General features: G+C 40.6%; 4 protein-coding genes across 6 annotated transcripts; 1 reads left to right on the forward strand and 3 right to left on the reverse strand.

Annotated features, from left to right (window-relative positions):
* The first annotated feature begins 8,426 nt into the window (after positions 1–8,426).
* Positions 8,427–12,068, forward strand: TMEM252 (transmembrane protein 252). The gene is made up of 2 exons (XM_004440673.3): positions 8,427–8,698; positions 11,831–12,068. The coding sequence occupies exons 1-2, from the start codon at positions 8,436–8,438 to the stop codon at positions 12,066–12,068; spliced, it is 501 nt and encodes a 166-aa protein (XP_004440730.1). The 5' UTR covers positions 8,427–8,435.
* Positions 12,069–17,921: 5,853 nt separating this feature from the next.
* On the reverse strand, positions 17,922–194,859 carry PGM5 (phosphoglucomutase 5). 2 transcript variants are annotated; one of them, XM_004440642.3, is made up of 11 exons: positions 194,550–194,858; positions 175,055–175,217; positions 169,027–169,173; positions 164,823–164,948; positions 161,032–161,222; positions 160,270–160,424; positions 87,466–87,581; positions 70,509–70,644; positions 66,661–66,844; positions 52,349–52,483; positions 17,922–19,442 (listed from the first exon to the last, which is right to left on the reverse strand). In XM_004440642.3, the coding sequence occupies exons 1-11, from the start codon at positions 194,808–194,810 to the stop codon at positions 19,353–19,355; spliced, it is 1,704 nt and encodes a 567-aa protein (XP_004440699.1). In that variant the 5' UTR covers positions 194,811–194,858; the 3' UTR covers positions 17,922–19,352. The 2 variants fall into 2 exon arrangements, with proteins under 2 accessions (XP_004440699.1, XP_087300643.1); XM_087444517.1 differs by lacking the exon at positions 17,922–19,442 and having other exon boundaries at positions 52,196–52,483; positions 194,550–194,859.
* A 37,864-nt stretch (positions 194,860–232,723) lies between these two features.
* LOC101392318 (forkhead box protein D4-like 1) lies at positions 232,724–234,898 on the reverse strand. The gene is given in 2 exon segments (XM_087444518.1): positions 232,724–233,354; positions 233,357–234,898. Coding segments are annotated over 2 exon segments (1,326 nt in total). The 5' UTR covers positions 234,662–234,898; the 3' UTR covers positions 232,724–233,333.
* Positions 234,899–242,621: 7,723 nt separating this feature from the next.
* ZNG1A (Zn regulated GTPase metalloprotein activator 1A) lies at positions 242,622–285,956 on the reverse strand. Of its 2 annotated transcripts, XM_004440643.3 has the most exons (15): positions 285,724–285,954; positions 282,115–282,201; positions 279,770–279,866; positions 278,302–278,393; positions 271,342–271,401; positions 269,537–269,574; positions 263,812–263,858; positions 261,938–262,024; positions 259,314–259,358; positions 254,146–254,202; positions 251,159–251,210; positions 245,806–245,874; positions 245,637–245,702; positions 243,325–243,454; positions 242,622–242,935 (listed from the first exon to the last, which is right to left on the reverse strand). In XM_004440643.3, exons 1-15 carry the CDS (start codon positions 285,875–285,877, stop codon positions 242,829–242,831), a joined length of 1,188 nt encoding a protein of 395 aa, XP_004440700.1. In that variant the 5' UTR covers positions 285,878–285,954; the 3' UTR covers positions 242,622–242,828. The 2 variants fall into 2 exon arrangements, with proteins under 2 accessions (XP_004440700.1, XP_087300645.1); XM_087444519.1 differs by lacking the exon at positions 245,637–245,702 and having other exon boundaries at positions 285,724–285,956.
* Positions 285,957–288,358: the final 2,402 nt, after the last annotated feature.

A 288,358-nucleotide genomic window follows, 5' to 3' on the forward strand; every position in this document is an offset into this window, starting at 1 on the left:
AATAAGCCATCAAAGGCATTCTTCATTTCTTTTACAGTGTTTTTTATCTCTAGTATTTCTTTTTAGTTCTTTCTCAGGATTTCTGTTTCTCTGCTTATATTGCCCACTGTTCTTGCACGCTGTCTACTGTATCCATTAGAGTCCTTAGCATATTACTCATAGTTGTGTCAAATTCCAGTCTGATAATTCCAACATCCTACCATGTCTGGTTCTGATGTTTCAAACGGTGGGGTTTTTTTGCTTTTTAGTATGCCTTGTAATTTTTTCTTCATAACTGGACGTGACGTACCAGGTAAAAGCAACTGTGGTAAATTGGCCTTTGGTAACGTGGTGGTGAGGTAGGGGAAGGGGAAGTGTTCTGTAGTCCTATAGGATGAGGGTGATTAGGCTTCAGGCTTTTAGTGACCCTGTGCCTCTGGACTGTGAGCTTCACAAATGTTTCTCAGTTTTCTTTTCTCCCCCCACCTTAGGTGGGAGAGGATGGCTAGAGGGGCTGGATTTGGGTATTTCCCTTTCCCCATATCGAAGGCTCGAGTCAGTTAAAGTTGGGTATTTCCATTTTCCCACATTGGTTAGGCTCTCATAAAACCCCAGCAGATTAGGCTCCTGTTGACTAGTTTCTCCTGAGGGTAGACCTTGAGTGCTCTGGCATATTTCAAAATGGTTCTTTTCCCCCTCTCCCTGCCAGAAGCACAAGGGGATTTTCCCCCAGTATTCACTTTGGAAACTTGGTTGAGCTCCTGGAGGTAAATCTCACAATGCTGCAGGGGCCCACCTTTTCCCTACAGCCTTGCCAACACAGTGCACTGTCAATTTTGATATTTTTACCAATCTGATAGGTGAGAAATGGTATTTCAGTGTTTCTTTTATTATAAGTAAGGTTGAACATCTTTTCATTATTTAAGGGCTATTTTCATTTCTTCTTCTATCACTTATATGTTTATATATTTTGCTCATTTTTATATTAGATGAAATTACTTATTATTTGGAAATGAATGACAATAAAAGCATAGAATTTAAAAACTTGTGTGATTTAGGCCAAAGTGACACACAGGAGAAAATGTATAGTCCTAATTATATTTATTAGAAAACAATTAAGATTGCCAATAAATTAAATTAGCATTCTATGGAAGATACTACAAAAGAATGACAAAACCATCATTAAAAGTAGACTAAAGAACTTATTAAAGATAAAAAGCAGGAACTGATGAAATATAAAACTAATAAAACAAACCATAAAAAAGTAAAGGCCTGATTTACTGAAGATACTACCAAAAGAATGACAAAGAGAACTTTAAAAGTAAACTAAAGGTCTTATTAATGATGAAAGCAGAAAACTATGAAATATAAAACTTATAAAGCAAAACAAAGTCCTTTCAAAAAAGCCCTGAATAGGGCCGGCCCTGTGGCTTAGCGGTTAAGTGCATGCGCTCGGCTGCTGGCGGCCCGGGTTCGGATCCCGGGCGCGCACCGACGCACCGCTTCTCCGGCCATGCTGGGGTCGCATCCCACATACAGCAACTAGAAGGATGTGCAACTATGGCATACAACTATCTACTGGGGCTTTGGGGGGAAAAATAAATAAAATTATTAAAAAAAAAAAAGGCCTGAATAATAAAACCAAATGTGCTGACTTTTGGAAAAGATTAATACATGAATAAGTAGCTTTGAAAAAACTAGTAAAATAGCTTTAACTAGTCTCATCAAGGAAGAAGAGTAAAGACACAAATAACAATGTTAAGAACTGGAAAGGTGACATACCTATAGAATCAGAGGAGATTTTAAAATTATGTTTTTTATATATATATAGATAATTGGCAAGTAAATAAATGGGAAGTTTTCTAGGAAAGTGTAAATTATAAAAATTGATTTAAGAAAAAGAGATAACCTTAAATTAATCCCTAGAAAATTTTGAAAAAGTAATCAAAATTTACCCATTTAAAAAAAAATGGTGCCAAGGATGATGTTCTTCTGCCCAGGATATAGAAAGCTAGAAAGAGCTTTGGTCTCACTCTAATAACAAGAAAACATCTGATAATCTACAAAATCATAATTTTTCTTGAATTCATCAGAGAACAGAGGTTACAGGGAAAACAAATTGCCTGAAATCTAAGGAAAGACATGAGCCACCAAGGAAAGCTGGGACATAAGCCCTGGCTCACCTGTGGTCAGGCACAGAGAGAAGAGACAGGAAGAAGAGACACAGAGTGTCATACAAGCTGGTAGGAAGAATTCAGCTAAATTTTTTAGTGAATTGTTAAATGCCAAATGTGGGCTAACTTGAGAGTGCAGACACAAGGGGAGTTTGCACTCTCTTCTAGGCTCTTCCTCATGGACCTTCACCAAGCTGCTGCATGAAAGTCAAAACCCCATTAGAACTCTGGTAAGCTGCAGGATGGGGAGAGAAGGGCAGCAAACCCCCTTTCCTCCAGGGCAGAGGTGAAAACACATGAGGCTGGGGTAAGTGAAAAGAAAAAAACTTCTACCTCTGGGGGAGGGTCAGGAAACCATCCTGAGGCCAGGTCATTAGAGGAGACTAGTGCTGGAGAAAGGGTAGGACCACCAAGAAATCCCCCACCCCAAAGACCCAGGACCACAGGGCCTGCCTAAGACTGAGGCGGACCAGGACAACAGAGAAACCTCATGACCCCACCACCCAGCTAACGAGCACCAATAACAAGCAGCAGCAGTCTACTGCTGAGGGAGTGGGTGAACGTGAAGACCGCTTGCAGGCACACAGTGAAGGTCTAAAGCTGAGAGTGGAGGAGGGACATTGAGGAGAAACTCTCCAGCAACCCAGCCCTCACCCCAAGCACCAGTTAACGCAAGAGGAATTTGAAACCAGTAGTGCACTGACAGTAACCATAGTGACAACTAAACCCAAACTCAGCTCAAATCTTGGCTAGATTCACTCAACCTCCTACACTGAGAGGTGACTATAGGAGGAGGTGTGCCAGTTTCCAGACATGGCCTAAATACTCCTTATCTTAGTCTCTACTGTCCTATATCCAGTATCTGGTAGTCAATAAAAAATTACAAGATACAAAGAAGTGAGGGGAAAAAAGGTCCTGGACCCAGTGGTTTTATGAGTGAGTTCTACTAAATCTTTGAGGAACACAAAATTTTGCTGTCATTTAAGCTATTCAAGAGAATTAAAAACTAGGGAGGTGGGAAATAGAAGATCAACAGTAAAGAGAATTTCATGAGGTGGGACCCAGAACCCATGTCATATACACGAGTCGTTGACCATCATGCCCATTGGTGCAAACTCAGGCAGTCAAATTCTGCCCTGTCTTCATGCTTCTGCTCTGATTCAAAGTGGCCATAGAAGTATGGTCTCCTTTCAGTTTTCCAAGGGTCCATAAAGAAATTAAATCTCTTCTGGCTTATTTGTGGGTTAAGTTGGAAGCTGAGCTCTCTCTAGAACAGAATTTGTCTTCTTGTTTGGTCCACAGACATGACCCAATTTCCCCACCAAAATTTTATTTACAGAAACAGGCAGCCAGCCCACAAGCCAATTTTATTTTTTAAAACCTTGTTCAAAAACATGATTTATCTTGATTACTAAGTTTTTTGGCGCCCCCATAAGTTTTGCACTCTAGGCAAGTGCCTCACGGGCCTCACCCAGTTCTGGCCTTGCTCCGAGTCCTCTGTCCTAGAGGCTCACTAGGTTCATTCACTAGGCTAGTGTGAGTCTTGTGTGCCGGTCTAATATCACCTTACCTCACAATGCCACCCATTTTCTGAGAAGCTATTTGTCCTCTGCCAACCTAAGAATGCCTTCATCTAAATCTCCCTGAGTGAGTGAGGGGAAAAAGAGAAGTGGGGGGAAAGGTTCAAAAGCAAAGAAAACAAGAAAGAGAGGAGGAGGAAGTGGCCAGTGCTCAGTGAACCCGTATGTGTGAAAGGCTAATCCAAAATCGCTCACTAATCACCACCATGAAATCAGCCCCGGTGACATGGCTCGTTACGCATATGCTCACCTTCCTCACCTCCCACAGTGTCTCACTTCCTAAACCAAAGTGACCTTCTGAAATCCAGCCACTTTGCCTCAGTTCCTGGCCCCGTGCCCCTCCCATGCAACAGTGTCTACACACCATTAGCTTCCTTCCAAAGTCCCCATCTACTGCTCATCCTGAGCAACATGCTTTTCCTGTTTTCAAGAGAAGGGGATTGGCCCCTGTGCCTGGTAAAAAAACACTGGAGTGCCGAGGGCTGTTAGAAGTTCCAAGGCATTTATGCATTACACAGGCGAGTTTGAAAGAAGGGTGAGTTTCAGGGGCCTTTGACGTAGCAGGCAGAACAGTGCTTGGAACTCGGCTGCACTCAATGTTTAGAACAGCGCTCTTGGGTGGGTCGTGCTCAAAGGAACAGAGTGTTGAAAGAGTGATTATGTTTTAAGATAGTTTGGCTGCCAACCAAATAACATGTTACTACCTACTGCCAAGTCAGGCACTTTTGCTGAATGGTGAATTTTTAAGAATGATAATAATAAATAAATAAACTGGTTTAAAAGCAAGACCTCATTTCCTAGGTGGATCTCTTGTGGAGGGCATGGGAATCAGGGTAGAGGACTTTGGCTTGGCTTCCACTGGTCCCAGAATGTTTCTTTATAGAAGATGGGACCCTGCCCGGACTCATCCTGGAGTATCCATTTTCCCATCAGCCCCATGCTGTCTACGTGAACTTAGATGAATCATCTCTCTCTTGTAGTTTCTCTACCTTTAAATGGAGTCAATATTATTGGCTCTAACTCTCAGACTCACTGCTGGGTAAGGGATGGGCAAGGTGAATGAACAGGAAAGTTGGCCTGCATGCGAAGGCAGACCCAGAAGACAGAGCAGAGCCTAAGAAAGCCCAGCCAAAGGCCCAAAGGTCTCCTGAAGCTGACTCTTTAAGGTCGTTTTTTGGTGTTTGATTGGCTGTTTATTGGATTCTTTTGATTTTTCTCCAGCCCTGAAGATTTGGCCTGCTTTTCATTCTGTCATTACAACTGCTCTTCTGCTTGGGTCTCTGCCCCTTTGGGACTGATGAAGACCAGGGTGCCCTCTCTCAATGTTTGTGCTATCTCACCATCACTGAAGCAAGCACACATCTACTTTCATTTTCGCTATTCAAAAATGTTTCATGCTAGTGATTGTGGGAAGAGGGCACACCACAACACAATAACAGGGAAACCACAGTAATAAGAAATTCGTACAGCTACATGTGGCTGGTTTTAGTAATGCTTGGTAATTTTTGAGGCATCAAAGAGGAATAATGCTCACAGAGCAGTGATGCATGTGGTTCAGAACTGAAGCAGAGTCACAGAAAAAAAATTATAATTATTTAATAATAATAATAAACTCAAACATGCAAAAAAAACTTCTACATAAATCCTTCTCTAGTGTGTCTCAACTATCATGAAGAAGATACATGGTCCCCAGCAAAACCTCATCTTTCCTTATTGTTTTAGTCCTTTTCCCATCTACTCCCTTCATATATGCAGATTCTTCTATGCTTTCTCCTGGATGCCCCACATCACCCCAGATAAACTCCTCAAATTCTCTGAGGCCAGGAACTTGCTCTTTATTTTATATAAGTTTTAGGTAAAGTAACTAAGTCCTTTCATCTCCCTGTCACCTCTTGGATCTTTCCTATGCAATTTCGTAGCAAAACAAATAAACAAAAAACCACTACCAACAGCAAAAGACACTGCTCTGAATGAGAGGAGTCTCCTTAAACGGTATTGGAGGGGAAGAACCTGTCTGACAAACTATAAGACACTGGTTATCCTTTCTTGGAACTGGAGGAGGGGAAGTCTAGAGACACTTATTTGCTCATATAAATTCACGCAATCACAGGAAATAGGCCTAATCTGTCATAATGCCCAGTCAGATTCATTTTCCAGTTTTGGTTTAAAACAAAAAAGCCCAACCTTATGGGTGGGCAGTTCTCATCGAGAGTGCTCCCCTTCCTTACTCTAATACTTAATAGTAGCTCTGGGCTCTACCATTTACTTGTTCTTGGGACCAACTCCTGGTGCAGACCTTTCAGTTGGGAATTCTGGGTCTTTCCCAGCAGTAATGACAATAACAATAATGGTGAAGATGATTATAGTTAATTTTGATAGTGCACTTTCTATGCACCAAGTAAAGTGTAAACACTTAACACCGATTGTCTCCCCTGGTTTCTAAGTCCTAAAGGACTGTTTTAGTTATCTACTGCTTCCTAACAAATTGCCACAAAACTTTTCATCTCACAGTTTCTGTAGGTCAGGAATCTGGGCATGACATTGTTGGGTCCTTGGCTTTAAGGTCTCTCAATCAAGGTCTTCCTTGAGGTATAGTCATCTCGAGGTTCAACTGGGCAAGGATTCGATTCCAAGTTCACATGATCATTGGCAGGGTGCAGTTCCTCCCTGGCTGATGGACTAAGGGCCTCAGTTCTTCACTGAACATTGGCCAGAAGCTGCCCTCGGTAGCTTATCATGTGGGCCTCTCCAATATGGCAGCTTCCTTCTTTAACGGGTGTAAGCCATGAGGCCAATAGAGAGAGGCTGCTAGCAAGATAGAAGGCACAATCTTTTGTAACCTAATCATGGAAGTGATATCCCGGTACCTTTTCCATTGGTTAGAATCAAGTCACTATGTCCAGCCCACATTGATTACGTCCAGCCCACACTCAAGAGGACATGCATAGCAGGAGGCAAGGATCATCAGTGGTTGTCTTAGAAATCTGCTAACTTGAAGACCAACTGGGGAAGGAGGGAGAAAGGGTTGTTTTAAGATTGTAATGATAATATCAAGACTAGACGATGAAAGTAGTTCAGGGGAAGGATTGAAGTTAACAAAGGTAGAGGTTAGGAGGTGGAATAGGGAAGTGCCTTATATCATTTTTGATCCAGTGTCTCTCTCTCCCCTAGCCCATAACACGAAGGTAGAGCTGACTAGATGGTGGGTTTGAGGCTAAAAAGTGTACATGGAATTGCTAGGGCACTGCACAAAGAACTGCTTTTCCCACTGGGAAAAGGAAATGGAAATAATGGTAAAGGAGAGTAGGGTAGAGGAGTAGCGAAGAGGATCAAAGATAGTCTCTCTGGACAAAAGTGACCCAGAGTCCCTTGGGGCAGCAGACTTTTGCCAAAGCATCAAATAAAAAAGGAAAGAATCAGAACATGAACGAGATCTGGAACAGGATATCTGCAACTAAAGACAGTCGAGATGGAAGAAATAAATTCCAGACAGATAACAGAAGGCTGCTTCTGGAAAGAGTCTTTGAGGCAACACGACACAGAGCAATGGTGTCGGGGAGAGGACAGAGAGCATTTTTTTTAGCAGCATCTCCAAAACAAATTTCGTTTAATGTGTACTTTATGAGAGGAAAAAGATTGCAGGACTTCTCAGAGCCTTAGTATGTTAGTGCGATCATATAAGGTGCGTGTGAGGGAGAATGGGGATTGAATAGGCAGCGCTTCTCACAAGTGTTTATTTGTTTTGCATGGATATGGTAACATGGTACACTGTAGGGCATGCTCTTTTATCAAATGCCTGTGGCCTTTTCTGAGAGCAGAAAGGGTGGAATCTAGTTCAAATATTTCTAGTGAGCCAAGAATGGTGGCCAGTGGTTGAGCAATATGTAAAAAATGTTTATCAAATAACTATGTGTTAACCAGAAGTGACCCTAGGATCTCAACATTTGGGCCCCAACAATGGGAAAGATAAAAACCAGAATCAGACAGAAGTCACCACGTCATGACCTTATAGAACCGTCCCCAGGATTCCCCCCAAATTCCCCAAGCTCTGTCTCTTACGATCCTCCTCTCCAGCACTCTCCTCCCCCCTCTGCTGATGCTCATCTTCTTGTCAACAGAGAAGGATTCAGGGAGTTCACCCCATGGGCTTTGCTCTCGGAATTTTTCCAATTTCATAGTGTGAGGGCAATAAAGAGAGATTCACGAGAGAGACAAGACAAACATGTCAAGAGCCTTAAAAAACATCTTTTTAGTATGGAGAAAGAAGAAATCAGGAAGGGACTCCCTGCCAAACCACAAAGAAGATAGTTCATCAAGAAATCCTAATTTCTCTAGCATTCGTGGGGAATTACCCACTGTGGGCATTAAGAGACCAGTGCCCTTTTAATCAAAGGATGAGAGCTTTCCTCAAGTAACTGGGGTCAGCTGAGCATCCTATCCAGCTCAGAAGAGCAAGACAGCCATGGGAAGCCACCCTTCCTGCAGAACACATTGCTGTGTTTTTAGGTTAATCCTCCAAGGATATTACAGTTACTTTCAATGGTTAATGAATAGCTTCTAAGTGCCTGCTTCATTTAATTGTCCAAAGGCCAGTTGGTCCCAGAGTGTATAAAGCTGTGAGCGGGCTAATGAGAGCATTCTCTCCCAGCAAGGGAAGGAGAGGAGTGGCAGGGTCAGGGAACTGGGTACCAAAGGAGCAGGGATGCAGAACAGAAACAGTCTGGTTCTCTGTGCCCTTGCCCTCCTGATGGGCTTCCTGATGATCTGCCTGGGGGCCTTCTTCATTTCCTCAGGCTCAATATTCGACTGTCCTGGGAACCTGATCCTGCCTCTGGGGTTTGTGATCCTTCTGAGTGGAATTTTCTGGAGCACCTACCGCCAGGCGAGTGAAAGCAATAGGGTGTTCGGCCATGTGCTCAGACAACACCTTGCTCAGGGGGCCCTGCCCCTGGCCACAGTGGACAGGTATGTGCCGAGAAGCCAGAGCACTGAGGAGGGCTGAGATGGGGGCTGATCTCTGGAAAAGCTGAATGACTTCTAATTCCACTGTGGAGCGACTTACATGTCCCATGGGGCTGTATGTCTAGAACTGAAGCTTTACTGTTGGGGAATTACCCTGGGCTTAGTCATTAGGAAGAATGGTGTCACCTTTGGGGAAAACCATGAAGTAAGGGGAATTCATCTCAGAGAAGCACCCTCCCCACAACCTACCTAGTGAAAACACATCTAAGCCAACTTAAGAGGCCCAACTCTTAGGTTCTTTTGTTGTATCAGGGGAGCTGTCCTTAGAGGCAGGTGGCGGTGAGTTAGTCCCCATAACCTGGCTACCAGGTTATAAGGAAAGTAAGGCTCAGACCAAATTTTGCCATACAACAAATGAGCAAGCCAGCATAAAATCAGTCCTGCAACCTCTTCATGAGCTCAGGGAAGTCCCAGCTTACCATTCTGTCAGGTGTTCTGATTACACCTTGCATGAAAGGTTCATTTGAGGCAATAATATTCCAGTTAACCTTACCATCTCACACCCATTAGGAAGGCTATTATCAAAAAAAACAAAACAAGTGTTGGCATGGATGTGGAGAAATTGGAAACCTTTTTCATTGTTGGTGGAAATGTAAAATGGTGCAGCCATTGTGCAAAATGGTATGGAGATTCCCCAAAAAATTAAATATAGAATTAGTATTTGATCCAGCAATTCCATTTCAGGGTATATAGACAAAAGAATTGAATGCATGGTCTTTTGAACAAATATTGGTCTTGAATAAATATGAACACCAATGTTCATAGCAGCATTCTTCACAATAATCAAAAAGTGGAAACAAACCATATGTCTATCAGTGGATGAATGGATAAACAAAATGTGGTATATACAAACAATGGAATATTATTCAGCCTTAAAGAGGAAGGAAATTCTGTGCATGCCACAACATGAGTGAACCTTGAAGACATTATACTGAGTGAAATAAGCCAGACACAAAAACACAAATACTATATGATTACACTTATATGAGGTACCTAGAGCAGTCAAAATCATAGACAGAAAGTAGAACTGGTTACCAGGGGCTGGGAGGAGGGGAGAATGGGGAGTTATTGTTTAAAGACTTTCAATTTGGGAAGATGGAAAAGTTCTAGAGATGGATAATGGTGATGGTTGCACAACAATGTGAGTGTACTTAATGTCATTGAAGTGCACACTTAAAATGGCTAAAGTGGTAAATTTTATATTGTATATATTTTACCAAAGTAAAAAAATTTCAGTTAACCTTATAGTCAGTATTGGACAACCAGAAACCTCCTAATTCTTACCTGAACACAGGACCATTTAGGGATAAAACCTCAGGCATCATCCTTAAAGTGCAGGCTGCAAGACTCCATAAATTTTTGCCCTCTTCATCTATCTAAAATATAGAATTAGTATTTGATTCTCCAATACTCCATGTATCTTGGCTACTCCATGTATCTTGAATATAAGTAATTATACCCATAGTGGTTGATTTTTGATATTATTATGCTAATTAATAAGATACTAATTACAATAACCAAACCCATTTCCAATGTTTATTATACTAACTAGCAAGGTTTCTTGGTTTGATAAAAAATTAAGACAACAGATGTGATTGTAGAAGATGCTTCTAGAGTGGTGATTTTTTTTTTTTTTTTGGTATAAATGTTAGATGATTGCCTCTGGAGTGTGAATTTCTGGTAAGAGTAACTGATTACCTTTAGGATGTACCTTAAATTTACTTACACATGCACAACATTACACTGTCTGCTCTGAAATATTTTAAAGTAAATTATGGACATCACAACACCCCCATTTTACAGTTTCTTCCTGCTGCAGCTAATTAGACGCCCACGCCACTCAAAATGGCTAGTAAGTCAGTCAATAGAAAGTTATATTTCTCAGAAGCATTTGCATTCAAAATGGGTACCCAGGTTGAGGTATCAAAGCAAATCGTTCTGCAATGGGGGAATTCAGGGCACTGGGAATGTGAGTTGGCATGGGGAGGTAGGGATTGGGAGAGGTGGGAGAGGTATTTTGGGCAGATAGCAGTCATCCTGGAGCCTCTCAAATCAGTCCAGGGAACAGCTTACCTTTCTGTCTTCATATCTTTACACGTGTGCCCTGTAACACAGCCTTGGCTATTCTGAGTGAAGGCTGAGATTTATGCCATACAGTAGACAGCTCCTTCAGCTATTTGGCGTTGCGCCTGGTAACATTTGGAATGGATCTATGGCTGCAAATGACACTCCCTGTTCTGTTGTGGTTACACACCATAAACACTCCCTGTAGGCACTGGAAGGATTCGCTCTATAAATACACAGCTCAACTAAGCTCACCCTCTCTCTTCCTCACCTCCACCCACCCCCAATCCCATTCATGATGGAGAAGCCAGAAGGATTTAGCAATTAGCAACACTGGGCAAGATTACCATTGAGTACATCAGCTCTGGCGTGAATGGCTCCTTTAGCCATTGGCCTATTGGCGTGGAAAAGGCTGCACGTGAAATCTACATAAAGTCGTCAGTTGAAATAGTTTGAGAAACGAGTATGTTTTTTTGGAAACTAGCCGCTGAGACTTGAAAGAGTGATACGAAAGAGAGGAGCATCTGATACAGTTCAGGAATCTGCACGCAGCTGGTTTTCATTCATTATTTTGTTGGCTGTGAAGATCCCAGACAGTGCAAACGAGGAGAAGATGATGGGTGTGAATGGGGATAAGGATGTGAATGGACTAAATAACTGGGTAGAGAGACATTGCCCAGTTAAGACCCCCAAGACCCCTACCCCTGATAAGGATCTCACACTGAAAGTCCCTGGCTCCAATGAGTAAGAGACAGGCAATAGCTTGAACTAACCCACTGGGAAAAATATGACTATAGAGGCACACATCCCATGGTTGATCAAGAGGGTGTTGCTGGAAGAGTAGCACATTTTTAAAAAACTGGTGATGCCAGGGAAGAAGTACATCTGTTTCAAAATCAGTGTTTCTTAACAGTTTAACTTTGCACATTGTGATTTGAGAGAGGCAGACATATGCCTCTTTGGCATTAACCACTCAAATAACACATGTGTTGGCGGCATTTTGTCCCCTAGGCCAGATTTTTACCCTCCTGCTTATGAAGAGAGTCTTCATGCTGAAAAGCAAACCTGTCCTGCAGAGGGAGAGGCCTCGGACGTTCCTCCACCTCTGTACACAGAGATGGGCCTTGAATTTGAGGATGAAAATGATGCCCACCCAGAGGCTCCACCAGCCTACGAAAGGTCCGTGACAGACGGGGCGGCGGCAGCAACGCCATCGCAGGGTGCTGAGAGGCAAAGCCCGGAGTGCTAAAGCAGGGGAAGCTCTCCAGCACTCATGACACACCCTCATGGGATACAGCTGCTAATAATAAACACAGGCAAGGGACTGTGGGAGGAAAAGCCATATCAGTGACCCCGCATGAGAGAACGCTCGCTGAGGGGATGCTGTGTGTGACAGCAATGCAAGCCCACAGATGTGCTTGGCCTGCAAGTGCAGGGTGGGGGCCCTGGAAGGCTACAGTCAGCACCAAGCAAACGTTTCAAAGGATTCGCACTAATCCCAACCCAGGTGAGCCTTTGGACCACAGAAGTGTTGTCATGAGAGCTCTGCTCCAAAGAGGGGCTCTCTGTTCTCACTCAACTCCCCTCCCATCACCTCTGCCCCCAACAGGGAGGAATAGATGCTGCTCTATTCATGTGCCTTCAGGTCTATGTTACCTAATAATCACAAAGGGAAAGTACGCTGGAAATGAAGGGTCACTGTCATTTAATTTGAGGGTTGCTTAGTGTGTTGTTGGCTGGTTTCATAGTTATCTCCGATTACTGTACAACCAGAGTGACACAGTAATTTACATTGTGGGAGATTGGCCCTTGGAACCCCTACATATTAGTTTGTATTATCTTATTTTAATTATACGTATTTTATTTCTGTATGAAAGAGAAGTGACTGTAATATTTGCTTTCAAAATGGTTCAAACACAAAATTTTAAATAAGTACTTTTGTAACAGGATCATTGTACAAGCAGACATGACAAGATTTTTTAGAGACTCAAGCTAAATAGACAGAATACTTAAAAATTCATGATACACTGCATTCAGGAAAGAAAGAATTTGTCCTAGCCGTAGGTTGTATTAATATAGAATTTGACATAAATCTTGAAAAGTTTTAAAATATACATATATAGTACAATGAATCTCCCTATAAATCTGTAGAATTTGAAAGAAAGGAGACTATAATGTAGTACTTTGATCACTAACAGGAAATTCTTTGTGTTTCAAGATACAGATCCATGTATTTTTAGACTTGGGACATTTATTTTAAAACCCAGTGATTCCTCTTCAGCGTTACTATATTTTATCATATGTTTTAATACAGAGGACAAGTCAGGCGGCAGGGCGGTGGAAAGAGACGCAGCCTGATGCTTTTCAGCTTGGAAAACAACCTGCATCTCTCTGGCCTCAGTTTCATCCTCTATCAGTGAGGAATTTATGCTTCGATTAATACCTAACAGTTAAGAAGTGACTTTTATATGGAAAGCTCTGTGCTACAAACTTTTTGTACATTTTATTTAGCTCTCATTATATCCTTCAGAGATAGGTGCTATTGTTATTCCCATTTTACAGATGCATAAACTGAGACTTTGAGAAGTTAAGAAACTTTTCCAATAAAACACAGCTGTTTCCAGGAGGTGAAGAAGGGTCCATAGAGGGACGTGGGAGGATGTATTTACTTCAAACTTTTGTGCTAGGTTAACCTTGTCTTATTTCCCTCCACCCAGGGGGCAGTTTGGACTTCTCTCCCCCTTCAGAAAGTGGGCCTTAACAGGAGGTAGAGCCCCAGGGTGGCTGCAGTACCTTAAAGCCCTTGGAGAGGCAGCAGAGGCTGCTTTAGGGTTAACCAGCTGGCTTCCCTTTTAAAATATAAATAAGCCCCCCACATTTTCTGCCTAGGAGCGTGGCCCTCCTGTCATGGAATAGTTTCCTTTTTTCTGATCATTATACTGATGAGGAAAGATGGTTCCTAATGGTAAGCAGACAGCACCTGGTGAATGGGCACAGGCAGGGCTTTGGATAGTTGGAGGGAAGGATGAAGATCTTTCAAGGAGGAGAGGGCTGTCGAGATGGGATGGGGCCTCTGTGGCCTCCTCGTCCCCATTATTGCTGAGTGCACTAATGAAGCATGTCCTGACAAGTGCGCAGGAAGCCACATAAAGGGAAATCCTGGTCCCTTTCCATGAAGCTTGAATCTGGGCATCTGTGATTTGAATCCTTGACATCGAGGGCATAATGGCTATGAAGGTCACTCATAGTTGTTCAACAGGAAGCAATCATTTATTAGCAATGCAATTTATTATTCCTCTCATCATCCCTTTCTACCCCTCCACTGAGACGGTTATCCTGAAATTTCCCCTGGGGTCTGAGCACATTCACTGACCTGAACTGCTGTATCATTGGGCTTTCATCCAGTTTGCATTTGAAATAGATGGTTTTTCCAACTACTGGTAGTCATGTGAAACAAACGTTAATTTTGGTTTACATATGAACATTGTTTTAATCTCTCTACCACAATAAATTTTTTTTTTTTTAAAGATTTTATTTATTCACTTTTTTCCCCCCAAAGCCCCAGCAGATAGTTGTATGTCATAGGTTCACATCCTTCTAGTTGCTGTACGTGGGACTCAGCCTCGCGCTGGACGGAGAAGCGGTGCCTTGGGGCGCGCCCGGGATCCGAACCCGGGCCGCCAGCATCAGAGCGCGCGCACTTAACCGCTAAGCCACGGAGCTGGCCCTCTACCACAATAAATTTTGTACTTAAACATTCCATTTTTGTCACTGTGTTGTATCAGAAAAAGAATCAATAGGGGAACACAAGTCAAAGTTTTACCCTCCACAAAAAACTAACACAGCATCCAGATGAGCTAATCTTTTTACAAACCCAAACATTATTGAACACCAACTATTGATTCAGAACATAAGCCAGGTGCTTTTTGAAAAGAAGTGCTACTAGGAGGCACTTATTGCTTTTTTTTTTAACATATGTACTCTGAAGCAAGCATCAAGAACATGGGTATTACCCAAAATCTAAATTTGAGAGGCCCAGCAATTAAAACCCACTGGGCAAGTGAGACGAAAGTGTTCTGTTGTGGTTAATAGAGTTCCTTGGCCACACCTAGAGGATTCACTCAGGGGAAGTAGACATTGTATCCCTTCTTCCTCAAGTTTATGATAAAATTAATGGTGATGGATTGAGAACCATGATTCCGTAAATGGCAGGGAGGGAACTTAAACTACAAGAAAATGGAAAACAGGCAAACCTCCACTGCAGAGTCTTTGCTCATTCCCTCCTCTCCAATGTCACTGGTAGGCTCACATGTCGATAGGGAAGGGAAGTTCTCAGAGGTGATGGCTCTGCAGTATTTTAATCTTATGACATCCCTCTGAGTAGCCAGTTTAAGTACCCACCCTCAGCCCCAGAAGATGAGCATGACAAGGTCAGTTATAGAGTATATTATGCTGCATCTCTTGCATATCTAAGAGGTAGTGTGTATGTTTTTGACCCCTCCACTCAAAAATGCACAAGTGCTTTTACTGACAATCTTATTTATTCCTCAAGATTCTACTTAAACACATAGTCTATGGTGAGGTATCCCTCCAGGTCACCTATATTGCAGGGTACGTACTAGGTGCTAAAAGACATGGAAAGATGATAAAGATATGGGTTTATAAGGCATATCTTCACCATATTCTATAACATTTCATGACAACTTGGGCTGATTCACATACCAAGTGGGCTGTCAACTGCATGAGCCATTTGCACTGATAAGGACTCCAGCTGGTTGGAGTGGAGCAGGCATTCTGCCAAGCTCTCACGTCTTGGATAATCTCTTGGTGTTTGTAACTGTTGAAGGGCCAAAGACTTACCGGCAGTTACATCATTTCCAAAGATGTACGATTTCTCAGACCTTTCTCCACTCAAGAACGGAAATCTCCTCAAGGCAGGTGTCTGGGATTTCAGGGTCCACGCGTTTTGAGAGTACCCAGTAGATGATCGTGCAATAAAATGGAGTCATCTCTTACATCACTACCAGATCCTGCAGGTGCTTTTCAAATTCCCCACACCTGCCATGGCTGAGGGATATTACCACCAAAGTAAATCCTATGCCTTATGCTGACCCACTGGCCAATCAGAAGTCACCGCACCATTATCCCTGTCATTGCCTGAATTATCTGCAGAGAACACTGGCTCAGTGCAGCCAACTGCCAGACCAGTGTGCCGCCATGGGCCTGGTCATCAGTCTGAGGCTTCCCGGGCAGAAAGCCTTCATGTCATGTCCAACCCCGTCAGCCTGCAAGGTCATGCAACACTATTTGTCCTATGAACACTGTGGATGTATGCTACATCTTGGATCAGTAAGACTTGATAAATGATCTCATTTTAATAATGGCTGCCTACCCATTTTCAAGGTCAGCTAATAAACTCAAGAATCACAGATGAGGCAAAATAACTTTTTGTTCTAGGGGACTGGCTGACATCTGGCAGGATATTCAGCATCCTTGGTCCCCTCCCACTAAATGCCTCTCCGGCACATGTAGACACACGTTTCCAAAGACCCCCTGGGTGGGCCGTGATACCGCCCTGGTTGGGAACCGTTGCATTATATACACCGTTGCTTGCCACTGTTCTGGAGGTACATAGTGTAGTGAATGAACCCCTCAATATTAGCTCTCAAAAAAGAGTGTCCCTGACAGTGGCTATGTTCCATCCATAGTTTCTTCTATGATGGTCTCCGTAAAATTCTTGGACCTCTCCAGTCATTTACTCTTAAGCAAGACTGGTGGCTGAAGTTTCATCTTTAAGAACATAAATAACATTATGTGCAGAAGAGCGACTTCCTGTCTTGCACCTCTCCTAAGAATAAGGCAAGAGGACACGCACATACAGCTCAGCAAGAGAAGTTTGGATTTTATGAAAAGCAGAAGTAACACCTTGGCAACGTGAATTTGAGCAGGTTCCAGAGAGAGAGGCTGTGTCTTAGAGCTACTCCAGGACCTTCCCTTTGGCAACCTAGCTGAGAAAAACCTCTGTAAAAATAGGTGGCCGTGCAGCTGCTTCTTTCCGTATTAGACCCAAGTGTTTGCTCTGCCTGATATTTACAACCTGTGTCTGCTTCAACCCCACTCAACCAAGCCAACCTCCCACTAGAGCAAAGGAAGCCTCCTCTCCAGCCATCCAGGCATCCTACCTCTCAACTCCTAGTCTTTGTTCTTGCTACATTCACCCCTGGTGAGATTGTATCAATGGTTACAAGCCCCAAGAAACTCCACTCTTTGGGAAACCCCTCTAGTGCCTAGTGTCCTGCCATCTCTGAGTCAATCTCTCCGTGTATTCCCACAGCACATGTCTCTACTGTAACATTCATGCCTACATGATTCTTTGTGTATATTTGTCAGAGCCTCCTGTTCCCAAATTACAAACTTATAAGAGCAGGAATAATGTTTTATGCATCTTTTTGCTGCACTAAGAACAGGACCTTGCATAGAGTAGTTGTTCAACCAGTGTTTGCTGAATGAATGAACAAATGGATGGATGGATGAATATATTTTCAGGCTGCTGGACACACATGACTCCATACTGAAAAAAACAGGATTTTTAAATGAGAATGACTTTGCATTTGAACTTCAAAGTTAAAGATCATTAATAGTTCAGCAACTTAAGAAAAAATATTTTCTTACCTAGAGCTGACTAAGCCCAAGAGTGCATCTCATTGTGTGGACCAGCACAGAGTGGAGTAGTGAATGGATGGCCGTCATGGACTCACTTTAAAGATGATGACAACCAAAGATATAAGGCAAATCGTATTCCAGGGCTGACGAATTTCATAACTAGTTCTTTAGAATCTCAGCTCAAAGCCACCTTCCTATTATTTTGAAATGAAGGTACTTACAATGAAAGACTAGACACCATTTTAGTTTCTGCAGGCTTCCAAACGCAGTTTTGAGCAACTCACCTTTTGTGTTCTATTTATTTAATAAATTTCCAAGGTCACAATAATGAAAACCAGCCCTTGCAAGTGTTCTGAAAGGCAGAGTTATCAGAACGGGGGACCACTGCTGGAGTTTCTCAAACGGCGAAACAAACGAGCAAAAATTCACAACCCTTGCATAAGGTTGAAATAAGGAATTTCTTTTTTATTGGGTACTAAATGTCCTAGCAAGTTTCTGACAGAAGCATAGATAGAAAATGGAAACAAATACCTTACTGGGAATGTTTCCCTGCTTGCACTAATCGTGACTACAGCAATAACGCATTGCTTAACAGTCAAAGTGCATCACATCATCTGTGCAAATGACACGAGAAGTGAGAGTGCCATTCCCAAGGAAGCAAAACGTATGCAAAGAGGTCCCATGCACCGAGTGCCTGGCTGAGCACAGACGGAGGCTGCTAGAGCTGCAACATCCTTTTCCTGGGCAAAGAAAACTGGTTGTGACCCTCTGCTTTCCAGCAGGGTGTCCTCCTCCCCTCCATCTCATCAGGCACATAACTGTACCACCAGTAAGGTTTTCTTCCAGCATCCACTTCATTTCCTACTTTTACAGCATTTCATTCTCTCCTTTTATAGCCATTATAAGCAAGATCTGCACTGTGTCCAAACAAGTGCATTAAAATAGGTCCTTATTGGGAGATAAGACAGCAGACAGAGCTAAAGTCAGAGAGATAGCAGACATGGTGGGATTTTGTCTTTCTAGGAGGAATTAGTGTCAACCCGTGCATCAACCTATGTGATATAATCAAAGAAGGGCCCCAAAACTGTGAAGCATTTATTTGCAGAGTTCTGCCAAGAAACTGCTTTCCATTTGCATAATGAATGGCTGAATTTGAAGGAATGCAGCCAGCTTAATAGCTAAAATAATATTATTTACAAAATAAGAGAGAAAAACACCCTTTGATATGTTTTGTTGAAAGTGTGCCATCGTGATTTGTAGAAAGCTTCAGAAGAGGTGAGAGAAGGTGGTACAGGGACTGTGGGGACAGGAGGGTGGGAGAGTGGGGCATCAGGTGGTTGGTGGGCATAAGGTGGGCTATTAGGAGTTCTACAGCTTTCCTCCATGGGAGACTTGACCTACGAGGAAAAGCTAAATCCTCTTCAATGCTGAGGAGGGTCTTCTCAGGTCTGCCCAGGGGAACCTCTGGCTTAGGGTCAGCTTAATCCTGGCAATGTGCTCTCCTCCATGATTTCAGAACCTTTCCTCACCTGGCACCAATGATGCACAGACGCCATGATTAACAGATTCCTAGGCCACTTATTCTTTCCCAAAAGGGGAGGCTCCTTTGTGTGATAACATATAGATGTCAAATGACAGTGAGGCTTTAACAGACAACTGGAGACCCTGGTGCATTTGGAAGAACTGACCAAAACTCAAACAAAACAGATTTTTTTTTCTCTTTTCCCACCTACCGCCCACCCCCCACCAGCAAACTATCTTTTGTTTTTTCCGAAGTCAGAAGAGGCTCAAACAGGTAGCAAGAAGGTAGGGGTGCCGTGTCTCCCGCCGAGCGCTCTCCTTTGGCCCCGGTGGGCGAGCCTTCCTCCACTCAGGTGATGACGGTGGGGCCCCTCCGGCCGGTTCTCTCATGGATCTGGGAGATTTTCAGCGCGATGGCTATGAGAGGGCTCAGCACGGCCTGGAAGAGGAAGAGGAAGAGGAAAGTCTGTGAACTCAAGTCCGTCACTGGAGAGCCACTGTCATGGATTTCTATTGCAAACATGTGGATTCAATTCCAACTTGTGGCTTACAGGCAGAGTCATCGTGGGCAGGACACCAGTTCTCCGGACCTTGGTTTCCTTCTCCATAAAAGGAACTTGGAGTGGGCAGGGTGGAGGAGCAAGGGGAGAAGATGATCTCCAAAGTCTTATCCAGCTCCCCAAAACATTGGTCTGAGATAGGAAACTGCACAACCCAAATACGGAAGCAGTGGAGCATTTCATGAACAGAGCTTCGTGAATTAAAGAAGTTCAGAACACCCCCCAGTCTTCCTCTGCTACACTCCCTCCCCGCCATGTACACCCCCCCGCCACATGCAGACACACGAACTTGAGGAAAAACACTCATTCTCCATCCTAAGACCATGGGCCTGAAGAATCTACAATCTAGATGTTTCAGAGAAGACAGACCCATCCACTGGCTAGTGTCGCAGAAATAACTGCTCATTTCTTCCCACCAAATAATGTGGTGGCTCATGAGGCACCTCAGTGTCCCCTAGAAGGAGGTGGGGTGGTTTCGAGGCCTAAGGAATAGGTTCTTGGAAAGGCAGAAGACATGAAGAAGAGTAAGAATCATTTCTTGCCCTTTAGCTGCTTGTCATTTCATAGAAGCGAGGCATTGTTTTCCCAAGTGTGGAGCACATACTACTCAAGATGGTTTTAGATGGTTCAGGAGATTGTTTTAGATGGGGCATGGACATGGTGTTACTTACAATACATGAAAAAGTCACTCGATTTTGGTGTGTCCTGAGTGGAGGCAGACACAGGGCAGTCCTGAGCCATAAGTGAGCAAGCCTTGTTTGGAGGGACCTAAATGCCAGGGTGGAGTGTAAGGATTTAATTCATTAGGCAAGGGGACATGCTGGGGTTTTTTGAGCTAAAAAGTGACGCTGTCAGGGCTGTGCTTTGGAAAGATTGCTCCAGCAGCCAGTCCAGTAGTTAAATACACTTATGGTTAAGTGTACTGAATCATCTTCTCTATAGAGATGACTAGATGGAGAAGCTCAGATATAATCTTGGAAGCCAGAAGGAAGACGAAAATCTAGAGCTATTTCACAACTGCAGAAGCAAGTGGTGCCTCCCTCTGGTTCCACATCCATCAACTCGAAATAAAGAAACAGAAGGGCTTCTTTTCCTTTTAAAACCCAACTGGTGCCCAGAAAAATTTCCTACTGGCACATTTTGCCAGGCCATGTTCCACGTGATGCCCATATAGGGGCATCAGTCTCTTTAAGAGCCAAGCACCCATTTTGTATAGAAGTTAGATTATTAGCTTTCGTGCCTCTTTCTCTCTTTCCCCTTCCCCTTTTTTTCACTATGTAACTCTTCATTAACACCTATAAAAGAAGTTAAAGGAGCACAAAGAAAGAGAGTGAAGTTAAAATCAATCACTCTAATGAGGTCCTGGAGGAGGAATAAAGATAAACTTAAAATAACCTATCAATTTAAGAAAATGCAGAGAAATTGAATTTGAAACTTCAAGAACTGAAAAATTAAAACATATTTTGTTTTACATCATTGTGATTTTCAACATGAAGGATTTTCTATTCCATATCTTTAAGTGGTGATACCTATTGGCAAGAGGATGGGGAAGCAGAGTTGTAACCGATACCGCAAATATTGCAGTTCTCCTGACGGATCTCCGCTTAACTCTACAGATGGACTTGTGCGCCCCGTTTCTGCTGTAAAACATCCTGATTGACGTCCACAGCACAGTGGATGCCTGTGACCAACAGATCACTCTAATACGCTCATCTACTTCTGCCTCCGGCAGTTGAGTTATACGCTTATCAGGAGTCAGTTAAGTTCGTTCCTAAATATGTTAATGCCCGTTGTACCTGTTATTGAGACTAGCCAATTATTAAATAATATGGAAACCACTGACATGTGAGTATTAACAGGAAGAGTTCTCTCTGTGAAAATGAGGTTGAATGTTTCGGAAAGAATTAGGTAATGGCGATGAGCTAATCCTGTCAAATTACTTGTGAGTGGGATACTGTAAAATATTGGGGATTGTAAAATATTCTTTCTTCAGATGGTTTCACGAGTGTCTTTAAGTTCCCACTGTACTATAAAGACATTAAAGGTGAACATTACAGAGGATGAATTATGAGTGGGAATCTTTTAAAGAAAGTTAATGACAATGCCAAACAGTTTGCTCATATTCAAAGAAAAAATCTTGGACCAACATTAAAAGATTGGCAAATGAACATAAATTTATATGTTTTGTGCTAAAAATACAATGGTCAAGATATGTATGCATTTAATTACGTCTTTTAACTCTCTTTCTAGATTAATGAAGCAAGCACTTGTCCCTTGTCCTGATCATGTCAAAGAAGAAGGCTTCAATGATAACTATGCAAACTGAAGGGAAGGAAACACATTTTTGGAAACTCCCTGTGAGGAAGACCTTGAGCACGGGGACTCCGACCTTGAGCACGGGGACTCCGACCTTGAGCACGGGGACTCCGACCTTGAGCAAAGAGCCCCAGGCCAACTTGGCACAGAAGCTGTGGAGCCACCTGCCCTCAAAGGACCGCGAGGGTTTGGGAAGAAGGACATCAGTGACGATCACCACGGACTGAACACTAGTGAGGTCCTTTCACCCATTTTCCAGGAACCCAGAAAGTCTTCGGATGTTTGTATGACCCTAGGGAGTTCTGAGGAGAGGTCTCTAAAAATGCCCAAGACAGAATTTTCTGCCAGCCTTGTGGAATGGGAGCTTCATGTCATAATTAATTTAAGGATCATAAAGTAATGTATTTTTCTTGCCTGAGTGTGTAAAGTAAATATATATGCGTTATACAGTTACACCATGAGGGCAGGAACTTTGTCTATTAGGACTTAGAAAAGTGCCTGCTACTTAAGAGGTATTTAATAAATACTGGTGGAGTAATTGAATGTTATATCAGTTTGATGAAAAGAAGATGTTGAGGCAGATAGAGATTTCTGTGGCCACTCACGAAGGGCACTCCAGGCGAGTGGAAGGGTCAACAGTACCGGATTTTTACTGTCATGTTTTCTTTAGAAACCACAGCTTTCATACATGTGAATCTCGGACATTTCTCTCATACCATCAACCACGCATCATGAAAAAGAAAAGGAGAAACTTTTTCCTAAAGCAATTGGAAAGGCCCTCGGCATGGGGAGTGAGAAGAGGAATTAAAAATTAGAAGCCTGCAGATGTGAGATTTCTGAGGTAGAACTGGAAACACAGAGGCTGAGAAGCAGAGAGGAACATGGAATGATCTAGTTGGATTCCTTCACATCACAAATGAGGAAAGTAAAGCCCAGAGAGGAGACGTGACTGGCCCAGGATCACATGTCTGTCTGGTGGCTGAGCTGGATAAGAATATACTGATGCCTCCTCTACGGCTCTTTCCATCATACAGTTCTGAGCATGAGACCTCTGAGTGACAAGGGAAAACCAAGCAGACAAAATGAGCTTAAGGGGGATGAGTGAGAGAAACAGTGGAATCATCATCACACTGTACCAGACAAGTCCCACATCAGATGAGGGGTCCAGTAGGACTGACCAGCCATCCCCACGGAGCAAGAACAGGTAGATAATAGAGAGAAGAACACTCACAGTTATGTGAGCACAAGATGACACCTTGTGAATAAGAAATAAACTAATAGAGACTTTAATCAACTAGGAATATAGCATCTTTTTTCTAATTCCAGTGTTCCTTAGAGTGCTTGATATAGCTTTTCTACACTCGAAAAGTAGAAAACAATGAATGCTCATCTTGCTGAAAACCAAGTCAGCAATGTTTCCATGCAACAGTACTCACAATATGGCTCCAGTGTCTTTCCTCCATCTTGGAGGGTCGGGTGGATTGTGCTGTCATCTGGAGTTAATAAGACTACCAGGTTAAAGAGGGAATTTAAGTCTATCTCTATTTAAAATGTTGATATTTTGTTTATCATGGATTTTTTTTTTGCGTTGATTTTGATTTTTTAAAATATTGCATTACAATATTTATCTTGATTACTGAGCTTTTTGGTGTCCCTGCCTTAAATTTTGTACCTGGCTAACCTCACCCTAATCCCTGCCCTGCACTGTTCATATCCCCTGAAAGGACAGAGAAGGTTTCTCCTTTCACTTTCTTTCCTGTCTTCTCTCTTGCTTCATGTTGTTGTTTTGATCCATATTCATGTAAATTAGAGCCATAAAAACAAACCCTTACAAACTGGACTTCTTACCCTGACAGGGGTAGATAGGAGAGGTGTAAATGTTTTCAATGTTGCAAGACTCAAAGTAAATAGTTAACTGATTTTCAGAAAAAAACAAAACCCTAACCAGAAACACAATCACTTATGAAGCAAGATTTGTCAGAATTTGTGGAGGGAACCCACCGCTGGGCTGGTTTTGGTGAGGAGTGTGCATTAGGAGAGTCAGGGAAATATCGGTGTAGGGAGGAGGGTGTGGGGATGACAGTATTTATCCTAGTTCATGGTTTGGGGCAGGTAATACAACCCAGAAAATGCAGATCACTCAACAACAGAAAACACTGACATTCTGATGTCAATAGAATAGGGATTTACAACAAATGACACTTTCTCCTAATTCTTAGGGGCAACTTGCATCAACACTCCCACTTTGGTTAAATCTGAATTACCTGACTTTCTCTCATGATTTCATTCAAACATTTGTTTTTAGTCCATGTGATGTTTGCTTAGTCTAAGATAGTGGTTCTCAAACTTGAGTGTGCATCAGAATCACCTGGAGGGTCTGGTTAAATGCAGGTTGCTGTCCCCTCCCCGGGAGTTCCTGATTCAGTAGGTCTGAGGTGGGGCCCAAGAATTTGCATTTCTAACAAGTTCTAGGTGATTCTGACGTTGCTGGTCCAGGCACCACACTTTGCGAACTACTGCTCTAAGGCATGCTGATTACTGGGCCTGTCAAATGCTTTGCTCCAGCTAAAGGCTAGTGTGCCTTGTTCGTATCACATGATTCCACTCCCTGCCCATAGCTGATTGGACCAGAACTGGGTCCCTGACCTATAGGCAGCCAAACCATAGGTTGGCCAGTGACCTGCCACATAGCCTGTGTCAAAACTTGAACCAGCTGATCAGATTGCTTCCCACAGGGATTCAAACTGGTAAGTAATGAAGGAAGGAGGCAGGCAGCTAGCAGTGGTAACTAAATTAACCAGGAAGTTATAATTAACCAGGAGGGCATGGGCACCACGGTAATCCAGGGTTATGAGAAAGCAGAGATTCTGAGAAAGATGATGAAAAATTATAAGAAAAGAGAAAGAAAAATTAAACAGAGCAGAAGGAAATCACAAAGAGTTGGTAGAGAGAAGAGTGGCATGAATCCCAATAATTTCTAAAGTAAAGATCTGTTAACGCCTGCTAGGAGGCCCTGAATCAACAATTTTGCTAGAGGTCTCATCTCTGAGACCTGGCCCTACAACAGGACCCACTTGGATTTCTTCAGCTAACTTTGGTCTCTTTGTGCTCTAAAATAAATCAAATTTTTAAAGCAAATTAAAACAAAATCACATTAATAAAATTAACTCGTCTAAAGTATGTTTTTCTTGGATCATTTGAGGGACTGTCATTGTCCAGCTTTCTCCCACCAGTGAGAAAAAGCTTCCTTTCTTATAAAACCTCTTGCACACTGTGGGAGATCAAGATTTGGCCACCCTGAAATATATCTCTTTACCTTGATTGTTTTCTCTGATGGACATTTGACCTCCCCCACTAACTGCCAAAAGAATTTGACATAGTAACTCCTTCCTGGAACAGATCTTCTATCTGATCGCTGTAATATATAATGTAAAATAGATGTTACAATAGGAAAGGCACCAACAAGCACATCTTATCAGAAGTTCTGTCTCTCTGGCCACATTCTCTGGATGGCCCTGCGAGGAGTTGCCAGACAAACATTTACATTTATAAGGGAAATCTCCATGTGTAAAGGTATCTCCCTCTCTGTTTTGGGAAGAGGGGGGATGACCTCATTTCTAGAAACTTATCAATGTGGAAAGTGAGGCCTTAAATCTGCATAATAACCTTACTCTTGTTTACAGTGCTTTAGTGGCAATCTCCTGTAACTGACTCCCCCCACCCCCAACATCCTCTGTTGTTGGCTGAACATGGTATTTAAGACGAGAATTTCTGCTATTGTGTTGAGAAACGCAGTGTCCCTGGTTTCTCCCATGTATACATGTTATTAAACTTGGTATTATTTTCTCCTGCTAACCTGTCTTGTTAATTATTTGGCCAGCCATAAGAACCTTAAGGGAAAGGGCAGAGGGGGCTTCTCCTTCTTCCCCTACAACACCAAAATGAATTTTCTCACCAAATCAGCTCATAGCCCCACCTTCCCCTCTCTGCTGCTAGCAGATCCCACTAATTTCTTCATCAGCTGGGTTGGAAGTGCTCTTTGGTGAGTCTTTCCCTCTGTTTCCCACATCCAAGCAGTTGCCAAACTCACTGATCATGTTTCCACAATGGCTCCCATCCACTCACTCCTTCTCAGCCCATTGCTCCTTCTTTAACACAGTCCCCTACCACCCTTGGCTTGCAGGAGTCGGCTAACTGTTCTCAGCCTCACCAGAGGGAGCTTTTAGGAACCCAGACGTAAAAGTCTTGGATGATTTCCCAAGGGTATGGTCAGCCACTTTCAGCATGGCTGTCGGATTCTGGACGATTGGGTCTCACCCTCTCTGGTAGGCAGAATAACAACCCCCCGCCGCCCCCCCGCAAGCTATCATGTCCTAATCTCTGTAATCTGTAAACATGACCTTATTCGGAAGACAGGGTTTTTGCAGACATGATTAAGTTAAAGATTTTGAGATGAGGAGAGTCTCCTGGATTTTTCAGCTAGACTCTAAATGCAATCATAAGTGTCCCTAGAGGAGAGAGTCAGAGGGAGATCATGTACCACACACACACAGAGGAGAAAGTGATGTGAAGACAGAGGCAGAGATGGGAGTGATGTGGCCACCAGAAGATGGAAGAGGCAAGGAAAGGATTCTCTCTTAGAGCCTCCAAAGGGAATGTGGACCTGCTTACACCGTGATTTCAGAATTCCAGCCCCGCGAACTCTGAGAGAATAAATTTCTGTTGTTTTAAGCCACTCAGTGTGTGGTATTTTGTTACAGCAGCCAAAGGAATGACTATACTCTTCTTTACCTCAATTCCTCCTCAGTCTGCTGCCTCCTCCTTGGCTTACCCCCTGCACCCCTTGAACAGTGATCTCTCAGCCTGAGGAGCCCACGCTCTCTCTTCCACTTTTACAAGTTTATTCTTTCTGTTTAGAACAGTGTTGCAATCTCACCCATCCCTCAAGGCCTCCTTCACGAAATCTCTCTGACACCCTCACTCCACCCTGGTGGGATCTCTCCATTCTCCGAACTCCTCACTTGCTTCTCTGTTGATTCCTTTTTATCTTGATTTACAGGCATTTGTAGGATTTTTTTTTCTCTTCCTTTATCACACTTCAACTAAACTCTAAGCTACTAAAAGGCAAAATTTTTCTTAAATGTGTCTGTTTGCCTCACAATGTATGTCTTGCCCATAAGAGTTGCTGAAAAAAGAAAAAGTCTTGGGTTTGGCAATTATGTTCTCGAGTGTTTAATGCAGTGGGTGATCTACTGAGAAACGACCTTATGCTTTGCACCCCTTCATCAGGAAGATTCACCAGGAAGAGAGGAAACTACCCATCCATTCCCCTACCTGCCTGCTCCTTAACCCACGTGAGAGTCCAGGCTTTTGTGTTTTTTAGGCCAGGATCTCTCTCTGCCTGCGAAGGGTCAGGGTGCTTCGGTGGTTCTAAGGAACACTCCACGCTAATGTGGACAAGGGGTTCAGGCTTCATAACCCAGCTGAAAGAAAAGGAAAGCTCGCCAATCAAGAATGCAGTAAAGGGAAAAGGACTCTGAGTTCTGGAAATGGTGGGAACGCCCTGGGTGCAGCGCCGTTGAGGAGGGAGGGAAGCACTGGGAGAAGGATGGCCTGTGGGCAGTGGCAAGGCCTCTGCTTAGAGCAGTGCCCCAGACAGATGGCAGGGACAACACGCAGAGGTACAGCAACCACAGAGACCTACACTCTTCCCCAGGACAGCATGCGCCCTCGCCCTGCCTGCATCCCAGCTGGGCTGTCTTAGATAATCTGGAAAAGGGAGGGAGCCCCAAATGGCCACTACTGAGCTTCTTGCCAATTCAGACAGGGGTCACTGAGCTAGAGATAGTTTGATCCATATAATACAGAAATGCGACATTTCTTGCATCCCAGGAGTCGTGGAGCAATCCATACCTGATAATGATTATAAACTTGGAGTCATCCTCTGGCTTTGTTTCCAATACATCTCAGGGTTGGAGAAAGTTTCTGATTACACTGCCCTTCAAATCTGGAGACTCACACAATGTAACAGAGAGCCAAGCACAGGGATCTGTGACCATCCGGGCCACTTTATACGGGCCCTGCCAAGGGGGTTCGTAGGGGTGGAAATCTATCCCAAGCACATCTCAGAAGATGACAAGGGGCTACATCTTCCCAGAGGATGGGGTGCCTTTGTCTTCTCATAAAGACGCCGTCCACCAGCCTCATTGTCCTGTGCATTCCCGTGGAGGGTGTCTTTTTCTAATATGCACAAAGGTGCCCTATATGCTAGATACCACTTTGTTTAAAGTAGCCCAGATTTTAGGTAACAAAAATGACTAGCTATTTTAAATCCATTTGGGAAGCATCTAGAAGAGAAATTATTGCTGAAAACAAAATCAAATACATTTTTGCTAACAGCAATTAAGTGAAAATGCTAAACACTGCAAACATTTTGCTCTTTATTATAATACACACAACCAGGGTCTTAAGTTTAACCCCCTTTCGTGTAATAAATCTATCTATCTTGATCCAAAATGGACCTAAAATTAACCAAACTATAGAATATGAAAAATGACTATAGATAAATCGGAATTCTGAGCCCAACACTGAGGGAACCCATCAATCTTGTCAATATCAGCACACAGGCCTCCAGAAAAGCTCTCTTCTGAGGGGGAGAAGCCATTCCAAGATATAAGCGGATGAAAGACTCCCAAAAAAGTTCAATCAAAGCAAAAACTAAACTAGCATTTTGGGGACACCAAGACAAGCTTAACAGAAACCACATTGCCCGGGCAGGCTTGGCCTCCCTCTCCACCACCCTCCCCATTTTTGCAATTGAGTTGGGACTTTAGGAGGTGAAAGGCAGCACTTAGGTTGCAAATCCAAAATCAAATAGAAGAGTCATGAAGCCAATTTTCCCATTTATTCAAACGTGAGCTCTATTTGGCTCCACATTCAGAAGTATTGTGTAGGGATGGAGAAGGGGAGAAAGCAAAGGTGCCTGCCAGCATCTGTGGGCACACCTGAAAGGCATTAGGCAGGATCTCAGTGCCCTTGTCCTGTAGTGCAAACACAAACCAACCCGCAAGAGTTTATCTCTTTTTTACCCACTCATCCATTGGTGGACACTTAGGTCACTTCAGTATCTTGGCTATTGTAAATAACATTGCAGTGAACATAGGAGTGCATATATCTTTTCAAATCAGTGTTTTTATACAATGAAATATTACTCAGCCATAAAAAAGAATGAAATCTTACCATTTGGGGCAACCTGGATGGACCTAGAGAGTATTATGCTAAGTGAAATAAGTCAGACAGAGAAAGACAAATACTGTATGATCTCACTTATACATGGAATCTAAAAAACAAAACAAAACAGAAATAGACTCATAGATACAGAGAACAACCTGGTGGTCACCAGAGAGGAGGTGGGTGGGGACTTGGGTAAAATAGGTGAAGAGGACTAAGACATACAAACTTACAATTATAAAATAGATAATTCATGAGGATGTAATGTACAGCATGGGGAATATAGTCAATAATATTGTAATAACTTTGTATGGTGACAGACGGTTACTAGACTTACCATGGTGATCTTTTCCCCTTTCCTCTCTTCTCTCCTTCTATCCTCTCATTTGCAACCAAAAACATTCAAAAGAGAGGGAAATGACTAATTGGTTCAGATCACCACAATTTCCGTGTACCCTCCTCTGCTGTCTCTATCATGTCTTCATGTTTCTCTTCACAGGCTTCAAAGGTTTCCTTCATGTGGAATACACTTGCCAGTTTAGAAGGAAACTAGAGTTGCCCACCCCCCTCCCACCACTTACAAAATTGTTAGAAATATAACTCCAAGGTTGAAAGCAGAGGTTAATAAAAGGACAAGTGTCTCTCTCGTTCATGTTACTCAAAGGACTCTCCTTGTAACCATTTGCCCCTCTTTTTCCCTCTGGTCCCTAGCTACTTCTGAAGCCAACATCTAGGTTATCAGTGCTCAATGTCATTTTCTAAAAACTGGATTCTCATGGTTGGAACAATAATATGATTCATCTTGGCTTTCTGCATATGGATCCCAGAAGCCTTGTTCTTAGAGATGAATGAAAAGCATCAACAGAAGTCTCCCAATGATTGGTCAGCAGACTGATACCTGAGGACGAGGTAAGAATCACCTGTGTTGTGGGCTGCCATCATGGAGACGCTATTTCACTGAATCTAGGGACCAGGCAGGGAATGTGTAGCCCTGACAAGCTCCCGCAGTGATTCTGAGGCACACCCAAGTCTGGAACTACTCTTATAAGGTGTCATGCTACTCATTCTGGAAGGGGCAGTGCAGAATAGTGGTTACAAGCATGGACTCTAAAGCCAAACTGCCTGAGGTCAAAGCCTAGCTCTACCCTTTATGAGCTGTGCAAGCTTGGGTAAGCTACTCAACCTCCCTGAGCCTTCATTCTCCTTACATGACATAGGGAACACTTACCTTCTACAGCAGTGCCTGGTGCACAGGGAGGGTGTATAAGCATTGCTGTCATCATACAAACCAGGGGTTGAATTGGACTAACATTGGAGCACCTTCAGTGCAACCCACAAGGCTAGATTGGGGCATGCAAACTGGAGATCCAGTGGCCACTGGATCCACTCTACGATCTCTTATTTTTGCTGGCATAAAATTAGTATATGTACTTTTAAATATGAATTGAATGCCTTTAGATGGCATGCCAGTTTTAATCAACAACCTCCTATTGGTTTAGGCCCTGCTGCCCTAGTCACATTGTTGAGTTATCTGCCTGTCATTTAAATTTCTGACCCCAGGGTTTGCCATGGGGTGCATACCCAGCAGTGACCGTGCCATGTCACAGGAAGCTGGCAGTTGTAAGTGATGTGGCGGGTGGGGGTGTGTTGGTGTGAGGGTGGTGCATACCCACAGGGTTGCTCCTGAGTGTGGCTTCATGTAGGGAAAAGACCTATGGATATAGTACCAGAAAGCTCCTGACAGAGCTTCAAGGCGTCCTCAAGCCAGATCTTACATGCCCCCCACCCTGCAAGGGCACCTGGGTTTTATGGCTACACAACCCAGGGCCCAAGATGGAACATACGCCAGGACTATGGGGTATCCCCGAGGACCGGTGATTCTAAGCATAGGTGGTCATGGATTTTTCCTCAAGGCGCACTTCAGGATCATGAAAACAAGCCTGGAACCCCAGCCAGCCTCTCCATACCTCCTCCAATGTGTGGTCTCCGCTGGACTTTTCAATTTGGTTTCTGTAACAGAATCTGAACACAGTCATACACTGGTTCACATCCATCCAAACTAGCTCACCTTTATACCCTTCCAAAAGGTTAGTTACAAATATTCGGTTTCAAAGCCCTCAGAGGTCTAGGCTCAGAAAGACTATCCAAAATAATAAATTTAAGCTCCGCTTCTTTCAAGGAATTATTTGATCACTGTGGTAGTCCTTAGTGCCACACACCAATAACTAGTCTTCCTCTCCTCCCTGCCAGGGAAAGCTGAGCCTCCAGGCCCTCTTACGGTCAGGCAGGGCCCTTTGACTATTTCCACCCAATGGGTTAAGAGTGGAGGAGATGTGGTCACTTTCAGCCAAAGCTCTTCTTCTCTTTCACAGTAACCAGCAATGTTCCAGATGCCTGTTCCATACACCTGGACCCTGGAGGATGAACAACACAGAGAAGAGCACCCGCCAAGGTAAGGTGAATATATAATGTGAATAAGCCACTCAGATTTTGGGGTTGTTGGTTACCATGGCATTATCTAGCCCATCCTGACTGATGAAAACACTACTCACTAACATGAAGTGGGAAATGCCATTTCAAAAACACTTTCCAGGGGCCGGCCTGGTGGCACAGCAGTTAAGTGCGCACGCTCCACTGCAGCGGCCTGGGGTTCGTGGGTTCCGATCCCAGGTGCGCACCGACGCACTGCTTGTAAAGCCATGCTGTGGCAGCGTCCCATATAAAGTAGAGGAAGACAGGCACGGATGTTAGCCCAGGGCCAGTCTTCCTCAAGCAAAAAGGGGAGGATTGGCATTGGATGTTAGCTCAGGGCTAGTCCTCCTCGCCAAAAAAAAAAAAAAAAAAAAAAAACACTTTCCAAATCAGGAGGTACTTGGAAACTCCATGTTGCTGAAGCATCTTTTGCTTTTAGACATGGGGGCCATCTTTATTATATTGGATATTCTGAAGCCAATTTAAAGGATAAGGATGGTGTAGCTGTTTTAAAGCACGGCTGCAAATTCTTTGGAATTCCTCCCATTAAGAGCTGGGGTCTATTCCCCGCTTCCCTTGAAACTTGGCAGGCTTGTTCAACCAACAGAGTTCAGCAGAAGTGCTGTCATGGAACTTCTGAGCCTGGGTCACAGAAGGCCCTGAGGGTTCCCCATACTGCCCTGAGCAACCCTATGCGTAAGAAGTCCAACTATCCTGAAGCCAAAAGGCACTAGGCATGCATGTGAAGGGGCCTCCAGAAGATTCCAGCCCCCAGCAATTTGAGTTACTCCCAGTCCTTCCAGTTTTCTCATCTGAGACTCTAGACAGCATGGAGCATCAGGGACAAGCCATCCCACTGTGCCATGTCCAAACTCCTGACCCACAAGGTCCACGTGCACCCTGAAATCATTGTTGTGGTGCCACTAAGTCTTGAGGTGGTCTGTTAAGCAACAATAGCTGACCAGAGCAAAAGATAAGCGGTATAAACAGGGTTTTAGGCTGACTCATTCCTTGACCATTCATTAGGTTGGGAAAGAAGATAAAGCCTAAGTGAAATGGGTGACAATATGGTATGTTGGTTGAACGCATGAATCAGTTGGATTTAGGATTAAATTCCACCTTCAGCACTTACTAGACAAGATTCTTAATCTCTCTATGTCTCATTTTTGAAATTGGAATGCTAATAACAGTTTCTGCGTCACAGGGTTGTGTTAAACATGAAATGAAAGAACACATATAAAGCACTTAGCAAAGTGCCTGTCACAGAGTAAACACTCAATCAATGGTAGGTATTAACAGTATTATTATTAAATGTCCCCAGTCAGTTTTAAATCATGATGTTTTCATTGCCTAATTATTTACAGGCATCACAAAGCAACTCTCAGACATAGACTCTGTTTGGCTGGCTCTTTTCCCTGTGGACCAACAATTAGAATCCAGATCTGAAGGCCGTACCCTGTCTGCCCTTAAATTGCCACTAAGCCACATTTCAGAGCTATTCTTGCAAATTAGTGTTAATGAGCATAGGGGAAGGGATCTTTTTCATATCATCACGTGGCAGGGGGTCCTCCTTCTCGATGCATTCCACAGCTGACAACAGCATTCAGAAACAGGCTCACACAGTTGTTACCAGGCAGGTAGATGTATAAACAGCATGGCCCTCAGCAGCATCACCAGCCCTGCCTTCGTGGCTCTGTCACTGAAGGCTGCCAGGAGGCCTCAGCCTGTTAAATATGCACCTGGCACGTATGAACATCACATACATTCCTGCTCTTGCCTGAGCAGTCTTGGAAGCTAGAAAATGTTATGTTTCCTGGCTGACTTTAGGTCACAGGCAACAGAATTGGCTCCACAGCAAATTGATTTACCAGCTTGCAAAAGTCAAAAGGGAAAAGGAAATGCTTCCTCTTGCCTCATCTATAGTTTGAGCCTTGGGTTCTGAAGTTTTGATTCTTCTGTAGCAATTTTTAATAGCTGATACTGAGTACTCACTATGTGCCAAGCACTACTCCAAATTCATGTATTGAGTTAATCTTCATAATAGTCTATGAGGTAGGTGGTATTACCCCATTTTACAGATGAGGAAACTGAGGCTCAGAGGCATTACATTACTTGCTCAAAGTCACACAGCTAGCACATGGCAGAACTGGCTCTGGTCTCAGTCAGTGCTTCGATTTGAACCACAAAGCTGTGCTGGTTTCACTACCCTAGACTGCCCTTCTACTGAGGGAAAAGTTTTCATTTTCTGAAAGTTTAAAAAATATTTGTCTTTATGTCTTTACTATAAGAGGTTTCCATGTGCCAGGGACACTATTTGAAGACTCCCTTTTTAAGAATTGTGAAATATAGCAACCACAGAGAAGTGGATAAAAGTTACACACTCGAATTATATGTAAAGTTGATGATTTGCTTCTGGAGCCCCAGCCTATCTGAGTTCCAAATGAGCTCATCACATTGTTCTCCCTAGTTAGCAAGAAACACAGTAAGCAGACGCAGCCTTTATTCAAGATTTTTCTTTAGCTATGTTGTTTATGAGATTAAACAATTTCCTTTCAATTCCTATTTGCAGAATTTTTATGATGAATAGATGTTGCATTTTATCAAATGCTTTTCTGTATCTACTTTGTTATTACTTTCTAACTTGATTGCCCTTGTGAAAATACTCTGTATTGTCCATTCCTCAGTACATAGTTAAGTTTTATACATGTTCCCTGTGGCATGAAAAGAATTTATATGTTGATGTTGTTTGTTGTAGTGTCTATGCATGTCCATTAAATCAGGTATGTTAATTATGTTGTTCAAATATTCTATATTGTTACTAATTTTTGTGTCTACTTGTTCTAATAATTACTGAGAGGGGTGTTAAAATATTCCAGGACAATTGTGGATTTCTCTATTTCTTCTTAAAGTTCTGTCAACGTTTTGCTTTATAAATGTAAAATTGCTGGGTTTTCCTGGGGGAATTAAACCTTTGATCATTTTGAAGAGTCCCTCTTTATCTTTAGCAATACTTTTGACCTTTATCTGAAACAGATAGAGCCAAATTTTTGGTTATTATTTGTAAACACAAATATTTTTGTATATAAAAATAATATTTGGTTATTATTTTTCCATTTTTTGAACTTTCAAATTTTCTGTATTTTTGTTTATGTGTCTCTTATAACACACCTATATTTATCTTTTTTAAAACTCCAGACTTCGTCTTTTCCCTAGAGCATTTAGTTCATCTATATTTAAAGTAATAATGAATATATTTGTGTTTAAACCTACCATCTTATATGCTTTTTATTTGACCCAACTGTTTTTCTTTCTTCTCTTGGATTGATTTTTTTAAGTTATTCCATGTTTTTCTCTCTTTGTTTGGAAGTTATATCCTTTTCTACTGTTTTTTTGTGATGGTTACCTATCCCTTATGACATAAATCCTTAATCTATTAAAGTCTAACAAAAATCTATACCTTTACTTTCCTCCAAGATATGCAAAGATCTAAGCATACCTTAACTACAGTTACTCTCATGGTCCTTATTACTATTGTGGTTGTATATTTTGATTCACTATAATATTAATATGATAAATATTTTTGACACCAGGAGACATTACTATTAATGTTTTATATAGCCAGTGTTCATATAAACTAACCCCTATTTCCAGATTTTATTTGCTTTTTATTCCTTGCTGCTTCTCTGAGGTTCCATGTGGGACAATTTTCTTCCTAACTAAAGAATATCCTTGAGAATTTCTTTTTGTGTGGGTCTGCTGGTAGCCCAATCTCTCAATTTTTTTTGGTCTAAAAATGTCTTTATTTTGCTTTCATTTTAGAAAGATAGTTTCTAGGCTGTCAGTTATTTTATTTCAATCTTCTGATTTTCAATGTTGCTGTTGGAAAATTCGTTGTCAATCAAACAACTTTGTCTTTGGTTTTGTTTTTTTTTGGTGTTTGTCTGATTTTCTTCAGTTTTAGTCTGATGTGTCTAGATGGGAATTTATTTTTATTTATCCTGCTTGGGCTTCTAGAACCAGTGGATTGATTTCCTTAATTAGTTCTGGGAAATCCTCAGCTATTATCTTTTCAAGTTTTACCTATACACTCATCACTCTCTCCTCTCGAGATTCCAATTAAATTATGTTAGACTTCACTGTATCCTTCATGTCTCTTCCCCTCTGTTCTATATTTTTTATTGATTCTGGTGCCTGTTGCTTTGTCTCTTCAAGTGCCTTCTAATCTTTTACTGTTTGCTGGCCATTTTGCTTGAAAAATTACTTATATAAATAACTTGAGACGTGGGATATTGTTAGCTTCCTTCGTCTCCTTTTATGAGACTCATGAGGGAGCTAGTAGTTCAGAGCCATGCAAACATAAACCTCGGGATTACAGTCTGTACTCTACCTTTGGAATGGTTCTCTTCAAGTTTACAATCTAGAACAGGGCTTGTTATGCCAGTATTTCTGCCTTTGGTGAGGTCTTAACTCTAACCAATTTTCCTTCAGCCACATGAGCCTGCCACACAGGTCTGTCTTAGCTGCCTCCTTTGGTTATTCCTTTGGGTAGCAGAGGAAGGTGGTAATAGACCAGGTTCTCCACCCGGACCTGACAGCTGTCACCTACACCCTGTGTAGTTCACCAAAAGCATCTGTTCTTGGCATCTCTCCTGGACAAGCAAATGCGCCAAGATGGAAAGAGCCCTGGCTCATCTCCCTGAGCTCCAACCTCTTTCCTATTTGTGTTACTATCTTATAAGATCATTGGTCATTGACGCTTTTCAAAAGATGCTTTCGTATATTTCTTTCAGCTTTTTTCTTTCCAGACGGAGGGTTAGTTTGAATCACCTAGTCCACCATTACTAGAAGCTAGAAGTCCTTCACACAGGCTTGGGTTTCTTTTGGTCATCATTTTCCTGCCAATACTTAAAAATCAAATTTCATATGAAAATCCAGACAATCTGGCACCCTGGGCTCACATATTAAAAAGGCAGTAATTGGAGAGAGTGAATGTCACCAAAGTTCCCACCATGCCCTGCTATCTAAACTAGCCCAGTCGAGGACTTGTTGCCTGTCTTGGTGGCGTCTGAATTTGCCACCACTGTACAAGCAATAATGTAGTGGAAGCAGCAAAATGATGTCAATATTGATGAGTACACATACATTTTACCTGGATAGTTACATATCCAGGGACCTGGACATTCTACTTTAAATTTTCTCTTTTTTTTTGAAATAGATTCTCACTACAAGGAGCTTGAAGACTGTGATGAAGGGCTGGCAGATTTGCAAGAGGAGCCCAGAACACTTTGGGAGTGAAGGGACTGAGAGCCTTCCTAACTTCTATTCCCTGAGACTCAAATTCTCAGCATGGACTGAGCTGGCTGCGACTAAGGCACAAACTATGATCCAGGAACTATCTCTTCTCAACCCAGCCCTCCCGGGGGTCCTCTGGAGCCTGGCAAAGCAGCTGTGCAAAGGAAGCCACAGAGCAGAGATGCTGAGACCCCAGCCCATCCTGGCTGAGAGGAGCCCTGAGAGAATGGGTTCTTTTCCTCTCCCACCTTGAGGAACTGCCAAGGCCCAGGCAAGGATCTTCAGTGGTCAGACGGTGGACGCCCAGCCCCACCGTCTCCTTTCAGGCCCACCCACGGAGATGCCCATGCTGGGGTGGTGATACCGCTTCTCCAGGGGAAATGTTAATAGTCTCTCTGCACTTCCCACAACTGTCACCCCACAACCCCACTTGATACAACCCATTACAGGTAGCATTGTGGATTCTCCAGCTTCTAGAGGGTACAGCCTTCTAAGGGGCGACTTTTGAGGACACAAATGGAGGTAGAAAGCCTGAAAGAGTGAATAGACTTCCCCCTACTCTGCAATTGTGGGGCTCAGGGGTTGCATCTGAGAACACTCTCAGAGGATGGGTTGGGTGCATTAGTGGTACGCCAGACTGAAGATGGGCACCCTGATTGCTATAATTTATTTTTCATAGGTGGGTGCACATCCCCATTTTTTTTAGTAGCACATAGTATAGCACCCTAGTTAAGACCATGGGCTCTGGGACTAGAGTCTAGATTCAAACACCAGCTATACTACTTACAAATAGTAGGTCATTCAAATTCTCGGGGCCAAAGTTTTCTCATTTGTAAAACATGGATGGATGAGGACCTACCATATTGGATTGTGGCGAGAATTAGATATAACACACATAAAACACATAGCATTCTACCTAGCCAAATATAGGCAGGCACATGATACATGCTAATGAACACTATTATTATTACTCGTGGAAGCCTGGCGTGCTAGAACAGTGGGGTGGATGTGAGAGAACCAGCACTCTAGCCTCTACAGGCTGATCTTTGGTAGACAGTCAACAACCTCTCTGGCTTCTGCTTCCTTGCCCATAAAACGAAGTTCCTATTATCTTTTCTGATGGAAGGCCAGATAAAAAAAGATTAAGGATATCAGCAGTGTTCTCAGCTCTTTGAGTGAAAGATACCCAAAGGCTCCAATCAGAAGGAAGATCACTCTGAGTCAGTGGGACGCCCTCAGCCCCGGGAAAGCCGGCCTGCCTTTGCCTGCCTTTCTGTTTGTGTGCACCGGGGCCCCATGTCTCCAGCAAGAGGGAATGCAATCAGCTTGCAGTTGGACAAGACAATGCTGAAAACAGAAGGAACAGTTGTCACTACCCTTGGAACACATTCCTGAAGGGTGTATCAGTTTCTAAAGAAATTAGTTAGCAAGGATGGCTACATGGAGCGCGAGTAGCAGGAGCAAACTGGAAAGAAAGACAACTTCTGCTGGGAGGCCGCCTCAGGCAGATGGCGGGGGCAGTACAACAGGAGAGTCATTAACTCCAGGCCCTAAAACAATAGAAATGAGCCCTCTACTCAAAGAAAGATTCTTCCCCATGATATAAAGACCATTAGTGGAATTTATGGATGGTTAATACACATTTTATGCAGTGAGGGAGAGTTGCGTACACTTTGACAAAAGATCATGTTCTTTCATGGACTTTGCCTTTAAGACGCAGCTGCCAGATAAACCTTAAGTATTTTAAGTATATTATTGACCTTTACCTTGTAATTGAAGTCGTGCTAGACTGTCTACCCACAATTTTAGCAAGCCTTCCTATGTTGGTAAAATCAAATTAAAACTTGCTTTACTTCATCCCCAGGTTATTTGGAATCTCTCAGTTTGACCAGTATAATTATGCGAAGAAAACACAGCCCCAACACTGCGGAGTTGATACTGAGGTATGGTTTCTATGGAGATGCAAAATGAAACTGATTATCTTGTTTCTCTTTCTGTTAATTTTTCTGAGAAGCAGAAACAGGTCTTCAAAGGTCTTGGGACATTTGTCTGGGCTATCTTCTGCACTTTTTGTAATTTTCCAGAAGTAGGAGGGAATAGCAGAGGCCAGTCACCCCTATAAATCCTTCCTCAAGGGTCAGCATTACAGGGATTTATCTGGTCTGGAGGGAAAGTCAATCTTGCTCAGCAGATGTGGAAATAAGGATCGTGAGGGTTGTCAGCACAGGAATTCTCAAACTTGAATGTGCACACAGATCACCTGGGAAGCTTGTCAAAATGCAGAATCTGATTCAGCAGGTCTGGAATGGGGCCTGAGACTCTGCATTTCTAAGAAGGAACCAGGTGATGCTGATGCTGCTGGTCCAAGGATGACCCTTTGGGTAGCAAGAATTTAAAGTGCTGACAAAAACAGTATAAATTATATCTGCTTTTAAACTTTTTATTGAACCTTGCCCATTACAAGAACGATGAGTTCAATAATGACTGCAAATGCCGTACAATATTAGTATGAAAAATATGCTAATACAAGTCGAGGTCAGTGGCTTGATTCACCGATATAGAAATGCTCATGTGGTCAAAGACAGTCTAGAATGTACAGCTGGAAAATCTTAGTAAATAATCAAAGTATCTTAGCTTTTGTTGAACACCACACTGACCATCCTAACTGTAATTCCTGAGGATGTTACTAAAAACAAAGAACGAAAAGCAACAGCAGACTTGTTGCTTCCAAGGGATGTGGGGCTCCCTGGGGAGTGGGTTTGAGGGTCACTGATAAAGCAGCTGAAATGCAACAGTGCCTTGTTACCAGCTCCTGGAAGCCCATTCATCGTATTCACCAGAATACGATGCCCAGGTGCTCCCTGGCTTTGTGCAACTGCATTCCAATACGCATACATTCCAAGTATTCACCAGGCTCTCTCACATTTTCCTTTTTCCATCCCATTTCTCCACGAGTTCTTGCTTAATCTTTCTCCTTTCTCTTCCAACACAGTTATAGTGCTACTCATTTGCCAATCATTTGTATGCAATTGTTTTAAACAGCAAAAAGAAGGAAACTTCCTATAAGAAACCAAAAAGCTTTGGGGCCGGCCCGTGGCTTAGCGGTTAAGTGCGCACACTCCACTACTGGCGGCCCTGGTTCGGATCCCGGGTGCGCACCGACGCACCGCTTCTCCGGGCATGCTGAGGCCGCGTCCCACATACAGCAACTAGAAGGATGTGCAACTATGACATACAACTATCTACTGGGGCTTTGGGGGAAAAAAAAACAAGGAGGAGGATTGGCGATAGATGTTAGTTCAGATCCGGTCTTCCAACAAAAAGAGGAGGATTAGCATGGATGTTAGCTCAGGGCTGATCTTCCTCACAAAAAAAAAAAAAAAAAAAAAGAAACCAAAAAGCTGAAACAAGAATTTAATTTCATGAATGCAAACACGCTCTAAGACATTTTCCTTTCATGTGTCGTTGCAAACAAAAGCCAGGGAGTTCAATCTCAGAAGGCCAATTTTGGAGGTTTCCAGAGATATTTGACACTTTTTTCTAATACTTTAAAATTCATCTATATACACAAACACAAACATGAATACAAGTGTAATTTTACATTTTACAAAATGTATTGTTTAGCCGAACTCATTTGGACGTATGCTTCATGAATGTGATCAGAAATTGTGCATAATGCTCAAAACCTATAAGGCAAGGGTCAGCAGATCACAGTCCTCGAGCCAAATCTGGCCTACTGCCTGGATGCTGTAGAGCCTGTGAAGTAAGAATGGGTTTTACATTTTTAAATGGTTAGGGGAAAAAAAAAACAGAAGGAGAATATTTTGTGACATGTGAAAGTTATACAAAATTCATATTTCAGTGCCCATAAATAAATTCACTAATTCATTTATGTGTTATCTGTGGCTGCTTTTGTGCTACAATGGCAGTTGAGAAGTTGCAATACAGATCATATGACTAGTGTTATATGTTGAATTGTGTCCCCCCCAAATTCATATGTTGGAGTCCTAACCCCCAGTACCTCAGAATGTGACCTTCTTTGGAGATATAGTCTTTACAGAGGAAATCAAGTTACAATGAGGTCATCAGGGTGGGCTCTAATCCAATATGACTGTTGTCTTTATAAGAAGGGGAAATTTGGACACAGGCACGCATAGAGGGAAGATGATGTAAAGAGTTACAGAGAGAAGACAGCCATCTACAAACCAAGGAGAGAGGCCTGGAACAGATCCTTCCCTCACAGCCCTTAGAAGGAGCCAACACTGCCAATGCCTTGATCTTGGACCTGTAGCCTCCAGAACTGTGAGACAATAAAGTTCTGTTGTTTAAGCCACTCAGTCTGTGGTACTTTGTTACATCAGCCCTAGCAAACTAATATAGCAAGCAAAGCCTAAAGTATTTACTATCTAGTGCTTTACCAAAAAAGTTTGCTAATGCCTACTCCATTGGACTAATTTTTTGCATTTAATACTTTGAAATCAGCAAGCACATGCCTCATAACCAGCAACAGAACTCCACAAATCCCCTCTTCAATGAGCCTACCCCTGGTCTCACACCCACTCTAGGCTTTAAATCCTTTCTCTCTGGCAAATGAGCTGGGAACAATCAACCAATTGCACATTATCTTGGATAAAATAGGATTATTTAACAACCCCAACTCAGTACCTCTTGCTTCAAGCCAGGAGGGCAGCAAATTTGTTCCACAAGCTCCAAAGATTCTAAAGGATGGGAGGAATCAGAGAAGGAGAGGAGAATGGAGAGACAGGTAGAGAATCTCAACTTCATTTCTGAACCTTTCAGTACAGTACGGTATATCTAGAACACCATGTCACCCTGGCATCCTCTTATAAGACCAAGATCTATAGAAGCTGCCAGTTCTCTTGGGACATCTCCCATAGATCTAGTTGGCCCTCTGAGAATTTAAGGGAAGAAGATAAGACAGGTTAATTCCATTATAAAACAAATTGCTAATTAATCTGAAACTCTTTGATCCCTATTTGATCAGAAAACTGGTCTACATTACTATTAATAAAAATAATGGCAAGAACAATAATATTAATGACAACTAACATTTATTGAGCACTTTTTATGTGCTAGGCATTGTTCAAAACACTTTATATGAATTATCTCATTTAATCATCACAACAATCTTATGAAATAAAAGTATTTTTATCCCCATTTGACTGATAAGTAATTCAAGCTTAGAGAAATTAAGTTACCCAAGATTACAGAACTGGAGAATGGCAGAACTGGGCTAAAGACCAAGGATGTATGATTCCAAAGCCCAGCCTTTGAACAGTGGGCCATTTGGTCTCAATGGTTTGTGGAAAAACAAAACCTTGGTGCCCCCAAATAATTTTATCCTTCTGAAAAACTGACAGTGGTTTTGTCTTTTCCTGTCTGTATTAAGCATGTCTTTTATTTTGATGCTTTGACATCTTGGGTCCTTGCTGACACCGGAAGGGACTGCCACTCCCAGGATTAGCTAATTCCTAGAGATAGCAAACAGTTCCCCTGGGAGCACACCTTTCATATGCAGACCAACCAACCAAAGCCCAAACCCAGCCACCTCCTTTATGGGGCTCTCAAAGGGCTCTCACACTCAGGGCACTATTTCCTTGCCCTGATCACCTCATGGCCAGGTACCAGGCAACCAGGGACAGTCCCTATGCCCCCGAGCCTGCTGAAATTCTTCCAACTAGCTAATCCTAAAGCTTCTTACCCTGCCTCACCAGTTGCTTCCCATGGAAACCACAATAAAAGCTCTTTGCCACATTTCCCCCACTCCTTCTGCCTCGTAACTGACCCCGGTGCTTCCCTGTATGGGTGCCCACTCCTCTTGGGAACTGTGAGTGACAAGCTATCTTTTCAATGGCCATCATCTCCCAATCTGTTGGTCTCAGTATACCTGAATAATAATAAAATCTACATTTTAAAACACTCTCCTAGCCTCATCTACCTCCCATCCCCATATCATTAAGTTTGGAGTACACAGGCCTCAACCTACCAAACATGATGATTTCTACCAAGAAAAATGCTTAGAAATGAAACCAAAAAAAGAAACATAAGAATTTCATAAACTTTTCATTGCTTTCTCTCCTGCCCAAGGTCTAAGCATTCCGGTACTGAAATGTTGACCTCCTGGAGTTTGTCACACCTCCCAGCATTCCTGGGAGGCAAAAACAAAGGATGGGGAATTCCTTCACCTACATCTTGAACAGGGTTTGTCATTCTGGAATTAGGGCAGTGTCAAACTTAAAATCGGCCAAGAGCAAACAAGGGAGCTAACTCAGCCACATTCTTCCCCAACAGCCCGTGCTCCCCACGGAAAAAAGGCACGACCATGGTGGGGAGCCCAGGCAGTGCTGCCTCCTCCTGATGCTGCTCGGGTGCATGGTCTAGTCCAGAGTCTTCTTCTGAAGGTCACAGCCAATGTCCAGGTTCACCATCAGTATTCACTTGCCAAGATATGCTTTTATTTAGAGCAAAGCAAATGATTTACTATCCACCAAGAAAGGCACTGCTTCAGAGAAAGCCTGAATCGCTGCATTGGGTAGCTTTCTGCTGAAAGGCATGGAAACTTGATTGTCCTGTGCATCTGGGCTGGAACAAAGAGGATACTGGGAAAGCCAGGTCGTGCTGGCCACAGCTTGTCAAACCCATTCATATGGGGAGAGGAATTATGACCAGTGACCCTCTGTACTTGTGTGACCAATACAAATTCATTCATGCTCCCTTTTCAGGCTGAGTAAACAAGACCCAGCAAGACTCTGATTTGTGGACGTAAATAGTGCCAGGTTAACCAATAGCTAGTTAAGCATGTGCTTCGGGCTCAGCAAAGTAGAGACACCAAAATAAATAGCATCATGAGGAAAAAAAAGTCAAAATTTTGTTAGATTTCCTCACATTTATATTTAAAGCTAATTTTGTTTTTATTTTGAATTACATACGGGTAAGTGGGGAGGGGAAATACAATTGTTTCAGGGCTTCGGGTCTGTAAGCCTTAATCCAAAATTGACCCAAAGCCAACATCAAAGCATGACTCTTAGCTCTTCTGCTGCTTAAGGTCACTAGGTTCTTGGGATAAATTGGTAATGACAAGAAAGTCTTACAAGATTTGGTATAAAGGTCTCTTTTGTATATACTGCTGGAAACGGGGATTTGTCGGTGGGATTGATGAGTGGTGTACAGTGGCAGTCAGTGTCATCAAGGCACACACTTTCTCACAAGGCCCAGGGCATCCACAGCGTGAGTGGACAGGGTGAATCCCTGACCTGAGCCAGCACACACAGTACCTTGAAGGCAGTTCTGATCCCAACAGAGGCCAAGGGAAAGGCCCATTGTCATCAAAACTCTAAACAGCCCTGGCCTGTGACAGTCACAGCCCCTGGGAAGCATCTGCCAAATTCCCAGCCCAAGGGAGTTTTCCACAGACTATCAGATGACCGGCCCACGAGGCATTCTCAGTTCCAGGGAAAACAATCCATAGGAACAGCAGAGCTTGCGTCCAGATTTCAATATCTAAGTGAGAAAAAGAAGGACTGTTTGCCCTGTGTTCTTTTTCCCCAGGAGGTAATTCACCTAAATGAGTAGAAATTTAGAAAACCTGTGCATCGTTGCTTCTTTCTCAACTTTAATTCAGCTCCAAGTGACTCTGATTTGTGAAAACACAGCTGTACTAAATTCCTTTCTCCGCCACTAGAGGGAACTCTAACCCACCTGACCAGAACTTGTTTTATTCCCTTTCTTTCTTTTTTAAAAACTAATAGTCATAGAACCAAAATTTTAAGGCTGAGGAATACATTGAGACATTATCTTGCTTCATCCTTTCCACTCTTTTCCACATTTAAAAATTATTTGAGTCTATGTGGTCATAGAGACTTCTAGAAAAGCACAAACCTGCCATCTTAATTGGGTAGAAGCACTCCCAGTTGAGAAATTGTCTTAAGAGTCAGTCTGAATCCCCTCCAGTTCAGCTTGAGTTTATTTCCTCAAATTACATAACAGCTGGTCATCTTTCTCTGCCTCGTATTATTCTTTAAATTCCTGCAGACCTCCAGGTCACGCCTCTCTTACAGGCAGAAGGAGCCAGCTCTTTAACTTGGCCATAGAGTTTACAGCCCAACACTTTAACCACGTGTTTCTTTTCTAAATTCTCTCTACATCACTCCACCCTTGCCCATATTTTCAAATTGCAGCAACACAGACTAAACTCTGAGGAGAAAAATAAAATGAAGTGTTTCCTTATGTTTTTCCTTACATATATGGCTATTAGTATATCCCTGTGCAGATGTTTTTAAATAGCAACATGTTTTTGGTATATGTTTATCTAGTATGATTCCAAAACCACGTATACATATATATGTATGTATTTACATATATACACATCTATATACACACATATGCATACATACATATACCACACATATATACATACAAATACATACATAAATTTTCATCTTGTCATGCAAATTGAATGCCTAAGTGGATGTCCATTTAGATGTCACTTCTGAATTCCATTCTGTTTCCAACTTGTCCACATCACATATATTTCAATTTCTAATTTTATTCTCCAAGTTTTTAACCACTCACTTCAGATCCTGTATTAAATATAAAACATAACCAGTATGGGGGCCGGCCCCGTGGCACAAGCGGTTCAGTGCACGCACTCCGCCGCGGCAGCCCGAGGTTCACCGGTTTGGATTCGGGGCACGCACTGACACACTGCTTGGCAAGCCATGCTGTGGTGGCGTCCCATATAAAGTGGAGGAAGATGGGCACGGATGTTAGCCCAGGGCCAGTCTTCCACAGCAAAAAAAGAGAAGGACTGGCAGATGTTAGCACAGGGCACATCTCCTCACAAAAAAAACAAACATAACCACCATGTATTTAGAACATCATTCTTTTAATAATGTTTAAAAACCTATTCATTGCTAATCAAATTAAGGTGAAGAAAACTGGTTGTTTTCAAAGCACTCACATTAATCCACATTTATGAGAGTGGTATAATAAAAAATATCTTTGGTCTTTGTCCCTGGTTCCCAGCACAGAGCTCCCAAAATCCTTTGAATTTCCAGAGTGACAGGAGTGTCTTTGTTAATCATAAGCCCCTTTCAAGCATACCTCAGTTTATGCTAATGAGGTGACTCTTGGGGGGACCCTAGATAGCTTCAGGATGAGGGCTGTCGCTGAGGAACCAACTAGGTGATTAAAGGGTCGGAACTTTCAGCCCACCCCTCAGCCCCTAATCTCCCCAAAAGGGAGAGGGGCTGGAGGTTGAATTCAATCACCAATACCCAATGATTTAATCAATCATGCCCTTGTAATGAAAGCTCCACAGAAACTCCTAAACAACAGTGTTCAGAGAGCTTCTGAGTTGGTGAAGACCTCAAGGGAGTGCGAGAGTGGCACACCTGGTGAGGGCATGGAAGCTCTGAACACTCTTCCCCCCATATCTTGCCCCACGCGTCTCTTCCGTTTGGCTGTTCTTAAGTTGTATCCTTTATAATAAACCACTAACAGTACATTAAGTGCTTTCCTGGGTTCTGTGAGTCATTCTAGCAAATGATCAAGCCTGAGAGAGGGATCATGCAACCCCTGAACTTGCAGTCAAATGGGCAGACACGTGGGTAGCCTGGGCTCCCCATTTGCAGCTGTTGTCTGAAGTGAGGACAGTCTTGCAGGACTGTGTGTGTGCCAACTCAAGGTAGTTAGTAACAGAATTGAATTGAACTATTGGGCAACCAATTGGTATCCAGGAATCAGAGAACTGGTTGGTGTGAGAAAAAACCTCTCAATAAGTAACACAAACAGAGGCTCCAGGTACAGCCTTGCATTCAAGCACAAGTAAGAAGAAATTCTCTCTCCTCTAGACTTCAAGTGCTAGTATGGACAACATGAGTTTTGTTATAAGAGCTAGGTTGAATCTCCAATCCAGAAATTACTGGCTCCCTGGGTCTCAATGGTTCCCTGACTCAGTTTCCTCACCTGAAAAAACACCGTGATAATTCTACTCTGGGGCCATTGGACCAATTAATAAGACAATGGACATATCTAAAGTAGCTAGAATGGTGCCTGGCACATTGTAGGGACCTTAAAAATGGCAACTGATTTCATTCAAACCCTCAATCATGGGGAAAACCTTATGGTAGCTCCAAGGTTCATAGTGAGTACAGAATATTTTAGTTTCCTGTGTGATGCAATCAGTCTGAGATATTCCAAAGTCACACTGAATATTTCATTCATTTGGCAAAATTGTACTGGGCATTTACCATATGCCAGGTGGTATTCTGTGCACTGGAGATACATGAAAAGAACTAATTCCTAGTCTCCTGGTGCTTTCATTCTACTGGGTGGAGACAGACAATAAAACATACAAGTGAATAAATATGTGAGATGGGGATATGTTATGGAGAAAAGTAAAGCAGGGCAATGGAGATAAGCTATAAGGGCTATTTTGTATACGGTGGCCAGGGGAGCCCTCACTGAGAAATGACAGGGCAAGCTATCAGAGGGAAAAGCATTCCAGGCAGAGGGAACAGCCATTGTAAATGTCATGAGGCAGAGTGTTCTTGGCATGTTCATGGAACTACGGCTGGAGTGGAGAGAGAAATAGGATGAGAAGTAGGAGATGAAGTCAAAGGGAGAAGGGGGCCATTTCCAGTAGGGCATTTGAGACCACAGTAAGAGCTTTAACTCTGCTCCGAGTGAGATGGGGGAGCTCCTGGAGGATTTTAGCAGAGCAATAGGTGATCTAACATTTTTTTTTTTTTTAATCCTTCTGGTTGCTGTGCTGAGACTAGGGTGCGGGTGGGGAGTGGGCAATAGGAAAAGGAAGGAAACCAGTTAGGAGACTACCTAATAATCTAGAGGAGGGAACAGTAGCTTGGCCCGGGTGGAAATGGTGGAGGTGGTGAGATGAGGCCAGACTCTGGTTGCATTTTGAAGGTCACGTTGATAGGATTTGCTGTTGGGTGTGGGATATCAGAGAAAGAAAAATGGAGTCAAGGATCAATCCTAGGATTTTGGCCAAACCCACTGGAAGGCTGGAACTGCTGTTTACTGAGATGAAGAAGACACTGAAAGAAGCAGATTTGGCGTGGAATAGAGGAAGGCTGGCAGGAGTTCAATTTTGCATATGTCAAGTTGGAGATGCCTAGAAGACATTCAGGTGGAGTTCAGCGGAAAACTGGAGAGACGAGTCTAGAGGTCAGCGGCCCATGCTTGCAAGAACACTGAAAACAGATGTTGCCCTTTCTACAATTTTGAAGAATTCAAGGTCCTGCTTGCTAGGGCTTCACAATTCATCTAACTCTTTGCAATTCAACGTGTGGCTCCTGGACCAGCAGCACAATATCACCTGGGAGCTTGTTAGAAATGCAGACTCTCTGGCCTTCCTCAGACCTAGTCAGCATTTTCAGTTTAACAAGATCCCCAGGTGATTAAACATTAAAGTTTCAGAGGTACTCGTCTAATTAGAACCATCTGGGAAGTTGTTTAAAACTATAGGGCGCCCCCCCCCCACCCGGAACAATAAAGTACATTGTCTGGGAGTGGGTCCCGGGCATGAATATTTTTCCCAAGCCCCCAGTGGTTCTGATGTGCAGTCTGGGTTGGAACCACTGATCTAACTCTTCACTCCCGGCATGTTCCTTCTGTACTAGGTTTATATTGCTGGTGCTCTTGGAAACCCATCTCTGAAGAGATGTGCAGATCTAAGATAGCATGAAGGTGTGCAACTAGAGTGACCAAATGTCCTGGATTATTGGGAACAGTCTCACTCACATAATTATTATTAGTGCCCCCTTCACACTCAAAAGTATCCTGGTTTAGATGATAAATTATATGCTCTCCCTATATAAACAAAATGTCACTGTGCTTTATATTTCTGGACTATAAAGTCGTACTAAGAGCAGGTAGAGCAAAATGACAGATGGCCTTTGGTTTGACAGAGGAATCAAATATAGAGGGACTCCTGGTGCTTAGATGTTAGTCCTGAGAGTCTTCTGGGCACAGCTTATCAGAAATACACCCATCAATTCCCTCGATTGTAAGGATCAGGGAGAATGGGTCTCCTTCCAGGGTTGGGATGGGATGGGGTACAAGCATATCTTGCAGTTAAAGTACCAGGGCCAGCTGTTCGTTAGCCAGAAGCTGATTATCAGTCTGTGATTATCCCAGCCCTTAGCAAAACTTCTCCTTTCTTTTCCTTCTGGATCAGTTATTGTTCATCATCACCCTCAGGCTCAAAGGGACAAGGAAAGAAGGTGAATAAAACATTAATTCAGCAGCCCTGCTAATAAACTTGGTGGGAAAGAAGATGCAAACAATTGAACTGTTTCTGGTTACCTGTGAATTTAAATCCTGTTGGCTCTTCCCTTTCTGCAAATTACTACCAGCTGGTTTGAGGGCTTGTTGAAGGCCTACTGATTGCCAGTAAAATTAAAGTAACCTTGTATTTTTAAAACTATGTAATCTTCCAGAAATAGGCCTTGGAAGCTTTCCCTCCTGATTTACCAAGAACACAGAGTGAGGGCAAGGCAAGCACCTTCTCATCTTATCTGAGCCTTCTTCACCTTCTTCTTCCCCTCACCACCAATCCCTAGGTGCATACAGATAGTATTTTCCCAAAAATATTTTTGGATGTCAGAAGAAATTATTTTACGTCAACTTAAAACAAATAGTATAATCACTGTTATACAAACAGACCTAAATGGAAAAATCTATAAGCGGAGTAGAGACTTGTGTGCATATAGTTTGTATCACAAGTTTTCCTAATTGCATCACTGGGACAGTTATGAATGCTTCCACGAGGCAACCACAGCATAAATGTTTAAAACATGTTCTGTTCACATGTGTTTAAAGTGTCTGAAAAAGAAACTATCCATGTGTAAAGGCCAACAGCCAGATGCTGATAAGCTAGTTGAAGGGAACGCTCTAGTTCTCTGGTTAAGTAACTCGAACGTAGATGGGTATTGAGTTAGGGTGGGTAAAACATTAAAAAATACCTGTTGAATTGGCATAAGATTATCAGCGGGATCTCTGCAGATTAGAGAGGTACTTTAATGGGTGTCTGCGTGTGTGGGGGGTCGGGGGTGGGTTAGTATTTGTTCTCTGCTTTCGGGCTGCAAATCACAAGAAGCTAAAAAGGCAGAAGCATTCTCCCTGCTGCTGAGAAAGCAGCAACACAAGCTGATGTGTCCCTGCCAGGCCCTGGATCAGTACGAACACTAGCAGCTCGAGGGGAATGCCTTATCTTTGATCTCTGTTAACAGTTAACCAAAGGTTTTTCCTTCCAGAGCTCTTTGAAGGCAGAAGCAGGTGGCCCTGGATAGCAATGCTGTAAGGAGGCCCCAAACGGTCAAACGTAAGGGCCTAGGTATAGTTCAGGTAGGCCTACTGGGAGAATCTTCTTCCCTTTCCTTAGGGGTTTAGATGTCTTAAAATCTTACTCTGTATCTTGACTTAAATATCTTATGCAATATAGCTTAAGTTGGTGAGGCAATGACATATGGTATTATAATAAGGAGTTCTATTTTAATATAAAATGTTTAGCTAGAGCATGTGCTAAATACTCTGAGGGCTCCCTAGCCAGGTCTGGGAAAACCGTCACTTACTGTTAGAAAGGGAGGGAATTGTAATCAGAAGAGCCCTATCAATGAAGGCATTCCCCAACCATTCAAAATGGCCAACTCTTTAAACCAACAGGATGGAAAATACACAGTAATGGCGACTAAAACAAGCGTTATTTACGTTTCCTTTACCCACGGATTAAAGTATATACTGACCACACAACCCTCAAGTAGCAGGCCTGGGGAGGATTTCAGCTTCAAAGGAAGCCTTAACAAAAAAGTGGCCCCACTTGGCTTTTGGAGACCACCTCAGAGATAGACTCATATGAGCACAGGCTTGTTTTCACACACGTCTAATGGCCCAGATGTCATACTTCGACAGTCAGTGTGGAAGGTAAATAAAAATAAGCAAATATCATAACCACTTACCCCGTGCAAATAGGGAAAAAAATGTTGAGAAAAAATAGCCTCGAGTCAGAGTGAGTCAGAGCTGGTGAGGCCAGGAATATCATTCCTCACCCCGTGCGTAGCTCTGGATTTGCAGGCCCTTGCTTTAGTCTCGATTCCCAGCATGAGATGTAGGAGAGTTTTATATGGAAAGAGACGGCTAGCCTCCAATTCTTGCATGATTTGGTACTATCTTGGGTGAAATGTACTCACTAAAGAATTATGTTGGCTGAGCGTGGCCCATCCCTGCATGGAAAGCCTGTGATCTTGAGGAGGAAGGGCCAAGGACTTGATGGTGGCCTCGTGCTCTGCTCCTTCATGCTCTTGGTGACCCTGACGGCAGCTCTCGGCCTCCCAGGCCTCTAGTTTCCCATCTGGGATGATTTTAATCCAGACAGATCTTCTGGTGAAGGGTCAGGTGTAAGGATCTATGGCACCATTTTTATCAAGTTCTTTGAGACTCTCCAAAGAAAAATACTATGAAAAAAAAATCAAAACACTAAACTACTGACAAAGTAAACCCTCTCTGATATCTTATTCTATCCAGGGCACAGCTATGGCAAATTATAACAGAAATTCTGAGTAACTCTAAAATGAGAAGCAGTGAGTGTTTCTTTTGAAGTGAAGCACTGCAGACAGAACCAGTGCTTTCATCTCAAGGAATCATCTCATCAAAGACCCTGCTTCAAAACCCAGGTTGAAGGAAAGACCAAGGGGGCAGGGGCAGCCAGCACTGTAGCTGGAAGTACCCAACTTGCATTGGGTCCTTTCTGGTATTAATTAATATTGCCTGGAGCTTTAATGAATATGGGAGTGGGGAGGCTTATGCTTGTGCTAGTTATTATTTTTCTAAGTGACTTCTTAATTAGCTCTATTGTTGACAACAAGAGGGGGCTTTGCCAAACACAGGCTAGCCTAGCCTTGTCGGTGGCCTCCCTTAATTTAAAATTAGGGCCTCTCCTCTCACAGTGGGCGCTACGGCAATCCCAGAGAGGAAGCCCAGAGTAGCATCTATTTGGCACTTCAAGGTCATGGTCTGACCCAGTTTTCCAAACACCTGGGGATTCACCAATTACATGAGCATAGTCAAGGCTCTGAGAATTTTGACCAGTTTGACTTGAACTCAAAATTACCTTAACTTATCTATATAAGGTGTCCTTTCTTGATGTCACCACAATTAAGAAACTGTAGAACAGTCAAGAGAGGCAAGTCCTTCAGAAAATGCTGGTCTAAACTCATCATAGATGCTAGAGAGCAATTTTCCTGTTTCAAACACTGCAAAGAATGAATTCAATTTGCCTGGAGTCACTCCAAACTTATCCTTCAGCTGGAGCTATCAATATGGAATTTATTTTCCAGAAAGTAAAATCACCCCCACTAAAAGCCCAGAGGGGCTCCCTGTATTTGCCAGGAGCAATGAGACACACAGTGCTGGGAGCACAGCTCTGCTTTGGTACCTGGGGCTCCTGGTCATGACCGCTGGGATCCCTCTCGTAGCTCTCTGCATACAGTCTGATGGTGGCCCGCACACCACTGGAGGAACTGAGCCGGAAGATGAGCCGTGACGCATCTGAGAAAATGATCCTCAGGCCCTGAGACCAAGAACATCCAGAATGGATCAGTGAAAAAATGAATACACAGGTAAAAACAATTAATAGCTACTTTGGAGATCAGCATATTTCTATGATCTAAAGACACTTGGGGTCATGACAACTTGTAATTGGCTCTTGACACTCACCGAAGCACAACAGTGAGGTGAACCCAGAAGCTACTTAAAGTTATCCATTTGTCTCTTTATTCTATTTCTGTTGCCTTGTGGTTAATGCTGGGATGGGGTGAGGAGCAAAACTATGAACAGATGCTCAAGTTCCCTTGGTCTGGTGATGCGGAAACGAGAAAGAGGCAGAATAACAAGGATAAGATGACATTTAATAAATGTCCCTGGGATAAAATTATTCCCTTATAAACCTGCTGGATGCAACGGGGGTAGGGAATTTATTACAGCAAGACAAATTACCCGTATTAAGGTTATCCCCATGTGATGTTAAGCTTTGCTTTAAGTTCATCTTCTCTTTGTTTCTTTCCTCGTTCCCACATTCCTCTGGTAGCAACTGAACCCTACAATGAAATGCTCAGGGCTGGATCCTCAGCTGGGTTCTGAGGGTTCCTGTGTACATCCTCACCCTCTTGGCTCTCTCCTTCCTTCTTACTCGTAAGACCTGGCCACCAGGGCGGGGTGGGGGCAGAGCTGTGGCAGCATCTCAGTGCTGCCCAGTATTAATTTGTCTTTTAGCTCAGAACATCTCCATTCTCTATGCATCTCTTCTCATTAGTGGCAGGGATATTTGAAAAATATGACCATAAGACTATATTGTAACTTTTGTTGAAGAAAATTTGTTTTCTTAAGACAACTGATAAAGTCATTGTGATAAATAAGAATATTGGCAGGGGCCAGAGGAAAGAAAGGAGGGAACAAAATAATATATCTGGTCATTCATTATTTCTGAAAGAGCCAAAGTCTCAGGCAACTTTGATATCAGACATTCTCCCTAAGAAATTTACCCTTGAAACTTTTCTGGCCTTAAATCTTGGTTGTTAAGAATAAGCCGTTATTAAAATATCATACCTGTCTTATAAATCTGACTGCCAATCCCTTATCCCACCCTGATCTGCTGGGGGGCACTATGATTCCATCTGAATGGTTTTTTGCTTTTTAAGTTTTGTAGAAGTATTTTGTTCCAATCCCAAAACAAAAACTCTTAGTCTCTTTTGTAGGGTCAATGTCTGCCACAATTTGCGTAACAAAAAAAGAGCCATCTCCCTTCCTGGCAACCCATCACTCTATGATACTAGCTTTGCAAACAGGATGATGTGATCCAGGATTCATTCACTGGGCAAACATTTTAGAATAGCCCTTATGGATCAGGCACTGGGCTGAGCCCTGGGTATATGAAGATCAAGACACAGGACTTGCTCTCCATAAGCCCAGAGCAGTCATTGTAATTGCATTACAATGAACAGAAACCATTTTCTTAACCACCTTATGCTACTAGAGAAGTGCGCAGTTATAAAACTCCAAATGGAGTAAACGAAGCAATTCTCTACTATCCGAAAAGTATGGTATACCAAATTATGTTCAAACTGACAATGAGGCCCCAAAGTTTCCACAACTGCATTCACAGTCATGGTTTACAAACCCTTTTGAAGCTGTCATTTCTGTTTAAGCCTACCTGTACATTGTCACTATATGTGGAACACAGGAATATGTAATTCATTGCTCAGGACTATGGGTTATCCATAAATTGGTGAAAGCAATAGCTAGGGCTGAAACCCTCAACCATCTATTATTGCAGATTCCAAAGTACTTGAGGCCACCTCTTCTGATGACCTCCCAGAGTCAACCCTTTAAGGTAGCTCCCATTACACAATTAATGTAATTAATTAATTAATAATCCCAGATTAATTTCTGGCCAGTGGGAGGTATTTAAGAATTCAGGCCATAACAAACCATCAACACGTATTATCAGCTCATAATTAAGCTGTTTGCAGTGAAATTATGGTATTTATTTTCCCGAGGGCAGCCATATCTTTGTACTCATAGAAGATTGGTTAGAATGTACATCTGGTAGCCTGGAACAGATTTTGTACTTGAAAGGATGATAAAGGAGTACATAGCACACACCAGGCTGTTGGAAATAGTCCAACTTCTCTCTTTCCTAAGGAACCAACCATGAGATCTTAATAGAGAATCCGTGTTACTTTGTGAGACCTCCAGGTGGGAACACAATTCTCCTTCTCCACATGGAACAAAAATTTTTAGACCCAGCCTCGTTCTGTGCTGCAACAACCCTAGTGCCATGTCTGTTGAATGTCACTTTCATGTGTGAATAGTTGTAGTGGATTGCTTTGGAGTCTGAATGTTCCTCCAATGAACTTAATGAATTTTCAACCTGAACATGAGCCATGTTCTCTCCAGCATGTATCATCACCTACTATCAATTAAATTATGAGGTCAAAGTTACCACTGACCAAGGTTTGCCAAGTTTCTAAATGTTCTGTAATTCCAATAAAAGAATACCAATAATATACTTTGCTTTTCTTATTTTTTAGGTTAAATCAGGGGTTGGCAATACAGTTTGTCCACCAAATTTGACCTGCCACCTGTTTTTATAAATCAGGTTTTATTGAAACGTAGCCATGCCCGTTCACTTACGTATCGTCTATGGCTGCTTTTGTGCTACAGTTGCAGAGCTGAATAGTTATGGCAGAGACCGTCTGGCCCACAAGGGCTAAAATATTTACTATCTGGCCCTTGACAGAAAATGTTTGCTGACCCCTGGTATAAACCATTACATTATCTACAACATGGAATACTTACCCTTCAACTCTACCCCAGAAAATAGAAAATATAATCATCTGCCTTATCAAAATTCCAGTAGAGAGAAATTATGAAGACTGGTACAAGGGTGTCCAATCCATCCATTCCCCAGGTATTCCAGCATCTAGCCATAGATTCATCGGGACATATATTTGGCCCAAATCAACTTACTTCTGACCACCTACTCATGACAGAAATGGATTTATTAAATTACATTTTAGTTTTATATCCTCACTTTTATTGCAGGGTCTACAAGGCATTATCTTATAAAATCCATTTTTGCAGTCAATATAGGAATATTGTTGGAGAGTGTATGAAGCTCCACATGAGATATTTCCTCAAAAGCCAAGTGTTAGGAAAGCCCTTCCTTCCCTGAGGACCTGGTATTGTTTTGTCTTTCTGACAATTAGAACTTTCTAACTAACCATAGTTCTCTTTTCAATATGGCTGCCAGGACACTTAATGCCAGATTTGAGGTTCAGCCCAAGTGGATCTTTACACAATGCATAACAATGAGTTTTCTTCTTCTGTTCTTGACTTTCTACTCTTATTTATATTTTCCCTACTCTTGATTTCTGTTTCTTATTTACATTCTAACAATTTCATTATGTGTGTCTTTGCTGCCACAAATCCTCTTGAAGAAACAAGGCCCAGTGTAAATGAATAAAATAAGTTTTCCAATAAAAGAGGCATCTTTTATTTTTTTTATTTTTTTATTTTTTATTTATTGTTAAGGCATCACAGCCTTAACCCTGAAGTATTGGAATTGCTGAATTATGCCTTTGGGTCCTTCATTAGCTGATAAGCTCTGGGAGGGCAAAGCCTTATGTTCCCTATTCACCATTTATCCACATAGCCCAGGACAACACTAGGTAGGCCCTCTGTAATGTTGAATGAATGTCACCATGTGATCAAAAACTGGAGTGAGCGCCACTGGAAAGCCTCCCTCCACATTTAAGGAGGACTCACAGGGCAAATGAAAACATACTCATATTCTCCATTGGTGAATTGGGGCTAATGATTTACCTTGAAGGGTAGTTGTGAAAGATACTATATCTACTCATCCTTCATTGTTAGGGCAACGGTCAGTTTTGGCTAAAAACAATAGAGTTGAACCATGATAAGTCCCCAGTTGTGTCATCTTAGACAAATCATAAGCCCATTAATTGCAAACTTTGCCACATATTGGAATCAGCTGGGAGATCTTTAAAAAATATTGATACCTAGCCCTTACCCCAGACATTGTGATGTAATTTATATGGGGTGTGACCTGGGCTTCGAGATTCTAAAAACTCTCCAGGTGATTCTAATGTGTAGCCAAGTGTGGACACCACTGTAGCAGCCTCTTTTCTCTGGGTCACCTGCCTTGTGTATCAAGTGACTGACTATACTACACGTCAGTCTCAAGAAAGATCCCTTTAAGATCTAAGGTTTCATGCATACACTACCATCGGACTGGGATCTTAGGAGGGCCATAACACAGGTGGGCTAATTCAACAGCATCTTGCTGCTGAGTCCTGAGAGCCTCCTCCTCGTGCCTTGTCAACAGCAGAACCATTAGAAGTACGTCCTTTTGAACCATCTGACACTAACTGTTTTTAGCACAATCTCCTAAGGAATTCCTGAAGCAACAGTGAAGGACTCCACGATATGTCCATAGCCACAGCAGTGACAGTAGCCAGTATGTCTAGGACGACACAACAGACACAAGCTCAAAGAAGGAAGAAGACGCCCTCTTCCATTAGAAGGTAGTTATTAATTACGGGGTGGGGATATCGAAAGGGCACTTCAGTTCCAGCCTAGCATTTTTCTTCCCTTTGAGAGCCTGTAGTTACATGCATCGGTGACACGGCTAGGGTTTTGCCCTCGTTTGCTTTGTCCCAGTGAAGGATTGTTAAAGGTATCTCCACTGCAGGTATCTCCACACTAAAATCCCCAATCTGTTTCCAGTTCTCACGTAGCATTTCTCTTTCTCCCCAGATTTGCCCCTTCTTTGGTTTGCTGTCCATGGAGAGTCCTTTTGGAAATGATACAGGAACAACAACTGGAGAACGCAGGCTAGAATTCTGGCTTGGCCGCTTACGAGCTGGTGGTCTTGAGTAAGTCACTTAAGCTCTCTAAGCTTTAGTTTCCTAAGAAGTGGATGAAAAATGATACAGCCTGGCTTACTGGGTTTTTGTGAGCATCAGATCAGAGAATATATGTGCAAAGTGCTTTGAAAATTATAAATCACTATCTAAATATTATTATTATTATGTTATGCTTTTCATGAAAATGGTGCTATGCTCTAAGCTGTCCAACCTTCCAGATTTTGCAAAAGATAGCCAAATAAAGCCTAAATGGTGATGGTTTGTGGTGCAATGATACATACTTTAGTTTTAAATTAGGCAAAATTAAGATTTATTTTATTTTAAGGACTTTGCCATGACCTCTGAAATCACTGCTAAACTCATGGATCTGTTACCATTTATCTTCTCTGAACCTCCCACTGAACCGGCTTCTTTGACGATAAAATACGCCTTCCAAATTGGTCAGTTTAGACATTAGGGTACTGAAGGAAGGACCTCAGAGTCATCCAGGCCACTTCCTCCCTTTACTGAAAAGAAAGGAGAAGTTAACAAAAAGTGCTTGAGGTCACATCTAGTAAATGGAGGAGCCAGGACTTCAGTCTAGGTCTTCTGACTCCAGGCTTATGATGTGAGGTTGAACCGTGTGAAACTGCTGATAGTCATACATTGCTTCTCGTGTGAAATATATGGACAATATCTCATATGTTTTGTATGGTCCCTCAAACTGGCACAGAGCCTCATGTAAAGTAGGTACCTGATAAATGTTTCATAAATGAATGTTGGTTTATTTGTTTGTTTTTTAAGCCGTGTGTAAATCAATGCAGGGAAATCTGCAAGTTGCTAAATACACACAGAGCTGCCAGATGTTAGTCTGGAGACTACAGGACACGTTGCAGCCAGGCAGGGAAGGAGGAACTGTACATTACCAACAGTTATTTGGCAGCATCTGACCTCGTCAAATACCGACACGGGATGAATTCCAGAGGAAAACAACATCTGGCCCTGAAATCTAGTACAATGTCGCATCTCCAGTCAGTTGACCACACCAGGCATGTGAACCTGGAGACAGGACAGGCTTGGAAGAGACTCTGCAAGCCTAACTCAGATGTTATCTCCCACAGGAAATCCCAACGATTTATCTGGAAGGCTTCAAGGTAAAAATATTGCTGTGTAACATCTGAACCATATTTTGTAGAAGAAAGCATGTAGCTTATAAAGCAGAAAATTTGGATTGGACAGACATATCTATCCATGAAAAAAAATTACCTAGAATTACCCATTTTTCTTCGTTTAAGTCATAGAATTAGCTGCGAGCATGAGTTCAAAAGTAGTTGAGCAGGGGAGCAGCTTGTCCATACCATGCCCTTATATAAATTACAAACAGGTGGACAAATTACAGAAAAGCATCCTTCCTCTGAGATGGCCTGGACTTTAGCTTCTCCTCCTCCATTAAGCAGGAGGTGCCTTTGTGCACTGCACTGACCGCACAACCATACCTAGCTGCCCTTCTCTTGGGAGCAATTCTCATCTACTCTTTTTTACAGCCAACCAGCACTCTTGGGGGCCAACAATTGCAAATAATTATCTGGGGGGAAATCAAGGTCAAATGACTTCTTAGTGCTCTTAAAACACACACGCAGCAAAAACCACATCAGGTGATGGGAGGGCTGCTTGGAGAGTGAAGACTTAAAAGCTATCCAGATTCCAACTAGCAAATTTGGAACAATGGAACTAGGTCACACATATTCCATTTCCCCGTGTCTTTGGCCAAAATGGCAGGTGATCCCTGTTCAATCCACACCAGCTCCAGTTCTGGGATATTTTGGATTCAGACACACTTTACCCAGACAACAGAGGTAGCTTCCTCCCTCAGTTCCTGTGATAGTTTGCAGCTTTTTCCTTTAATATGCATGTTTCCTGGTGACGGTCACCCTCCAGACTACACACAGACATTAGTATCTCAGTAGGAGGTAACGGTGATGCCATCCTGGAATGCTTAGATTCTTATCACACACCTTAGCAGAATTCTACTACCAACATTTTAGAAAACAGTCCTAAAGAAATCAACTTATGTTAGGAGAAGGTAAGTCATTGTAACACAACTCCAATGACTCAGAAGCAGAGGAGTAAGAACTTCCTCACTAGCCAGAAACAGGGTCTCTTTCAACTCAGCCAACAAGTCATTACAAAGCACTGAATATGTGTCTGGTTCTTAGAAGACAAATAGGAAAAATCACAGAAAAGTGACTGTTAGAAAAAAATTGTTTAATCCATGGTTTTCAAGGTATCCTATCAAGAGGCTCAATTGTCTTTATTTACTACAACTACAGTGTTGTAGAATGAATACTGAAGTTGAGAATCATAATTACAGGTATTGTAACATCCCATTGAGAATGCTGTTGCCTGCAGGAAATCCCAGCTCTTTATCTGGAAAGCTAAATAACGGTACAACTATATTTGACTGAAGAAAAAGCATGTAGTCTGAGAAGATGGTTCCCCATGCCAGCTCCCACTCATTCTTCAGGACACAGCTTAAATATCACCTCCTCATGGAGAGCTTTCCAGAGCCCTAGACTAGGTTAGTTCCCCCTGCTATGCCTTCCCAAACAAGTTCTTTCTCTGTAATACCGTTCAATAAGATCTATAGTAATTATAAGTCTAATGTCAGTTTGTCTCCCCTGCTAGACTGTCTTGTACCCTATTGTATCTCAATGCCCAGAACGCTGACTGGTATACAGTAGGTGTTGGTAAACATTCACTGAATGGATGAAGACATGAATGAATCATATTTTGACTACTTTCCCCATATCTTACTAAAATAGGAAATGAATGTACATTTATAATGGGGATTTTTTTTTCAACATCACAATTTGCAACAGAAAAAGGATTTTTTCAACCCAGATTTAATCACAATATACATGTAATGATAACACCTCACTCCCTAAACATTTCTGTTACTCAACATAGGAGGACTATTTGTAGGTACTAACTTTCAGATTTAACTGAATTCTATTGGTGGGATCATCAGTATGATTGAGAAGATTTCTTAAATTCTACTTCTAGACACGTAAACCACACTCCAGCAAGTGGTATATTATAGAGACAATGATAAATTGTTAATGACAGTCTCTCAGTTGGTTCATTGATTAGAATGTGATAAAAGTTGAAGGCTGAAATTGAAGGTTGACCAGTTAACTCTGAATAGAGAACTCAGACCTGGGCCCGATTCCCTGGCTGACACCATTCAGTTGCCTTCATATGATGCCTCCAGAAACAAGGGCACGGTAAACTTCTCTACATCTGTGGACAAGGGGTTAGGAGCACCACGGTATATATTAAAGCACCACGTGCCAGACTAAAATGTGATTTTAAGATTGCCGATTCACTTTCTTCATTATTTCTAAATACTGAAAGTAAAAAGTGCACACATCTTCCTGCATGTTTAAATAACTCTAAAAGCAAATTGACTTCACAATCAATCTTCAAAGTGTGCTTTTTCTCTGAACTAATTTCAAATAGTTCTTTTTTCCAGGTTGAGGACAACATCACAATGTTTCCACAGCCTGCATAACTTGAAGAGGTATTAGTAAGCTCAGAGTTAGCCTGACATAATCGAATTTGATTTGGATTTCCACATCAGCTAACTGGTATGCATTTATTTACACCAGGTTTTTAAATATCAGCTGAACTGTTAATTGCAAATGACTTCAGCACTGGTCGAAAATTTCATTACTTTTGATCTTGTTAAACAGAAATACAAGAGTTGGACAAGCCATAAAGAGAGTCAGTTGCTTAAATTTTGCTCCTGAAGTGTCAAGCTTTCTCATTTCAAAGCTAGTTTTCAAAACATAGGTCATACTTCTGGATCAATGCCCACCCTAGTGGCAATACACCGTCACTCAGTGCTGGTACCATTTGTCATATTGTCCTTCTTTCATACCACCAGGATTGGAGTATTCCTTCTATCAGAGCTGGGAGAGTCTCATAATCATGGAGCACTGAGTGGTGATTCCAGGAGATTTAGGCTACACAGGGGGAGATGGAGAGGATAATGGTAAGAGATAATCTGGGTATTGATAATGTTCCTTGGGATATTGATGGTGGGGGGAAGAGAGAGAGAGCCTAGCACTGTGGAAAATCTTGATATTTGTGCAATGAATTCATCCTTGAGGAGAGAGTGGGCCACCCTTCAGGCCTTAGCGAGTTGCCTGACCTTCTCTCATCTTTCCCATCTCTTTACAAGGCATAAATTGGGAGCCTCTTAAATTAGTCAGCAATTTGATCAAACTTCTCCCCTTCTCTTGTAGTAGCTATTGGCTTATTTTTCCCACTCACATTTGAAGAAACCATCATCATTCATTTATGCGACTAGGTTTTACCTTAAAATAAACAGTGACATATCCTCATGGGATAATAGAAGGACGAATTGCAATTGTCAAACTATGCCTTATTAAATTGTTATTTCTAAATGAGAGTCTCTCTTGGGTCTTGTTTAATGGAAGGCACACATCAACTTTTCTGTTGACGCCCAAAGTCACAAAAATATCCGACCCTTGGAGGCAGCCACAGAAAATTCAGTGAGACCCGACAGGCCACAGCGAGGCCAGTGAGGTCCCTGGGAATTCACATCAGGGATTGAATACCTCAGAGGTTTCCTTCTTGTTCCTTGAATGACCCCACAGGGTCTAACAGGCAGGATAGACTTTGCTGAACATTTCCATAGCAGTGGATGGGGGGTGGGGGGCGGCTTATCACCAGAACAGGATTGTAATTTCATTTTAGCTGGAGAAGCATTTCTTCTTTATCTCTAGAGATATATGTGAAACAGGTTTTCTTCCACGGTCTGTTTCCTAACTCCGACCTCGAATCAAGGACAAAAAGGAGACAGAGCTGCCTTAAAAAAACTTTTTCCTTTCTGAAGCAAAGGGGTGGGGAGGAGGGGGACTTAGGGAAGGCAGAGAAATGTGACTTTGCATGAATTCACAGATAACTCAGAAACTGAAGAGGCCTTCCTGTATCTTTACATGACATCCTGCAAAGTTGTATATTGTTGTATTTTTTTTCTTTGCTTTTCTTATCATCTATGGCTTATTAAATGCCAAAATCTTTCTTTCCCAAGGATGCTCTTTTAACATAACTTATTTTAGTTAACCATTTATTAGTGTTCATTATGAGCTAGGACTTTACATGTATTATTTAATTCTCCCAATGGCTGTATGAGGTAGCCACAATTACTATTCCTATTTTCACAGATAAAGAGAGAAAGGCACAGGGAGGCTGAGTAACTTCCTAAGATCACCCAGCAAGGAGGTGGCAGAGCTGAGATTAAAAGCCAAGACTTTCTGACTTCAAGCCTGTGTACTTGAACGCCACTCACATCCTTTCTTAAAACTGATAGTCAGTCAAGTTGAGGATTCTGGTAAGCCGGGAGGAACTGATATTTCTTGAGAATCGAATGGGTACCAGCCACTGTGCCTGGGGCTTTATAGGACTTTGTCCTCAAACCTTCCCCATAACCCTATATGGTAATCATTACCAGCATCCCCTCACGCCTGCTGAGTTGAGGTTCAGAGACGTTAAGTAACATGCCCAAAGTCACAAATCTAGCAGTGTCAAAGCCAGCCTTCAAATCTATGTCTGTCTGCCTCCAACGTGATAGAACCCTGGAGAGATCATAGCAATCTCTCCCAGAGCAAACAGAGAGAGCATTATTACGTTTCCTTTGGGTTTTGCTAGGCAAGGCATACTTCTGTCTGCCCTTATGGAGATTAACTCTCCTTCTGTCTTAATCTTAATATAGTACATAACATAGTAGGTTATTTAAAACTTATGTATTCTATAATCAAAAAGACAGATAATAGGGCTCGGCTGCATGGCCAAGTGGTTCAAGTTCCACATGCTCCACTTTGGTGGTCCGGATTGGGATCCAGGTTGCAGGTTGGGATCCAGGGCATGGACCTACTCCACTCACCAGCTATGCTGTGGCCATGTCCCACGTACAAAATAGAGGAAGACTGGCACAGATGTTAGCTCAGGGCTAATCTTCCTCAAGCAAAAAAAAAAAGGGGGAGATTGGCAACGGATGTTAGCTCAGGGCTAATCTTCCTTAACAAAAAATTAAAAAAGACAGATAATAACAAGGGTTAGCAAAAGTGTGCAGAAATTGGAACCCTCGTACACTGCTGGTAGAAATGTAGAATGGTGCAATTTCTTTTAAGGACTGTATGGTAGTTTCTTTAAAGGTTAAACATAGAGTTACCATTTGACCCAGCAATTCCACTTCAAGGTATATATCCAAGAGAATTGAAAACCTATGTCTGGACAAAAACTTTACATGAATATTCACAGCAACATTATTCATAATGGTCAAAAAATGAAAATAATCCAAATGTCCATCAATTGATGAATGGATAAACAAAATGTGGTATATCCACACAACAGAATTTATTTGGCAATAGAAAGACATGAAGTACTGATATATGGTACAACATGGATGTTCCCTGAAAACATTATGCTTAGTGAAAGAAGCCAGTCACAAGGGACCACATAGTATATGATTCTGTTTATGTGAAGTGTCCAGAATAGGAAAATCCATAGAGACAGAAAGTGGATCAGGAGTTAACCAGGGGTTGAAAGGGAGACAACAGTTCAAGAGTACGAGGTTTCTTTTTGGAGTGATAAAAATGTTCTAAAACTAATTGTGATAATGACTTTACAACTCTATAAATACACTACAAACCATTGATTTATACACTTTAAATTGATGAATTGTATGGTATATGAGTTATTCTCTGTTATAAAGCTGTTATACGTTTATGTTAAAAAATTACACCATGAAAGAAACCAATATTATGCATTTGGTAGGTTCTTAAGAAGTGTCTATTGAATGAACACACCAAAGTACTTTATGACTATTGAAAAATAATACTAGTTCATTTAAATTCAAACATGTCTTTTAGGAGTGGCTAGTGCTTATTTTGCAACAATGTCACAGGAAGTGTGCTCCAGACTCAACTTTCCCTGGAATTGAATGCTCATAACTACTGACCTCCCAGGAGTGCCGAGATGTGGGCCTCGGTGGGGAAAGTTTAGCAACAGCCCCACTATACAGGAACTCCCTCTCTGTACCAACAGGACTAACTGTGGTGAAAGAGCCATCTGTGACTTGCAGACAATGGGGATGTCCTGAGTGTTAACTGTTCTCACAAAACCCTCACTGAGCCAAACCCAGACCTGCAGAGAAGCTCCAGTGTGACTCAGGGCCACCAGCTATTGAAGATGTCACTTGGGTCCTGGAATCTGGGAAGATGAACAACCTCACTTTGTTACTAGAGAAACCCCCAAGAGCAGGTGCTGGTAGCCCTTATCTATTTATGGCCACATTTGAGCTCAAATGAAAGAGTGTGGAAGGAAAAAAAAAATCAATAAATTCCAGAGTGAAACTAGAAACCAATATTCAGGGTTGGAGGGAACCTGGAATAAATAGATGTCCAAACTTGAGATCTAGCTGAGGAATTAGCCTGATGTGAAGTTAAAGAAAAGCCACGAAAAAAGAAACAAGGTAGAGTATTAGCGGATTTAACTGCAAAACAAATTAGCTCAACAGACAAGCTTCTCGTGAGTAGATAAAATCCAGAACCTAGCATTGACTACGTAACCTCTTCAAGGAATGGTTTTCAAGCCTTCCTCATCAGGGAACAAAAACCTCCCAAGGATACTTCAGAAAGCATATTTTTTATGACTCTTGAATTCTACATGAGTCTCGAATTTGGGAAAAGTTTGTTCTGAGGTCCCCGTGTAAAATGGAAGTGGGGCTATGGTACAAAACCAGAAAAGACTTAGGCATAGAGGCTCAAAGATGCCGTGCACTGAGCTCCTGACTTCACATCTCCAGGGATTCACTGGTGTTATTTTGGAGAGAATTCAATCCACTCCGCATGAAATCTTCCTTGCGTGAAACAAAACACAGCTACAAAAAATGTAGTGTGCACTCCCTGTGTAAAGGAGAGCTGGGAGTTTTTGTGTATTTTATTTCATTCCATTTCTAAAACAACTCTTTGAGACAGATATTTTACAGATGAGGAAGAAATCATGGCTCAAAGAAATCAAGCAACTTTCCCAAAGTCATACAACTGGTAAGTGGCAGGGATAGGATTTGATTCTGGGTCTTCAAACTTCTGAACCACAATTTTCTCCACTACCCTACACCTTTCCAAAGTAAGACTGTAATCAATTTGTCCAGCCATCGAAGGGCTTCTAGAATGAAAGACTGACATTTTGATAGAGATGAAAGATCACCCTAAAACTAAGCAGAGCAGAGGGAGAATACCAAGAGAGTAACAAGAGGGCATCGGGCTTTGGAACATCTGCACGGCAGGGGACTCTAGGACAGGGAGTATGTATGATATACTAGTCAAAATAAAAATAGCAGTATCCACCATTATATCTATTCCCCAGAAACATGCAGCTTCTGATTTATTTTGTTGTACTTGGTGAAGTACCTGATGTACTTAACTGTACTTGGTGAAGTATGTATAAGAAGACAAGAATTTGGGGATTTTAGAATGGAGCTTCTCTTAACATTACTCAGAGCGTCTTATTTAGACTCTAAATGTTAAAATGTGCTCCCAGAGTGGTCCACATTTGCCATAGCCAATAAATAAACAAAATAGAGAAAAAAAACGTTGTAATAGCTTTCAAATTCTCTTACACAATTCACAAAGATGAGACCATAACAGAAGTTGTGGTTGATTTTGCCACTTATCTATGGTAATAATAATTCTCAACCATAAATAATTCTCAACTATAAATCTTCCTTTGCGGTGTTTTGGGGGCAAATTTTCCAACTGCTTCTTCCTCTACCAGGAATAACAAACCTATCTGGCTAAGCTCCTGTCATTCCTCCAGGACATAAGGTAATAGCAGGTGAAACATCCCTTCACCTGGGGGTCCCAAGGAAAGGGATCTTTTGCTCTTGGAAACTTTTCTGAATCTGTCACCAGTAATGGCCACCACATAGAGAGCCTGCAGGCTGCAAACATTTCAGAAGGAAATGTTGGGTCTATATCTATTTACAGTATTGGCGCATCAGTTACCAGGTGGAAAGGAGACTAGACAGAGTCAGGGCTGTGTTCTAATCCACCCTCTGTCACTAACTAGGTAGGCAAGCTTCACCAGGGGCTTCCCTCTCTCCTGGCTGCAGGGCTCTCATCTGTAAAATGAAGGGCTCAGAGTAGATCACTCCTACGACCTCTCCAGCTCTAGGACACTATGGCCCCCAGCTCTGCCTGATAACCTGTTTTGCTGATTTCTTGGCAAGTACCTGTTTCTTGGTCACGGTGCCGTCCACGGGGTCCACGTATTCAAAGCTGTCTGTCTTCGCCACACTGTAGACATGGCTCCCCACAGCAAACTGCTGGCCGATGAAAGACTTGTCTGCGACCAGGGCCTCCAGGTCCCTCATGATGTAATATGTCGTCTTGGGCTCCAGCCCCTCATAGTCAAACCTGGTGAGGGAGGGAAGGACACAGGGTGAACACAAACCAAATCAGAGGATCAGCAACTGAGTGGCCCTCTTGAGGTCACTGAAATGGTTTTGTTTCCACAGGAGAACTGCACAGAAAAGCACCCCCATCTGGTCTCCCCTCTTCCACCTGGCCCTTACAATCCGTTCCTCACACGCCAGCCAGAGGGATCTTGTGAAAACCAAATCATGTCAGCCCTTTCCCTTAAATCCCTCCAAAAATGCCCGTCTTGCTGAGAACAATACTCAAAACCCTAACCAGAGCCTATAAGGCACTGTGGCATCTGACCCTGCCCCCTCCTTCACTGCACTTGGTCCGCTTTCGCCTTGCTCACTATGTTCCAGCCACAGGCCTCCTCTCCAGTCCTCAGATTCTCAGAGACACTTTGCCCTTTCCTGCCTCTGGGCCTTTGCTCTTGCTGTCTTTTCCCTATAACTGGTATATTCTTTCCCTGGCTACTCAAATAGCCCACACATTCTCTTCCTTCAGTTTTCAAACTTAGTGTCACCTCCAGAAAGTGACCTTCTCTGACCATCCATCTAAGATAGTTTCCTTCTATCTCTCCCCCTCTCTCATCACCCTGTATATTTTCTTTTGGTAGTTATCCCAATCTGTATTGACCTGGTTTGTATATTTGTCTACTTATTTCTTGTCTGTCTTTGCCCACGAGATCCGTAAGCTCCAGGAGGACAGAGATCTTACCTGTTTTGTTCTCTGCTGCTTCTGGTACGTAGTGTTTTGTAAGCAGTGGAATGAGAGATGGGAGGAAGGAAGGAGAGAGAGGAATCAAGAGAGGCGAAGAGAGAAGAAGGAAGGGAGCTCAGTGTACCATAACACTCTCTTGGAAACTTGGAAGAAATATCACAACTCTTCCATTAAAAGAAGGCCTCCTAGCCAAGAACATCAAATGTAACAATGGGGCTGGGAGGTGATTAGAAAAAAAAAAGACTAAAAATAACACCTATCTCATTTGTTGTCATGGGGTTTACATATGATAATACACACCAAGTAGTTGGCACAGTGCCAGATACCAGTGCTTAAAACTATTAGTTACTTTTATTCTCAGTCACTACCATAAAGAAACTGTAGAGTCTTTCCCGATATCAGATAGTCTTGACCAAGACCTAATGGCACACCCAGGGGGGTCTGTTGAAGAAGGAAGCCCAAAGAGGGGCCGCTGTGCTCAAGGGGCTGTGGTGAGATCTCACATTGGGGCTCTCTGTAACACAGGGAAAGGATGGGAGTTCTCAGAGTGAACTGAAACAACAAAGGTCTGAATAGTCGTTACTACTTTTTTCCACTCAAGATCTTTTAAGACTTCCAGCAAACATCAGTAGCCAAAATGGAGGACATGGAAAGTTACCATGTCTAGTAACGGGTCCTTGCACCTATATCCCTTTCTTTTATTCTCTCCCTCCTATGCAAGGTATGTCCTCCCCACCTCAGAAACAAAACAACAGGGAACTCTCTCAGAACATTCTTTCTCAGCAGTGTATGTGTTCTGAGCCTAGATTCTCTTTCAAGATAGTCTTTTGTGGAAGGTAAAGACCCAACCAAGCAGAAAGGGGCAGGAGGATGGAAGAAGAGGGTCTAGTAACAGATAGAGAGGCTTTGAAAGAGATTCGGAAGTTGAGAAAATCTTCTGATGTGACAAATCACGTTCAGTCTATGGCTGAGGTCATCAGACCAGCCTGCCCAAATGCCCATCTTCATACACCAGCAGGTCCTAACACTACCTCCCCCTCACTACCACAAACAAACCCCTCTGACCACCACCACCACCAACACACTTTCAAGGGAAGAAAACTTGAAATGGAGAATTCCTTCTGGGGTCCACTTATACAAGGAAAATCATCTGCACTCTCAGATACAACTTCAGGCTCAGTATTAGTTAAACCAAAATTGTTTTATTATCTCCTCTCCACCAATAAAACAGTCAGGCTAGAAATCATTTTATTTCACAAGCATCTTTCAACCTGCATTTGCGGGAGGCTGGAGGAAATGTTTACCTTTCATTCTACCTATTCCCTCTTCCCTTTTTCTTTATCTCTGTGATCTTTTTGGACAGAAATCTGAAACATAATTCAGTGTCCTACAAGAATTTAAATCTTATTGCATTATATTTTCTAATATGGTATTTGTTATGAAAAAAGTAATTATCATGTAAGCTCTTGGCCACAAAAAATGAACTATATTATAAATACACTTATCATAACACCACATCTTCAAAACATTGGCAGAAAGCTAGATAATCATCCCACAAATTATGAGGAACACATCCCTGACTCAAAAGCGCACTCACTAAGTGAGAGAGGTTGGCAATCATAATATATTTTCTCAGGTTGGACTTTTTGGAACAGCTTCATGCAACAGAAGGATTTGCTGTGCCAATTAGCCCTTTGGTATGCCAAAGAAGCCCACAAGAATCAGGATTTTTTGGCACTTGTTAGAAACACTAGCAAGTAAAACAAGTTCCCACCTGCCTTGAGAGTCCTTATTTTACAACACAGTGAATAATTTGAGGGGGTTTGCAGGCTATCACATCCTCAGCCTTTTCCACTAAACAGGAACCAAGAATATTATGGCATTGTCTACATTTCCCAGAGCATTGCAACCTCTTTGATTTTACCAAGTACAATCACAGGCTTCCTTATTCTCTGATATTTATCTAAGTAAATGACCTCTTAGGAGAAGAAACAATCACCTTATAAGGGAAGTCTAAAGCTTTCTTTCTGTCCCCAAGCTCTTGAAACACAACCAAACATCCAAAGTAGTTAACTATTCATAAGCAAAGCAAATGAGCCACAAGCTCTGTTTTTAACACACAGAGAGCATCTGACACTACCCAAGAATTCCCTTGCCCGCTCCCCACGTACTCCACAGTTAACCTCCTTTCCCACCACTGCTCCCCCTAAACCATGGTTTGGTACCAGGTACACATACCTAACACTTCTGGGTACACAGATCTAGCAGGCAACCACGCGGCCAGAAGACTCTGCCCTCTCACTTCAATAAGAGGAAAGTGATAGAGACCCCAGACCCTAAGCTCTTGGCCACTGATCTTTCTCCTTCATCCTCCCCAGGGTAATATTTCCCTTTTGTGTATCTCCTTTCATGGGGACAAAACTTTAGTAAAATCCCAGGCTCCTGAACCATGTGGCTCCTTCAGAGGGCGCCAGCTCAGGCATCTTGGACATTGTTTGGGCCATTAAGTGGGGAAGTAAGGCAAAGGTAGGAAAAGGATTACAAAAGTACCCCGACCTGTTGCAGCTTCTGTCTCTGCCCCCCTTCCTTGATTATTATAGGTGGAGAACCAACGAGGAAAGCCCCTGGTTTGACCACATAACTCTCATGGGCACCAAAGGACCTTTCAGGGCTCTGCAGTTCAGACCCCCTCTTGGGACGGCTGCCTACCTTATAGGCACTGATGAAAGGATTACAGAGGGATGTCACCAGAGAAGAGGAAATTTGTGCCCTCCAGTTTAGTAGTCCTTGACACCACCCCTAACCATCTATCAGTGGTTATTTGGCTCCAGCCCTGTGTTCCTCAGATCCTCCTGAAAGATGCCTCCTTCCTAAGGTTCTAGCCCACCAGTTTAGAAACCTTCTCCAAGAGTAGTTCCCCAGCGACCTTTACCCTTCTCACCTGCAATAGTAGTGGCGGCCAAATTTGGCCCAGTGATCTCGGACAATTTCCTCCACACTCTGCTTCCGGGCAGCAATAATGGAGAGCCAGACCAAGACAGCCCAGAGGCCATCTTTCTCCCGGAGGTGATCAGAGCCTAAGGGAGAAAGAAATATTCTGCTGAGGATTTGTTCCTGGGGGAAAAGTAAAAGCTAAATAAACTATGAAGACTAGTTAGTAATTGAGTGTTATATTGAAATGATTGGATGTATTTATCCGTTGTATTAAATATGTGTCCCATAATATACTTGCATTTCCAAAAATACAGAACTGAAATTCAAATAACATAAAATAATATCAAAAAATAAAATAAAATCCTGGGAATTGTTGAAAGGATCAAAGAGCCAAGTTGACATGACATTTGCTCATTGGTATCATTCATTCAGTAAATATTTGCTGATCCTTATAATATACCAATCATTGGTCTAGGTACTAGGAATACAGCAATGAAGGAGAGAGCTCTTTACTCATAAAGCTTGAATTCAAGTAGGTGAGACAGGCAACAGAAAAGTAGACAAATGAAAAGGCAAGATGCATCAAATAACGACAAGGGCTATGAAAAACATTAACTGGGTGATAAGGTCATAGGGCACAACAGCAGCAAAGACTGCATTACCTAGAGTAGTGTAGTTTACCTAGAGTAGGGTTGAATGGTGCCCCCTCAGAGATATGTCCACTTTGTGGATGTGACTTTATTTGAAGAAACAGTCTTGCAGATACAATTAGGTTAAGGATCTTGAGATGATATCATCCTGGATTATCCAGGTGGGCCCTAAATCCAATGACAAATGTTCTTAGAAGAAGAGGAGACACAGAGAGGAGAGATACAAAGGAGCAGGCTATGTGAAGACGAGGCAGAGACTGGAGTTATGCTGCCGCAAACCAAGGAATGCATGGAGCCACCAGAAATTGAAAGAGGCAAGGAAGGATTCTCCCCTAGAGCCTTCAGAGGAAGCATGGCCCTGCCAACACCTTGATTTTGAACTTCTGGCCTCCAGAATTCTGAGAGAATACATTTCTGTGGTTTTAAGCCACTCAGTTTGTGGTAATTTGTTATGCAACCTTAGGACTACTACTCAGTTGTAGTGTAGGAAGCATGGTATAAGGGGGAAAGCACGAGGAATGCTTTGGAATTAGAGTTTAAAATCAAACTCTACCACTTCCCAGGTGTGTCAGAAGTTATTGCAAAGGTGTTAACCTTTCTGAGCCTCAACTTCTTATCTGTAAAATGGGGACATCATCACCAATTTTGCAGGGTTGTATCAATTTAATCAAGTTCAGAGGGCAGGCTCTTGAGTCCGATTGTTCATGTTCAAATTCTGGCTCAGCCACCTACCTCTGTGTGACTTGCTATCTTCATTTGCAGCATAGGGACAATAATGTCCTCTACTCCACGGGTTTACTGTCAGGATGAAGTGACTAAATATGCCCAGGTATTTAGAACAGTGGCTGGGATGACACAAGTGGTTATTTTTGCTGTTGATCTTACTGTTGGTAATTCATATAAAGTATCAACGTGGTACTGATTCCTCTATACATACTTTGAGGCAAATTGTTCTATGTTATTCCTATAATTTTATCCTCTGACTCTAGCAATAGCAGTGTCTTCAGAATGGGGACTGGGACCAGGGGGTGAACCATTTCTTCTTATAATAGAGCAATGAGAATGAACAACAGTACTCTTGGTTTCAAGGCTTAAAACATACACAGAAAATCAAAAAGGGAGCCCTGATATCACAGAGCTGTTTAAACGTTGAAAATGGACTGAAACAATAGCTTAGTCAACTTACACATCTTTGACAACCTCTCGACGAAGCTATGGACCACTTATCCTTCTTGTTACATTTACAGTGTTAAATGTTTTTCCTCTAAAAGGAAAACATACAACCCTGAGAGGGCAGTGAAGATATTTAAAAGGAAAAAGCATCAGTCTTTAGCTCTTCCTACACGCTGATCAACAGTCTGCTGACGACACTTTTAGATGTCTGATCGCGGCTACCTCTAGGTAAAGAGGACCTGGGCATTAATCATCACAGCACGGAGGGACTCTAGTCTCATCCAGCAAACTCTTCACACTGCTACAAAAATGGAAGAAGTTTGGAAGATGCTGGGTTAGCTCTATGGGCAAGTGCCAAAAAAACTAGGAAACCGTGCCCAGTGGGATAATTTCAAAATCTTTTGTCCTTTTATAGCTGAAAAAATCACTTTTATTTACTGGCTAGAGAAAAATACACTTTTGTTCTAAAATATGGGCTTTGCATACCTTGGATCTCCATCTGGATTACATTACCTGGAGATAGAACCACTAGATGCTGTTAAGTCTGTGAGATAAGATGTCATAATTTAGTGGTAGAGAGACAAAGTTTTTTCAGCAGGATTAAAAAAAAAACCCCACAGCAGCCCACTGCAACCATTTGTAGCCAATAGCATAGTAAATTTTTGAGTTGGCTTGGATATCCTCACCTACAAGTTAAACATTTGCCAAGATTCCTAAGGGGCCGATGATCAAGTAAAATTAACTGTGCCCTTTACAGCTCTCTGAGGTGGGGATAGAGACGTTGATAATGCAATTACATAGATGTTTCCACTGGATGCTCATAGTGTGCTTTGGAGGGGGTTTTGGGAATACAATTCTCCTTTTAATAACTCTTTAAAGCAAGTGAGCTATAATGCCATTTCAGTAACAGGTAAGTTAAACAAGAAATGTAGGAAACCCAAAGGTATCAAATAGTTTTCTAAAACCCCACTATAAACAGGGTAAAAATGGAGGGGAGAAATGCTGACACCATATATGACAGGGCTAATAGACTTTATGTTTAAAAATGTTTCTATAGGGCCGGCCCTGTGGCCTAGCGGTTAAGTTCGGTGTGCTTTGCTTCAGTAGCCCAGGTTCACAGGTTCAGCTCCCGGGTACGGACATACAGCACTCATTAGCCATGCTGTGGCGGCAACCCACATACAAAAAAGAGAAAGATTGGCACAGATGTTAGCTCAGGGTGAATCTTCCTCACCAAAAAAAACCCAACAACACATGTTTTTATAAGTCAATAAGAAAAAAAACAATAGAAAACTGTGGAAGGACATGAATGAGCAACTTCCAAGAGAAAAATATTAATAGCCAAAAACATTTGAACAAATGTTCAATCTCACTGTGGTCAAAGTCCATAAAATGGGATTCTACTTGGGGACTGTCAAATTAGCAAACGTTGGTTGGGGGAAGGGGAATACGCAGTACCAGCAAAGTACCAGTGTAAATGTGTACAGTTTGATAGAATAATTTGGCAAGCATGATCAATAGTCTTAAAATATCACTCAGCTTTGGACCCAGTTATTCTATTTCTTAGCCTTTGGTCATAGGACATTCACTGAAGTAGCTAAGAGAAGAGGAAAAAACTGGAAAAATAAATACTAATTGTTAAACAATAAGATAATTAGGAAAATCCACACAAAAGCTTATTGTCTAGACTAGTATTGAATATAAATCTTTAGTAACATGTCCATCCAATTTTAATAAATGGAAAAAATAAACTTACCAGAAAAGAATATTCAGTATATTTTTGTAGGAAAGTATATGTAGATATGTATATATGTGTGTGCACAGGTAAACAAGAGGACATACATCAAACCATTAACGATGGTTATCTCTGAAGGTGTTTTTCTCTTCTCCTTCTTTTGCCACAATAAATGTGTATTATTCAAAATAAAAAAAAAATTTTTTTTAAGTTGTCAGTGGTGTGTAGGAATTAACATTTGAAAACATTCAATTCCATTTACCAAGAGCTAGTTGGGATATTAAAGGGATCGATACCACTTATGAGTAGGTGACGAACTTAAACCTATTGATCATCCATTTCTTAGATTGAGTAACAGCTTGTTAGAGCATAGAGACTGAATATGACCCACACTTGTGCGGCTCACAGGTCTTGGGATGAGGATTAAGGATGTCCCGTAAGGCTTCAGCACCAACAGAAAGTGAGGATGGGGAAGGAGTGCGCTGTTGAGCTGTCAACATTGGTCTTAGCGGAAGCTGGGCTGGGGCACAGGGTCTGCTCACCTCACAGGGAAAACCCACTAGCAAAGGCAAAACGTCAGATTCATGCCAACAGCCCCTGTGGCCATCTACTGTTGCTGACCGGGCGTGGAGAAGGGCTCACCCAGCCTGCATTTCACCCCCTTTCTTTCCAGGCAAAATCCCAATACTCTGTGGACAGTTAAACTGTTGTTTGGGGAGGGGGAAAGCAAATAAGATATTTCTTTTACTTCCTCACTTCACATGTTCACATCTGCTCTGTCTTTAAAACATGAGATCCCAGACAAAAAAATTCTTCTACTGTAACATTTACACATATTATTGTCAGTACAATTTTTTTAATAGACTTTATTTTTTAGAGCAGTTTTAGCTTCACAGCAAAATTGAACTAAAAGTACAGGGAGTTCCCATATACTCCCTGTCCCCAGACAAGTACAACCTCCCTCACTATCAACATCCCCTACCAGAGTGGGACGTTTGTTACAACTGATGAACCTACATTGACACATCATTATCACCCAAAGTCCATAGTTTATGTGAGGGTTCACTCTTGGTGTTGTATATCCTACAGGTTTTGACAAACACATATCCAACATTATAGTATTATACAGAATAGTTTTATTTCCCTAAAAATCCTCTGTGTTTGGCTTATTCATCTTTCCCTCTCTCCTAGCCCCTGGCAACCACTAATCTTTTTACCATCTTCATAGTTTTGTCTTTTCCAGATTACCATATAGTTTGACCTCGTGTAGTATGGAGCCTTTTCAGACTGGCTTCTTTCACTTAGTAATATGCATTTAAGTTTCCTCCATGCATTTTCACGGCTCGATAGTTCATTTCTTTTCAGCACCGAATAATACCAGTAGAATTTTTGAAGCTTGCTTCCTCTGGATTCCTGGTTGGTGGTGCAGCCAGAGCTTGCTACCTGGTTGAGGACATTGCAAGGAGCTTTTACCCATATTCCCAAAGCCTGTTAGTACCACTCCATCCAGCGCAGCCCAGCCTGAAGCCTGCTCAGACTCACTCTGAGCAACCTAGAGAAACAGCCATCCACACCAGATACCAGAAAGAGGGCGCTTGGCTCTTCCTCACCATAACTCCAGCAAAAATCAGTACAAAAATGAGGGTCTATTTTTTCTCATCAGAAACATCTGTATTCCGTCTCCCCTCAAATTAGACTTTGAAATTTCTCAAGCTTTAAAACCATATTCCTTTGAGCTAGGCAGGACACCAGTAAGTACAGTGACCTCACAAAAGAAAAGGGGAGAAAAGAGAGGACTCAACCATCTCAAAGGAATTTCCTTCAAATGGAAACCCCAGCACGGGCAAAGGAACTCAATAAAACATCACACGTTACTAATGGATCAAGTCATCTCAGCTCAAACTCATATCAGGAAGGTCTGAATTTGTCAATTAGGAAAATATAAGTCATTTTGCACCTGTTGCTGACTCCATGCTGGAAAATAGATTAGTGATTCTCAACCCAGGTTGCACATTAGGTTTACCTAAAGAACTCATAAAAAACACCAATGCTCCCGCCCCACCCTGCACCAATAAAATCAGAATTTTTGGCAATGAGACACAGGCATCAGTCATTTTCTTTTCTTTTTTTTTTTTTTTTTAAGTTCCTTGGGTGATTCTCACAGACAGCCAGGGTTGAGAGCCACTGCTCTAGGAGAAGGGTACTCACAATAGTCCCATATTAGGGGCAGATTGCTTAGGGATAGTGAATTAGACCTCTTCCTCTTTTTGTTTGAATTTGGCACTAAAGGAAAGTGGCCACTGGTCTTGCTCAGGCGGGTGTCTCTTACTGGAGTCAGCTTCGGTATCATGGTTTCTCCCTGCACTTCTGGTCTGCAAAACCTATAAGGGTTTTGCCAACTTTGGGGTAACCAACTCTCCCAGTTTGGCCGGGTCTTTCCCAGTTTTAGCACTAAATGTCCCACATCCCAGGAAACTTCTCAGTCCCAGGCACACCAGGATGGCTGGTCACCTGATAAGAAAGGCCACTCAAAGAGGTTCCTGATGGTTTTTAGGATATGTGCACATCCAGCACAGACCTTAGCACACACATTTCCTTGAGCCAGAAATGACAGGAAGGGTGTGTATGCGTATAGACATACATACTTGCTCTTGAAGCAGAATTAAAAAGTAAAATAAAGTCCATTCTTGGAAGATTAAGAGCAAGGCAACAGCCACTCTACTCAGTATTTTATACATCTCTTATCTAATTTTCACAATTTGATAGCTCCTTTTTACAGATAGGAGATTGAGGTTAGGTCATTTGTATGAGGTCACACGGTGACTTGAAAAGAATACTCAAACCTAGGCAATTGGCTCCAACTCCTATGGACTTAACTAGAATAGCCCTGCAGTGACTGCAGGCCCCAGGAGTTGCAATAAAGCAGATAAAATGCCCCACGTGGTTAGAGCTGAGGCAGCCCTTCTGAAGATTTGAGTAATGAATTTGCACTGCTTCCTTCTCACACTCGACATTTGAGAAAAGTTGCTAAATTTCCTCTTACTTCTCCTCTCATATCAATGTACCCTTTTCACTTACAAGTGAAGTTTTCATTAATGTGCAGTGAAATTCTTCCCATCCTCTTTTTGTCCACTCAAGACAAGGATTTGTCTTTTAAAAATCTTGGAGTTAGGAGGGAAAGTTGGGAGACATCCCTTGCAGGTGAATCTGAGATTTGAGAACATGCTACAGAATTGTGAGAGGGCTTTTTTTTTTTTTCATGTCTCAGACCACTTATGTTCAGTTCTTTAAATCTGGCCAAAAAACAAGGCTCATGGAAAAATTGGCACTTTTCCATGCCTAAAAATAAATGGTTTTAAAAAAATAAATGCTCTAAAATTTTCACTAATTAGAGAACAAAGCTATCCTGCACATAAGCAGGTCAGAGCCAGCTGTCAGCTCAGAGAGTTAAGATGGCAGTAACTGACACATGTAGCTCATCCTGTGCTGTGGGCAACATGGCTCCCAATGAATAACACTATGTAACAATAAATCTGATGATGATGATAATAATAATAATAGTGTTTGACGCAAATAATGCTGCAGGGCTTTTGGTTAATATCCTGACCATAGCAACACCCTGTAAGCTCCATGAGGGAAGGGCCTATGTCTGAAATTACTCATCACTCTACCCTGGCCCTGGCTCATAGAAGGTGCATGGTAAATACTCATTGAATGAATAAATGAATGACTGTGAAACTTTAGTACGTAGTTTGATATAATTCATCAGATTCACTCCTAACTAAAAGTAGCTAGCTAGCTAGAAGCAACTTGGAATGTTACATTGGAAAAAACTTTACAGATCGTCGCTTTCATGAACAGATTCATCATATAAATGAGGAAATTGGGGGCCAGAGAAGTTAAGGGATCTGTGTAAGGTAGTTCCGCCACATGGAGGGGGAGTCAGGATTGGAGCCAGGTCTGTCAACTCCTGATGCTACATTGTTTACATGACACCATTCTCCCAAGTCCCCTGGTACTCATTCAATCCTCATCTAAAAGAATAACCAGATGGGAGAAAATGACCCATCGGCATCTCCTTAAACAGGGGTAGCAGGGTACTGTGGAGCCACTGACACTGGGTTTGAATCCTGGCTCTGCCCATGTGACCTTGGCCAGTGGCTTGACCATCCTCTCCAAGCCTCAATTTCCTCATCTGTAAAATGGGAGTCATTATGGTCCCTACTTCATTTCATTTTTGAGAAATCTCAGTGAAATAATATATAGGAGGCCCTAAGCATTATAGGTATCACTTAGGAGGTGCTCAATGAATAGTACGTAGTAGCACTATTTCATTAACTCACACTCCAAAGCAGCCAAGCCATCCACCTCAGAGGAGGGGAAAGCATTAACAATATCATGGCCGGCCAACCGATGCACTTCCCTCACACAAGTGCACCAGCACAGGAAGGTAAGGGACACTGGGGCCTCCTAACTCACACATCCCATCCTGTTTCTTGTCATACAACTCTCTAAGAATTGTTCCTTGACAGGTCATAAGCTGAACCAGAAGTCTCTCCAGTGGGTTTAAGGCCTGTACCACAGGACTGAGGGCCTGTCACTCTACAGTCATCATACTTTGTTCTCAGTGGGGCCCCCTAGCAACTAGTAGAGAGCCGGTGGGACAGCCTCAAAGCACAATTTTAGGGAATGCATCTTAAATACAAGGGATGGGCCCCCTTGTTAAATGCCCCTCCATAGACATTGTGAAAAGAAACCCTTAATGTGGTTGGAATTCTTCAATCTGTGGCTAAGGGCCATGATTTCCCAGGATTCCTGGTCCCAGAATGCACTGGTAAGTGTGCACAGGCTCAGAGGCCCCGTCCTTTTGTTTCCACTCCACACTTAGCTGTCACACAACACCTCCTCTTGCCACTTTTCATAATCTTGGAGGATGAATTGAAGGGTCAGTGGAACTGGAACCGTGGAAACCCAAGAAAAGGATTTTATGTGATGGAGATATTCTTCCCCCTCCCGGCGGGAGCTCTGTTTCCCAGCACAGGGGTTGATAGTTTGTAGAGAGTCCAGAAGGGAGTTTCGGTTTCCGGACTTTACAAGGAGGCTCTTGGGGATGTCAGTCAGAGCCCCTCTGCGCTCTGGCCCCGCCCAGATTGAATCGCACGTGTGCACACGGCCTGCTTCAACTAGCCCAGCAGAGAAACTGCTCTCCTAGCGCTGATAATACTGTCATCATAGCCTCCTGACCTCACATCTGCTACCCAGCCAAATTTATACAAACTGGCCACAAATAAGAGAAAGAAATGTGGTAGAACCTCAATAATCTGAAATTCACAGATACGTGGGCCTCTCCCTCTGTCCTAGAGAGAGTGAAAACATCCAAATGTAGAGTTAATGATCACCTAGACAGGAAATGGAGTAAAGTTTCCCTTTATTAAAAAATATACAATATTAAATAAAATAATTGTATAAATAAGAGACAGTTAAACCTACTCAATATTTGTTCAACAGCACTATTGTGAACCCAGCCTTGAGTTAGGATATACATAGTTCATGTGTGAAATATAAATGAAAGAAGTGGCATGGTCCTGAAGGTGTTATAAACTGTATAACTATTAGGGGAAAGAAAATGTCCATTCACAGAGCAACTGGAGAATGTCAATAATATAAACCATAAGACAATAGAGCAGAGAATGTCTGTGCCTAAAGGCCATAAGAATTTAGTATATACAAAGATCACTAAAGCTGGAACCTAGCCCACTGTTGAACATGGCTATTTACAGGTAATTGTCAACAACCCCACAAACAGGAAATAAATAAGTTAATAAAACAAATTACAAATACTTAACAGTATTTAAAATTTAAAATCTGTTCATTAACACAGATTTTGGGAAGGAATCTTCTGAAAAGCACTTTGTTAGCTATTAATTTGTGCTGAAAATTATATGATGATTGAAAATATCAAAACTTTATTTTTAAATTTTATATAATTCTGACTGTAATTCATAATATCACTCCTCATCTCCTTCCAACTGGTCTATATTTATGTGGTTTTGTTTTTATGAATCCTCCCAAATCTTGGGATACTCAAATTCCCAGATCTCAGAACTACATCCACTCAAGAGTGATAAAAATACAATTACTAATCATGCAAAGAAGAAATACCAAAATGGAAATTCTATGTTTTTCTTTCCTTCTCTCCTTCCATCCATATTTTCAACCTTCCATCTATTCTTCCCTCTTTCCTTCCTTTCATCCTTCCATCCTTCCATCCATCCTTCTATACTTCCATCCATCCTACAAACGCTTACTCCAGGCCTGTCATATATCAAAGAAATAGAGCTGAACAAGATAGACACGGCCCCTGTCCTCAGGGCATTTACAATTTCTGCATGGCAGGCAGAGGGATCCAGCAAATCTCAAAAGACTAGACAGATACTTGAGATTTCCTGTATCATGGAATGCACATATACTATATACTATGGGGCTCTTCCTTTTGTGCTCGAGACTGAGGAGATGTAAAAATAGCCAACTTCAACAGCACCAGGCTGTACTGCAGAGTGCACAGTGGAAAAAGTCAGCGTGACAATGATGGACAAGTCATGTTGGTGTCTGAGAACCTGGATTCAATTCTAAATTCCCAGAAAGAGATGGATGCATATACAAAAGGCTTAGCAATGCCCTGGCACATCCTAAGTGCTCATTTGAAAAAATAACTATTATTATTGTGAAGAACTCAACAGAGAGTGCTTTCTTGGAAACACTAAACATTAATGAATTGCCTGATTTTATTTGGCAAATTTGTATGGCTACTGACATTAGCTTTTAAAAAATACATAATAAAAGTAATAGTAATATTGAAGATGGTGATCAAGCTTGGAGCTCTTCCAGGCGTTCACAAATGGAGCAATTCTTCAGTGTCGCCTGTAAAGGGACAAGCTCTGGGCTATGATAATTCATATACTCCCCAAGTGGTACGATTTCTTAGAAAACTGATAACAATGATGGAAACCAGTAGAACATCAACAAATGCCAAAAATCTTCACAGTTTTTGGTTTCTTAGATCTTAGTTTTAGTATTTTAGTACATCCCCTTTTGTATATGGAAACAAGTCCAGAGTCTTTCAAATTCGGAACTTCAGAAAAATAGCCAGAATGCCATTTAGACGAACAGTTTTCTTCTATTTAAATCTGAGGATTTAGAAAACATTCTCCTTTCTCTCTGTAAAGCAGTTTTTCCAAGGCCCTTCCCAGGAAGTGGGTGAATACCTGGTCCTGGCACAAAAGGATTTGGCTTCTTAAATGACCTTGGTTCTTTGACAGAGCCATAAATACAGGTTTCCTATGGTCCAGGACCTAGACCTTTCCCTAGGAAAGAAGCCTAAACTCTAATCCTATCACCAGCTTGTTATCTTGGAATGTTCTGGGAGCTCAAGAAGACGGCAAGGGAAATTGCCACTCAGGATATATCCTGCTCGTATTGGACAAAAAGCTTGGCATTCTTGAGACTGAGGCAGATCCATATTTTCAAGCTTCTTGGCACTAAACTATGTATTCGTAGTTGGTACATGCCCCAGGGACTCTGAAAAAGGCCTCCACTTGAGAAAGCTTGGATAAATTTTACAAGTGTCTCCCCAGTCTCAGGCCTAAAACCTTTCCATCTCTCTACTTTGTCCTCCCTTAATTAGCTCACATAATTCTGAAAACCATATCCCAAGGTAGACAGGGAGCTCCTGTGATCAGCTGACTGTTACAGGTTAGAACTGAGGGTCAGAAAAGCCATGTGGCTTGTCCATAAGTGGCAGGTAAGGGTCTTGAACATGATCATCAGCCTCACACTCCTGGGCCTCTAGACTCCCTGGACCAAACCTGGCGTGGCATTTCAGGCACACTCTTTCTACCATTCCTGATGAAAAACAAAAATACTGGTTTCCACTAGAACAATGTCTCCTACTCCTGACTATACATCAGAATCATATGAGGATACTTATTTAAAATTCAGATTCTCAGGCTCCATCCTTCCACAGATTCCAAGGACGGGTAGGACAGAAAATCTGTATTTTTAGCAAGCTTTCCGAGTGATTCTGACACAAACAACTCAGCGCCTCTCCAAGAACTGGCATTAACAAAGCCCACTACAAGAGCAGAATGAAACCACTTTCTCCTTCCAAGACTGAGTGGTCCAGTTCCTCACGCCTTCTAACAGTTATTTACTGTTGAGTGCTTGAGAAATGGAATTAGTCATCGCTTTCATCGGAAAGGCTCATTAGCACGGAGCAATGCGGCATACACCGTAGGGCAGGAGACTTGTCTTTTAGTTCAACTGTAATTTAATTCAAGTGGAGACCTTTTCCAGGCTCTGGGGCCCTGGGCGAGTTACTTAACTACTTCTTGGACTCAGGAGCTTCATCTGTCAAATCAGGCTAGTGTCACCGGAACCTGAAGAATGGTGGAGAAGGCAATACCTTTGGGGCTCTATACATTGAAAAATCTCTTGTGCTTCTTGAAAGGAAAGTGAGAAACAAATATAACAGTGAGAGACTTTTAAAATTCCCTTCTAGTCCAGGCTACATGTTGCAATCAGCATAAACTGTCTACAAGCAAAGCCTGCTGAAAAGCATCTGCACGCAAACATCCCTCCTGTGCAAATCATGGTTTCCTATTTCCAGTTGAGTCAAGTCCCAACGTCTAAGTGAGGCAGGCAAAGGGCTTCAAAAATTGGCCCCTCGTCACTCGTATTTCATCGCTGTTTCTTGATACTCTCTCCTCCACCCTACCCTACATGTCAGAGGTTAGCGAACTTCAGCCCATGGGCCAAATTTGGACTCAGGCCTATTTTTGTAAGTAAATTTTTATTGGAATATAGCCATACTCATTTGTTTATGTATTGTCTATGGCTGCTTTTATGCTACAAGGGCAGAGTTGAGTAATTGTGAAAGAGACCGTATGTAGCCTCTTAGTCTGCAAAGCCTAAAATATGTATCATCTGGCTGGCCCTTTACAGAAAAAGTTTGCTGACTCCTGCTATAGACCAGGCTTTTTCAGACATTTTGGCCATGACTCACAATAAACACATTTTACAATGAGACCTAGTATACACACAGATACCTGTGTGCATATTTATAAATACATATTTCTCAAAATAACATTTACCTTTACTACACACAGTGCATTCTGATAGTTTCCAGTCTACTAAATTTTTTAAAAAGCTGTTCATGACATTATACTAATCTCATGACCCCAAATGAGTCTTGATTCATTTTTGAAAACACTGCTCTAGACAAACTGAATGACTGGCTACTTACAACACATGTCCCCTGCTCTCCCACCTCTATTCCTTTCTTGACATTGCTCCCTCCATTTGATAAGGCCCTGTCCTTTCATCTCTATGTGTACAAATCCTTCCCATTCTTTAAAAACTGGCACAACTTCTATCTCTTTCATGAAGTCTGCTTTGAACGTCCAGTCCCAAAGCATTTACCGCTTTTCTCATCTCCTATACCAATTTTTCTACTTCTCTATATGGAACTCTAAAGTTTCTGCTTTGTAGAATAGTCATCTGTGCATCTTTCTAATTATGTACCCTAAAGATCTTGAGTTTCGTAAAGGTATCGTCTGAAGCGTTTTGTATTCTACAAACCATCCAATACAGTGCAGTGTACTCTGTAAGTACTGAATAAATGTTTACTAAATTGAAGTAAGCAAATATCTATTACTAAGGGCATAATATGGTTTATACATGTAATATTTTATCCTTTATTTTTAAATACTTAAATATATGGTATATCGTAAGCACTCAATGAATGCTTATAATGACAAAGAGAGAGGGAAGGATAACCTGGAATTACCAGTTCCCATTCCAGTTGTTACATTTGTGTTATTATAATAACCAGCAGGCAGAATTATTATAAACAATATATAATCTCTGATTTTTTGGGTCACAGTTACTGGTTTAGACACACAGAACACCAAAGAGGAAGGGAACTGTTCTATCTGTTAGGGCTTCAGCTGAGAAAATGTATGTTTCGGCTGTCCTAAGCAGAGCTGCCATCCATACATTCTGAGTTCAAACAGTAGTACTTGAGAGAGCTTGATACGGTCTCTCTTTTTCCAAGGAAACAAAGATGCATGCCATCCCTCCTGGACCATTAATGGTAATGCTACTAGGATCTAACAGATTTCAGTAAGAGGAGAAAATTCCTCAGGAGGAAATTCCTTTAGGAACCCCAATATAGCCCGAAATGCTGTCATTATGACCAGTTAGAGTGGTTTTACTGCAATCTGTTTAAGCAGGACAAAATAGGACTAATTCTTAGGAATTCAAGTATGGTATGATATCAGCAAATCAATCATGATATTTTATTACACTCACATAATAAAGGGAAAAAACATATTAATATATCACTAGGTTCTAAAAGGGCACCTGATAAATCCAGCAACCATTTCTAATAAGATTCTAAGTAAAATGAGAATAGGAACAAAATCTACCTAAACATGATAAAGATTTTACCATATTAAAAAGTAATCATAAAATAGATGGTAAAACATTGAATTCTTTTCCATTAAAATCATGAACTATCACAATTATTATTTAATATTATTTTGAAGATTGTGGCTAATGCAATAAGATAAGAATATGAAATAAAGGGTATAAATATTAGAAAAGAAAACACAAAAAATCTTTTAGTCATAGATTATATGACTGTATACCTTAAAAAAATCCCAAGAGAGGATGTAGAGTTTCTAAAAAAGAAAATGCTATAATTAATAATAGAATGTGCTAAGGTGGTTGCAAACCAGAGAAGAGGCTTATTAATCAATAGCTTTGCTTTATATAAGCACTAAACAAGTTATAAAGAAAAATGAGGACTTCAACATTAAAATGAAAGTTGTTAAAACTCTATAAGACAAATGACCCAGTTTTTTCAATGAATAAATTAGAAAGAGAAAATGTGGAGGGAAGAAATGCAGATTAAAAGAGACTTAAGAGATATCAACCAGTTATAATGTAAGATCTTTTGGATCCTACTTGGAAAAAACTATTGAGGGGGGATGAGAATAGGAGAAATTAGTTTTGGAGTTCCACTTCTGCACTTCTGTTTAGGATGTGAAAATCTGCAAGAGAACGTCACTCCCCTCCCAGTAATAAAAGAAGGCCAAGACATCTACAAAATCATAATTATTCTTGAACTCATTAAAGATCTGAGGTCACAAGGCAATCAAGTAAAGTGAATTCCAAAGAGTGACAAGCCCCTCCAAGGAGAGACAGAACACAAAACCATCTTGCCTTTGGCAGCGCACAGGAGAAAGAGGATGATTCCATACAAATGAATAATAAGAAGTCACATAAGAGTTTAAAAAGTTCTTAAAGGCCAAGTATAGCCTATTACGTTAGTTTAAAATTGCCTGGAGTCCCAGATACAAGAGACATACTTCCAAGTTCTTTCCCATGAGTTCTTTTTCCACTGGGTGCTCTAAAGAAAGATTGGAAACACAGAGGGAGACTTGACGGTGCTTGCGTGCAGGAGATGATCAGTTGCTGAGAGACAAGCATGAAACCCAGCCAGTTCCTCAAACCTTCTCCAAACCTCAGGAGACAAAAGCCTTAAGCTCTTGGATGTATGAGCTGCAAACCTTCTCATCCCAAGGGCCCAGGCAAAGATCCATTGCTACTGGAATAGGTGTTGAACTAAAAACCCTCTGTCCCTGGAGAAAGGGTAGGAAACCTGCCTGGGCCCAGAGTATACCAATACTAAGCAGAGGTCTCTGACATTGGAGAAGGGTCAAGCACCTGGTGATAGAGGTCTATTTCATATCACAGACCTGCAGTAACTACTGAAAGCTGCGAATGAAACAGAAACACTGAAAAATCTCCTTCAGCACCCCATCCTTGCTTTCAGCACATAGTAAAAACATCCCACTTCTAGAAGAATTTAAAGTCTGCGCTACACTAAAGATTATAACAGAAACAATAAAATCCAAACCCAGCTCAACTCCTGACTAGATTAACTTAACCTTGCACATTAAGGCCCAATAGAAAAAGAGGTGTTCCCATTTCTGCATATAAATATTATTTTCCCTAGTCTCTACTGTTTTTATATACATCATGTCCAGCATTCAACGAAAAATTATGATATACAAAAAGTAAGAAAGAATAAACCATTGCTTTATCAAGAAATAAAGCAGTCAAGAAAATCAGAGTCAGAGATGTACCAGATATTGGAACTATCAGACAGGGAGTTTAAAATAACTATGTTTAATATGTTAAATGATCTAATGGAAAATATAAACAACATACAACATACAGAAACAGATGTAGAATTTTATCAGAGAGATGAAAATTATAAAAAAGAGTCAAATAAAAATGCTAGAAATAAAAAAACACAATATCAGAGATGAAGAAAATTTCTTTTCTGGCTCATCAGCAGATGGGACAAAGCTAAGGAAAGAATCAATTAAAGATATGCCAATAGAGATGAAAGATACGCCAATAGAGATTATCTAAACTGAAACAAAAAGAAAAAAGAGTAAACAAAACCAAACAGTGCATATAAGAGCTCTGAGACAACATATGGTCACAAATCGTCTAACATATGTGTAATTGGAGTCCCAGAAGGAGAAGAGAGAGAGAATGTGGAAGGAGAAAAATTTGAAAAGATAACGGCTGAGGATTTTCTAAAATTAATGAAAGACAACAAACAGATCCAAGAATCCCGGAGAACCCCAAGAAGGATTAAAAATAAATATACATACCCAGACAAATTATAATTAAACTGTTGAAAACAAAAGACAGAAAGAAAATATTGAAGGTAGCCAGAGATGAGGTTGAAGGAAATTTAAATACAGACAAACAGAATTAAGAATTAGAGCCCACTTCTTGGAAACTATGCAAGCCAAAAGACAACAGAGTGACATCTTTAAAATACTGAAAGAAGAAATTATTTTTTTAACATTTTAAGTGTGATAACGGTACTGTGGTCAAAATTTTTTTTCTCAATAGCCCTTATACTTAAAGATTCACACTGGGGATTGCTTTACAAGAATCAAGGAAGAGGGCTCCCCTAGAGAAGAAGGGTAGAGAAAAAGCAATATTGACCATGAGTTGATGATGGTTGAAACTAGGTGATGAACACATGGGAATTCAATATGATATTCTCTCTACTCTTATAAATTTTTTTAAAATTTCCAAAATATTTTTTAAAGGAATAGAAATTTTTAAAAATAAGAAGAAATAGGCAGAAGATGTGAGTGTATCACAGCACATATCCCACTAGGTCTCTCGGATTTTTTTTTGCTTCTAATTAACTCTTCCTCCAACCTTTGATTCACAGTGGGCTCGCAAGTCTCCAAACTGGAGTCACTGAGGGCTGTAGCCACCCTCTTTAGTAACATCAACCCAACAAAGCCTACCAGTGCCGAAGCTCTCTTCTCCACATAGAGAACACCGTCCCGAGTCCATCAGATTTGAGAAGAATCTCCATCCAGCTGGGGTCTCATATACAGGGACCTTCATTGATTTGGCCACTCTGAAAAATGAAATTTGAGGCAACAGTCAATTCATATATCTCCTTTCCTTTCTTTTCTCAGCACAGGAGGAAGTCTTTAGGATCTATTAATTCTATAACCAGAGTTCAGAACATCCTGAACAATGTTGACGGTTTTCAGGATGTCAAGTCATAAGATAGAGAATGATAAATAGCATATGCCAATGGTCCTTAATATTGCTTTCCCCATAATATAGAAAATATTAACTTAATGTATAGAATATTCTCATATTTATGTTTCCCTTCTATAAATGTTCCTTTATCTTTGTGGTAAGATCCCACTTGGGGAATCTCAGAATCTAAATTAAGATGGTATTTGGTACAACACTTTGAAGTATTGTTTGACAGTATATACTAAAGATGAATATATACATATCCTATGAACCAGCAACTCAACTTCTAGAAATTACTGATGACATGCAGTGGATACCATGGTGCACTGCTCAGTTTCACACACATACGTGCATACATACATACACACACACTTACATATTTGAGGACTTTTAGGACTGGAACACTCATTCTATCAGCTGCTAGAAATGTTGATGGCTGACAGCTCACAGATATGACCCCCACTCTCTGCCAAAGAGATATGTCTCACTCAAAATCATGTTCCCTTCCCTGTGTCAAGCCACAATGCAATGACTGGTGAATGAAGGATGTATAAAGGTCTAGCTTCCTTGCCCCCATTTGGCACAACTCTGTCAGGCCATTTCAGCTCCAGAGCTCCCCATAGGTTGGCTAAGCCTTTGTTGTGACTACATCACAGTCCAGCTTCTCTCTTTCTGTCTTATCCTCCTTCCTCACTTCCCCATAGGTGTTGATCTTGAAGGCAACCTTGATCTTGGTAGCAGAAAGGAATAAACTTTCCACAAGCAAATCTCTCTCAGAGCTGGTTCTCTGAGAGCCCAGTGTGTGACATTACTCCAAAGAGTATGTACACAAGATTTTACAAAAATGATCATAGAATAATTCATAAAAACTGAAACAACCCAAATATCCATCAAAGTAAAATGGACAAATGATTTGCAATATATAATGCCATATCACAAATTCCATTGATCAAACTATTGCTACATGCAACAACTTGAATGAACCTCACAAACATAATATTGAGCAAAAGAGACCAATAATAAAGAAACATATACTGTATTGTTTCATTTAGATAAAATTCAAAAACAGCTAAAACTCATCAATGCTGTCAAAATTCAGGCTCAGAAGATCAAAGGGGTCAAGTGTTTTGCTCAAAGTTTCACTGAGGTAAGAGGCAAAACTAGAATTTGGACCCAAGTCTGTTTGATTGCTGCTCATGTTCTATCCCTCTATACCACGCTGTCTCCCTAAATGTTTCAGTGTTTCAAAGGTGTACAGGATGCTAGGGAATGAGCTGGTACCACAAACACTGGCCTGAAGAGTTTCATCTTCTCCACATGCAAGCAACCAACAGAGAAAAATAGCAAATGCCCGCCACCAGCAAGGTTTCATTCTTTGGAGGCTGTAAGAGCAGGTGGCCACAGAGAGGAACCAGTGTCTTGGTGAAGAAGAGGAAGAAAGATGCACATAGGACAAAGGACACAACATAATAATGATTTCTTCAGGTTCATTTTGTTGCCGGCTAGAGGAAAACATATCTAGAAACTCCTGCCGCAGGAAAGGGAACACCTCCCTTTCCGTAAAACCCAAATATAGTCCATGTGCTCAGGATCTTGAAAAATTGTGTTCTAAGTCTCTTTCAAGTTTGCTTTGAAAAGAAGCACTTTTTAGATGTTCGGGTGTTACTTCAAAGGTTCTGTTTTCTCTTTTTTTCAATGGTCTAAAAGACATACACAATCATGCCTACATCCTGGTAGTAACAATGAAGCAAGTCCTCTCCAAATGGTAGAGCAAATGTAAATTTTCAGAGCCATTACTTTCATGGTCAGGAGCTCAAGTAAGGAGGAATAATTCACACAGAAGCTTTCCAGGGGCACCCCACAGAAAAGCTCAAAATTAATTTAGCAAATATGAATGCATATGATTACCAAAGAGAATGTGCAACATGGGGCAGAGGTGAAGGTAAGAGAGAGGGTAGAGGGTGTGGCTGTATATTTTCTGGCCAAAACATTCTTGTAGGTGCAAAGCCAAGTTGGCAGATCTGAAGGGAGGGGAAAGGATTTCCCCAGCTCCCACCCTTTCCAATTAATCACTGTCAGGAGGTCATCAGGCTGAAGGCTGAGGCAGAATTTTAAAGGACCGGATACTTTTATGACTATGAGCCACAGTTGCAGCTATGTAAGCTAAGATAACAATATGGGTAATTAAATTCCAGGATTCTGAGCACGAGTTGATTGTGTCCAAGAGTCAGAAAGGAATTCCCCTTCCTCCCCCCTCTACTGAACTTGGGATCCATCCCAAACACAGCACTCAGCAGAAACCATGCTCTAGACTGGGTTTTGGCAGGAGGCCCCCGGGGAGTCTCTGAAACCCTCTGGGACAAAAGTTCAAAATGAAGCTGCTCACGGTGAGGGTCTGCACCCGTCTTCTTGACTGCTGCCACCATGTGTTGGAGACAAACATGAGAACTCACTTTCTAGGAAAGACCAGAGCATGAATGAAAAGAAAGAGAAACAAATCTGGACCACAATTTTCCTGTAAGTGGCTGTGAGCCCTGGTAGCCAAAAACACATGGTGGATATAAGCTCCTTAGTGTGGATTTTAAAACCTCTAAAATATGGCTTCAGGTTAGAAGCAGCCTCAACCTATCTCTCCAACAGTTTCTCTCATGATACTCCCTGCATGCACCTAAAGGACTAGACCATCTCTAATTTTCCACATATACTCTTGCATTTTTGCTGTTGTTGACTTCTGAGTCCTTCTTCATGCTTTTCATTTACTGGATTAATCCTCCTTTCCAATCTCTTGTCAAAATACTTCACATTGCTTCAAGCCCTGTCTTAAACACCCTGCCATTGTGAAGCCTGTGGAAAAGGCTGCTAGGTGGTCAAGAAACCCATCTCTTCTCCTGGACACACAGCTGGACTACACTTCCCAACCTCTCTCACAGTTAGCTGTGGCCACATGGCAGATGTCTAGCCAAAGGAACTCAAGTGGAAATGATGTGCACCCTTTTCAGACCTGGCTATTAAAACTTCCCATCCTCCATGTTTTTCTCCTTCTGCTGGCTTAATGTGGGCAGGCCCAGCAGTCCTAGGAGCTACATGTTGAAAATGGTGGACCCACGAGATGAAAGGATCTGAACCTCTGAATCACCATGTGGAGCAGAATCAATCACCAATCAGGAAAACCTGTTTTTAACTTTTGATGATGGAGAAATGATCTTTTGCTGTGTTTGAGCCATTATACATTTTGGAATTAGTTTTGTAGCAGCAGCAGCTCCACTATCTTAAAGAATACATCATTTCCTCACCAGCACAATCAATCCAAAATAATCCTTCTTGCTGCTACACTGCCTCTCACCTGGTAGAGAGTCTTTCTGTTCACATTGTCATTATATATGTTGTTACCTCCTTAACACTTTCCCTCCACACACAGACACTCCTACTACCAAGGTGTTAGAAGTTCTCTGAGGGCAGGGGTTGCATTTTATATACCTTTATAGCTCTCCAATTTCTAAGATAACATAGCACCTTGTCAGACTTGCCCTCAATAAATTCTGTATCTTTTCAGTTGACTAATACCTATTATTTAAGGTGTGTTGTTGGATAGCAGGGGGCAAAGTATCTCTATTTTATGGTCTTTTCTCCTTGTAGTCTCCTAAAAAATAAGTAAGTCATTTCTGCATGTTTTATTTAAATTAGTCACTTTGAGCAAAGAGAATTAATTTCTCCAGGTATTAATTAGTGGGGATCAGGATGAGATAAAGGCATTTCTTGAAAATAAAGGTCTTACAGAGTTAGGGCAGTGACTAAATGAGAATCAAAGGTTTGAGAAGCAGGAGACATTATCTCAATTTTACCAGTCTGGTGGTCGTGCTACCCTCATGTGATCAAGCAAGGTGATAGATACAAAAGCATCTTAAAAGTGCCCTGAGAGCTCACTACATGTAGAGGTGACAGCATATCCATCTTTGTGCCTCCCACATCCAGCACAGTGCATGCCCAGAGTAGGTGTTCAAATATCTATTTACCTAATTATACAGAACTACATCATTGTGTGTGATACTCCACTGGAATATCAATGGCTATTAATGACTCTCTTTTAGCTTGCAACAGAATAGCCAAATGAACAATGATTGATTATACCAAGTGCATGGGGCGTACCCAGCTGCTCTTAGAATCCTACTTCAAGAAAGTTGCAATAGATTTAAAGAGGACAAGATCCAGGTCCCTCTTCCTTTGATTTATCTCCAAATGTCCACTTTCTTGAGAGCCAAGCAGGGCTCATAATTCTATTTTCTACACACTGAGCTCTCAGCCCCTTCTTAAAAAGCCCCCAACTGCATAGACTAGGAGAAGATATTTGTATTACATATATCCAACAAAAGACTTACATGTAGTTTACATAAAAACACCTATGAATCAATTGAAAAAGGCAAATAACCTTTAAAAAAAAATGGGTGAAAGTCTTGAACAGGTACTTTACAAAAGAAGATATTCAAGTAACCAATTAGCAGATGAAAAGATGGTCAACATCATTAGAGATAGGGGAACTGCAAATTAAAACCATAATGCGATATCACTACATGCCCACAAGAATAGCTGAAAAGAGTGGTATTTCCAAGTGCTGGTGAAGGTTTGGAATGCTCATGTATTGCTAAAGGAATGCAGATCAGTACTGATCGTGGTATATTTATTTTTGTGATATATTTACACAAAGGAATAACGTAGAACAGAGAAAATTAATGAAACACCACTATATAGGACAATATGAATCAATCTCATAAACATATCATCAAGTGAAAGAAGTCAGACACAGAGGAATATCTACTTTATGATTCTATTTATACATAGTTCAAAAATAGACAAAACTAATCATTGACATTGGTCTAGGCAATTATTTTTTGGATCTGACACCAAAAGCACAGGAACAAAAGCAAAAATAAACAAGCGGGACTACATAAACCAACAAGTTACTGCATCACAAAGGAAACAGTTAACAAAATGAAAAGGCAGCCTACAGAATAGGAGAAAATGTTTGCAAACCCTATATCTGATAAAGGGTTAATTTCCAAACTATATAAGGAACTCTTACAACTCAATAGCAAGAAAACAAATAATGCGATTAAAAAAAATGGGCAAAGTATCTGAATAGACATTTTTTCCAAAGAAGACATACAGATGGCCAACAGACACATGAAAGATGCTCAAGATCATTAATCATCAGAGAAATGCAAATCAAAACCACAATGAGATATCACCTCACACCTGTTAGAATGGCTATTATCAAAAAGACAAGAGATAAGAGCTGGCAAGCATGTGGAGAAAAGGGAACACTTGTGCATTGTTGGTGGGAATATAAATTGGTACAGTTGCTAAGAAAAACAGCATGGAGGTTTCTCAAAAAATTGAAAATAGAACTACCATAGGATCCAGCTACTCCACTTCTGGGTATATATCCAAACAAAATGAAAAAAGGATCTCAAAGAGATATCTTCTTTCCCCTGTTCATTGCATCATTATTCACAATAGCCAAGATATAGAAACAACCTATGTGTCTGTCGACAGATGAATGGATAAAGAAGATGTGGTGTATATATATAATGAATACTATTCAGCCATAAAAAAAGAAGGAAATCCTGCCATTTGTGTACATGGATGGACCTTGAGGGCATTCTGCTAAGTGAAAAAAGCCAGAGAAAGATAAATACTGTATGATATCATGTGGAATCAAAAAAAAATAAAGTCCAACTCATAGAAACAAAGAGTAGATTCATGGTTGCCAGAAGGGCAGGGGTGAGGGAAATGGGGAGATGTTGCTCAAAGGGTACAAACTTCTAGTTATAAGAAGAATAAATTCTGAGGATGTAATGTGTAGCATGGTGACTATAGCTAATAATGATATATATTGTATACTTGAAATTTGCTGAGAACAGCATTCTCACCCCCAAAAAAAGTAACTATGTGAGGTGATGAATGTGTTAATTAACCTGATTGTGGTAATCATTTCACAATGTATATGAATATCAAATCACCATGTTATATACTTTAAATATATTACAATTTTATTTGTCAATTATACCTCAGTATAGCTGGAAAAAAACCAAAAAGCTAATCATTGGTGATGGAAGTCAGTAGAGTGCTTATCTCTGGGGAGGAGGGGAGAAGTAGCGACTGGAATGGGAACAAGGGAGCTTCAAGAATGCTGTTCTGTTTCTTGCTCTAGATGGTAGTTCTATGGGTGTGTTCACTTGGTAAAAAGCCCTTGAGCTATGTATCCATTGTGCCTTTTCTTTATATGCATTATACTACAATTAAATGTTTATTTAAAAGAAAAAGGTCTCTGTAGTATTTATGACTAAGTACAGATTTGAATTAGCCATGTTTACATAATCCCAAGAAACAAACTACTAAAAATGGAGTTTAATAGCATTCTGGATATGCTGGTTAATGTCAGGCAGACATTTAACAAAACTGCCTTCAAATTAGTCCTTTAGTATTTTCACGATGAGTTCACTCCCAGATCCCTTCTTTGATGTCTGACGCTGCTGGCTGGAGCTGCTCTGAGGTAAAAGGCTTACATGAGTTTGCACTTTAAAAGCATTTCTAAGGCTACCTCCTCAACTCACAAATATGAACTAGGCAGGGTTCATCTAGGCCTTGTTTTCCAACAGCAATCTTAAAGTCTACTCTTAAATTCACCTTTTGGATGGAGCAACTCACACTTTCAGGTGACATAAATATAAAACTTGAGGCTGCCATAATAAGATGACCACAAAAGTTTTCATCCATATATGTAAACCTTAGAAGAGAGCTGCTTGTTCCCGGGGCCTGTAGAATCTCAGCCTGGTGTAAACCTCAAACTCATGTATTAAATAACACCTTGCTTGCCTCTCTTATCAGTGAGGTTGTAAGGATCAAATGAGATAGCATATAATGAAAAGAAAGGCTCTAGCAACTGCAAAATGTCCTACAGGGTTACAACATCATCGCTGTTCTTGGTATTGGATCTTTCACCCCAAGGGAAATGGACATATCATTTAAAGAATATTTACAAGAAAAAGCAAAAGATAACTGCATGTCTCATGCTCCCTCTAAACTTCTAGATTTTGGCCAATTGTAAAACAAACAGAGGTGGACCTCAAACCCAGGAGCCTTTGCTGCTTTATCTAGAAGCTTCCGCGCTTTCATTTTAGGTAGGTGTTATGGGAGAAAATAGGATCCTTCCCAGTTAGATTTTAAATTCTGTTAGGAAACATAAGGCAAGCGTATTTCTGAGGATCTTGACTTTACTTAAAAGAAAAAATTTGGCTTTGGGAAATTGACTAAAGATCCAAGAGAAAAATATATAAAATTTAAACAATCACAGGTTCACTCTCTTATGCTAGTAAATAATCTGGAACCCTATATCTGAGAATTAACAAGTATCTGTATTTACAATCTTGATGCTTGGGCACTTTGATGTAAACTCTTCCTGGTTCTAATTATTTTCAAAGAGGAAAAATTGTTGAGTGGCTGCCACCGGCAAATTTGAAGCCCCAAGTGTTCCAGTTAAGCTGAGAGATAAAGAGACAATTGTCAGCTCTTCTTCAGATTCCCACAAGATTGCTCCCGAAATGGCAAAAAGTGAATCTTCTTGCCTTTTTGTTTTGCTTTGAATTTTTGCTAATGTAGACACCCTAGTGAAACTGAAAAAAAAAAAAGCCTATATAATACCCTCGGAAGATTTAGAATCAATTCATTTACTCCTATAGAAAAAAATAGTAAGTAAGAACTGATATGACAGCTCTAACCCAGGAGATACCACATCTCACTAAACAAAGTTTCTTCTCTTAAAAGCTTTTCTTTGTTTTCTCTTCTGGATTCAATTAGCATCCTTTTCTGGATGTTGTTATAAAAATTTTATTGATCCTATGTCACAAAACAGGAGAGAAGGAACATCTAGGCATTGGACATTAAATAAATATACAGTGACTGTAAAGGCATACTCATTCTAAAGGAAGAACAAAGCCCAGAGAAAACCAGTACTTGTGTAATGCTGCATCATTATTCTTTGGGTAACACCATGACAGAGGTAAACATTGAACTCGCATGGCATTATCAGTCTTCCCAGAGCAAACATCTGTCCTTTGCCCCAGTGTTTCATATTGGATTCAGTTTCAGCAGTGCCACAGGACCTCAGGGTTTTTCCTAGTGTTCTGTGAGCCTAATTCTGATCCTAAAATGGTTAATTTAAACCTTTGTAGCCTAAAATTTGACAGAAGAGAGTTGGGAATCTATCCCCATGGGTAAACTAAAGTAAGACTTTGAGGGGGGACAAATGAGCAGACTATTCCACAAGTTGGGTCTAAACATAAGGAAAAAATTGATAAATCTAATCACATTAAAATTTATAAAATTCTATTTGTCAAAGACACCAAAAAAAGGAAGTAAGCCATAGATTGAGATAAGATATTTGCAATGCATAAAACTGAAAGATTAGTAGCCAACCTAAATAAAGAAGTCCTGTAAACCAAAATGAAAAACTCAATTGACCCAAGCCATTTACAGAGGAAGAAGATTAATTGGCCCATATGAAAATACACAGTAAATCAGGGAAATGAAAATTAAAACAACAGCCAGATATAATGTCACACCCATGATATAAAACAGAAAAAAGAGAAAAAAATCTAATAATACCAAGTGTTGGTGGGAATGTCATGGGAAAATGGAAACCCAAAAATCGATGGCAGGGTTGTAAATTTGTACACTCACTTTACAGGGTAATTTGAGAATTCCTAGTAGAGTTGATCATGCTCTTTGACCCAGCAAGCCTACCTCTCGGTATCTACCTTTGAGAAACTGGTACACTTGTGCACAAGGACACTGGTTCAAGGATGTCTATTACAGCACTATTTGTGACAGAGAAAAAGAGCAAAATCAGAAGCAACCTACTTGTCTATCAGTAGGGGAATTGACAAGCTGTGGTTTATTTATACAGTGGCAAATCAACAGCCATGTTTCAAGGGCTCCAAAGCATAGAATGCAAAAGAGCCACAAAGAAGAAATTAAGTGTGTACTTCTGTCTTGCAATATTATCTAAGATCCCTACTATTCCAGTTACTATTTCTCCCTTGCTAGTCCAAATTGGAAACCTAGTGGGATGTCATTCCTGCTCTCTAATAACAGGTTTCATATATTTGCAACTCTGAAGAATTAATGACAAAATGAAGAGACACAACATCATCTGATTTGGAGAACCAGCCAGAACCTGCCAATGCCACCAGAGCCACAGAGGGACTTGGAAGATCTCCCCTTCCCATAGCTATGCTTCTGAAGGCAGAAGGCAAGTCCTTGCACACTAGCTGTAACCAGCTGTAATTAGCCTGAGCATTTCCCAAGATTCTTAGTCATTGTTTTACACTTGCATGGATAGAACTCACAACTTTTCTTTCCTTTTTAATTAAGAGATGGTGCTTGTATTCTGTGTAGTATGTGTATTTCCCCCTCTCTTTTCTCCTGCTAACCTGCCCACCAATATCACAGAGAAGAATTCACCAGTTCTGCATATATTTCTTAATTGAGACTGTCATTTCCAGCTCCCTTTAGGAGGAGTTCCTGGTTCTTTGACAAAAGGAAGATGAAGAACCTTCAGGACCAAAGCTCCTGAGATTCGAGGCAGAGATGCCAGAGCAGAGATACACAGACCCTCAGGTTGCCCAGCATTCCCTCTGGGAACCTGGGTGGCAGCTGTCCATGCTGGCTTTGGAATACCGTGTACTGAACAAGTCATTTCCCTGACATTTAATCTCATCAGGGAACTCTGACCTGTGGCCCAATGACTGACCCAGGTCATTGCTTTCCTGGGATGCCAGATCAGAGTCATCAGGCAACTATCTTTACATGGGCTCTGAGAAAACAAGTGTTCATCAAGGGACAGGAGAAGCAGCCACCCTACCTGAAAGGTACCACACATTCAAGACTGCCCTTACCCTTCCAGGGTTTCCATCCATTACTCAGGATTGGGTTTAATTTTGCCAATAAGTATAAGGAAAGTTCATGCCACAGTAATTCTGCTCTAACATTAACTTATCTTTTAAAAAAGTTTCAGTTTAATGAGACATAGTTATGAGGAAAGAAACTATTCAAAAAGTTGATGTCCTTTCACGGGAAATGAGTTTTACAGCACAAGATAAAGGTGAGTGGACGGAAAGGAAGGCAAACACGCATTGCCCATGGAACCTGCACATGGATGAGAGGATGGACTCTGAATTCTGACTGCCTGGGTGCCCATCCAGCTCCACCCCTTCTTGGCTATGTGAGGCCAAGTTACTTAAACTCAGTAAGCCCAGCTCTTTCATCGGCAAGATGGAATAACAATGAATCTCCTCACTTGGGGAGGACTAAATGGGGTGACACTTGGAAAGCCCCAAAGAGCAGGTACATGGATATCAGCAACAGCGATTAGCATGTTACCTGTCCAGCTGCTGCTTCCTGCCTCCCCTCTATCCTCCCGCCATAGCAAACTACTGTTTTGATAGAGCCTCCTTCAAGCGTCATGTAGCTTCAGATCCCTGCACACAGTTCACTTAGGTGGGGATCTCTTGGTTTCAGTTAGAATCCCAACAGGAATAGATGACACATTCAAAGTGAGTAATCTGAGGAGAGTTTAGTACCGGAACTAGTTACACAGCTGTGGGCAGTGGAGAGGGAGAGCACAATGGACAGTACAGTACCCCAGGGCAAGTAACATCACGGTTAGCTTCACCCCACCCCCGGATTCATCCCTGGAATCCAGAGACAGAGCTGGGTGGAGAGGGCTGCCTGGCAGGAGCCACGACCTTCAGAGGAGGCACGTTGCCAGTCCACAGAAACCCCATAGGAAGAGAAATAAATTCCCGGCCGTATTCTCCTCCCTCTGTCTGATATCTGCAGTGCTCTCAATTGTCCAAACCCCACTGAAATCTGGAGGGAAGACACGCCAGTTGATACAGTCCATACAGGTCAGCCTGTGGGACAGGGCACAGGGAGAGGATGGAGAGGGGATCTTGGGGGCAAATGGAAGATAGCCAGCACACTCTTCATCCATCCCTCTAGACTCAGGCTGCTTCCCGACTTTCCAGGTTAATCTGCCTAGTCCCTTCTTTGTGCTGCCACTGCAAACCCACTAGTTACACACTCAGCTCAGGGTATTGCATTAGATGTTAGGACAGCTGACTCCCTCTACTCTGTGAGCCCCTGGAGAACGAGGGCTCTGCCTGGCACAGAGCAAGTGCTTTAAGACATTTGTTAATTCCATGTGAGCATCACGGAGTCTATCAGAACACAGACTCCTCTTATACGGGTATAAATCATAATGTAGATTCCAGAACTAAGTCCTTCAAATACCGACGGGAGCAAGTACATGAGACCACTGAAAGTTCAGGATAAAATTAAGTTATGGTGGATGAATTTCCAAATGGAATTACACCCAAAGAGTTGGCTAAAAAGATTGATAATCTCACTTCTAATTAAGCGTACGCTAGTTTACCAAGTCCAGTGCTGTAAGTTTATTGTGAAAAGGTAGGAGATTATGGTCAAACTGGCCTCTCTTTACCTTTGCGGGCTTTCTCAACCAAATGCTCATTTCACTGTAAACCTTCAAGAGGGAAGGGTACACGTTTCTCACATTCACAAGGAGCCCCTTGTGGGACTGAGTTTCATTTAGCGTACGTTGGAAAACACTGGTTAAGATAAACCAAGAAATTTATTTTTTATATGATGATGGCAGGGGTGCACTTTAAAGGAATTTACTCCTACTGAACACTTTTGAAGAGCAAGAGAGAAGGAATGTGTCAAAGAGTCTTAAGTCAAGTCAAGGATTCTCAGCAAGATGCCTTTCCCAAAGAGGCATGAGAGACAAGAAGTTGTAAGGGCATCCTGGGGAAGCAGAGACGCCCCCACTCCAGGTCCTGGGTTGCAAGAAGCTCTGAGCCCAGCAAAGAGGGGCAGCCCAGGGGCGTGGCCTGCACATGTGGTTGACAGCAGGGCTCTTTGGTTCTAAGTCATGCTCTCTTCTCCTGAGCAGGCTGGTCCGGGGTACAGTCCCCAGGGAGGCAGTGGGGCAAGAGGAAGGAGGTGGGCAAAGCAGCTATTTGCATTAGGGATGGCCCGTGCGGTGCCGGCCGCAGCTGAGCTGAGCTCTCTCTCAGAGGGTCTTGTTGTCTCTGGGGGATGGGGACCAAAATAGGTTGGTGAGAACACACAGTTCCTGAAATTAATTGGAGAAGCAGAGACTCCCCAGGGAAATAAGGTCACTCAACTGCCTTGTCCCCCTTCTCAGAGACCAAGGCGCGGGAACATTTATCTATGTGGATCCCTTCTGTGTGTAGGCTGCTTCTGGGCCTAATTGGGGGCTTAGGAGAAACTTCATCTCAGAGGAAGGGCAAGGTCGAGAGAGAACATGATGGCTTCTGGGCACTGAGAACCACTGCAGGGGCAGAGCCTTGTGTGAGAGGAACAATTCCTTTTAGGTCAAGATCCCACATCCTACGGTGAAGGGATGATAAAAATAGATGCAGCACTAGGAGTACCACTCTCTATGTCAGCCCAAGCCTGCAGCCCAAGCAGTGCCTTTGTGCTAAAGGTATGCCCTCTTCAAGACCCAATAATTTCCAACTATCAACAAGTGTTGTAGCACACTGCTTTTCTTAGAAAAAAACACTTTAATGCCATTGGCTGAAACATTGTCATAATAAGTACTCAAATGTAGATGTCCTCCATGTGAACACTGTCCCCTTAGAATGTGCTGCCCTCACACAGTGCACATCCTGTGCAACTGGATTCAGCAGCTCTCTATCAGCCTCACCTGAATTTAGGCAGAGTAGAAGCTACTGCTCTCAAGTCCCTTAAACACATTCCTGATATGGCAAGGGGTGGACCACACCCTCCCCAATGGTCCTGCAACTGAGGGTGGACCAACAAGCCTTTCACAGTCTTTGAATTTTATTTTTCTCCAATCATATGCCCTGCCCAACAACTTTCGGTGGTGGTGAACTCTGAGTTTGCATGTGTGTGTGAGGCCCCACCCCATATAATACCAAACATATTAAAATACATCGACATCTCACATAAAAATCTACTTTTTGCTCCAAGAGAATATTGAAAGGATTTTTATAATTTTGTTTTTGAAGTGAGGCTACAAGTCACTCATTTAATTAACTACTGGCAATGATTTCTCATCAATCATGTATACTCGGGAATCCTTTCAAAATGAGCAAATACGTCCTACAAATTATTTGCAAGTGGTATGATGATTTCTTGGATACTAAACTTAACAATAAAGTGACGATACGTGCATTTTATACACATTAAACTAGGCAGTTAATCATGTTGATGTTGCAGTGCTCTTCGTTGTGGAGCTAATAATTGTTTTCAGATCTCTAATTTTAAGTTCCTGAATATCGAAAGCCCTAAGCAAGGGGCTGAGGATGCCAATGAGGGATACAATGACCTGGCACATGTGGGCATGCGTGTGCTTCTGTGTGTGTGTGTGAGAGAGAGAGAATGTATAGGTGGGTGGGCTTGTGTATGTAGGTCTGTGTGTGCATGCATGTGTATGAGGGTGTGTGCGCGCACGCGCGTGCGCTGGGGGCAAAGGGAGGGCGGAATGACGCTGTCAGAACCTTAAGCAGTTTCTCGCACAATAAGATTTCAGAGAGAAGTCTTCATGTTCTCCTCCCCTCTATCTCCACAACATTCTGCGCATACCATACTTATTTTCAGAAGGTCCTACAAATTTATTTCCGTACATTCCATCCCAGAATTCCCTCGGCTAGCTCACATTTTCTCTGCCAATAGCCGGCGCAGTTAATTGTGCCCATCTGGAATACCAGCTATGGATACATGCAATCCCAGTGCACTGACCGGGTACTAGGCTACCGACTGAGTTTCTCCGAAAATCTCGAGGCAACGTTCCGAGGGTCAGAAAAAGAAATGATCGTTCACTTGTAAGAGATTTTCCAGCTGGATGAAATGTGACATTTGAAGTTTTCTTCCCCTCATGAAACCAAATGTGCATATTTAATCCAAATAAAAGTAGCAAAATGACTTCATGGGATGTAAACTTCTATAACTTACAGTAAGATGACATCTATGGAGGACCCAGGTAGTATCCTTGAAGGCCTAACCTAGCACCCAAGCCAGACCAGTTTCCTCTTTTGTCTGGCTGGTGGTGCTTAACTATTCGGCGTCTCGGAAGAGGCGAGTGCTTCCCACACTTTCTTGATAGTAACAAGCATCTGGGGTACTTATTAAAGATACAAACCTAGGCCCTTCCACTAGCCTCTCTCCAATTAGTAGGTCTTGGTTAGAGTACAGGTGTCTATACTTATAACAAGCAGTATTCTTATTTCTAGGAGATTCTTATTTCTAGGAGGGTTCATAAAAAATGCTGAGTTAACACAAACTATACGCAAGTATCAACGATCAATTAACCTATGCAACAGGGTATATATATTATATACACACTGAATATATATATACACTAAATATATATATTATATATATATATTAATTGCGGAATTTTTATGCACCTATTACATAATGTTTAAGAAGTGCTCAGAGGATATTATCTGATTGGGGGTCCAGACTCAAAATGACATTGAACATCGGGCTTAGCATAGATGTGAGTCACGTCTCACGTGGATGTGAGAATAGGGACAATGGCAGTGAAACCCTGGCAGGCTGAGGTCAGCCCTTGCCTCCCCATGGCATTTCTCACACACGTGAGCAGAACAGCCCGCCCCCCAAACCTGTCAGTATCGCACTGTCTTTGAAATCTGACAAGCCTGGCTTCAAAGCACAGCTCTGACACTTTTAATTCTGTGACCCTCATAGACCAGTCACTGTCCTCTCTTGTCCTGTTTCCACATCTAAGAAATTGGAATGGTGGTGAGACCCACTACTGAGAGGAGTTGGTCCTACTTCTCTGTAATGCTTTAGGGAGGTTGTGCAGCAGAGCGGAACAAGCTTGGGCTTCTTGGGTGGACAACCCTGGGTTCAAATCCTGACTCCACCTTTCACTAACTTCGTGGCCTTGGGTGAGTTGCTGCATTTCTGTAAGCCTCGGTGTCCTCGTAGGTAGAGATGGGGGCGGTTGTGACACATAGTAAACACACCAGAAAGGCAGCACAATTGAACAGGTGGAAATCCTCACCCTGGTTGGGGAAAGTGGGTCTTTTGAGGGCTTCCAAGAAAAGCCACCCACCCATTGGTGACAGCCTGTAAGGAAGTGGGGGGCTGACAGAGGGATCTGTATCTGAAAGATGGCTGTGTGGGATCAGGACCTGCCACCACCCCACTCGTCACCAGCCATGTGGACGGGACAGATTGTTCCCTGGGAAGGTGCTGCCTGTGAGCTGAAAGGGCTAGGATCTTGGCCCCAGCTGAGGGCACTCATAGCCGAGCGTGGCATTGAGGGGAAGAGTCTGTCCTCCGTTGAAGAAATACTTCCCAATTTTACCTTCCAGGGACTCCAAAGGCTTGGAATTCCCAGACAAGCCGTGCTTTCCGCCCTCCACGACTCAGTGATGTCGCTTCCCTCACCTCGGCTAGCCGGCTCTTAATTGTCCTTTAAGTCTCAGCTTCTGGGCAGCACCTCCGGAGCCCCAGAATGAGATAAGGCCCCACCTGAGGTTCCTTAGGCAACACAATCACCTCCCGCAGGTGTTCTCTTCTGCTCTCCCACAGCACCGTGCGGCACCTGCGCCATAGCCCTTTCACCTCGTTGTCCTCGTCCATCTCCTCCAGCAGCTTCAGGAGAACGAGGGCTGTGTCTTTCTCTGAACGCCAACTCCTAGCACAGGGCCAGGTACTGAACAGATGTTTGAGGGATGTTTATTGATTGAAAAATGACCACTGGGCTACATTCTAACGGGGGCAGGAAGGATTATCAGAAACTCAGAGGTGGGAAGATTCTAATATGCAGAGCCCTACCTGCTTGAGAATCACTGCAGGTAGCAACAAGTGTTCCTGACAGGAGTGGGCTCTGCCTGTGAACAGAAAAACAGTTTGAGAACCCCTGACCTAACTGAGAAGAGAAGGCAGGTCCTAAGCAGTGCAGGTCTGTTAATGAAATTAGCACAGGGCTCCAGGGGAACTGGGTGGAAGCCTCTGGGTGGGACCTAGGTTCTGCACTGAAGGTGCAGGGGCCTCAAGGAGGTCACACACACAAGCAGGCTTCCCTAAGCGTCCCTCAGCACTGCCTTTGGCTGGATGATTCTGCTACCTGGTTGCCCTGGCAGCGTAGCTGCTGCTGGACATGCCCAGAACAGGGGGCAGGCATCCAAAGGACATACACTGTTGTGTTTCTGTCATTTTGGCCTATCCTGCAGGATAACTCAAGAGGGTGGAATTCAAAGAAGGAACTGAGTGTAGGATTAGCTGCGACCAGAGGGGATAATCTTTGTACCTACAAGTAGAAGCTCCTCCTCCCTTTGAGGCCCCTCTTGCTCTCTCCTCTTCTCCCACTTAGCTGTCTCTTTCCCTTGAATTTTAACCCAGAATTGACACCAGTGCTCTCTTTCCTCTCCCCCTCTTCAGTGCTCCAGCTCTAGGAGTGGAGTATTTACTCTTGAGGAAGGGAGTAGGGGTGGGGTGGAATGGGGAAAAGAGAAGGGATGGCATGGGATGGGGGAGGGAGTAGGCGTGGGGTGGAATGGGGGAGGGAGAAGGGGTGGGGTGGGATGCGGGAGGGAGTAGGGGTGGGGTGGGATGGGGAGGGAGTAGGGATGGGGTGGGATGGGGAGGGAGTAGTGGTGGGGTGGGATGGGGAGGGAGTAGGATGGGGTGGGGAGGGAGAAGGGGTGGGATGGGGAGGGAGTAGGGATGGGGTGGGATGGGGAGGGAGTAGGGATGGGGTGGGATGGGGGAGGGAGTAGGGGTGGCGTGGGATGGGGGAGGGAGTAGGGGTGGCGTGGGATGGGAGATGGAGTAGGGGTGGGGTGGGATGGAACTAACATTTAGTGAGCAGCTACCTAGTGCCAGGGACTGTGCTAGGTGCTTCCACAAATTCATGCATCGAATCCCCCAGCCATCCCACAGGGCAGGCATTATTATCATCCTCCTCAGGCTCTATTGCCTGTTGTCCAGAGAAAGGGCCCCAGCCCAGAGACCCTGCTGCAGGGGTGGTCTGAGCTGATCAAACCAAGGCTGGACTGGGGTGTCCACCGGGTAGACTGAGCCAGAGGAGACCTGAGAGAGCATGAGTGTCACCATCTCACTTACAGCAGCACTGAGGACCCTCAGATCCACAGTTTATTTCCGTGAAATCTCTACAGGTTTGCAATAAACCCTTCCTTTGTCCTTGCTCTAACTTGATTCATTTCTGCCCCTGGCAACCAAAATGCCCGGATTTAAACAACCATTATCAGCAGACTACAGACTACAAAACCGTGGTACCAAGAGATTAAGTAGTTTGTCCAATGTCATAAACTGATAAGTGGCTGGGCGGGGATTCAGGCCCTGACCTGCCTGATCCCGGAACCCATTCTCTGTACACTGAATTGTGCCAGGACATTCTTCAGGGCCTCTAAGAATATTTCTGGATGTGTTTTTCCTATAAAGAAAATCTGTTTGTAAAAAGTGTGCTGGATCAGAGCAGTGGGAATTGTAGGAAATACTTGCTGCAAAGAGCAAAACGATAGCTGTCTTCCGGCAGTAACAGTAATAATAATAACAGCTAACATTAATTAAGCATTTACTGTGTGCCAGTTTCTGGGTAAACACTTTAAGTGAATTTTATCACATTTCTCTTCCCCATTTTTAGATGAGGATATTGGGCCTTAGAGAGGTTATGTAACTTGTCCAAGGTCTGAGAGTGAGAAAGAGGAAGCTCTGTGGTTCAGAACCCAGCTCTCTCTAAACTTGAGACCTCACACTGTACAGAGACGAATGTGACAGTCTGGACAAGACTAACCTGAAATCTTAAGGAGGCCGTGCCCACCTCGCTGCAGCCATCATAATTATTCATAACAGGGAAGGGGTCGTTGAGTGAATGTCAGGATGTGTAAATTGTGAAGTTCTCGCTAAAAGTCAGAAGGCCAAGTTGTGAGATGGGCGTTTAGTGAAAACTGAGATGCTGACAGCACTAGGCAGTGAGCGTGGTCCTCTGAGGTTTTCCTCCCTGGAGCTTGGTGCCAGCAACCTCCTGTGATTTATTCTCCCAAGTGACACAGAACTTGCAGGCACCAACTCTGCAGTAGTGAAGAAAATGGATGGACTGTCTGAGGCTGTTTTCCCTGCACGCACCACGTTCCCTTAAAAGGCCTCGAGTGTATATACAGTTCTGACATGAGGGCAGAACCAAATAACGACAGGGCCTCTCTTCCCCTTATATGGTCAAGTATTCCCATGGCACCCTCCCTCCTAATTTATGAAGCACACGAGTGGAGGAATGTCGATCAGGAGATGTGGGGAGGTTTCACCAGAGAGAAGATATAAAGCTCATCTCACTGGCAAAGAACTTACAAGACCAAGCGAAACAGAATGCATCCTTGCTGAGGGTTTTTTTTTTTTTTAATTCTTAAGAATAAACACTTTTGTTCCTCTCTCAAATATCAACATTTCTTGAAGCCAAAGAATATGTAGAGCTCCCCTCAAGTATCGGAGAAAGAGAAAAATAAAGCAAGAATAAAAACTTGTAGAATTTCTCTTCATACATTTACTCCCCTCCTACTGTAGTGTGTTTCCCCATTAAACACATACTCACACACAAACATACACACACACACACACACACACACACACACAGCATATACACAACCAATCAAGCATCTGAAAAGAAAGGAGAATTTCATTTGAAATATAACACAGAAATGGAATAGAGGACCAGTCAGCTACAAAGAGTTCTTATCTATAAGGGGCCTTAGCCATGCTGTTAGAAGCTATAGATAAAAGTTTTCCCGTCCTATCTCTGTCCTAAGATTGGAACCAATAAAGACAAAGGGGTGTATCAAATGGGAAAGTATGGGAAAGTGCATTGTACATCATAAATCATATGATACCCACAGTTAACTCAAATACTGTGGTAATGTCCTCCTAGAATTGTTATTTTTTAAGTTACTACTTATGATTTTTATTTAATACACAGCAGGTTTCTTGGATATAACCAAGTATAAGTTATGTTACTATTTAAACTATTTTCACCCTTGCTATAATTCACTTTCATTTGTCAGGATTCTGAATCTATTTGGAGTATGTGCTGATCCAAATGACCAAATTTTTCTATCCTGCCTCAAAAAGCCAAGGGTGTCCACTATAGGTTTTAACGGCAGATTGCAGAAGCTAGTAGACAGAGAAAGATTTAGGCATTTCATACACATAAAACAAATTCTTTCACCAATTACAAACTACATGTATGCACGGAGCACCTTGAGTGAAACTGAATACTTTAAAAAAGCACTTGGAGATCACCAGATAGAGGGTGCGTACAAATACCAATACCCAAGAATACAATGGACTGCGCGCCCTTCAGTGTAAATGAGATGTGTTTAATGTGAAAGCATAGTTGGAGGCTCAACTTCTTAAAATCAGAAATTTAGAACTCAGACCCTGCAGATCCCAAATACATGTCATTGCCTGAAAAGGTTCTATGGAAGATCCTCATACAACTCGAACGATAAGGAAAGCTGTCAAGGTCTCAGCTTCACTCTCCACTCCACAACTTTATTAAATGGCTACATTCGAGGCAGAAAGAGTGAGCAGGTGTGAGGAGAAAATGCAGGAGCCCTGGATTGTCGTGTCCCAATACACAGGCGATGGGGCGGCGGGCTAGCCTGGTGTCCACTGTCTTCCCAGCACTTTCACATTATCTAGGGGGCCTAGAAGGGAGCTTTTAAAGGCATGCCGGTTGCCCAACCTTAAACATTTTTAAATATCTACAGCTTCAACTTGAGGAGGTTCCCTTCCAGGGATTGGGAACCAAACAGCAGGTATGCAAGTCTGTAAGCTTGACCACCCGCATCAGAATGACCTGGCCATTTTGTTTAAAATGCAGATTCTTGGGCTCCACTCTGCATGACTGAATCTGAATCTCGAGGGATGGGGCCTTCGAATCTGCATTTTATCAAAGACATCTCCACCCACCCAACCCCCATAAGATTCTTATGCACTCTACCATTTAAGAACCCTGCTATAAGCCCTCAAAAAAATCCTATTGAATTTAACACAGTCTCATACCCAGCTGAGAAATACAATCAAGGCCCAAAGTATACTTCTCCTAAGATTTGAGGCAAAAAGAGATCTTAGGGAATAGCTGACCCAACCTCTTCATTCTTTAAATAAGGAAAGTGAAGGTCCAGGCAGAGTAACTGACTTGCTCTGGGATCTTATTGTCAGCTATGGCAGAGCTCTATGAGGTCCAGTTCCTAGACTATTGTTTGTTCTACCCAAAACATTTCCCACCCCTCCCTGCGCCACACCCACACTCATCCATACACTTTCAGGACTGTTTTGTTTAAAATGTAGAATAACTCACCATGGTGATCTGGAAACTTTTGTTTCTGCCTGTCCAATATCCAGCCCCTTCTCAAGGAAACAGAACTTCAGTTTACTTTTATAGAACTACTCTCTTCTTCACCGCATGTCACTCAAGGAGATCCCCTCTTCCATGGCCAAAGAGTGAGCATGTGACTCAACCTAGACTGAGCACATGCTGATTCTCAAGTGAAGTGAAAATGAGGAAAATGTATGAAGTTTCTTCCTTGGTCTGGAAGGCAATTCTCTGAGGAGATTACCCATACATAATTCCTGCCATCCAGGTTCCTATTTCTGAGACCAGCTTTTCCTTTGATTCTGAGGTTACCCCTTATCCCTCCACTGCATTCCTTTTAAGTAACCTAAAATTGGTCCTGTGACTTGCATGCCAAGAACCCTAGTTGACCCCTGCTTCGTTAACCCCAAACTGTGAATGTGCACGTATTTGATTCAATCCTGTGGAAAAGGAAGTTAGGGTTAAATATCTCCTTTTTGGAAACAGAGAGCACGTGAGACTTTGCAGTTGGATGAGTGGGGATGCAGTGCTGGAAACCCCAGTCTCCATCAATACCCACCACTCTACTCATTCCAAAAAGCTTAGTATTTTGCCTTTGATCCCCAAACACCCCACCCCCAAACTAAAAGGCTTAAGATACTATCTGTGCAGCTGAAAATAGAAATAGCCATGAACCCACAACTGCAAAGTGATCCAAATGACTCTTCTAAGTCGTGCACGCAATCTCAAGATCCAGTGCCAAGAAGTTCTTGGGCTTACCACATCTGCACAAGGAGACAGATTCTCCTCCTTGTCAGTCTGGGTTTTATCTTTAATGTCATCTCCCCAGGGCAGCACTATGGTCCCTGACATGCAGTACATCTGTGTGCAATTTGCACATAATAGGAGCAAGGCTCAGTTATTTTAAAGCCATAAGTGCCATTAAGAGGTCTTTCTGCCAAAACCCATATGGCTCTTTTGTTACAAAGCTATACAAATATTTATGTTTTCTGTTTGACTTGGCAGCAAGGCAAACTTGCAGACTCTCTACTGCTCTTGCTTTGAAATGACTGCTTGTCTCCTGCTGCAGGTTATTTACTATTTACTGCAATTCTCCAAATAAGTTCTAACTTTTTGAAGGGGAGTTCCAAAATTCTGTTGTTTAAGAGGCCCATCCTTGGGTAGTTGCTCCAGAGAAGTGGTGTACAACCCGGATAGCACTTTAGCATTAACAGGGAAGCTTTAAAAATGTATTTTAATTTTGTTTTAATTAACCTACAATAAAATGGTCTTTTTGGTGTGTTCTTTTCTGTGAATTTTGACATACGTATAGATTCGGTAACTAGCACCACAATCAGAAGACAAAACATTTCCATCACCTTCGAGAAATGTCCTTGTACAGTCACAACTGTCCCCTACCCCTAGCCCCTGGTAACCACTGCTCTGGTTTCATGTCTACGGTTTTGTCTTTTTGAGTACCATATAAGTGGAATCACACAGCATATGACATTTTGAGTCAGGTTCCTTTCAGTCAGCATAGTCACTTGAGATTCAAGCTGCTGTGTGTATCAGTAATTCTATTTTGTTGCCAAGAAGTATTCCATTGTATGTATATACCACAGTTTGTTTAGCCATTCACCTGTTGAAGGACTTTGGGTTGTTTCCAGATTGGGGGATATTATGAATACAGCTGCTATAAATATTTGTGTCCAGGTTTTTGTGCAAACATCACGTTTTAATTCTCTAGGGTAAATATATAGGAGTAAGAATACAGAGTCATATGTAATCATCTGTTTAACTTTATAAGCAATTGACAAACAGTTTCCCAGAGTGACTGTATGTCCTATTTTGCATTCCCACCAGCAGTGTATGAGAGCTCCAGATGACGTGCATCCTTGTCAACACTTGGTATTAGCAGTATTTTTTATTTTAGCCATTTTAATTGTAATGTAGCGATATCGCATCCTGGTTTTAATTTGCATCTCCTAAAAGCTAATGCTGTTAAATACCTTTTCATGTGCTTATTTGGCATCCATACATCCTCTTTGGACCAAGTCTTTTGCCCATTTTTAATTGGATTGATGGTTCCGATTCTTCCAATATGTTGAAAAGACTATACTTTCTCCTATGAATGGGGGGCTTTAGGACTTTGGTCAAAAATCAACTGCCATATTTATTTAAGTCTATTTCTGGACTCTCGGTTCTGTTTCATTGATCCATATGTCTATCCTTCTGCCAAAACCACATTGGTTTCTGCTAATCAGATAATGTGTAATTTCTCCAGCTTTATTCTTATTTTTCAAAATTGTTTTGCCTATTTTAGTTCCTTTGCCTTTCAATACAAATTTTAGAATTGATCAGTCTATATCTACCAAAGTCCTCTGGGAATGCTTATTGGAATTGCATTAAATCTATAGATCAATTTGAAGATAAATAACACCTTTGTTATGTTGGGTCTTTCAATCCATGGACATGGTATGTCCTTCCATTTAGGTATTTTATTTTTTTCCTCAATGTTTTGTAGTTTTCAGTATGTAGATCCTGTGTTTTATTAAATTTATAACTTAGTATTTCATTTTTTGAGGAATTGTAAATAATATTGCTCTTTTTCATTTCAGTTTCCAATTGAACATTTATAGTATATAGAAATGCAATTGACTTTTGAGTGTTGATGTTGTATCCTCTGATCTTCCTTTATTAGATATAGGACTCTTTTGTAGATTCCTTGGGATTTTCTATGTAGACAATCATGTCATCTGAATAGGAACCACCTTATTTCTTCCTTTCCACTCTTTACGCCTTTTAATTCTTTTTTTGTGCCTTATCACATTGGCTAGGACTTCCAGTACAATGTTGAATAGTAGTGGTAAGAGTGGACAACCTTGCCTTTTTCCTGACCTTAAGGGGAAAACACTAAGTTTTTCACCATTAATTATAATTATAGCTGTAAGTTTTTTTGTAGATGCCCTTTATTAGATTGAAAAAGTTCTCTTCTTAGTTTAAATGGATGTTGACTTTTTGTCAAATGATTTTCTAACTCAATTGATGTGATCATGTGGTTTTTCTTCTTTAAGTTGCTAATAAAGTGGATTACATTGAATGATTTTTGCATATTAAACCAGCCTCATGTTTTCAGGATAAACCCCAGATTTTTCTTTTATATATTGCTGGCTTTATTATGCTAATATTTTGTTAAGGATTTTTACATCTATGTTTATAAAGCATGTTGATCTGTATTTTCCTTTTCTTATGCTATCTTTGCTTGATTCTAGTGTCAGAGTAATGCTGGCCTCATAAAATGAGTTGAGAAGTGTTTCATCCTCTTCTATTTTCTGGAAGAGACTGTGTAGAATTTTTTTAAATATTTGGAATAATTCACCAATGCATCTATCTGTACTTAGAAGTTTATTTTTTGGAAGGTTTTTAACTATGGATTAGATTTCTTTAATAGCTGTAGAAATGTTCAAATTATCTATTTCATTTTGGGTGAGTGTTCATAATTTGTGTTTTTCAAAGCATTGGCTATGTCATCTAAGTTGTTGAATTTATTCTTGAAGAGTTGTTTATAGCACTCCCTTATTATCCTTTTAATGTCTAAAGGCTCTGTAGTGATATTTTCATTCCTGATATTCACAATTTGTGTCTTCTCTTTTTCTCTTTGTCAGTCTTGCTAGTTATCAATTCTATCCATCTTTTCAAAGAACCAGCTGTTGGTTTACTGATTTTTTTAATTGTTTTACTGTTTTTAATATCATTGATTTCGGCTCATTATTATTTCCTTCCTTCTCCTTGCTTTATATTTATTTTGCTCTCTTTTTTGTGGTTTCTTAAGGTGGAAGAATACATTATTGATTTGAAGACTGTCATTTTTTGTTTTTATATAAGCATTTGTTGCTATAATGCCCCCCTCAGCACTGTTTTATCCGTATCCCACAAATTTTTATGTGTCATTATTTTCATTTTCATCTAGTTCAAAATATTTTCTAATTTTCCTTGAAACTTTCTCTTTGATCCACTGTTTAATTTCCAAGTGTTTATAGGCTTTCCTGTTAACTTTCTGTTATCAATTTTTAGTCTAATTCCTTTAAGGTCAGGAAACACACTTTGCGTGGTTTCAATTCTTTTACTTTTTTTTTTTTATTTTGGTGAGGAAGATTTGCCCTGAGCTAACATCTGTGCCCATCTTCCTCCATTTTGTATGTGGGATGCCTGCCACTGGAAGGCTTGATGAGCAGTGTGTAGGTCTGCCCCTGGGATCCAAACCCACGAACCCTGGGCCACCAAAGCAGAGCACGCAAACTTAACCACTACAGCACCAGGCCAACCCCTCAATTCTTTTGCATTTTGTTATTTTTGATTGTTTCAATGACCCAGGATATGGTTTATCTTGGTGAATGTCCCATGCACTTGAAAAGAATATATATTCTGCCAATGGTTAGAGTGTTCCATAAATGTCAATTACATCCAGTTGATGGATACTTTTGTTCAGTATTTCCATACCTTTGCTGATTTTCTGTCTAATCTATCTGTTTCTGTCTGTTCTATCAGTTTCTGAGAGAAAATTGTTGATGTCTCCAACTATGATTCTAGATTTCCCTTCCTGTTCTGTCCATTTTTGCTTCACGTACTTTGAAGCTTTGAGCATATACATTTAGGATTGTTATGTCTTCTTAATAAATTGACCTAATATAATGTTCCCATGTCTGCCCCCGTTTCTGGGGGGAGGGGGAGTCAAGCAATGGGAAAACAGAAAAGAAAAAGAAATAATGTTGTTTTTCCCTGCTCTCTTGGAACCACTTCTCCAAGTGAGAGGAATGTTTCCCTCCCTCCAAGTTTTATGCTCCTGCTGGCCACCTTACTACTACTGCCACTGCTACCCCAGGACTGCTTGGTAGCTATGGCACAAGAGAATAGAGAAAAAAAAGGAAAAAAAGAAAGTGGGAAATTTCCTTACACACACTTTCTCTCTGACTGTTAGGCTCCTTGAGCTAGAACTAGAGGACTTCTCCTGGAGTTCTATCTGTGCTGATGTCCACTTTCAGGTTTCAGGCTGCATTGATTTCAAGCTGGAGGATACTAAACACACACAAAAGGTAAGCGCATCACCAGTTTGGTGGTACTTTAAGTTCTGGTCTTCTTCCCCAGTCTTTCTGCTACCATTTAATTTTCAGAATGCTCACATAGCTGTTCCATACACTCGGTCTAGATTTTACAGCTGCAATCAGTGGAAGACGGGATAGATGAAGTGTGCTTATTCCATCTTACTCAAAATCAGAACCAAGAGGAAAAATTTTTAAACATTCAGATTCTCCTGGCTCCACACCAGACGTACTGGATTTTAAAGAGGAGTTGGGAACTGGGGGACAAAATATAGGTTTTTCAAAAGCACCACGGAGATGCTGAGGCACATCTGCAGTTGAGAGCCATTTCTCAGAATATGGTCAAGCGGCTACAGACTACCTGCAGCTGCTCAGATTCCACCCCAGATCACTCTGATAATGGCTAAAGTTTAAGAACTCTGGGTCTTTAACCAGGGATTGCAAACTCAAATGCCTCCGCAGGCCATACAAGTAATGTGTAGGTTAAGCAGCCAGTTAGACTTATGGCCCTAGGGAATGATGGGGACAGTGGTGAACTAGAGAGTCCGTGTCTGTTGGAGGCAGCCTCCACCGAGCTCTAAACAACCATTCCTACAGGGGAATGCAGGCCCAGTAGTGCCAGAACTGCAATTTTTCAGTAAAACAGCAACAATCTGATTTTTATCTCCCAATTTTTAAATGTTAGCAAAATAATTCAAAAATAAAACTGCAGAGCATCAGTTTGCTATTTTTGGTCTAGAGGGAAACTGGTATCATTTTTATAAAATAAGTTGGTTGTGCACATATAGTATATGTATGTGTGTGCACATATGTCTTAATATATATATATACATACATATCCATGTATATATATATCCGTTGGAAAAATTTGATCTCTGTCCTTGAGATATCTGGAGATTCCCCCACATATAGCAAAACTATCCGTTGTTTGGAAACTTTGTGGAGCAACCTTATGTGTAAAATATGATGCCCTTTGGAAAAAGGTATTCACCAACTCATAGACTGTTGCCCATGAACTGGGCTCCCTGTGGTATTACTAAGAACTCCCTTCTCTTTAAGACATATCATTTCATGGAACTTACCAAGCTTCCTTTTCCCCACTAATAATATCCTTTATCAAAGCCTCTTCTTTCAACAAGAACCCAGAGGAAATGAAACAACGAGAGGAAATTAGTAAAAGAGAGAAAAATCTCAAAAATTATAATAATTTATGTTGCCAAGAATTTTTAATTTGCAAGTTACTGAAAGGTATGTGACATGTCTCATTCGATTTTAATTTCAAAGTGATGTGACCTGATGGGGATAATGAAGTGAAATGTATGCTACAAACACTGTCATATACAAAACAGTTCTTAATTACTGTCAATAATAGAAAATCAGGAGTTAGTTATGCATAAGTACAACATGATATTTTAATTTTAGTGAAGAAATTCATTAATACAGCAGACTTTACACTTAGTTCCAAGCTGGTTCACTTAACTGGTAGAGCATATTGGTATCAAAACTAAAGTTAAACACCTGAGTGTGTCAGGAAACATATCTGAGTGCACAGCACAGAGTAAAAAGCTTGGGCCTTGGAGTTAGATAAACCTGGATCTGAATTCCAGCCCCTTTACTTACTAGAATGTGACCTTGAGCCTTGGTTTCTTCATCTGTAAAATGCAGTCAATAATGAAAGTTTTTAACTCAGCTTTTCTGGTTACAAGGAAAAAAGTTTCAACTCAAGTTACCTCAAACAACAGGGTAGGACTTTGTGGGATGAAGTAGTTTGTAAGAATACACTTGAGAATGAGAACACAGAAATTTTGACCATGAGGCCAAGCCTTAAAAGAAACCCAAGAAACACTGAAGAACTAGGCTTCAGGAACATATGTTGTTCAGAATCCAAGTAGGGTATATGGCTTGTCATGTGGCTGTCACCACCCTGACCCAGCTATTCCTTCTCACTGGCTTCCTCATCTTCCATCTATATGTATTTTTTTGCTTTATCTTCTAGGTTCTGTTTTCTCATTACTCTAACTTACCTATAACTTCCACTCACTGATGACCATCACAACCACACCAGATTCCTTCTACCTCATGACCTACAAGCTTCTGCTCTTGCTTAAGGAGGATTCTTACCTGGTTCTTACGTATTCAAATTACTAAGTTCAAGATTATTCAAAAGAATCTGATAGTGTTGGTAATTCCCTGTTTGTGAAGAGCTTTTGGCTCTATTTCAAAGGATACTGACCAGTCTGTGAATAGGCCACATTTGAGCTGGTTGCCCATACTTGACCTAATCTGTTATGGCTCAAATTCATTTAAAAAATCAAATTAATACCACTCTTTGGCATATAAGTAGTAATAATTTATTTGTGTTGTGCCCTCACTCTGCTTAGGATCCAACATCACACTGGAATCAAAATTCTAACACCGGGTTTCATACCTTTGGCTAACTAGCACATAGATTATTTACAAATAATCTTTTGCACTGTTGGCCTAAAAGTATCCACCACTGCAGATTCTAAACCACACCTGTATTGGTTTGAATAGATTTCAAACCCACACTTTGATATTTGCTCTGTTAAACCAGGATTGTTTCCCTGAAGGACTCATAGGAACTGGTGAATACTGTATTTTACAGAGGATGGTTCCAGACATCTGCAGACTTGTTCAGTTAAGTAAGTAAAGAGTAAAATTCCCAGCTCTCTGCCTTTCCCCTTCTTTTGGCTCTGAGCCCTCAATAAGCAGAAGGTTGAAAGAAACCAAACCAACATCTTTCCCAATCTCTTCGTTTTATTTATGTATTTGATTTTTACAAGGTTCAGTGAGCAAAACACGGCCTTTAAATAAAAGATCACTATCACATGAACGCTATATCTGACTTGAAACTTGATTAAAACTAAATCTGTTCATGGACCAGCAGGTCAAGTGTGCCCTGTCCAAGTACTGGGGATGTTTAAGAGCACACACAAACACACAGCCATCACACTGATTTGAATTGGACAAAATAAACAAGATCTGGCCTAAATGGGAGCTTGTTCAGTAATGTCCCTCAGCTTTCAAAAAGCCCTGAAAGAAAAATTCACAGCTTGAATGTCTCAAAAGAATCTTCCAGGGAGTTAACGGATTTGTTTATTAATCAAAGTCAAATCAGAGGGAACTTAAATTAGCTCTGCTCTCGGCAATCTTTTAAAGAGCAGATTTTCATGTTGGTTTGGAACAACCCTAAATAATTCTCTGAAATTGGGTAACATCAACTTGTAATTATAAAGATTCACAGGCCATTGGAGCTCAGAGATCGTCATCTGCTCCACATTCCTCATTTCATAGACAGGAAACCGACACATGGAACGAAAGAAGCAACTGGCCCGAAAGTGCACAACTAGGTAGCAGCAGAATCCAGGTTAGAGCCCGTGCCTTTTGTGGCAAAGGTTTTTTCTTTGGGAAGGGATGTTAATTCTGCGGCAGCAATTACAATTTTGAAAGCACACTCTCTTCGGCCTAGAAATTACGCTTTTAGGAATCACTAGTATAGAAACACTAGTACAAGCGTGCAAAAATAATATATACCAGAATACTCACTGCACCACTGTTTGTAGAGTGAAAAACTGGAAGGAACCTATGTGTCCAACAGTACGGGAATTATTGAATGCAGGATCTCATCATCATGCAATGGAATAAAACAGCTGTTAAAAAGAATACAGTACAGCCATGCCTTGGAGATATTGCAGGTTCGGTTCCAGACCACTGCAATAAAGTGAATATCGCCATAAAGTGAGTCACGTGAATTTTTTGATTTCCAGTGCATATAAAAGTTATGTTTACACTACACTGTAGTCTATTAAGCATGCAATAGCATTCTGTCTAAAAAAACAATGTACATACCTTAATTTAAAAATACTTTATTGCTAAAAAATGCTAACCATCATCTGAACCTTCAGTGAGTCATAATCTTATTGCTGATGGAGGGTCTTGCCTGAATGTTGATGGCTGCTGACTGATCGGGGTGGTGGTGGCTGAAGGTTGGGGTGGCTGCGGCAATTTCTTAAAATAAGATGACAATGAAGTGTGCTGCATTGATTAACTCTTCCTTTCATGAACAATTTCTTTGTAGCATGTGATGCTGTTTGACAGCATTTTACCTACAGTAGAACTTCTTTCAAAATTGGAGTCAATCCTCTCAAAACTTGCCACTGCTTTGTCAACTAAGTTTATGTAATATTCTAAATCCTTTGTTGTCATTTCAACAATCTTCACAGCTTCTTCACCGGGAGTAGATTCCATCTCAAGAAACCACCCTCTCTGCTCATCCATAAGAAGCAACTCCTCATCTGTTAAAGTTTTATCATGAGATTGCAGCAATTCAGCCACATCTTCAGGCTCCACTTCTAATTCTAGTTCTCTTGTTACTTCTGCCACATCTGCAGTTACTTTCTCCACTGAAGTCTTGAACCCCTCAAAGTCATCCATGAGGGTTGGAATCAACTTATTTCAAACTCCTGTTAATGTTAATATTTTGACCTCTTCCCATGAATCATGAATGTTCTTAATGGCATCTAGAATGGTGAATCATTTCCAAAAGGTTTTCAATTGACTTTTCCAAGATCCCTCAGAGGAACTACTATCTATGGCAGCTACAGCCTTATGAAACATATTTCTGAAATGATAAGACTTGAAAGTCAAAATTACTCCTTGATCCATGGGCTAGAGAATGGATGTTGTGTTAGCAGGCATGGAAACAACATTAATCTCATTCTACATCTCCATCAGAGCTCTTGAGTGACCAGGTACATTGGCAATGAGCAGTAATATTTTGAAAGGAATCTATTTTTCTGAGCAGTAGTTCTCAATAGTGGGCTTAAAATATTCAGTAAACCATGTTGTAAACAGATGTGTTGTCATCCAGGCTTTGTTGTTCCACTTATAGAGCACAAGCAGAGTAGATTTAGCATTATTCTTAAGGGCCTTAGAATTTTCAGAATGGTAAATGAGTATTGGCCAACTAAAACTTATCAGCTGCATTAGCCCCTAACAAGAGAGTCAGCCTTTGAAGCCAGGCATTGACTTCTCCTCTCTGGCTATGAAAGTCCCAGATGGCATCTTCTTCCAATCTAAGGCTGTTTCACCTACATTGAAAATCTATTGTTTAGTGTAGCCACCTTCATTAATTATCTTAGCTAGATCTTCTGGATAACTTACTGCAGCTTCTACATTGCACTTTTATGTTACAGAGACAGCTTCTTTCCTTAAACCTCATAAACCAACCTCTGCTAGCTTCAAACTTTTCTTCTGCAGCTTCCTTACCTCTCTCAGCCTTCATAGAATTGAAAAGAGTTAGGGCCTTGCTTTGGATTTGGCTTTGGCTTAAGGGAATGTTGTGGCTGGTTTGATCTTCTATCCAGACCACTAAAACTTTCTCCATATTAGCAGTAAGGCTGTTTCACTTTCTTATCATTCATGTGCTCACTGGAGTAGCGCTTTTAATTTCCCTCAAGAACTTTTCCTTTGCATTCACAACTTGGCTAACAGTTTGGCACAAGAGGCCTAGCTTTCGCCCTATCTCAGCTTTTCACATGCTTTCCTCACTAAGCTTAATCATTTCTAGCTTTTGATTTAAAGTGAGAGACTGTGACTCTTCCTTTCACTTGAACATTTAGAGGCCACTGTAGGGTTATTAATTGGCCTGATTTCAATATTTTTGTCTCTCAGGAAATAGGGAGGCCCGAGGAAAGGGAGAGAGATGGGGGAATGGCCAGTCGACAGAATAGTCAGAACACACAACATTTAACGATTAAGTTCGCCATCTTATATGGGCGCGGTTCGTGATGCCTCAAAACAATTACAACAGTAACATCAAAGATCACTGACCACAGATTACCATAACAAACATAATAATAATGAAAAAGTTTGAAATATTGCAAGAATAACCAAAATGTGACACAGAGACACGAAGTGAGCAAATGCTGTTGGGAAAATTGTGCCAATAGACTTGCTCAAAATAGGGTTGCCACAAACCTTCAGTTTGTAAAAAACAGTATCTGCGAAGCACAATAAAGCAAAGTGCAATAAAATGAGGTATGCCTGTATATTTAAATGTTCTGACATGAATATTCATGACAAACTGTAAAGTGAAAAAAGCAAATTTCAGATCAAAGAGCGAGTATGACCTCATTTTTTTGTTTGTTTACAAAACAAATTAAAACTGTGCATGTGTGTAATGTCTGGAAAGCCACACAGCACTGTTAATAGTGGTTACGTATAGAGAGAGAGGGATTTTTAAAAACAAAAAGCAACATGACAAAAAGACTCCCCCAAGAATAATAAAATAACCCACGCAGTATACCAATAACCTGAGGCACACTGCATGCAAGAAAGTCTCTTGAGCTGCAAACAGCTCACACATGAGCAGTGGGAGCTCCCAGGGGTAGACTGGATAGGGGTGGTTTTGGCTCTGCATTGATCTCCAGCAACCACCACTCCCCCTCTGTTCTTTGATGTGGAAAATGATGTTCTCTCCATCTCACATAAAGTGCTATTCAAACCTAACTTTCATTCTTCCCAGCCCCTCTCTTCCAACCAGCTGCCTCTTTTAGATATTCCTAGAGGGAAATTCTGAAAACCACAGCACAGAGTCCTGGAAAATCCACCCTCCTTATGAGATGGAATAGACTCAGACTCTTAATAGTGCATTTTGCCCCATATCTGTTATAATTCTAGAAGAAGATTGCCAATGTGTTATCTGATGTTTCTCTGAGCACACATTCCATTGCCATGGCCTTGAGAACTATGGACAGCTTGCCTCTTTCGGAAAGCTTAACTAAGCTAAGTAGAGCAAAAGCTTTAATAGCTGCATTAAATCCTTGTGTTCTTTTTTTAAAATGCTTTTGAGACAGAGTCAAAATTTATTATTATTTTGAGTATTCCTAGCCTCAATCTGAACACTTGAGGTCTCTGCTCCCCAATAAAGATAACTTTGTCTCTGCTGGCTTAGCGTCTCCTCTTTGCCCACCCTCTAAAGAGATTTTTTTATCTTGCCAACCTAATTGCTGGGTTCCTGTGATACAGAATCAGGAGAATGGGAAAAAAGACATAGGCCCCGAAAGACAGAATCCAAGAGGTGAAAAAAGAGTAGAGTGTTGGCGAGTAGTGGAAAAAAGGCTCCAGGTGGGCTCCAGCAACGAGGAAATGGAAAGTAGGGTAATGAGAACCTGAGGCTAGATGGCTGGGATCTGTACATGGGCTCCTCATTAATGTGTTCTGAGAACTGCAAGCGAAATTTAGAATCACTTTTCATTTGCTTTCGGTTTCCTTGAATGTCACACTGCCCTGAGACTTGGTCACATAAGACCAGAATTTATTCAGGTTATAATATATTCCAGGGTAACAGGCAGGTATGATACTCACAAAACTGTGTTTAAAGAACCAAGGTGAGAATCAATAAGGAAACAGTGGATTTGAACAACACTATAGACCAAATGGACCTAACAGACGTATACAGAACCTTCCATCAAACAAAAGCAGAATACATATTCTTCTAAACTGCACACAAAACATTTGCGAGGACAGATCATATGTTGGGCCACAAAACAAGTCCCAACAAATTTAAGAAGATAGAAATTATATCAAGTATCTTTTCTGATAAGATGGCATGAAATTAGAAATCAATAACAGAAGGAAAGCTGGAAAATTCACAAATACAAGGAAATTAAGCACCACACACCTGAACAACCACTGGATCAAAAAGGAAATCAAAAAATATCTTGAGACAAATGAAAATGGAAACAAAGCATAGCAAAACTTACAGGATGCAGAAAATCAGTGGTAAGAGGAAAGTTTATAACTATAGATGCATACACTAAAAAAAGAGAAAGATCTCAAATATACAACCTAACATTACATTTCAAGGAACTAGAAAAAGAAGAACAAATGAAGCCTACAGTTAGCAGGAGGAGGGAAATAATAAAGATTGGAGCAGAAATAAACGAAATAGAGAATAGAAAAACAATAGAAAAGATTAATAAAACTAAGAGTTGGTTCTTTGAAAAAAATAAACAAAATTGGCAAACCTTTAGCTAGACTCACCAAGAAAAAAAGAGGACTCAAATAAATAAAATTATAAATGAAAGAAGAAACATTACAACAGATACCACAGAAATACAAAAGATCATAAGAGACAACTATGAACAATCATATGCCAGCAAACTGGACAACTTGGAAGAAACAGATAAATTCCTAGAAACATACAACCTACTGAAACTGAATCATGAAGAAATAGAAAATCTGAACAGACCAACAATGAGGAGATTTAATCAGTAATCAAAAACTTCCCAACAAAGAAAAGCCCACAATCAGATGGTTTCACTGGTGAATTCCACCAAACATTTAAAGAAGAACTAATGCCAATCTTTCTCAAACTCTTCCAAAAAATTGAGGAGGAGGGAACACTTCCAAACTCATTTTATGAGGCCAGCATTACCCTGACACCAAAGCCAGATAAGGACACTACAAGAAAAGAAAACTACAGGCCAATATCCATGATGAATATAGATGTAAAAATTCTCAACAAAATATTAGCAAACTAAATTCAATAGCACATTAAAAGGATCATACACCTTGATCAAGTGAGATTCATCCCTGGGATGCAAGGAGAGTTCAACATATGGAAATCAATCAATGTGACACATCACATTCATATAATGAAAGATAAAAATAATATAATAATCTCAATAGATGCAGAGAAAGCATTTAACAAAATTCAACATCATTTCATGATTAAAAAAACTCCTAATAAATTGAGAATAGAAGGAACATACCTCAACATAATAAAGATCATATATGAAAATCCCACCACTAACATCATACTCAACAGTGAAAAGTTGAAAGCTTTTTCTCTAAAATCAGGAACAGGACAAGGATACCCACTCACACCACTCCTATTCAACAGAGTACTGGAAGCCCTAGCCAGAGCAATCAGGCAAGAAAAAGAAATAAAAGGCATCCAAATCAGAAAGAAAGAACCAAAACTGTCTGTTTGTAGATGATATTATCTTATATATAGGAAACCCTAAAGACTCCACCAAAAACTATTAGAAATAATCAATGAATTCAGTAAAATCGCAGGATACAAAATCAAGGTACAAAAATCAGTTGCATTTCTATACACTAACAATGAACTATCTGAAAAAGAAATAAAGAAAACAATCCCATTTACAGTAGTATCAAAAAGAATAAAATCCTTGGAAATAAATTTAACCAACGAGGAAAAAACTATAAGACAGTACACTGAAAACTATAAGATATTGATGAAAGAAATTGAAGAAGATACAAATAAATGGAAAGATATTCCATGCTCATGGATTTGAAGAATTAATACTGTTAAAAAGTCCATATAACCCAAAGCCACATATAGATTAAGTGCAATCCCTACCAAAATTCCAATGGCATTTTTAACAGAAATAAACAATCATAAAATTCCTATGGAACCACAAAATATGCTGAATAGCCAAAGTAATCTTCAGAAAGAAAAACAAAGCTGGAGGCATCACACTTCCTGATTTCAAACTATATTACAAAGCTATAGTAATCAAAATACTATGGTACTGGGGTAAAAAACAGATATGTAGACCAATGGAACAGAATCAAGAATCTAGAAATAAACCCATGAATACACAGTCAACTAATATTTGACAGGGGAGCCAAGAACACTCAATGGGGAAGACAGTCTCTCCAATAAATGGCATTAGGAAAACTGGATATTCACATACAAAAGAATGAAACTGGACTCCTATCTTACACCACTCACAAAAATTAACTTAAAGTGGAATAAATACTTAAATGGAACACTGAAACCATAAAACTCCTAGAAGAAAATACAGGAAAAAAGCTCCATGACATGTGTCTTAGCAATGATTTTTTGGATATGACACCTAAAGCACAAGCAAGGATAACAAGCGTTGGCAAGGATGGGGAAGAAAGGGAATCCTTGTGCACCGTTGGTCGGAATGTAAATTGGTACAGCCACCATGGAAAACAGTATGGAGGTTCCTCAAAAAATTAAAACTAGGACTACCATATGATCCAGCAATTCCACTTCTGGGTATTTATCCAAAGGAAATGAAATTACTATCTTGAAGAGATACCTGCATCCTCATGTCCATTGCAACATTATTTACAATAGACAAGACATGGAAACAACCTAAGTGTTCATTGATAGATGAATGGATAAAGAAAATGTGGTGTGTATATACAAAGGAATTTTATTCATTCCTGAAAAAGAAGGAAATCCTGCCATTTGCAACAACATGGATGAACCTACCTTGAGGGCATTATGCCAAGTGAAATAAGTCAGACAGAGAAAGACAAATACTGTATGATCTTACTTATATGTGGAATCTGAAAAAACTGAACTCATAGAAACAGAGAGTAGATTGGTGGTTGCCAGGAATGGGGTGGGGGTGAGGGAAATGAATGAAAGGGGTCAAAAGGTATAAACTTCCTATTATAAGATAAATAAGTCCTGGGGATGTAATATACAGAATGGAGACTATAGTTAATAATACTGTATTGTATATTTGAAATTTGCTAAGAGAGTAAATCTTAAAAGTTCTCACCATACACCATACACACACAAAAAAACGGTAACTATGTGAGGTAATGGATGTGCTAACTAACCTTATTGTGGTCACCATTTCTCGAAATATACGTATATCAAATCATCGCAAGGTATACCTTAAACTTACACAATATTATATGTCAATTAGGTCTCTATGTAGCTGGAAGGGAAAAAAAAGAGCCATGGTGTAAAATTCATTGCTAAAAACTATTTATTGAGAACATTTAAACATTTGATTCATATATGCATATTATGATTGATTACCCTAATTTCAAAAGACAATCTAAATTCCAAGAAAGAATTAAGTGAGAAAATAATCTTCTGATTAGAAAAGAACAATCACCTAAAAGTTTTCAAACTTTCTGGCTATCTTTGTTTCTGTTCATAAATGTGACAAGATATGGGGAACTCAACTACATACACTGAGGTACGGGAAAGGAAATCTCTGAGATTTCCCTTAAAATGAGAAAGTTGAAGCTATTTTTACACCTGGAAACAATGGTTGCAAGTCTCCAAATTAGAAATACTATCCGAAGAAGTTTGATTCCCAAAAAGTTGATGGATGAATTTAATGTCCTTGGGCCTGGAGAAAATCAGGACTAAATTAGGAAATAAGAATATTTGAAGGTTCGTGAGGAAAGTACAAGGCTTTTCGTAAATGCTCTCCTAATTTTGCTCTAAATTATTTACCTTTGTATTCATGATATACTAAAATGGATTACATACAATGATAAACATCTGTTAAGTAGAGTTTATTTTAATAGAATAAACATTCTGGAAAGGAGAAGCAATAAATGCATTCATTTGGTTATCCCTGAGACGTGGAGCTGGTTAGACCCCAGGGCCATAGCTCATGTACATCCATTGCAGGCACAAGAATTGGGATATAAAACAAAACAGAAACAGCCACTCTGGACTGAGCTGGAAAATTCAACCTCTAGAATGATGACAAATATGGTTAAATTTCAAAAGTGTGGAGAAGACAAAAGGAAACCGTATATTCCCAGAAGTATTAATTTTTGAGAACTATTTAAATGATTTATGCTTATTTTTCAGGGTGTTTCTACATTTCAAATGATATATCTCAAGATAACAACAGAAGTTTTCAACTGGGGTTTGTCTTTCAACTAAAGCCCAAAGGTGTTAAGAGAATAAAGCAAATAGTAACCAGCCTCAGATACCTGGACACTGTTCCCCATCCCAGCAACACAAACACTGAGTGCTGTTCTAGACCACTGACATTCTACCCCATGTAACAGGACTGTGCGAGTCAGGTCCATACCTGGCTGTTGTTCAAAGGATGAGTGTGGAAGATAGGATAAAAAGAAACTGTCTTAAATTGCAACAATGCAGATTATTTCTGAGAAAGGCCTGAGAAAAACTGTGGCCTGTTCTTCTCTAGGTGTTGGGACAAATAGAATGGGTGCCCTTTAATTTGAGACAGTGCTACTCATAGGAGACAATGAGAAAGTACATAGGGGAAATTTTTCACTGCATAGTGTACTATTTCATTCCAAAATACACTTGTTTCATTTAACTTCCAGAAACATTGACAAAGACCATTGTCGGGCAGTGAGTTTTGTCTTTTATGGAATAAAAGAGCAACAAACACTTCTTGAAGGGAGAATACTAATTGGAAGTTTGAATTAACTCTTTGATATATTTGTGTTTTATGAATTTTATGTTAGTGGTAAGCACAGTTAAATGTCACTCTACTGCTGTAGAATCTGGATTGAATTTTTTGTTGGTTGATTGGTTAGTTGGTTGGTTGGTTGGTTAATGGATTATTTTTAATATTTGACTGTATTTACTGCTCTAGAAATGAAGAAAAAAGTAAACTTCCCACAGTAGGCATGCGTTTGGTTTAAGTAGAGCTCTGTCTCATATCGGAGGCAGAGAGTTAATATTTTCTTGAGATACTTAAGGTAATAACAGTAACTAATGCATACTAAAAGCTTACTATATGCTAAGATCTGTTCTAAAGGCTTTAGAGTATTACTTCATATAATACTTATAACAAGACTGGTATAATCCTTATAACGGTACAATTACTGAAGCAGACACTAAATTATTCCATCTATATACCTTGGACCGCTGGAAGAATCTAAACCAAGACAATTTTCATCTTCATTTTGCAGATGCGGAAAGCAAAGGACAGAAAGGTTAGAAGATTTGTAAAGATCACCCAACTAGTAAGTAACAGACTTGGCATTTGAACCCCGCACTGCACCATCGACGCCACCTCCCCAGTTATGTGGCAATGGATTTATGCAGGAAATCTGAGTTATGGGGAGCATTCTCCAAAACACAAATACTCACAGAAATTCCGTAAATTTCATCGGATGTATGTGCGTATCAGATTGCAGAATGTGGAAGAGAGAGATAGCAACTTCCAGGGGAAACTGGGTCTCCTGCAGCTGCTTTGAATTAACATCAAGAGCCAACATTAATAAATGAAAAGCACAGAGCAGAGTTTCCTCTAACAGGCACTCCTGGAAATCCTGATTCCGTGCAGAATCATAAACTCCAGATACATATTTCCATACTCCTGACAGGTTATTAGCTTGCAGCTGAAACACAAGACGTGATCTTGGCTCAGGGGAAACAGGAATTAGCATGCTTGCCTGAAAGCCAGTCAACAGAGGCAAAGAAAAAAACACACACAGGCCCTTCTGAAATAGAAGTCGAATGGATAAAGTTTGAAAGAAGGCTCCTCAATATAAATTTGGGATAATGAAACCATCTTCAGGTGGCCGAAAATAAATCAAACGCCTACCAAACCTCTAACTATATGTGTGCCTATAAAATTGCAACCCATATCGCAAGCAACACAATTGTGCTTGATTCGTCTCCCAGCTGACATTTAAAACCTGCAGATCCTTAATACTTGTCTGAAACACAAAAAAACTCCTTAGCCCCAGAGATGATCAATGGTTAAGTGGCAATCTTGGGCAGATAATATCTTTCTGGTCAAATTAGGACAATTAATAAATATTACCAAATTGAGTTTCATCTGTTTGTAAGTTTAAGTGCATTTATTTTCACTAAACTGTACAGATGATTGTACCACAGTGCATACAAAAGTGTACAATTTTTTAGCCAAATTTGGGGAGCTCTTTAACGGATTGTTGTAAAAAGAAAGCCGCAACGTTCTAACTCATAAAGAAAACTCCCAGTCATTGCTCAATAGCGTGATGTCCAACATAAAACAATCTGGGGTCTGAAAAACTTGTCTGAGTTCTCTGAGGGTTTCCACAGAAAACAACAGTAATTAGAATTCTGGAGCAGAGCTGCCCTCTTTGACCATCTCTGCCCTCAGAGTCCAAGCTAAGCCAACACTACAAGAGGCTTCATCATAGACCCAAGATTGGCTTTCAGCCAGACTTCAATAAATTACATAGACTCCCGAGGAATTGGTTGCAAAACAACCCCAAGTTTGAGGCCAAGGAAAACTTTTCAGAACTATTTGCTCAATTTCTGCTTCCCTTATCAAAGTTTTCCAGCAATAGGCAAGTGGGAAACATATAATGTTTAGACGTGGATTTACTCATACACAAGCCAAAGCTCAGAACTCTGATCTTTCCTGAAGTGGCCAAAGCGCCCCAGCATCCATGCCCACAGCAGGCGGCCCTATGATGCTCGATAGGATCAAACAGGGATTTTCTGCTCCAGAGGGGATTTGGAAACCCTCCCTACCCTGGCTGTGTCAAGGAACTCTGCTTTCACATCCTGGCTCTTCCGACACAGTCTGGAGTTCTTTGACACAGGATATGGTTATCAAACAACACAGCAGAGGCCCCTTCTGTCATCTCAACCTCTGTAACAAGATCTTGGTTATAGAATGACAGATATTAGAGAGTAGATGATTAAAATATTTGACCAGAGCAAGGGCCTTCCCTGAAATCATATTACATGGGTCAGGCCAGCTCCACCCTTCAACCCCTTCTCAAGGAATTCACAGATTGAAGACCAAAGTCTTCCACTCCCACTAGGGACCCTGCTCTTAGGTCAATGAGGCCACCTGTGCTGCATTTGCCTCTCTATCTCCAATTTCTAGCACCACTGCCTGGCATTTTTAATAACTCTTTGATGAATGAATGTTTTGGCAAGTCAGGTGACTGTAAGAAGGCTATCCCATATTAGCCATCTGCTAGGTTTATTTCCATTGAACAATCACTCATTGAAGTCTTATGACAGGCCAGGCCAGGCCACGCTAGGATGCAAAGATGATTAAGGGGAAGTCCTGCTGTGAAGGAGCCTGCAGCCTAGGGAGAGGCCTCAGAGTTGAGCAGTTTTGATAGAGACTAAAGATGGAAATATGGCCACCAAATGTAGATTCTGAATCTCACTGGCTGCTTTCAAGAGGGCATTTAAGCATTCTGTGACATTCTAGGAAAGTTACCAAAGGGAGGGGTATTTGGATGAAGGGAAAAGCTCAAAAGACAGGATAGATAAAAAATGTTCATTCATTTTGACTCCGTAATCTCTCTTCTGGAGCTAGTCCCAGAGAAATTGGTCAAAAAAAAAGCCTAAATGTACAAAGATGTTTTTCACTGTACTATTATAATAGACAACAACTGTAAACCATTTAAATGTCCATCAATAGGAGAAAAGCTGGTAAATTACAGCACACTATAATGTTAGATGTACAAAGTAGAATACAAATTTGTATAAGGTACTGTGATTGGGACCATATATACATGAACAAAAATCAGAAAGGGGCTAAAAATAATCGTTTGTATGTGTAAGGAACCTGAAGGTTCCAAGTTCCTTTTCCATATTCTCTTACTGGATACTCACAACAACCCTGGGAAATAAGCAGTATGGATATGAAGCCACATTTTTTTTAATGGATGAGGAACGGAGATTCAGGAGGATAAGTGACTTGTCCAAGGTCAGAGTAGAAAACTTAAACACAAGAAAGACATCTAATCGCAAATTCTTTCTTTGCATCATACTGCTCTGCTTCTGGAGGCTGAAAATAAGTTGCTGGGCTAGTGTGGGTGAAACTTTTGTCAGTTTTTAATGATCAATATACTTCTTTAAATCACTTAAAGTGTTTTCAACAGTACATTTAATTTTAAAAATACAGCTAGAGTAGCACAGAGAGGTTTTACACACCAAAGAACAACAATAATAAACTTTGCTGAGAACCAGATGTTTCTTTTTTATCTGAAACTGAAAATCAGGAAAATGTGAATCCTAGTCTGCTTTCAATGCAAATTCATATTGATCCAAGTTGTAGAAAGTCACTCTGGGCATCCTTGGTCACTTTTTGTGTCCTGGGTTTACTGACAGTGAAAGTTAAAACTTTGCTCTAATTTATTAGTCAATAAAAATTGATAAGGTGTTATCATACTGTTTGACCAATGAACACAAGTGCTTCAAGATGGTTTCCCTCCCATATGCCAAGGAGAAAATCATTTACTCAGAATATCCAGCACTAATCTATTCTAGATTAAAGATATTTCTGGAATTTAGGTATCTTAACTCTAAAATAGGACAATGCTTAGGATAGGATTTGATCCAACCCCAACACCTTCTGAGAATACTCTCTTGATTTTTTCTCTCCACTGTGTATATTAAGGAATATAATATCAAATATATATATGTGGGTGAAATTCCAAGTCCACTTCCTCCAAGATGCATTAACAATGGAAAGCTTCCACAATTCCCGGTTACCAGTAACAGCCCCCTGGAATTGTCATTACTCTAACACTCACCTCTCTCTCCTCCTTTCATGGTAGATTGGTCTGTTACGACATCACCAACCAGATGGGACATTTTCACCATGACCCTTGCCTGCCACCTTTTGAAAACAATTCAGCTACCTGGATGTTTCTACCATGTCATCAAGGGAATTGCCTCTCCTTCCTTCCTCTTGCTCTCTTTTTTTTTCACTCTGGCTTGTTGCTAAGCTTGTCCTTTTGCCTCCCAAAGGACAGAAAACAAAGATGATGTGACATAGACTAGAAAGAGCATACAGAAAAATCCTCAAAAAGATCTCTCATTATAATTCTCTAATTATTTATTTGGAATAGGAAACTTCATTTTGTTAATGAACAACAAATGAATAGCTAGAGACTTACATCAAATTTGCCTTGCTAGAAATTTTTTTAATCACATAATTACATTAATTTCAGGTTAAGAGGGAAGAAGGTCAATTTTGGACGTCAAAAGACAGGTTTGAGTAGGGAAGGCAACTTGAAATCATAGTGTCAGATTTTAGACGGGATCTTTAAAATCAAACAGTTCAAGGGGCCAGCCCCATGGTGACCCACATACAAAATAGAGGAAGATAGGCACAGATGTTAGCTCAGGCCAAATCTTTCTCAGGAAAGAAAAAAAAGAGTTTAAAAAAAAAAAGTTAAAAAAAAATCAAATAGTTCAACCTCTCTTCTAATATAAAATCCCTCCTGTAAATTCCACAGCAATGGAGTTAACTAGCTTCCTCAGGGTTTCGTAACTTCCTTTTGAAGGATGTCTGTTTAATTCCTTTGCAGAGCAGCATTAATAGTTCAAGTTTCTCTGATATTGAGTCAAATTTTGTCTCTCCCTAAAACTTCTACCAGCATTTGCCTTCTGATTAAATACAGAATAAACCCATTGCTTTTCCGCTTGATGGCTTAGGTTAAGGTTTCTCCCAAACAATTCTCAAGGAACTCTAGTGCTCTAAGAGATGTTAATAAGTGCACTTGGGTTGGGGGTTCTTTGATCAAATAAGTTTGGGAAAGACTGCACTTTGTGGCCCTCTATTGGAGAATCACAGCAACCTGTTAAAGGCTATGAAAAGTTTAAAAAAAAACAAACAAAAAAACCTATTCTATCTTTATTTCATCCTTTTTCTAACTTATTTTGTCTATGGAAGCCCTCTGCCTTGTTTTGGAACATCCACTAACATTTCTCTTGAGCAGTGTTCTGAGAAACACTTTTATGGGAAATGCAAAGCTGAGTCTTTCCCATGCTAAACATGTCAGGTTTTGTCAACAGCTCCTCATAGGAAAAATTTTCAGACACTTACCATCCTTGTTCATCATGAGGGGTTTCTGAAGGGCAGATGTGGGAAGAGAAGAAAGAGAAGAGGAGTTTAGACATGAAGTTAGAAGAGAAACAGCCACAGAGTGTGTCTATGTCTTATTTTGTCAAGGGACACAGCAGCAGTGACATCTGGATGAGTTTGAACGTAAAACTCAGCCTCCTCAACTTCAGCCCAGTCTTCCCCTGCTAGATTAATTCTCTCTCTAACGCGGTCCTGTTTCCCTGTGCACTCCCTGCTCCTCCCACAGCAAGGAGACAAGAAAGAGGAAAAGGAGGTGGAGTTATGTACATGCACACCACTTTTCCCACTCACAATGTGGTGTAGTATTTGAGGGTTATCTCTTATTATTCATAGAATGCTAAGGGGTCTTCAAGAACCTCAGCCCCCGAGGAGAAAAGAGAGAGAAATGGCAGGCCTGAAACTGATATCACTTCCCGTACCATCCCTGATGTAAATCATGACTCGGCAAAGCTCTTCAGTCCTGCTCCTTAGAGCATTCTCCCTTCAAAGGAGCTCTGCCACCCTAGGACTTCTCCTTTTCTAAATTCAGATTATTTTGTATTCTTTTATATTTTTGCCTTTGCAGAATGTGTTTATCCTGTTACTTCATGTGCTAATTTATTTCATTTCCTTTACTTATCTCATCTACATGTTTACCTTTTTCACTTTCCTAAATGGGAAGAGGGAGCACAAGAGCACAGAGAGAATCTTGAAGATCAGTTGTGCTACCAAGTGGGGGGTAGTGGGGGGAGCTTTAGCCCCAACCCAATAATCTCCTTCAATCCCTCCCTGTAACGTAACTAAACATGAACAAAAACCGAGTCTTTGCTATGCAAACGGAGTTTTGAGACAATTCCTCTAGAGTCTTTCGGAACAGATTCTGATCCTAAACCCCCATATAGACATTTTGGAGATAACTAATGTATTAAATATTTTATCAAGTCATCAAATCATTATTTTATTGTCATTGGGGATTTTTCCTCTTACTTGCTCTGTCAAAAGCAAGGAGAATTACAGTGAGTTATCTCACTACCATAGAGATTCTAAAAAAATTTATTGTACATTTAAGAATCATTTCTTTATATACTTTGATGCTGTTATTTGGTACATAAATATTCATGGGAGTTATAAAAAATCAATAAAAATGATCTCCATTGCTTTATTTACCTTGGTTTTTGCTTTTCTTTCTTTTTTGGCTCATGATTTTTTATATATTTTTCATATATCTTTGCCTAACTTTTTACTTCTAACCATTTAAACTCCATTCTGAGAGCCTCTGTCTTTTATCAAGATATTTTCATTCATTTACATTTATAATCCCTGCAGGGACTTCCTTCTGTCATCTGCTGTGTACTTTCCGTACTTTATACTTCCTTGCTAACTCTGTTGACTGCTATAGGAGCTCAATTTTATTGCTTTTATTTTCTTCAGTGATTTGGCAGGAATACATCCCATTCTTAATACAATTTGTGGTTTATTCATTCAACACATATTTGTTGAGTACTTATAACTTGCAGATATGGGACAATATGCTTTAAACTTCAAAAAGAGTTATAATCAGAGTACAATGTTTTAAAATAGTTAGGAGTGATTTTACTTACCCACTGATACTTTAAGAGGTTGGCATTTTGATCATTTACTCAACAGCCTTTTATTGCTCATTTTCATTCTTAATATGAATAATGTAAACTAAGTTAAAATTCATCACTTGACTCTTATACTTGTTTTGAACCTCACTACAGATGTTTTTAAGTCTTTCCACAGATGTATCTGAAATGTTAAGATCCGAGAGACAAAAAGGCAATGTGGAACTGTTATATCTCCAATCCTTTGACTAACTTTCTAAGATCCAAAGAATTCTCAACATGCTCTTTCAACTGCCTTTTGGAATTGGAAAGCCCATTAATCTTCTAGTACAATGCAGTCTTTTAAAATTATCCCTGACCCCTCCATGATTGAGAACTTGGGAAATTACATCCTATCCTTAACTTTATCAAGACAAACAATGACTCAAATAAGATAACACATGTAGTAAAACCCAGAATTAATCATATGTAAATGTAATATTAATGAACCCAGATTTAGATGACAGTCTCTCTCAGTATGGTTTCTGTAAAAGTAAGCTTGAGTTTCTATTTCATTCATGTTTATTTCATGATGATAAAGATCTTATCCCATTTTATAGATCCATGCTGGGACCTGGCAAACTCAGGCACTATAAAACATCTGGTTGGTTACTCTAAGTTTTAAAAAAGGGTTTTAGGGAGGAAAACCTTTGTTATCCAAACTTATAAAAATCTGCTCCAGAATATTAGATCCCAAACTTTGCTAAACTGCTTATTTTAATTAAGTTTTCAAGCAGATTCAGCATACACTTGAAACATAGTTTCTCTCTTTTAAAATAGAGTAACCAAATTTATAGATCTATAAGTTTGCTAAACATTTGCTTAAAATTCTCTATCACCTTTCTTCTCTATGAATTGCTGGTACTCATGTCTTAATCTAATATCCACCTATGAAGTAAACATCTTATATCAGTCACGGGCCAGTCGGGAATGCAGAATCAACTCTACGTATTTAAAACAGAATTTATTGTGGAGAGTCAGTTACCCAGGAGACAGAAGAGTAAGCAGCCAAACAGAAAAGAGTGAGACCAGCCGGAGATTCGCAACATCAGGAAATGGCCACAACCTCCAGGGCTGCTGGGACAACCAGAGGAGCCAAGATGCTGGTGCCATCCAACAGAAACTAGCTCCTCACCTCTAGGGTGACAGAGGAAGATGGCAGCAGACAGGGACCTAGGGAATGTAGCTCTCTGAGACACAGGGCAGAGAAGGAGAAGAGCAGCAAATGGACCTAAGGGCAGAAGTGAAAATGAGCGGAACACATCTAACCTCATACTTGCCACAGTATGTACCCTGACACAGACACCCACACATGTACGTACACATGCACACATACACACAATCACACACACATATCATGTTATTCATTCATCTATCTTTCCTTAGCCTTGCCTTCCAGAGAAGAAACCATCCACGGCCAAAGCATGAATCCCAAGTTCATCTTACTTCTTTCAAAGTTTCCATGGTCACCATAATATCTTATACTTCTATAACACTTCAGTGTTTCACAGCACATTCAAAACCATCCATGCATTTTTATTTTAGTTTTCACAATGACCACACAAGGCAATTCATATATTAACATCCTCATTTTACAAATGAGGAAATTCAGAGAGATTAAGGTACCTAATGAATCGCAGAGTCAGGTCCAAAGTCCTGGATTCTTCAGGCAACAAGACCAGACTTTGTGTGCTTTATGTTGTGCCTACTGGTGAATGCCTGAAGGTGACAGGTGTGCGAAGTAAGATCTCTAGGCTCTAAGGCACCACATCTGGCCATAGACTAATAAATGAGGCTGTACTAAATTAATCACAGGCAATAGGCAGCCCCTCTTAATCCACTTTATGTTTCAAGTTATCCATTTTAAGAAAAATTCATCACAGCAATAATTTGCTGTGCATGACAGCTTACAAAGTACCTCCCATTTCCCCATTTTATCTAATAATATTCCTGAAATACATCACGATAACTACCACATATCTAACTTACATGCATTGTGAGCGAAGAAACTCAAGGTCAGTGGGGCCATTTTTTTACTCCTCATAGATAATATGAACCTTGTGGCCTAATGCATGCATTTAAAAGGGTCAGTTTCCTTCATTTGTACTAAAGATCACAATTAGAGGACTTCTCTTCAGATGTGACCTATTTCTAGGGCCGGCCCTGTGGCTTGGTGGTTAAGTGCGCGCGCTGCAATGCTGGTGGCCTGGGTTCGGATCCCGGGTGCGCATCGAGGCACCACTTCTCCGTTCATCCTGAGGCCGAGTCCCACATACAGCAACTAGAAGGATGTGCAGCTATGACATACAACTATCTACTGGGGCTTTGGGGGGAAAAATTAAATAAATAAAATCTTTAAAAAAAAAAAAAAAAAAAAAAGATGTGACCTATTTCTGACTATTTTCCCAACCCACAAAATCAGAGACAACAAAGCAGCTCTGACTCTATTTGGATCGCACCACACCTCAGAGGTTTGCCGCGGGAAGCAACACAACTCCAAGGTCTTCAGAGTCCCAGAGTTAGGGCGAGGTTGTGCCTGCCACCAGTACAGCAGGAATAGCCAATCCCATTAAATGGCTGGGATTCTTCTCGAAGCCTAAAGTGTTTGATAGTAACTTGATTCAGTCTGCAAGCAGTGACAGCTCGAAACACAGGTCCAGGCACTTTCCACGCATTTGGCAACTATCCTTAAACAGGACTACAGATCAAAGGCAGCCACGCCATTCAATATGGAGCGTCACAGCCTGATTGGAATCTGATTGTAACAGACAGTCTTCAGCAGCTCTAGCACCCAGCAGAATGGAGAGGATTTCTCAACAACGTTAGGCTCTCACAGAATTCTCATACAAGGCAAAAGGGTCATCTCAAAAGAGACATAAAGCCTGTCCTAGTTATGATACCGAAAATTCTCTCATTTCTACCATGAAAATGTTCCGTTTTGGCTCTGAGAATACGCAGAGGGCAAGGTTTCCTATGGGTGACATACATTTCCAGACTGGAAACATTTAAATGCTAAGTAAAAAGAGCAATAGATACTAGTTCCCACAAAATGCTTCTAAGCAAAATTGAGTGTCAGAGGAGATGATTCACAGAAGAGCTGTGGGAGCCTCCTCCGTCCCACCTCCTCTCCCAGAACCCCTCAAGTATGGCATCTCCCACCTCAGCTTCAAAATGCCCAGCTGCATCTGAAGCAATACCCACTCTGGCAGAGGCCAAATCTCCCCAGGCCTATCTCCACCCACAACCAACTCTTCTCAACCAGGACGCCCCTCTCCTTCTAGATACCTGGCTGTGGTGGAAACGGAGGAGGAGAAGGAAAGTGAGGTCTGGGAGCTAATCATTAAATCTATTTGTGTTTTGCTGTTTTGCCCATAAAATATCCAGTGATGAGTACTCCACATATTTACTGAATATTAGCAGCAGCCACAGGGCTTTAAAACTTAAAAACAAAACAAAACAACTGAAGACATATTATCTTCTGTTCATCTTCTCTCAGACAATTGAATGTACACGTCATAGTGCCTACATCTCCCTTGTAATTAAAAAATAATAATAAGCTATGGAATTGGGATCAATTGTGTTATATTAAATCAAATTGATTTCATCAGATTTCTTGAATCTGATTTTTCATCACAATCGCAAGGCAAAATTTTATTTCTACAGATACATCAAGGAGGGGGGCACCCGGTAAAAGTCACAACCATTGTTAACACAGGCCACCTGATCCTACCACATTCTCTCTTTTCAATTGACACTAAAGCCCGCATAAGCCTGGATCCTCACACGGTATCATTTTCCTCTCTGAATTTCGTCTCCCAACACCTCCTTCTTCTGTCCTCCTCTGACCCCTAAACCCAGAGGCTGTGGGTGGTGGGAGGGGATTCAGGCGGGCGCCCTGGTAGGACGGGTCCTGAAAGGAAGGAGGACAGGAACCTGGCAAGGGTGCTGACCATGCCCCTCTCCCACCACAGCCAGCTGATAAAACCGACTCCCCTGGGCTCAGACGGGATTAAGCAAGGTGCCACTGGAGGCAGGGCGCCTGGCAGAGCAGGCCGCTTAAGAGCAGTGAGTCATCTCGCCAAGAGCCGAGGCAAGGTGAGAAAAACAGGAGCAGCCTGCAGTGGCCACTGTGGGGCCGAGCTGTCTTCTTTCTTGAACACAAAGCATCCTTTCTCCCATCGCTCTTTCCGTTTAGGACAAGCTATCAGTGACAGGGTCTGATTTCCAAAGTGCTTCTCTCTCACACCCTCGGTGCTACGGGATGAACTAAAAGGTCTGCAAGCTAAAAATAATACCACTTGTCTGTAGAGCTAAGCAGAGGGGCCGAGTCGGGTTCAGAGCCCAGGATGCCTTTGTCTAAGCCGAAGCAGAGTGGCAGGCGACAGAAACCCCACGGGGCAAATTCTCAGGGGACTCCTTCCTCCAATTTCACAGAGGTATGTCAAAAACCATTCTAGTTGGTTTGCCCAGTGAAACGGGGCACTTGGGTTTGGCAGGCAGACGTGACCTCTGTATTTCACATAAGCTTGAGGTGCCTTTGGTCAAACGCAGCAAAGGGAACAGGGGATCCTGCAAGCAGGTGAGTATAAGAAAACTGTAATCCAGGGATGCGATAGAGAGAAGGACAAAGTGGAGAGAGAGGCCCTCAGGGACCCCAAGAAGAACAGCTCCAGCTCTTGTCAGGACAGAAGCAGAGCAAAACACAAGATCAAAGGCAGGAGAATTAAGTTCCCTGCTGCCTGGTGGTATCAGAGAGGGCTTTGGCAACCGTGTGTCTCAAGTGAAGCGTAAGCCAGGCAGGGAACAGTTACTGCAGGAGGTTTCCATAGCACAGAAAGTGAAATTAAAGTAACCCAAGCAGCCAGCCACAGAGGAGACACATGGTCCAACTGAGGCAGGACGAAGAGGTTTTTCCCGGCTTCCTCTAAGGTCCGGCATATGCCATCAAATCCCAGAAAACGTGGGTGGCAACGCAGAAGAAAAATCTTTTACGACAACCGGGAAAAGACGTAAGGCCTCAGCAGCTACAGCTGAAATAAATAGGTTTTGAAGACAGGTGTCAACCCAGGTTTTAGCAGCATTTATATGCTTTCTAGCCTCTTCTTGCTTGATTAGGTATGTAATGTACTCTTTTCCAGCTTTAATTTCATTTCTCAATACAACTTTGTGGTTAAAAATGCCTATCCTATATTTTGGATATTGCTGTGAATGATGGAAATGAGAGGATGTGCTCAGTGTTCCATGAAATGGATCATCCAAGGTACTTGATCAAAATTTTCCAGCCATGGAAATAGAGCACAAGCATTTCACTCTTCCCCCGGGGCCAGGAGAGCACACTCCCTTGTTCTCTGACTCTTATTGCTTATTCTCTAAGGTCTCCCGGGTTTGGCAATGAAGAGCTTCGTGGGGACGTATCACGTGCTTCCCAGCAGGATTAGCCTGAAAGCTGAAGGCATAACCCACTGTCAATGAAGGGACTCCACATACAATTCTGTCACTATGTCTCACTGTTTTTTGACAAGGAAACCCTATTGCACGGGACCTTCTGCTAAACCTACTTTAGAAGCTGCACCTACTTCATCCGGCTTTGCTGCGGACAGTATGGAGATACCCAGCAGGCCTGTATCCTGTCAAGAGGGTGGTTATCTTATCAGGATGGAGAACGTAGCGAGAGGATGGTGTACTCATTGGACCTGAGCTTGCCCGGTTTTCACACCTCCCATTGGTATTTGATCCTGACTTTCCAGCCAACCTGTTGAACTCCATAAGGAAAGAAAGAATCTGTCAACATTCACAGCTGAGGAGGAAATAGCATTTGTAAGATAAAATTCCCTTTGTGCCAGATGTATATTTTACTAGCTTTATCAAGTGTCTTTCTTCAGCAGAGTTGCACAGCAGTAGATTTCATAAAATAACAAAATCGCACATAATCATGATAGCTAGAAATAGCTCCTCTGAGATTTCCTACTTAAAGGGGCCCAAGACACAGCCCTAGAGCTGGGCACATTTCTGAGTTATCCCACTGTGATTGTATAAAGTTTCTCTGTGCATCCTGATTTTCTCATTACCTACTTTTCATAAGCAAGGCATAAATAATCGGATATTTAGGGAAAATTATTGGGGCTTTAAAATACATCAACATCAAATGAGAAGAAAGAGAATAAGTACACCGGATGTCTTAGTTTGGGTTCCCCAGGAGCAGACTTGAATGGTGAAACAAGGATTCAAGTGCACATAACTGTTCTGTGGGGAGAGGAAGGGAGCAGAGAAAGCACGTGTAGGGAGAAGGGAAGTAAAACAAGGAAGGGGAGAAAGCTCTCAAGCCAGTTACCACAGTAGGTAACTGACACCTAGTCCTGCATGGACACTCTGGGAGCCTGTGAAAACACATACCTCAGGAGCCCGCTGAGGGGCGAGGGAGCTGGGATATCTACATACCTCTCATCAGGCACTGGTGCAGGAATCCCAACAGAGCCACTCACAACTCCTGTGTGGATGCCCTCAAAGCGCTTCCTCTAATATTTAATTTTCTCTTACTATTTCAGGGGTTTTGTTTGTTTTGTTTGTTTTTTGTGGCTGGCAGGAAGTCATTAGCTACCCAATAATCAGATAGGCAGAGCAGACTAGGACAGCCAGTCATTTTAAAATCTCAAGAACAATACTGACTTCTTCTGTAATAGTTTCTAGGTCCCAGAAAACACAATTTCTATTCTGAAAGAGGATAGGATTCATTCAATTCAGTTTAATTCAACAAAAATGTATCTATGTATTTATGTATGCTCTGTCTAAAATACTATTTAAAGTGTGAAAGAGAGAGATTTGGGGGGAAAAAACACATTCTCTGCCTTAACAAATTTATAATCAAGAGTTGAGGCAGAAATGTAGAAACATACTGTAAAACAAGGCATGCTAACAGCACAAGCAGAGTGCTCTACACCACCAAGGAGGAATCAATAAACTCCAATCAGGTGAAAATGCAGGAAATTTTATGGCGAAATGAATCTGAGTTGCATGTAAGCCAAGTCAGTTCCTGTCCCTAACAGTAACCTCCTTCCCCATGCGCAAGGCCACAGCTTCAGCTGTCTACATTCCCATGGCTCAGGGGACTCCTCTGGGTTCCAGGCTGTTCTCTGAATCCCCCTGACTGTGGTCAGGTGTCCCCAGTTCCAATCCTGAAGCTCTTACCTGAATTCCCTTGCTGATCTTTGCCCTGTTGGATGCTCACCTGCCAGCCTTTGACTTTGGGGTTTCCCTCAGTATTGCCTCGGTTCCTCTCCCTGAGGGCTGTAGGCACATCCCACACTGCCCAGAGCTCAGCTGGGTCTCTAAGCCTTCAGACCACAGTCTGGCCCAGGTTTCCCAACTGCATGTGAGGAGCAACTGGATACTAGACCGCGCTAGGTCTTGAATGACAAGAAGCCAGACAGACCTTGCAGGGACTGTAGGAAGGTCCAGAGAAGAACTGACTCCCCATTTAGAAGAAGAATCAGATCCCAGCACATAAAATCTTGACCTTCCTTTATCCTGCCCTCAGCCGCTCTTTCAGCATGGTTCCTTACCATTGTTTTATTATGTGTACCTCCATGAGTCCTGCAACAAATGCTCCAGAAAGATCATGCTTGTCAGTCTCCTCATGTGCCTTGATAATTTATGCCTCACACCCTTTTACTGATTACTGTCCACTGCCTGGCATGTCCTTCCAGTGCTCCTTCCTGTCCAGTGGACAAACTCCTATCCTCCAAACCTTCTATTCAACCTTCAACACACTCTCCAAATACCTCTTCCTCTCTGAAGTCTTCTCTGCCCAGCATTCTCCAATCTTAAGCAAAGTTGATTCCTCACTTCTTTATGTCACCAATGTACCTTGTAACTATTATTTCTGTAATTACTGGTTTACTCCTCTATACCTCCCCCTGGGCTTTGTGATGCTCTAAGACAGAGAGTGTGACTTGTGGACCTGCCCTCCATACTGTACACAGTATCTGACCCAGAGCAGTGCAGACACCAGCCTGACCAGGGCAGAGGATGTTGGTAGAGGGAAAGGAAATGAGTCTGTGCATGGGGATGAGGCCAACATCTGGAACACATATGCATTCAAGTCTTTAGGTAGGAAGCAGGAGGAAGAGAGGAGAAAGTAATCAGCTGAAGATCTTTTCATTGTCTTTCATTTGGAGCCATTGCCAGAGTCAATGAAAAAGAACTTGGAATCTCCTGGATTTATCTCAACTGGTGCAGTGAGTGGACTCCCACGATATAATACATGGCCTCTCCAATTCCTTTTGATTGCTCAATCGACCCATACCAGAATGGATGAAAAAGGACCTTGACTTTATCCGAATGTGATTGTGTTTTACTGTTGAGGACATCAGCTCCTGTGTCCCTTTATTAGTTGTTCACAATACCTAGGATATTATGGGCACCAAAATTTTTCAAATGATTGTGGAGGTAATGTGAGCTCAGTACCCTGAATCTGCACTTCACATTTTATTAGCAGTGTAATAATTTTTAAGTGATTAGTATCACAGATACCCTGATATAATAAGAACACTTTGAATTCCCTGAATCCTCCAGAAGCAAATTTTAAGTGTCAGATACCAACTTCACTCTTTCCAATTATGAAAAATGAGGCAGTTTTCCCTGCAAATCAATTCCATAATGCTAAAGCATAGCATCTTTAATTGATTCTAGGTAGTGACTCTGACGGTGGGAAGAGGAGGCAGATACGCCTTAAGGGGTAGAAGACAATCTCTAAGGTTTTTGTGAGTGTGAGTGGGTATGAGTCTGTGTGTTTGCACACTTGTTTCCCACATACTTCAATACCCTTGGGGCAAATCCTCCTCCCCAGAGAGCCATTCTTACTCATGAGAGAGGATGTGGTGGTAGAATTAAGGTTGAGAAGTGCACACTCACAATTGAACCCCAGAATGGAAATGTGCCGAGAGAGAACATAAAAGGAAAGTGAGAGAGAGAGAAATGAAGAGAGAGCCAGATAGGTTTACAAGGAAAATGGTTCCCTTTAAATAAGAAATAGCCCCAGGATACTCTAAAATAATGCTGCTTGTTATGTCCATATTTTGACAAATGGGACCACATTGTGCTGCCTGTCCCAACAGCCTCCATCTCAGGCCCAGCCTTGGCTTGAGAAGTAGAACCCACACAGTAACAACAGGTTTCCCACCCCATGGCTCGTGTTGATGTTGGAGCAGATTAAAGCAGATGTTTCCTGTCAAACTGTGAATCTCTCCCCAAATAACACAACAGCATCCTCAATCTCTTCAAGCCACACACAAGACCAGGGGCCTCCAAGCAACTGGATTTCTCCTTAACCCCGCTGTTCCATTTGCTAGGTCAGTTATCCCTAAATAACTTAACGTGCTCTGGAATACTGTGTTTTTCTCATAAATGGAACATGGCACATAGCTTTCTAAAAGGAAGAAACTATTAAGTAAATAGCCCCTGAGGCATTTAGAGGAAATACAGTCTCTGACAGTGGCTGTCATGACCAGTGGATGCTCTCGGCTTGAAAATACCTAACACCGGGCCGGCCCAGTGGCTTAGCGGTTAAGTCTGCGCGCTCTGCTGCTGGTGACCCAGGTTCGGATCCCGGGCGCGCACCGACGCACCGCTTCTCCAGCCATGCTGAGGCCGCGTCCCACATACAGCAACTAGAAGGATGTGCAACTATGACGTACAACTATCTACTGGGGCTTTGGGGAAGGAAAAAAAAGGAGGAGGATTGGCAATAGATGTTAGCTCAGAGCCGGTCTTCCTCAGCAAAAAGAGGAGGATTAGCATGGATATTAGCTCAGGGCAGATCTTCCTCACAAAAAAAAAAAAAAAAGAAAATACCTAACACCTTTAGGGGGAGGGGATCCCAAGCATGGGCCCTGAGATGATGTAGAAATTCCTGTGGAAATGGGTTCCATCAACAAAGCGTGATTTCATCAATTAAGGAAAACCTAGCTACTCATGAAGAAAATTTGGCAACTCTTCAACAGCACACTGTTTCCTATTTTAGGAAAAAACAGTAAGTAAACAGAATGTAGGAAATACTAGCATGTGATATTTATCGGAATCACACTAGAAATGTCTGTTAACACTATGGCTCTCAGCTAAGATACCATGAAGCATAGTACGTGTAAGGTTTACTTCTGGTTGCCAGAAATGTTTTGATTTAGAGAAAGCGTTTTCTTCAACAAACAATTCAGTAAAATTGAAGATTTAGACGAGGGAGGAAAAAATAAGGTTGACTATGTTATTAAGTACTAATAACAGCTAATATTCATTGAGTTCTTATTCTGTGCTGATCACCTTACATGTATTATCCCATTTGAGTTGCATGACAATGAGGCTAAGTACTCTAACTTTCATTTGATGAACAAGAAAACAGGCACAGAGAGGTTAGGTAACTTCCCTACATTTCCACAGCTAGGTAATGGTAGATCTCACATTTGAACTCAGGTCTTTGTGAATTTAAAGTTCATACTCTTTACTACCATATTGGAGTACTTTTTTACTCACATGGATGGTTTGTTCCAAGTGTTTTCTCTTTTCCTGACCTGACTCATCCTTGCTTACCACACTGAGCAATTACTATGGTCAAAGCATTATACTCAGATTAAAAAACAAAGATAAAGAGTAAGATGTGGTCCCTATTCTCAAGGAGTTTATTCAAGGGCTTCCCAGGAGACACATTCATAACCTAAGAGAATAAAGTTCCATTACAGCCACAAATCCTGATCCTGATGCAGGCCAATGAAAGCGGTTTCCTCCCACCATCCTCATGGTCCCTATTATGGCATTCCACACATTGTATTGTAAGTCTTGCTCAGGATATCTCCCTCTCTCACTAAATCATAAATTTTTTTGAGGGTAAGCATGAACTGTATTCACTTATAACACTATCTGACCCAGAGAAAGTATTTAATAAATGTTGATTGTTGAGTAAGTGAACAAACCGTAATAAGGAAGTGATGTCAGAGGCAATGGCACTTTCAGGGAAACACCCCTAATTCTAGAATGTTCTTTAATGGTGGGCAAATAATTTAAGTGAATTAAGCAGGTTGTCCACCCAAAGTCATTTGCACTGATTTCCTCAGTAACAGAACCATGACTTTATTCTTTATCTTCAACAAAGGTGAACATACTATAGAACAAGAAAAATACTGCACTGGACGGCTTCTGGAAAGGTTTTCTTGACTTTAAAAAGGCACATAAATAAAAGACAGTTCCTTTTCTTCCATGAGACCATGTCATATGAAGGGAATATAGCTAAAATTGCTGGAGCCTTTCCATGAGGAAAGCTCACCAAGGACAGAGACCACACCCTGAGGATGACAGAACCCAGCTCCTTAATGACAATGCTGAGGCAATGAATTAGTCCCACCTTGGAGCTAGCTGTTTCTAGACATTTTAATATGTGAAGAACATCTTTCTCTTGCTGTTTATGTCATTTGAAGTTTAAGTTTCTATTACTTGTAACTAAAAATCACCCTGCTTCCTTCCCTAAAACCTTGCTTCTCAATCCTTGTTGCCATATCATAACTCCATAGGTAAAGACTGGTGTTACCTCAGTGGGTTTCTCCCACTCTGAGCATCAATTTACTTATTTCTAAAAAGGGGGAAATAATACTTTTCTCATTAGGCTGTGAGTTGCTATATCTTATATCTTTTCTCTGGTAGATATTCCTTCTCTTCTTCAACATCATCATTAATATCATCATCCTCACTTATGTTATCATCCTAAGTTCTTTAGTCTAAGGAAAAGAAAAACAGATTTTGAGCATGTCAAAGATTAGAGAAAATAACATTTTATGTCAGCATAGACTACAATATTCCACACAGAATGTTTAGAACATCATCTAAACCTATGGCAGAGACTGCTAGTTGCCCCTCTATAACCATTCTCCCCTTCTTTCTTGATAAGAAAATTCCTGATTTTGAGCTGTGCACATGGCCATTCAGAGTGAAGACTCCATTTTTCAGCTTCCCTTGCAGCTGGGTGTGGCCATATGAAGTTCTGGCCAGTAAGATATAAACAAAAGCATCAACTGTGCTCTTCCGAGAATCTCTTTGAAAGGTAGATAGTGTACCCACCTATCCTCTTCCCTTTGCCCTTCTTTATCCTTTGCTCCAGTGGCTGCCTAAAATGCAGACACAGTGGTTGCAGCTCCCGCTGTCTTGAAACATGAGGGCAAGAGCTACACCCAAGGTAGGCAGAGCAATGAGCCAGAAGGAATGTGGGACCCTGGGGGATCTGTGGAGAAGAGCCACTACACCAGCCCTGAGCACTTCCCTTCTAGATGGGGAGAGTCAGGCTTTGCGAAGCAATGAGAATCAGTGCTCATGTCAGATATACCAGATGCTCACATACTCATATCTCCTTTTCTTTTTTTTTTTTTTTTCCTACTGTATCTCCCTGAGAGCTCCCTCTAGTCAGCCCCACCCTGGCTCAGTGTCATGCCCAGCCAGAGCCAAAACCCAGCCTCTGGTCTCTGACCTACTCCAGAAGCTGACCCTCAGATGGAGGTTTCCTCTACAAATTCAAATGGCCTTGTCCGAGTCGGCTCTCATTCTCAAATTTCTCAAGCTCCTAGCACTCATCTGCTTTGATAAGATTCATGTAAACAAACCCCATTTGGGGAGGAATATCTGCCCTTCCATCCCCCAAGTCTCTCCCTAGAGTAGCAGAGGAATTGGCTAATGGCTTTGCAGATAAAGGAACTACAGAGGAGCTTATGACTTTTTTAAAGCCATTGTAAAAGCAAGAAACATCCATTACAACAATAAATTGAGATTGAGATGCTGTTAAGAAAGGAAGTAGCTAGTGTTACATTAGCAACCAAGAAAGCCATTTTTGTGATTCTCATTACCACACAAGGGTGTATCATAGAGCAATTCATTTGGTCGTAGCATTTCTTTTATTTTACTTTTTTAGCTTTTGGCTGAACTACTGAACAGATTATGAAAAGAACAAGCGCTTACAATATGCATACAAATCATATTATATGTTTTAATGGGATGTGTAGACAACTCAAAGTCAAAATCATATCATCAGAATTAGCGGTAGGGAAAAAAGCTTGAGCTCTGTATGGAGTTTAATGATTTTGGCCATCATATAGACAGACACAGCTGTGCTTTAAAAGAAAAAAGAAAACCCTACGTTTTCTTAGAAAGACAATTTTTCTAAAGAGATGGGGCCTCCAGGGTCCAATATGCGTTCTAGGGAAGCATTTGCTAGAGGGAATGAAGAACTTCTAATTTGTAACCACTTTAAAAGATATTAATAAAAAGGCAAAAGATTAAAAGGCAATGGGTCTAATTCTGGGTTCCTAATTGAAAGGTTCTGTATACATATAAAAAACGAGCTAAAGAAAATTAACAATCATTACTTATGAAGTAATCCAAGAAACTACCAAATACAAAGGTTTGAGGTTCACAGAGCAGTCTTGTAAAAGCTTTGTTTACTGTGAAATTAGAGGTATTCAAAGCAAGAAACAACACCCAATCACTATTATCTACACGGGGGAAATAGGATCTCAGTGTAGCCACTGGTTAAGGTTTAGTCCTAGTTCCTTAGTGTGAAGAACTGGAGACTAGTCACTAGAATCCACTGCCCATCCTTGAATTTGCTATCTATAAAACTCCATTATCATTATAATAATAGCTGACCTTAATTGAGCTTTTACTGTGACCAGCACTGCTCTAAGCACTGTCCATACATTACCTCATTTCATCCTCAATGAGAAAGGTGCTGTTATTATCCTCATTTAGCAGAGGAGACCCTAGCTAGGGAACCAGCACAAGGTCACAGAGCCAGAGATCAGAGGAGTCAGAATTCAAACCCAGGTAGCCTGAATATAGAGGCCAATGAAAGTCAGAGAGTACGATGTCCCATCTCGTGCATGAGCTCGTTTGAGTACACCAGCAGGAATAAATGTTTGCACTACTTAACCTATGTTCTCTCTCTCCCACTCCTAAATATAGGTAGTAGAATCTGTGTAAGGCAATCTGTAGCTACAATGTTATCATGATTTGAAAACACTCTCCAAGTCTATCATTAACATACAGATTGAAGTCATGAACCTCAGTCTAGCAGAATACCTTACACAGAGAATACTAATAAATTTTGGTAACAGTGAAGTTTGACAGAAGAAGAAAGGAGGTGGAAGAGAAGATAAACTCCAGCAGTGATATCCAGAATCTGGCAGTGTGCCTGGCACACAGTAGGTGCTAGAAAAATGTTTTTTGAAAAATGACAAGGTGGAAGGTAAGTAAGGAGAGAGGGAGGGTATGGAGGGAGGAAAAATAAGGAAGGAGAGAGAGGACAAGAGAGATGGAGAAAGAGAGGGAAGGAGAAAGAAGGGAAGGAAGGAAAGAGTAGAGAGGAGAGGATGGGAAAGAAGGTCAGATGAATCCATGACCATATGCAAGGGTCACAGGCAAGCACCGTTCTAATTCTAGAACCATTCTCAGTTATTGGTCTTACCGTGGCCCCTGGCCCCATAAGACATGAACCACAACCCTGCTCAGAACAAGCCTAGTATGTTACCTTTAGCTTGCAGAAAACTACAGAGAGGAAGGAGAAGATGGCTGAAAAAAAACAGTCAAAACTGGTAAAAGGCAACATGGCAGTCTGACTTTACCCAACATAGACCCTGCAGCTCATTATACACTCGTTGTAATACACTACAATGCTACAAAACACACCCACTGGCGCCATGGGTTACAACCACCATGGCAATGGCAGGATATCACCAAATAAGGAAAGAAAAGAGGTGGCACCATACTCTCCGATAAGCCTGCCCAGTTCCTCAGAACAATTGTGAATATTCCTCCCCTTCATTACCCTGACCCCTTATAATCGCTGCTTAACCGCCCCAGGAGTGGTGAAGTTTATTTGTGAACTTTGTCCACTTCTCCATTCTTTGGCCATTGAATAAAGCTTATGCTATTGAACGCTCAGCTTTGGTCTTGTCTCAAAGTTGCGACGCTGAACAGAGGAAGAACCCCAAGAGGAAGGAAGGACAAAAGACACTTCCTTGGGTCTCTCCCAGGTGGGGAGAGAGTTCAATTGGTAACAATTGGTAAGTAAGCGGAGCATTTGCAAGGGAAGGAGGTAACAACTTTGAGTTATTAGCTAGGTCCTGAATTCTCCCTCCAGAACTACACTCCAATGCCCTCACCTAGCTCACATTCCTTTGTCATCTATTGGGTCCCAAGTCGCTGCAGTTACTGCTTCTGGAAGGAAAAAAGAAAGATCTTGCTTTGGAAAACAACTGCATCCACACTGGGTCATTTGGTTTGGGAAGGAATGACCATCCTCCCAGCTCCACCTAATAAGGGAGAAGGGGCTTAAGACTTTCAGCCTATCCCATCCCTCATGGCCTCATGAGTCAATGGGTCAGAGACAGTACAAACCCCAACCAAAGTCAAGACTCAAGGAGATGTTTTCAGTTGCTTCTTTCTAAAAAACTTTGTCTCTCATCCTCATAGACAAGGTGGTGTAAGAGAGTGAGGTCTGGAAATCTTGCAGACATTTGTTCCCCCAAATGGAGAGTCTGGAGAGCCAGAGGCAAGGGAGCCTGAGGGAGAGAGTGACACCTTCTAAGGCAGAGCAGAGAGGGAATATCCAGGTCAAGTGATGGATCAAGGTTCACCTGAGGCCAACTCTACTTCAGTTATGTGGGCCAACACATTCCCTTCATTATTTAGGCCCCATTTCAGCTAGTTTTTCCTTATTTGCAGCACAAAGATCCTGACTCACACAATCACTCTGTTAGTCCTGGATAGAGAGCTTGCATTCCTAAATACAGGCACCAACTCAACAAAGAGTTTTCCTCCATGCTAGAATACAAACCACCGATGCAACTGGGGACTCTAAAAGAACTTGGAATTCCAAATGACGAATTTAGTTAAACCTCAAGCAGAAACCTGATCAGAGACGGGACGAACGGATCCCTAGGTCTGGGGTCTACCCTCACCTGTGTAGGGCATAGAGACAGGAGCTGACAAGATTTATTTTCTTTTTTTTTCCTCAGCATGGACATGTTATCCCCAACTCTAACATATTATTTACTAAAGGAACCCATTGTACTTCATCGGTATCTTTTATGTTTCTGGTCATCAATGCTATCTGTCTGAGATTAAAAACTCAGAGAGAGAAGGAATTGTATCTGCTTAACCCACTTTACATGAAATGTAACAGAGAAAAGCTGCTGAAACCTGACACATGTTTTTTTGTCCAGCCACTGCTGGTGATGTTACTACTTCAAGCAGATCCTGAGGCAAGAGTATAAAATTTAAACCTTACCTTGAACCCCAGACATTTTCCTGGAAGTCTTAAGTTAAAGCCAGGAATGGCTTCTTCCAAAGCTTTACTACACAGTAGTGATGTTCAAGGTCAAAATTACAAGACATCTTGGGATTGAAATTAATTACGCTTGTCTGAGGTCATCCACCACCTTTGGGGCAGCATAGGTTCCCACACACACACACCAATTCACACAAATGACTTTCACTCAAGGTACAATCAGAATGTTTTCCTGTTCTCAACAATAAAGAACAGTAAAGAAATTATGAGACTTGGAATCAAGCAATCCGGTACCAGTCTTGACTGCTCTTTTCTTGATGGGTGACCTTGGGAAAGTTACTGAACCTCTCAACATCATATTTTTCCTATAAAATGTCCATGATAGTGCCTGACTCAAATACTTCTGAGGGCTCGTGTGAAAATCGAAGAAGATACTGTAATAGAGTTCACTGTCAATAAAAATGCATTCACCCTCTTCCTCTTTGCTGAGCAGGAAAAACTTTTGGGCACCTTCCTGATTCACCCTCTGCATCCTTCTTAAATATTATTCTTCTCTCAGCCTGATGGGTAAAGTGAAATCAATGCTATTTAGAAATTATTTAAGCAGTGTTCCAACAAGCCCAGCTTAACACTACCCTATGAGGTCAGGGTTTAAAATCCATTTAAAATTTTTTGCGTGTGTGAGAGTTACAAAATCCATTTTGAAATATAAAGTACATGCTCTTTCACTCCAGAAGAACATTCTGGCCTAAGATGATTTATCATTATCCTCCTTCACTTAAAAGCATTGTCAAGTGCCAAGTTTCTCTGGAGGCTTGACAAAACATATGGTTCAGAGTTACACTGGGCTGTTCTATCTTCCTTCTATCTTTTACGCCACCAATAAATCTGACTAATGACCTTGAAGTCGTAGAACTTTTCACTCGAAATGCAAGTCTTCTCCAAGACAAGACTACAGGTACTATATTGATGCCCTGGCTCACCACAGGAAGGAGGCAGTAGACAGGGATTTCAAAGGCCACTTGACTCACCTGAACCCGGCCAGGGTTTATGGATGGTTTGATAAATGCGAGCCTCGATGCTGGGAACCAGAGTCATTCAAAGAGGGTGATGATTCCTGACCTCGATCATAAAGGAAGACCCAGGAGAAGTGCTTTGTTTTGTTTTCAAATAAACAGGATTTGACTATTTTTATCGCCTTTATCAAGGTATAATTTACATAAAATAAAATTCACCAATTTTAAGTGTACAGTTCCATGAGTCTTGACATATATACAGATAGATAGATAGACAGATAGTTTTGTAACTACCACTACAATCAAGATATAAAACATTTTTATCAGCCCCAAAATTAACTCATGCCTCTTTGCAGTAATGAATGGGATTGATTTTTAAATTGTGTAACTATTTTAAGTCACAAGAAAAAAAGGAGGAGGTCATTTAGCCAAACAGACCCTCCAAAAACCAAATTTGAGATTATAAATAAAGGTGGGCCATGAAGTCAAAGTTCCCGTTGGAGAGCAACTGCACACCGCTTAGCATATGCTCTGCACCAGATGGCATTGAAACTCCTGTTTAAAATGGTCTTTAATCCCCAGTCACCCAGGCAGTGTTAAGGGACTTCTTTCAGAACTGGCCAAATCCACCAATAATCAAAATTACTTGCCAAAGTCCAAGGAGTGCCAAGCCAGTGGAAGAGCTGAGACTAGGATGCTGGACACCGGTAACAATGACTATATCTTTCTAGAACAGAACCAAAGAGTGACAAAGGGTCCTTGCAAATGTCGCAGACAGGAGAGAGCAGATTGCTAAAAATGATTTGTCTTTCAGTTCACATGGGAGGGTGATGATGACTATACAGTTTGGAACTCAGTTCACTTAATGCTCATCCAAAATTGTTTTTCTGACCAACTCAGACAGCAGAAACCCAAGATGGCTCTGAACAACTGAACAAAAGATTGTTTATCCAACATCTCCAAAGCTTTTGTAGCTTCTAGTCTTTAACGTTAACAATTTATTCCTCTCACTTCAGCCAATTAATTCATAAGTGCCCTCTACCAAATGTAGGCATGAAATAACTTTCTCATCAGGCACCAACTCTTAGAAACACTGAAGAGCCAGCTTGAATCATTGTCAGCATCCTTTCCAGTAGGTGAACACAAAAGCATAGAGGAAGGCAGTGCTAGGCATCTTCTAAATGTCCTAGGAAGAAATCCATTCCTCAGCCTACTTACCAGGGCAAGAAATAAGGAAGCCTGAGCTTAAGTTCAGGCTGTGGGGAGTTTTTAGTTGTTGACTAGGACACAACTGCTACGTGGTTGCTTCCTTTTATTTCATCTTGATTAGGTTATAATCAATACCCACATATCATTACTAAAAAACTCACTCACTATAAACTTACCTAAAAGTAAATTAAAACCATTAGTCAGGCACAGCCATAGTATACCCAAAGAAGATTGTATAACTATACATCATTCATCTTTGTCTTATCATTCAAGTATACCAGATGCACCAGATGACAGCACCAATAAATTTATTTTGTACAAAAGTCAAAAGGAGCATACTGGTAGTTCATAGTAGTTAACTTTTAAAATTATGTGCTTAGATCTGTGGAGTCCTAGTTACTTTTTCTCCCAAGTAAAAGGTATCCAAAAAGGAAAGAAATCTCATCCATTCATTTAATAAGTGTTTATTGAGAACCTATTCTGTGCCAGACTCTGGATAAAACTTTTGCCTTTGGGTGGCTCACAGGACACTAGGAAACAGATAAGTACATGTTTTCAATGTCTGTGACAATTGTGAAGAGTAAGTTCCATATGCTGCTTTGTGGTGGAGAGAATATGATACCAAAGGAGTACTTTCTAAGAAGGTGATGCTTGACTCAAGCCTTGAAAGATAAGGAAGAACAAAGTGGGATGGGGTGGGGCAAAGGAACACATTTCAAGGAAGAGAGCAAACAGCACATGCAAAGCACAGCAGTGTGAGAGGCCAGTGAATCTGGGGAACTGTAAGCCGCACAAGACATCTAGAGGGCAGGATAAAAATGCAGGCAACAGTGAGTTGTTCACAATCAGGAGATGACGCATGTTTTAGGATCAGGAGATAGGATTCCATTCTGTAGGCTTTGTAAGCCACCAAGAGATTTTAAGCAAGGGAGGGAGATGTGTAGCTTTCTGCCTTAGAACAACTGCCTTTGGGGTGGTCCAGAATACAGAAGGAAGAAGAGGAGATCTGGGGGCAGGTAGACTAGTTCATTGACTATTGCAATAGTCTAAGCAAAAGATTTTGAGAACCTGAACTAGAAAAGTAATACTAGGGATGGAGAGGAAAGAATGATTCAGGAAAAAATTTAAGAGATTTTTCTAACAAGACCCAGTGACTAATGGTACATTGGGAATAAGAGAGAAGTAGAAGCCCAAGATTATTCCAAGGTTTACAACTTGGGTGATTGGTGATTCACCCAGAAAATAAACACAAAAAAGAACAATTTTTAGGGAAAATCAAAAAAGTTGCTATTTACACATATTAAATTTGAATTGTCTATAACAGAGCTGTCTATTAACAGCAATTTGGATATAGAACTAAGGGGCAAAATTTTGTGTGAAGAAAAAAGATGAAAATTAGAAGTGCCTAAAATTGACAAGGGTCTAATATCTAAGATATATAATGAACTCCTGCAAATCCATCCAAAAAAAAAGGAGGAACCCTAAACAGAAAAATGGGCAAAGGACAGGAACAGGCAATTAACAGAAGGAAAGCCCCAAATCTCTCAGACATACAAAGAGATGCTCATGAGTAATATGAAAAATGAAACATCAATACAGCAATTGTATATTACTCTCTATCTATTCCACTGGGAAAAAACCAGACAGCCGGACAACATACAGTGTTGGCCTGGATTTGAAGATGCAGGAACTGGTAGAGGAAGCAGACTCATAAAGCCATTCTAGAGCGCCATCTAACAATATTTGGTCAAATTAGGTCAAATTAAGTACAGACACTCCCTCTGGCCCCAAAATTCTGCTCCTGGATACACATCGCAAAGAAATTCTCACACAAATTCCAGGGGGCGCTATGCAGCACTCTTCATTGTGGCAGGAAGTAAGAGGCAGCCTGAGTGTTCATTGCTGAGGGAATAGAGAGGTGAAGTGTCACGGATGTACACGATGGAGTACTATGCAGTTAGAAACAACACACTAAACGCACACATAGCAATTGAGAGGATCTTAACACATAGTCTTTAGTGGAAGAAAGTAAGAAACCAAATACAATCTATTATACAGTACTAGTCACAACAATTTAAAATACACGCAAATGGGAACCCTCATACACTGCTGGTGGGAATGCAAACTGGTGCAGCCACTATGGAAAACAGTATGGAGATTTCTCAAAAAATTAAAAATAGAAATAGAAATATGATCCAGCTATTCCACTTCTGGGTATTTATCCAAAGAACATGAAAACACCAATGCAAAAAGATATATGCACTCCTGGGGCCAGCCCGGTGGTGCAAGCAGTTAAGTGCGCGCACTCCGCTGTGGCGGCCCAGGGTTTGCCGGTTCGGATCCCGGGCGCACACCGATGCACCGCTCAGCAAGCCATGCTGTGGCGGCGTCCCATATAAAGTGGAGGAAGATGGGCACGGATGTCAGCCCAGGGCCAGTGTTCCTCAGCAAAAATAGGAGGATTGGCAGATGTTAGCTCAGGGCCAATCTTCCTCACAAAAAAAAAAAAAAGATATACGCACTCCTATGTTCATTGCAGCATTATTCACAATAGCCAAGACTTGGAAGCAACATAAGTGCCCATCAATGGAAGAATGGATAAAGAAGATATGGTGTATATATATATATACACACACACACACACATACATATACACACAAGGGAATACTACTCAGCGATAAAAAAGATGAAATTGTGCCATTTGCGACAACATGGATGGACCTTGAGGGTATCACACTAAGTGAAATAAGTCAAACAGAAAAATACAAATACCATATGATTTCACTCATACGTGGAAGATTAAAAAACACACACATAGATACAGAGAACAAATTGGTGGTTATCAGAGGGGAAGCAGGTGCGGGGAGGGCGAGAGGGGTAAAGGGGCACATATGTACGGTGATGGATGGAAACTAGACTCTTGGTGGTGAACACAATGCAGTCTATACAGAAGCCGAAATATAATGATGTACATCTGAAATTTACATAATGTTATAAACCAATGTGACCTCAATAAAATAAAAAAATACACACAAATAAAACAACAATATACACAAACAAAAGGATACCCAATAAACACCTTTTTATGGTTATCTATGGGGGGAAGGTAATCAGAGAAGAGAGAAATACATTATTTTTTTAATAAGAAGAAATGAGTCTCCCATGGGACAAATTATGAAAGAATTATTCAATTACGAGTATGATTAACTCAACTCTCTACACCTGAGGTCCAGAAAAGAAGGGAGAGGATGCGACTGGAAGATAAACAAGTAGAGATGACCAAAAATATTGGCCATGTGCTAGTCATGCTGGCTAGTCTTTTCCCTCTTCTACTCTAGAGATCCCATTTCCTCACTGCCCATCTCGGCCCTGTTCTCTTCTCGAGGAGGCTGAGATCCACAGGTTGCCTTCTGGCTTCCAGGTGGGCTTGGTCCATCAGAGGCATCAGCAGGAGATTGGCGGGTGGGAAAAGAGAGATGCTGGGGTATTCATATCTCCTTGATCAGTTCAGTTCCTGTTTGACAGCCCGTCTTTCACAACTCCAGACCTCACCAGGCTCTGGTTACCCTGATCCCTCCCCTTGACCCCTCAGTCCCAGGGGAATTAACAGCTTTCTGTTATTGTGAGTCCTGGGGTGCCTCTCCATCTCTTCTTGATTTTTTTCTTTTCCTTAATTAATTTCTCCCATACTTCCATGGACCAGATTATTAAGTTACTACTATTAAATTCTCTTCAGTAAACCTCTTTTCAGGGTGCCATCTTTTTCTGCCTTGACCCGGACTTAATTAGCTATGGAGAGTTTCAGAGCAATAACTACTATGATAAAGGTGGTATCTTTTTTTTTTTTCTTTTAATATAGGCTACACTTAAACATATTTATCTGCTGGGGCAAAATACTTCCTATCATTCTATAGCAGAAGCAATGTATGAGAGACTGGGTAATCACATATTAGCTCACAACACTCTCTCCCATCACTGTTGTGCATCATGACTGGTCTTGGAGACAAAACAGAGCAGATCTAAAGGATGAAGCAAGGACCAAGGTCATTGTAGATCAGGAGATACTTGCATACTTGCAGGATTAACACTATCTGGATTCCAATGACCAGCTGAATATGTTGAAGATAAAGCTACAGTACATATTTCAGATTGGGGATTGGCAACAAATAGCTATAGACTTCATCCTAAAAAAATAAGTATTTTCACATGTGTTATGGCCATTTCTAATCCCAGTATCATAGCCAGGTCCAGCTGCATGTTTCTGATCTCTGGTCCTACCCATAACCTCCCCAGAGAATCCTTCCCTGGCTACCCTATCTAAGCAGGATGCTCCATACCCACCAATCATTACTGCATCAAGTTCATTTCCCCTGAGCATGTGTTACAATTTGTATTTATATATTTTTTCTTTACTTGTTACTGTCTTCTCCACTAGACCGTGAGTTCCACCAGGGCAATGGATAGTTGTCTAGGACCTAGAAGACCCTTAATAAAGATTTCTTGAGTGAATAAATGGTGAACAACAGGGGTGGCACAAAGAACAAATAAAATAGAGGGTAGAAGAGTATTAATTCCCTTCACCACCGTATTTGTGGGTGGTGGACCTTATATGGCCTCCCTTTTGTAGTCAAAACAATTTTCAGATCTGGCTCCCTTGCAGCGTATTCAAGGATGCTAGCCTTGTTTGAGGCTGTAAATATCTCTAATGAGGAGGGCTCAAATCTGTGTGTGTTTGCCTTCTTTTGCACAGCATGCGGCACGGCCCCAAGCACAGATGAACACTTTATAAATATTATTGAAGGATGATGACTTGGAGGATTATTTAATACCTCTGCATGGGGTGGAGACACGCTTCGGGCCACAAACTTACTTTGAATGTGCTTTACTTCTCAAAGCATTTGAACCAAAATGATTTCAGCAACACAGACTCATCTGTAACCAAAAATCAGACACATTCAGAATGATAAAGCCCGAAAAGAATACCATTTCCAAGGCTGAAACTATATTCTTCTGGGGTAAATGGAATCCTTGTCTTAGTGACACTGTAAGAGTAGAAATTCAAAACACTGAAAGTCCTCCCTCAGGGAACAACAATTATCTGTGAATAATGAAAGTTTGTCTGAATAATTCATCAGTTTCAAGGGTGCAGGCCCCCCTTATTCTAGAATCCCAGGAGTTTAGTCAAGTGCACAATTTAATGTGTCTCAACTGCTCAGCTGTCATTCTCCCAGGGCCTGGCATTGATGGGCACATTCCTATGATTTTATTAATTAAAAAAAAAAAAAAAACCTGTATGGGAAACCACTGTCAAGATAAATTTTGAAGCTGCATTTATTTTATCTAAGAAGAGGGAAGCTTACAAAGTGTCCGTCATGAGACTCCACCTGGGAGCTATACAACAGATCAAGTGCCCAAAACAAATCACATCAGAGCCCCACAGAATTCTGAATCCCCACCAGCAAGCATGAATAATCCTTTTAAATGGTCACTTACATATCAGAACAGCTCCTTTGTGAAATTTCTAAGCAAGGCCTCCGGTTTCTAACTGAAAAAGAGATTTATTGGGAAGGGAGCATCAAGTGCAATCAAGAACTACTGGGAAATTTCCACAAGAAAAGAGGACAAATGGTTTTTGTTGTCAGAACGAAACCAGCCTCTCCTGGCCAGGGTTTGGAAAGTTGCTGGCTACCCCACAGGAGAGTTGGGCAATATTTTCAACTGGTTTCTCAGGGGCCATCCTGATCAAGTTGCAGTTACTGGGCAGATGCAACAGTAAATTAAATCAGAAGACCTAGTTTCACTTTCTTATTAGCTGTGCAACCTTGTATAAGTCACTTAACCTCTCTGATAATTGGTTCAACAATTTTAATATGTTGAGAAAAAGGCCTACCCAATTACCTCACTAAATTATTGCAAAGATCAAATGAGATCAAATGTATGAAAGTTCTTTCTAAATCATAAGACTCTGTATAAGTGAAAGGTGCTATTATTAAATACACTTCCACAATATTAAATAACCTCCATAGCACTCAGGATCCTATATGACTCTGAGCTCTCAATTTCTAGAGATGGTCCCATTTTTGTCTTGTTCTCTACAGTTTTACTGATTTTTTTTTTTTTAAAGAAAGGCTACAGGCAAAGGCAAATGGAAAAAATGTGGGCTCATACATGTTTGTATGTATGTAGCTACTCTTTGGTGCTGCTAGGCAAGAATTTTAAACTGAGGTTAGTTCATCATCACGGACTTGATCTCAATATTACCTGAGGGAGACAAGTAAAGGGGGGGCATTCAAAAGATACGTGATTATTCTCCCCTCCGGTGGAAAAATACAAGGTCAACTTACAAAAATCAGTTATATTTTTAATTACTAGCAGCAAACAACTGGAAAATTAAATTTATAAAACTATTTCATTTACAACAGCATCAAAATATATAAAATACTCAGGAATAAATTTAACAAAAATTGTGTAAGACCTCTACACTAAATTACAAAACATAGGTAAGAGAAATTAAAATACGAAGTAGGTAAGAGAAATTTAAAAAAACTAAATAAATTGAGATATATACCACATTCATGGACTGGAAATCTCAAGAGACAAAGATAGACAAATAGATCAATGGAACAGAACAGAGAATCTTTGCAATAGACCCACATATACAGGGTCAACTGATTTTTAACAAATGCCCTAAGGGAAGAGGAAATTCTTTTCAATAAATTGGGTTAGAACAACTGGATATGGGGAAAAAGTGAACTTTGACCCCTGCCTTACACCACACACAAAAATTAATTCAAAATGATCATAGACTTATATGTAAAAATTAAAACTACAACAATTCTAGAAGAAAACAAGGGAAAAACATCTTTCCGACCTTGGGGTAAGCAAAGATTTCTTATAGAGGACAAAAAAGTATATACTAACACAAGAAAAATATAATAAATTGGACTTCATCAAAATTTAAAACTTATGCTCATCAAAAGACACCATGAGAATATGAAAAGACAGGCAATAGGCAGGGAGAAAATATTTGTAATACATATATCTGACAAAAGACTTATTACCCAGAATATATAAAGAACTTCTATAAGACAATAACAAAAAGACAAACAACCGAATCTTTTAGTTGAGCAAATACATTTGGAAGAGGTACATAACAAAAAAGTTACACAAACAGACAATAAGCATATGAAAATGAGCTCAACATCATTAGTTATTAGGATGATGCAAATCTAAGCCAAAATGAAATAATATTTTGCACTCACTAGACTGGCTAAAATAAAAGACTGACAACACCAAATGCTGATGAGGATACGAAGCAACTAGAACTCTCATACATTGCAAATAAGAGTGTAAAATGGAAAATAGTTTGGCAGTTTTTTGTAAAATTAAACATACATCTACCCTACAATCAGCATTCTATTCCTATATATTTACCCAGGAGAAATAAAGATGGGTCCAGAAAAGATTTGTATAAGAATGCTCTTAGCAGCATGACTCGTAATAGCTAACAACTGAAAACAACCCAACCCAAACGTCCATCAACAGGAAACTGGACAATAAATTGTGATATATTCATACTTGGTATACTACATAGCAACAAAAAGAAATGAAATACCGACAGATGCAATGGATGTGGATGAACTAAAAAATATGTATTAAGTAAAAAACACTAACCAACGAGTACTTAGTACATGATTCTGTTTATGTGAAGTCCAAGAACAGGTAAAACCTAAATATGGCAATAGAAATTATGACAATGGTTGCCTATGGGGAATTGGAAAGAGGCAAAAGGGAACTTTTTCGGGTGATGAGAATGTTCTATATCTTAATCTGGGTGGTTGTTACACAGATGTATACATTTTTCAAAACTCACTGAGTTGTACCCTAAAGATTACTCATTTCACTGTGTATAGATTTTACCTCATGAATGATCGAATGAATGAATAACACCATAAGGAAATAACCACACAAATCCAGAATTTGGGATTCTGCAGGACAACTGGTCAGGTCTCTTCAAAACTTATTGTCATTAAGTGAAAGAGAAAAGGATTGTGTTATATTATAAAAGACTTAAGAGATATAACAGCTAGATGCAACATGTGGTCTTGGATGGAATGCTGCTTTGGGCAAACCATCCATTAAAGATATTTTGGGGACACTTGGGGGAAATTTGAATATAATCTTAGTTTTAGATGACATAAAAAGGTATTAATACAAAGTTGGAGATTGTTGATGGAAAAGAAAAAGCAAGTTACAAAGCAATATGTACTTTCAGATTTCTTTTTGGTATTACAAAAAGGCAAATATATATTATGAATATTACATATATTATATTATGTATATTACATATGATTTATAATTATACATGTTCATATGTATAGAAAGAGATCCAAAAGGGAATATACATTTATCCATTAACATAGGTAACTCAGGGAGAGGGATATGGTGTTTATATTTTCTTATTTTTGTGTTTTCTAACCTTCCACCATGCACAAGTATTGCTTCCATAATAACACATGTTGCTTGAAAATATTAGACTCTGAAATTCACTGTTTTATAAGACAAGGTAAAAGATGGTAAGGATGATAGGGCAAGGAGAAAGAAAGCAAACACTGTTTGATCTACTAAGTGAACCTCCTCTTGGGCACTGTGCATGCATATCTCATTTCATCCTCACAACAAACCTATAATATATCATCCTTATTTTACAGAGCTAATGAGGATACAAGCTGGCATTTAAACATAATATTATCTGACCTCAAAACCCATGTCCTTTCCACCTCACTTACATATTTAGTAAGTTTGCTTATTAAACATTTATGAAGTATTTACTTTGCACCAGGCACTCCATTAAATATTTTACATGAATCATTTCATTCCTACCTCCTAACAATCCATGTGATGATGATACTATTATTCTCCTCATTTCATTTTAAAGATAAGAAACTAAGCACAAAGATCAAATAAGTCTCCCAAGTTCCCACAGCTAAGAAATGGCAGAACCAAGAATCAAGTTCAGGCCACTTGATTATTCATGCTCCTACCCAGGATGCTACGCCATGTCTCTAAGTTCCCATGCTTTCAACAAGTTCCCAATGGAGCAGGAAAGAATGAGTGACAGCTACCAGCAAAGAGGACACGGACACCAGAGGCCCACCATGAAGTTTTTCATGGTAACATCCTTGCTTACCTGTCCAGGGCCGTGCTGGTGGGCATACTCCTCCCAAACCCTCGGACCCCCATCTGACGGAAATACGGAATGCAAGAGAGGTTGGCGGCAATGATGGCCAGGGAGTCGGACGGGCTCACAAAGAAGCCGTTTTGGCCTAGGATCATATAACGGTCCTGTGGGAAAGAATGTGTGAAAATGATCAGACAGAGGCATCTGCTGCCAGCAGCCCATTTCCATAACCATCACAAGCCACTTGACCACCATCCTGGGTTTAAACAACCTAAAACAACTTGAAGGAGGCCAAAGAAGGCATGGGAAACCTTTTAAATCCCTGAATATTGTAAATCTCAGGATCCAGATGCAACCAGGAATGCGTCCTACTTGTTGAAATGTGGATGACTACCTCAGGTTACGGTGGCCTCCGTGTTCTCAATTCACACTTTCCCTCCAACATAATAGAGAACAGGAGTTATTGCTGAAATGGCTGGTTCCTTAACATGGTGCTTTCAACAAAACCAGCTATAAATAAAGATTTATTGCACCAATACTTTTTTAAAAGAAATAACCTCTTTATAACATAATGCTTACCTGGAAATAAGAAAAGTCACGGCTATTTAATTGCAATACTTAGCCATTAAACAGAAGAGCAGACGCAGAGCCAGTTAGGGTTCGTATGCCCCATACACGTCAGCCCCAGATGTGTTCATTAATTCTCTGGTTTCCAACGTTTGGCTCATTATGTGGTAAAAAGGTCAGCAGGTGGCAAACTTTCCTACTTACCCCGTCAGCATCAAATGCAGCTCCAAACCCATATTCCCCTCCTTTCATAGCTTCCAAAAGGGTTGTTGCATATGTCAGGTTTGGGTCAGGATGCTGTCCTCCAAAATCTTCCAGGGGAACACAGTTTATTGCAGAATTGGCTGGGGCCCCCAGCTCATCACACAGGACTTTTCTCACATAGGGTCCCATAACTAAAAAAAGATACACACTAATGTGAAATCTTTGCAGAACTCCCCAAGGGTGTTTTTTCTGGTTATAACAAAAAAGACCATTTAATAGCACAGAAAAAAAAAAAAAAGATAAATTCTACAAGCTTTTTCAAGACACAACACAGAGTAATATTTACTTCAAGTACTATTCCTTGGGCATCTACACGTGTCAGTTACGGGGCCAGTCACGGTATTAGGCATAGGAAGATGTATTCAATAATTCAGTTATATGAAATTTTTCTCTAAAACTTTTCTAAAATGTTGCCAGAAAGAAATCAACTACCTAATAAAGACTCATTGTATTAAAAGCTTTAGCTAAATATATGCAAAAGCACTAAAAGGCTCTAGCAATGTTCTTTGTCTCTGCAATCGTTTTAACTCTGCCAAGTGTATAATTAAACACTGTAAACCACTGAAGCATATAAAACTAAGCACGCTTTACAAAATAAATGCTAGGGAATAGTGGTTTCCAGTTCAACACACATTTATGGAGGGCCTAACATGAAACTCCAACGTTAGGAATGGAGGGGATCATATTCAAGGGCCTAAAATACACAGTCCTGCATTACTGGGCTCTTCATCTAGGAGTGGGGTGAGCCAACCACAGGTGAGTGACTGCAAGGGTGAGACAAGTGCCATTCAATGTATATTTATGAAATTAGATCCAGTGGCTTAAGAGAAGGAATGACCACAGGTAAGGCTTCAGGAAAAAGGCAGCATTTCTAGGGGGACTTGAATAAAGAATATAAATTTGACAAGTGTGCAGAGTGGGGATGCCATCCAAAAAGAAAGAACACTATAAGTGAGGGAATGGAACCTGAGGTAAAACACGTAGCACATTGGGGGGCGGGTAGGTAATCTTGTTGGCTTAAATATGTGTAAATTATTGCCTTCTGAAATTGAAAAGACTGACAATACCAAGTGCTGGTGAGGACAGAGAGAAACTGGAGCTCTCATACTTTGCTGGTGGTGCAAATGGTACAGACATGTTGGAAAACAGTTTGGCAATTTCTTATAAAGTTAAACATACACTTATCATATGATCCAGCGATCTCACTCCTAGATATTTGTCCAAGACAAATGAAATCATATAGCCCCATAAAGACTTGTTCACAAATGTTTATCGCAGCTTTGTTTGTAGTAGCCAAAACCTAGAAATAACCCTGATTATATCAACTGGTGAAAGGATAAACAAACTGTGGTCATCCACACAATGAAATACTACTCAGCAATAACAAGGAATAACCACTGCCATATACGGCAACATGAATGCATCTATGAAACATTACGCTTAGTTAAAGAAGTCTGAAGCAAACAGCTGCTTGTATTTATATGGATTCCTGGAAAAGGCAAAACTATGGGGGCAGAAAGCAGATGAGTGATTGCCAGAGGCTAGGGGTAGGAGGAAGGTTTGACTACAGAGAGCCACAAGGGAACTGAGGGAAATATTCTATGTCTTGAGTGTCATAGTGGTTACATAACTATGTATGTTTGTCAAATTTCGTCAAATTGTATACCTACGAGGTGTCAATCTTACTGTATATCAACTATACCTCAGTAAACCTGACATTAAAAAAAGATGTGGGGCCGGCCCCGTGGCTTAGCGTGGCTTAAGTGCACGCGCTCCGCTACTGGCGGCCCGGGTTTGGATCCCGGGCGCACACCGACGCACCGCTTCTCCGGCCATGCTGAGGCCACGTCCCACATACAGCAACTAGAAGGATGTGCAACTATGACATACAACTATCTACTGGGGCTTTAGGGGAAAAAAAGGAGGAGGATTGGCAATAGATGTTAGCTCAGAGCCAGTCTTCCTCAGCAAAAAGAGGAGGATTAGCGTGGATGTTAGCTCAGGGCTGATCTTCCTCACAAAAAAAAAATTAAAAAATTAACAAAAAAGTAAAAAAAGATGTGGCATTCACGAAACATGAATAGGAAAACTATTTTTAAAAAGAGATTATTTGGAAAACAAAAAAAATTGGGGGAAGTTAAAAATATGATAGTGGAACTGAAAAACTTAACATTAGAACTTGGAGATAAAATTGAGGAAATCTCCCAGAAAGTAGCACAAAACAAAGAGAAGAGAAATGGGTGGTGGGGAGAGAATAGGATAATTAAAAGATCAATCCAGTAGGGCCAATATCTAAACAATAGCCATTCTGGAAAGAAAGGAAAGAGAAAATAATGGAAGAAATCATCCAACAAGTAATTCAAGAAAATTTCCCAGAATTAAAGGACAGAAGTTTCCAGATTAAAAGGATCCTCCAAGTGTCCAGCACAATAGAGGAAAATAGTTCCACACTAGGATTCATCATTACAAAAGGTAGGGACACTGAAGATAAGTCGAAGGCCCTAAAAGCATCCAGTGTAAAGAAAGAAAGATTTCATACAATGGATTAAAAATCCGAATAGCATCAGATTTCTCAAGTTCAATACGAATGGCTATAAAACAATGGATCAATGTCCTCAAACTTCTGAAGGAAAATAACATCCAACCTAGATTTCTATATCCAGACAAATATCAATTAAGAGTGAGCACAAAAAAAAGACATTTTCAGATATGCGATGACTTAAAACATTTATGTCCTGTGAGCTTTCTGTCACAGAGTTCCTGGAGAAGGAGTTCTCCAAAATGTAGGAGTAAACCAAAAAAAATGTAGGACAAAGGCTCCAGAAACAGGAGAGTCAACATAAGAGAGGGATAAAGGGAATTACTAGAATGATGATAAGAGAACGTTGCAGGATGATAGCAGGCTCAGAGAGCAACCAGTGCAGAGCAGAGCAGATCAGAGGTCTCCAGGAAAATGGAGAGAAGATTTAAACTGGGAGAATATGGGGGTCAATAGCGGCAAATACACTTAACAAACACTAAGCAATGAGAAAATAAGACAATTACTAATTCCAAGGAAAGAAAAAAGTACTGTAAAGAAAATGTAATTATAGTGTTTTGCATGGCTCAGGAGTGTATGATAATGTAGACACTGGATACTGGTCTTACCAAAATGATGACATAATTAGTTTAAGGAAGTGTGCTTGGATTTAGTGAGCGGATAGGGTGAAAAAGAGCTACAACATCATTTTCTATAGTATGAAGTCAATAAAGCCCAAAACTGAAAAATCAACAAGGAGCAGTATATTCATGGTATTTAGTAATAGGGAGATAAATACTTAAAAAAAAAAGCTAAAAGAGTTTTTAAAAAAGAAGGTTGCCTCTGGAAAGTAGATAATCAGGGGAAGGAGTTGGGGATGAATTTTTTCATAATAAATTTTGAACTAGTTGAGTGTTTAAACTATGTGCATGTACTGTGATCAAAATATTTTTTTAATGACTACAGTTTTTACATATCCACTCCATACTCCAACAGGCATAGTCTCAAACTCATTTGTTCAACCTTTGTTTTCATTTGCATCAAAAGAGAAATTAGAGCCCTGAAGTTTTCCTGAGCATTCTAAATATCTCAACATATACATGTTGTGTCAATATCTATGAATCCAACCTTCCTGGTAATCCCAGAAACTCAAAATGTATAGAGGTCTCCTGGACATTTCTTGCCCATCAATGGTAGAAGACCGTGACCTTACCTCCATGCATCGCATCAACTCGGATCTTAAGTTGGCCCGGCCCGGTCAGCAAACTCTTAATGGCGTTAAAGTCAAAGATGGTCCGAAGGAGGTTGAGATAGATATCCACTGGGTCCACTATCTCCACTAACAATGGGAAACAAAGGGAAACATCAATGACCATATCCACGAAAGATACTTGGAAGCATAAAAAAAGAATCACTACTCTAATAGCATGAAATTCTGATCACAGTCCCATCAAAATCCCACATACTATGTGGGAAGTGAAGTGTCCATTTGTAGACAAAATCACAAATTAAGGCACAATCAAGATGTTACAACTTTTTCAGGTGATTAACGGATATAAATAATATCAAGTTATAAATTCTTCTTTGCAGGTGAAAAATCAACCACAAGAATAAAGTAGTGAAGACAAAACTGTGTCCTGTTATCCTTACTCCCACCTTCTCTCCTCCACCTCCCTCCCCCAAAATGCACACACCTCAATGCTAAGAGACATCTTGGCACACTCAGTTGCCTCTCCCGTGGAGGTTGGCCAAAGAATGACTCAGCTGGTGTGAAACAAATCAAGGAATGACCTCAGCACTGACCCCTATTTTCCAAATGCCATTGTGCCAACTAGATCTGGGTTCAGAAATGGTCATGAAGGATATATTCCTGAGTTTGCATGAAGTCTCTTGCATGCCCAATCTAGTACCAGTTTCATGTTCTCCATGTTCTCCAGTGTCCAGCACCACCCAATGACCAGGAATCCAAAACAAGTCTTTTCCATTTATTTGACTGATACATAAAACCCAGAATACATTACATTTTTCAAACTTGGCAATTAGTACATAATTAATACTCAGAAAGTACTTTTCCTAGAAGTAGTAAATATTTGACTCTTTAGGCCTTGGTTTTTAAATTCATAGTTAAATTTTGAAAATCGTATATACTGTTTTTCAAATTTTTCAAACACATATTACTTTGGAATCCTGAAATGCTTAAACTCCACCAAAGATATTACCAAACCACTTTTAATAATTTTCAGTAAATCCAGGTGCAATATGAATGAGATTTTAATATGTAATATGAAACTATCCCTTCATCTGGTCAAAGACACATCTAAAAGTATTTTTCCTTGCACTTAAATCAATGCAGTATGCATGTCCATTCAAATATAATATAATTGCTTTTTACGGAACACAGATAGTTCTTAATCATCTTTTGACATGAGGAGGATATTAATCTATAAAATAAAGTAATTAAAATTAATCTATATGAACTGTTCACCTAAGAAGGGTTAAAATGGTAAACTTTATGTTATGTATATTTTACCACAATAAAAAAATTAATCTAGAAAATAAAAGGTTATGTCCTGAATACGTTAGAAGTTAGAAGTTTATACTCTGCAGTATAGGATAATATTTTTGGCAATTTCATTCTGGTTCTTTCATTCTTGAACCACTTGTCTAAACACATTTGGTATTTATAGCAGATAACACATAGTATCAAACAGAAATGTGAAAAACAAGGAAGCAAGTAGAATTCAGTGAAATTTGAAAGTTCACCTCCCATAGTTCATCCTCTTGATCCTTTAAGTGAAATGCCAAGGATTGACTTGTTTCCAATTAACTCAAGCCTTGCTCGACACTTTAAACAGCAAGAGAACAGCACATAAATTATCCCAAAAAGCTATCTCCAAATTCCTCTTGGGAGCCAGGGAATCTTTCTAACCACCTCCTGGAATCTGTAGTATTTTAGAAAACTCATCAAACCAGCAATGTGGCTGCAGCAATGGGCCTGAATCTCAGCTCACCAAAAATCTAGGTCTCTTGGACAACTAATAAAATGGTGAAGATATCAAAAATAAATAAATAAATATAACTTCTTCCTGATGGTGAAGCCTGATTTTTCTCAGTCATCTTATTGTCCAGTCCTTCCAAACATATGTAATCAAGCACATTTAAATCATTTTGTTTATATCAGGGAAATGCAAATCAAAACTACAATGAGATATCACCTCACGCCCGTCAGAATGGCTATAATTAACACGACAGGAAACAACATGTGTTGGAGAGGTTGTGGAGAGAAGGGAACTCTCATACACTGCTGGTGGGAGTGCAAACTGGTGCAGCCACTATGGAAAACAGTATGGAGATTCCTCAAAAAATCAACGATAGAACTACCATATGATCCAGCTATTCCACTGTTGGGTATTTATCCAAAGAACTTGAAAACACCAATTTGCAAAGGTACATGCAACCCTGTGTTCATTGCAGCCTTATTCACGATAGCCAAGACTTGGAAGCAACCTAAGTGCCCATCAAGGGATGAATGGATAAAGAAGCTGTGGTATATATACACAATGGAATACTACTCAGCCATAAGAAACGACGAAATCCAGCCATTTGTGACAACATGGATGGACATTGAGGGTATAATGCAAAGTGAAATAAGTCAGAGGGAGAAGGTCAAATACCGTATGATTTCCTTCATTAAGTAGTAGATAATAACAACAATAAACAAACACATAGGGACAGAGATTGGATTGGTGGTTACCAGAGGGGAAGGGGGGAGGGAGGAGGGTGAAAGGGATAATTCGGTACATGTGTGTGGTGATGGGTTGTAATTAGTATTTTGGTGGTGAACATGATGTAGTCCATGCAGAAATAGAAGTACAATGATGTACACCTGAAATTTTTACAATGTTATAAACCAATGTTACTGCAATAAACAAAAAATTAAAAAAATAAATAAATAAATAAATAAATAAATAAATAAATAAATAAATAAATCATTTTGTTTAATATAATATATCCCTTGCTTTTAGTTGTCGGGCCATTATGTAGGCCTGTGTGTGTGTGTGTGCGTGTGTGTGTGTGTGTGTATGTGTGCACGCTCCCAACTAGATTAATAAAAGCAGGCACCATTTCTTCCAGTAAATATCACATGGCTTTCAATTAATTTCTGCTGACAAGCTAAGCAAACAGTTGACTCAAAATCTTTCAAGAAAAATGTGGTAGAGTTGGCCCACTCCGTGACTCCTGAAAAGCGCATTTCAAGCTCTTCTCTGACCCTAAAATACCGCATAGCCATGAGCCAGGTATTTCATGTTTTTAGCTAAGTTAAATTACTTGTAAAATAAGGATACCAGCTTAATACAAACTGTATTTAGTTTAAGCTTATAGGGGCACTAAAGGAGTAAAAAAAGGTTAGTTTTATTGCTACTTGCATGCCTTTTAAGAAAAAGCAATATGATAAAATAGAGGGAAAAAATGACATGCATATACATGGTATTAACGTTATACGGTTCAATATTAACTTATAGCATGAAAGGTTATAAGTACTTTAGATATCTTATTCACTCTATAATATAGGATAATATTTTGGGGAATTTTATTATTTTAATTCTTTTTCTTTTTTTTCTTTTTGGTGAGGAAGATTGGCCCTGAGCTAAGGTCTCTTGCCAATCTTTCCCCTTTTTGCTGAGGAAGATTGGCCCTGAGCTCACATTTGTGCCCATCCTCCTCTATTTTATATGTAGGACTCCGCCACAACATGGCTTGATGAGCAGTGCGTAGATTTGCACCCAAGATCCGAACCTGAGAACCCCAGGCCACCAAAGCAGAGCGCGGACTTAACAACTACGCCACTGGGCTGGCCCCTGGTTCTTTCATTCTTGAACCACTTGCCTAAATCCATTTGGTATTTACTGAATTCCTTTGTAAAATCTCTTAACAGACTCCTTGGCACAGAGCAGATGATCAATAATTGTATATTGAATCAGGCTGAACTGCATGGTTCTGGCTTGGAAAAGAAACGCCTACCTTCCCTGGGAAATTTCAATAACCCACTACCCTGTTGAGCCTCTTTTTAATTATCTAAGGTATTCTAGCATCTTCACCTTAATTGCTTAGAAAAACAAAGACATATTTTGGCCATTCACAGCCCGTTCTTGGAACGCTGTCGAAGAGTCAGCCATGAAACTTGCCCTATGTTGAAAATGATAGAGCGTGCGGAAAGCGGTTTTTGAAAGTTGCCAGTTCTGAATATCTTGGCTGCTCTCATTTCCCTCTGCTCCTCAGCCAGATTACATCTATTTATCAAGTGTCACTCCTGAGATTGATAATTCAATCGCTTTCAAGTGTGTCCTCCCCTGCAGACACCAGAGTCACCACCATCCACGGAGTTATTCTGACTTCTTCAAAATATAATCTATTACCTCTAAACGGTTTGAATTTGTTCTCCAGGTCAAATTCTTGTCTTCCTAGTCGAGAGAGGTCGATTCGAAGGTCAGGGCATATGGCATATTCCTCGATTGTTTTGCTGATCTGATAGATTTTGTCTGAGACGACATCTGGCGCAGGACCTAAAATTTGAAAATAATGCACCACCAAAAATAAATTTTTTTAAAAGTGTCCAGAATTTCAATCAGAGAAATGTTACCTCCTCCTCCACCAAGCAGGAGAAAGATCCATTTGTTCTCCAAACAATGGACAACATTCACAGTTCAGTTAGCCTTGATATTTCTCAAGTTGTATTCATCCACTATGGAGGAAACTTGGTCAGCCTCACCTGTTCTTTGTAAGCTAATAACCTACATGTTTGTTTGTTTTAATCCACTTCTAAGCAATGATACGTCTTTCCTAAAAATAGTTTCACATCTGCCAGGGAGACCCGCTTATGTAATCAGCTTTATTCAGGATATGAGACACAAACAGGATATGCATTTGACAGAAGTGAGGGATTCCAGATTTAAACTGTAGCTTCCCAAGTGCACCTAGAGAAAGAAAATATGATTCCTACTCCCAGGTCTGTGCCTAGATGATGCATGAGCTTACCAGGGTAAATTATTTTCCCCAACTCACACTCTCTAGTGACTCCCAAGTTTTTAAGATGAGCTTTAGCTAAAAATCTCAGATACATTTCCTTACAAGGTCAAGTTTGTTAACAACTAAGCTGTGATAGATTTTAAATGAATTGACCATGAAATCAACAGTTGTCCTCTTTTGATTTTTCTTTTATTTTTAATTTTTACATCTTAATGCAAGCCACTTTAGATTTCTTGCAACAAGTTTGGGAATCAAATAAGTAGATTGAAAGATCTAAAATATAAATGATAGATACATAGATAAATAGATAGCTGTAAGTATTAATCTCACCTACCAACTATATTATAACTTTCTACTGAACAGAAAATATTTCTTGATTTCTTTTCTATCCCAATCCTTAGAGCTGCACTGTTGAGTACAATGTGGCTACTGAGCACTTGAAATATGGCTAGTCAAATTGAGATGTGCTGTCGTCGTAAAATATGCACCAAATTTCGATGAGTTCATAGAAAAATATAGATTGCATTAATAATTTATATAGCAAAATGTTGAAATCATAATATTTTGTATACGTTAGGCTAAATAAAATATATTATTCATTTCACCTCTTTGTTTTTATTTTTTTATGTGGCTACTAGAGAATTTTAAATTACATATGTGACTCACAATATATTTCTATTGGACAGTGCTGCCCTCAAGCATAGCACTGTTACTGCCCCCCAATAAATGCTCATTGATCATATAAGTAAGAATAGTGCTCAAACTCATCAAATTGCATACACTAAATATGTGCAGGTTTTTTGTATATCAATTATACCTCAAAAAAGCTGTTAAAAAAAATCAGGAATAGGGGCCGGGCCCGTGGCCTAGTGGTTAGGTAGGTCCCAGGCACGGACCTACACCACTTGTTGGCGGCCAGGCTGTGGCGGCGACCCATATACAAAATAGAGGAAGATTGGCACAGATGTTAGCTCAGGGCCAATCTTCCTCAAGCAAAAAGAGGAAGATTGGCAATAGATATTAGCTCAAGGCGAATCTTCCTCAGCTAAAAAAAAAAAAAATCAGAAATAGCAATAGCCCCATTCCAGCAGGTGGGAAAGAAAAGGGTCTAGTAGATTATACTCACATTTTCTTGTCATATAGGAAAAGTGAAGACCACAAAGAGATAAACACAGCCCTTCTAACTTCACTTCTCACCATTTTTTACCCTTTTGCAAAACTTAAAAAGTAAACAGTCTTGTTTGGTTTTTTGCATTTTTTATGCTTGCTAAATTAAAGAATGCATGAATATTCCTCTGGCCCCTAGCTGCCACGCTATGTTCTTTGGCTGTGTCCATCCCTTTTGAAAAGAAGTCTCTCTCTGAGTTTTAATGCCAAAGCATACTGGTTTCCAAAAGTACAACAGGTTCTGGCATGCTAGATAACTTTCCATGATGCCACCCAACCACCCATGTTGATAACCTCAGAGTTCGTCACCAACCTCAGCATTCCCTGACAACTTCGAAGTTCCTTGACATCTTCCATTCCAAAGACTTTCCTCTTCATTTTAGTCAATGCCTGGTACAGTCACACCTTATGTCTTATTGTCTTTCGAAATGCTTCTTTCAAAAATATCAAAATTGAGTGTCCTCAGCCCACTAGTCTTCCATCTACCCTGCTTATCTTCCATCTACCCTACTCTGCACCTCTGCTGACCCTGCTCCTCATTCCCATGCTGACGCCCATCATTGCTTGATTAATCCCAGGCCCTCAGGCCATTCTGGTTTCATTGGTTTCTTGTCCCAGGCAAGACCCATTTGAGCTATGCCTTTGTTAGCATAACAACACAAGCCAACATTTATTGAAACTTACATTTACCACACTTCATACTTTATATGGAATTTACCACTCACAAAAAGCAAAAGAAGTAAGAATTATTATTATCCTCATTTTCCAAATGGGGAAACCGAAATTGCAAGAAGTGACCTTAACCAAGGTCACAGACTTGGTAATTGACAGAGGCTGGATTTGAATTCTAATACTCTGATGTCAGCTCAGACACTCTTAACAGCTACCAGCCCTCTTGATGCTCTGCAATGCCCACACTGCCATGCCCCAACCCCGGGACATCGCCACCATCTGCTCCCATTGCTACCATTCCCAGACTCCCATGCATTGCTGAAGGTACTCATGAAATTACACAAACTGGCTCCCCCCAAGAATGAGGCTGCTTAACTTCACCTGATCTTCACAACCCCTCAGGAATCCTCAACAAATTTCCCATAGTACCTTTTACAAAACATCTCCATTTATCTCAAGTCCCTTGTCTATTCTTACCCCATTATCTTAGCAGGCAACCTTTCTTCTTAATTTTTTTTAACAAATATAGGCAACTATTTCCTAAAACTTTCATTCTGCACCCCTCAAAGTTGCTTCTTCCCCCATCTTCGCCTTGTTACTCAGTTCTGCCCCCTTCTTGGTATCTAGGTTCTAAATGAACTCCACAGCTTACTAATTCTGTGACACTGGTCAAGTTTTTTAAACCATTTTATTCCTCAGTGACTTCATCAGGTTGTTATGAGGATTAAATGAGATAATGTATGTATGTAAACTTCTGAGTATGGTGCCTGGCACATTTTAAGTATTCAAAGAAAAATCAGTATTTTTATTATTGATTCCATTTCTCCTCTAGCATCTTCCCTTCTACTTCAAAACAAACTCAGAATGGTCCTGTCCTCTAAATATGTTTTAAAAGCAACATAGCTCCACGTGTCCCATTTCCCTGGATATGCTTACTAATTCTATAGACCCTTAGCCTTTTAATTTATTCCATAAGATGTATCTGTATGACACACAATCAGAAGAGATGAATACCTCTTCTGGAAAAGAAGTTATGGTAAAATTTATTCTACTTTTATTAGGAAGAAACCAACCGAATCTGTCTATGCCATCAGGAATGTCAGTTTCATTAATGACGCCAAGACATGCAAACATGAAGAATTAAATGTAAAAGGAAGGACTTTCAACATAGTTAAAGGCTAAATAAGTTCAACTCCTTTCCCATATTCAAGGTATGACTGAATAGGTCTCATAACCTCCTATAGTTTAGTCTACAAATAGGGTATTTAAATAATATCTTCTCCCTTAATGCCTCACAGGATATCATAGAGATGACTGAGATGCTTTTGCAAGATATGAAGTCAGATATTAATTTCAAATGCTTACTTGAAATCCATTGTTTAGTTTGGCAACTTATATATTACATTGCTCTACAAATTGCCATTTTCTGAGCCTATTCAATTTCCTATGTTATCAGTGTATAGAATACCTGCACAGTGTATATTTTTTCCTAAAATATTCAGTAGCTGCTGCAAGACTAGATGTAGGTCTTAAGTGTGCTTTTCAGTGAAGCAGGGTTTCTCTAAGCATGCCTTCAAAGACAAGGCACTTCATCAAGTGTTGTGTTTTTTTTTAACACTTGACATGAATAAAGTTCTTTGTTTGGATAATATCCAAAATGGCTGCAAGAAGGGGGAGATAAGTATATTCCCTTCAGGATGTGCTATTTTTCCTGGGGCCAGGAATAATTCATAATGGTAACTGTTGCTGGTTAAAATTCAGCTCCCACCCACATACACACGAAGACACAGTGTTCTAGATTAAAAGAGATTTAAGAGACTTAACAATCAAATGCAATGCATGGTTTTGGGATGAATCCTGGTTTGAACAAAATAGCTATAAATAACATTTTGAAGACAATTGGAATAACGTGAATACAGATTAGGTTTTAGATCACATTAGAGAATTAGTGCCATTCATTAGGTGTGATAATGTAGTCATGTAGGAATATGTCTTTCTTTTTAAGAGATGCACTCAGAAATATTTAAGTGTGAAATGTCTTCATGCTGTAATTTACCTTAAAACTCTTCAGGAAGAAAAAAGATAAGCAAAATGGAAAAACAAAGTAATGGATACACGCTATCCATTTACTACTTTCTCTACCTTTATATACGTTCAAAAAATTTTTTAATTCCTATACACATCCCTATACACATATCCCACTCCACCAGGACCTCCAAACTATAAATTTCTGTAAATATAAGAAAAAGTAAAATAACTCTAAGCATTTCAGTGAGAGAAAGTCAACACTATAGGAAAGAGAGTGTCCAGGAATCATGCTAAAATATCATTTCTCTGGCCCAGAGCAGCCGTGTGACCTTGAGCAGATAACAGCCTCTCAAGGCTTTGATTTGTTCATCTGCAAAATGAGGGGAATGCTCTAAATGACTTTGAGAGTATGTTCCAACTTTAAAATCCAGAGTCTTTCCATATCAGACAAGCATCCGTTATTCAACCATTTCACTGTGCTGAGGAGTGTGAGGAACGAAGAGATCAAGTGGGTTCAAGATCTCTTTATGCCACTTCCCTGTCCTGTCTCCTTGGGCATTGTGATGGTTAATTTTGTGTGTCAACTTGACTTGGACACAGGGTGCCCAGATATTTGGTTAAACATTATTCTGGGTGTGTCTGTGAGGGTGTTTCTGAATGAGATTGACATCTGAATTAGTAGACTGAGTAAAGCAGATTGCCCTCCCCAATGTGGGTGAGCCTCATCCAACCCACTGAAGGCCTGGACAGAACAAAACAGCTGAGTAAGGGAGAATTCGCTCTCTCTGCCTGACTGTCTTCAATCTGAGACAACGGTCCTCTCCTGCCCTCGATGCCAGACTGGAAGTTACACCACTAGCTCTGCTGCTTTTCGGGCCTTCCGACTCAGATGGACCTGTACCGTTGGCTCTCCTGGGTCTCCAGCTTGCCAACTGCAGATCTTGGGACTTCTCAGCCTCTATAATCACGTAAGCCAATTCCTTCGCTGGGCCCTGGGGAATGTGAGTCTGTGTGCTAGCCCATTAAGATCCATCCTTCACTTCCCAGCCCAGAGGGTCCCTCGTGGGCCCTCCATTGTTCTTCAAAGCCAAATGTTTTGGGGGCTCATGTCTCAGAGGCTGGTCTTAAAAGTTGAGGTTCCCCAGGTGGGATACAAACCCTTCACTCCTCCAGGTTTTGGGTTCCCTCCCCACTGTGTGTGATGTGAAGGGGTCACTCCACCGCTTTTTAGGGGTCTTTTTGTTTTTTTTTCCTCAGAAGAAATTGTTCAATATATCTGTAAATTTGGTGTGTTCACGGGAGGAGGTGAGTCCAGGATCTTCCTACATTGCCATCTTGAACCAGAACCCAGCCAATTCCTTAGAATAAATCTCTTTATATCCTATTGGTTCTGTTTCTCTGGAGAACCCTAGTCAATACAATCACCTTACTGGGTTTTTCTGAGCCATTTCCTCTCCACTTGCTTGTCTATGATGAGAGGGTCATTGTAAGACTATGATAATACAAGAGGAAAGAAATCATGATGAGTGAGGCATATTCTGAACCACATACCTCCATTGGCAACATTAAACTTCACTCCAAACTCTCCCCCTGGTCCTCCAGGGCAGTGGCTGGCTGTCAGGATGATTCCACCAGCTGCCTTGATCTTTCTGATAATGCAGGAAACAGCAGGTGTCGACAAGATGCCATTCTGTCCAATAATCAGTCGTCCAATCTAGATCAGCCAGGAAAAAAAATCAATCCAGTTACATGAGACTGAAGGCATTTCAATGGGAAAGTGCCCCAGGCTCTGTTAATACACAGTAAATCACTTGGCAAGATGAACTGAGTGAGCTTTAGGTTAGGGGTCGGGGGAGGGCTCTGGGGTTGTCTCTCATGCTCAATGTCTGGAAGACCATTTGGGGGCACCCTCATCTAGCAGTCAATTATTAACCTGTAAAATTGGATCTGCCTCATTGATTTTCAGTAGTTTGAAACATCTGCTTTTGATGAGCAAAGGATTAGCTTGAACCACACAAGAAGTTCTTAGCTGGTTACTGGCTTAGAAACTCTGTACATCCACATGCTAGAAATTACAAGAAAGGGGGCTGGCCTGGTGGCGCAAGTGGTTAAATGCGTGTGCTCCGTGCGGCCCGGGCTTCGCCAGTTCGGATCCCGGGCGCACACCAACGCACTGCTCGTCAAGCCATGCTGTGGCGGCGTCCCATATAAAGTGGAGGAAAACGGGCACGCTTCTTAGCACAGGGTCAGTCTTCCTCAGGAAAAAAAGAGGAGGATTGGCAGATGTTAGCACAGGGCTGATCTCCTCACAAAAAAAAAAGAAAGAAAGAAAGAAAGAAATTACAAGAAAAAAGAAATGGAGCGCTTCTCTGCTTCACCCCCTTCCTCTGCCTCAGCACAAGCTCATGCAGGAGGGACCTGACTTCCTACAGCCTCCTCGTCAGCAGGTATATTTTAACTGCACTCAGAACAACCACTCTTCTGAAGGCAAGAATTTGATTTCTGCCACTAAGTGACAGCATGTGCTGGGGACATCAGAGAAACTATCCAGTCATGCTAGAGAGAGATCTGGAGATCATCCATGGGTGTGGCCAGACTCTTTCTACAGCTACAAAACTGACTTTAAAAAAAGAAAGCAACACAGCCCGGAGGGGCATTACTTGGTATACTTTGTTTTAAAATAGAGCCCAGTGTCATCCCATCCAGTGGTTCTCAAATGTTATTACAAATTAGAATCACTAAGGAAACCTTAAAATTCCCAGTACTCAGACTGCATCCCAGACTAACTATGTCGGAGTCTCTGGGGGTGGCATCAAGGCATTTGTAGTTTTAAAGGCTCTACAGGTGATTCCAATGTTCAGCCAAGCTTGGTGATCAAATCCCCTTGTTACTCAAAGGACCAGCAGCATGAGAATCCCCTGAGAGCATGGTAGAAACGCAGAACCTCGAGGCCCACTCAAGAGCTGCTGAAGAAGAATCAGTATTTTAACAAACACCCTCCCCTCCTTCCAGATAATTCATTTGTCCATTAAAGTTTGAGAAGTACTGATGTAGCCCACAAGCCAGAGCAAGCTCTAGCACCCCGCTCAACAGCAAACCTATCCTGGCACTAACTATGGCATTGCTAGAAATGGGTCACTGATCAAATACGACAATGAGGGAAGATACAGAAAAATTTAGAAAGAGCAAACACAGGAGCTCCAAAAACAAAGCAGTCTTGGGATGATCTAGTACAGAAAGACCCACATACCACTACCCCAGAGCACGTATTTTCAAGTGCAGGAGGCAGGTTATAAACAAATAAGCCTAATAATAATAAGAATAGTTACTAGTTGGATACATATTAGGAAGGAAATCAGCAGGATTCTGTGATAGACAATAATGGGATGTCAATATTAATAATAACGATAACAATAATAATAATAGCTAAGGGAGCTTGGATTTTATTCTCAGTGCAAGGGGAACCCAGTGAAGAGTTTTAAGCAATGGAAGTGACCTGATTATCATTTACATTTTAAAAGATCAGAGACTAAACAGTCCAAATGATCTTATTTAAAAAAAAATTTTTTTAATAAAAAGCAAGTCATATCATGTCAGCAAAACATTTCAATCACTTTCCTTGTCCCACACCAACCCAACATATAGCCAAAGTCTTCATCATAGTCTACAAGGCCCTACATGATCTGACCCCCATCGCCTGCCATTCTCCACTTCCCTCCCTCCCTCTGCTCCAGCCACACTGGCTGGTTTGCTGTTCCTCAAACACATCAAGCGCGATCAGGGCCTTTGCGTTTGCTCTTACCTCTGCTTAGAGCGCTCTTACCAGGTGTTCACAAGCCTGCATCCTCCTGTCCTCTGGGTTTCTGTTCCAATGTCAACTAATCAGACATGGCATCCTCGACAGCCCTATATAATACAGCACTCTGAAGTCCCTAATTTCCCTATTGTCCTCTATTTCCTTTACCCTGCTTTAATCTTCTGTATTAGACCTGTTACCATCTAACATTTTCCATATTGTTCATTTATTTCCCCACTATTTATAAGGTCTAGGACTTTGTTTTTTCAAGGCTATATTCCAAGAACCTAGAACAAACCTAGCGTGTAGTAAGAACACAATAAATACATGTTGAATTAATTAATTGAAAAAATTAATGAATAGACGCTCTGTGAAAAATACCTTAGAAAGTGACAAGAGCAGAAGGAGGAAGATCAGTTGGAAGGCTATCTCAGCAGAGCTGAGTGTGAAGAGTGTCTTGGACCAGGCTAGAGGCAGTAGAAATGAAGAGAAGTGATTATATATGAGATATATTTTTGGAAGGAGAATGAACAGAACATGTAGGTGGAATGAAATATGGAAGAGAAGGGCTATGGTAGCCAGTCTCCAAGATAGCCCCAACGATCCTTGCCTTCTGGCATTCTTGCCTCTGTGACATCCCCTCCCACACTGAATAAGGCAAATCTGGATGATTAGTAGAACATTGCAGAAGTGACAGTGTGTGACTTCCAAGGTGAGGCAATAAATGACATCGTTGCTTCTGCCTTGCTCTCACTCTGGGGGATACCAGCCACCATGTCATGAAATGCTCAAGGAGCCATGTGTAGGCACCTGTATGGGGAGGAACTGAGGCCTCCCACCAACAGCCAGCACCAACCTACCAACCGTGTAGATGAGCCATCTGGCAGTGGATCCTCCAACCTCAGTCAAGCCTTCATATGACAAAGCCTCCACCAATATCTGACTGTGACTAAGTCAGAACGATCCACTTCTTGTCCCACAGAAACTGTGAGCAATAATAAATATTTTTTGTTATTCAAGCCACTAAGTTTTGTCATAATTTCTTACATAGCAATAAATAACTAATACAGGGGTGGCGAGGAAATGAGTCAATACCCAGATTTCTACCTTTAATAACTTTATGGATGGTGGTGCCATTTATCAAGACAGAAAAGACATAGGACAATCATTATACTCATATTATTATCCATGATAAAGTATGAGCGATGATAAACTATGTTCCATATGCTTTTGTTAAAATTTATTTAGTCATTCAGTCATTTTATTATTACCATGAAATGGGCAATGTAGAAGACCCTGCAGATACAGCAGTGAATATAATTTAGTCAATGCCCTCAAGGAATAACACCGTAGGCTCAAGAATTTGAAAAATATTTGTAACTTTTGTTCATAATTTTCTCTCTCTCCCATTTTTCAGAATAATTCTTAAAGAAATGATCTTTAAAAGAGAAAAAGTGTGTCTCTGTAGATGTTTCCTACAGTGGTATTCATTAAAAGTGAAAAACTAAAAATAATCTTCATGAATGTCTAATAATGAAGAACCTGGTAATAAAGTGTGAGATAACAACTTATGGAATATTCTTCAACTATTTAAAAGGATAATTATGAAGATCATGGAGCTGTGGCAGACTGGGTACACAGTCCACAAGAAGTTCTGATCCCCTTCCATAGTACAGAGTTGTAACTAAGAAGCAGCTACCCCGCCAGGGGCTACACTTTCTAGACGACCCTTGCATCTAGGTGTGGCCACATGACTAGTTTCCACAATGAGTGATAAACTAGTGTGAGAACGAGAACAGAAGTAATGTGTGTTTCTTCTGGGCTAAGGATGTTCAGAAGCAGATATGCCTTCTCTACACTGCTTGTTTCCCCTTTCACAGACTCTGTACAGGTGACCATAGAGATGCCAGAGCCACAAGATGGAAGGAACCTGGGTCCCTACCTCACTGGATAGACAAGAGTCTTTGCCCACCAGCAACATCCACACTGGACTATTAAGTGAGTGAGAAATAACTTGCTATTGTTTTTAAGGCAATAAAAATTGCCTATATTTCAGGTTTATTTGCTATAAGAACTCACAGACAATGCTTTAATGCTAAATCAAAAATGCAGAGTACAAAATAACTTTTATGTGATTACAACAGTGTAAAATTATGTACACTTGGAGATAGCACTTAGAAAAATACAGAAATAAATATGTGAGGTTTATTTAAGTAGGAGAGATTATAGATAAATTTTTTGTCATTAAATTTCAATTATTTCTTTTTTGAAAAGGTAGTATATACTCTGTTTAAGGTTAAAGTGGGAAAATACACTTAAAATTTCAACCTGAAACATTTTTGTTATAATTGGAACATTAACAGAAGATTAAATTCTAGTTATCTGGAAATTTGACTTAACGTGGACCTGCTCATTTACCCACCAATACCAGAAAAATGAGGTAGTGCTAGACACTGTATATAAATCTAGTTGAGGGGTGACAAATGCTGGAGGAGATGCATGAGCCAGAGTGATGAGGCTTCTAAGGTAAGATATAAAAAATTGTGAAGATATTTGTGTCCCATGTGAATGCTCACCAAAAGGTGACCTCAGCAGTGGAGGATTTTAGTAATCAAGTGGATAGGATGACCAAATCTGTGAATACCAGTCAGCCTCTTTCCTCAGCCACTCCTGTCATTGTCCAGTGGGCTCATGAACAAAGTGGCCATGGTGGCAGGGATGGAGGTTATGCATGGGCTCAGCAATGTAGACTTCCAGTCACCGAGGCCCACCTGGCTACAGCCACTGCTGAGTGCCGAATCTGCCAGCAGCAGAGACCAACATAGAGTCCCTAATATGGCACCATTCCCAGAGTGATCAGCCAGCTACCTGGTGGCAGGTTGATTATATTGGCCCACTTCCATCATGAAAGGGGCAGCACCTTATTCGTACTCAAATAGACACATAGAAGAGAAGATACACACACAGAGGAAGGCGGTGTGAAGATAGAGGCAGAGATTGGACCCATGTGGCCAAAAGCCAAGGAATGTCAAGAACTATGACAGCCACTAGTAGCTAGAAGAGGCCTGGAATGATTCTCCCCTGGAGCCTCTGTAGGGAGTGTGGCCCTGCTGACACCTTGATTTTGACTTCTGGCTTCCAAAATTGTGAGAGAATACATTTCTGTTGTTTTAAGTTGCCAATTTTATAGAAATATGTTAATAGCAGCCCTAGGAAACTAAAAGAAAATCTGTAAACTACTGCAAAATCTATATTAGTTTCCTGTGGCTGCTGTAGCAAATTGCCGTAAACTTGGAGGCTAAAAACAACAGAAATGTATTCTCTCACTGTTCTGGAGGCTAGAAGTCTGAAATCCAGCAGGGCCACACTTCCTCAGAGGGCTCCAGGAAAGAATCTGGTCCCTGCCACTGTCAGCCTCTGGTGGCTGCCCAGCGTTCCTGGGCTTGTGGCCACATCACCTGTCTCTGCCTCCGTATTCAAATCACCTTCTCCTCTGTGTGTCTGTTTCCTCCTCTTCTGTTAACTCTCCCTATCTCAATTAGCCCAAGACAGGTATCATCAGGAAAGGTACAGCTTTCAAGACCTAGTAATTGACCAAAGAAATATAACCTTTGGAAGCCCTGTTGTATAAAGAAAAAGCATTCGACTTGAAGTGAAAAGATCTAGATATGACTGTCTTGGCTCTAACCCTGAGTAGAACAAACCACTTCACTTCTCCGAGGCTTGGTGTCTTCATCTGCAAAGCCGAGACGGTACAGGGTTGTGAAAATTCACTTAAGATGAGATTATATAAAAAGAAATCTTTGTGAAAGTAAACATGACACAGATTATGCTATTGCCTTCCCCAAATCTCACCCCCCTCCCCCAACATCTAAAATAATTCATTTTTAGACAGCAGATTATCCCTTAAACTACCACTTCACTTTCTGAAAAAGTCCTAGAAACACTACCCTCCGCCAATATAGCAGACAAGGAAAATTGGTCTATTTACATAATTAGCTTTGGCTTTGTTTATAGCATTGGAGCAGGCAACATCTGACTTTTATTCCTGAGTGAAACCCAGACCACAGCCAGGGGAGGTCCAAGCCATGGCATTCTGCTGCTCCCTCGCTGACTTTCCCAAACGGGGCACTGGAGGAACCGCCACTCCCACACCATATGGTCTGTGTTTGGCTAGAAGAAGGGGAACCCCACCCAGCCCTGTAGAAAGTACACTAACCTGGGTGGGCTTTACCGCCACCGAGGAACATGTCCTGCGGTTCCTACTAGGAAAGGTGGGCAAGGTAAACCCTAGTTCACTGTCACTTACATACACACATAGAAGGCACACGGATACAGATCCCAGGATCCACAGGTAGCCACGTGAACACTGTCACACGAGCACCTGCAGATACATGTGAGGCATCGCTTTCCCAGACACCCAGATACATAGATAGACACAGCGTGAACTTGTTCCTAACCAGTCTTGCCTTCTAAATGCTTGGGAAAGGGGGGACATAGCAGGGAGCAGTGTGCAACTATCATCATTTCCCATGGTGCAGTTACTTGTGATCTCTCTGTGTCTATCCTTCTAACTTGATCCCAGTGCCTTCCATCGACTCTTAAACCTCCCCTAAATTGTATCACTGTTTGCTTCACCCATGAATGGGCTTAGCAGGTACTGAGGGCATCAATGTGCCCTCCACATGCCACAGACCAGTGTCCTGAGAAAGAGAAAATTTTATTTCCCAAAGCTTTGTCCCAGCACTTCTATTTCTTTACACCAGGGCCCATACACAACTATTTTGTGTGTGTGTGTGAGGAAGATTAGCCCTGAGCTAACATCTGTTGCCACTCCTCTTTTTTGCTGAGGAAGATTGGCCCTGGGCTAACACCTGTGTCCATCTTCCTCTACTTTACATGGGACGCCTGCCACAGCATGGCTTTGATAAGCGGTACACGGATGTCCGCACCCAGGATCCGAACCTGCGAACCACAGGCCGCCAACGCAGAGAGCGCAAACTTAACCGCTACGCAATGGGGCTGGGCCCTGACACAACTCTTTTTCTTAATGGTTTTATTCCTGATGGCTCCCTCTTTTCAGAATGCTAACAACTACTCTTCTAAATTAGATTTAGTATGCATTCAGTTTCTAATTAGCTCAAATTAAAGTCCTAGAAAGCAGCAATGCACAATTTAAACCCTCAGGCTAGAATCTCAGAGAAGGTGCAGGATTTGGACTCCAAATGAGTTGTCCCCAGTAACATAAAACTAAAAAAAGGGGGATTGTTTTCATGTGTGAACTCCCTTAAATTAGTCTTCCCTTTTATGATTTCCTTTTAGCTTTAAATAAGTCATTAAAAAAAAGAGTCCCAAAGAGAGAAAAGAAAAAGTAAGCCCGACATTCCTCAATATCCTCCGTTCACGGTGTCATATCCCTGTGATTCCCAAAATGAATCAGAGAGACTGAAGAGAGCAATAAACAGACACTTCCTTGATGGTTCGCAGAGAGAGTGTTGTACAGGACCACACAGCACCACCATGTCCATCTACGAAGTGCATGGAAAGCCATATACACAAAGACGCCTGTTTCCTGTCTTCTCAGTTAAACAAAAAACAAAACCCACGAACAAGCCCAAAGCCGGGCTGCCATGGATGGCAGGACTTCAGTCTTTCGGGCCCAGCTGTCAGAAAGGAGTGCCAGCCCTTTAGCAGTGCTGCACATGAGTAAGCAGAAGATGGCTAAGTGGAATTTCAAGAAATAACAAACTCAAGACATGGATGTGGTTATCCAAACATCAAGGGACTTCTCCATTTACACATGGATAATTGTGCAGTTATACGCTTTGTTACGTGGAGACTGGATGGGAGCAACCGAGCTCATCCTCAGCTTACCATCCCCCTGGAGGTCTTTGCACACACCCTCAGGGGCTGGAAGCAGAGATGAGAGCCCATTAGCACCAAACCAAGATGGATTTCACATTCGATTCCTGACATCTGAACAAGTGCAGAATAGTCACAGGCATCTAGCAGTTTGGCCCATGTTCTGTTCCTCAGTGAGCCCACCAATCCTCAAGATCTCACTGAGAAGATCAAGCAATCTAGCTTTCCTCAGGTGCAAAATGGGGGTGGTGAAATTGGAGTTTACATCCCTCCTGATGATTAGGTAATTTAGTGCTTGGAAAATGCTGCGATCTCCCCCCCCCCCAAAAGCCCCAGTAGACAGTTGTACGTGATAGTTGCACATCCTTCTAGTTGCTGTATGTGGGACTCGGCCTCAGCATGGCCAGAGAAGCGGTGCGTCAGTGCGCGCCCGGGATCCGAACCTGGGCCACCAGCAGCAGAGCGCGCGCACTTAACCCCTAAGCCACGGGGTTGGCCCAAATGCTGCGATCTTTACCTTAAGGTATAGGGCTTGGCTCACAAAACAAGAAAGGGTCCTGTTTGCTGCCATTGTATGAGGTGATCAACCCAACTGGATTGGATCCTCCTAGGTCAAGAAGGCAGAGTTGAATGCCCTGGGATGAGCTGAGACTTTGGTATCCAGTGGGAAAAGATGTGAAAACTGACTTTACCACCTACCGGCTATGTGACTTTGGGAAAGATCCTGAATCCCTCTGGATCTCAGTTTTGTTATCAAAAAGATCTAAATGATCATAGGACGGAACATGAAAACAGGTAACACAGCCAAGCTCCAGGTCAGAGTCTGGCACCCAAAACATGTTCCTTTTTTGAGCATTTAGGAAGTACACATAAGCAAGAAGAAAATAAAAATCATCTGTAAACCTAAAAATGACCTCTGTTATTTCTATGTGTCTTGGTCTCTGTTTTTTGTTTTGTTTTGGTTATTTTTTTTTTTTTGCAGGAAAGGATTTGCCCTGAGTTAATATCTGTTGCCAATCTTTCCTCTTTTTTTTTCTTCTCGCCAAAGCCCCAAGCATGCTTGTATATCTAACTGTAAGTCCTTCTAGTTCTTCTATGTGAGCCACCGGCACAACATGGCGACTGAAAAATGGGTGGTGTGGTTCCGCCACTGGGAAACGAACCCAGGCCAACAAAGCGGAGAGTATGGAACTTGAACCACTAGGCCATCAGGGCTGGCTCTCTGTCTTTTTTTTTTTTCTCTCTCTCTCTGTTTCAATATTTATAAATTTTTATGGAAGGGATTTTTGTGTAGCCTACATCTTTCACTTAATATATCTAGCCCTTTCCTGGAGTCTATCTTTCTGTCACTGAATATTCTTCCACAACACGATTTTAGTGGCTGTATAGTGTTCCATTATTTAAATGTACCATCATTTATTGACCAGGTAAAGTGTTCGTTTACCTAAAGTTTTTATATGTGAAACCAAAAAATACTTGAGGACTAAATCCACACTATGGAAAAAATCAAACTGAACGTAGTTTGCCAATAATTAAATAGAAAATTAGTCATAACATGCCTGCGTGAGTACAATGTCTCCTTTCTTCCCTCACCACCAAACCTGCTCACTAAGAAACTGCTCAAGTCCATGGTAAGGAGTGATAGGACCACGTCTGTAACCTTATCTCAACCTGGACCTGCTTTCATTGCCTCTATCTATGCCCCTGACTTGCACTGTCCACTGGCATGTACCATGCTGGCCTGCTGACTTCTCCATGTTGTTGAGCTCACCGCAGAAAGCTGTCCTTGCAAGACAGATTCCTGCCAAGGATGGTAGGATTTACACTGCTTATATTTATTACAATTGGTCCATCCAACTCCAGCATAAATTCTGTTTATTATCATAGACATATAGGTCATTTGGGAACATTTAGTCACCTCTTTCAATTCTATGAAGTCTTCAAGCATTTCTAACATCTGGGACTCTGTTCTACTCTCTTCTTGAATATATCTAGGGAAGAAGATATATTTTTGGGGGGATGTGTCCTATGCACATGTGCACACACATACGGTACATAATAAACTATCTAAATGCCTAAGAGCATGTTACATCTGGCACTTTTATGGTAGACAGGAATTTTATATATATACACAAATCATATATATAATCCCCAAGCAAAATACTCAGTATCTTTGGCACCTTTGTAGATAGAATATATATCTCTCTTTATAGCTGTTTTTCTCTGAGCATTTGTCACAATTAATTAAAATACATTTACATGAATCTTTAAGTAAATTCCATCAGACCAGTTTCTGTCTGGTTGGGAAATAATTACTGGCCACTTGCTAAGTGCCTCCACCCCCTATAGTATGTTTCAGTGAACTAAAGACCTCTGGCAATCATAGATTTACAACTCAGCAAGATTAAATAATTTACTGTTATTTATGACAGCAAAGCTGGGTCTTCTGTATTATATTCCACATTAGCATCTGTCACTTTACATTTAGGAGATCCTGTCCAAAAAAAGATTATGCCTCCTCACCAAACGTTCAGCAGGGCTGCAGGAACAGGCACCCTGACAAAGATCCTGACAAAATGCTTTAAAGCGTCGATAGTGCCTGCAGCTGTGCATTTTCAGGCTACCCAGCAGATTAGCCTGGAGTCTCTTAGCCTCTGCTTAGTCTGTTCCTCTCGGTAATCTCTCACATGGCCCAGTCCATTAGGCTTGAAAATCCTCATGAAATGAGCAGATTAAGATCTGGCCTCAATAGGGGGCAGTGGGGCAGGAGGAGGTAGGGGTGAGGGGAGTGTGCTCTTACTACAGCCTGAGCCTCAGAGAAGTTTAAGGTGGAAAAGCGTGGCATTGACCCAGCGAATTCATAACAGGAAATAATGCACAGACCATGCAAAAAAAGTCCTTTATGTTAAGTTAAAGTCTATGCCAGAGCAGCTGCTGCCATCTCAAGTACCGTGGCGGAGTGTGAATGCATGTGTGTTTGTGTGTGCGTGAGTGATTGAGAGTGTGTGTGTGTGTGTGTGTGTGTGCTGGGAGCGGGAGGGGATCATGACTTCAGCAGTCGCCACCCAAGCCTTAGCCAGAGGCATGGAGGAATGCCAAAAGTCAAGAGGAAGCCTTACCAGAGCAACTGTGGTCAGCTACTGAGACTGAAATGCACATACGCACACATCCTTTTTTTATTCTAATCAGAGGAAAACAGTTTGGTAATATATGAACAAATAAAATAATTAATAATCCATTATCACATTCAATCCTCCCAACAACCCTGGAAGATGAGGGAGGCAAGCATCATCACTTTCCCTATTTTTATAAATTAGGAAACAAACCCTAGAAGGCGAGGTGACTTCCTCACAGTCATACAAGTTGCGATGGTAGTACCATGATTCCAATCCAGCTTGTCATTTTTTCTTCGTTATTCTTTACTGATGTGTTTAGTTACAAAAGCAATGCATATACGTGTATGATTATTTAATAAATAGAAGTAGAGTAGAAAGAAAAGGATTCTTCTTCCCCCCCCATACACACACACATACCCCAGATAGACCCACTGTTAACTGTTTGCAGTGTGTTTCCAACTCTATTGTCTATGCCTAAACTATATACACAAAAGTGGGGTCGTGCTACAGATGATACTCTACTAATTGCTTTGTTTCACTTAACAAACTATCATTCATATCTTTCTCATGTCACATATAGATTCATATCCTTTGTTTATGGATTTTAATGCATCCATGGTGTGGCTGTGTCATAAATTATGTACCTGTTCTCTACTGTTGAACATATAGACTGTTTCCAAGTTTTTGTTTAGCAAAATGCTGCAGTGAGTATTCTTGTACATAGACCTTTCCACATTTGTGCTAGAAAACCTACAGGATAGATTCTTAGATGAAGGGATCCTGGATTATTGGACAAGTACTCTATTAATTTAAACATATACTGCCAAACTGCCTGACCAAAAAGTTGTATCAATTTAACTTCTGCAAACAGTAGGCAAACATGACAATTTTCCAACACCCACACCACCTCTGCGTATTTTCTACTTTTTTTCAAATTGAAAGATTGCTTTTATTTATATTTCTTTGGTTATTAATGAGATTGATCACCTTTTCATGTGTTTGTTGTTGACAATATTTCTTTTGGATTGTTTGAATTTTCTTCTTGATTTGGAAAAGCTTTTCCTATATTGTAGATATTAACTATTTGTTGTAAAACTCTCATCTCAGTATTTTGTGGAGTATTTTGACCAATAAACTTTGGTCTTCTGATTTCAAATTCCTTTCTCTTTCTATTAGTAAATACAGAACTAGATAGCCCTAGATACAAAATGGGCCTCTTATTAAGAGAAAACAATGGAAAGGCAATAATTAAATATTATATTTCTACAAAACACTTATTAGGAGAGACTTGGAAAGGGAAAGCAAGACTTCTGTGACTTTACGCCAAGAAAAAGAATTTCTTTGGGGATTGAATGTTCCTGAAATTTTCTCTTCAAACAAATATAGACATTAATCCAAAATCTGACGTCACTAAAAACGTAAGAGATGAAAGATATTTAAAGACTCAGAAAATGTGGATTTTAACAAGTCTTATGTATACTCTAGATATCCTCTTATTCATAATTAATGAGAGTCAAGTCAGATGAAAGGACCTAAAACTTTCCCTTTGGCTCTGCAAGGATAAACAGTAAAGGCATATTGGCCAAATCTTGAGTGTTTGCAATTAAGTGTCAAGGCTGTAGGCTAGCTAACAAAGGATGTTCCAGCCCTGACTTTCTACCTTCAATTTAAAAATCCCTGGGAAATGTAGACCTTTTTTTTCCCCGCCTATTATTCCCAAATAATCCTGCTCAAATTCTATTACAACGTTTGTTCATGTTACTGTTGTCTAACAGAAGAGTGGTCAGGGTTCAAAAGATGAGGGTTAAGGTTGGTGAAGCCAATATCTATGCTTAGATTCCTCAAAAATAGGTTCCAACTTCTATTCCTTAAGTCTGTACAGAAACTAGCAAACTTCCAGAGTTCACAAAGGGCTCAGAGAGAACAGATGTTTTATAGAAAATTCTTAGGGCAAGTTTCACACATAACGTTGCTGATGTGTGCCTGTCTTTTCAATAAACATCCTTATGCTTTATCACAAGATTTAATAAAGCAGCTTAGTTATAACTGCCATCTGGGACTCTGGACACATTAAACAAAGCTTAAAATAACCCACAACAGCAACTGGGAGGGCCCAGCTGTTCTCAAAACCTCTCCCACTCCTTTTATTTCCCCATAAAAAAAGTGAATGAAGACCAGGGGCTGAAAGTATCAAGACTGAGCTGACCCAAACAGGGACATGGATGGAAGCAAGGGCTCCCTGAAGTTTGCTATTGCTCATATAACAGATTTCCCAATTCCACAATTCAGGGATGGGGATTTGGGAAGGGAAGCAAGATAGAGTTATGGAAGGCTCTTTAGGGTTTTCTAATGTATTACAAAACCTCCCAATGTCTGGGCCACAGTGGCTCATTCCATTAACCTATTCTATTGTGAACCCCAGCAAAAAATACAGAGCAATGACCACCCAGTTCTTTTTCCCTTCTAGAGACAAGACCTGGAATCAGCAAACCCCAGATTTCCAGATCCTTTCCAAGAAAGAGGCGCAGCTTCCTTCTTCTTCCCTCCCTATAGCCCACGCACCACCATATCCCATTCCACTTCCCTTCCAAACCTATGTTCCTTGTCTTTAGGGCCACACCACAATTTGTTCCCCAGATAATTCTAATAAATGCCAAGGCAAATGTATTCTCATTCTTTGGAGCAACCACCTTTTCATGACCCATTGGAATCAAATACCACCTGTGCAGGCATCTATCTGGAGGGCACACCCAAGTCCCTTGTTCACCCAGCATTCCTCATACAATTGCACTCCAGCTTCCCCCACTAAAAGATTTCACGAGGCATTGAGCAACTCTTGAATTCTGTAATTCAATGTTATTATTATTATTATTATTATTATTATTACTACTGATCATCATATGGCCAGTACAGTGCATGGCTGGTCAGCAAATGGATTTTCGCTTGGCTAAAACTTGCAAGAGAGCTATAAGTGTTTGCAAAGGGGCCCGCTACATGTTTTATTCAACACATGCAGTCAAATCATTATTATCTGAGATGTATTCAGTGGACCATAATAACACTCCTTTACATTTCTTAGTGCCGTGGATGTTACAAAATGCTTTCATAGGCAGTGCTTCATCTGATTTCCAGGATAATTCAGTGATGTTGTCATACCCAATTTATAGATGAGGAAACAAGTGGTTTCTAGGCATTTCAAGAGGCTAAAGCATGTGCCCTGCAACTTGTACGGCAGAGCCAGGAAAAGAAGGCGAGCGTTCCAGCTGCCGATACAGTGCTTTTTCCACCGTACCTCAGTGCCTCCTAGGCTGAAGTCAACAGTGTGTGGTTATCATATGAAGAAATCTGGTTTGGGTTTGCCAAAAAATGTGTTTGTAGTATTTGGTGACCTACCTTTATTTAATCTATAGTTACTTTTGGTTGTAACAATCTGTACCTATCAACAAAAAAAAAGTAGATTTTAAATGCTAAGTTGTAGAGCTGTGCTGTGCAGTACGGTAGCTACTAACAACTTGTGGCTATTTAAATTTTAATTTTAATTAATTAAAAGTAAATAACATATAAAGTTCAGGTCTTCAGTCACACTAGGTGCATTTCCTATGTCCAATAGTCACACGTGGCTAGTGCCTAAGACAGTGCAGGTTATAGAACATTCCCATCATCACAGAAAGTTCTGTTGGACAGTTCTGATATCCAGTGTCATCTCCAGAGACAGAAGACTAGAAAAACTAGTACCATCTTGAGGCAGACACAGTGCTGTCATTTGTCCAACATTAAGGGTGTTTTAGGACTGAAAAAGAAGATGAGACTAAAGAGGAGGAAGAGAGAGAGATGCTCTTAGCCTCAGATGGACCCACCCAGAGAAGGGCAAAGGCATTCTTGTAGCCACTGTGTTGCACTGAGCTCTTGAACGCTTTAAGAGATTAGAATAAATTGATACAGAGAGGATCTAAACCCCTAAAGAGGATCTGAAGCAGATGGAAATAGAAATAGGTTAAGAAATCAATTAGCTACAAGCTAAGTCTAATCTCAATTCATTTAAATTATACTATTTACTCTTAGTACTTTGTAGGGGTTTTTTTCCCTCTACAGAGTATGACATAGCTTGTATCTTTAAAGGGGAGTTAAAATACTTCCGGGGATTTCTTAGATAAATTCACATAGGCATATATAAACTATAAAAACAGGTAAAAAGGGGCTGGCCCGGTGGTGCAAGCGGTTAAGTGTGCGCGCTCAGCTTCGGCGGCCCAGGGTTCACCAGTTCGGATCCCGGGTGCGCACCAACGCACCACTTGGCAAGCCATGCTGTGGCCGCGTCCCATATAAAGTGGAGGAAGATGGGAAGAAGTTAGCCCAGGTCCGGTCTTCCTCAGCAAAAAAAGAGGAGGACTGGCAGATGTTAGCTCAGGGCCGATCTTCCTCACAAAAAAAAAAAAAAAACAGGTAAAAAGTATCTTTTCTCTCATTAATCCCTTCAAGTGGATTATATAAAAATCAAAGAGCCATAGTGATATTCAAAAAATCAAAAGCAAAACAAAAGTCATGTCAACAATGGAGGTGGCTGTTTCACCAAATCTTTACTCTCAAAATCTATAATTAAAAAAGAGAGAGAAATAAACATATATTCTCCTTTCCGGAAGGAACTATATTACAGATGACCAAAGCCCAACTGTGGGGAAAATGCCCAGTTTATAGAAAAATGCCAGCTAAAACACGTAGATGGAATTTGGGGATTAGAATATCATCATTTTGAAACCCCTAATGAAATAATCTACTCAAGATACGATCATTAATGAATGCCAAAACAATTGGGTAAAGAGGATAAGGAACTGAATACTCACATGGTACAAAGTTCACCCAACAGGCGACTGGCTGGTCCCAAGGAGGAAAATAATGGAAGATACAGGCAATCAGCAGCATAGCCCCATAATCATCTCAGCATCATGAATGATGGGACAACCAGAGATTATATTTCCCAATATGATGCAACATGGATATATACCACTGCCTGTGAAATAGTCTTGTAAAAGAAAAAGTTGACCCTCAATCTAATCAAGACTCGAGAACTAATTTCTAGTTCAAAAAAAAAAGAAGGAATAGAGTGAAAAGTTAAATGACACCATAAAGAAGTAATCAGAAAATTCCAGAAGGCGGGGGGGGGGTATTCTACAGGATAACTGACTGACCTAGTCTCTTCAACAAGTCAATTTCATTAGCAAAATTAAAATAAAAATAAAGAGGGAGGTACATTCTAGGTTAAAAGAGGTTTTAGACAGATAACCAAATGCAATGTGTGTTCCTTGATTAGGAGAAACTAGTTTGAACAAATCAGCTATAAAAAAACATTTCAGAATAATTGAGGAAATCTGAATGTGGACTAGGTAATAAATGACGTAAAGAAATCATTTATTTTGTTTGGGATGATAATGACATTGTAACTGTCAAGGAAAATGTTCTCTTTTTTTTTAGAGATCCATACTGAAGAATTTAGGGGCAAAATGTCATTTTCTTTAATGTATTTTAAAATCCTTTAGCTCCCAAAAAAGATAAAACAAATATAGAAAAATGTTAATAATCTTTAATAAAAATGTTTAACAAATGTTAAAAATGTAAAGTTAGGGTATGGGCATATAGAAGTCATTAATCTATTCTCTCCACATTTCTGAAAGTTTGACATTTTCATAACAAAAATTTTTTAATCCCAAATTATACAGGTGTATGTCTGAGAATCTATTTCAAACTTTCTGAGATATTAAAATATACGTAGTATAGTTTATCATTTTAGAAATTCCAAACTTCTGTTCTCCTCCAGTAACTATATAATCAAAGAGCAACTATAGTTTTTTGTAGAAAGTTGCTTTGTAAAATTAACTTTTCAATCAAAACCAAGATTTTTCAGATAGAGAGAATGCAGCCCACCTAGTTAGAGTCAAGTCAGTTCAAAGAGAAGAAATTCTACTTTTCTACTATTCTTCTACCCCTGTTTATGAATATCCAACAGGAAATCAAAAAAGGCCAAAGCGTTTGGAATCGAAGCGCATCATTCCTGAGTATAACTCAGCAGCCAAGTCAGGAGGCAAGTGCATTCCCACCAATTTGCAATTAGTCAAGACCAAGTTTGCTCATGGTTATACAGTCCCTTTAAACCACCTTTCTCCCCAAGCCAGCCTTCTGATCATTCACTTTGCTTTTGCAAAAGCCCTCAAGAAGGTGAACAAAATGAGGAAAAGGTTACTAAAACTGGCTGTTTGAAATTTTGATAAATGTCTACCATTTTCTTCACCCATGCCCACTCATTTTAGAAGCAGTATTTTCAGATTATTTAAGAGATGGTGCTTCTATGTGGATTTCAATTTGTCATGCTGTCCTTCATAACAGCTGCTACGTTAAATTTGACTCTATTTTAAGCATATATTAACATATGCTAACTATCTCCTAACGGAAACTCCACTTTTAAAGTTAATAAAATGTGTTTACCAGAGAAGACCCATTGAAGTAAGAGGTTGAAGAGTCCTTATGGTAAAGTGTGCCAAGAAATATAAAGCATAAGAATAATTTGCCCATGCAAATCAACAACTGTAGCTTCAAAAATATCCTGACCCACAATAAATATTGGACAGGCTATGTTTCTCTCATTCCCTGGAAAAATTGGCCCAGGAAGGAGTATGAAAGCTGCCATAGCTCTCCCAAGGCCTGTTATTCTCCATCATTCCACAGGAACAGCTTTGTCAGACAAGAGTGAAAGACCATTTGTCAACCTCTCTCCAGATCCCTGATTCGAGCCAGCTTTCATCCAGCCCAGTGAGGAGCCAGAGAGAAATGCAAGCCTTGTATCTCCAGCAGCATCGTCTGCTGGGGTTGGAACCACCACTCCCCCACCCAATTCACCCCGCAGGGCCCTGTTTCTCCCAACTGCTTTTGCTTATTTGAAAAAAAAAAAAAAGAAAAAATCCTCTTTCCCCATCCCTGAAAGACTGAGAAGGGGGAATTACGCTAGACAAATGTGAAGCCTGGACATCCCCAAAGCTTCTTTAAAACACAAAAATGAGAAAATAAAAAGGAGAAGGTTGGCAAGGAGGGAGGGAATCCAAATGCCACATGATCGTTTAGTTTCACTTTTTAAAATGTTCACACTCATTTATACATCAGCAGAGATTTCACTTAAAGAAAAGTTCCATGTGTGTGGGTCTGACCGCTTTAAGAAGGTTGAAATTACTCTTTTAGACAATGTTTCCCACAGAGAATTCAGAGACCCCTTAAGTGAGGTATCCCTCTTGGCGAAGTCCTTGAGATGCTGCGGGATTTGGGAAGGAGGAAATTGGAGTATGAGGCTATTTGCCAAATGGTGCTTCTAGTTGTAAGATAGGGAGGAAGGAGGGAGGTGGAGAAATGCCCAAGGTCTGAGAATTTAGATTGCAAAAGGAGACTGCAGAGGTCGTGGGAGAATGGAGAGGAAATGAAGAGGAAAACTGACAGGGAGAAGAGGCATGAAATGTCAAATGCCAAAGGGCGTCTTGGAGAGAAGTTGGGAATTGCTGTAAGAAAGGCATTGCAAATCTCATTTCAGACCATTTAGAGACATGCCTCCCGGCAACTGAACGCCCAGGCTGTAGAGCATCGAATTGATCTCCACCCCATCCCTTCCCTAATCAAATCAATCATGCAATAATTCCACGGGCTTAACGAACCAATGATATTAAAAAAAACCTTCAGGGTCCATGCTTGCCAAATACGTCAGGAATCAACACTGGGGTGTGTGTGTTCTGAGACAACACTACTGCTAAATTTGGCAGAACCAAGATTTAGGGTGGAAGAAGAAGATTGCAAAGAGGACATAGAAGGAAAAGGAAAAAAAAACGATGTTGGGAGCCTACGAAAGAAGTCTATCTTAGAGGGAGGTTGTGAAAGCGGTCAGAACAAATACTTCTGAAGGGCTGGGGAAGAGAACGTGGAAAAGAAACATGAGCAGGTGCCAGGCGTGGGCAGAGTCGGAGGAGAGTTCATGGCGATGTGGCAGGTTCAGGATGCCCGGGGGGGCTCAAAGAAGGGCGGGGAACCCTTAAGGCCTTTCGGGCGGTGGATGCTAACACGGCCCGGGTGTTCCGGGTGTGCCAGAGAGGCTGGGAGAACGGCGGTGGCGGACGCTGGAGGAGAGGACCTGGCAGAGCTGCAGAGCTCGGGTCCAGGTTCGTCCAGGGGGCAGCAGGCGGGAGGGGTCAGGGGCGGGGAGAGGGGACGGCGGCGGGAAGCGAGGGGCGGCCAGGTCACTCACCCCGTTGGCCGCGGCCATCTGCACCACGATCTCCGTGGCCGTCCTGCTGAAGTACCTGCCGTCGCTGCCCACCACCATGGTGCAGCCCTGGCGGTCGCGCAGGTCAATGGATGACAGCACGCTCTGAATGAAGTTGGGCAGGTAGTTGCGCTGGCCCTCGAAGAGGCCGGTGGGCCGCCGCAGCCCCCCGCCGCCGGTCGGCCGCTGGTCCTGGTAGGGCGTCGTGGGCACCGTGAGCACGGGTATGGGGCTCCCCTCCATGGCGCCTCCTGGCCGGTCCTGCCGCGGCTCCCGGGAGCCAGAGGGAATCTGCAGCCCGCCGGGGCCCCCCACCAGCCTGGCGGCGCGCCCGGACTCCGCCTTGCGCCCCGGTCCCCTCCCCAGCAGGCCCGCGCCCTGCGCCCTCCGGCGGCACCGACCGTTCCTCGCTCTCCGCGCTGCCCCTTGCTGCCCCAGCAGAGTTTGGCCTCTACCTTCCAAGAAAGTTTTCTCCCGCCCAACTTCCTCTCCAGCCGGATCGCCCGAGATGCCCGCAGTTTCTTCCCCCAGCTAGACTCACTTTCGAGGCGTCCCAAAAGCCCGTTCCCAGTGCCAGCTACCCTGACCCCGGCGACGCCTGTTTGCGCGCCTGGCCCAAGCCTTCCCTGGAGATCGCTTCTCGCCGGGGCACACCCTCCGCTAGAAAATACCCTGGGAGTGGTGAGAGCTTAAGCAGGATTTGGGGTCCTCTCCCGCACCCCTAGCCCCTCTCCCCACCCCCCATCGGCAGCCCTCTCTCCCGGTCTCCCTGGGAGTGAGCAGTTTACAAGCACAAGTTTCTTTTTTGAACAAGGACAAGGGAGGGAGCTGGGAGGGGGCTGAACCTTTTGCCATCAGCGAACAGCCCCAGCCAAAAATAACCTTGGAAAGGCGAGCTGAGAATTGTTATCTTCTGCCAGCGCTGAAATTGGAGGCTGGGCGCTGCGTGTCTGTGTGTACACATGCCCCACCACTACCATTTGTTGCAGGGAATCACATACTGTCAGGCCCTTCAATGCAGCAGGACTCACCCTGCCATCCACCCTGTTCCCCAGGCTCTCTCAACGAAGCACACTTTTCAATACGGAAACTTCTATTTTTTCCTGTTTGTTGTGGTGGTTGCAACAGTAGCAACACAGACACACGTTTCCTTATTCTTCTTGCCCTTCTCGTCCTCCTTACCCAGCTCATGCTTAGAAACAGGCTTGTCCCACACTGTGTTTGTTGGTGCTGCTGAGCTCTTACCAGGATTAATCACCTTCCACAGGAAGAGGGTAAAGCCCTTTTTAATATTCTGCCAGGAACAAATGAACAAACTCGAATTAAACAACGGCAGGGTACCAGGAACTGTGCTAGGTCCTTTCCCCGCATCCTCTCATTCTGCAAGGACTAGAGATGGTCTGACTTGTCTCCATAAACCTACCTACAATCCCAAACCAAGAAATACCCTACAGAAAATGGGAGTGAAGAGAGAATGGACTAAAAGAATAAAACCTAAAGAGGAAAGAAACAATTCTTATTTTTGCTTCTATCTCCTTTTACCTCAAAGCATTTTTGCACCCACTAAGGCTACTGTTCTGAAATCTCCTGCTGCTTCTCCCCCAAATATTGTCCACTTCCTCGAACTAAGTTTGACTTGCTGTGGGGTTATACAGTATTTGATCGTAGTAAGACAGCTGTGGATAACGGCTCACACTTACATGCTGTTTTGCATTTGATAAAACACTTTGCATCTGCTTTCTCTTTGGAGGCTCAAAACAACTAAAAGAAGCAGGAATGGCATTCGTATAATTCCCATTTTACAGAGGAGCAAAAGGAAGCTTTCTGTGAGGTCAAGGAAGTGGCCAACATGGCACTTATAGTCAGTCCAGATTCTTGTATGGCCCCTCCTCTCTTTATTAATATCATTCAACTGTGATGGGGAAACCACTGAAGCCATCAACTGAATCCTGTTGGGACTTGTTAGCTATTCTGGTAAATCACAAGGAATTTTTTTTTTTTACCTCTGCTCTCTCCTTGGGCCCCAAAGGACCCATTCTCCTGTAAAGTTCCTGACTTTATTATGATTGAGGGAGACTTGGCTTAGCACCAAATAGATAGAACCTCAATACTTCTAAGGATTTGTGTATATCTTTATGGTGTGGGGTTTTCTTAATCACTTTCTAATAACATTTCAGTTTTCAAGGAAGGACAGTATCATTCCCAGAAGAAGAGAAGGTGGTAAGTCCTTTGCCCAGTAAAGAAGAAAAGGAAGTAGCCCCCAAGCCTCAGAGGTCCCGGAGGACCTCCAGCACTCCATCGTTCCACTTCCAGCACCTGCCCCTCCCTTGACATCACCATCATTCTCCTACCACAGCCCAGCTCCTTCCACAGGGCTGAGGACAAGTCATGCACATCACAGACAAGATTTTACAGTTTTACCAGCCAAGAAGAAAGCCTCTTCCCTTGGTTCTAATCCCAAAATTCCCAAAGACTCATTGGTCCAGCTTGAGGCAATCCACCCAACCACATAGCCAGAACCCCCCAGTGAAAGGGAAAACAGTTCCTCCAAAGTAAGGGGGTGCTGTTCCCCAAAGGGAGGAGAGACGGGTGACCAAACCATAATTGTCCACCATGTATTGGACACTTTCACTGATCAAGTCATTGGAAAATTATTTTTCTTTTCTCTGAATTCATATAGTACTTTGTATCACTCATACGGAATGTTTCACATGCTCTACACCTTTCTATGTATGTCTTCTCTCCTCTAGCTGCATGTAACTTTGGAATAATTCCTTAACCTCTCCTCACCTCAGTGTCCTCACTGTGAAATGGTGATTATTATAACCCCTACCTCATAAATTGTTGGAAATATTAAAGTACTCAGTACAGTGCCTGATGAATACAAAGGCATTTGATAAATGTAAGATGTTCATATTATTGCCATCAATATTGTATTCATCATTATTATTAATGTCCTTAATAGCAAGAACTACAGTTTATATCTTTGTAGGCCACCACTGGACATAAAGGGTCTTCGGGCATAGGTGATATTCTATAAAGGTTGGTTAAATTAATCTGTGGTTTTTGACAATGGAAACTCAAGATATATAGAGTAATTTGCCCTTGAAACGTACAAAAAGGGTTTATCAACTAAAGAAATCTCTTCAAAGCTGCCCCCAAACTTGATCAAGTTAATTCCAATAAATTTGTCACGGTGATGGAGAAAGGAACCCAAGAGGGCCCCACAGATAAGAAATGCTTTGCCCATAGTTGCTTGCTGGTAAAATGAGAAGGTCGGATTAGATCAGTGTTTCCCAAAGGGTTGTCCTCAGAACACAAGTGCCTGCCAAATGCTGCACAAAGCAAGAGGTTCGTGGCCAAGTAACTTTTAAAAATCCTGCGCACTCTGCCCCTTCTTGGAGCTTCACAATGCACATTTTCACATTAAAAGCTCTAAGAGGTCCTACAGACAAGACAGCAGCTTCACTTTTTTTCTTAAACTGGTGACTTCCCAACCTAAACACACACAACCCGTTTGCTTAACGGAAAGAGACTCAGACTAGCTTTGTACACAACCCGTTTGCTTAAGGGAAAGAGACTCAGACTAGCTTTGTGACTACAGCTGGTGACAACCCCCTCCCCTCTTCGTATGTCCTCAGTGGGCGAGGTCGGGGATAAATACATTTTCCTGATTCCAAGGGGCCGGTCACCTCTTTGTGCTGAGTTCAGAGCTTCTGTACAGTGTGGATCACGGTGAAAGGTAGTCCTGTTCACGGATCATTCCTTTCAGCCTTCTCTGAGCCTCTAGGGAAAGGCATCTCACTGAGAATTCTTGGCATGAAACAGGAGCAACTGATATATCCTTCCTTCCCCCGGGGACTTCCTTGCTCTGAAAAAGGTGTCAGCCGCCATCTTGATGTAGAGAACACACCAGCCGGCTCAGCTAGACCAGCATTTCCCAGAAAGGGAATTTGGAGTAAAGTAAGTATTGAAACACTCCACACTTTATCCTTCCTCTTGTAGTTTCACAAAGCATATTAGCATATTAAAGACCGTGAAGTTCCGCAGGAAAGAAACCTGTTTAACTTCAACCCAGCATTTGCAAATTATACTGACCACGGGGCCCTTTTCCAAAATACCTATTAACAGATCAAGGACATTAATATTCCATGAAACACTTTAGCTCTCTGGGGTCCCTTCCAGCTACATGATTCTATGATTCCCTTTTTTATTTATGAGGCATTAAAAGATTAATTTACATCAGGCTCCCATTTAGGAACTTATCAGACTGTGTAAAAGGGAGTAGGTAAAATTGCCCAATTAAAAAAAAATACCCTTGAGTGATTTTGAGACTTAAAATAAGTTATATATATTTCTATATAATTTTATTTGATATGTTCTGTTCTTCCACACTCCCCCTCATCCCGGTCCCCTGGCGCACATATCTGGTCCATGGTGGTTATATATTCCCACGGAGTCAGAGTCCATGTCTGTGCACCCAGGGAGTGCTAAAAACATGCTGTTGACTTATTGACCCTAAGAGCAGAAGAAATGCCAAGCGTACAGGACAGGAGGCAGAAAAGCAGGTGGAAAATGTAACGGGCAGTTCCCTAAGGAAGCGTGAGTTCCCTTTTTGATCTGCCCAAACACCTTCTGGTGGTGGGGCAAGTCAATTATACATTTCTCCTAAGATACCACCTTCCACTAAGCCTTCTGTTCTCCAACAAATGAAATAACGTATAGTAATTCCAACAGAACCTGCGGCTTCTCTACTTCCTTCACTGTAAGACCACTAAGTGAACGTTCAAGCGACATAAAGAGATGTAAGCATGCATGTCACATGTGCGTCTTGTAAATGTTTGTGCACTTGACTCTGGTCTTACATCTCAAGCTTCAAAACTTTGCTTCCCACCTTCATCACTGACTACATGTGTGGCCTTGGACAAGTTTCTTCCCCTCTCTCTAAAGCTCAGTTTCTGCATCTGTCAAATGGACATAATGCTACGTACCTCCCAGGGTTGACGATCATATTCAAAGAGCTAATAGTGGAAACTGATTAGCACAGTGCCTGGAACACAATAATGGCTTAATAAGTGCTTGCTGCAATGATTATGATTATTATCACTATCACTAAAATAATAATTATTATTGCTATTATAATTACTAAAATAGTATTACCATAATAATTATTAATATAATTATTATTACTATAATAATAATAATTCTTAATCTTTGTATCAGATAGTATTGTCTTTGAGGCAGGAATGGACTATGTCTGATTAACCTTTTCAGCACAATACCTAACATGACATCACATGCAAACTAGAGAACTAGTGTTAAGAATGAAAAAAATTATTTTTACTGACCCTTAAATATTTTGTAAGAAATTGTGCAAAAAGAGCCATCAGGGGCTGGCCCAGCAGTGTAGTGGTTGAGTTCGTGCTCTCTGCTTCAGCAGCATCCAAAAAAAAAAAAAAAAAGCCATCAGCCTAACACGTGGAAACTCCAATTCCTCTGGAGTTTGTTTCTTGGAGGTAGTCGCACAATGTCTAGGAATATTGAAGTGCTGTTTATAATCTCCCGAGGCCAGCACAAGAAGCTGATGGGCAAAACTAATGTAGGTGTGGTTTCCTGACCTCTGCATGCACTGGCCCCAACTTTGAAAAGCATTTAATGTCAATTGACTAACTTGTAAAAATTGTGTTTTTTGGAAAGCAAAAGGTTTCATTTTAATTCAATTTTACCTAAAAATAATAGGCCTCTGATCTGCCAAGGATGAAGATTCAATTTCTAGGTGTCCTCCACAGTATCTAGAAACATCAGTGATATAGAATAGCAGATGATTAAAAACTTTAGAAATAGTCTTATCAAAGTTCTTTATTTTATAAAAGGCAAAAAAAAGTTCTCTTTTCTAAAGGAATCACTATACTTTTTTTAATAGTTGAGTTTTGTTTTTAAAGGCTTCAAAAAGGAATATAATTTAGATCTTTATTAATAAAGGAAATGTTTTTTCCATGTTTTACTTAAATTATATTCCATTAGTCTTTTGCAATCTTAACCTACATGAAATTTTTCTTTGGTGGTTTTTATGTTTGGGTTTTAGGAGGGGATTCCCAATATATGGCTAATCTCTGGATAAATATTTTAACACCCCTATGTAAAGTCATTTTTTGAAAGCTATTTTATATCTGTGTCATGGAGCTAAATAGCCAGTATATGCCGTCCAACCAGTATTCCTGCCTTATGAATGCATTTCTTTCAGCTGTGAAGTCTGGGTGGCTTTGCATGTCTGATAGTGAAATACTGTGTTATCAGGGCCAGTCAGTTTTGAGGTTGTGAGTAGATGCCATCCTGGAGTCCCTCTAGCCCAGCCCAGGCCTGGCCCAGGTTTTACTCTTCCATTTATTACGAACCACTGTCCCCAACAAGTCTATGTGTCCTGCTGGACCAATTTTCTCCATGAGATTTTTCTGGTCTTTTGTTCATTCCCTCAGAGCACATCTATAGAGGGCACACTAATTTGAAAATTAACTCAAGCAAATAGACAAACAATGCACACAACAATTGCATTTTAACCCAGGGTTTTCTGGATGTACTGTTTTAACCCAAAAGTGGTGCCAATGTTTCATGGGCTAAAATATGGCTATTATCAACTTCAAAAGGAAGCCCATGGGGACCTTCCTTGTTTTGGCATTTTTCTTCCGTCTGTTTCTAATGTTTCCTCAGAAGTCAGACAGTGGTCACTTTTCATTTCTCAAGGAACTGATTTTTCCAAGTTTTAGTAAGAGCTGAAATTAACCAGGAGGGTCTTATCCAACAGCAGCACTTCTTGCGTATCTGAGATCCCCAGCAAGTGTGACTTACTCAGGGGCATCATTAGCGAGAGTAGCTCAGCACTCAACACCAACGTTTTATCACTAACCCTAGCAGGTATCCAACACAGGATGTTATTCTCTTTCACTGTGTCCAAACTCCTGACAGATATTAACCACTGGGATTTGAGAATGAGGAAATGGAAATTCAGGAATTCTTGAATTCATATCATTCTGTAGTTTTCATAACACTTTACTTACCTGTTTTTGAAAAATTGTAAGTGACCATAACAATAAGCAGAGAATCATTTTTCTGTAATAGGATTATATGAAAAGTTTCCATAGTATTCTGTTCAAAAAAAGGTATAATAATAAGTGCATAGTTTATTATTATTATGAACCAACATATTGTGACAAGATTATAAAATCCAATAACGTAAAAATAGTCTCTACCTGATACAGACACAGGATAATAGAAAACATTACAAAGAAATGAAGATTAACACAAAATAAATGCTAAATAAAAATCATTTAAAAATTGGAAGATAATACCACACATGTTTAAAAGTTATCATTCCTCAAATGAAATTTGTGTGTGTGTGTGTGTGTGTGTGTGTGTGAGGAAGATTAGCCCTGAGCTAACATCTGTTGTCAATCCTCCTCTTTTTGCTGAGGAAGATTGGCCATGGGCTAACAGCAGTGCCCATCTTCTTCTACTTTATATGGGACGCAGCCACAGCATGGCTTGACAAGTGGTGTGCGCCCGGGATCTGGGCCTGTGAGCCCCGGGCCACCAAAGCGAGTGCACGAACTTAACCACTATGCCACCAGGCCGGCCCCCTTCAAATGAAATTTTTAACCCCACAAAGCATCAGTTGTTCTCTCCAATAGTATTCAGATAATGTCATATTCAGATCTCCTGGCCAGATTAAGAGCTAAGAGAAGCACATGTCAGAATAGCCAATTTAAGGACATATTTTGCTTCTAAAACCTGGTGTTTCTTAGAACACCACTCATAGGATTTGTGAAAAGTATACTATGCCTATAAACTTATTAACGTTCACTCACAAGAACGACTCTCTATAGGCAGCAGACGTCGCCATGAACGTGCACTTGGACCAACAGATGCAAGAAAGACTGACTGACGCTTCTCTTCTCCTGCTCCTGTCCAGTTCCCAGAAATGTCGACCTTGACCTTCGACTCTGGCATCAATGTTTCCTGCTCTTGCTTTCAACTTGAAGTCAGTGGATTTCTTCAAACCAGTGAGGTCTCTATATTGACTATTAAGCTTTAATTTTCACAAGAGAATTATAACACTTCTTTTCCTATTTTTTTTATTTCTCAACTGATTTTTCTCAGAATCCAGAATTTGGGAACCCATATAAATTTCCTGAGAAATGCCAGGAAGGAATTCCCAAACAGAAACACATTCCCTTTGTTCCTTTTCAGAGCTTTCCTTCTCATCTCTCGGCTCACTTATGGTTGTCACCTCTTTAGGTGCCCAGCTCATGATTTCCCCTCCTCTGGGAACAGCCCCAGTATTGTGGGATGGGATCTAAGTGGTTACGTCTTTAATACATAACCTGCCTTCCTGACCATATTCACGGGGTTGACCCAGGAAGGATGCCTGGCCCAGCTGGATTCTCTCACTGTCTCTGGAATTTGAATCCTGGACAGAGGCTGGGGCCCCCTGTGGTTTGGCCACATTGATGATGGGTGTGGGAGGGACTGAATCTACAGCTCTCTGTTGCTCACACCCTAGGAGCTGCCCTGAACCTCCTCTTTGCCAGTCATGGGATACTTAAGGCGCTCCAATATTCTTCGTTAAATCCCTCCATGGTTTAAGCTAGCCAGAATTCTACTGCTTTCAATCAAAAGAATCTTTGCTATTATTTCGCTATTATTCCCTGGCACTCATTCCTTTAATTTTCCATGAAAAGAAGGAAAAATTCCTTACTGTTTTAAAAAAGTGACAGCATATGATATCATTTATGTAACATTTAGAAACACACAAAGGAATACTCTATACAGCTTATGATATACACATATGCAGTATGGGCATAAATCATTAACAGTGTACACATCTGTATCAAGATCACAGCTGCATGGGGGTCAAGGGGGAACAGGCGACGGAAAGAGACGTAAGGGGGGGACTTCAACCATTATAGTAATGCTTCATTTCCAGGGGACCATCTGACCCAGTTTGCCTGGGGCTGTTGAGTTTACATGTATTATCCCACCATGATTATCAACAGCAGCCCCTTCTCTCAAAGTATCCCAGTTTCGATGATAAGTTCTGTGGCCACCATTTAAGAACATTTTAAATAATTACAGAAAAATACTTCTCTATAGTTTCCTGTATGTTTGCAATATTTTATAACAAAAATATTTTTTAAGTTATTACATATACAGAATATAGCTGCCAAAGCCCCGTACTTTGATATGCAACCATGAATCCCTCTAGAGCACCCTCCTCACCCAACGCTTGTGGGGATTCAATGAGACAAGCTCTATGAAGCGCTCATAGTGACCTGCACTGAATAAAAGAGAGCCACCATTATGTGACATCTCTTTGTATTAACCAAATCCTGGTAAGATATGTAGGGATGTTTTTATTTTAATATTTTATATAGGTTATACATTCATATGGTTCAAAATTCAAAAAGTACGCAAGGGTCTACAATGAAAAGTCTTCCACCTCTGCCCCTGTTTATCTCCCTGCAGGCAACTAAATGTTTCCAGGTTTTTTAATATCCTTAAAGAACATCTTATGTACGTAAGAACAAGGAGACTATATATATCTGCGTGTGTGTGTGTGTGTGTCTGTGTGTATTACCCCATTTGAAGCTCATAAAGACTCTTTGAGAAGAGATCATTATTACTTCCATTTTACATGACAAAATTGAGGCCTAGAGAAATTAAGTGACTTGCTCAAGGTCACACTGTTAGTGAAGAGCAAAACTCAGATTCAGATCTAAGCACTACATGGATTGTCCCGAATTTTGCAAAGGAAGAAGAGGAATTAGCCTACTAAATTGAAGGTATATTTTAGGCATTGAAGAACCAGGCACCCGCATGCCAGGCTCATTTCAAAAGCTCACTTGCCCAAAAATATCTCCCCTCATCATAAGAAATTCCGCCTTTTCGGATTTTTACTTAGGAGCTTAGAGTGATCTGCTCTTTTCCTAGAGCTACCTAATTAAAGTAGAAATAGAAATCTTGGAAAGCTAAATATATGCTAATACTGGGAAATGCGTGGGCTCCCCTTCCAAAAGTAAGGCTCTGAGGAAGAGGGTCAGATGCAGTGAGCAGGGGGCATCCTTGAGGAGTGTGGACAAGAAACTGAAAGACAAGATAGGATGTGACAAAGAAAACCTACCTCGTGGTTTTCCCTTCAACCTGCCCTAATTTTGTTCTACTAGGTGCAGCCACTCACCTGCCATCAGAAGACCAGCCAATCTGAGTTGTTTTCAACATAGTGATAAGTATTGATTTGGTCCCTTCATCCAACATTCTATCTGGCTCTTCTTTCAGCCAAGGGCACACATTACCAGGCAAAGTTCCTGAGCCAAATCTTTGCCTGATAATTTGGATATTGCTTGGACAATCAGCAAAGTCAGTCGTCAGTTAGGGAAATGTGTTGCTGTGTGAGTCTTAGGACTCAGCTATCTATAATTGCAAGGGAAGGCAAAATTTTCATCCAAAGTGAGTGCCTTTGTTTGTCTTGGCTGATTATTCTATGATCAACAGCCTCTAAATAAAGTGTTGAAGTCCGTGACATAACCAGCTCTTTCTCCATCTTTCCCATTCCTCCCACAGGGTTTCAGTTGCACAAAGTCTACCATTAACAACCCTTTCTGCTGAAATCTGGCTCTCCAAGGAAGTGTATCCAGAAACAGAAGACAGATCGGGGAGGTTCTTCCTACTAGAACTGCTGCTTTAGTTTAACTTGAAAAAGTCCACACCCAGTTCCTAATGAAAAACATCTGAACCACCAGGTCTTCCCTCATGCAAGACGATGCTTACGCTCCCTGCTTGCTCCGTTCTATAAGCAACCCACAGATTGCTTGCCGAGAAACAGAGCCTGCCAGGAGAGCTGCATTCCTCCAGACCCTGATTTAGCAAGACATTTCCATACCATACCCCCAAGCAGCTGGAAATCCTCCACTGCTCTTGTGCAATGATCTAACTCATCTCACTGCATCTCCTGATTTAAAAGTATAATTCATTTCACAAAACGTGTGACAGAAGGAAACCAAGTATTCTAGTCTCCTCCTGCCACATTGCCCCAGACCAAAGCTCTTGCACTTTTATTCTGTAAGAAACGATCCAAATAGGCTATGCAGCGGGGGCCAGTCCAGGTCATCCTCTTCCTAGTGCCCCAGAACCCTGTCTGATAGCACTGGAGGAAAAACAAGTTTATCAATTATATTAGCCACTAACCTCCCTCCTCCGTGAGAAATAATAATAACAAGCCTAATGTCTCTTATTCTTATGAAATAAGCACTTCAAAATACAAAGGAGTCACAGTTTAAAAATGTGACACACTTTCTTTAAGCAGCGAGCTACTTAAAGATGCAACGTTTACATTGCATAACCCTCCCCTAGCCGGGGTTATGAGGCTCAGCTATCCTTTAGCATTCTGGGATGAGGGAGAAGATCAATAGGCCCACCAGGGGACAGTGACTTAGGGAAGGAGCCCATCAAAGAAGTAAATCCATTTGCTGATTATAAAATTAATACACCCATATATGCGGCTATACATACATACGTGCATACATACAAAAATTGTTTTAAAGTATGGCTTTCACACATATAATTAGCCCATAATGGCCTCTCCTGGCTGATCATCAAGGCAAATCTTGTCTCCTTTTCTTGCACCTTTTTAGGCTCCTTTTTTAAAAACTTCTTTTATATATAAATGATCAATTCACTTTCTATCATTTGTAGTCCCCTCTCCCCATTTCCCCTGCACTATCTATTTACACACTATCTATTTACACAGCTGCTGGGCGTCCTCAAACCCATCAGCTTCCCTCTTAGGTTTGAACAGAAAGATGTGTCCTGTAGGCACCACTGCATCATTCATACTGCTTTATTTAATTTTTTTATTGCATCTAAGGGAAATCTCAGGATTGCAAACTAGAGGGAGATAGAGCTGCCTCCACGTATCTCAGTAGAAAGAGAATGTCGTATGATGAAGAAACTTTATTCTACTAGTCAAAAAGAGCAATCCTTTTGATATCAAGTCATCCTCTGAATGCATGTATGGTACTGATTGGAAGCGCACAGGAGGAAAGTGATCCAACAGCACCACTTACAGTAAGAATTGTTAAATGCAATGGAGCCAGATTGTGTCAGCAAAGAAAAGCAAGGTGGCAACCCAGCTCATCAGAGAGACTGACCTCCCCCAGGCTCTGCAGAAAGGTTTTGACAGTGACAGGAAGCCAGTGCAATTAGTTTGTCATCACTTGACAGAAACACACAGATTCCAGCAAATCCTGGGAAGGAAATGTTAATATCAGGCTCTGCTAAACGATAAGGAACGATTCCCAGTTGAGACAACTGATTTTCTTCAAAGGCTCCTGGTGCCTGGAAAGATAGATCCGGGAACCCCGCGTTACATCTGGTGTGTATAAAAAAAGCATTTCTTCCTTTGTAATCAAGGCTTTCCCCAAAACTCAAACAAATCCAGACTTTAGGAATCGCCTCTTCCAACTTCTAACTAACTTGCTTTCAGGGTCTCCAAGTCAAAAAGAAATACAGCACAAAGACACTTTCTCCTTAGGGATCATACACAAATTCACTCAGTCTGTTTCTTTTCTACATGGAGCAACAAAGTCTTCAGACCTTCATCCTCCCTTTGGCTCCTTCTTGGTTAAAGTACGATAAATCTTAGACCTCTGTCTCCAGATGGCAGGTCACACACAAGGGAGGCTTGGCTAGGGAGGCTCTCCTCAGAAAGTTCTTTCCATGCTTCTGTATTCAATTAAGCCAGAGCGGAGATGCCCAAGCAATTATGGCTGCATTTCAATTCCCCAAACCCTACAATTAAGAAGGAAAATATTTGTTTGTTTGTCCATTCCTATAGGTGTGTTGGAGAAAGAGAGGGAGTTAAAGTTATCCTTTTTATTGGCTACATTGTTTAAATGCATCAGACATTGACCTCACCTTCACTTTCCCTGGGTAGACCCCATTCAGGACACATTTTCAACAGTTTAACCTCTTCAAATCAAAGAGAAGAATTGGCATTATTATTCAGTTCAAAGGAAGTCTTGTTTTGTCTCATTTTTATTTTTAATGCACCCATTCCTCCAAGTGCTATAATCAAGTAAGATCATAAACCCTGACTGGGCAAAGATATTATCAGAAAATGCAATTCTTACAACTCAGCGTCTAACTACACTTTTAATAAGCCCTCCACCCTTCCTCCTATATTCTCCATTAGACACCCTTCTCGAATTTAAAATCATAGATACCATAATGTTATGCCTCAAGAGAGCCAATTTGATGAGTGAGGACACTGAAGCCTAGAGGAGGTTAAGTCATTTATTCCCAGTGTCTTAAATAAATAAAAGGGAAAATGACCAGTTGACAATTCCCATTCATGTTCAAGCCCAGGACCACAAGGTATCATTGAATTGTGCTACACTTCTGCCTTCTCATTTAGGAATCTTGGAAAATCCTTATTTTGAGTCAGAGTCAGTGACATCTTTTTCAGGCTCCTTGAGGTTTGTACTCACGGGCTGTCACCAGACATCCTGGTATCGTACTCCATGAAGACCATTTAGCTAGTTCAAGAAATGAGCCCAGGGACGAGAAGCCCAGCTCCTTTCCCCATGTCCAGTAAACTTGGCCTATCCACTAGAAGCTGTCAGAATCGAGACTTTAGACTCTCCCCAATTTTGATTTGTGCATGAATGAATTATTGTGTTAGGACAGCTTTCCTCACCGTTAGTGAGCAAGACTTCCTTTTTTCATATTTTATAGTGAAATATTAAGTTAAAAAGTGCAGACTAGTTTATTTCATGACCTCTTATCCTCCTATAATTTTCTTGTGGACATAAATGATTTGTTTCTGTCTCTCTCCCCAGTGACCAAAAGAGTATCTAGTGCAAAGTAGACACTCAATACACATTTTTTTTATAAATAATGATTCCAGCAAGCTGGTACATGAGTGTTGCAGAATGCCTACCCCATCAATGATCTGATACATCATCTCATTCAGCCAATCAAAATCAAGGGCTTTTTGTGTTTTTTTTAGCTCTCATAACCCTTTTGCATCTGCTTTCTCAACATTTCCCACATCTGAGTCATTCTCATCCTGCCTTCATCATTTTGCTCTGTCAACTACCTCCAATTATTTATTTAATATTTTTCTTTAAATAGCCTCACTTTCCAAACTTAAATACATGTCTTTTGAAAGGAAGCTTTATCACTACTATGTATTAAAGGCCAGTATCACTTGCTCTAAGTACTCAACAATAAATTCACAACTGTCAAAATTTTTCAATGTGTATCCACATCCTCTCTAAATTCATTGGGTATGTGCACACCCTTTGAGAAACAACTCTGCATTACTCACTCAATTTTCTCAACATCCTCATGAGGTAGGTAAGGCAGGACAAACCTTAGGCCCAAAGAGTTGAGGTGGTAGCCCAAGTAAGATGGCAGCTAGATAAAGGCAAGCCATGACTGGGAAGCCAGGTCTACTATGCCCTCGGCTAATGCTCTTTCCTTTGCTCCCCAGAACCTTGTGTTCTCCTGTGGTTGGCAATACAGAAGCATCAGTATCCCCTGGAGGCTTGTAAAAAAAATGTAGAAGCTCAGGTCCCATCCCAAGCCTACTCATCAGAATCTGCATTTTAACAAGATCCCGGTTGACTCAGGAGCACATTAAAGTTTGAGAAGCCCTGGTCTAGATCAATTCTCTAACTTGGCAGCACATCAGAACCATCTGGGGAGACTTAAGAAATACTGATGCTGGGTTCTACCTCCCAGAGATTCCAGTGTAAGTATCTGGGGTTTGGCCTGGCCTAGGTGTTTTTAAAACCTCTTCAGCTTATAAAAAGCTGGCAGATAACACGCCAGCAAGGCCTGTACAGACAAGTTTAAGAGACAGGAGTCTAGATGAGTGGTTCTAGACCTTTCACTGCCTCAGAATCACCCGGAGGGCTTGTTAAACCACAGCTGGCCTGGCCTCACCCTCAGAGGCCAGGCCAGCTGTCAACTGAACCTCTGGTTCAGGAGGTCTGGGATGGGGACTGAGAATCTGCATTTCTAACAAATACCAGGCGATGCTGATGCAGCTCATCCGTGGACCCATTTTGAGAATCCGTGCTAGCTAGATGGGCCATACAAGATCAAAGCTCAAACATATTCCAAGAACTTTGCTAGGCTTATATACAAGCTGTAGTGAAGGGTGAAAAAAAACCTTAATTATAAGATATTTAAGGTATTTCATCTGTGCGCTCAGATATTCACATTTCTCTCAATGTAAAAAGGCCATGAGGTAGTTCCCAGCTTTCTTGTTTCTGTCCTCATAAAAGAACTTTCCCACCAGAACGAGGTCTAAACACAAGTTGCAAAAACATGCTGGGATACAGCCTCTGGAAAAGCCCTGAGGGAGTCAGGCTCAGGGTTCCAACCTGGTGGGTAGATTGCAGCCATCCCTGTTTGTGTGAAGAGCGCCCCCTGGCGTTCTGCTGTAGGCAGTGCCCTGGTTCTGACGTGGCTGAAACCACAGCTCCTTTGCTTCCCTCTCAGGAAGTCACCCCAAACTCCTCTGAGGAATCCCTTGAAACCGTGTTACCACTAGACAGCATGTTTGCCTGAAAGCCCTTTGCCTTTGCATCAGATTGATTATACAGCAACAAAGAAAAGACCAATGACTAAATGATTTCCCTCTTTTTTTAAATCATACTCAATTCATAGCACATTAGCGTTCTCTGTCTGTGCAAAGCCCCTCTCTTGTTTTATATTTTTCCCTCTTCTCTCTGATGCCCAAACTCATCCCTCCTATCCCTTAGGCAACCTCTCTAATGTGTTAGATATATGTCCTTAAATACGCATGTCTCTCTGTAAAAAATAGGCAGGGCTGTTTCGTGGGCATATGTGGCTTTACATTACATAATGGCATCATATTATAAATCCTTTTTTTTTTTCTCTTTGTTGCACTCAACATCATGTTTTTAACATCACGTGGCTTTATGGCCACCTCAGATGCACCCACTACATTTTGCGTATTGAGAAATCGTCTTTACTCATCTGTTTCTCACGCTGAAATCAGCATGCTCTTGAGTCAGAGCGTTTCAGACTAAGCAAGACTGTTCGCTGGAGTTAATCTGACACCAGATGCATTTATCCCTCTTTTAGGACTGTAACTAATTCCTTTCCGCTCCATGTGGCCGTGCTCGCTAGCTGGCATCACAGGTGTCTTCTTTAAGAAGAAAAAGATTTTGTCCCTTGGTTTCTTGGCAGTTCACTCTCTTTTTTTGGGGGGGGGGGATTGGGGGGACTCTTTTTCATTAAGTTTGCACCAAAAAGCACAAAGATGGACTCCTCCAAGAGAAAAGTCTCTCTATCATGTACAATTTATCCTTGCTTAAACAAGGTCATTCCAGCCCATGGAAAAGTATGTTTAAAAAAATAAGAAAAGTTACCTCAATCTTGGATTGCAGAAGGTTTCAGATCAAAATGAAAAAATAGTCAAATTGCTTATCAGAGATGTCCTGTTCTTACTCTTCCTTACTCCTTTTGCAGACGTAAGTAATAAATACAAAACCAAATGGTCTCTCCCAAGAGATGAACTCGCACCAACGCCCAGGAGGAGGGAATTTGGCTCATATAATATTGCTTAATTAAAAAGTAGAATTTCCACATGTACATGAAAGATAAAAAGAATGCTTCTTTGGGCCTGTTTCCAGCCCAATCTTTCAGAATATGTGAAATCGTATTTCTTTATCAACTGTACCCCATAAAGTGATAAACACAAGATACCAAGATTTAAGATGTAAGTAACAATTTCTGGGCCTCAGGAATCTGGGGTGAGCCCTTTACAAGTTTGTAGTGATAAAATATTAAAAGTAACTACCGTGCGTTATGGGTTTATAATGTGCCAGGCACTGTACTAAGCATTATTTGTGTGTTTTCCCATTTAACCCTCATAAGCCTATGACATGGATTTTTTTATCCCTGTTTTAACAGTGAAAGACCTAAAACTCAGAGATGAAATAAAAGGAAAATTTTAATCCCATTATGCAAGATTAGCTCATTCACCCAAGCCAAAAAATACTCTCCTATCTCCCTTCTCCTACAGAAACACTCTTTAATTTGTTTCTCCCTCAAGAGCACATCCTCCCTCTCCTTTCCGACTTCAGCCAACATCTGGAATTCTCTGTTCATACCCACCCCCTCGATGGTCTCTCCTCCCTTCTCCCTTCAACCCCGCACAGTCTGGGTGCCTCTCACAGCGGTCACACAGAAAGCCATTTCCTTGGTCCGTAACCAACTCAAACTCTGAATTGCTTTGAGCCCTGGGCCACCGCCTCCTCCTCCTTTAAATCCTCTCCTGCCTTGATTTCTCTGGCACTCGATGCTCCCAGTCTCTTCTGTCTCTTTTCAGGTCTTCCTGGGCTGCTTGGCCAGTTCCTCTTCCTCTGCCGCCCTCATACATCCAGGCACAGAGCAGCTCCTTAGCCTCTTTCCTGCGTTCCAGCTGGTGTCCTCTGAGGCCCCTCCTGTCCCCAGACTGGAGCCTGTTTCGGGGGGTGGCTCCCTTCCCGCCCACGGATCCTTAGCTCCTGCCACCCATGGTTATTACAAGTGCCCGCCTATTCCTCAAACTCTTCCCGTTATGATTTCCCAGCGTTGGCCGTTTGTTACCTGTGTGAACCTGGGCCTCAGTGTCCTCCTGTGTAAAACAAGGAGCCTGAGCTCAGTGTACCTCCTGTGTCCTTTCTAGGTGTGTGGTTCTGGTATTGTTCCTCTCCACAAACTCAAAACTCTTCAAGGTGGCATTCAAAGACCTCCGCTCTACGAACCCAGGCTTCTCTCTCCGCCTCCCCACCCCATGTAAACTCCACAGGCCTCTCATCCTTGCCCTGAAACAGACCCGGAGGTGCTTCTCTGCCAGGAACGCCTCTCCTTTATCTCCAGTCTGCCTGCCAAGGTCCTGACTCAACTCAAAAAATCTTCAGTCCTCCACGCAGTTTCCCCATCTGAAAACCACTCCCCTCCTGTAGCACCTGAGAGCTCATCCTAGCCCCTGGGATGGTCGACTATTGGCAGGGCCCCATGCACGTGTGCGTGCCCGGCCGTCTGCCTGGGAAGGGCTGAAGGCGAGTCAGCCTCCAGACCTGGAGCCAGACAGAGTGGGGGTGTATTGTATATACTTCTCACTTGATGTATATTATGATGTTTTGACATCTTCAAAACCCTTTCTAGCTGGGAGAGACTGCACCTCCCAGGGTAGCCAGTACTAGAGACAGCCAAGGGCCACCAGGAGCATGCCTTATCATAGGCAAACTAACCAATTCAGAGCTATCCCTCGTCTCTCTGGCCCCTACAACCCAGGAAACAATATTCCTCTACCTTAATCACCCCAGGGCCAGGTACCAGGCAACTGGAGACCACCCTGTGGCCCAAAGACCGTCAAAATTATTCAGACTAGCCAACCTTAAACTGTACACTCTGCCCCACCTCGCCTTTCCTGCAGAAACGCCAAAAAAAGCCGTGGCCTAAGCTCTCCCCTTGCTCCTGTCTTCTGCCTCCAGACTGCTCTGGTGTGTGCCCCTAAGTGTTAGTTCTTAATACTGTTGTCATTTTTATTATTGGTTTATTTTTCTATCCGTGGCGCACAGCAGCCTACACTGAAAGCAAGAGGTGACATGATGGTTCTAAGAAGGAATGGAAGCAGACCTGGTCATCTTTTTGAACGAGTACAAAGGCAGCTCCAGATTGCCTTTTTAAAAATTAATTTTAGGGGCCACAGTGTGGTGGGGCAGGGCAGGGTACGGAAACTTAATTTGCATAGAACATTGCATGAGATTTTTTTTAAAAATTGATATTCAGTATCGGAAAATGTGGTAGGTGGAAGCTGGTGGAGATTGTGAGGGAAGCTCAAGAGGATTACAGCAAGTTGAACCCATGGTACCATCTATGGCAAAACAAGAACAAGATCAATAAATAGTAATAGTCACATGGCCTTAAATGTCATAGATGGTCAAACAGATTATGCACCAGTTGTCCCAAAGAAATGTCTGCTTGCCCCTCAGGCCCACCTCCACCCTTTCCCTAAGTCAGGGAGTAAACCCTGGTGCTTCCCACCACTCTGTACCATAAGGTCAGGAGGTGCTACGAACTGAATGTTGTGTCTCCTCAAAAGTCATAGACTGGGGCCGGCCCCGTGGCTTAGTGGTTAAGTGCACGTGCTCCGCTACTGGCGGCCCGGGTTCGGATCCTGGGCGCACACCGACGCACAGCTTCTCCGGCCATGGTGAGGCTGCATCCCACATAAAGCAACTAGAAGGATGTGCAGCTATGACACACAACTATCTACTGGGGCTTTGGGGAAAAAAAGGAGGAGGATTGGCAATAGATGTTAGCTCAGAGCCGGTCTTTCTCAGCAAAAAGAGGAGGATTAGCATGGATCTTAGCTCAGGGGTGATCTTCCTCACCAAAAAAAAAAAAAAAAGTCATAGACTAAAACCTAATCCCCAATGTGATGGTAGTGGGAGGTGGATCCTTTGGGAGGTGATTAGGTCATGAGGGTGGAGCTCTCATGAATGGGATTAGTGCCTTTATAAGAGACCCCTGAGAGGCTCCCTTGCCCCTTCTGCAATGTGATGACATAGCGAGAAGATGACTCCTACTTCAATGCTGGAAACCAAGTAAGCCCTCAATAAATATTTGTCATATGGATAAACTGGAAAACCTAGCCATGTCACATGGTAATGAGGCAGCAGACCCTCTTGAAGCAAGAAACCTAAGTTCTAGATGTGGTGACACAAAAGTAGTAAGGGAATGACCTCTACAAATTATACTTCTCTCTGAGCCTTAGTTTCCCAACATACAAGAGTTGGGCATGGCAAAATCCTGCTACAGGTATGGTCACTCACCCGAGCCCATGCCCCTTAGATTATCTAATGACCGCAGCTCTCTTTCTCTCTGGACAAGACCTCAGAGTCTTTTCCAGCCCAATGCTCTTAGCAGCCACTACCAATTGGTCAGAGATGACCCTCACAGCGAACCCAATTTGTCATCCCTTATAAGATTCCTTTCAGCTTTAAAATCCCATGATTCAAATCTAATCAAGTCCCTTTGTCCAAATGGAGGCACATGTTACTGCAAACTCAACCAGTCAAATACTGCAGGAAATCATACGGCTCAGAGTCAGGTGAGCCCCGCTGGCTCCCTTCTGAGGTGCTTCTACAGCAGAGGCAGCCAACTGGTTACACCGGCTTTAATCCTAGCAAATATTTTTCACCAAAATACTAATTCAGTGCTAGATTTTTCAGGCTCTTTCAAAGGCTGCTACATCTGATCCTTTGAGTAAATCCCATCATGTAGAAGCTTGGACTCCATTCATAAATACCCCAGCCTTAGGGCTTAAAACTAATCTGGCCTGGCTTTGAGCCTTTAAATCACTCTATATCTTCTGGCCAATAAGAATGAGTGGCTGAGGTCCCTGATTTAATTATGGTCTTCTGGATCCTGAACCCTTTGGGCTCATCCCTCCTCAAGCATCCGTTCCTGACCTGTCCTGACCTCTTCTTATGTGTCCTAAGCTTCCTTGTCTCTGATCTGATTTGGATGCTCCTCTTTCCTACAACATGCACTCACTGCTCAGAACATGTCATCTTTCAGCCACTCCAGGTAACAAGCCCAGTCTAATCCATCCTTAAGTCAGGAACACAACCCCATAGAGGCCCATGACACTGGCATTTCTGCTGAGGGAGAGAAATACACAGATATCCAGATACAGAGCAGGATGATGAAAGGCCCCAAAGTCCCATGGAGCGTCGTGGAAGACTACTCACATCTCTCTATTTCAACTTCCTCTCAAAACCACTAACAGGAGTTCTTTTTAACGCATAAGGACAAAGAAGACTGGAGAAGAATCATCAGCAGAGAAGAGAAGTCAACAGAATTTTAGAAACTGAAAATGGATGAGCAGTAACTGTCCTAGACAGGCAGAGAGTATGAGCTAAAATAGGGCCTTATTACACGTGCCCTATAACAGGAGACTTATGAAAATTACGGAAAATGTCTTCAACTTTATGTTAAAAGTTACAGAAACCTTGTTCAGATACCTGTGATGAAAACAACTTCCTTTTCATTTGTGCTATCAGAACATCTTAAAGTCATCACCAATGACTCTATAATCTTCTTCTGTCTCCATATCTCACAATGATGGTGACTTGGGGTACCTGAGGGGCTCTAAACCCCCATAAACTCCAGTGACCCACTGCCAAAGTCACCCCAAATAAATACATGATGGAAAATACAAGACAACTCCCCAACCCTCCAACCCTTCACGCCAAATCACCCAAGCTCCTCTCCCTTCTGTGCAAATTTTGAATCGACCACAGGGGTCTTAGGTACTGACTCTTACTCCTTATTATTCTGCCTCAAATTAATGTCCCTCCCTCCTTTGAAATTCATTCTCATGCCCATTCTGTGGAATCGTGCTTTCATTCATATTTTGGTTTTGCCCCTGGACCTAGTTAAAAGCTGTTCCTCAAGCTCCCTGTCTCAGCCTTTGTGGTATTTGCCACAGGATGCCTGCTAGGTAATACCATTCAGAGCTGGCTCTCAACACAAGTGGAGGGCATAACAGTTACGCTTATTTTTGTGAAGGCTTTTCTGGACATATATCTGAGATAACTTTATCAGAGATATGCCTTCTTTGAGGCTGTAATTTAGCACAGACAGGGTTTAGGGAAGTTGGAGGCCTGGAAAGTTAATATATCTATTAGACAGTCTTTCTCAAGAGAGTCATGGCTGAGTGCTTGATTGCCGTCAGAGGGCCTAAAATGTTCCCAGAAGTGCTGCTGAGTAAACAGGAAGCCATGAACGTTGCGCTCAGATATGCAAAAGTCAGAACTTATATGTGGAGGGGAAAGTCCTGACTTCAGCTTGTACTGAATTGCCCTGAGTTTATGCTGTGTGGTGTAATAAAAATAGCAAGAGCTTTGAATTTCTGGATACAGGTTTGAGGCCCAAGTCTACAAATTACAACCTGTGCAATCTTACTTAGTCTTTCTGGACCTCAGTTTCCTCAGCTGTAAAACAGAGGCGATAATAACAGCAACCTCGCACGCCTGTATCAAGAATTTTACACAACATATGGTAAAATGTGCAGTACAATGTTGATTACACAGCAAGCCCTCAGTAAGTGATGGGTGTTGTTTTTATGCTCACTTGGGTAAAGGCTCATTTCACTTCCATGTGGAAGTGAGTCTCAAGAGCACCTATGGGAGAGTCAAGATTTGCCCAAAAAATAGCTTAAAATCTTCTCATACACTTCAATAAGTTTGATTCAGTTGAAGTCTCCACAGCTCTGGGTCCTATAATGGAGAACAGGCAAAAAGGTTATAAGAGCAGGAGTCACTAATCAACTACTAGAACTCTAGAAGAGAGTCTCTGATTTCCAAGGAGAATAATATCTCAATGGGACCAGGAGGAGTTCCATGCAAAATGTGCTCTGATGGAAGAGGTAAACAAGTAATTTTCAATCCAGCTGCACATAAAAAATCCAAACCATTAATTTGGAATTGCTAGAAATGGGGCCCAGCATCAGAGTATTTTTAGGAGTTTTCCAGTGACTTGAGTGTGCAGCCTGGATGAAAATCCACTAGGCTTTTTAAAAAATGAGCTACTGGATGGAGTATAAAGATTTACTCATTTAAATGTCTCAAATTTCTTCCAAATCACCTGAGTCTCAGCATAGTTGCTGCTAAATCACTTTCTGAAAAGTGGCCAAAAACCTGGAAACAACCAAGATGTCCTTCAGTGGGTGAATGGATCAATAAACTGTGGTACATCTAGACAATGAAATATTACTCAGCACTGAAAAGAAATGAGCTATCGAGCCATGAAAAGACATGGAGGAAACCTAAATGCGTGTTACTAAGTGAAAGAAGCCTATCTGAAAAGGCTACATACTGTATGATTCTAACTATCTGGCATTCTGGAAAAGGCAAAACTATGGAGAGAGTGAAAAATTAGTGGTTGTCAGGGGTAGGGGTAGGGAGAGATGAATAGGCAGAGCACAGAGGATTTTTAGGGCAGTGAAACTACTCTGTATGATACTATGATGGTGTATACATGTCATTATACATTTATCCAAACCCATAGAATTTACAACACTGGGAGTGAACTGTAATGTAAACCATGGTCTTTGGGTGATGATGATGCGTCAATGTAGGTTCATCAATTTTAACAAATGTACCATTCTGGTGGGGGATATTGATAACGGAGGAAATTATGCATGAGTAGGGGCATATGGGAAATCTCTGTACCTTCCACTCAATTTTGCTGTGACCCTAAAAGTCTATTAAAAAAAGAAAAAGGAAAAAAAAAGGAACCGACCATCTAACGCAAAAACCTTTAGGCCAAAGTCATGGAGATAAAGATCCCAAGAAGCACCAGGATGCACCAAGCATGACTGCCTCACATTACCTGAGTATGTTGAGACCAAAGGAAGGAGACAGCTCCAAGCCCAAAAGAAGGGGTGGGTCTGTGGCTGAAGAAACAGGTAAACTAAGGCTCCAAAAAGGAGATGGAACAGAAGCAAACAGAAAATCTGGAAGTAGAGCAGAGGCCACTTTGGCAGGAAGACATGAAGATGCAGAGTAAGGGAGTCATCGAATGACTCTGTGGACAGCACATGCGGCCATGGCTTCCCTGACACGCAGCCTGGTCTCTCCTGCTGAAGGGCTTGCTCTGGACACCAGCACGTCACACAGATGATAACACCGTGAAATTTATTTTTAATTGCTGTGGGTGGTGGTTGTCTTTCTAACAGGCACAGAGTAAAAATGCACTTCCTTGCTCTCTTTGAAGTGAGGCATGGTCGTGCGATTTGATCTGGCCAACGAAAGGTGAACGAAAGTGACCCAGGCACTTCCACGGGAAGATTTAAAAGCCATTGCACAGTTCACCACACCTGGGTCACTGACTAAGGATGCCCCATGTTAGAGCAAAAATTAAACTTTTGCTGTGTTAAGCCACAGAGATTTGGACGTTGTTTATTACTGCAGCATAACTAGTTTCTATTGATTAATACTCTACAGTTTGGGATTACAAATGGAACTCCTCCATGTCAGGGTTTCTCAACCTCAGTACGATTGACACTTGGGGCTGGATAATGCTGTGTGGTGGGTGTTATTCTGTGCACTGTATGATGTTGAGCAGCATCCTTGGCCTCTACCCACTAGACACCAGTAGCACCCTTTCCCCTGTTGGTGTGACAATCAAAAACGTCTCCAGACAGTATGATTCCACTTATAGGAGGCACCTACAGTAGTCAAATTCATGGAGACTGAAAGTAGAATGGTGGTTGCCAGGGGCTGGGGGGAGGAGGGAGTTATTGTTTAATGGGTACAGAGTTTCAGTTTTGCAAGATGAAAAGGGTTCTGGAGATGGATGGTGGTGATGGTTGCACAACAATGTGAACGTACTTAATGCCACTGAACTGTACACTTAGAAATGCTTAAAATGGTAAACTTTATGAGTGTTTTGCCACAATTTTTTTAAATGGAGGAACAAAAATGTCTCCAGACCTTGCCAAATGTCCCCTGGGGGGAAAATGGCTCCTGGTCGAGAACCACTGTTGTGCCTGTAGCTGCAACTCATCAAAACGTCTGTGTGAAAACACAGGGCTGGGGCTCGGCCCTGTTTACACCATGAAGGGTTAGAATCTCAACTCTCCTGAAATGGTTTATATCGACTCTGATTTTACATGATGATTACACAGTTTTATCCAGTCCTGCCTATGGACCCACAACTGATGTGATAGAAATAAACCCTGTTTAAAACTCTTACTCTTTTCCCTCCATTTGATAAACAGAGTTCACTAGGGATTCCATTCAGAATAATTATTCCTAAACCCACTGGTTCCTCATGCAGAACTCTAAGGTTAAGGGGTCCAATCTTGAAATGAGTCGAAGGAAAAAAAATGGGAGGCTAGAGGGGCTGCTCAACAGGTTTGTGATTCTGTCATTTGGCAAGTGTTTGTGGTTTTCCCTTTTTGAATTCATCTTGAGGAGTATTTCTCAAACCTGAGGAATAAATTAAGGCCAACACAGGGGTCCAAATGTGACTGGCTCTGCTTGCCATGAATCAAATTCTGTACCGACATTGAAGCAGCAGAGGGCTTCTGACATCCACCTCCATCACCCTCCCTGGGTTATCTCAGAAAACCCTCTTTATATCTCAATGTTGAGATATAAATACATTCTGACCCCTCCACCCTTTTCCATAACAACCCCTCCAGAATGCTACAGTCTAGGACCATTTCATAGAGGGTAACATTACTGCTGGCTGAAGACTTCATCTCAAAGTCAAGGGCTGGCACCCTTGATTACAGGGCTTCTCTCTCTGGTCTTCACGAACATTCTTCAAGTTGACATTGAAACTGCTCCCCCAAAGTCCTGTAATAGGCATGAACAGATTACCCTCCTCTTCTTGGTTCCCATGGCCAGAAACCTTAACTAATCCTCTACCCACAAAGTAGGACTAGTTTCACAAGCTGTTGTTTCAGCTGCGCCTGCAACATCTGCTCTTGATTTGCTTGCTCAACACCTCCAACATGCACAGAGCTGCATTGTCATGCTTCACCCCGCTCAGCTTTTTGCCCCCTCCACCCTCAAACACATCTGCATCTGCACACACCCGTCCCACCCCCTCCCATGCCCAGTTCTGCCCACCGTTGATCCATCCACCTGTGCTCCAGCCTCCAGCCCCTCAGGAGCTTGCAACATCAATTACTTGCTCTCCGTCCAGAATCTTAAACCTCTCCATCCCTAAGGCTCCTTTGTTTATTCAACAGAGTAACATGTTTAAGCCTCTTCCATCTTGGGAAAAAAAAAAATCTTCCCTTTATTCCTGTCTCTCTCCAGCTTCTTAAAGCAAAGTCTACAGTCTTTCTGGCTACTTATTTAGCCCTGTACTGGGTTGATCTGTGCCCCCCCTCCCCAAAATTGATGTCCTTCCCAGGAACCTCAGAATGTCATCTTATTTGGAAATAGGATGGTTGCAGATATAATTGGTTAAGTAAGGGTGGGCCCCTAATCCAATAGGACTGGTGTCCTTACAAGAAGAGAAGAGACACGGAGAATGCCACCAGATGATGGAGGCACGGATTGGAGTGAGGTGTCTACAAGCCAAGGAACGCCAAGGATTGCTGGCAGCACCAGAAGCTAAGAGAAAGGGATGGAACAGACCTTTTCTCAGGGATTCAGAGAGAGCATGTCCCTGCCAAGTCCTTGATTTCAGACTTTTAGGTCCAGAACTCTGAAAGAATGAAGTTTTGTTGTTTTAAGCCACTTAGTTTGTGGCGCTTTGTTACGTCAGCCCCAGGAAACTAATCCACCCCTTCAGTCAACACAATTCTCCTTCCAGCTCCAAGACTCTTCCGCATGTGACCTACTGCAGCCAAATCCAGACTTTATTTTATTTGACCTTTCTGGGGCACGTGCTACCCATTTATTTCTCATTGATGCTCCTCTCCTTCTGTGTCTGTATTGTCACTGGCCCTTGCTTCTCCTCCTGCATCCTTCTCAGCTCCTTCCCGCCTCCTCCTCAGGTAGCCACCTATTGAGTAGAGGTGTCCCTGGGCTCATCCCCACCTCTATTCTCACTCTACTCATGCTCCCCTGAGATCTCGTCCAAACACCAGCTCTCCTACCACCTGCATGCTGATGACTCCCCAAACCCCAGCCCAAAACTCTCTCCTGAGTTCTCGTTTTGAATTTCCTGCTGCCTCCTGGACATTTCCAAGGGCGCTTGTACAAGCCCCTCAGATGCTACACGGCTAAGACAGAAGTCATCATCTAGAATCCTCCTCCCCAAATAAACCTGCTTCTCCTCCCATAACCCTCTGTCCACGTAGGGCCACAGATCGGATGCTTGGCATCTTCCTGGACACCACACTGTGGTCACCCAGGCCACAGGACACTACCCGTGAGGGTCTGGGGACTCCATCCCCGTCTCTCCATCCTGCTGCTGCTGCAGCGTTAGCTCAGACTCTTGTCACCTCTTGTCACTAGTAGAAATTCCCACTGAACCCCACTTTACTGCTGCTCTCAGGGAGATAAGTCACTTGAGATAAGTCACTTCCCTGCTTCAGATGCTTCAGAGGCCCCTGGTTCCCTGCAGGACGATGTCTTGAGCACCCCTCAGCTTGGAATAACAAGGCCTCTTAGCACTTGGCTCTCAGGAGTGTAAAGTGAAGGGACTCTGGATTCAATTCCAGGATCTATCACATACTTGCTGTGTGGCCTTGGGTAACATACTTAACCTCTCTGTGCCTCAGATTAGATTCCTCCTCTGTAAAATGGGGATAATAATAGTACCTACCTCACTGGGCTGTTGTAAAGATTAAATGAGCTAATACATTTAAAACGCCCAGAACTGCATCCAGCATGCGGTCAGTGAGCACTACGTATTAACTGCTACTGCTGTAAGTACCACCTTCTCCCCTCCTGTCCTCCCAGCTCCGCAAATGCAGAGTGCTCCAGCCAGAGGCACTCCCTAATCACTCTGTGCTCCGCTGGCTCTTGGCCTCCACACACACTGCGTGGACTACCTTTTCCCTCCCCCCTCTCATCCCCAGCACCCAATGAACACACCTCAAGACCCATCCCTGCCGTGACGCCGCCTTAACCACCCCTCCACCAGAGTTAGATGTGCTCTTCCTTGGGCCCTCGTCAGTTCCTTGTGCTCTCCTCTCTAGAGCACAGATCACACCAGATTATAGGAACTGCCACCTGCCTCTCTGTCAGCTCCTTCAGGCAAGGACTTGGCCTTCTTGATCTCGGCAAGGCCAGCTCCTGGCACACAGCAGGCTCAGTACAGGCTGTGGAATCCAGCAATGAGCTGTATGAGGACACAGAGTAGAGGCAGGTACAGACATGTCCCAGGTGGCCTGGGACAGTCCGGTGTAGGCCAGGGTCCTGATATAATGATTAACAGCACCCCCTTTCACTCTCAAGAGTGTCTCGGTTTGGATAATAAATTATAAGGTCACTCTAGGTATTAGAGCTGTGACTCTCACCCTATCGGACCCAACCCTCCCTTTGTTTAATAACTATTTAGGAAGGCCCCACATACTATCCTTAAATAAAATTGATAGGGCCGGCCCCATGGCTTAGCGGTTAAGTGCGCGCACTCCGCTGCTGGCGGCCCGGGGTTCGGATCCTGGGCATGCACCGACGCACCGCTTCTCCGGCCATGTTGAGGCCGTGTCCCACATACAGCAACTAGAAGGATGTGCAACTATGACATACAGCTATCTACTGGGGCTTCGGGGGAAAAATAAATAATAAATAAAATTATGAAAAAATAAATAAAAAAATAAAAATAAAATAAAATTGATAGATAATAGAAGCTGAATAGAATAGAATTACCAAATAATCAATGTAATGCCCTAAATGGAACGTTAAATGGAAAGTAAAGGAGATTTAAAGGAAAATAGCTTAAAATAAAATTGTATGTATTTTGATGTATAAATGCTGGGGTAAATGACATACTTCTGACCAAGATGGAGTAATAGAAACCAAAATCAACCTCCCACCTGAAACAACTAAAAAAACTGGAGAAAATATATGAAACAATGGTCTCTAAGACACTGGAATCAAGCACCAACAAACAGTGATCCCCCAGAGATGGGAAACAAAGGAAGCAAGCCCTACAGTGGTGCCACCTTACTGCCTCGTGAGGGTCTCCAGGACAGCACAGGGAGGGGGGTGCAGACAGGGCCCCGAGATCACAACAGTGCCACCTTACTGCCTCATGAGGATCTCCAGCACAGCACAGGGAGGGGGATGCAGACAGGGCCCCAAGGTCTCCCTGAGTGGAGAGCACAGAGCTGGGAGTCTGTGAAGGCCAAGGTGGTGAGAATTCACAGGGCAGAGCGCTGGGGAGGAGAGCGCTGCTCAGGGAGCTCCAGAGAGCTGCGGGGAATACTCTTCCCCCTCAAGTATTCAGCAGAGTATCCATCAGAGCGTGCAGGGGAGAAAACTCCCTACACTGGAGAAAGAACCATCCACAGGATTAAAGGGAACAGCACCAGGTGCTCACGTGGGGCCAGGAATTGTGCCTGTTGCCATCAGCCACAGTGGAAAACCTCATCATTCACAGGCATTGGGTAGAGTACTCAGATGGGGTTTGCCTCAGCAGTGGGGCAAAACAGCCCCGGACCAAATGCTATTCTTGTTGCCTAATAAAGCAAGATCTGAAAGGATCAAACTCTTTCTGAGTAACTTAACTGTGCGATAGAACAAAGCCCAAGAATATTTCTACAAACACAAAAATATCAAGTGTCCAACAAGGTAAAATTCACAATGTCTGTCATCCAATCAAAAATTATCAGGGACGTGAAGAAGCAAGAAAATATGACACATAATGAGGATAAAAATCAATCAAAACCAATCCAGAAATGACACAAATGATAGAGTTAGTATATAAGTACATTTGAACAGGTACGTAACTGTATCCCATATGTTCCAGAAGCTAGAGTTAAGACTGACCATTTTAACTAGAACATGGAAGATACAAATAAAGACCCAAATTGAACTTCTAGAGATGAATATCATAACGTGTGAGATGAAAAATACACTGAATGGGATTGACAGCAGAGTAGACACTGCAGAATAAAAGAAAAGTAGATTTAAAAACATAGCCACAGAAATTATCCAAATAAAACACAGAGAGAAAAAAATACTGAAAAAAAAATTAAGAGCATCAGCGAGCCGTGGACAACTTTAAACAGCTTGGTATATGTGTATCTGGAGTTCCTTGCGGGGAAGAGGGACAGAAAAAATACCTAAATAAAAGTTGAAATTCTTCCAAATGCTCAAGTCAGACTAATGTAGAGTCATATGGTTACATTTAAACACGTAAATTATCATGAAAGTGACAGCTGCAAATGCAGACCATCGCAGGAGTTACACTGGTGATTTGAATTCAGATACTAGATGGGGTTTTCTTCCTCGGGTAGGACTCTCTGGTATATTTCAGGATGTTCATCAACCCTAAACCTCACCCAATAAATGTCAGTAATGCCTCCCAATCTCTGTGCCCCAAAACCAAAAATCACTCCCTCGAGTGTGGCGCCACTTCTTTGAGAACCACTGGTCTAGAACAGATGGGGGCCTGGCAAACTGTAGCCTGCCCGTGGCTGCATTTGTACGGCCTGGGAGCTAAGAACGGTTTTACAGTTTTCAAAGGTTGTGAAGAGGGGGAGAGAGAGAAGAGAGAAAGAAGAAGAAAAGCAAGAGGAGAGGGGAAGGAGGAGGAGGAGGAGAAGGAAAAGGAGAAGGAGAAGGAAGAGGAGGGGGAGAAAAGAACGCACAGTGACAGATTATATGTGGCCCGTGATGCCTAAAGTAAGATTTTGCTGACCCCTGGTCTAGACTCCAGAGGAAAAAGGATATCATCTGGTCCACTCCCTCAAAGCGCTTATAATCGAATGGGGAGTATATCTGTTAGGATTCCATCAGAGAAGCAGAACCACTCGGATTTATTATAGGGATTAGACTTTATGCAGTTGTGACAGCTGGTGACAACGTCTACAGCAGGCTGATGCCTTTGTGTCTGGTGGTGGCCGGAAGTCACTGCAGGTTGATAGGGCCATCAGTCAGCAAGAAAAGCTGCACAGGAAGTGGGGGAAAGCAAGGATGAACTGGAACTCACCAGAACCAACTGGAACCCATGAAGACAAACTAGAACCCTGTCTCTCACCACCTCCAATCTCATTGATGAGTGACCTGAAGAGGCCGGCACCCTCTGCCACAGAGCTGCACACCTGCCCCCATCCCTCCTACATGCTCTCACAACACCACGGGGTCACCCAGCATTGCACCTAGCACACAGTCCTACAGCTGCCTGCTTCCTTGTCCGTGTCCTCGGCTGGACCCCGAGCCCTGGCATGGGGGCTGCATCTGTCTTGTTCATCGTTGTATCCTTTGCTCCCAGCATGGTACTTAACACAGAGTAATTGCTCAATCAGTATCTTCTGGGTGAATGAGTGAAAAATAAATCTACATATCACGTGGAAATGCATCTGGGCAGAAATGAAGTAGGTGATTCATTCAAGAGAAGGATGCTCCTGTTAGTCTCCATGCACTAACTCTAATTACAGAGGTGCTATGGTTACTGGATGTTATTCTGCCGGGCTTCAGTGGTAGACAAGAGCAGTTTTCTACGTAAACAGACAGAGCTCGCCCAAAGGCGTGTCCTTCACTATGCCGGTGTACCTGCTTGCCCCTCACACCAGAAGGCTGAACTAAACTAGCAGGAGACCTGCGTTGGGAAACTTCTGGCAGGAAAAAAACAGCATGCCTGGTACACCACCCATGTGTGGCAGGAAACACATGATGCTCACCATGTGAAGACTGACCGGGATGCAAGAAAGGATATGAGGCAAGATTCCACCAATACTCAGGGACACATCGCAGCTATTATCATCACTAAATAATAGCCGACATTCACAGAGCATTTAGCCCATGCCAGGCACTACGCTAAGCACTTCACAGGCATTATTTCAAGGAATCCTCACAATGAAATCTGTAATTATCACCACTGGATAGATAGGGAAATGGAGGCTTTGAGAGGTGACCTGGCTTGCCCAAGATTGCAGAGCTAGTGCGAGGCAGAACTGGAATGCAAACCAACACACATTTCATCCAGAGACCCAACTCCTTACTGCCATCTTTCCTTGGCAACTGGGCTAGTCCCTGAGAAAACATGAGTCTGGGTTTTACTTTAACAAACAAAAGCTGTTTCCTTACAGTAGATATTTATATCAAATAATTTTAATAAACATTGGAAATCTATTCCAGGATTAAAGTTTCAAAGCTATTGAATGTTAAATATATTATATATATATTAAAATATATTTGTATATATTATATACAGATATGAAGAATGATCTCATATTAAGTGCTGAATGCAGTGCATCAGGAATTTCAAGCAAACAAAAAATACCCAATAGCATTATATAAAACATCAGCTGCTTACCAAACAGATATTAAATGGTTAAGCGTGACCTATTAATTAAGGTATTACAACATATGAATTCAGCCTTACCTAAAATCTCTATTTGTTCAAGGTGAATAATACGTTTTAAACAATGTTGGGTGCAATAAAGAAAAAATTTTTTTAAAAAGTTGGTAATTTGAATAAGATTTAGATCCATCTAAACTTAAATCAGAGCCCAAAATAGGTACCATGCTTTTACACACATCAATATTATAAATACAAGAGATTAAAATTAATTTCACGTGTATTTTTGACAATATGCTGGGAATTGTTTGAGATATAAATATTAATAAGATTTGGTCTCTACCTTCACAGGGATTCCAAAGAGGGATAACTGCAGAATGAGACAAACAAGATCATAAAAGCCCAGTGCACAATGGAAGAATGAAAATCGAAATGGAAATGGAAATTTTATTTAGCACACATGCTCATTAAACTAATAAGGAGTCCCCCCACCAAAATTGGCTACTTTCAATTTTCATTAAACATATTTCTTATATTCAAGTAAAATTTTTTCTGTCCAGTCTAATTTCTTTCATATCCCGAGTCCCTCCTAAAATGAATTTTCTTCTCATGAGCACAGAATTTATGCTGTTCGCCTACCCCTGACCCTCACTGAATGTTACCACATTTTAGCTTTTTCATTTTAAAATACTAAGCAATATAAAACATAAAACTTTGAAACATAAAATATCTTTGTAACTTCAACTAAAATACCTTTAAAATTAAAAGCTTCATTCATGCCAAAATCAGACTAGATTTAAATCTTTAGATGAAATATTTGATTGGTAATTCTATATTTCTATAAATACATGCAAAATAGCAATCTAGTTCTAAAAGTTGTAAGAAAATGTTATATTTATGTTTAGGAAAATTTCACATAAGCTTTCCCAGACCCATGCTTGTCCTAATAAAAATGTACTTTCTCAACAGTTGACTCGTCAAGGTATCTTGACTACTCCCTGCCCCTCCACAAACAGTATTGTTATTTGCTAATATTCAAAAGTCTAAATAACCTCATCCCTGGGAATATCTTACCATAAAAATATTGCCTGTAACCACAAAATCCAGAATGTCAAATTCTTCCAGACAAACAGTATAGCTTCTTCAACAACAAAAAAGCAATTAAAAAAAGAGGATTAAAGAAACCTAAAAGAGACATAAGAGACCATATCAACCAGACGTAACGGGTAGCTCTTATTTGCAATCTAATTCAAACCAACCAAATAAATAAAAGCAGTTTTAAGACAATTGAGGACATTTAAATATTGCCTGGATAAATTGGTGCTATTAATGAATTATTTAAGGTAGATAATGGGATTGCAGTTAATATTGATGGAATTCTTATCTTTTAGAAAAATGTTCAAAAATATTAGTGGATGAAATGATAGGTTATCTGGGATTTGATTCAAAATAATCCAGTGGGGAGAGGATAAAGATAAAACAAGGTTGGCCTAGCAGATGGGTACACAGAGGTTAATTATATAAGCTTTCTACCTTTGTATATGTTTGGAAGTATCCATTATTTTTAAAAGAAGACTTAAAAATTAAGGGAAAAATACTGCTTGAAATACGGCACAACAGTTACCTTGGATAACACAATAATAGTTACCTTAATTTTAAGAACTATTAGTCATAAAATACGGCTTTAAATATAGATATAGCTATAGATAGCAAAATTACAATATCTGAAGAAAAGGAAATCTCTTATGCTTAATTGAATCTCACAGTTCTCTTTGCCTGGATTTGGGAATAGAAACTGCTTCACTAAATCATAACTATCCCAAAATATTCTTAATTACTTAAGAATTAACTACTGATTTCAATAAACATACTCTTGCATTCTAAGAACAAATAAGAAAATGAAGTTTATATCCAGGTATTTCTTTTATAAACATTCATTTTAACATATAAACCTGGATTATGTTCAGGAAGTTGAGCAACAGAGAACTGGTGTTGAGCTGAATTTCACACTGGATTCCAAATCCTTTTTCTTTTTCTGCACCTAATTTTCCAGAGTTTTTTTGGGTGGGAGAGGCAGCAAATTTTGGTCTTATTAGTTATCGCCTATTTAAATTCTTTGAACCTAGTGGTGTATGTGGACTCAATGAATGCTTAAAACACATTTAAACAATTTCAGCGCTGATGTGAAAAAACAGCCACTAAGACTAAACTATTTTTGTAGAAATTACAGGAAGGTGACATTAGCAATTAGGGTAAGATTACAACTTACACTGGAATCAGCTGTTAACATGGAAAGTCATTTCTGAACATCCTTCCTAAATGCTGGGGGGAATGAGAGCTATGAGTCCCCCACCCTTTCAATAAAATGTGGTAAGGGACGGTGCGAAATCTGAGAAAATGAAATTTGCTTTATCTCGCTCTGAGCCCTCTTAGTTCTTATCGCCCTTTTGATTCTATTCTTTTTCTCGTAGTTTCTGCTGTTTCTCTAGATTTTTCTACCGTCTGTTATTGCATCCAACTCAAAATGAAAGGAACAGGGGCGCCTGGTTTAGGCAGACGGGAGACGGGAGAGGTTCCTGAATCATTAGCTACCTTCCCATGAATAAGCAAGTACCAAACATTTTGGATACCCCAGTGTATGCGGGGACAGGGCGCACAGGATGTTACCACTGTGCCAGATCGCACCTGCGCAGGGCCCGCTGGCCACCGACAGGCACCTAGGTTCGCAGCCTTCGGCCACCTCGAGGGACTCCAGTCGGCCAGCTCCCCAGACGCCCCCTCTCCTTCTCGGCAGGGGCCTCCACCTCCACTCCCATTCCTGAGGGCCCACGACCGTCTGACCTGAGGGTGAACTGCGGGCTGGTCCTTCCCCAGCCCCGCCTCCCCCACCCCGCCTCGCCTCTCCCCGGGCCGCTGCCGCCCAGCTCCCTGGGCACATCACGACCCTTTCACGCCGTCAGGATCCAGTGCTCGGCGCGGGGCGCGAAGTGGAGCGTAAGGTCAAGATTCCGGAGACGAACTGTGGCGTGGCGGGGAGCTGCCTGCCTCCACCGCCGAGGGCGGGCGGCAGGGTGGAGGCGGGGCTCCGGGCCTGCAGGCCGACGGGGGTTCGCGGTACCGCCGGCGCCTACGTCGAGGGGCGCCTGTGTTCTTGGGGAACACGAAGGGAAAGAAAAGGAAAATCGTGCCCAGGAGGAAGGACGCACTCGCAGGACCCTCTCCCGCCTCCTCACTGGCGATCTCGGGTTTAGTGGCATCCTCTAGCTCCGCGGGCCTGGGCGTGGCCAGCTCCTGTCCCGGCCGTGATCTTCGCGCGGCTCCGCCAGGGCGCGTCCCAGGGAAGCGCAGGGCAGAGCCCGGGCCGCTGGGCTGAGGGACTGACGGCGCGCGCGTCCTTCGGGGCATCCCGGTCTTGGGGAGCGAAATGCGCTTCCTGCGTGCCGGGCCAGGGGCCGGGAGCCCGGAAGCAGGATTTGGGGCCCCGGCTCCCTTCCGGCCTTGGCCTCTGCGACCCATGGGAGGGCCAGGCAGAAGGTCGGGGGCGCCCATGGGGTTAGTGGCTCAGAAACCAGACAGGGCCCAGTGCCACCGCCTAAGGGCCCTCGGGCGAGTTTCTTAAGTTTCTCTAAGTCGCATATTTCTTATCTGTAGAACTGGGATTCCGTAGTGTCTTCTTCATTGGGTGCTGGGAGGGTTAAAGGGGAATCCAATGCCTGGCAGACAGGGAGCCGGGGATAACGGTTAGCCGCTATCGTTACTATTATTAGTGTTATTATTAGCAGGCAGGACCCCAGGGAGAGTCGCTTTTCCCGGATTTCTCTCCTGCCCTCGCCCCTGCCTCTCGGCGCCTCCCAGCCCCTTCGCACTTCGTTCCTTTCCCCACGGCAGCTCTGGACTCATCCAGTCTGTCCCGCCTCAAAGAGGACGAGCCCAAGGGTCGAAGACGACCCCAGACCCTCTATCCCTTCGCGCAACTCGGATGACGCGTGCTTTGCGCGCTGGGATTTAAAACGGACCCGCGTTCTTGCCCAAGACCGCGGGCCGAGGTCCCTGCGGGGTGGATAGAAGCCTCAGACCCGGGAGGCGCCCGGACGTCCCTGCGCAAAACCACGGGGACCGGGCCTGAGCTCCAGAGCTGCGGCCCCGCGCTCGGCGCCATGCAGAAGGCGGCCGGGCCCGGTGACCGCGCCGAGCACCACGCGCCCTCTGCACATGCCCGCCGCCGGCCGCTCCTGCCCAGGGGACCGCGGCGCCACCGCAACGCCCGGGACGCGCCAGCCCGGCCGGCGGGGAGGGCTCGGCAGGTGCTCGTCGTTACCGTGGGTTCGTCGTAGCAGCCGCCCCAGGCGCCGGTCGGTTCGGCGAGGGCCCCGCGTGGGCCCCACTTAAGGCCCATCCTCCGCGCAGGCGCCGCGCTTGAGACCAGGTGGACCCAAAACGCCACGTTCGATTGGAGAGCAACGTTTAATTTACAATTCCGCTGAATCAGTGTTTTTCTTGGAAATTCATCGTTCGATGTGTTATCATTAGGCAAAAATTAGGAGCTTGGGGGCCGGCTGGAGCCGCGTTCCGACTCGCGGTCACCCATGTTGGTGGCTGTGCTGGTCTGGCCTGGCGCAAAGGGAAGGAAGAAACTGCGGCGTCTCCTGCGGGGCTTGGGACAAGTCAGGAGAGCCTCGAGGATCAGCTCTGGGCTCAGCGGCGGGCTGTACCTGGCGCTCAGAAGACGTTTGTTGACTGAATAAATGAACTAATGTAAGCCTTGAGACCTGTTCGTGCAAAGGGCAAGAGGGAGTTGGTCTGTGAACGAGCGAGTTCTTGGCATGAAATAGGTTCTCTTTATTCTCGACTTGTTTCCAAACTCTTAGGTTGCCCCAGACCTGCAGAAGTTGCTGAAAGGATCTTAAAGCTGTGGTGCTGAGGGTGAGACAGACTGAGTTCACCATTGGGCAAAGCTATGGAGGAAGAGGTGGATGAAGCGGAAGACGGGGGTTTGGGGGTCGCCTGCAGCCCAAGGTTGGGGGCCTATGTAGGGAACTGGTGGTGCTGGCTATGCGGGCGAAGGCTGCATGTGCAGAGCGGAGGGGATAATCGGAAGCTCGTGTCCCGAGGGCTACCAAGGGTTGGGTAGAGCATCCCCGGATTCGCACCACTGCAAACCTGGAGGAGGTGGGGATTGCAGACAGCACGTGCGGAACAAGTTCGGAGTGAAGGGGTGGAGATGAGAAGCTGCAGTAAAAATGAACCAATTAAAGGGCTGTAAAAACGTGTGTCTACGTCTTCCCTCCCTCCTGTAATGAGAAATTCATAGCTGGGGCTGGGGAGTAGATGAGCGGGAGCGACCTTCTCACACACACAGTGACTTCTTCCAAAGCGGCACGGAATTCAATTCTTTAGAAACAAGAGCCCTGCTCAGAATGGGCACAGGGTCTCTAGAACATTCCTTTCTCTGGGGAATATTTCCCGATGGGCATCTTAGTCGTTTTGTTTCCCTCCCACCCCGTCACCCGAAGCCGAGTAACAGTAAAACTTTTCTGGTTGCAAGGTGCTTTCAGAAATCAATTCTTTTCTAAACAACAACAAAAAGTTCTTTCTGTTCTAAAGAAAGAGATTGGGAGCCCTTAGAAGGCACCTGCCGGGAGAGACAATTTTTAAAACTATAAATGTCCAGGACACGAATGCTTCATTTGATATTTCCCGTTTCCCTGGGCCCGGGATTTGAAAATTCTAATGCTTTCTTAAAAACTGCCTTTTATTTTCCCCGAATAAATGTTGGCCGCTACATTCCAAATTGATCTCAGCTCATCCTCCAGTTTATTCAGGAGAAAAACCAATGTCTCTAGAAAGATGGACAATAAATGGAGAATATATTTAGATTTCCTCCAATTATTTTTATTCTATAGGTTTCATAAATACTAAATCCCATATTTTAAAAAACAGGTTTTTTTCTACTTCAAATTTTTGGAAGTTTTAAAAGCCGTTTTGAGAATGGGCTGTTTCTGGTATCTATAATGAATATGAATTGTCAAACTAAATTGTTTAACTGGGAGGAAACAACTAAGTTTTAAAAGAAGTTTCATTTAGAAAGTGAATAATGAGAAGTAATACAAAATAAACAATGTTCTGTAGTGATTTAACACTTTATTTAGTCTGAATAGTTAGGTTTAATTTTAACACCTCTCCACGAAGGATGGCACATCAGACACACAGACCAGAAATAAATGCTCTGAAATTAAAATTCTGCTTATATCACACATCGATTTCAGGAAGATACAGAGGGCTAAGCATTTTGCGCTTGACTTGGGAATAACACTTGTAGTTCCTAGGGATTGAAGAAGAGGAAACATGTGCACTGGATATTGTATTTTCTTTGTTTTCTTTTAATACCAGAACAAAATGCTCACTCACGTTCATAGTTCCTCTGGAAATGTGCAAATCGGAAAAGCCCTGGAAGCCACAATTGGAGGTTGGAAAAGAAAAGGTGTTGACCATCGGAAGTTACGTTCAGGTTATCTTAAGAGAACAGTATCCAACTTTTCCTTTGTAAGTATTTTGCAACGAACCGAAATTAGCGCTTGCTCTGCTGCGGGATTCAGATGCACACGCCAGGTTCCGTCTGTGCAAGGTGGTGTACGGGAGGGCAGGCGGCGAGGAGAGCCAGAGCCCGGGTCGCTGCGCCCTCCAGCTTGGCTCTAGGTGCGCCCCCTTGGAGTCGGCGCCAGGGCGGGGTGTGGGTACTACTCAAAAGGCCGGCGAGGTTCCTCCTCTCTGCCAGAATGGGCGACCAGCGACGTCAGCCTAGAGCCCTCTGCTCCGAGCTGACACCCTAGCAACGCCGCGGTGGCAGGCAGGTGCCGGCCCAGCAGCGCGCCCTTGCTGGGAGAGCAGCCGTTAGCACAGTCCTGCTGCCGCTGCTGCTGCAAGATCGTCCGGGCAGCGGACGCGGCGGCGGCAGCGGACACATGCAGCAAGGGGGCAGGAGCCTGGGTATGCAACAGGCACGACGGGCGCTGCAGCAGGTGGCAGTAGCCCCACGGGGTCGGGGGCAGGCTCTGCGCGGCCCCAGTATCCCCTCCCCGGACCCCTTGCATGATACTCTCGATGCTGAAAGAGGTGCATCCTCCTCCCGGCCGCGACGCAGGCCCCTTGCCCTCTTCCCAAGACTGGGAGCCCAGCGAGGGCTGCAGCGCCGGAAGGGCGCCGGGGGTCGCCAGGTCCGCGCCTTGCGCTTTTCTCGGTGCCTCAGCGTAGGCCGGGGCCGAGAGCAGCAGGTAGCGAAGGGGATGAGGGTGCAGCAGGGCGCACGGGCGGCTCCCGCGGGCGGCGGCGGGGTAGGCCCCCGGGACAGGCTGCGGCGGGGCCGGGGACCCGAGGAGCAGGCCCGGGTAGGGGCCGTGCAAGGCGGCAGGCGCAGCGAGCAGGGGGAAGGGGTGATGCAGGTGGGCTCCTGGGGGCGGGCGGTGGCGCTTGAAGCGCTTCCTGCGCCGGAGGAAGCTGCCGTTGTCGAACATGTCCTGGGAGGCAGGGTCCAGGCTCCAGTAGTTGCCTTTGCCCGGGTGGCCCGGCTCGCGGGGGATCTTGACGAAGCAGTCGTTGAGCGAGAGGTTGTGGCGGATGCTGTTCTGCCAGGCCGGGAACTTGCGGCGGTAGTATGGGAAGCGGCCGCTGATGAAGGCGCAGATGCCGCTGAGCGTGAGGCGCTTGTGCGGACTCTGCAGGATGGCCATGGTGATGAGCGCGATGTATGAGTAGGGGGGCTTCGCCGGCTGCGGGGCATCCCCAGAGGCCGCCGCAGACCCGGTCGATGCACTGAACGTGTTGCCAAACTCGGTGGAGTCGCTAGGGCCGCCGCCGCTCTCAGTGCGCTCCCGGGGAAGAGCGCCCGCGCCCCGCCGTGTCCCCTGCGGCCCCGGCTGGTGCAGCTGCTCTAGGAATCGCTGGCTCCCCTCGGCCTCCTCGTCTTCTTCCTCCTCCTCTCCCAGGATATCGATCTCTCCGTCTTCCCCGTCGGAGCCCCGGAGGCTGCGCGGCGGTGTGGAGCGAAGGCGCGTAGCTCTTGGCAAGTTCATGGAGGAGCAGGTCCTGCAGACGCAGGGGAGGTGGCGGTCGCTCACCTGGCTCGCGGGGGGCTGGGCTGGAAGCCTGGGTAAAGAGTGTTCCAAGAAGCAGGAACAGTCGTGGTCACCCTTTTAGGTGTTCTGCTTGACTTCTGGTTTGTCCTCCTTTACAACACTGTCCAGCAGAGGCACTTTGCCTTTTATTAAAGCTTCTCCGAGTCCCCGTGTGGTGGACTCCCCCCCTTTGTGCCCCTTCTCTCCCTACCTCAGAGCGCTCCCACTTGCTCACGACGCAGTCCAATGATGAGGGTCCGCTGCGTTACCCGACCCGAGAAGAGCCTTCAGCCGCCGCCTCCTTACACCCACCCGCCACCAAGGAAGATGCTCCAGTCCTCCGGCTTAACCAGCCAATCGGGCCCAGAGTCGCATTAGGATCTGTTAACGCGCTTTTAAAACCGCGCAAATAAAAAGAGGTAGGAAAATAGGATACCCAACAATCTATGGCCACGTCGATATTCAGGCCTGGAGGATAGAAAAGGAAGGCGGGGGAGGCACACACTGAGATGTATACGGTGTTTCATTGTAAAAGAATGTGTAAAAGTACGTTTTGGAGTTTCATAGCTGGTTAATCACCCATTTTCATTGGTGGATTCTGTCCTCATCCAGTATGATGAGGGAAATATTTTTAATGTGCTATTCCAGAGCTCAGGGGTTGTGAGGGGGTGTTTTGTTGTCCCTACCCCCCCTACACCTCAGCTCCCCAAAGTGTTCTCCCTGACTCAAGTGTTCATAAAAGGCTGAAATGTCCTGGCATTATGTTGTGGAAGTTCAGGGTGGAGGGAAAGTGGGAGGGCTAAAGAGAAGTTCCCTTGCCTCAGACTCTCGAACTTCTTTGAACATTTAACCCCAGTATGAAATACATCTTATACTACGATCTTGCATATGCAGACTTTTATAACTAAAATGGGTTTCTCAAAACAAATGATCATTGTTATTTCTTCTTTTTTTAATGGCCATGACCAACTCAATTGATTTTGCCACATACTAACTAGTACAGACCCAGTTTGAAAAACCCTGTTTTCACACAAATGGCCCCACAACTCCAAGGGATACACCCAGTCTGAGAGTCAGTGTCTCTCTCCTCCCTTCCTTCAAAAAAAGTCAACATGAAGAACGTTTACTACAAATACCAAACGTGAAACTTAACTGAGGCAAAGGAGGAGCTGCAGTTTCAGTGTCTTTAAATTTACTAGGTGGTCATTCCTTACTCACACCGCAGCGGAGCGATACGACAGAGAAGCTCTGTTTAACTCACTCACTTGACATCCTTGGAAGTATCAAGATTTTTAGATTTAAATTCAGCTTCATTTAAATCAGCTCAGAGACTAAAGCATCAGTACAGTGGAATATAATTTAATGTGTGCTATATAAACAGGGATCTTATGGTGAAATATTGAGCAACAGTACATATTCATAATACCCACCTCCTTGTGAAAAGAATTTGATGTGGCATCTAAGAAAAATGCAGCATAAAAAAAATTGTATTATGCCATTGAGTGTCACACAGTAATTCTTCCATTAGTGTTTGTAAAATGACAATGAATTTCCAGAGAGAAATCAGAAGCCAACTAAAAGGGTAAAATATAACACAAAGGAGCTGGTCCCTTCAGGGTAAAATTTTGAGAACAGCTTTCTTGCAAATCTTCTTAAAATCTTATCCTCTACTCCTGAGGTTGTTACCCTCTAAGGCTTCTCAGTTATATGTAGCTTAAAATAGGACAAATAACAGAAAGTTTTGAGCCTAACAGATTTGTGTTTGAATCCCAAATTCACCAATTACTACTTGTGTGCTCTACTAAACTAAGCTTCAGGAGGGCTAGGACAGGTGTCTTATTCAAACTTAGATTCCCAGGTGCGTCCCCCTCCACCCCCTGCAGGTAAGGCACAGTTCTTCCAACAGCAGAGGAATCTGATTACCGGGAAAGGGAGTATTGTTAGTTTTCCTAGAGTTAAATTCTATGGGGATTTGGGTTATTTAAAAATGAAAGAAGAAATGTAAGGGCATGCTAAAAAAACAAAAAACAAAACAACCCCCATTGATGGAGGTATGTCAAAGGGGGCATGGGAGACAACCGAAAGCACTCCCAATGGCCAAAGCTGGGGCAATTTGAGCAAGAAAAGAAAGCAGTATTGGATTATCACCCAAAGTATAAAATAAATATCCAGGTGTCCATATGGATAAAAAATAAATGATCAAATAAATTAATAAATGGGGGAAAGAGGCAAATCTTCCTTGCAGAAGAATTCCAGATAAATTCTGTAGAAACTCCGCCCTTGAGGAGGTAGAGCATAACTCCCACTCCTTTACTGTGGACAGTGCATAGTGACTTCCTTCCAAAGAGTACAGAATGGGGGGTGGGGGGCAGAGGAAACAATGTTACAGTGGAGAAATCCCACTCAGCCAGGTGATCAATGTCAACAGTCATAAATCATGTTGACAGTACATACCCCCGATATGATGTGATGAAAATGGTACTCTGTGATCTTGCTCCCCCAAACCCGTCTAAATCAGGAGAACATCAGACAAACTCAGTAGAGGAGCATCTTATGTATTATGTAGCTGATCAGTACTCCTCAAAACTATCAAGGTCTCCAAAACAAAGCAAGTCTAAGAAACTGTCACAGCCAAGAGGAGTCTAAGGAGACAGACTGCTCCCTGTGATGTGGTGTCCTGGATGGGATCCTAGAACAGAAAAAGGACATGAGGTAAAAACACGAAGGATATCTGAATAAACTATGGATTTTAGTTAATAATAATGTATCAATATTGGTTCACTAATTGTAACAAATGTGCCATACTATTGTAAGATGTTAACTGTGTGTATAGGGGGACGGATATGGGAACTTGCTTGTACTATCTGTTCAATTTTTCTGTAAATCTAAAACTTCTGAAAATTACTAATTGAAAATTACTAACTGAAAATTACTTCTACTATAAAAAACTTAGACATAGGGGAAAAGAGCCTAAGAGCCAAAAAGTAGAAACTCAGACATCCATTAGCTGATGAGTGGAAAACAAAATGTGGTATATAAGTAGAATTTTATTCAGCAATGAAAAGAAACAAAGTGCTGATACACGCACAACATGGATGAACCTTGAAAACATGGTAAGTGAAAGGAGTTCAAATAGGCAAATCTATAGAGAAAGTAGATTATTGGCTGCCTGGGGCTAGGGGCTGGAGGAAATGGGGAGTAACTGCTAATGGATACAGTTTCTTTGGGGAGTGATGAAAATGTTCTGGAATTAGATAGTGGTCGTGGTTGCCACTACCTGTAGATATACTAAAGCCATGAATTGTACACTTTCAAAGGGTAAATTTTAGGGGCCTCGCCCAGTGGCATAGGAGTTAAGTTTGTACATTCCGCTTCGTCAGCCCGGGGTTCGCCGGTTCGGATCCTGGGCATGGACCTACTGACTGCTCATCAAGCCATGCTGAGGCAGCGTCCCATATAGAAGAACTACAACTCTACAACTATGATACACAACTATGCACTGGGGCTTTGGGGACAAAAAAGAACAATAAAAGAGGAAGACTGGCAACAGATGTTAGCGCAAGGCCAATCTTCCTAAAAAAAAAGGGTAGATTTTATAGTATGCGAATTATATCTAAATAAAGTTGTTATACAAAATATATCAATGTAAAAACAAAAAGCTATATCAATGAAAACTACGTTGAATGCTTTGGAAAGACCCCATTATGAAAAAAACAAAGGAAAACTCTTACTGTCTGTCCTATCAATTCTTTAGTGTTGCCTTAAGAATCAAAAGCCTTACCGTGGAGCTCCCGCAGCATGTGGCACGGGGCCTAGAGCAGAGTGGGCATTCCATAACGTCTGGTGATTACTTCTTCCTAACTCTGAATAGGTTTTTTTCTGACCTATCAGGAGCTCACAAAATGCATCCTAGTTTGAAAAACAAACCTTTCTAAATTAATCCACAGAAAGGATGCTGATGTCTGGTTTCTCTCCATTTCACTCTGAAAATTAAAGGCAATTTGGTCATCAACAAAGTTGATTCTAATATTAAGAAAAGTTGATTCTAATATTACACTAATTCTGAAAAAAAAAAATCTAATGCATCTTTCTTTTTCCTCAAAGTAAGGCAAGTTGCTAGACATTCGACAACAGAATTCACTTCTTTCAACATCACCTCCACAATGTATGGCATTTCTAGAACTGGGAAAGTCATTTCAAAGCAATCTAAAAATATAGTTTTCCCACCTATGCTAGCATGTAATCCAAAGGAGACAATTATTCAATTTGTAACAAGCAACCAAGTCCATAAATGTTTAAAAGCCTTTTTAGCTTTATTTTGTTGATAATTCCCTTCAAACATCATGATCTAGGAATTACAGACCCTTTCAATCACCTGTCTTTCCTGACACCCCGTGCTGACCCTTCCTACAGCCATCTTAAACTCAGCACCAATGTTCTTGTCCCTTTCACTAAAAGCTGGAAAATGTCTAGGAAAGAACTATTTGTTTTAAGAAGGTGGGCAGAGCTTGAATTTTTTATCAAGTTTTGCTGGAAAAGGAGAATTCACATTTACCGAGACTCTGTATTCAGGGTGCTTTCAATTTAATCCCTGGAACAATCCAGAGAGATTTGTATTTTATCTCCATTTTATGAATAAGGAGGCAAAGGCTCAGATTTAGTAATTTATCCTATAGTACTCAGTAAACTATAAAGTTTTAGATGAACTATTGCCTAAACTTATCATCATCAATAAACTGCAAATTTTCTAGTTAGCCGAATAACAAACGGCCCATGTTATTTATTTAGTTAGTGATTTGCATAATAAAAATAAAATCTTCTCTTGAGGATATCTATGCCATGTTCCAAAGTCCTCTGAAGTGCAGGTTAAACTGATAATGGCTCCAATAACTGAAAAATATTTCATTTTGGGAAAAATAAGAATGAAGAACAGGACAATGTGACTTTAAAACAATATGTAAACAACATATAAATACGGTGTAAAATCTAAATTAAAACAGTGAGATATCATTCCACCTAGACTGGCAAAGGTTAAAATGTGTTAACCAGGTTTGGAAAAATGCATACTTTCATACACTGATCTATTAAGGCAAAAAGGTACAGCCATTTGGAAGGGCAATTTATGGTTATCGATTAAAAATTTTAAATGTGCATATCCAGGAAGGGAGTGATTCTACCCTTACCTATCTATTCTAGAGAAACATTCTGACATAAGAACAAAGAGGTACATCCAGTGATGTTCACTGCAGCACTGTTTACAATTTCAAAAACAAGAAACAACTGGTTCATCTGCCAAAGCAATCACAGCCAGCTCACTTCTTCAGCTTAAAACCCTCAGCCACTTCCCAGGGCATTCAGAGTATCCAGATGTTTTGCTTGGTCTTATAAGGAGCAACAAGCCTGGCATGGTAACAACTCCAATTCCACCTGATACCCTGGCTTTCTAACCTTCTGCCACCCTTACCTTCTTCCTGGTCTTCCAACAGCCTATGCTGGTTCCCACCTACAGGCCCTCACCACTACTTGCTCCCTCTGTGTGGAACCTTCTCCCCTACCTTGCATGAATGACTCCTTTTAACTCCATTCTCAACTCACAAGCCACCTCTCCTCAGAGAGGTTTCTATGACCACTCAATCTCAAGTCCACCTTTATCAGCCTTCTAGGGCTACCTCATATTTTCTCATTTATTGAAGTCCCTCCACTAGAACATCAGCAGTATGAGAACCTGGCCTTTATCTGCCGTGTGCAGTTTCAGCCCCAGCACTAATGCCTGGGCAAACTGGCAGCTCTCAATAAATGCTTTTTTAAAATTACTGTATTCTATGCTATACTATGAATTTCTATGCAGTAGTTTAAGGCATATTTGGGGCCAGCCTGGTGGTGCAAGCGATTAAGTGCGCGCGCTCCGCTGTGGCGGCCCGGGGTTCACCGGTTCGGATCCCGGGCGCGCAGCGACGCACCACTTGTTAAGCCATGCTGTGGCAGCGTCCCATATAAAGTGGAGGAAGATGGGCACATATGTTAGCCCGGGGCCAATCTTCCTCAGCAAAAAAAGAGGAGGATTGGCAGATGTTGGCTCAGGGCTGATCTTCCTCACAAAAAAAAAAAAAAAAAAGACATATTTACATGCACTGTCATGGAAAGATCTAAGACTAATAGTTGAGTTGAAAAAAAAGCAAACTGCATTACAATCTATAAAGAATGATGTATTATTTAAAACATATCCTTTATAAAAACAAAATCTTTCCTTGAGGATATTTGTGGCAAGTTTGTAAGCTTCATGAAGAAATAGCTTAAATTATGTTTCTAATCATTGGAAAATAATTCACTTTGGGAAACACGTAAGCCATAATGTGTATGTAAGTGAAAAGAACCATCTAAAAGCAGAGACATTAAACTGACAACACTGCTTACGCCTCAGAAGTGACAGTGACTGAAGGAGAAAGGTCAGGGGAGACCGACTTCATCTGTAATGTCTGCACTTATACAACACAAATGTACTCCTGCAACACTTATGTAATGAAAAACATTTAAAGATTAATACATTTTAAAGGAAAAAACAAACATGGATGAGTTTTATAAATAGGGATTTTTAAGAATATAGATTAATATGACTTCAAACATTTCTCCCACGACAGGACAATTAATTATACGCTCTTTCTCATGCTCTAGAACAGATGAATCTAGACACTTATTATTTGCCAAAGAACATTATTAAGCATTATCACGACCACATTAATTATAAAACAAATTTAAATTGTTGGGAAGAAGAACACATTTATCTAGGCTCCGCTGTGTGCCAGGAGCTGAGTCGGGGGCATTACAAAACTATTGCATCCTCATAACAACCTTGAATGGTTGATATTATCACTGTTCACTTTATACATAAGGAAACTAGTCTCACAGAAAATACTCTGCCCAAGATTACACAGCCAAGCAGCAGCAGAGCTGGAACTAAAGCCCAAACCTGACTCAAAAATCAGCTGACTTGCTATTGGGCAATTTGCTGCCACAAAATAAGTGTATTCTCTCAATCGTGAATTAAGAAAATGGATTCAGAAGGCAAATGGATGAATATTTTCATCCATAAGAGAGAAGTTACATAAAAAATATACAGAATGTACAGGAAAGGAGATAGCTAATTTCCATAATTAACCTGCCTCCAACCACTAGAACCACTCAAGATACACGGATGTAACTCTTTTATTTAAAATTCTTTAAAAAAATTCCAAAAGCCATTTTGATAGCCTTCTGATATTTAACAACCATTAGTTTAGGAAAGCTCTTCTTTAAATCCCATCTAATGCTTTTCTCTTACAATTTGAATATAGTTATGCTGATCTGGCCTTTAGTAGGAATAGGAGAAAAGTAAGCCATTGTGTACTTACAGACCAACCATTTATACAAAGATTGTTAAATTATCAAAAGTTATCTGTAGTTATATCTGAAGTTTTGTACTTTGTTACTTTTTAGCTTACATTGAAAATTGAAGTAGTTCAAAAAAAACAAAACGAACTTAAAAGATCTAAAAGTGGAATCTTCTAAACATAAAGTGAATGGCTGAAGTTTTATTACACTGACTACCAGTAAGGCTTAGAATTCACTAAGAATAAGAGATGGTTTCATTTAATTTCTTTGACTCAGATTTCTTCCACTTATAAGCTTCTAGCCACAGCAAACCTCTTATTTCATTTGATAAAAATGGTGACATTATTTTTTTTTAATTCTTGATAATAATAAAATTATTATATGTATGCAATGAGCTGAAGTTCTAAGGGAAAATGACAATGTTGAAGTAAGTTTTATCATTATTATTAAATAACTTCCATGGGTGAGAGATTCAGCATATGCAAAACTCTAAAGCTAATTCTAAAAGATATTTTTGTAAAACATCTGTCTACAAAAAAAAAACACTTCAGAGGATATTATAGTTTATTGAATGAATATCAAATTTTTACAATACTGATTTACTATATCTTCTGTATTATATAAAATAAATACTATTTTAAAGTACATTGCAATTTATAACAGAAGTAATGCCAACAAAGATGCCTGAAATACACCCAGTAGGAAACTTATTCCCTATTTTATCATCCAATCCTTTTGATAAGAAATGCTTCTAGTGTTACGGACAAACTTGATCTTCTTTGTAATGTGTTGTCCACTGCTTTTCTGTTTCTGTCACAGTTGCTATAAATAGTTGTTTAAGGATATCCTTATCTAAATTCCTGCCTGCAAACAGAACAAAAGATGGTGTGATTATACTATGCTTATTAAAATGACACAGTTTACCTATCAATTCTAGGTCATTAAAGGCTTGATGCTCTTCAGAAATTTACAAAAACAACAGTAATTGAGTGATTCCTTCCTTAACTCTCTAGTTAAGTCCCTCAGAACCAAACTGGCAATTGGATTAATCACTTTTCTAAAACTGTTTGAAGAAGCGTAAAAGGCCTAATGAGTGCTTATGCATGTTACCACATGATTAAGACAAATATATTAACCACAAGTTAATTTAGGTTTAAGAAGAGGTTCTGATTAGTTAATACTGCTTAAGTAGCACATTCTATTCCTTTCAAATATATTTTTTACTGTGCTTTAGAAATTTAACTGTCACTTACCAATAAGAACCAATCGATTTGTTCTCTCGGTGTCATCTTTCCAGCTCACTGGAGTCTCCTCCAGATCATAGAGCTCATGGACACCCTGGACAATCACTTGTTGTGGTTTATCTTTGATTGACACCAGCCCCTGCTCAGAGGAGAATGATCGATCAGCCTCAGGTAGAATTTAAAGCAGAAATTGAGCACCAATGTTAATGGCTTAATTACTCCTATTCCTAAAAAACAAACTCATAAAGGAGATGCTGTTAAAATGACTTATTTCCAGTTATTTGTGCATTAAAGAAATAGTTTCTTAAAGCCTCCAATTTTTAAAAAAGGTTTCCGTGCACATTGATTTTTTTCAAACAATCCCTTTTTGTAATGATAAAATTAACACATGTATTAGGATGGTCTTTCAGTGTTATTTATCACAACAAAAAACTGAAACGACAAAAGGATAAAACATCTTGTTTCAGATTCTACTAATTATTCTACTCTTAAGGATTTTTATACTTGTTTCACAGTTTTAATGGGAAAATTTGAGAAGTTAAAGGATTTTGGTGATAAAAAATTTACTTTTGAATGGGTTGCAATAAATGGAGTAATGATGAAATAAAGGAAAAGAAAAACTATTATATTTATCTGAATAAAAGTTCATTCTATATTGATTTGCAGAAATAAGGAAAAAATTATCTGATAAACTGGTTCCTATGGGGATAAAATAATTTCTCGGAAATGTTTGTCAAACATATTTGTTATAAAATTAATAGATACACTGAAAAATAGTAAGAGACAAAACACTAATACCCCCACACACAACTTTTGTGTATTTTGGGTGTACTCTTCCAGTTTTTCTTTTCCTGTGCCCAGTTTTGTTTTGTTTTTCCCCCTAGTTTTATTGAGATATAACTGAAATATGATACTGTATTAGTTTAAGGTGTACAATATAATGGTTTACTGCTTTCTGATTTTTTAATTTGAATTTTAATATGTAATAATAAATTCCTTGGAAAGAATTACCTAAGCATCAATTTTGTGTTACTTGTATAAAGACATTGAAGCATTAGCTGTTACTAGAATTAACATTTTAAACATGTTGATTATTTTAAGACAAATATTTTGTAGCAGGAAAGAGATGAAAGTCTATGAAGATAAAGGCTGTGTTGCCCCAGATCCCCTGGTGCTGTGATGAGAGGAAGGCCAAAGGAAGAACCAAGGAGAGAAAAACTTGCACAGACCTAAGGACAAAATCCAAACTGGGAGGGTGCAGGATAAGCCACGGAACTCTGTGCAGAGGTCTTGGTGGCAGCATTAGTATAAACGCCCAAATGGCAGCTTTTCTAGGCAACCACCCCCCACCATTCAGTACTAGCGGATAAAAGCAGCTACAGAATGAAATATGCTTTGCCAGTGAGGATCATGGAATGGAGATGGTGCTACAGTCATAAAGAAGAATCAGGATCTGGCTTAGTTCCTCCGGGTGGGAACGATTTGGGAGTAGACTGGGATTCACCTGTGTTGCTCTGCAGCACCAATCCCAGGCACAGCCAGCACAGGCAGTGAAGAAATCTAAACCTAGTTTAGTTTCTCAACAGTCTCAACCTTTGTCATTCTAGTGACCCCAGGAAGTCAGTCACTAACTGGAGAATCTAGTTACTAACAGTGATAGTAATAAACAGTAATAATAAAAAACTTCATGCACACTTCTGGAAACACCAGAGTAGACATTCACATGACTGCTTATTGGTTAAGCACACAAAACATCATGGGTGACATAAATACTCAAAAGTCAAGTAATATGAATGGGTTTCCAATCACAGAACAAGAATTCATCTAGTCTTTTTTAACTGTGTTTATAGCATGACAAATGTTTAGTGTCTGCTAAATGCATCAAGAAGCATAAGGTTCAGCTGCAAAAAGAGTTCTAATATTATTACTCTGTTAATGAAGCTCTCTTAGAAAAATAAACACAAGAAAACGCTCAGTTTCTCTAAATGACCACGCTGTGTGCCAAGGGGAGGAGAGTTTCAACGAGTCAGGCTCATTAGCTAGATAACTGCCCCGAACACCGGGCGGGAGGGGGAGGTAACATTTCAAAGCACACAGGTTGTTGTAGCTGCAACACTACAGGAAGCTGTGCAAACAAATCATGCTCACTGCAGTTATTTCCAAAGCTGCTTTTGAGCAATGGAAAGAAGGAAAAATGAAAATAGACAAAGGTTATTTGTACTAAAACCAGTGCTTCTGTTTAAAACCAAATATGGTTTTTATATAACAGCCAAGAAAGGGACTTTGTCCCCAAGTATAAAACTGTAAACTGTACACCGCACCTTCAGTCGTAGGACCTCCATGCAGTCATCCTCCTTGTTTCTCACATTCTTTTCCCATAGAAGATTCTGCATCGAGTGACATATTTTAATAAGACCAACCATTGCTAATAGCAACAACTATGTAACAAAACAGCTGATAAATCATTAATCAGTTAAAAACTGCATTCACCTGAATGAATACATTCAGACTTTCTTCCTTTGCACTTCCTGGTACTTCAAATGTGACTGTAACAATATTCTGTATATCAAGAGAGATAATCAATAATGACTTTTTTATAGTAACGTCAACATATTTTCGAAAATCATAAGTTTTAAGACAAAAAGCAAGGAGCACATTCATGGAAATTTATGCTGCCTAACAACAGTTATTAAGTATATCCTTTTCACTATACTTGCTGATTTTTGGTATCAGCAACTTCATTTTCTATATTCTGCAGAGTTGATCAATCCTTTAGTATTTACACACAGAAACTCTCATGAAAGGGACCTCATTGTTTAATTCATTCTCTCCAGGATTCTCGGCACTAAGGGGGAGGGTAATATACATAGTGAATCAACTATGAACTGAGCCAGGTACCTCTGCCTGGGTCACTTCATCTTTTCATTTACTCATGACAACAATCCTGTGGAATAAAGAGAATTATTTTCAGTTTATAAATTGGGGAAAATGAGCCTCAGAAAAAATAAACTACACAGTGCCAGCAGTAAAACTCAAAAGCAAAACTATTCTCTGGGAAAAATAAATACAAAGGAAAGGTTTTGTTTATCTCTGACCAAGCATGTGGCAAGGAGAGAAGAGTTCCTAGAGATGAGAATGATAATGTGTCATCTTTGGTTTAGGAGCTGACATCATCATTTATATAATGTTAACTTTGAAATTTATTTCTCCTGATCTTGATAAATCTCTCACTGCCCACTCTAAGGAACCAGAAGCTTAAGATTTCCTCTAGCAGGTCACATGATAAAATCCAAACCTTGATTTGCTACTGTCACCCAACATTTCAAACTTCGTGATAAAAATACAAAGGGCTAAGCATACCACGATAAAAGCACAAACCCCCTTGGATAATGAGAATAAGATGCCCAAGTCAAGCTTAAAATGGCTTAAAACAGGCAGAAAGTACATACTAAGGCACAGCTTTGCATAACTTCCTAGAAGCACACATCTAAACAGCAATTTTACTCACCAGTAGAAAATAATATAGGCTAAATATGAAAAGACCATAACTGGTTTTAGCCATAGTTAGAGAACAGCTAAGTATTAAAGACCAATTTAGGCACAAAATATACTGACATTTAGTCTCCACTGTTGCTAGTAACAGGAAAAGCAGAAGCACTTTCTTGCTCAGATATGAGAAGTACAAGCCAATTGAAATTGGACTTCAAAATGTCAGAATTTTAAAAGTACTTATGTTGTCACAATAGCCAAGAAGTGGAAACAATACATCACTAACAGATAAATGGATAAATAAAATGTAGTATAATAATGTAGTATAAAAATGTGGTATAATAATGGAATATTATTCATCCTTTAAAAAAGGCAATCCTGTCATATGCTACAACATGGGTGAACCTTGAGGACATAATGCTAAGTGAAATAACCTAGTCAGAAAAGGACAAATATTATATGATTCCACTTATATGAGGTACCTAAGTAGTCAAACTTAGATGAAAAAGTCCTAGAGAGCTGCTGTATAAGAATGTGTATATAGTTAACAGAACTGTATTATACACTTAAAAAGTTGTTAAAAGGGTAGATCTCATGTTATGTTTTTTTACCACAATTTTTTTAAAGTGCTTATTTTTAAATCTTAATAAACACACTCTGCTTTTAAACTTTTTGTTTTCATTAGTTTAAGGTAACAATAGTAGGCATTTAAACAAAATGACAGTCTTCCTTCCTCCTTAAAGCAATCACTATAAATAATACCTAAAAGTCCATACCAAAATGTATAGCAAATCATACAGCATATCAAAATACATAGCAAAAGGTTGCCAAATGAAACACAATTTGTCAGTTTCAAAAGACAGTAGTAATTCAACCTTCAAAAATGCTTAAAATGTATTTTATTCAAGTTAGATAACTTGCCTTTTAATATTGGGAATGTCTCGATATAGGACTCAATATTGCTTTATTCTACTGCTTTACTTAAAGATTAAAGATTTTTATATTGGGAATCATTTTTGCTTTTGGCAGGTTAGAGATATGACAATATTTCTAAGAGGTACAATTAACTTCAGTGTGAGCTAAAAAAGGTTTTAAAAATTAAGACAATGCATCATGGAGGTCAAGGAGGGAGATAATACATTTCAGAACTAGGTGTTTTTCTGTACTGATAAACTTTTCTCATATTAGACAAATCCTAAAGAAGATGAAATTCATAAATTCCCAGTGCAGAAAATGAGAGTCATAACTCATAACTGGCTCTACTATTAGTAAAATATGCATAGATTGCCACTTAAGTTTTCTCATCTACCTTCCCACTTTCCAACCCCAGGTCCTCCTTATAGGGAGTGAACAAGAAATCCATGAAAAATAGAGAACTGCATTAAACACTACTCAGGGATAAAACTTTAATAACATACATAATATGTTCTAGGTATTACCCATTTCAGACTGACTTATTCTTCCAGTTTATTTTTGCTTTGAATCTAAAATTAACTCCCCTTTTCCCACGTCTGCAAACACAGAGGAAAAACTGAAGGCAGAAACACTGAAGAGCAGAAAACTGAGGCAATAATTCAGAAAACAAAAGCAAAATAAGGTACTGCCTCTAAAATAAAATTTAGGACTAACTCCTAAATTTTGGAAGTTTGTTTGGTCTGTTTTTCTTTAAGCTCCCAGTTTTTCTCTCAGTTTTCTACTCTTTTGCAAACAATATCTAATATGCAATGACTTCTATATGTTTTCTTCATCTGGAAAACTAAGCCCACTAGCACGCTTACCCCTCAAATCTGTCTCCACACTCCAGTCCTCTGCTCCTCTTTGCCTGTGTAATCTCTACTGTGATATCCTGCCACCAGGTACAAAGCTGAATATTTGGTATTTTCATCCAAATCAGTTTGCCTTCCAGATTTCTCTTTTTCTAGGTTCCTCTAGTAAATCTAAGCTTGTTTCTCATCACCTCTCTCTTCTTACTGCTCCATCATCAGCCAGTGAGTCTACCTGTCAAACGGCCCTCAAGTTGTCCCATTTCATTCTCACTGTAACCAACACAGGCCAGGCCCTCATCACAGGTGTCTGGACGCCTACAGTACCTTCCTGCTTGGTCTCCTGACGCCACACTCCAATCCACTTAGCTGGCACTGCCCAACACATAGCACGAGTTCTCTTTGCCTAGCAAATCAAACTCCAAAACCTTAGCTCAAGATTCCAATCAAGGATTCTGTGCTAGGGTGCTGCTCTTCTAGAGCATTCTTACTTTCCCACTTTTAAAATCTGGATTGCTCCTTCCCTTACTTCTTCCAGTCAAAAAAAATCTACCAGTTCAAGGTTACTTTTTGGTATGTAAGTCAGAATAGCAGTTACCTCTTTGGAAGAAGGAAGGTCTGACTTCCAAATCTTCTGTATCCTATCTGAGTGGGAACTGCAGGAATATGTGTTCGTGTGTGCATTTGGACAGATACATGGGTACAAATATATGTAAAGACACATTGACTTGTACACTAAAAACCTGTATGCTTTACTGTATGTAAAAAAAAGAAATACTACCTTTTACAAAGCCTCGGACCCACTAAAACAAATGAGACCATTCACGCCTCTGAATCCCATGGCCCTTTGTCTGCAATAATATTATATTCTGCCCTATGTTTATATAGCCGAAGTAGGAAAGTGCATCAGAATATCCTGTAGAGCTTTAAAAAAACGAGAGAGAGACACACCCTACTTACTAGTGAAATGACATAATGTCTGGGATTTGCTTTAATACATTCCAGCGAGGGTGATGGGTACACGCAGCAGGTTCATTATACTATTCTACTTTTATGTATGTTTGAAATTTTCTATGTAAAAAAAAAAAAGCTTAAAAAATACTCCAAGAAAAGAAATGTTGACTTCTCTAAATGAAATAAAATCAGCAAAATGTTGACGGCCATTGCAACTGGGTCATGCATACAAGGGGTTCATTTTACTATTTTCTCTATTTTTGTGTATCTTTGAAATTTTCCATAATAAAATGTTAAAAATATACATACACATTAATATGTACATACTCAAGTCCTACTTCTGGAGATAAGAGAGGCAGGGACTACTGAGTATCCAATTTTTTTTAAAAAGCTCCACAAATGATTCTGATGTATACCCCATCTGAGAATCACAGCTTTTCATTCTTTTAACAAATATTCACTGAGCACTCACCATATACCAAGCCCTGTGCTAAGCAACGAGGAATTTATATTTAAGGAATTTATAGACCACTGCAAGGGAAAAACACTTCAATCCAAACTACAAAGCATTAGAAATGTGATGATGGGGTACATTTAAGATACTATGAGTGTAGATACTGGCCATTATAAAGGTTCTTCAAAGTGAGTACTACATATTCTTCTTCTTTTAATCCTTATGACTCCTAGTATGATGTCCTTCACCCAGAAGGTCAGTAAGAATGTACTTCAAGTTCATTCTTATGACTAATGTTGACCATTGTTGGTTTTTCCAAAAATTCTACCACCAGGGACTTGTATTTCTCTCATTCACACATTTTAAAGATAAGATGATATTCTATTAAGATAAGTTTCTCCGAGAGAAGTGCCTCAAACATGATAGTATAGCTTCTCATAAATATGAGCCAAAATGAAGACAAATGAACAAGTAGCTATTGTTATCTGGGACCTATGACAATTAATTATGATTCAAAAAGTGAGTGACGGCTTCAAGACAGAGGAAGGAAGACTGGGTACACTGCTCACTCACATGCCCCCTTCCTCTCACTGTGTTTAAATGGAATAAAGAAGTTACCCTAAAGCTCTACCATCTATGACTTGCCTAAAGGAAAGACAGGTACAATTGAAAATATATTTTGTTTGTTCCTAGCATTTTCGATATTTACCTCAGGAATTAGAATTTTAGAGCATGAAAAATACCTCAGGGAATTCAAATATATAGTGCTATCTGAAGGTGAAACTCAAAGTCAATTTTTATTTAAGCCATGGACACTTATACCAGACTTTTCCTTAATAAGTTAGTTCAATATAGTTGAAAATAGGCTGCATATAGTAACCTCAGGCTGCTTTTAAGCAGTAATTCCCATCAGAAGAGCTGATCAAAATATGCTGAGTGACCTATAGAATGGAGAAGCTAGAAAGCATCATTTCCTAAGATTGTAAACAACTTGGGTTTGATGAATTCCTATTATGCATTAAATAAGAAGCTGGATTAGATGATCTCAAAAGCATTCAAATTCTGAAAATTATCAGCACAATTCAAAAATACTTTTTTAGAAAGAGTTCTAATAAAACAGTCTTAAACAGAATCAATTTAGTTAAAGAGATACTTAAAAAACATTTTTTAAGATGTTTTCTACCTGATCAAGGTGAGGTTGTGTTGTCGGCAAATGTTGAAGTTTTTTCTGCAAACTAAGAACAACTGATTATAAATTCAGAGATCAATATACTTCTGATTTAACCTTATACATTACTTAGATATACAAAGCTATATACGGTAGACTTTACACAGTTGAATCGATTACAAAGTTCCAATTTTACATGCTGTTCACATACTCTAATAGAGAAAAGCTGGCAGATTGTTTAAAACTTCTTAAAAATTGTTATACCTGTTTAAAATTCTTAACAATTTTAAGAATTTTATTTAAATCCACTTATTTCTTTTAAACTTTATTTAAATTTATTTTATTTAAATTTAATTTAAATAGTCTTAACTGTTTAAAAATTCTTTGAAAAATTTACACACATACCTATATACAGGATATAGAGACTAATCTTTGGCAACACTATTTTGTGTGGTTAAATACATCAGTGGATTTCTTTTAAATTCCAGTAGATCTAATAAAGGCCTAGAAAAATATACATAAGCATTTTACTGTAGCTCAAAATTTTATCAACTCTCTCCATGCTTCCTAATATGAAAACGCTTCAAGAAACGTAGAAGGGTAAATTTTCCTTTATCAACGTTTTCCCTTGAACATATCTATTTATTAAAAAATAAATAGTATCCATAAATATAAGCCTTCTATAAAGTTTGTTACCAGTGGTTGAGAGAAAACAAAAAGTCAGAATCTTAAAAATGCATTGTTCTGATATGAAAATAGCAAGAAGATTAATACAGCATAACAAATTGTAACCATAACAACTGCAGCATACATTTAGACACTGATGGGGGTAGGCTGGGAGGAGGAAAAGGACTTAAAACCTCGCAGATGTTTAGCCTTGAAGAACAGTGAGGGGTAAATTAGTAACAGCAAGTTTAGGAAAGAGAAAAGGCTTGTAGGAACTGTTGGAGGGAATGAGTCTCATTGGGGGGTCTTAGTAGGGAAGGTGTCAAATTAAATCCTTCCCAGCTGGTTGCTGAGGAAAGGATTCTCCTGTTTGGCAACTAAACACAATGAAAAGTTATGCAAAGGCCTTATCCATAGCAGGGCATCACATTAATAAGCTACTTCCTTGAGTGTCACTAATGCATTATAACAGTTCTTCAGCAAGTGTGGAATGAGATGGCTTAGAAAATGTTTGAAAAACCTTATGCTTTTCCCTTTGCTCAATATTTAATGTTGCTGGACAACAACTGCCTAAAACTTCCGCAAGGAAGGAAAATGTTTCCCTTTACCTTCTTAGGTCCCTGGCTGGGTCTGAAAATTAGACTGACAAAGACAGATTAACAAGAGAAAAGCATACAAATTTATTTAATATGTTTTGTGTGACACAGGAGTGTTCCTAAGAAAATGAAAATCTGAAGAAATGGTTAAACCTGAGTGTTTTTATGCTAGGTTTGATAAGAGTGGAAAGTCCTGGAAAGATATGATAGGACAGAGTAAGAGCCAAGTGTAGTAAACTGGGGGTAACTCAGCAAAGCCTGTTCCTTCAGATTCCTGTGTGTGTCCCTTCGTCTTCAGAGAAACAGATGCTCCTTTCCTCTGGATATAGGGAGGGTACATCTCACTTGAGGGTTTTATGACTCATCTACTTCAGAGGAAATGGGAGAAAATATATGCAAATCATGTATCTGATGAGGGGTTAATACTTAGAATATATAAAGAACTCCTACAACTCAGTCACAACACCAAAAAACAATCCGATTAAAAAATGGGCAAAGTACTTGAATAGACATTTCTCCAAAGATGATATACAAATGGCCAACAAGCATATGAAAATATGCTCAATATCTCTAATCATTAGAGAAATGCAAATCAAAGCCACAATGAGCTATTCACCTCACACCCATTAGGACAACTACTATCAAAACCAACAGAAAATAACAAGTGTTGACGAGGGCATGGAGAAATTGGAACCCTTGTGCACTGTTGGTGGGAATGTAAAATGGTGCAGCTACTATCAAAAACAGTATAATGGTTCCTCAAAAAATTAAAAACAGAATTACCATATGACCCAGTAATCTCACTTCTGGGTATACATCCAGAAAAATTGAAAGCAAGATCTCAAAGAGACATTTGCACCCTTATGTTCATAGCAGCATTATTCACAATAGTCAAGAGGTGGAAGCAACCTAAATGTCCATCAATGGATGAATGGATAAAGAAGATACGGTATACACATACAATGGAATATTAGCCTTAAAAAGGAAGGAAATCCTGTCACACGCTACAACACAGATGAACCCTGAGGACTAAGTGAAATAAGCCAGTCACAATAAGACAAATACCATATGATTCCATTTATATAAGGTATCCAAAGTAGTCAAATTCATAGAAACAGATAACAGAATAGTGATTGCCAGGGCCTGCAGGAGGGAAAATTAGGGAGGTATTATTTCATAGATATAGAGTTTCAATTCTGCAAAATGAAAAAGTTCTCTAGATCCATTGTACAACAATGTGAATATACTTAACACTACTGAACTGTACACTTCAAAATGGTTAAGATGATTTTAAAAAGGTACTGATGTCCAGGAAAGAAAGATAAATCCTCTCTCTTATCAAAAAGTGTCCCTCCGGGGAAAGGGGCAGGAAACTGATCCGTCACTAAGGGGAAAGAAGGTGTGTGTGGGAACATCCCAAGCTAAAATTTTCTATGTATTTCATGCATTTTCTCATAGAAAGAAAGTATTACATATATTTGATATAGTCATATTCAACAATTAGTTTTTAAAGTTAACTACCATTTACACCATAATTTCTATAGGAAAAAGCATTGTGATTTCCAAACATCCAACTAACAAAACATTCAAGAACATAATCATTAGGAATGGTCTTGTACACCAAAGGAATGACAGGAAGCTTATATCAAGTGTGCCACTACGTAAATCATTCCTGTGACTCCTCAACTGTGGAATAAAAGGTATATTACAATATAAGTGACCAAAATACAGGAAACATACCTTATTCCAGAGAGACCGTCAAAGGCATGAAGATCCAATACATTAGAGAGATCAACTCTAAAAGGAAGAAAACCAACGCGAACAGTGTGAAATTCTGTGAAATATATTCAATTAGTAAAGAAAAAAATCTTTAAGACTCTTTTGCCAAAAATGTAAAAATGTAGACATAAAGGTTAATCAGTATACCACACTATTTTGGGAAACACAAAAATGACAGGGAAAGAACAAAAAGCTCGTTGTAAAAATTTTTTTAATAAAATTTAGACATAAAATTCAAAAAACTGGGTGAACGGTAGAAGATCAATGCAGAAAGTTACTTGGTTATTGCTTCGATAAGCTAGTTTTTTTTTTTCAATTGTCTTTTCAATCAAATTTATGAGCTTTTCAAATACATCTTTATAGCAAAAAAAGAAAATCAGTTAAAGAACTGGAAAGAACTGGAACTTGTCAAAGCAGCAGTTGAGTAATCAAAAGATGAAATGAGGGAAGTGGAACAAATGGAAATAACATGGTAGTACAGGTACATTACCTTTGGAATTTCTGTATTTCTTTTACTCCACCTCCCCTCTTCCATGATATAACAAGTAATGTAAGAATACGAGGAGTCAAACAACCAAAGCATAAATATTCACTCTAGGACCCTTATCTATACCCAAAGAATGTGGTTTGATTTCATTTCCTTCAAAATGAAGCTGCATATAGACTGAAACTTCCCAGTTAGTGCTCTATCTGAATAAACATTATTTCTGTTAGAATTATTTAGTGGTAATTAAGACTTATGAGGAAAGCAGTGATTTAAATCAGAAGAGAATATCATATCACAATTAGCATTAGGTTTGGATCAAATACATAAACGTAAATTTATAAAGACTAGTGATTGAGTTCCAATTTTTATGTGAGCCTATAAAACAGCAGAGGACAGTGATTTCTCTAAAATCACAGCTACAATGAAGGAATGTTTAAAGAAAATGACAACAGTACAATTAAGTTTCAAAATTAGACTCCAGGAACTTGCCAAACATTTATTAAATTTTTTCACAAGGAAAACAAAACTTTGTCAAATTTGAGATTTTTTTAAATGCACAAACACGTAAGCTAAACCACCTCCTTTAACTGAGGACTGCCCACCTGTGCCTGCCTTGCTCATTCTCAACAGTCTGTCATGTACTCATGCTTGCGGCAACAACACTCTATTAGATTATGAATGCTTATCCTGGCACATGGCAAATTCCCATCTTAAAAGAAGAATACTCCAAAGTTCTATGTTAATAGACTGTAACAACATTTCAAATTCTAGACATTCTAGATGAGCAAAATTAGGAAAATGATCAAGCAAAGAAGTAAATGTTTCATCAATTTACATAGGAGATCAAATGTTACCTAATCTTAACATTAAACATATTTACTTCCTTTTTCACCATCACAGTTGAGCAAATATTTATACCGACAAGTGATAAATGAATGAAATCTTCCTTTAAGTTTATCATCTTCACCTTAGCAAATAACTTCAAGTTTCAGAAAATTTATAGATGCCAATCGTGTGAATATCAAAATTCAGACCAATTGTGTGAATACCAAAAATCAGTTTTGAAACACAAGCTTCTAAATAAACTACAATTTCACTGTGACAGTGTCCTTGAGAATACATATCATAGGTTTAGAGATAATTCTGCTTTATACCCAGACTCTTTTGATATTTCCAAAACAGACAGGATCAACAATAGATCTGTACAGGTTAAATTCTACATAAAATAATAAAATATCAAAGTATCTCACTGTATCTCATCAGATTCTCAATGGAGAGTGAAACAGGAAAAAGTCTAAGCTTCCACATGAAAGCTTTCCCCAAATCTACTCCTGCCATGAAAAATAAATTCCCTCACTCATCCAAGGCACATGGCTAGAAAACTAATTTCCATGGCATCAAATGTTTTCCTCCTTCGGAGATAAAAAACATCAGATCTTTTCCAAAACATTAATATAGAAAAAAATAAAAATAAAAAGACTATTACCGTCATGTAAAAGCCAAATGAGACAATGAAGCATGAAGCAAACATACAGGGGGAAGAAAAAAAACTTCCAAAACTCATCTTTTCTCCTAATTTCTTGAACTATCTACGCAAGGAGTACCTAATCTTTTCCCTATGAAGATACGCTTCCCTATGTCTAAAGACTGCTTTAAGTAGCCTGTCTAAGACCAGGGACAGGAGAATGAAAAGGAAGAGGGCTCTGCTGTCCAAGGTGGGGAGGGGAGTTCAGGGGCTACTCCAGGGATACTGTCTATAGTCATCTTTTCTCAAAGTTCAGTGAGTCTCACGAACAGGGGCCACCAGCCAATGCCAGATCTACATGTTGTTGATACTACATGATGTCCCAAGAGCTGAGTCTTGAACTCTAGAACTAAATTTCCAAATGTCTTCCCGAGTGGCATCTTAAACTCAATGTTTACAAAACTGAACTAATCACCTTTCCCAAACCCACTGCTATCACCACCCACCCCAAAGCTGCTCCTCCTTCCTGTATTTACTAACTTGGAGAATTATTCTGCATTCAGTCTATTTCTCAAGAGTCATACTGCTTCTAAAATCCTTCACTAACTCCTTGCTGCCTACAGGGGAAAATCCAAACTACGTATCACGGCATTCAAGACCCTTTGTGGTAAGTTCTTCATCTCTTCAGTCATACCTCTTTCTCTCTGCAACATAATACCACACGTACTAGCCATTCTCAAATATTCACAGGTCCCTGGAATACAAAATCTCCCTAATGCCTGGAAAGCCATTGCTACTCTTGTCCAGCTGTAAACTCCTCTTCAAGACCCAGGTCAATGATCACCTTCTCAGTCAAAATTTTCGGACTCTTCATCAACAAGAGTTGAGTAGTTGTTCCTCTATCTTCCTGTTCTTACAGGACCCTGTGCATTTAATATTCCTTTTATATTAATATTTAATATATCGGGTTTTGCTTATTTGCTTCTGTCTCCCCCAAATAACTGATCTACTTAAAGGCAAAGTTCTTGGCTTATCCACTGCTTAAATCCTCAATATGCCATGAAATACCTAGCAATTAGTAGAATGCTCAATAACTAGTTTGTTGAACAGATTAACTTATTAATGACCAATTGGATTTGGGTTTTCCTCTGTTCAGTATACCTAAATCTCCAAAATTAAAAGAAAATTCTGGAAAAGATAAGAATGGAACTTTTTCTAATCTGCCACTCCTACTTCTGAAGTCTATGTGGTCCCTTAGAACTTCCATTGGCCTCAAAATCAACTTAAGTCTTACCAATAAGACAATGGTACACACCATTCTTATTCCTTAACTTAAATACTGCAGTTTTACTATTGTTCGCATTTGTCAACCACAAAATGCTTACAGGATTAAAATTTTTAAAAAGCAAACAATAAAACAAAACTTCCATCAGAGTGGTTTTAACTCCTTTGTTAAGAACCACATCTCTAGGTTCTAAACCAGCTCAAGTTGCTATGTCTCAAGGAATTTGGGGAAAATTTAATAAAAGATTCGTGACCTAATAATAAGAATTCTACCATGGAGGTCTGATCTTCACTGAAAAGGATCCTAATCCAGTTTCAGTCCTCAAGGCAAGAAAGTACTATTTCAGAAAGCTCCTAGATTGTCAGATGCACTGGGAAGCACCAGACACTGAAGAAACAGAAGAAAAAAGGAGATTGTATTGACTTGTTCATTCATCCATTTGAAGTAACAAAATTTAATCACTGCATGTTTCCTGTTCTATAACATAATAAAGTAAATGTTAGAAATGTCATATAAACATCAAAATTGTTATATAATAAAGTATTCAAGATGAAATCTTTACGTAGGATGTACAAGTCCAAAATGAAAACCAACAACAAAAAAATCAGATAAATCCAGGGGCTTTAAAAAATTGTTCGTAAATATGAACTGAATAAACGTTACTACCACAGAACCATAGCTACTTATGGATATGATTTTTAAAAACTTATTTAAGCATTATGTGAATGTCTGTGTGTCATTTTTGTAAAGGAGAAAAAACTTAAGGAGAAAGGAAATGGTAAAATGCAATAGGAAGAAGACAGATACTGAGGAATGGCTAAGGTATGAGTTAGGTTATCAGAGAATTTCTACATTGGAATTTGAACAAGGCAGAGAGCACATTTGGTGTATGCTGGTAGAGGACTTACACTAAGGGCATTCATCTGCTACCTCTGCCAGCAGATGAGTGGCTTCTGAGAATGCATACCAAATTAATTCCCCAGCTGTTCACATGCATATAAGCAGCTGCTGCTGTTACTGCCTAACACTTATGGTAGTCTGTCAGCACCTCTAATCTCTGCCATAGCAGACAAGCCACTCAACTAAGGCTTCTGCTGCACTTCCAAGGAAAGAATCTCTGAATTGAGGAACGGGTGGCACTACACGGCCAGCTGTAAGCCTCAGAGCTGCTGGCTGCATGTTGCTGGGTCTATCAGCTGCTGAGCCATTCTCAGCATGAGAATGAAGTGAGCTTAACAAAACACTCCTGTACAGAAATTTTCTGAAATCATGATAGCATTCAATGGAAAACAGAGTTCAATCTACAGAAATCCATTTTACAGATGTTTTAAGAACGTATCTACTTTATAAAGTAAAGCATATCTGTATGAGCACAATAAAGAGAAGAACCTACAGGAAATGAAAATCAAAATTTAAAAAAAAGAATGTATCAGGAACTTAAAGGTAAAGCTTCCATATATTTTTGCGTGACAGATTATTTTTGCAACTATGAAACACTAAGAACGTTTTTAAAATACTAAAAAGCCATTTAAATACCTCAAATTAAGATAAGATTCCTAATAATACACTTTTTCAGATTTCTATACTAGTTACTTTCTGGAGTGCTTGTGAGTCCTCTGTTTTCTTCCTCCTCAAGCAAAAGCTCGGTTACACAGTGTTATCACGGCTCTGCAGTCTTAGTTACAAGAAGGAGAAGCAAATATATTAACTAAATACGCCAAACTAATTTATAAAGAGCATTCAAAACAACATTTTTGGGCCCAGTTTATTAAAAATACACGTTTCTTTCTTATATTAGAATCGAGCATATGAATCAATTACTTAGTATTTGGTACATATTAACTAACTAAAGTTATGTATTGTTAATATTAGTAATAGCTTTTAAAAAGTACCTTGATCTTTGTGTTTCTAAAATTTTTCCCAGTCCATTTATTGATCTGAAATAAATATAAAAATGAGGAAGAAAAGGTAAGAAAGTGTTAACTTTTTAAAAAGGCACACAAGGCACATTATTCCTAAAACAGAAAGTAAGCATACACAAACATATCTGAAGCTAGAAAAAATAAACAGAAAAACAAAACTTACATTTTTTTATAGTTTAATTACTCTTTTCCTTCTAATCATAAATCGGGTATATTCCACTTAGATATTAAAACATGATATGCAAAAATCTACTGTACAACTGACAGACTAGGAGCTACTTGGTGATTTATAAAAAGACCCTTCACTTTAGAAAAAATGATTCATAAATAGCCAGGAATTCTAATGTTCTTAAAATGAGTAGATAAATCAAAATTTTTATTGATACCCAATTTTCTCCAAGCACACATTGTGGAAATGGCTATACACACGCTAGAAATAAAAACCTAGTTAGGAGTGGCTTTGACCCCAGCCTGTCCTCACTATTCACAGAAACATTAAGTCACACATCCAGGTTCTTTTACAGAAGAACCTCTGCAGTTCCCTAACTACGATCTGTACCCACTCTGCCGGTCCTCCCCTTTCTGATACTAAGATAATGAGATATGGCTCCCTTTGTATGGCACCAAAAATGCTTGTTAAATCCTTTTCAACATACTGTACACCTCACCTATTTATCTTTATATCATCAATTCCATTGCCTTTAAGGTCACTTGCTGAAGATATTTGCTATTTGTTCAAGTTTGTTGTCATGGGTAAGGCTTTCCACATACAATGATTCTTAGACAAGTCTCTCTACTATTTCACAAAATTCTTAATCTTCTCTTTTGAATACACTCTATAACCTGATGGCTATTTCCTCTCAAATATATTTACCTTCTTCCAACTCCTCAAATCTAACGCCGAGTCAGTTGCAAGTCTGATGTACAATGGAGGGTAAAAAGCCAAAGGGGTCTGTAATTTACCAAAGTGCTCTGTCCAAATTCTTTTCTGGTATTGCTGTACAGTACAGGCTGGCAACAAGCTGGCTAACAGTCAATACTGCCGGTGTTAAGGATCCAGCTTAGATAGTCAATATGGGGATAGAAAAGCCCAGTTGTAATTCCTCCTTTTATGCCAAAAATGTTTGCTACATAGATTATGTTCTCCTTTCTAGCAATCACAATGATGCATAGGATTTTGAAAAGAGAAACAAAATTTAGGAGACCAGTGTCAAAAGGGGTAAAAGAAGTAATCTCCATTCACCACTTTCATCTTTCTAGACTTTTCAAAAATATCAACCATCTTTCTATTTCTTTCATTTTTTTATTAACTGAAACTTGAAATTACTATGTAAACTAAGAAAAAAAATCTACAATTTAGTAATGATAATAATAGCTAACAGAGCACTATGTGTCAGGTACTGTGCAAAGTTTACCAACACTGCCTCATGTAATACTCAAACCAAACTTATGAAGTAGGTATTATTCCTGTTTTACAGATGAGACTTAAAAAGAACACAGTGAGAAAGAGACCAAGGATTAGAACCCAAGCAGATTCCAATGTCCATGATCTTAAACACAATGCAACACTACCTGCCCTCCACATGGAGACATTATTAAAGTTTTTTATAGTAAAGCCTGAGAGGATATTACTATTAAAATAACACCAAATATGCAGAAAAATATGAATTTCTTTCTTATGCAATCATTAATCATTGCAGCCAATTTCCCAATGAGCCTTACCTTCACTGATTCAATTTATAACATATACTATACGAACTGGCACTGACATTCAAAATCTGATGTCAGCAGATTGTACCAATTAAAGATGACTAATAATGAAAGCTGTCGAATGTCTCTTTGTAGATGGCATTTATTAGCTTAGGTCTTACAAAATAATTTAAAGCCCCTGAATTCTAACCGCATTTGAAAAGTCCAAATGACTGCTGTATCATTTAACACATATTTGAGTACCATTCATATTGTCCTATGTTGATCAGCCTTGGCCATGGACACTAAAGGCATTAAAGCAAGCTGGAAGACATGCATGGTTAGTTGGCAGTTCAGGAAGACAAAGTCAATGAGGGTTCAGGGAAAAGTGAGACCACCTGAGTCAAGAAAGTGACTTTAAGAGAAGGGAGGGAGAAAAAGTGGGGTGGTGGGAGCTCTAAAGAATGGATAAAATTGCTAAAAAAGAAAACAGAGATGATGAAGGAATTCAAGGATTGGCAGAGTGAGAGTAAGAACACATTATGAATAAAGAAGGGATCTGGCAAGTCCTATCATGGCAAAGTAAGTAAATCATCCTGGGTAAAGTTAGGGAACTTCATATAGGGAAAAAGTCAAAGAGAAGATAGGAAAAGGAGGATGAAGTCAGAAGACCCTGAATATCAGTCTATGAACTTTGAACTGTATTCTGTAAGCAATAGGGAATAATTTTATATATTATTATTTACATAGTTAATTAGGCAACAACAATATATGTGATTCCCTAATGATCCTTGAAGCAGGTCAACCTTGAACCTTAAGTTTCTGCAGGGTAAGAATCATGGTAAAAATATTTCATAGAATACACTTCGGACTTGTAGGTACTTAACACACTTATAATTCTGTACCTAATAGTTGTTCTTAATTTGTTTAAATCCTCTTCTGAAACCAAGTCTGTTTTATTGATGATGATGATATCTGCCAAAGCAACTTGCCTAAATTAGCAAACAAAGAACAGATGTCAAAAGAGAAATGTTAAGAAATTAAAAACAAATAGAAACACCTCCTACAGATTAATTAGCAGTTAAAAACTATATCGTGGTCTACATAGTGATTCAATTTACTCCTAATCTACTTATCATTCTGCAGATAGTAAGAATAATTTGTATTCATCACCATATACATTCAGATTTCACATTACTCATTCAAAAGATATTTACTGAGTGCTCTCACTTGCTACTCTGGAATTACAAAGATAAGCCTCAAAAAGCTTACAATCAAGGATGATTGACAATTAGGATGATTTTCAACTCATGATTTTCTTTGTAAAGAAATACATCAAATTCAGATATCTAATGTGGTAGGAAGAAGGATAGTCTACTTACTAAAATATTCCATGTAATAGTTACTATAATTTTCAAAGAAATAAAAGGAAGGAGTTCACTTAACATTAACACTAAACGGTTTTTTTAAAAAATACACTTCAGAAGATATATCAGATCTTGTACAAATATCTTTTTCATCACTATGAATATATATTTTCTCTATTAAACAGATATACAGAAATTCATGTTAAAGAATCCAGTTGACAGAATGCTGGATAACAAAATAGGTTACTATAATTAGAAGTTCTATTTTCTATTAACAGCGGTAGCAAAGCTGAGGATTCTTTAAACTTTCCTCAATTCTTCAGGAAATTTTAATCACTAGACTATTTGTTCCAAATCCTAGTTCTATGCTACCTGAAGCATAAATACAGCCGATGATCTCAAACAATACAACCAAATTAACAAAAATAACTCAATTCATTGAAAAAGGTTTCAACAGTATATACATCACAATCCCATTTTTTTAAGTAAATTTTATATGAATAAAGATTGAACGCACACATCTCAAAATATATACAACTGCAATCTTTAAATTGAAGGCCTTCTATGTTTAACTTTATTTTGGCTTTTGTAACATTTCGCTATTTTCTATTTGGCTTATTTACATTTCCTATAATAAACATTTTAATAAGGAAAAAAGTTACAAAAATATTTAAGTTCAGTCTAATTTGAATCATAACTATAGACCAAATGCAGTGTTTAGTCAGGACTACAAAACAACAGAGTAGTATACTCCAAAATGAAAGGGAATCCATCTCTTGCTTGCAGTCTTTATTATTTATGTCTGGATCATCCCTAGCAAACCTCAGGGGGCCTCCCTCTTAAACCCAGCAGCATATTTAGTGACTGTCTTCTATTCCAAAACCTTTTTCCCATTAGCAAGAATATGCATAGGGTAGGCAAACTAATTTAAATATTTATAAGTCTAAAGACAAACCAATTAGGAACATAAAGGTATTTAAACAAAAAATGTTCTAAACGCCAAAATAAAACTATTTCCATATTTGTTCCTCTGTTGTTCTGAGTAACAATGCCCACTGGAATCAAATGAATTATGTTAAAGAAGGCAGTGAGCGAGCCAACTCTTTTAATAATCATCTTCAATCCCAAAGAAATTGTATGAGGACAGGAAAATATTTTTAAATGTTAACATTTCCCAACCTCCTCAAAAACAACTCCTGTGCCCAGCATTTACTTTATGCCATAATAAAAAATAGTTTTAAATAAAATTTTAGTTATGAGACTTATAAATAGCAATAATTCAACTACAGGAAAAAAGATAATGAATTTTCCTTGACAATGGTATTATATTTCTCAGTTTGTTTTTGGTTTTCATATTAATAATTTTCTCTTTCTAATTAGCCAGTATCAATATATACTTTAAATACGAATACCTAGAAGCTTCATTGATAAGGCCATCAGGTTTTTCTTCTGCTAAATGCTAAACAAAAACAAAGTTTGAAAAAAGTTACTGTGGTGTAACACAAAATCTAATGTCAACACAAAAGATTTTACCTTAGGGACTCCTTTCTCCCTCTAACAAAGACTTCAACAAGTCCTATTACTGCACACACAAATTCAGAACTAACTTTTCTATCTGAAAGCATTTTCTTCCTCATTTGTAATTTTTTTCCTAAAGTGAACCTGAGGGATTTTTGGGGGGAGGGGGGGATGAGGGCTTAAATTTTGTCCCCCTGACCTCTTCTTTTTCTTAAAAAGAAAACCCTCCTGATTTAAATAATGTCATAAAAACACAGAATATTATAGTTTAGATTTTAGGCATTTTCCTTTTTACAAAATTGTTCTTGTTCTAAATATTCATTATTACTTATAAAAAAAGAGATAACCCCTGAAATGGTACTTTCTTAAAAACTAACATACTTCCCTCCATTTCTACCCCCACCTCAGCCTCCCCCATCCCAGAATCATACACAATATGAACTCAGTACTGGGCCCTTCATATTCCCTAGAAACAAATAAGCTGTGGGAAGAACACAGCCCTAATTCTAGCCTAAAAGCAGTTTATCATTCAGAAACTCACACTAGAGCGATTTGGCCTCTCGTGCAACTGTTTATTTTGCTGACCTCTCCAGAGTCAAGCTAGCTCCAAAAACCTATTTTGAGATTGACTTATAGGCCCACGAGGTAGTTTTCATCTCTCTGGAAGCAGTTATTATTTCCCCATAATCATATTTATACACCTAAAGTCATCAATGCCATAAGGTTCATCTCTGAAAAATGTTTCACCTTCATTTCCTTAACCCTCCATAGATGTCCCATCAAATAAAAGCTGCCTACTGAGGTTAGAAGCAATTAGATTATATTAACACTCTTTGTATTTGACTCGAACTTCACAAATTATTAAATCTTTTTACACGCATCTCATTTAGCCTTCATAACAATTATGGAAAACGGCTATTTTCCTCATTTTATAAAAGAAGAAACTAAATCTAACACTGTCAACCTCACAGGATACCCTAACAGAGAGTTATTTTTCAAAAATTGAAAACACGCTCATTATAAGTAAAATGAACATAATTTTACAATCTTTGTGCAAGCTTCTTATGTCATGTAAAATCAGTCTTGTATACGGTGTTACACAAATGTTAATACAGTCAGCCTTCTATATCTGTGGGTTCCGGTTCTGCATCCATGGATTCAACCAACCTAGCATCAAAAGGCCTAGGATGGCTGCATCTATACTGAACATGTACAGATTTTTTTTCTTGTCATTATTCCCTAAAGAATATAGTATAACAACTATTTACATAGCATTTACATTATATGAGCCATTAAAAGTAATCTAGAGATGATTTAACGTATATGGGAGGATATGCATAGGTTATATGCAAATACTACACCATTTTATATAAGGGACTCGAGAATCCACAGATTTTGGTATCCACGGGGGTCCTGGAACCAATCTCCTGGGGATACCAAGGGATGGCTGTAATCACAGAACAGCATATACATAAAGATTATCTAAAAATCACATTCAAAAGTACTTCACCTAACCAGTTTCAAAATTTGTGAGGAGGTAGATCATTAAGGTATTGGGACAGTTTGGAACCTAAGAGCAAGTTGGTAATAATTTTACATAACAATAATACTACTACTACTAACAATAGCCTTGGTTAAGTCTCTAGAGAAAAACTTTTTTCTCCTAAAAGTTTGCCAAATTCTATTTTGGGGGAAACAAGACTAAACTAAAATTACGGTAATGTACTGATTTCCACTTTAGGTACAATCCTATAAATTCAACTGCAGACCCACTCTGAAATTATGGAAGTCACAGAACTTGCAGAATATTGTATCAAAACTGTTCCTTGCCAAAAGACCAAGTTTACTATTTTTGCTAATTATTCTTAGCCTGAGGCCATAACAAATCCTATTATTATGTCCTCTACAGAATAAGGCTGTTACCATCCCGGGAATAGTACCTGGCACCCAGGCTCAACAAACACCTGTTCACTGAATTCTAGTTAACACCTCCTATTTGTTAACATAAATACATGGATGTTGTTATTTGAAAAATTCTGTATAATGTGCAATAACAAATCCTTTCCTATTCAGCAGTAAATCTATTTAACAAAGATGTATTTTTAGCAAGGCATCTGTCTCTGAATGATCCTGTAATACTGAAGTTCATTTACCAATTTTAAATATTTTTCAAAATATTGTATTGTTGATCTTCTGGAAGCTTTATTCACATACAAATTTGGGGCTTTTGGCTGTGAGTTGGTGGGGTATAAAAAAGACATGGAAAGAAAAGTAGAGATTTGTTTTTGTATTTCCATACCTAAACAGAACAAATAAAATAACAATTTCACAAAGTAACTCATGTTTTTAATGGATTTACTTCTCCAGAAGATTAGAAATTTTCACTCAAAGTTAACTGGGATGGACTAAAATTTTACTACCTCTAGGGAGTCAAAAAGTATCAAATATAAAAACACGTTAAAATTCTCCAAAATAAATACCTACCAATATGTACAACTCTATTAAGAATGATATGTAATAATCATACAAAATTCTGCAGAAGAGATAAATGCCCTGTTCTATGCATATATGAAGGCTATATGAACATAAAGAAATAATAAATGCACACTAATGTTTATTTTCTCTGGATATCAGCCCAACATTTCCCTTAGGCAACTTCCTACCTCCCCAAGTCAAACTTTGCAAAGAGACTAAAACCAATGTTTGCTATTCAAAAGGGACATTCTCCAATAACACATTACACACCATTGGTCATTAAGTCAGATGACTTTTATTTATAAAGTTAAAAAATGGAAATTTTGACATTCTATTCTACTGTACAGGCAAGAAAGGAAAAATTTTTCCAAATCTTTTTTGCAAAATATTTTATGATATATATATATATATATATATCCCCACAGGATGCCTCATCTCTGCTTAGAGACTGTGCCTTTTGCTTATATATCAAAAAAGACAAAGATAATTTTGTTACTAATTAATCCAACATATCCAAAACGTTAAGGTTCAACCCTCCAACTTAGCATACCATAAGAAAGAAAGGAACCCTTTGAAATAACACCATGGTAGACACAACTTCAATAAGGGTTATAGGGTGTCCTTTTCTGCAGAAATAGAAACAAGCTGGACCAAAAAAAAGAAAGAAAGAAAGAAAAACTATTGTTGTCCAAAGTGGAAATAAATCTAGTGTCAAAGGTGTCAGATGACATTAAAAAAAAGAAGCAGCCGCTATTTCTTTCCAATGGATCAGTTATAGATCTAACACCATTTTAGCTTTTAAAAAAAGATTATTGCATAATGTCAGTCTATTTATTTTTCTGGTCTTTTCCAAGCCAAACTGTTTTCTGACTGAATTGTTTCAACAGCTTGTGCAATATAATAGAAGAACCAAAAAGAAACCTCTCACTTGACCTTTACTGTGTAACTTCATCCATTGATTCTATTGCATTAAATGCTGTCACATTTGTAGAACTGAAAAGAACAATGTCAGTAGCCTGGGTGTCAAGTCTTGAGAATAGAGAGCTGTCATTTGAAGTTGTCCAATTCTTTGGCTGTGATTAAAAAATGAATATTTCAGATCAATGGGTGACAATCCCATTAGAGTGATAGCCCATGATATCAATTACCACTTCAGTTTCAATTTGGCTGGCCGGCCACAGGGTACCATTTCTCAGCTTTACTTGTGATGGGCTGGCTCTGTGAAGCATGACACCCTTAAATTGCTGCCCATTATCCAAGTGTCATTACTTGTACTGCCTCAGAATTCTCTGAATCACAAGCAGCTACTGAGGTCAAGCTTTGCAACCAGAGGAATTGGACAAGTCGGCAAATTCTTTATATAAAGGAAAAGTTATTTATCTGGCATCTGACTCAGAAAATCTAAAGTTCCCATTATCCTGACAGTATGTCAGTTTTGTGTAGGTATATTGATTTAATAATTTAAGAGGTTTTATCAAGGTGGCAGAGGGTTAAACGTTTACTATGTTTGCATTATTCAGAATGTTGCTTTGTGTTTTTTTGGCCTCTATCACACTGATAATAGATTCTATTTAACTCCTCTGCACACTCAAATTCACATAAAATTATTCCTATTATTCCTATAATCATCAATAAAGAGTTTGACTTTGGGTATGGCACTTTAAGTCTATCAAAAAACCAAAACATCCTAACTGCTATCTATCCCTTAGGTAGCCAAAATTTGGTAATAAACTTATATAGAAGATGGATTCAAACATGCTTATAATAAACATTCAGAATGAAGAATTTGGCTTTTTTTTTGCTTCCTTTGTAAATATTTTGCTAGAAATATCATGATTTCAGAAGAGTCAGAATTTTTCTGAGTAAAATTGTAATATTCGGGATCGTTCTTTGATTCTTAAGATCATTAATAAATTTGGACTTAAAAATCTAAAAAGGAATTATCTCCCAAACTTCTCAAGTTAGGGTGTTCTACTCCTGAGGGAACTGAAGGACCAGTGCAAGGGTATTGGTAACCATTTGACAAGCTTGCCATATATCCCTAGAGTATAGTTTTGTTGAAGGTTTGAAAGAAAAACAAACTTTTCAAATTAACAAATTCAGATATAATGTGGAGTAGAATAGAAAATGGAGATGAATTTTTAAACATTAAATTTAAACTTCTAAGAAATGATTACTTTGGGGACTATCCATACCCCAGATTGGGACCAGAGGATAATTTCTTTCTCTTCTGCCTTTAGTAATATTTCACTTGGAAAATTGAGAAACACTTTTACTTTATGCAACAACATGCTTTTAAAAATCTTAGGGGGCCAGCCTGGTGGTGTAGCGGTTAAGTTCGCGCGTTTCGCTTTGGCGGCCTGGGGTTCGCAGGTTCAGATCCCGGGTGCGGACCAACGCACCGCTTGTCAAGCCATGCTGTGCCAGGCATCCCACATGTAAAGTAGAGGAAGATGGGCATGGATGTTAGCCCAGGGCCAATCTTCCTCAGCAAAAACAGGAAGATTGGCAACAGATGTTAGCTCAGGGCTAATCTTCCTCACACACAGACAAAAAAATCTTAGTAAGTGCATTTTATAAATTGAAGCCCATTTAAATACATTTGAGGACCTTGGTAGTTAAAAAACATTCACAGCCTTTTAAAGGAGAGTTTCTCCTCACTAAACCTATATATAAATCCTGATTTCTTCAAAATAAGGTAAAGCAACATTTTTTTAAAACTCAGTTATCCCCGGCTCATGTCTGATGGCTGTTTAACAAGAAAAATAAGCTCTCATATGCTTTATCAAGCTCAATTTCCTCTATTATACAGAAAAAAACTTTACCAACATTGGGGTTGAATCCTAGAGGAGTTACACATACCCAAACTTTATTACCCAAACTTTATTCTGTAATATCCTTATTATAAAATATTACACTTCCAACTTTTATCACATCAAGTCAGAGTAAAAGGAAATAATTATTTAATTTAAAAACACAAAATAATTAAAAGACACATACAAATTTCATCTATTGTTCAAGATCCTTAAAAAAAGTTTTTGTTAAGGAAAATTTCAGACACAAATGTAGAGAAAATGACATAAGCAATCCCATATACCTAGCTCTTAAGGAATAACTAACTACTCAAGCAATCTTTCAACTTACTTTTAATCCATATTTTGAATCCACAACAGTGATGATACCTACAAAAGAATAAACCTTTTAATCACCTTTATACTTGAGAATGAACATTAAAACTAATCTATTTCAGTTCACAAATGTTACTCAATAAAAGATTGTTTTTTTCTCTTGCCAGTGCTGCAATTTAATTCAATTCCACTAAGAAGTAGATGCATTTCAAATATGTACTGAGTGCCTAGCACTATTTTCAGGCACTAGATAGGATATAAAACAAATACATTTTTAAAATTAAATATTTAAACAAATAAGAAAATAAGATTTCTCTAGCCTTTAAAAAGCTTACAATCCAAAATGATGAAAGAAATTTCATAACATAAAGTGGAATGTGATAAATTATACAAGACAGGTTATTCTAGTTTTATTTTCACATAATCAAAATCGAGACTTTTCTTAACATTTAAATTATTGCTTAGCGGCCGGCCCCATGGCTTAGTGGTTAAGTGCGCGTGCTCCACTACTGGCGGCCCGGGTTTGGATCCTGGGCGCGCACCAACGCACCGCTTCTCCGGCCATGCTGAGGCCGCATCTCACATACAGCAACTAGAAGGATGTGCAACTATGACATACAACTATCTAGTGGGGCTTTGGGGTAAAAAAAAAAAAAGGAGGAGGATTGGCAATAGATGTTAGCTCAGAGCCGGTCTTCCTCAGCAAAAAGAGGAGGACTGGCATGGATGTTAGCTCAGGGCTGATCTTCCTCACAAAAAATAAATAAACAAATAAATAATAAATTATTGCTGAGCAAATCTGAGATGTCTTAGGCTATCTTATTACTAATCTCTCTCACCAAATCTAACTCACACAAATGTTTTACATAACATGTACCTAAGTTTCCAAACAATCAGTTTGGCAATCTCTGACTTCATATGCTAAATAACTTTTTCAAAGGATAACAGCAGAATGAGTTTGATGATGCCTAAGGAATTCAACAGCTACATGCCACATATATTAGGGCTAAATGAGGAGGCCCAGCTTCAGTGATTCTTAAATTTCATCCCTTAGTCTATGAAAGACCTGGTTTAAAGAAAGGTGAAGGGCAGTAGGCAGGAAATGGACATAGTTGCCTAATACAGACAGTTTCTAATATGTCTTAAATGAAGTCTACGAATAAAATTGCCCAAAGGTGTTAAGGTAAAAAAAGTAAGGGATGGGGCCGGCCCCGTGGCTTGGCGGTTGGGTGCACGCGCTCCGCTGCTGGCAGCCCGGGTTCGGATCCCGGGCGCGAACCGACGCACCGCTTCTCTGGCCATGCTGGGGCCGTGTCCCACATGCAGCAGCTGGAAGGATGTGCAACTATGACATACAACTATCTACTGGGGCTTTGGGGGAAAAATAAATAAATAAAATTTTAAAAAAATTATAATAAAGTAAGGGATGAGTAGCTTTCCTTAATTCTTATCTTCAAGGGAAAATGAAAGCAGAAATATGATCCTCATACTGTATATTTTATTTAAAATAAAAAGCTCTAACCTTGTACTAAGTGCATAAATCAAACAACAGAGGATACAGGAAATCTACACAGTATTTTAGAAGGAAACCCTTCGTGGAAGCACTAAATTGGGAGTTGAGATTAAGACTTGACATCTCATTCTACCACTGTCTGGGGCTTTAGAATCTGTACGAACAAAGACTTACTTTATCATCTAACTAAACAAGTTTAAAAAGAGTAACAATACAAGGAATTAAAACTGTAACATAAATGAACAAAAACGATCTTAACCATAATAATATTTTACTTGAAAACAAAGGAAAATTTGTTTTTAACTTACCATCAAGATAAATATCAACTCCTAATGCAGCATCAACCCAAAACATAGAAGCTACAGCACCTGAAAATATATAATAATATTCATCAAATAAAAATATTTCTTCAGGGCTGGCCTGGTGGCGCAAGTGGTTGAGTGCACGCCCTCTGCTGCGGCGGCCTGGGTTCGGCGGTTCAGATCCCAGGTGCACACCGACGCACCGCTTGCCAAGCCATGCTGTGGTAGCACCCCATATAAAGTAGAGGAAGATGGGCACGGATGTTAGCCCAGGGCCAGTCTTCCTCAGCAAAAAAAAGGAGGATTGGCAGACGTTAGCTCAGGACCAATGTCCCTCACAAAAAAATACATATATATATTTCTTCAAACTAAGAAACACGATTCTATCCATAGTTTTTTAATTTGCTTAAACAGAATTAGTAGGCAAACACATATACAAATTAAATACGGGTTTCCAAACTTCTTATGGGATTTACAGTGATAGAACCTTTTACTATTCATACCTATTTCTTCCCCTCTCCCTTTTTTCTTCAAAGAAAAAAATAAACCAACTCTTACCACATACAAATTCAACACCAAGCTTCTACCCATGCCATAATAATTTACCAACAGGTATTATCAAATAATATGGGCAGTATGGCTGCATGCACATAGGACTTATTTTTATTTTCTCTCTCCTGAATATAATAATCATACGGTTCACAAATAATGAATTATCTCTCTAAAAGAAAGCAAAACAAAAGATAGATAATTCCAAAAATCAATTGTCAAAAATATTTTAAAAACTTACAAATTTTATAGAACAAAGAACAAAAAGTAAAATTATATACTCTATAGCATTACTAATAAATCCTTACACTATTTATTTAGTACTGACATAAAATTTGGGTCTGAGAAAAAATAATTTCTAAATAAGAAATTAAAACTTGTTTTTGACAGAAACTGTTCAGTACCAAACCACACACCCTGATAAGTATGCCACAACACATGAAAAAGAAAACTGACAGCAAAGAAAGTATTTGATTTTTCAAAGCATCACAGGTCCAGTTAGTGACAGGGCTGTCTAAAAGAATGAGTACTGGGGAAAAACAAGGATAACTGAACCCATTCCAACGTCTAAAGCTGTCCACCTACCCTGACGAGATGTGGTCCCCCAAGCATCACTCTGTGTCAACAATGAAATACCTGTCAGCTGTTTACAGTGATTACTCATGCAAGATATAGCAAGGGCCACAAGATCTAATGGTTTCCTGATATCTATTGATTTTTTCCCAAAAACTTAATAGTTTTCCAATTTGACTGAAATAGGATTTGTGAGTAACAGGGGCTGAATCAATGCCTGTCCTTTTCAAGGAAATTACTTTACCATGACAATTATTTAGCTTAGAACTGGAGAGTGTCAGTCTCCTAAACGGGAAGCAACTGAATTGCCAATAAGCATTTTCTTCACTTACTTGGCTAACAACATGATTTTAATCATTGAGGGAGAAAAAAGTAAATCTACTGTGAGTATCATTACTCCAAAGAATAAGTCATAAAAAAAGTATTAATTTTTTTCACTCATTAAAATTCCTAACATTGTACACAAATCATTTTTTTTAATTCATTGACTTCTATTCAGATAGCTTATAAGTCCTACAGTTAATATTGGCCTAGTATTAAGTTGAACTGTAAGAGTATACTAGAGCTTTTATTCTAAATCTGATGTTTATCTTTAGTAATACTTACCAGGCTACTCAAGAAAGAACTATTTAAAATTTGGATGCAGGTGTTTAGCAGGAAGAGTAAAGATGGGAGAATGAAATTGATCAGTGGTTCTCAACCCAGGGTGATTTTTCTCCCCAGGGAGTATTGTCAATGTCTGGAGATATTTTTGGTCATCTCTATTGGCATGTGGCAGATAGAGGCCAGGGATACAGTTAAACATCCTATACTGCACAAGACAGCCCCCTACAGCAATGAATTTTCCAACCCAAAATGTCATTTACGCCAAGGTTAAGAAACCCTGAGGACTGACCCCGTGGCTTAACGGTTAAGAGCGTGCGCTCCGCTACTGGCGGCCCAGGTTCAGATCCCGGGCGCGCACCGACGCACCGCTTCTCCGGCCATGCTGAGGCCACGTCCCACATACAGCAACTAGAAGGATGTGCAACTATGACATACAAATATCCACTGGGGCTTTAGGGGGAAAAAGGAGGAGGATTGGCAATAGTTGTTAGCTCAGAGCCGGTCTTCCTCAGCAAAAAGAGGAGGACTAGCATGGATGTTAGCTCAGGGCTGATCTTTCTCACAAAAAAAAAAAAAAAAGAAGAAAAAAAACTTGAAAAGAAAAAAAAAAAAAGAAACCCTGAGATAGATTATAGAATCTCCCTTCTTCAAAACTGAATAACAAATAAACCAAAAAAATTTAAAAAGCCAAATTTTATCAGCATCAATCAAATATACCTCTCGCATAAATTTTGAAAAGTGAGTCAAAATAAGAAACACGAAGTTCTATGTGACTTATGATAGTTCTTAATTCTATTCCCATCCTAAGAGATTATAAGAAAATAATTTACAAAATCCTAATACTTATCAAACAGCTTTCAAAATGGCAAGAAGTAGAACTGAGGGAGGAATAAGCAATACAAGGAAAAGTCAACAAAAAATCTTCAAGGTAAAAGTTTCCAACCATCTCCACATTTGTGGAGGAGGGGTCACTTTCTAGGGCACAGAGCAAAATGAAGAGGTCTGGGGCTCAAGGATGTCCCTGCCCAAGGTATGGGATGTATATTCATGAATAGCTGGAGCAAACCCAGAAGGGAAACACTTGACATTTTAAGAGAGCAGAGCTGAAAGTCATATTGCCCATGTGGCTCTCTGAGTTACCCCTTTTTCCTTTGCTTTCCCCTCCCTGCTCCCAGCAATACTCAGCTTTTAAACCGAGGCTCAGGAGAAAAACAAGATTAGGTAACACGGGTAGGGTATCAAAAAGAATTCATCAACACCACATCTAAGTACAGTAGTCCCTCCTTCTCCACAGGGGATAAGTTCCAAGACCCTCTATGGATGCCTGAAACCACAGATAGGACCGAACTTTCTACTTACTATGTTTTCTCCTCTACATAAATACCTATGATAAAGTTTAATTTATAAATTAGGCACAGTAAGAGATTAACAACAATAATAATAAAATAGAACAATATACTGTAGGGCCGGCCCCGTGGCTTAGCGGTTAAGTGTGCGCGCTCCGCTACTGGCGGCTCGGGTTCGGATCCTGGGCGCGCACAGATGCACCGCTTCTCTGGCCATGCTGAGGCCGTGTCGCACATGTAGCAACTAGAAGGAAGTGCAGCTATGACATACAACTATCTACTGGGGCTTTGGGGGAAAAAATAAACATATAAAATTATAAGGTACATACATGTGACCTATCTCTTGGGTTGGAATTCCTTAGGAGCAACCACTTTGGTGTGCTTGCTCTAAAAAAAAAGAACAATATACTGTAATGAAAGTTATGTGAATGTGGTCTCTCTCTCTCTCAAAATATCTTATTGTCCTGTACTCACCCTTCTTCTTGTGATTATGTGAGATGATACAATGCCTATGTGATGAGATGAAGTGAGGGGAATGATGCAGGCATTGTGATGTAGTTATTTTCAGACCATGGTTGACTGCAGGTAACTGAAACCATGGAAAGTGAAACCTTGGATACAGGGGGACTACCATAGATAGAAGTTCTCTAAGCCTCCTACCTTAAGCATAAACATGCTGAAAAAACTATGCACATGTATTACAGCTTAGAAGAAACAAAAAAGATAAAAGGCAGAAAGGAAAAAAACTGAAGAAATGAATAGGGCATACAAATGGCAAAGAACCCATTATGGAAACATAATCCAAGAAGCCGAAGAAAATTCTCAAGGGCTTCTTCACAATAAAGAACTTAAAAATAACATAATCTTAATTAAAAACAAGCTCTAAAGCAAAATAAAGCAGAATAATATGAAAAGGTAGTTTGTAGTGCTAAAGAAAGAAACTTAGGGCCAATATACCATTACTTAACCAATTAATTCATTTAAAACATCAAGGAGCAGAACACATTGCTGGAAATAGAATCACTGTCAAAAAGGAAGGTTTGAGATGATTACAGTAAATGCTGAGGCAAAAGACAAACCAAAACAATTACAAGAAAATAGATATGGAAAAAGAAAATTCAATATAAAGAAAATTGGTGTCATAATGTAGAGGACCCAATAATTCGACAGAAAATCTCTTCATAGTAATAAATAAGGAAAATGTCCCTAAATGAAGAACTAATCTGGGAAAAAGTGACTATGAATGACACCTAGCTGTATCTTGGTTATATTACTGAACTTCAAAAAAAAATTTCAGGCATTTTGGATGAAAAAGCAAGTCATGTTCAAGGAAGCGGGAAAAACAGACTTTTCTACAGTAACATTCATTGCTCCAACATAAAAAAATAATGACAACAAAGTTCTAATGAAAGTGTTCCTAAGGATATTATTCCTGCCAAGTTGTTTTTCAAGAACGAAAAACAACAGGCAGACATTCTCAAACATTAAAGGAAACAACAGCATTGAAACTCAAAAAATATAGCACTTACAAATCCTTCCTGATAAAACAAAAAGAGAAAATACTGGACAAGGAAATCCAGCCAATCAAAAAATACTAAGAGATCATGGAGCAACATCTGCAAAGTTCTGAGGAAAAGAAATTGTGATCTGGAAATTTTATACCCAGCCAAGTAATCCTTCAAGTATAAAAACAAAAGACAAGTATTCTCAAGCAAAAAAGTATGCAAGAACCTGAAGAATACAGCAGCTATAGCTTGAGAAGGTTACCTGATCATGAAATTCAATCAAGAGACTGATCAGCTGAGGAATGGAGAAGCCACAGGACTGTAATGAGGACTGAAACTGTTTAAATATAGAACTAAATAAAAGCATGACAGAAGGCAAATGTTAGAAACCTTGACAAGATAGCACAGAACACAATCAACGAAAACCAGGAAATTGAAGAAAAAGGAAGAGTGTTACTTCCTTCATCTTTTACGCCAGGGAGTCAGTGGTTTAAATGTAGTTTAAAAAATTACTTGTCCAATTTGTTTACATTCTTTATAATTTTTTCTTTTTTTTCTTAACTCATATCTCTTGCAGTGAAGAAGCATTTATCCAATATTCAGCAATTCCTTCACTTCTTCAAGTTTTCTCCTTTTAGATTCAAGTAAAATTAAATTAATAATTACTAAGAATAGCACAAAGAATGTGATCCCATTTTTATAAAATTATTTCTGTATATTTATACAGCTTTCAGAAGTACATAGAGCAGAGCCTCCCAAATTTATGCATGTATAAGAATCACCTGAAGAGCTTCCTAAAACAGACTGCTGGGCCCCACCCTTAGGGAGTCTGATTCAGTAGATCTGGGATGGGGCCCAAGATCTGCATCTTTCACAAGCTCCCAGATGAGGCTGAGACTGTCATTCAACATACCACAGTGAGTAGCACTGACACAGAAAAATCCCTGGAATGAAATTTACCTACTTGAATTTCACAGTAGTGAGATACAAGGTGATTTTTTTAAACTTTCTTCTCTGTATTTTCTTAGGTATTAAGTTTTTTTTTATAATGAATATTCTATTTTTACCCAAACAACAAAATCATTATTTTAAAGAAAGTTAGAAGCAAGAAACATTAACCCACTGACACCTACAATTTGTACAAATGCTTTCTCTGAGATCTTTAACTTTTCTTTCTTTCTCTGAAAAGCTGAACCATGATTTATTAAACTCACCTACTCTCAAAGAAAAGTTACAAAAGTTTTTCTCCATAAAGTGGCTACAATGAAAGAAACTGATATTCGCTATTTCAAAAAGAGGCATACAATGTATTTTCCCATCTTATCATATTTAATTTAATATTTAACACCAATGTAATAGTCAAGTCCTATCATTAGTAAGACCTATAAGAAAGTAGGTATGAAAAATCCATACCTACTATAAGGACCAAAAGAGCCTAACTCAAGACTAATTTGAAAACATGGGGAAAATGTTATTATCTAATACTTCGAGGTGCAATAACCACTGATTGTACTTGAACCTTCAGTATACTCCAATATTTCTTTTAAACAATTATGACCCTTTTAATAAATTATTCCCAAACAGTACTTTAATATAGTTTTATGGCCCAACGCCATAGACTCAGATCAAAAAAGAAATAATGGTATAGTTCAGATTTACAAAACGAACACTAAATCTTCTGCAAATTAGAAATAAGGATGTTACGTAAAATTTATTTGGGTAAGAAGGAAACAGAAACTCATTGTTAGAAACAAGTTGACTTCATGTGGCTTTCAACAGGGAAGTTTAGATGTGATTCCATTCAGAGATAAAAATTTCATGGATAATCATTATTAATTCCACGCCAGGAAATAGGCCCAGTATGTTCAATTTAACTCTGTACCTTATGACAGCATCTACAAATAAAATTATTTCAAGTTTAGTAGTAGAAGAACAAAATGCTAACAATTAATTTAAAGGGAGTAAGTGTTGCTGAAATTAGAGTCCAAAAGCCCTTAAAATTCTCTAAATGACCCCCTAAGAAAGCTGGATTAGAAAGTAATCAGAAATAAGATCTCTGTAGAGTATAATCAATCAAATACACACTTAGAAGTAGAATGTCTCCATTTTTCCTCAATTTCCATATTTTTAACAACTTTTGTTCCTGCCAATAACCCTAAATCAATCAATAAAACTTCAAATTCTATAATCACATTAAAAGTATCAAGTACTTTGATCATCATTCATCTGCCGAAGAAACATGACAACCCAGTAATTTTCCTCTTTTAAACCAAAAAAGAATCTTTAATCTAGAGTAAAGCTTTAACACTCATTTTAGATATTTCTCTAGCACATTTATTTAAAAATGTTTAAGGATTATATTCTGCTTATTAATAATCATATCTTACCAGGATCAGCTAACCCAGTGGTCTCTAGCAGTATGTAATCAAATTTCCCCTTCTTCTGCATCAAATTCTCAATAGCTCTAAGGCCACTGTCCCTGGAGAAAACCAAAACATAAAATACAGTTGATGGCCTGAATATTTTAAAGTGATCATTACAAACATTTTAAAATATATTCAGTAGCCTGAGACAAAAATATCTTGAAGCATGTGAATATTTAACTCACTCCCAAGCTCCCAACAAAACGTCCATCCAATATTCACCAATGGGAGGAAAAAACATTGATGTACACTTATAGGTAAAATCAAATACACGATGAGTTAATACTTTAATTTTATTAAAATTAAAAGTAGAGAGAATTTTAATATTCCTGACTAAAGTAAGTCAGAATCTGTTATTTTTATAGCTCTATGAAAAAAAAAAAATTAACATCCAAAATAATGATAAAATTTATGAATTACAGTCATTTAATAAAATAGCTAAAGAAACACTACCACTAAATACCTTTTAATTCTGTTCCAAATTAGGGTACCAGGCTTTAATTTATCTTTTCTCTTATAATATCAAAAGTTCAAAAAAATACTTAATGGATTGCATTTTGGTTATTCAAGTAAATCTGTTACGATTTTAGCCTCGTTAATACATTCAACTCAAAGTCAAATACCTAACAGTAAATGATGTAGAAGAAATTTAATTCACTAAAATATACAAAATCAATAGTACAGGTATTAACATTCCTAATTCACTCAACAAATAATCTGAGTGACTACTATGTGTCAGGTCCTTTTCTAAGATCTGTGCTATGTTAGTGCATAAAACAGACACTGTCCTTGGAAACAACTATAACTGGTGGAACATAACGTGAGGTTTTTCTCTTTTTTGATGGTCATTTATTTTTGTTTTGTAGAGGTTGAATTCTTGGAAATAAGACCAATGACTTGGGCCGGCCCTGTGGCTTAGCGGTTAAGTGCTCGCGCTCCGCTGCTGGCGGCCGGGGTTCGGATCCCCGGTGCGCATAGACGCACCGCTTCTCCAGCCATGCTGAGGCCACGTCCCACATACAGCAACTAGAAAGATGTGCAGCTATGACAGACAACTATCTACTGGGGCTTTGGGGAAAAATAAATAAATAAAATCTTTAAAAAAAAAAGACCAATGACTTATTAAATTCAGAATAATCATTTTTTACTCATGAAATGAGACTTTCATACACCACAGAGATTACTAAATAAATCCTGACATCAAAAACAATAACTCAATAAAAGGACCAAAGCATTAGAGCAGATAGAAAAAGAAATGATAGCAAAAAGCACTTTAAGAAAATGCATCCTAATAAAAGTCTATTTCTATTTGAAAATACAATGGAGCAGAATGTGTAAATTCAGTTAAATTACACAAGAAAATCAAAGCCAGAAATGCAATCATTAAACATTTATAGTAAACCAACAAGCACACAGTAAACACATTCCTCACTTTACTGAACAGCAGAGGCAACCGTTTCTAAGTTCTAGCCATTCTTCATAGAGCTCTCCACCTTGGCTGACAGCTAAGGATTTCTCCACTGCACTTCCTAGAATAATTAACAAGAAGCACTCTTTAGATTATGTTCACTAGCCAACCAAAAACAAAAGATGAGGATACTCAATAACAGAGCAGATTTCAAGGCAGTAAATACATTTTATAACTTTTATTCTTTCATTCTATTCTTGCAGCTTCAATATTTAAACTATAGTACTCTAGGTTATTTTAGCTTTTATTTCTTTAAGAGGATTTAAGCCCCTAAAAGGGCACATTCAAAATTAATGAATCATTAATGAATTAATGAATACCTGCTTCCTCTTTAGGCCTCTTATTTGTCTGCTGCTCCCATTTCCTAATAAAGCAGCTATTTTCAAGGCACTCTTGTTTGTCCATGGCCAACTTTCTAGATAAACTAGTATGTTTTATATGTTGGATTTTATATGCCTTTCAACCTCTTAAGGGATTGTTTTATCTATTTTTTTCTTTTCATTCTTTCTCTAAATTGTTTTTGTTTCTATTGGACAGACTGTTCAGTATTCCCAATACAAGTAAAAACCCTAGTTCATTCTGAGGAAGTTTGCTTGGCCAGGGTATCAATGTGCTCATTTAAAAATTAAATTTTAGGGGCCGGCCCAGTGGCACAAGCAGTTAAGTGTGCACACTGCACTTCGGTGGCCCATGGTTCGCAGGTTCGGATCCCGGGCACACACCGACGCACCACTTGTCAAGCCATGCTGTGGCGGTGTCCCAAATAAAGTAGAGGAAGATGGGCACGGTTGTTAGCTCAGGGCCAATCTTCCTCAAGAAAAAAGGGGAGGATTGGCATCAGACGTTAGCTCAGGGCTAGTCGTCACAAAAAATAAAAATAAAAAAAAATAAAAATTAAATTTTAGTCAAATACACATAAGTTTCCTAGCAATGCTTACTTGAGAAAGAATAAAGTATATCTGAGATTCTGAGATGCTTGTTATATATAAGAATGATTTTAAATATCTTACTTTTTCTCCAATAAAGAAATATACCAAAGCCAGGGAAGAGTTCTAAATGTCCAGTGAAGCAAATGGCCAAAACAATGAGTGATTTTTTATTTATATATTTTTTGTTTATATTTCAGTTAGGCAATAATAAAGAGCTTTAAAAGGGGTTGTCTCAGGGGCAATGGGGGTGAGGGGTGGGCACAAGGGGTGAAGGGAGTCATATATATGGTGATGGACAAACAAAAATGTACAACCCAAAATTTTACAATGTTAAGAACTATTAAAACATCAATAAAAAATAAATAAATAAAAAGGAGTTGTCTCAGAATTCAGGGTGTAGAGAACATTAATAAGATGCGAAAAAAAGTATTGTGAATGCTGTAAAGGATAAAATTGTGAAAATTATCCAGAAAGAAGGAAGAAAATAGTAAGAAATACTAATAAACATAATCAGTGTCCAACAGAAGATCAGTTATTAAGAAGCTAGAACAAAAGACTATGATTTAAAAATCTTAGAATTTTTATTTTGCCTAACAGGACTTTTCTCTTTAGTTAATTAAAACAAAAAATTAAGTTTAACTAACAGGCCTCCCATCCTGTTCATAAAACCCAGTTCCCTTACTAATTTACAACTGAAAAAATAGTATACTTTAAGAAATATCCCCACAGAAGTTATATTTTTTGGCTCAAAGTGAGCTTTATTAAAATTCACACCTGAGAGGAAAAACTTAAAGTAATCAAAGAATTGTGTCTAACACAGATTTTTTTTAAACCACAGTTCAATATGAAAGACAAAAAATTGGAATGTTTTGTATTTTCACAGATAATTGAAGTTGCTTAAGGATAGAGACCACCTGTTTAACTTATTTTTAAAATCCTCAGTCTTAACTGCTTTGCAGATAATAAGCATTCAACAACGTAAACTTATTATAACTGAAGCATTTTCAAATATTTTTCACAAGCTGCAATTAAACAATACAGTCAGTACGAAAGCCCCTTTCTAGTTCCTGAACTTTCTTTCATATGTTTAGATTTTTACTTCTGGAGTTATTTCACGTAAAAATCTAATTTAAGCCTGTTGGTATGAATTCCAAAGTAATACAAAATAAAATTTCATAGAAACTATCTGATTTCAGTATCCCAAATCTGTACAAAATACAGCTTGATAGAAATTAATCTAATTTTCCACAACTATTCACATCAATGTGTTCACATTATAAAACCTTGCATTTTCATTTTCAAATATGGAATGTCAATTGACCAGTGGAATAAACTGTCCTATAAATTCCTGCACCAGGGAATTTACTGAACTATACTTACCTTCCCCAAATTCGTTTAAAATAACTGCTATTCTTTTACTATGTTGCTCTGTCAGAATATAGTTCAGAAGTGTTGTCTTCCCAGCACCTATAAAATATATTTGTTTTAAATTAAAAAATTCAAAGACTAATTTTAAAGGTACAAAAAAGATATAGAGTTCCAATGTTTTTAAAAATTTGCACGCTGTTTTTCAAATATTATTCAACTATGGTATAGAAGATTCTAGAAGAAAAGATAAAAGTACCCTTTGAAAACTATAAAAAATGCTTTGACACAAAATTTTGTAAATATTTACAAATACTCCTATAAGTTGGATCACACAGCTTTCTTCGAGCTCATATGACAAAAATAATAGCCTTCTACATAACTTACAATACAATTAATATATGGGCATCTAAATTTTCTATTAAATAAAGAATTATTGAAGTAATGGCTCCTAAGGAATAAAGTACTCATGTAGTTTATAAAATACTTAAATCCCTTCACATAATGACAATGTTTCTTAGCCAAGAACATATGGTTTTCTTCCCTAAAATTTACATATAAAGACCAATCTTTTATTTCAACATCTATCATTAACCAGAGACAAATTCAGATTGACTATGGCTACTTTTCGTATGCTTAAAGCAATCTATAAAATTGATTTACATATGTGTGCATACACACACACAAAACAGAGAATGCATGTAGGAAATGTTAACAATGGACATTCAGTATTCAGAATATTCAGTTATTTAGAAAGATAAATTCACAAAGCTATACTAACTTTATCCAGTAGGTGGCATATTGAAACCTATGTACAGCTCAAGTAGAAGAAAAATACTTGTCTTGTGAACAATACACACCAAAATTCAGAGGAAAAAACAAACAAACCCTAACTCCACAGTAGTGTAGTTCAATTGTATTATTATATCATTTATTTATCTATTTTTCTGCTGGTGGACATTTGGGTTGTCTCCAGTGTTTTGCTATTACAAACAGCGCTACTAAGAACTTTTACACGTACGCTTGTATACATCTCCTGAAATACATTTACAAGATTTCTAGGGTATTGGGCCGGCTCCGTGGCTTAGCGGTTAAGTGCGTGCGCTCTGATGCTGGCAGCCCGGGTTCGGATCCCGGGCGCGCCCCGAGGCACCACATCTCCGTCCAACCCGAGGCCGAGTCCCGCGTACAGCAACTAGAAGGATGTGAACCTACGACATACAACTATCTACTGGGGCTTTGGGGGGAAAAAATGAATAAATAAAATCTTTAAAAAAAAAAAAAAGATTTCTAGGGTATAACTACGAGGGATTTACTGAGTATTAGGGTATAATATCTTCGAAATTTTTAGATCATATTCCTTTAAAAGCTGTTGAAGGGATGGAAGGCTTGTGTTTAGAGAGCTTTAGGAAGCTCAACATCATGAAAGTGTGAAGTATGGAATGGAAGGGACAGACTTTAAGGAGGGAGGGCAATAAGGAAATTCTTAAAACCAGTCCACGTGTGCGACAGAGGCCCTGCGTGCTATCCTAGGTAGAGGCAGTGAAAACGGAAAGGAAGGAGTGGATGTAAGAGACCTAACAGAATTATGAGGCCTTAATAACTAACCATACTCTGAAGCAAAAGACCTTAAGACATAACTCATTCATTCAAAAGTCTACTATGGACCAGATCTTAGGCTGGGCCTTGGTGAAAAGTACACAAGACAGAGACAAACTGTCTCTACCTTCATGAAGCTTAGAAACATTAAAGGAGCAGGAGATGGGGGTGGAATTCAGATCAATAAAGAGGCAATTACATCACAGGACGATACATTTACTAGGAGATGTACAGGATGCTACGGAGCACCTACGAGGGACATCTAGCCAGAAGAGTAACAGTAAAAAGAAAAGTATGCCAGCAGCTAAAATACTTGGTACCTTTTAGAAGTAAAAGTAGCTCACTGTGGCTGGACCACAGTTTTGCAGGCTGGAGAGACTGTCAAGAGGCAGATTCAAAACCTTGTAATTCATGTTAAGGAATCTGAACTTTAACCTAAACGGAAACCACTGACAGGTGTGACACAATCAGACTGACATTCATTAAGATCACTAATGCTAAAATACAGAGACTATATTAAAGGGCAGCATGACTCAAGACGAGTTAGGAAGTTTTTAGAATATTCCAGGTGGTTGGGATCAAAGGAGCAGGAGGATTTGAGGGGATGGCAACATATGAAGTTTTGGACATGTTGAGTTTGAGATGTCTGTGGGACATCAAGTGGAGTAAAAAGGACGAAGCAGAGGGGGATTAAAAATGAGAAGCCAGAGAAGTGGAAATATCAGAAGAAAAATGTGATGGAAGCCAAGGGAACAATGTTTCAAGAAAGAGAAAATGGTCAAGAATAAGCGGCGAAACTATCCCCCAGCTTGTTGTTGGCATGAGTCCTCATTCCTAAACTTCAGACCATAATCTCCAATGCTCCTCTGACCTACTAGTGAGCAAAATGGGGAAGGCCAGAGGGGCAAGTCCCAACTATACTGTTTTCGACAAGGAATTTGCTCAGCTTCTCAGTAGAGCAGCCTCTGCATAACAGCGGGGAAATACCAAAAATAAATTCCTTTATAAAATTAGTTCTGAGTAAAAATGGGAGTAAACTTACAGTCTACAAAGCATAAAAAGGGAAACACCAGTGATTTCATTCTTATTTTTATGTAAAAGGCCCTCAGGTGCACCAAGTTTGTACTTGTCTCTAGCAGCATCTAGGAATGGTATTATTTCCCCCAAATCGTTTCCTCTATTTACATTTCTTAACTTTTCCCACACTTTTAATAGGGTCATGCATTTATTCTAGCCTTTCTATTTAACTGTAAGGTTTTAAAGTAATACTTCTCAAACTTTTCCAGTAAAGTACCTCTAGCATAGGCGCATATATGTCCTCTAGGAAACGATCATGTTTGCAAACCTATGAATTCACGCGTCCCTGTGCACTCCTGAACGTCCTCAGTTTGAGAAATACAGTCTTGGAGGGCAGAGATTTTATTCTTACTCTTTCTTCTACAGTGCTTTACAAACAGACCTCAAAAAAATGTTTGAGATGGAACTTTCCACGAATGGCTGGAAGAGACTGGCTCGAGGGGAAGGGGACTCTACTGAGGAATGCCCTTCGTGCGTCGGGCATCTTACAGACAGGACACCCTTTAATGGTAATAGCCTTGTAAGGTGGGTGTTTCCTGCTCCATTTTACAGGTAAGAAAACAAACTCAGACAGGTGACTGGAATTATTTCCATTTTCAAGTGAGGCCGATGAGCTTGAGAAAGATAACTTGTTAGAGGTCCCATGGATAATTAGGGGGCGGGTCCAGGATTTAACCCTCAATGCCAGAACTCGTTTCAAAATGCGAGGCTAACTTGCAATCTCAATCATTTAGGTGATAAATGTGAACCTAACGCAGAGGGGGCTAGACACCATTAACCCCCGAGATGACATGTAACCCTTACGCGGAGCCAGCGACCCAGCCCCTGCCTCAGAGACATCTCTCTCGGCCACAAGGCCCCGATGCCTGAGGGGAAGAGGCACTGTCAGCCCCCAAAATCCAAGGACACCAGTGTTGGCGGCATTTTCTCACCGGGATGGTTAGTTACCTAAATACCCGGTGATAATTGTGACTGGGATCTTAGCGCCGGGGCCAGGCTTTTCCTCCTCCTCTCTTTGCTTCGTCTCAATCGGGACCAATTCAGGACAATCCTCCTCCGCTTGCTCCTCTTCCTCATCCACAGCTCCAACAGCCTGTAACATCCCGGCCAACAGCACAACCCGCCTGACGCTCAGCTCACGAGCTGGAACCAAAACGCCGGAGTGCAGCTGCGCACGCCAAGCACGTCACGCCGGGCGCGTCCTTGACGCCATCATGCTGCGACGCGTGGCTCGCCCCGCTCCCACCCGGATTACCTGGGCTCCGGCTGAGGACCGCCTCGCCTCTTAGCCACGCCCCCATGGTAGCTGGACACGCCCCCAGGGCGGGTTCTCTGAACCTGAGCGGAGCGGGGCGGAGTTGTTAGGGCTCGTTGACCAGCGCCGCCTAAACGCTGTCACTGTGTGCGCCAGCAGCCTTGATAGCTAATGGCTGATGGCGGGGCTGAGGCCAGGCTGGTTGGAACCTGGAGTGGGTAGCCTGACCCAAACAGATCCCACAGAGAATAGAGCTTATCAACTTGACATTGTTTTAGTATTATTAAAAAAATTTTTTTAATTCATAAGGGAAAGAATGGAAAGCTAAAGTACTACAGTGTTCATTGTAATTTTTCTATCTAAAGGAATAACCAGTGAAACTTTTTTTTAATTGAAGTACCATTGCTTTAAAACATTATGTAAATTTCAGGTGTACTTCATTATCTTTTGCAGTGAAACTTTTTTTATATATATTTTACATGTATATCCAAATTTGTACAATGTACATGCATTAATTTTATCTATTTTTCTGTCTCATTTCTTATTTAGACTCAGGTAACCTGACTTCATTTGTCATTTTCTTTGGTTTATGACACTCTCATCATTAATCCATGGATAGAACTCCTTTATATTTATGTGTGTGTGTGTGTGTGTGTGTATATATATATATAAATATATAAAATGAACTCCTTTGACCTCACGCCTAACCCAAGAATATTACCAATAAGTTACACCTACCATAATCTCCTGGGGTTAGCTATATTTTTCAACTCCACTGTTGTATGATATTCTATTATGTGACTATACAGCAATTTATCCATTTCCTGTCAATTGTTTCCAGGTTTTGTTCTTATGAACAGCACTGAGTGACCCTTCAGCACTGCATTACTGCCTGAACAGAAGCTATTCTGTTACAGTCTGACCACCTTCTCTTACATATTTCTCAGGCACATTCTTGCAGGTTCCCTTACATGGCTCTGGCTGAATGTTATACTAACATCTCTTTTCTTTTTTTTTTTTTTTTATAATTTTATTTATTTATTTTTCCCCCAAAGCACCAGTAGATAGTCGTATGTCATAGCTGCACACCCTTCTGGTTGCTGTATGTGGGAAGTGACCTCCGCATGGCCGGAGAAGCGGTGCGTTGGTGCGCGCCTGGGATCCAAACCCCTGGCAGCCAGTAGCGGAGTGTGCACACTTAACCACTAAGCCACGGGGCTGGCCTAACATCTCTTTTCTCCCACCAAGAGCAACCTGTATCCTATAAGGCCGGCTTAGTCAAGGTGGCCAACAAGTATTGCTGAAACAGTATTGCTCAAACAGTAGCCTCAGTCAGAGTAAAAAGAGTTTTACGCAGTGGTCAAAAGTTAAAGGCACACCAAATGCCCATCACCTGACGAATGGATAAACAAAATGTGGTAGATCCATACAATGGAAAATTATCTCACAGTAAACAGGAATGAGGTACCGATACCTGCTACGAATGAATGAACCTCAAAAGTATTATGCTGAGTGACAGAAGGCATTCACAAAACACCACATATTGCATGATTCCATTTATATGAAATATCCAGAATAGGCAAATCTATTGAGACAGAAGTAGATTAGTTGTTACCAGATCTGGGGGATTGAGGGGAGTGACTGCTAGTGAGTACATTTTGGGGTTGATGAAAATGTTCCAAAATTGATTGTGGTGATGGTAGCACAACTCTGTGAATATAGTAAAAGCCATTGAATTGTACACTTTGTTTTTTATTTATTTTTTTGTGAGGAAGATTAGCCCTGAGCTAACATCCATGCCCATCTTCCTCTACTTTATATGGGACTCCGCCACAGCGTGGCTTGACAAGCCGTGCATCAATGTGTGGCTGGGATCCGAACCTGTGAACCCTGGGCTGCAGAAGTGGAGCGTGTGATCTTAACCACTATGCTAGTGGGCCGGTTCCTGAATTGTACACTTTAAATAGGTATATTTCATGGTACGTGAATTTTATCCTAATAATGCTGCTATAAAAAAAGTTAAAGGCTCATTTGTGCCTCAAAATGTGGTGGTGCCAGTGTGCCTTTGCAGAGAGGCACTGCCTTCAGGGCCTGCCTCCAGCATTTTTAAGTCCTGGCCTTCAGAGCAGAGTTAAGTTAGAACCTATTAAGTCATACATAGGTATGAGCATAAAGATTACAGCTTAATAAAATTTTTCCTTTAATCTGTTTCTATATTACTTTTCAGCAAAATATCTATCCATGAATTCTATGGAGTTCTGCCATTTTTTTTTTTTTTTGTCTCTAAGAACTGGACAGAATTTAGCAAGCATGTGTCTTAAGTGGTGA

Source organism: Ceratotherium simum, chromosome 20 (genome assembly GCF_057802395.1).
Source record: "Ceratotherium simum simum isolate JZ-2026a chromosome 20, ASM5780239v1, whole genome shotgun sequence".
NCBI classification, from domain to species: Eukaryota; Metazoa; Chordata; class Mammalia; order Perissodactyla; family Rhinocerotidae; genus Ceratotherium; species Ceratotherium simum.

Coding starts and splice junctions, on each gene's coding strand:
- TMEM252 (XM_004440673.3), top strand. CDS start 8,436: ATGCAGAACAGAAACAGTCTGGTTCTCTGTGCCCTTGCCCTCCTGATG. Junction 8,699..11,830: donor CCCCTGGCCACAGTGGACAG/GTATGTGCCGAG, acceptor TTTGTCCCCTAG/GCCAGATTTTTACCCTCCTG.
- PGM5 (XM_087444517.1), bottom strand. CDS start 194,810: ATGGAGGGGAGCCCCATACCCGTGCTCACGGTGCCCACGACGCCCTAC. Junction 161,223..164,822: donor AGTTGATGCGATGCATGGAG/GTAAGGTCACGG, acceptor ATCTTTTTTTAG/TTATGGGACCCTATGTGAGA. Junction 52,484..66,660: donor GCACCGTGACCAAGAAACAG/GTACTTGCCAAG, acceptor TCTTGGTCTCAG/GGCCTGAGGATCATTTTCTC.
- ZNG1A (XM_004440643.3), bottom strand. CDS start 285,877: ATGTTACAGGCTGTTGGAGCTGTGGATGAGGAAGAGGAGCAAGCGGAG. Junction 254,203..259,313: donor TTAGAAACACAAAGATCAAG/GTACTTTTTAAA, acceptor TCTTCCTTTTAG/AGTTGATCTCTCTAATGTAT. Junction 251,211..254,145: donor GACGGTCTCTCTGGAATAAG/GTATGTTTCCTG, acceptor AGTTGTTCTTAG/TTTGCAGAAAAAACTTCAAC.